The sequence below is a fragment of the Rissa tridactyla genome, chromosome 1, assembly GCF_028500815.1.
Source record: "Rissa tridactyla isolate bRisTri1 chromosome 1, bRisTri1.patW.cur.20221130, whole genome shotgun sequence".
NCBI lineage: Eukaryota > Metazoa > Chordata > Aves > Charadriiformes > Laridae > Rissa > Rissa tridactyla.
In genome coordinates, this window is record NC_071466.1 from 89,187,801 (window position 1) to 89,476,158 (window position 288,358).

The following is a 288,358-nucleotide window of genomic DNA, read 5'->3' on the forward strand; positions in this document are numbered from 1 at the left end:
TTCTAAGGGTTTTACAGACTACCCTGATTCTTTGTTGTCTTTGTTTTCCAGACACTTGGCAACCATTTTTCCAAGGTTTACATAAAAAAAAAAAAAGGCAAAAATTACTCGCTTCCAAGATTTTGTCTATAGGATGGACTCACTGGAACTTTAGCAATCGAGAACAGATTTTCACTCACTCTCATCGCACTGGCATGGAAACCCATTGGGGGAGTCCAGAGACATCAGGCTTCCCAGGCCTAAATATCACACAAGCCAAACAAAGCATAGCTAGCCAGGATTTGCTTCCCAGGCCATCACATCGGCTTCCCAGTATGACTGCTAGAGAGAGGTACAGCGTCCCCTTTGATAGGCCTTACGTGGCCAGTGACTGGCAGGAATACAATATAAAGATAATAACAATGGGATATACGGTAATAAGTAATAGCATGTACTAAGAGGAAAAGGTGTATTTATATCTTAAGCTAGTCTTCATTAGCTCTTTAGGACTTGAAGTGGCTGAATTTGACACAGCAGAATACACACAAGAGCTTATTTCTTCTTCCTCAATTGCAATAGCTTTAATTGTTTTAATGTTATCACCTCTATGAGTCTCAACTAGCTGTCAAATTGTTAGAAAGCTAGAAAACTGACTGCTGTGAGGATGAGCTTAAAGCAATACAGAGTGGATGCAAATCTAGCGTGCTTGAGAATTAAAAACAAGCCGTATGGTGTGTCTGTGCTGTCTACTGTTGCAGGATTATTTTCAGTGATTAACACACTTGGTTAATTGCCAAGAAGAACTCTGTGCCTAACTACTGCAGTTAACATTCCTTATTTCTATGAAATCGGAAATTGCCAATACAGAGAAATTATTTTTCTTCTCAACCAAAATACACATTCCTAATCACGGACTTTATATCAGTAGACCAAGATTTCAAAAGTGACCTTGAATTTCGGATAGTTCCTTTTCTTTTGGAAACTGAAGACCATAATCTGAGTCAAATGAGCAACTTGAAATAAGTTAAAGAGGCTTCATGTTCAGAATGCTGGCCCTTTTGACTCTCTGAGAAGGAAGAATCTTTGCACTTATAAGAATTTAATTTATCACCATTTGACAAAAAGATTTAGATCTTAGACGGTAACTTAGACTCTTCTTCCAAATAAACACCTATGTTTCATATTTATGCCACAATAGTCTAGAGAATATCATGATAATGTAATTATGATTTTCTTCTTTCTCGTCAAATAAACTATGAGTCTCTGATGTCTGACCTTATTTTTAATATTATTTTTGAGCAGAACTGCACAAACAAAGCTACCAGATTAAGAAAGTACACATAAATATACCCTACCTTTTGAAAGCTGCCAGTCGTGAGGTCACTGAGAGAAACATGTTATAAATGTGTCATTACTCACTGAAATTAATGGGAAGAGGCATACAATGATACCTTAGTATGTGCTAATTAAATTGATCTCTTTACCTTTTTGTGAAGGATCAGAATTTTTTGTAATCTGGGTGTAAATCAGAGATCTGATTATCAAGCTTGTTACCTGAGTAACAAGAGGAAATGGCCTCATGTTGCGCCAGGGGAGGTTTAGGGTGGATATTAGGAAAAATTTCTTTGCTGAAAGGATTGTCAAGCACTGGAACAGGCTGCCCAGGGAGGTGGTTGAGTCACCATCCCTTGAGGTATTTAAAAGACGGGTAGATGTAGTGCTGAGGGACGTGGTTTGCTGGTGCAATTGGCAGTGTTAGGTTTACAGTTGGACTTGATGATCTAAAAGATCTTTTCCAACCTAAATGATTCTATGATTCTATGATCAGCGACATCAATAAGCAAATCCTGGCTAGCTATGCTTTGTTTGACTTGTGTGATATTCAACAGCACAAAGAAAAGCAGGAATAAACAAATGAAACTACATGTTCTCTATACAAAAAGGGCAACACATATTATGTTTTTGGTTATTCCTTTCCTAGTTTTCACTCTTTGGGATATTTTACTTGCTGAAAAAGTAAAAGCTTTCTGTTTAAAAAAATGATGCGAGAAACTACTTCCAGATAAATGGCTCAGAGTACCTGGTCCTCTTTGGAAAACCATAAAATAGAGATGGGAAAATCCCTGGGAGGCTTGCAGTTCACCAAGTTATCAATTCCAAGCACAGTAATGGCACTCAACCTGCACGTCTTGAGTGATAGTACACAACAGTAGCCAGGGAAAGCCACTGAAATATGAGAATTGGCGTTTGCTTTTGTAACATGTTAGTGATATGGTGGCATTCTGTCCTATAAATCAGTAACAAAATCAAAACTAAACACTCCAGGTATACATGCAGTGATGAGGCAATTTGTTAAGCAGGGCTTGTATCCAGTATACATGATCTGGTATGAAACTGAAATTTCTCATTTGCATGTCGTTATGTTTTTGTAACAGACCTGGGTGTTTGGTGGCCACAGAAGATGAAACCCATGCCTCTCTGCAGAATTAATGCATGTGAAATATATAATCACTTTAATAATACAGGAAATTTTGAGAACTATGGTATTAATTTATGCTGAAAGAGGTGGTTCCACCAGAATTCATATGAGTCACATTCTTGGGAAAACACAAAGAAACTTTCTTTGAAAGTTTCTTATTCTTCACATTCAATTTAATCTGTGGTCAAACAGAACATGTGGAATAAACTGCCTTTGGTGTCCTCAGCCATGTCTTAGCCTACCTGCTACCAAGTTTCACTTGGGAAGGGGGGTTTAGGAGCTCAGGCAGTGCAGCTATCAGAGTGCCTATCTTGTTATGTCATCCCTAAAATACCCTTGTACAACATATTTGTTCCCGATATGTAAAATTTCTGTGATGTTCAAGTTGTTGAAATTTATTCATTGAATATAATGTCTCAACGACTTAAGAAGGTGACCTGCACATAGAGCTTTGTGTAGTTCTATTGTTAAGAGTCTGTTATTTTTCAAAAGTGCTAAAATCAAATAAAAAAGTAACTAACATTGCTAACGGGAGCGTTATACATAAATTATATCCCTCTGGAACTGATAGGCAAGATGTAAAACATCCCGAGGAATTCTGTATTTCTGCATTTAAAATCTTGCTATATTTTGTTGGAGATAGTACTGACGAGCACAGAAAATACACGCACATTAGAATTGAAAAGGCGTATTTCACGAACAATAAACTCCATGAACACAATTTACCACAGTATCCCGGGTTGACAGTTTAAGAACTCAGTAAAATACTCTGGCAGGTTCAATAAGTGGGAACGGTGTCATTATAGCTGTGATGGTCCAAGAATGCAAGTGAGGGAAACGCGCAGGGAGCAGTACACACCTTACCGTAGCTGCTGGAAAAAGCAGCATAACTTCTCACCCCAGAGGAAAGTCCTCCCTCGGCAGAGCTCCCTTTTCACTGGCGAGGTGGGGGCCACAGGCACTCTGCAAAGAGCAATCACAGCAGGACCTGAGGGCCTGCCTCGACACCGCGGGCTTTTTGGTGACTTGCGTCTGACGGCTGATTTGCGGAGGTAATTGTGTCAGCCCATGGGAGCGTGATAATTGCTAGGTTATGGTTGCTTATTTTCATTGCGGTGCCTAGAAGGCTGGTGCTGGTATAAGAGGAAAGAGTGGTGATTAATGGCTTTATGTTGAAGTCAATGAGTGAAACCAGACTTTCAGTCCTGACGATCGGGAGGTCACCTATATGCTCCAGGAATCCAGCAGCTAATAATTAATTGAACAACATAATTAAGTTAAACTTAGAAAAAATATTCCCCACCCTACTAAGTTGAAAGATTTCTGCTTCTATTTCAGACTGAAAGGAAAGCATTTGTGCTAGAAAGCCTGACCAATATCACTTCTGTTTGGCAACTTTTTAAACCTGATTTATACCTTTATTGAAATAATTCTTTCTGGTATGCTTGTGAATTTGGCTTGTTTTCCTAGTACCCATGTTTCTTCTTGCAGATTTCCACACTCACAGAATGAAATGCTCCAAAACACAGAGAAAATAACCAACACAATAAAGAGTTTGTTTTAACTATCATGTCAAAGAAGCCTGTAGCTAAGACCTTTTTAGACAAGACATTCGTACAGTCAGTTCAGCAAATACAAAACAGTAACGCTGTCACTGTGATCAAAGGATTCTCGTGAAGCCCATGCTCAAGTGAATACAATACTGGCAAACAAGAACCCATTGCTTGGAAAAAGTCACTTTTAAAAGGAGAAAATTCACTGTGTGTGTACTTGTAAATGAATTATGCTTGTCTTTTTAGGTGCTTATATAGCCTTCATTTCTAGAAGAGGTAATGTAATTAAAGTTAACCTGTGACCAAAAGCTGAAAATGTATTTTTGGATGGAAGGATAAAACAATCATCTGTAATGTACAATATATTGAACCTGATAACAGCATTTGCTTCAAAGCTCAAGGACACCTCGACATCTATAATTAGAAGGGCTCTCAAAGGGCACAGACAGATTCTTTCAATTGAGATAGGTGACACTTCTTTTAATACAGCCCCAACATGAAAGTCTGAATTCTTTTTAACCTTTTAAGGAAAGTAAGTGAAAGACACGTACAGCCAGTTCTGCTTCTGACTGCACCATCTCAAAGCACATACACACCAGTGAAATGTCAAATGGTGCCACCAATAGCTGTATTTGGCTTTCAAGCTGCAATTTTGAAGTCTAGCGCCAACTGAAGGAGCTTTCCAACCTTAATTTATTGAGGTCTCTGAGCTTTTACAATCTTTCTGGAATTATTTCCTCCCCATTCTTGAGTGTGCCAATAAAGATTTCCTTTTTTTTCCCAAACTGAAATACAACCCCCTCATGTCATAAAACTGATGGACTACAACAGAGGATAATCCTGACCTTGGAGGAGGCAGCTTACAGAAGGAAACATTCATTTATCTAAAGGAGGGCCCAAGAGAGGCTGTGTCTCCCTTCTAAACACTAAAGGGTGAGTGATGGACATCAAGGTTTGAATCCTGTGCATAACAAGCAATATTGAAATGTCATATATTTTTCTCCTTCTACTTTCCTTAAGTATTTTAAGCTTCTCCTGCATCTGGATAATTGAGATTCCCAAGGCAATAGTTCCCTGTGTGAGTCAGGTACTGGCACTATCTGTGAGCTTGTAATCGGATCTGCATCTTCATGCAATAAAGTGAAATATCGTGACGTTAAAAAGCTCATGATTTTGATTATTGAAGCATTATCCCAGTATTATCTGCAGTACAGCCACTGCGGAACAAGAAATAAATTCATCAGCTGCAAAGGGCACGTGGTGCTAGCAGGTGAATCTGAACCAAGTTCCTGCAAAAACACACAGTGAAATCCTACCTCGCTTTCTGGAGGCAGGTTGATTTTAAAGCATAAGAGAGATAGGGCTGTTTTAATATTAAACTGTTGCTATGCTTTTAATAATTAGACTGATGCTATCAACTTAACATAGTATAATAAAGTGTGTTGACTTTATATATTAGTCCTTTTTGAAGCTTGTACATTATGCTCCAGCATACTCATGGGACACAGGCAGTTTTGGCTAGCATCCAGGAGACTGCAAGCTTCAAAAACTGTTTTTCTTAGTACGAACCGATAAGAAGTAGATTCTGTCTAGAACAGTGGAGACTCTAGCGTGGTAGTGTTGTAGCTCCAGTGGTCTGAGAGTGCATGTGAAGCAGGGCTTCCAGGGAAGAAGTAAAACTAGTCATTGGGAAAAGCAGGCAGACTTTTGACACAACAGCCCTTCTTTTGGGAACACCGTCTCCTCTTCAGGTCTGAAATAGAAGCAACAACCCAGTGGCTATATAAAGGTTGAGAGCAATTTGTCTGAGTTCAGTTTAATTCCATCAATCAATTAGACAAATCTGAAAGGAAACGCAATTGGTGCCTGGGGAACAGAGCAGGATTTTAGCAAGGAAAGAAGTGATAAGGTCATCGTCTCCCATGGGACAGCGAAAGAAAAAGACCACTGATTATCACCTGCAGAACACGCAGGTACAGACTGAAATAAATTAAATTCTAGCAATTATCAGAGCATGCTAATATTAAACTCTACCAAATAGAAATAATTTGATTTGGCATATGATTAGCAAACAAACAATTTTATCTGTGTAATGTAAGAAGCTGGTGAAAAAAAATTATTACCTGAGGGACATATTATATAAGGAACACATGATTAAGGTAACTGTGAAGTGAACTACTCTTTCTAAAGTTTGTTTTTTTTTTTCCCGGGAAGAGTTAGAACTCCTGCATGTGGGATACTACAAGGGGATCCTCACACTCCAGGGAGGTTGCTAAATCTCTCCGTTCTTTTCCAGCCAGTTGTAGGGACAGCTGGGATTAACCTTCAGTATCCAAGGTATTAAAAATAGCTCTTTTCATCTACACCGATGCCATAAGGACATTTAATTATCCCATCAGCCAGAAACCCAACTGGATTTCAACTGCATCCGTCCAAATGTCAGCCCAGGTGCTAAGGAGATGCAAAGAGGTGCTGGCTGGGGTTTGCCTTCTGCAGCTCAGTGCCAGGTGGTGAGGAGGGATCACTCATCTTCAGTTAGATCACCCCAGACCCAGGGGATTTCACGTGGCACTTGCTGCCGTGCTCAAAGTTGCAAATGACGGTCTGCAGGTGTGGTGCAGAAAGCATGCTCCCTCTGAAGCCCGTAAAATAAGGATAATAACTTCCGATGGGTCCTGTGACTCTGTCATGGAGTGGACATGGGATGGGCTGGTAACATACTAAACAGCTGGAGAAAAATTCATCAGAGCTTGTCTGCCGGACTTCAGCTTACACCATCTTAAGATACTTTTTGAACATAGACCTCCTGCACTGAGATTCAAAACAACAACAATATAAAGGCTGGATGTTTTTACAAATAGATTTTAAATTATTTCACAGTAAGGTAAGGGGTAGAAAAAAAGGTAACAATACAAAATGAGGTTTTTGTTCCAATGAAGCAAAAGTAAGGTAATAATAAAACCACTGTTCAGTTTTGCACGCAGGTCTACTTTTCATTCACAGACAAGAAAACTCTTCAGAGAAGGAAATAAGAATAATAAAATGAAAAACACACTAGGCCACCTTTTAAAGTCAGTTTTAATTGCAGAAATATCATCTTTAATTGCAGAAATAGCCTGAACTCTGAGGACGGGTAATATGATCAATCTTTTGCTCAAAGTAATTAGAAAAATTCAAAAAGAGAGGTGATTAAAGGCACATGTGAATTAGTCATTAGACTCTCTAAGAACATTCCTTGTCTGTGCTGCAAAGGAGCAAAGCATTTTCATGGAAGTGAAATAACACCAAGTCCCAAGATGTCACGTGAAGAGGAACGTAATTAGCAGTTAGGATGACTCCTGGTCCAACAAGACAAACTGGTCATGGTCATTACAGGTGGGACAGACAAACTACTAGATAGGGGAAACAGCCCATGCCTTGCCAGGGATTTGCACAACTATTTGCTTGCGGACTTTGAATTCACGAGGGTCTTTTTCTGCAGTCAGGAAAGGTTATAAACAGCCCCAGCGCAAACACAGCCCTGAGAAATTTATCCCGAAAGGCAGTGGGCTTAACAGGGTAACAGTGGCATCAGGTCATATCCCTAATCATGTCAGAGTGGACTGTCTACAGCCTTTTCCATTATCCATCTGTCAAAAAAGCAGGCATCCTCGGTTGCTGGAGAGACAGATACAAAGCTGCTGATTTCACCAGCGGTAGCAACAAGCAAGGAACAGACTTTTTCTGGACCCTCCCTGAGCACTTCACTGCTTTACTTTGCCTCAACTCTGTGCTCAATCCCACGTGACATTTCAGCTTTGTGCAGCCTGCAGAAAGAGCCAAGACACAGAGGAACATGCTCGTTACAAGATGGTTCAGAGAAGCATTAAAAACTGGACGTGAGCAAGTTTTTTCACAGACTGATCATTTAGCCAGATCTTGGCCCACCACAGTGTACCCACTGGCTATGTTAGATGGTCAGAGAAGAGCTACTCCACCATCATAATCCTGGAACCTCATTCCAGGAATGGTCCACGGGCAGGAGCAAAGGCCAGGAGGCTCTGACCTCAAAACTCTGTGTCATCCGGGCTGGCTGTGTGCCAGGAGCAGAGACAGAGGTCGAAAACAGCTTCTTGCTGCTGAGGGGAGTCTTGCCAGGAATGACAAGTGAATATGGAGCAGCAGCTTCCAAGGAAGATGCCAACGAACGGGTCTGAATACCAATGATTTCCAGGGCTAGTGACTCACTCCAAGTGATGGGCATCCTGGCGTGAAGAGCTGTGGCACGAACCCCGAGAAGCCAGTGACTGCCTGTGGGACTGAGCGCATGGTTCGTATTTATGCGGCAGCTGAAATCGCTGTGCTGAGGATAACCACGCCGCTTGTTTTGGCTGACTTGTTAAAGCAATCTTCTGTTACTAACCGCGCTCCCAAGCAGTCGTGGGAACCCAGTGCCACCATGTGGCACCCTGGCCAGGAAGCCACGCTGGTGAATCCCCTGGATACGTACTGGAGGGACAGAGGTCCCCAATGCTCTGCCACCATATAGAGGGGAGGAAGGGAAGGTCTCTCTGTCCTCCCTCCTCTCCTCCTGCCAGCTCCCCTCCACCCAACTGAATCTGAATTTCCAGTGGGAGCTGGGTCCACACCCGCTGTTTGTTTGGTCCTGCCAAGGTGCATCCCTATCCTCACCAGACCCTACAGATCCTGATGTGACCTCCAGAGAGACAGATGTGTTACAACGCGCTCTCCCGGCAGAGGGTCATGAGCAGCACTTCCCTAGAGGCAACACAGCTGGAATGTTAGCCCTTTGTCAGACTTTAGCACACTGCCCAAGAGAAGCAGAAACCACTTTAACGTTACTTATTCTTCCTGAATTTGTTCTTGGAAACAGCTGAGGAATTATTGTTGAAATATTTCAAAAAACCCTACCTAAGGCAGAGGCAAGCACGGCAAATTTCAGCTTGAGCAATTCTGTGTAGCGATAAACCAATGAAAATAGGGCTAATGGCAAATATTAAGCAACCTTAGCCACAGGCAGTTTTACTAGCTCCAGCAGTAATACGTGGTGTTTTTTCCATAAATACTGCATTGAAGTGCTGTTTCTCTCACCCTGCTTTTTTTCCAGCTAGCAGCAAAACCCAAAGCAAACTTTTCTGTATGCACAACCCTAATTGAAAGTAAAGTAAATTAAATGAATTATAAGCAGTGCCAATAATAGCTACTAGTTATTCTGCAGTAAAAATACCAATATTTTATCAGTGTTTAATAACTATGTTTTCCTGCTGTTTGCAATTGCAAGAAACTTCTTCCAGTAACAGCACGGTATTTCCCATGTAATTATTCAGCAGGCCCCAAATGAGCAATATATAAAAAACACACTAAACAAAATTACTGAAATGTAATTGTGCTGCAGAGAAACAGATATAAAGGAGGAGCTCTTTCAATTTCCCTTTGGTGACTTTGCCTTGATCTCACTCCTGGTGAAACTCTTTTGCAAGAGTTTCAATTCAATAATTTTCACTGTCACTGACAAATGGAAAGGAAGGTATAGTGGGAAGATATATTCTAGGGAATATACTATGTGCAGTTAGCATCATTAATATTTATCATTTATAAAAATAATGTGTAATTTTTTCGAGTCTATGCATTGCCTGGAAAAAATATTTAAACCATTTATACAAAACCCCTGCATCTCTGGATGCAAGTATCCTGAATTTGCAACTAGACTTTTTAGGTAAATTATGATCAGATAATATGTTTATCTAGAATAGTTCTATTCAAGTATTTTTGGAAAAGCTACAGTTTTACAAAAAAATGAAAGGCTGATCCTTCAGCTGGCCTATATTCTCACGCCAGTGTCTGGATTAATGGTACACTTCATGTGCCCTTATGTTTTACGAGATTTGTCAACTAAAAATGAGAAGAGTTAGCAACAGTTTGCTCACGAAGCTATCCAGTAACAAAATTCCTAGGTTTCATTGGCAGAAAAAGCAAAGAAAGCATTGCTATTGTTGAGCCTGCACTCATGTGTTCCCAGCTGGGGACACTGAGCAGCTCTCTCTGCAGAAGACCAGAAGGGCTCGTAGCACAGGAGACACTTTCAGTACGTGGCCTGCTTGGGGAAGTGGTCTTTTTCCTTCAGTGATTCAGGAGTTTCTAATATCAGAATCACCATCCTGGGAGATACTGAAATCTGTCTTTTTCTTCAATACTGTAGCGAAAAGATTTTCTTTGGTTGCTGCTGAACAGAAATACTGAGAAAAAAAATTTGAGTGTTGAAAGATTTTGTGTTGACAGAGTATCTCCCAAGTTGAAAATAAAAAATAGATTCATTCTGGTTTATTGAATATTCCTCAAACACTAGTTAAATGTCAGTTCAGCCCCAAACTGTATTTCTCCTTCATGGTACCCTGCTCTGTTTAGAAGCCAAATGATCTTATTGTCTCTCCTGAGAGAATGGAGACTTATGCAACTCCCATGGGGTAACGTGCTGATGGAGAAGCAGCTTTTTATACCAAAATCATTCTTATAGAACTTGCCCATCCAGTTCCAATTAGTAGGAGGAAAATTTTAATGAAACAAAACCATGAATATTTTAAAGACAATAGCCTGCTGGTAACGTATTTCAATTCAGCTCTTCTGCTTCTCATATTTGCCTACCCTCCAGCCTTTGCCAGTGCCTCTCTGAGGGGACTCAGAGATGCACGAATTGTGGTCTCCCCTCCAAGCACTGGCTATGATTTCCTCTCGGCCAGCTGTGGTCAAAAGATTTGCTGGGGATACAAGCTCCTTCTTGCAGAACAATGTTCGTGAGGTCTTGCCAGAACAACTAGACTTATCCCTCACCACTCCATAGTCACTGGCACGGATTTCTAGTGAGTCATTGCTGCCGAAATAATCCTAAATGGTAGCTTACACCTACAGCTATAAGAGGTATTTTCACTTCAGTGACAATGCCGTAGTTTTGCCCTTAATTTTATCGATCATTTCCATGGTAAATACTATGCAGTATGGCTAGAGTTTGCAGGCAAGATCAAATGTTGTTTTCATAGATGATATTAATATTTAAGGCTGAAACTCTAAGTACATAAGCATGTTAGACATCTCAAAGCACAGACAGTGCCTAGGGAGATTTATTAACTTGTCTCAATATGATAGGTCCCTAACTTCCACAGAAATTAGACAAGTTAGGTACTTAGCCTGCTTAGCTGTTTTAATACACACTCCTCAATGTGTACCTACATTGGCAGGTCTCTAAATACATTTAAAACCTACTCCATTAAAGCATAAATCTCCTTCCAACCACTTGAACTTTGTTTGTGCTAGGACTACCTCCTGAAGGATACGTAGGCATCTCTCTGCTCCTTCACCCCTTGAAAGCCATGTAGACTTACATATATATCATTCTGTAGCCTTCAGAGTCTGGGCTCTTGTGCATGAATCGGATCAGAAATTGGAGCTTCTTTATTAGACTATATCTGGCTTTTTTTCAGTTAAAGCAAGCAGACTACAAAAATAACTCTAGTATTCTGACCTACTAGCAGAAAATTAGCTGGAATGTACAGAAATATATAGTTATGAATAAAAGTCAATGAAGAAAGAAGATTCTATTAAACACCAAAGTGATCACGAGCAGTAACAGTTACTTGCTTTAGGCTCTTTTAACCACATTTTCCTATTCTGGTTTTCATCTGTTAATTTAAAACAAGTGTGCATTTTCTCCACTTGAGTCTCTTCAGTTATAATGGTTGCCATGGTTATCACAAGGACAATTTAAATGTAAGGAACGCACAAAATTGATTTTTAGTGGTTCATTCTGGAATATACTTAAAACTCTTGAAGCCTGTGGATGACAGATCTGGTTAATGAAAGCTCTTGGCTCAGTCACGTTTCATGGGTTTGTTCACACGGATGATTGAGAGACTAACGGTTAGGGCACATGCCTGAGAGATGGAAACCTGCATCTGGCTCTTAAACTGGCTGTGTGTTTTACACCAAAGAGTCATTGTGGGTTACAACCCAACAAACAAAAGAGGAGATATAATCCTGGGAACAGGCACGAGAGCCTAGGACTCTTTTCTCCTTGGTTACTACTTGTACCGGGCATATTCTTACAGAATTTATTACTTCTGTCTCCTCAGCTGTGCCTACTTTCCATTCAGTGTAGCTTAAAGGTTGAAGAGGAAAGCGTTATAGATCAAGCTGGGGGGGAACCAGGCACTTGACTAAGATGCCTAAAATAGAGTCATCCGGGATTTCTCTCTGCTGGCCTTCAAAAAGTGCCCAGATGTCCCTCTGCTTAAACTTGAGAATCTGAACATCCATTTTAGGAGGACTCCTTCACAAGACACCTATAATCTAGGTGCAAGCTTTACTTACATCTCTTGTAAGATTTGGCCCTAACTGCCAGCTGCCCCTCTTGCAGACCTTTCTAGAGGTGTTCTCCTCTTCTCCTCCTCCCCTGCCTTTCTCCAGTTCTGCCCCATAGCCCTCCATGCCTGTGCTCACAGGCAGCACTGGTGGCAGCAGGACTTCCAGAGGTCTTACATTGCCATGAGGAACACACCAACTCAAATCAGCGCCACTGTAGGTATCCCCTGTTAGGCTCCTTGCAAGTCTTCAACCTCATCCCTGATTGCTGTCTTTGCTTTTATTTTTTGTTAACAAAAACCATTAAGCTGGGAACACTGAAATCCCCACTGAGCCTTTCGCTTTTCCAAAACTGCCATATTCAGCCTGGTACAGCAGTAATGAGAGTTTCAGACACACAAAATCAAACCAATGTAGTGAATTCCCATTGGAAATGATCACTGGCATCTATTAAGTTTAACATTATCCTCTGTCCAACATGAAATCTCTTGTCAGGAATGATCTAAACTTGTCTTCACTAAATATATTAGTAGAGATGGGGGATAACCCTTGCTGATAAATAGACTTTAAATACTCCATAGTCTGCCTGCATCTGAAAAGAACAAAGGAAACGGAAAACTAAAGGAAAAAGAGGAGGAAAGGAAAAAGAAGAGAAAGAACAGGGAAAGAACAGGGGAGGGGAAGGGAAGGGAAGGGAAGGGAAGGGAAGGGAAGGGAAGGGAAGGGAAGGGAAGGGAAGAGCAAAGAGAAGGGAAGGGAAGGGAAGAGAAAAGAGAAGGGAAGGGAAGGGAAGGGAAGGGAAGGGAAGGGAAGGGAAGGGAAGGGAAGGGAAGGGAAGAGAAGAGAAGAGAAGAGAAGAGAAGAGAGAGAGAAGAGAAGAGAAGAGAAGAGAAGAGAAGAGAAGAGAAGAGAAGAGAAGAGAAGAGAAGAGAAGAGAAGAGAAGAGAAGAGAAGAGAAGAGAAGAGGAGAAGAGGAGAGGAGAGGAGAGGAGAGGAGAGGAGAGGAGAGGAGAGGAGAGGAGAGGAGAGGAGAGGAGAGGAGAGGAGAGGAGAGGAGAAGAGAAGAGAAGAGAAGAGAAGAGAAGAGAAGAGAAGAGAAGAGAAGAGAAGAGAAGAGAAGAGAAGAGAAGAGAAGAGAAGAGAAGAGAAGAGAAGAGAAGAGAAGAGAAGAGAAGAGAAGAGGAGGAGTGTTTTCCTGTTCTATTCAGGATCTTTTTTCTCTCTCAAGCCCAACTTCAAAATCAATTTGCATGGATCTTGCTGGAGAATGAGATGAATTCCAATTTTTAGACCAAACTAAGGGTTTGTGCGGGCAAGACCTTCAAGATGTGTGGGCTCAACAGTTGCCCTATTGGCTTTTATGTGATCTTGGACAAGTAACTTACCTGTGTTTCAGCCTTGCTTGCTCTCTGGCAGTTATAACTAAAACTAATTGGTTTTTGGAACTAGGCTTATTCATAGCATAATCTGAAGATTGCTCAATAATTATTATTTTGCTTGTTATTTTGCTTTTGGGGAAGTTAGAGATAAGGGAGAATTTTCCACTGGGAAAAAATCCAACATACAGACTCAGACCAAGCTGACATTAACCAGTCTGCTAGTAAAGCTTCAGCTCAGTTAATGGAAACAGTAGTCCCTTGGGATTCCCATTGGTCCTGTTTCCCCAGGAGGGGACACCTCTGGAGACACAGCATGTGGGCCACAGTGGTCAGTCTGAGGAGTCATGTGATTCACAGGATGGCCCGAGGACAGGCAGATGCTCCAGGAGGTGTCACTGAGGACAATGAAGGGATTCATATGATCAGTTCCATCACAGGTGTAAAGATGAAACTTTCCAAACTCACATAATTTATGTGACTTTGTAATTTTTCATGCTGATTTGATTTTCTAGCCCAAACAAAAAGCAACAAGGAAACATCTGATTTCCCAGAAATAATATTTTTGTTTTCTCCTAGTTTTCTCTCATATCAATTATTTCCTCTCTCCTTGTCCTACACCTGCAAAACTTTAGCTAGCTTACAGGCTTTCTAAGGAATGCCCTAATCCTGCATGTTATAGCACAGAAATGCTTTCATCTTGGCTGGAGCTTAGAGAAGCTATGCCAAAAAAAAAGGGAAAAGAAAAAAAATATATATAAAAAAAAAGAAAGAAAATTGAAATTACTCGGGTATTGAGCCAATCTGGAAAAGGAGAACGAGATACATTAAATTTAACAAAAATCCAGGTGTACGGAACAAGCATATACGGCCTTGATTGAAACCCAGAAACATTCTAATTGTTACAAAATGCTAATAGCAAAACCACTGGTTCCTTAAGTGAACATTTTACTAAATCACGGACATTTAATTTCCTCTCATACATTTCAATAGCATGCATTGCCTGAAAATAAAGCAGTAAAAGAAATGTGAAGATTCTGTTTACTAAAAAAAGATTTGTTGTGACAATTAGAGTCTTTTCAAAATGATATTTTAAAATATTATCCATCAACTAAGCACAGAGAAAGCACATAATTTGGCACTAATTCGCCTCTAGCTCAACAGAGAGCATGCATTTCAGTAAACTGTCTTGAGTAACCTTAGCAAGGGAATTTAAAGGAGCTCCTCGTATGACTAAGGGCCTGGAAAGATCTGGTACTTTGGAAATCCCAGGGATGCAATATCTATATATTTCTAATCAGAGTAACTTCATCAGTGCACTTTTGGAAGAACTGTAACTGATGAACTGATAATTAACCAGTGGAATTGATTTTGATTTCAGACCATCAGCCCACACATTGTTAGGGCCATTTGACTTAGGGACAGATAACTTGTCTCCAATTTGGAAAAGCAGAATTGTGACCACAAAAAGATGTTTTTCCTAGAATGACCCTGGAAGGTTTAGGTTATTTATCTATGTTTGATATGACCTTCATGAATTAGAAACCTTTTTGATTTCACTTTATTCCTCTGACTGTGCAATTGCAATATCCCTGGTCTTTCTGCTAAAACACTGGACTGGCCCTCAAGGCAAGCTCGTTTCCCAGCCTGCCTATGAATTTCCTCTGGACAAATCGTGCTCGCTAAAGGACAACCTCATTTCTTATCTTTCTTCCCTACTGAAAAAGATATGGTAGTTACCCTCCCCCATACAGCCATCAAGTCTTGGGAGCTGGTCAGACACTGTAATGACAGACACCTCCATTTCATTAAGGCTAAGCATTAAGTATTCAGCTAACGGAACTTTTCAACGAGTTCCATACAGGCGTGAGTTGGCATTCACTGTTTGCTAACCTGTCTTCCATCTCCTCTGTCCACAAAACCTTAAAGACTGAGCTGGCCTTGCTTTATTAAGAAAATGGAGTTATTAATGTATGGGGCAACGTATGCCCCGAGAATATTGGTACACACAACATAAATGCTGAGAGCTTAAAGGAACAAGCTTTTGAGGAATCAAGTCTCTATTTGAGCTGAAACTGCAGGTCCACAGAAATAAATGGCCAAATTCCCAAATAACTTCAAAAGAGCATCTTTTTCATCTCAGAGCTCAAATTCAGAGCTTCAATGACTTTAGAAAATTCATTGAAGATACACAAACTATTACACATTATTCTCCTATAAGTGGAAGTTCAGCTCTTAATCTTTTTATAGACCTAATTCAAATGACAGTTTTAGTGGAGCTACACCAACAACTGGAAAACAGAACAATGAGACTAGGCCCTTTGCTTTGTCATAAAATGGGCAATAAATAGAGCCTTGTGAACTGCGTAAGCCAGTCCAATAAAAGTGCTGCTGTACAAAAGACTGGTAAAACTCTAGCAAAAGCACAGGAAAGATAAATGCAAAACAGTACAGGCATCTCAGCTGTGGAAGCCTTACAGAAGTATAACTTGTATTTCAGCAATATAAAAATATATTTAATCAAATCTACAGAAAACTGTTTTATGAAGGAATATTGTGTTGTGTTCTGACTCTGTGCTTCAGCTGAGTACTTTGCTTCCATAGGTTACCTCCACACACAAGAGGCAATTGCTTTTGTTCAACCTTTACCCACATTCTTTCCCATCCTTTACAATAAGAAAAAAATTCGACTTCTCTCTTTTAGATTTACAGACGTCTTTTTGCATGTCCTGAATAGGCATTGATCTGATCAATGATGGCAGGCTGCTTCAAGGACACTGACCCACGTGTGACCGGAAGTCTGGTATCATCTCCTCGGTCCTCTTCATTCTCACTCTACCATTTTCCCATGCTTTCTCACAAATGTGGGTATCTCAAGTATCTTGCTAAAGGACAAATCCTACAGATCTAGATTTATCTTAATTTTCTGTAAACAGTCATTCCCACTGGCTGTGTTTGCTGCTCTACTGGGCTATGTCATCTCACAGCAGGCCCCAAAGTGCTTCAGCTCCATTAGAAAGAGTTCAGTCATGCACAGGATTCCGGGATGAAATACTTGCCGAAGTCTCTCATACTCCTTCACAAAAAAAAAAAAAAAAACCCAAGAAAAAACCCACAGTGCCTGATCATCTGTTTGCACAGCCCTATCTGTTTGCACAGCTATTTTTAGGGCAGTGCCTTTCACCTGAGGCAACCTCTGAACCCGAGATCTGTTGGGCAAATTTCTCTGCCCAAACATTTCTCTACATGGTTCTGAATATTATATTCACATTATAAGTGAAAATTTTTATTTTAATATTGACTTTATATTTTGACTCCTGTTCACCTTAAGTTCAAAACTGCTCCTTGGTTCTGATAGGGAATCACTTTTTCACAGCAACACCCTGAAGCACACCGGAGTAACAGGGAAATTCAACCTGGCATGCTCCTCTCTGCACTCCTTGCTTGCCAACAGAAGTCAACAAAGTGCTGCTGCCAGGAGGCCAGCTGAGATGAACCAGCTGTAGCAATGCCCAAATTTAGGGTAGCGCTGGTGCCTATGGGCTGCAATGTTTTTCTACATGACTTTGAGCATCCAGAGTTTTGGGATGGTTATCTGAAGGCTGTAGGTCCAGTTGGTATCCTCAGAGCATCATGGTTGCTCTTCTCTCCATGGATGACCTATCCCAGCAAGGAGCCCAGGCTTTCAAAGCATCAAGGTAGCAGGCTCATGTACTAGAATAATTTTGTTGGCCTACCCTGACAGACAGTGCCATCAACTTGCATGGTAAATCCTTATATGATGCATGGTCCACAAAGATATAACAGATGAGAATTTTTCTGAGAGATTAATTTCCCAAAAAGAATGTACACACTTCGTTCTGTGTATTTTTGGGGCCAATAAGGGATGAAAATTAAAGCACAGATGTTTTATTAATTCCCATTCTTCCTACAAAACAAAAACAAAAACAAAAAACACAAACAAAACAAAACCAAAGACCCACACAAAACCAAACCCAAAACAACCCACAGAAAAAAACATCAGAAAAGTAAAGTTCTTATACAAAGAATTTCATAAATATAAAAGATTATATTTCTGCTTAGCAAACACCCAAATACTACAGAGTAGGTACATTTACATACTAAACAGGGATCCTATCTGTGTTTAGGGTCCAGAGAGGATCTAATGTACTGTTGACAAAACGATGAAAGAATCTTAGAATAAAATGAACATATCTAAAGTGGGAAATGAGATTTATGTGTGAAAGTCAAAGCCACAGTTTTGTCCTTTTAAGCAAACTGCATTTGCAGGAAAAATACATCCCAATACTTAGTTCACACAAAATTCAGCAGGTTTCTAAACATATACATAGAAACCAGCTTACATAAACTCCAGTGAGGAATATGAACACAGAATAATAGGAATAATAGATTTCTATTCATAGTACTGAATCACCGACATTGAAGGAAATCAGTGCAGTGCAATTTCTTTTTCAAATACAATTCAGTGGTGTCAACAAACACCATTCCAAACTCATCATGATTTTTTCTGCCCAAGGCTGCATGGGGGAGGACAACATCTATTTTCATTCTATCTACAATTCTTAAAACCACCATTGTAATTACATGATTCAGATATACTCAGTCTTGGAGCAATTATTTTTCCCAGTGCTTCAGAATAATGTTTCAAAATCCCAACAGAAAGCCCCCATAAAAATGTAGAGGTCCCACTGTATAAGACACCAGTAAAAGTCTATAGTCTAACAACCTCCATGCTCTCTCCAACAGAAGCTTTCTGGGTTTATTTGCCCTAGAAGTTGTCCCTGCTCCCAGTTCTCCAATACAGGCATGTCAATAGGTAGGCTCCCCTTCTCTGGCACATGGTTCCCAGGTAGAATTACTGGAGAAGGCATCAGCAAACATACTTCTACTGCTTTTCCAGCCGCTGCTTAGCCTACCAACACCATGCAAGCAGCCACTCAAGCCTCTTGCTGTTCCTATGGTTGCTCCTGTCCCTCCTCTTGTGAGGTGTCACAAGCATGTACATCTGTAGATCCTCGTCTTCGACAGGCAACTGGCACTCGGGAACTTTCAGCTCTTGCCAAGGGGCTCTCACAAAGATCCTCACACTGTACCTCTTGGGAAAGCCCAAATAGTACTAAGACAGACCCCAGCGGATTAATTCCTTCTACAGCTTTTGGAGGTATCTGACTTTCTTACTGGCTTTTTTTCCCTTCTGTCTTTATTAACTTCACCTTCTAATTAGGTCCCATGAAGATGCATCTTCTCATTTTACTTAAAAGGTTCATTGACCCTCTGGCGCACTGTTATAACCCAGTAACCTGTGAGTATAGTAATTAGGACATTATAAAACATTGAGTTGATCTGTACATGTTCCACATTCAGAGGAAGAGACGTGTGCCGCATTGCAAAGAGAACTGGCTGAAGCAAGACAAGTCCAAAGTGAAGCACAAAGTAATATTTTAAAAAAGAAAGTGGGGATTATTCATGGGAAGAAGAGATTGATTGGAGCAACAAGCTTCAAAGAGAGATGATAAGGGTAGCACTGAATTTGCTTCAAGAAAGCTCCAGGAGCAGGAGGTAATAAAAAGCGAGGAAAAGATAGGAGAGGGAAGGGTAGCAATCACTCATCGACATTTGTAACACATCCCTACAGCATCAGACTAACTGTAACAGAGCACATGACAAGAAAATAGTCAAGAATCAGCTCTCGTCACGTGCTGTTCCAAGTGTGACCCGTGACACAAAGAGGGACCCAAATTGCCTTCACTACATTCATGAAAACAGTAATATAACTCCACAAGGAGTTATGCATGCAAATTCAACAGCCACAACTTCACCATCAAGAAAATCACAGCACCTTTCCTAAAGTGTTTTACTTGTGAAGACAACTGGCTCATTTTATTCGTATTTACTATTACGTTGTTTTCCAGCCAACAGAAGAAGTAGAATGTGTCAAAATGTCTGACAACACCAAACACCAACAGAGAGATGAACCTGCAGATACAAGCCAGTGCCATACATCACTGCGAGTACAAAGCCGGATTTCAAGCACTTGTTTCAGACATCTCTGAAAGTAATGGTTTATGAACCACATCCTTGGCTTTTTAATCAACACAGATATAGCGCCTTCAACGGGAGTACACTGCTAAATATACACGTATTAATGCACAACATGACACACTAAAGAAAGTATATCATGCTTAGATCTATGTCAAAGTAAAAAAGGCATTAAGCGTGTACATGGAACTGTACCTAATTGTACCAATGGAGAATGTAGCTCATTAAATTGCTAGATTTAATGACAAGATTGTTAACAGTACAGAGATATCTGCACAATCCTTTGGATCATCCTGGATTATCTTTTCAGCTTTTCCTCTTACATAATTTTTAATTTCCTTGGCAGTTAATCCTGTTATAGAGGAGGTTTTGAGCAAACACTTTAATTTCTGCATTTTCTAAGTGGTGTATGATGTGAATTGATTTCCATGATATCCTTTTTCCCTTGTGCCTTCCGCCGATTAAGCTCTGCAATAATATTATGTAATGGAGCCCACACATCACCTTTCCCTCTTTTATAAAACAGTCATGTAAAACCACGTACTTCTACAAGCACCTCAGAAAAATGCCTTGCTGGTTATAAAACCCCCCACCATTCTTTGTTTTCTTCTTTTTTCTTCTTTTTCCACAGAGATCCTGATCTGCTTCTTCAACATCAGTTATTTGTCCCTGTAGCAGCCTGAACAAAATAGGCAATGCTAGTTTCGCTTGTAAATCCTGAATAAACGATGTTAACGATTACAGTTTACAAAACCGTTACTGCAGGAGACACCTCAAAGTTCATCAATGAAATAAAGCGCGCCTTAAAGTCTAGTGCTACTCCTATTAATCAAAGCTTTTCCACTTTGTAGAAGCAGGCACACTTTGAGAGCGTGTGTGTCTGGGGAACTCGGCTTGCTGTAACTCCAGAAACGTTTGTCTTCCCTGAAGAATCGCGCAGGCGAAGGGAATCGATCAGGTATGGTATGACCTGCAGCGAAAGCGCCGGGATCCAGTCCCCTGACTTAGGTGCACACCTTCTGCCTCACCAGGAGGGTGCCTGTGAAGCTGGTCCCTTAAAGCAAGGCCCTTCATTTCACGTTCGGCTGGCAGAAAAAGAAAAGCTCATGGTGATGCACAGACAAACTTTAATGCAAGTTCAAAGCCCTTTCTTCCTCTTTTTTATTATAATTTTTTATTCTTTATTCTTCATTATATTAGAAGACATGGTATAACACCATTATATCCACAGTGCACCTAATGGTTTGAAAGGAGGGGTTTCTGGAAGAGACGGTTATCCCAATTTTACTAGGTATCGGACTAGTGACCATATTCTTTCTCTCAAACAACATCTTTATCAACCATGCTTTGTTTTTACACGTGGTAGGAAACCCTTTTTCTTTAGATGGTGACCATAAGATCCAGGTAAGTGTGGGACGATAATTTTGGCAGTTGTTTGTTTAAAATGTAGTTCATGCTGATGATAAACATACCTCAAAAGATACATTGCAGGCAAGGGCTGTGCTTGTGTGGATCCCCGGACTCCGTCTCTCTCCAACAGGCTGCTACCCAGCCTTTCCACAATCGGCATAAGAACTGACATATGTTTCCATTTTGTTTCCGTATTTTCCTTTTTGTGAACCAAAAACGTTCACAGGGAGCTTTAGAAAAATCTTCCTGAAAAAAGGTTATGCAATGCGAGACATTTTCTCTGCTCGTCCAGATCTGATGCACAAACACTGCAAAATCTTGCAAATAATTGGAACTAGAGGAGCCAACTCTTGTCTAAGCTGTCAGAAAAGATTGGGAAGCACCTGCAGAGGAGTGAGGGCATTTGGAAGCATGTCAGAGGGATTAAATAAGGAATAAGAGAATTGTATGGGTCTTTGAAGGAGATAGCACAGAGAAGAAAAGAACAGAGAGGAGAAGACAGCATAAATAATGTTTCAAAGCTGGAAGTGTCATAATCGGGTCAAAAGGAAAAAAAAAAAGATGGCTTTAGCAATCTCTGTGCGTATAGCTTGAAGGGAGATCAGAGAGCCTGTTGTTATCATAGACAAGGAAGGATGCAAAGGGGTCTGGAGAAGGAGATTTAAAATTGTTTCAGTCTGAGTTTCTCACTGTAGCGGTTAGGGCTTCGGTGTTCTAGCCTTACTTCAGAGCATCATCATGAAAATATAAGCAGCATTCACAACCATTTCTGCTCCTCCTTTTTTTCCAAACCCACATTTCACCGTTTAAGAAGTCATTTGTGGTGGATACAAAGACTACAGCTGTATTTATAGCACTGAGTTGTTGGTCCATTTAAACAGCAGGTGCAACAAAAAAGCTATTCTGAGTTTCTATTCTCCGTTAGCCTTGCCAGCACACATAATCTGTAACAGTTTAGGAAAACATCCCTTTTTATCTGTCTGTACATAGAGAAGGAGGAGAGGAACAGGTAGCAACAAGCTTGTATCTCTCTTAGGGATTTGTGCCAGCTGCATTGTTTATACTTAGGCTTGGGTTTCTGGCATTTTCTCCTTAATCATGTATCTGTATTAACACACGCACACACATTATGAGAAGAATACGAGGTTAGGTTTACAAAGCCAGATAATCAAATGCACTGGAACACCAAAATCCAGGTTGTCTTCAAAAATTTTTAGCAGTGGGCATAGAACTGAAGCAACATCTTTCAGAGCCACCCTGGTATACAATCTCCCTGGTTAAAAAATAACCGGCGGCTGTATTCTATACGGACCAGCTACTGCCAGGGACAAAAAATGTGGCTGGCTGGTGGGCTTTGCAAGAATTTGCTGGCTGCTCTTAGAGTCATTTGTCCTTGCGCTGATGGCCTGTCTAGAAGATCCAATCCAGTCCCGTGTCGCTCAGAAAATCTTGACACTGTTTATGTTAGATCATCAGAAAAAAAAAACACCAACAAATTCAACTGCAGCACAGTACTAATTGAAATTCACCCTGAAGCAAATGTTCTTGAGTGAGCAATTTCAGAGCTCCTGTGGTCAACAGTAAACCAAGTTTACGGACTCTGACCACAGATGAATATCATCATAGGTGATTTTTTTTTTAAAAAAACGAAACATGAACTTCTGTTTGTTCGGCATGTCTACAGTCCCACTTCTGGGAGCCAGCACAGTCATACCAATATATCACTGTCACTGTTTGAAAAACAGCCCCAAATTTATGGCAGGCACAGAGCCCTAAAATAAACATATAACAAACAGTTCTGGGAGTAGTAGAATCGGCAAAGCCTGATTTATTACAGATGAATTATGGCTGAATTTGCTACCAAACTAAGCTCTGACCAATGTTTTTCCCTCGATTGAAACAGTCAAAATACCTATTTCACATAGGTGGCAGGCTTAGTGCAATTGGGGATGAGCTTATGTCAGTCTGTCCCTTACTGGTCCCTCTGTTTTACTCAGTCACTTATCAACTTCAAACCTGTTAGAAAATGGTGTACCTAAGTCCTCTAGATCCAGGCCAAATACAGCAAACCAGCTTCAAAGTTATTGGAAGAATTATATGTGTATGTGTATTCTCTTCACACAGAGAACAGTGGGAATAATAAATTTTGGAGCTATGCAGGAAACTGCAGATTTTTTCATCTTTTTCTGAGAATTGACAAAATTTTCTTTTCCTAAACATCTCCATAACATCTCCGGATTCTGTAGATCATACCTGAGCTATTTTTATGTCATAGAAATATAAAATGCAAATTATAACATGAGGGATCTTCAAATACCCTAGTGAGAAATAACTGTTTATAGAGGAACGTGTCAAAGTCAGCCTTTGATGCCACTGGCTGCTAATACACATTTATGGAGCAGAGGCGCACACACTCTGGTGTAGGGCATTTACATTGGAAGCTTCCAGGTCAAGCAATTAATGGTCTTTCAACTTGGTTTTCACGTTGTTTCTTAAATGTCTTAGTGAGAATATCCAATATAAAAAATCCTGGTGTATTTGATATGATTTCTCCAGATCGCAGGAGGTATGTGCAAAATGATGGCACATTCCCACAAGTACAGTTTATACCATGGGGAACAAACGATTCCAAAAGTTAATGACAGTGAAGACAAAGACCTCCTAATGTGAAGTACCAGAGGTGAAAATTACTGGGGAAATAAGCAAGGGGGAAAAAAGAACTGATGAGACAGATGGAATAACCCCAGATTGCTGAATAACCTACAGCAATTTTCACACCCCGCAGAAATGCAAACTGTTCTTTGAAGGAATATGGTCATGTAGTGTACCTATGGCTGTTCTATCAGCCAGTGTGAATACAGATTTCAGCCCTATGAAGACTGTGCTCTTTCAGGGCCCTCACCAACGTGTTAGAATACCTGTTCTGTTTGTCCTGTCCTGTCCTGTCGTATCCTATCCTACCCTACCCTAGCCTTCTTACAACACAATTATCATTCTATGTTGTCAAAATCTTTCAGCTGAATGTTGCATAACATGACTCAAAATGGCTACATACAGTATTCACAAGTTTTCAACAATTATTTTATTCTCCAGAGAATGTTCTCCTGAAAATATAAACTCACAAATTCATATTACACTGACTGATTTATATTTTAACAAAATCAGGATAGTTTCACAAAATATAGAGTAAATCCTTACATTTCTGAAACTACAAGAGGACTCAATTAGACAGAAGGTAGCTCTCAGAGTTGGGACTGGTCTCCAGAGTTAGCATCCCCACAGCTACTCCTACGGCCAGAAAATCCCAGCTGGTAGTTTTTGGTGAATTTTTGTAGATCAGACACCAACAACATATTTTGAGCCTGACTGCCTCTATGAAACTAACCAATTAGTTTGGGTGTCCATTATCTTCTTAATTTCAAGGGGAAGCACTGTATGTAAACTGGACATCTAGAAGCATTTATGGATCTGACCTCTAGTGACAGTGGGTTATAAATTAGAATTGTAGGTTTTGTGAAAGATATCTGAAAGCTTCCCCCACCCCCTAAATCAAAATGGCACTGTGTGGTTTTACTCCGAAGTGACTGCTAGGGAAGAATACTATCCATTTAAACTTCAATATTTGCTGTAGTTTTAGAGTTTCACAGCTGTATTGTTCCTGACCCAAGTGTATTCAACCTGCAAATCCTAATGACGCGTAGCACAAAGTCGTATGACCCTTTAGAGTAGACTGCAGGGTCCTGGTGTTACAACAGTGACACAAAAAGATAGTTACAAAACAAAATACAGAGCTCAAAGTTAAAATTTCTCTTTTAAGATCAATGAAAAGATTTTACTTGAAGACGTTATTGCCCGTTTCTATGAATAATGAGGCTGCTGCCAGACAACCTAAGAGATATGTCCCCCCAGGCAGTGGTATAGAACTAAAACCAAGTGGAAGAGACTACAATATAGTAATTAATCAGTAGACCTCCAGCTTCTCATTAACAGTCTCCACTGAAGTTTCAGTAATTCCTAAGCATACAACAATAAAATAGAACCCACTTCAGAGATCCAAGCAACAACGGATTAATTCAGCAAACTTCTTCACCTAGTGTGAGGATTGAGTTTTAATCCTAAATCTGAGGAGGTTTAAGGAGGAAAATGCCATAAACACAGAAGGCCAAGACAAAACCAACCAAACAAAATCCAACAAAACAAAAACCATTAGGTCGAGGCAAGCCAAATATTTTATCATAGGGTCTTGAAAAAATTACAGGGGTTGCATTGTGTGATGCCATTAAGAGTTTTCTCAAAGAAATATGAATACTATCATCTAAAAATTACTGTCTTTTCAGTTGAACATCCCTGAAATGTTTGATTATTTTTTAAATTTTGACTTAACATCTATAAAATAAAGGGTTTGGTTAACGGAGCTTCTAAGCCGTTAAATTCGCTGAGAAGTTCTGAAGACCCCATGTCTCCAGTCAGACACCAGAAAGCCTGGCTTTCAATTACTTTGCATCTTGCGGTGGACAAAGATTTCACTTGTGTAACGTCAAGGCCAAAGTATGAGCTTATTAGGCTTATTACCACCTATTAGACACAAGAAGATCTACAAGGAAGGAGGAGGAGATCTACAGGCAGAGGAGGTAAGAAGGAGGAGACATGCATTAGAGTGCCTGACCACCTTCTCCCAAAATTCTCCAGTATTAGTGGACATCTGAAGTTCTCTCCCTCAAAACAGGTCTCTCTCATGTGGACCTCTGTGAAGTTTGTCAGAATTAATATCTCTGAGTACTCTGCTGCTCTGTCAGATACCACGGAGCGGCTGAAGGCTGCGAAGTTACTGAGGATGGGCAGGACATGTGTGCACATGAACCACTATGGCACAAACCTCTTCCTTCATGAAACCAGGCTAAGACCAAATCCTTTGACATATACTTTCTATGGCATACACTTATTTAGTCATGAGGAAGTGATGCAGGACAAGCAGAAGTCCTCTTTGGGAGCGAAATAAATACAGTTTTCTAGGAAATGTTATAGCAATGTTATTTGAAAGAAAAAAACCACCTAAAAATACCTTTCTTTTCCTAAAAGTTTCACTTTTTATCTTCAGCATGGTGTTTCAAGTTCACGAGGATAAAAAAAGATAGCAAAAGGTAAGGCAAAGCAGTAAGTCTGTGCAGGAATGTTACTGTTTCAGTCAGCCATATGGCTAAATGGTCCTCCACTTTGAGTTTTAGCATTACAAGTTCCCAAGAAAGAAAAGCAATTCTAAAAATTTTAACATTCAAAAACCAGTCTACACACTACAAGAGCCAGTAAGAATGCATTATTCTGGTAACTTTGAAATTAGGTTTGCCATAAATTAGAGGGCTATAGAAAAATGAGTTTCTCCTTAACAAGAGATACATCCATTTTTTGCTAAATTAAGTCAGGATAACCCTAGAGGGGCCCTTCATCAGTCATTCTGCTGATAAAATACTATTTATACAAGGCAGTGAGGACCTAAGAAAATCACAAAAGTCTCAAAGAAATATAAAGAAAGAAACCCGGTGACTGTACTAGAGTTGTCCTCTCAGCTGCACAATGTAAGTTTGCACATTACTTTTCTGTATTTCAGTCTCGGTGCCAGGGATTTATTCAATGCGTGGAAGTATGAAGATGAACAATGGCTTTTCTCACCTTTACAGAAAACAGCTCCACATCTGCAAGGGGCAGATATTCTGCCCGATGCAATGACAGTGAGGGAGGTTTGAGTTTTAAGCTCAATTCTCCTGTGCCAAAGGAGCTGCAAAACTTTCTACAGAAGGCGGGGAATTTTTCAGTATGGGAGAAGGCTTATGTCAGTTTAAATTCAGTATCTATTCTTATTTTTGCCCATATTTCAGAAGTTGATGTTAATGATTCTGCTTCAAGTCTGGAAAGAAAAGCAAGATAGGAACAGTGCAGAGATATCTAATATATCATCGGGGCTACCTACCTCTTACATTATTTGTGTTACTCTTCAAAGCGACAGTATCTTAAGCAAAATTAATGTATGAATCTGTGGAGCAAAAGGTAGAAAATATGGGTGATTAATAAATGTTCTTGACTGAGTAATTCAATAGAACAAGATAGAGAAAGGGAAAAGATCTTAGTATTGTGTTAAAAAGCTCTTAAAAAAGGTGGTGAGGATAACATCTGTGAGCCATATATAGTAGCGGGCAGAGGAATAAGAAATGAGACAGCCGCTGTCGGAGATGGAAAGACTCACCTGACAGATAAGTTATTCCATCTGACCATCTCAACCTCAGGGACCTACAGATCTCCCAGGGGTTCTGACTTTTTTTTTGCTGGTTTGTGATCTTCCATTTCTTCTTTGTGTTGCAGCACCGTGAACACACTATAACTCATTTGTATTGAGGATAATTTGATTTTTTGTTAAATCTATTTTGTGTCAAATGAAAACCCCAGGGATATTATCTGTATTAATGTATACAATGAAGAGCATTTTTTAACCAGTTCAACGTCATTTTGTCAATCTGGAAAAGATCAGCAGGACAGCAAGGTGAAACCTATCATCTGCCCAGACTGGGAATAAAAAGAAAGAATGATTTTCAGACACCGCTGTTAACTCTTGGAGCTCCCCCACCTTCCTCAATACAGATGATGAACTATAGGCACATGTGGTTCATTGGTTGCTTCTTGGTAACACCATTGTACAAATTTATCTGACACCACATTCAGAGCGAGAGACAATAAAATGCACAAGCAAATGCTTTCATAAATTTGGCATTCCTTTGATGAAAAATGTTTAGAAGTTCAAGCTAATTAAAAACTGGAAATACAAAGGAGAATGTGTAGTTAAGCTCAGACCACTGATAGACTAGTTTTACCTGTATTCAGAGCACTAATTTATAGGTATTTTATATTAAGAGAATTAATCCACATTTTTATTTTATTCCTTTCTCGGTGAAATCTCCATGAAAATCCAGAATATTCCACCCACAGTGACTTTGAACTGTAAGTATGCTGACCTTTAAAAATCAGCAGCACTTTGTGGTTTCGTCCTTATCTTGCCCCTCAGTGACAACTATGATAAAATGGTCAGCAGACTGTCAATATCTTGGACCACGGTCTTTCAGTGAGTCACCAATTGTTCGAATACCTTGTTATTCACAGCCCGGTTTCTCCTTCAAGCCAGGGACCACTGGTGGGGAAAGTGCAAGGTGTTAGTTATGACTCTGGCTCTGGCACCTTGATAATAAAGCTATCTGGCCTTGAGTCCTAAGAGAAGAGCAGCTGTAAATTACATCAGCTAACTATGGCACCAAAGTGGCTTTGAGTTTCACAGGTTGCCATAGCGGGCATTTGACATATAAAATGCCAGTGCCGCTCTGGGATCCCATACTCAGGAAGGCTTCACAGACTCCTTAGCATCTACCGTTTCACCCAAAAAGCACAGGTTATTAGGAACAGAGGGGGGGGGAACTGCAACTGCTAACTTGAAAACTTATTATTTAAAGACAAATTCTGCTCCAACTCCACCTCAAGGGTTCTCAGTGTAACATATTTGTTATATTCTTGTAACACCAGGGGTATTGTTGAACTCTGCTGTAGTAAAGATGCCAGCCCAAGCCATGAGCTTAGTGCTATTTGAACTTACCTGTTGAAATCAGAAACATTGAACTTCATTGTCTTTAACCTGAGATAGGAGGTGCAGGGAGGGTCATGAAAAAAGAGAGGAACAGATAAGCATTTTGTGTCATGGTCCCCACGATGAAGGCACATGCTCTCCCTGAGCTGTGGTGATGCCGCTGCAGGTGTCCCATGGGGACCTTGAGCAACAGGGAAGGTAAAGATTGCAGCAAAGCAGTGCAGGGCTGCAGGATTCCATGAGATGCTGGAGTGTATGAATTGGGCATGAGGGAGTGAGAAAGGCTCGGCAGGCTGAATGAGGGGAAGAAGATGAGAATATGGGGATTTGTTTGGTGAGCCATCAGGGTTGAGGCTCTGGTTTGGTTAGAGAAAAGGGGTGTGAGAATTAGACATTCTTTCATTATCAGCAAGGGGCTGTGTCTTGAGGCAATAAAAATCAGCATGTAGCTGCCGACCATGGGGACCTAATACTGATTCACACGCTCAAGACCTCTCTCACTAATGTTACATCCTGCTTCTGCTCTGGTCATGGCATTTGGTTTCAGTGAACTTTGTAGCTTCTTTGGCTTCCTATGGAGATCTAGTAATGTGGGGGTTTTGTCCTCAATTATCAAATCAAGACCAGCAGCAGGTACCTTTGAAGAGCTGACTAAAAATGTATTTGCTTTTGACACGTGTAAATGAGTGTAACCAGTTATCACCATTGAGAGGGACTATGGAGAACATTCACTGGGGAAAAACATCATTACAAAACAAAACAAAACAAAACAAAAAAAAACCCAAGCAACACTCTTGCTGAAAATCCACCTGCGTGATTTTCACATTACATATTTGTGTCCATGCACCATTTGAAGTCAATTTCATCTTATGATATTTTATATAGGCATGCCTAGTTCAATCACAGATGATTAGCTTCATAAGAAAAGAAACACTGACTTACTAAAGAAATATAATAGATCTTTTAGCAGATCTTTTTTCTAAAACACGGTAAGAGGTGTCAGCAATCCATGACACCCATACTTGAAAGCTTTTGGTCCAAGCCCAACTACTGCAGCTCAGGGCCATGTAAAACTATCTGCTGAGGTCAGAAAGAGCAGAGCCCCGCTTGTGTGACACTGGCTGAATTAGTAAATCCTGCTTCTCATCACTGTGCTGCTTCCAGGTCTGCTTGGGTTCCTGGTGCTTCCAGACCTGGGTTTAGCATGCACAGAGCTACTTTGGTGGCTTCTCTGCCTGCAATCCTTACACATCCCTTCAGACTGAAAGAAATAAATACATGGATGGAGATCATTCTTCTTGCAGTATGTACAAGAGTGATCTTTAGCAACAAAAAAAAAGCATAACAAAGAGTTGGCCAACAAGTGTCTTTCTAATGGCGTCAAGTGGACTTTGGATTAGGCCTTGGTACTAGTGCTTGTTATCTGAGCAGAATAAAGTTTTGTGAAATTGGAACCTAGCTGTCTAAAGATTTTGAGCCATTTTTACATTCCACTGTTCTTCAGATGCACTATAAAATAGGATTCCTCTACATAATTGATATGTACAATAGAAGTACTATGAATCTGTATGCATGCACAAGAAAAAACAAAACTAGCAGCTAAGTGATCCATTCTAGGCATTGGCTACTATATTGATTTCAAAGATTAGAAGGTCTACTCCTTTTTGTTTTTCAGAAGCATCTAAGCTGTGTGGCTGTCCTGGTTCCGGTGGGGATAGGGTTAACTTTTCCTGGTATTCCATGCCATGTGAGCCACGCCCACCCTGAGCTGCCGGGGGAGGGGGCAGGAAGTTGCTGCTTAAAAGCGGGCTGGGGCGGCCCGGGTCCGGCCGGCGAGCGGCGAGCGGCAGGGGGAGCGGCGGTTCCGTAATCGCGTTTGTATATTCCCCTATCCGTGTTGTTGTTGTTGTTGTTGTTTGCCTGTTCCCTTTGCTGTTCTATTAAACTGCCTTTGTCTCAACCCAAGAGTCTTGCCTTTTCTTACGATTCTTCCTGTGTTTGGAAGGCACGAGCGAGCGACACGTGGTTCTTTGTTGCCGTCTGAGGCTAAACCACGGCAGTCCTTTTTGGCGCCCAACGTGGGGCTCGAAGGGTTGAGATAACGACAGAATCCAACTAGAACGTGGAAAAAACGGTTTTGGTTTTTTTTTTTGTATGCATTTATTTTATTAGGTAAGTAGTCACTGGTCATCATGTTGCTTGGTTTGTTCTCATGGCTGTGTTACATAAATTCCTATATGGCTTATGTACTCCCTGCGATGCTGTTTATCATGTCTGGAACAGGGATGAGGATTATCATTCTGCTGTCCTGTGCGATATCTGTTTATGATATGATAACATCACTGTTCAGACGGCTATTTTGGGGTGTTTATGCGGTTTTGCTGTCCTGTCCGTACATTGGACACCGTCTCTCAGAATTTGTTAATAATTTCCCCAGCCCTTCTGCCTCCCTTTTCTCCTTCGGGTCAGGTATGACAGCTTTTGAGAATTTTGAATATCCTTGGGATACTCAAACTAGCGTGTTCGTAGTGCTATGTCTCCTGAATACGTTCCAGGTCTTGTTTAGGGTTAAGCGACTATTTAAGACTACCACCCGGAGATCTGCTCCGAGGCTGGATAGTCAGGGGTGGCATGGCATGTGGGAGAGCATGGGCAGGTACCTAGAGAACTACTCACCTCCAATGGTCTGGGACTTCACCCCTGAACAATTACAGGACCCTGATAAAGTGGTAGAATATTTGAAGGGAAAATGCTGTGGCTATTCTAGAGAGGCACAACTCACCGCGCTGTGCTGGGCCCTGGCCAGTATCTACCAGGCACTGCTCAGAATTATGCAGCACCCTCAAGGGGAAGAGATGGAAACCAGACCTGCGGCGGCCCCTGCGGCTGCTGCAGCCCCTGCTGCAGCCCCTGCGGCGGCCCCTGCGGCTGCTGCAGCAGCCCCTGCGGCGGCCCCTGCGGCTGCTGCAGCCCCTGCGGCGGCCCCTGCGGCTGCGGCGGCCCCTGCGGCGGCCCCTGCGGCTGCTGCAATCCTTGCGACAGACACTGCGGCTACTGCAACCCCCGTGGTAGCCACTGCCACTGAACCAGGGAACCAACCCATGCCAGTATCAGTTGCCCCCATACAGAAGAAGAAGTACACAAAGAAATCAGTTCGCTTAGTAAGAGATGATGATGAACCAGGGCCATCACGAGAGCAGGAGGAAGAGGCAGAACCAGAGATAATTACTCGATCCCTATCCTTGAGTGAGCTGCGGGATATGCGAAAAGATTTTAGCCGACTTTCAGGCGAGCACATTGTCACCTGGCTGCTCCGGTGCTGGGATAATGGGGCCAGTAGCCTGGAATTAGAGGGTAGGGAGGCCAGGCAGCTGGGATCCCTGTCTAGGGAAGGCGGCATTGACAAGGCGATCGGGAAAAAGACCCAAGCCCTCAGCCTCTGGAAACGACTCCTGTTAGGCGTGAGGGAGAGGTACCCCTTCAGCGAGGATGTTGTATGTCAGCCAAGCAAGTGGACTACCATGGAAAGAGGTATCCAGTACCTGAGAGAATTAGCCGTGCGGGAGATGATTTATTATGACTTGGACAATGCAGACTTACCCACAGACCCTGATGAGGTGCGATGCACAAGGCCCATGTGGCGGAAGTTTGTACGGAGCGCACCATCGTCATATGCCAACTCCCTGGCAGTAATGGAATGGAAAGGTGAAGAGGGACCAACGGTGGATGAGGTAGCTGGCCGGCTCCGGCGATATGAAGAAAGTCTCTCTTCCCCCCTTGTCTCAGCTGTGGAGAAACTGTCGCGGAAGGTCCAGCAACTTGAAGAGAATATGTCCTACTCCCCACCTGCACGGGCCAGCATCTCAGCTATTAGAAGCAGGCATTTCCCCACTCAAGAGAGAGAGTACAGAGGGTACACACCACGAGGCACCCTGTGGTTCTACCTGCGGGACCACGGAGAGGACATGAGGAAGTGGGACGGACAACCTACTTCGATCCTGCGGACACGGGTACAGGAGTTGCAAGGAAGGACAACCACAAAAGGGGATCCCTCCAGGAAAAGTGCCGCCCCAGTTTCCAGTGGGCCGTTCCCCAGACAAAGCAGAAGGCTTGATCTTGCTTCTGATCCTCTTGAAGGAACTTCCAAGTCATTTATGCAAGAAGTGAGTAATGGATACTATGACCAGTATTAGGGGGGCCCTGCCTCCGGCCAGGTGGAGGAAAGGGATAACCGGGTTTATTGGACGGTGTGGATTCGATGGCCTGGCACATCAGACCCACAGGAGTATAAGGCTCTAGTGGACACGGGTGCGCAGTGTACTTTAATACCATCAAGCTATAGAGGGGCAGAACCCATTTGTATTTCTGGGGTGACAGGGGGATCCCAAGAGTTGACTGTACTGGAGGCAGAAGTGAGCCTAACTGGGAATGAGTGGCAAAAGCATCCCATTGTGACTGGCCCAGAGGCTCCATGCATCCTTGGTATAGATTACCTCAGGAGAGGGTATTTTAAGGACCCAAAAGGGTACCGCTGGGCCTTTGGCATAGCTGCTTTGGAGACAGAGGAAGTTAAACAGTTGTCTGCCTTGCCTGGTCTCTCAGAGGATTCTTCTGTTGTGGGGTTGTTGAGGGTCAAAGAACAACAGGTGCCGATTGCTACCACAACGGTGCATCGGCGGCAGTATCGCACTAACCGAGACTCTCTGATTCCCATCCATGAGCTGATTCGTCAACTAGAGGTTCAAGGAGTGATCAGCAAGACTCGCTCACCCTTTAACAGTCCCATATGGCCGGTGCGAAAATCTAATGGAGAGTGGAGGCTAACTGTAGACTATCGTGGTCTGAATGAAGTCACGCCACCGCTGAGTGCTGCTGTGCCGGACATGCTAGAACTCCAGTACGAACTGGAGTCCAAGGCAGCCAAGTGGTATGCCACGATTGATATAGCGAATGCATTTTTCTCAATCCCTTTGGCAGCAGAGTGCAGGCCACAGTTTGCTTTCACTTGGAGGGGCATCCAATACACCTGGAATCGACTGCCCCAGGGGTGGAAACACAGCCCCACCATTTGCCATGGACTGATCCAGACTGCACTGGAACAGGGTGAAGCTCCAGAACATCTGCAGTACATTGATGACATCATTGTATGGGGAAACACAGCAGAAGAAGTTTTTGAGAAAGGGAGTAAAATAGTCCAAATCCTTCTGAACGCTGGTTTTGCTATAAAGCGAAGTAAGGTCAAGGGACCTGCGCAGGAGATCCAGTTTTTAGGAATAAAATGGCAAGATGGACGCCGTCAGATTCCAATGGATGTGATCAACAAAATAGCAGCTATGTCTCCACCAACTAGTAAAAAGGAAACACAGGCTTTCTTAGGTATTGTGGGTTTTTGGAGAATGCATATCCCAGATTACAGTCAAATTGTAAGCCCTCTGTATCAAGTAACCCGGAAGAAGAATGATTTTAAATGGGGTCCTGAGCAACGACAAGCTTTTGAACAAATCAAACAGGAAATAGTCCATGCAGTGGCCCTGGGGCCAGTCCGGGCAGGACAAGATGTTAAAAATGTGCTCTACACTGCAGCCGGGGAGAACGGCCCTACCTGGAGCCTCTGGCAGAAAGCACCAGGGGAGACTCGAGGTCGACCCCTAGGGTTTTGGAGTCGTGGATACAGAGGATCCGAAGCCCGCTACACTCCAACAGAAAAAGAGATATTGGCAGCATATGAAGGGGTTCGAGCTGCTTCGGAAGTGGTTGGTACAGAAGCACAGCTCCTCTTAGCACCTCGACTGCCGGTGCTGGGTTGGATGTTCAAAGAAAGGGTCCCCACCACACATCATGCAACCGATGCTACATGGAGTAAGTGGATTGCACTGATCACGCAGCGAACTCGAATGGGAAACCCCAGTCGCCCGGGAATTCTGGAAGTGATCATGGACTGGCCAGAAGGCAAGGATTTCGGAATGTCACCAGAGGAGGAGGTGACGCGTGCAGAAGAGGCCCCACCATATAATAAACTGCCAGAAAATGAGAAGAAATATGCCCTGTTCACTGATGGGTCCTGCCGTATTGTGGGAAAGCATCGAAAGTGGAAGGCTGCTGTGTGGAGTCCTACACGACGGGTTGCAGAAGCCAGTGAGGGACAGGGTGAATCGAGCCAGTTTGCAGAGGTGAAGGCTATTCAGCTGGCTTTGGACATTGCTGAGCGAGAAAAATGGCCAGTACTTTATCTCTACACTGACTCATGGATGGTGGCAAATGCTCTGTGGGGATGGTTACAGCAGTGGAAGCAGGGCAACTGGCAGCGCAGAGGCAAACCCATCTGGGCTGCTGACCTATGGCAAGATATTGCTGCCCGGATAGAGAATCTGGTTGTGAAAGTACGCCATGTAGATGCCCACGTACCAAAGAATCGGGCCACGGAGGAACATCAGAACAACCAGCAGGTGGATCGGGCCGCTAGGATTGAAGTGGCTCAGGTGGATCTGGACTGGCAACATAAGGGTGAACTATTCATAGCTCGGTGGGCCCATGACTCCTCAGGCCATCAAGGGAGAGATGCGACATATAGATGGGCTCGTGACCGAGGGGTGGACTTGACCATGGACACTATTGCACAGGTCATCCATGAATGTGAGACATGCGCTGCGATCAAACAAGCCAAGCGTTTGAAGCCTCTTTGGTATGGAGGGCGATGGCTGAAATACAAATATGGGGAGGCCTGGCAGATTGATTATATCACACTGCCACAAACCCGTCAAGGCAAGCGCTATGTGCTCACAATGGTGGAAGCAACCACTGGATGGCTGGAAACATACCCTGTGCCCCATGCCACTGCCCGGAACACTATCCTGGGCCTTGAAAAGCAAGTCCTGTGGCGACATGGTACCCCAGAGAGAATTGAGTCGGACAATGGGACTCATTTCCGAAACAGCCTCATAGACACCTGGGCCAAAGAGCATGGTATCGAGTGGGTGTATCACATCCCCTATCACGCCCCAGCCTCTGGGAAGATAGAACGATACAATGGACTGTTAAAAACTACACTGAGAGCAATGGGTGGTGGGACTTTCAAACACTGGGATACGCATTTAGCAAAAGCTACCTGGCTAGTTAACACCAGGGGATCTAACAATCGGGCTGGCCCTGCCCAATCAAAACTTCCACGTACTGTAGAAGGGGATAAAGTCCCCGTAGTGCACATGAAGAATATGCTAGGGAAGACAGTCTGGGTTAGTCCTGCCTCAGGCAAAGGCAAACCCATCCGTGGGATTGCTTTTGCCCAAGGACCTGGGTGCACTTGGTGGGTGATGCGGAAGGATGGGGAAGTCCGATGTGTACCTCATGGAGATCTGATTTTGGGCGAGAATAGCCAATGAATCAGATTGTGTGCTGTTAATTGCTAAGTAACACTGTCACTGTATGTCCTCATTGCTATCAGTTGTACTACAAGTAAGGCACAGGGGTGATGGGATAAGAACTGATCTCAGCAGCCGGCGCCCAGCAGTTTCCTCAAGATCTACATCTTCAGCCTACAGACTGCGTGCATGAGCCACACCAGGTGCACCAGTCACAAGCTCCGAAAAATACAGCATGCAACAGACCAGCACCACCCAGCATCTCACCTGCCCTGAGAGACTGTTCTAACAGATGGAGCCCAAAGCCGTGGATTAAAAGAACTCAACGGACACTTTGGAGGGATGACCCATAAACTAAGGGTATTATATGTGTGTATATATATATATATATAACAGGGGAAAGTGGTGGCAATTCATTGGAACCTGCTGGGCATGGCATAGATGGTATGGAATAAGGGGTGGATAATGTCCTGGTTCCGGTGGGGATAGGGTTAACTTTTCCTGGTATTCCATGCCATGTGAGCCACGCCCACCCTGAGCTGCCGGGGGAGGGGGCAGGAAGTTGCTGCTTAAAAGCGGGCTGGGGCGGCCCGGGTCCGGCCGGCGAGCGGCGAGCGGCAGGGGGAGTGGCGGTTCCGTAATCGCGTTTGTATATTCCCCTATCCGTGTTGTTGTTGTTGTTGTTGTTTGCCTGTTCCCTTTGCTGTTCTATTAAACTGCCTTTGTCTCAACCCAAGAGTCTTGCCTTTTCTTACGATTCTTCCTGTGTTTGGAAGGCACGAGCGAGCGACACGTGGTTCTTTGTTGCCGTCTGAGGCTAAACCACGGCAGTGGCATATTTAGCATTTCCCATTAAATGTGATATGATAGAAAACTATCACCTGGTTCTACTTAAACTAATTGGGACCTTTTGTTAAGCACAGCAAAGCCCTAAATGCTGAAGCACACCACGGTCTCAGAGGTACTCTGCAACAGTGAGGTTGGAAAAAATAGGGGCCCACCAGTTTGAATAAGATGGCTGAAGCCAGGTAGAGATGAGCAAAAGACTTTGTAATTAGACTGCAATGTAAGAAAAACTCATCAAGTGCCTTTAGAGAAACATGTTTCAGGTATATAACCACGCTGAGCTGTGTGACTCGTGGTGGCCTCCACCATGCCTGTTCCTCCTCAAAACTCTGTGCTGTTGCTTCTGATTCCTGTGAGTTGTAGGGTCGTCTAAACTCAGAGTTCAGGGGGTGTTTATTCAGTGGTGTGGACCTCAATCTTTGTGAACTGAAGTTTCAATATATACCACCAGTACTGGCAAAGTCTCTGAACAGCTACTGTACCAATGGCATCTGGTGACCATGCGATGACAACCCTAGAGCAGCGTGGGAGAAAGAACGGACAGAAAAGCTTTAACTTGGAGTTATCTGTCTTGTATTGACATAACTGCAGTCACCATTCTTTCAAGATTACTAGGTACAAATTTTTCCTTTAAGTGTCTCATCTAAGGCTCTTTCCCTTGTTTCTCTAGGGAATTCAAATTTGAGAATATTTATATTTCTATTAATCTTCTATTAAGAGGTTTTTCATGTTTTGTTTTATGATCTCACATTGGCTTTCCTTTGATAGAACATCTCTTTTGTTAAGGCACTTCTCTGTGATATTTGGAAAGAACAGTCTTTGAAACAAATTAATCCTTGATTAGTTTCTGCCAGTTTCTCCCCTCTCTATATGCCTTTCCTTAACCTTATCCCAAAATTTCAGTGAAATCACAGATTTCAACTTAAAACCTGAATTCCTGAGATTAAAATATGTGCAGTGAGACCCACTACTTTTTATCTGAAGAAGGGTAGAGAGCAGGTAGCATCTAGTGCATTCCCTTTTTCTCTCAGTTACTGTCTATTCTTTTCTGTGGTTCTTCTGTACCTTTGCCATATCTGCATTGGAGAGCATGTTAGAAAAGAGGAAAAAGGAGGATGAAATGGATTTTCTGTCTCTCTTGTGTCATGTCTTTCCCCTATTGGTTTCTGTGAAAGGATCAAAGCCATCTACTGAGATAGCAGGAAAAGGTTTAAAATGTGTTTGTCCTCTGGTTTCCTGCTGCTCTGACTGAGTCTCTTTTTCCCTTTGCTATTTACAGCATTGGTAGCTTCATTAACAAGGGGTTACAACAACCATACCTGCCCTGCTTCTCCAGGGAGTGTCCTCTCTCCCTCTCTTCGATTACCTATTTTGCTACTGCCGCACATTCAAACCAGGCCCTTTTCCAGCTAGTTTGACCTGGTCAACCAAACAAGAGCAGCTCTAGCCTGAAGGTACATCCCAATGAAGGAATCCCTCCCGAGTGAATGCATCCTCACCTGGCACAGAGCCTCCCCAGCTGTGTCTTTGCTCACCCCATAGAGCTACAGGAACACGATACAGGCCAGGAACAGCAGGGCAGACGCAGCTCCTGAAGCCTTGGCTGCTTGTGGCTGGTTCTTAATCATCTGTTGGACCTATGGGTCGTGTACTTTAGCCAAAAGAGGTCTCCATGCTAGTCAAACTTAAGCAGAAGAAACAGATAGTCCAGATTTTGGAGCATGTGTGCCCTGCTCTCCCCCCACCTCCTCCTCACCACCCAGGGACTGAAAGTTTTGTCACTGCTAACAGGCTGGGCTCGGATTAGCACATCACACTTACTTCAAGGAGTTGTAAAATGTCTGGTGTTTCTGCATAAGAAAACGTGGATTTGGATGCACTCCCAAAACACGGAAGGGAAACATGTGAAGATAAGTCACCTCAGCATAGAAACCATGAGAACAATCTTTCCCAGGCACTGAAGGAAGCTGGCAAAGGATCTATCAGTAACCTCTAGAAGTTCAGAAAATCAGTAGCAAAGTATGCTCTGCCACCACAACATGTAGCTCACCAGTGGATTTTTATGAAACCAAGATGACGCTGAAAATAGACGGATCTCCCAACAGCTTGTTTTCACCAAGGAGGTGCCAGTTCTTTTGGGATCTGAGTAAGAAAGGCCTAACTAGCTTATTGTATAAAGAATAGAAGTACTGTAAAAGGTGATAGCAGTAACAGAAAAGGTGACAGCACTTCTGATGCTAACAGATGTACTAGAAAAGGTAATAGCAATCTTACCTCCCTGCCGATGCTGGGAACCCCAGGTATTGCAGCACTGGATGAGCCCCTTCACGTGGATCAGGGCACAGTGCACATACCCTGTCTGTGGCCAGATTCATCGTCGTTGTGGTCTGTAGAGATTTTATGGGCTTTTCTTAGAAGTAAACAATTCTATTTATGATTTCTGATGACAGGTAAAGGAATACTCATGTAGACATGCTGCTTCATCTCAAGAAATGACAAACTATGCAGACGGTGGTGTCCACATGTACTGCATGGGACCCCCCCACAGGCATCAGTTTATCAGTTAAGTTGGTCCAGCAACCACCAAGTTGTCTGACAGCACTACACTCCCACACACCTCCACAGGAACAAGCTAAGGATAGTCACAGGATGGGCTCAGGTCATTTATCAGTTACTCATGCTGACATATGGGTCTCTACAACCAAGGCCTGTGGTCATCCTCTGCCTAGATTTGGCTCAAAATCACTAATTCCTAGTTACCATGACTTGTGCAGGGGCCCACGACAAAAATCAAGTGAATCACGGGAAATCTGTACTATCTCAAACCCCCTCTTCCCCTGTGTAAAGTAAAGAAAATGTCATATTCTGTGAAAATCAGTTAGTAACTGGACATTTTTTTTTAACTGAGTCAAAAAAAGAACTGGAAAGAAAGCTACAATCTACCATCTCGATACATTTAAATGTTTCCTTGATTTTGTAAACGAGGTTGAATTGACAGGTAAAATAGTAATGTCCATTCTGTGTGCCTTTGAAAACAGCTGTCAAGGAAGATCAAAACCAACATTATTTCCAGTCTAAAAGTATGCTCTGAAAAGCACTACACTGCATGTATCTCTCAGTCATGCTTTGTTCCTTTTGCGCTGCTCTGGCACAAATGGGCTCTCAAACCACCTGATAACGCTGATCACCTTGGAGGGACAGATAAAAGGAGTCTCTTCTTGAGAGGTCTGAGAACATTACTCACTTTTGGGTCTTGTCTGCCTTGCCACTGGGGAAAGATCTTCCACCTCTGGACAGGGATTTTGGTACCAAGGAACGTGTAGGTGGCCCTGCTGCAATCACAACGTGCTCTACCATGGGCAGGAAGTGCAAGCGAGCTCAGCATCCCCATCTTTGAAGATAAATTGCAGCAATTCCCAAATTCTAACTTTTTTTTGCTATTAGCATCTGGAACTGACCAGTTAGACCAGTTCTGCTTAACAAGCTGGCTGTTGACTAAAATATCACTAAAATTAAGGAACCTCTAGAATGATGCTGTGCTTTACCCATACTGATGCTCTGTTATGCAGAAGGCAGATGAAATTCTGAGTTGGATCCTCTCTATTTCAGTGCAGAGTGCCTAACAGACAAGTAGAAACCTTAGGCTACCATCAACTTTCTTCATAGCAGGGTAGCTGACAGATCAGTCTCTCTTATAGCTATTCAGACAGACTCAGAAATAATGGACCCATTCAGGTAGATTCTGGACAGCCTTATTTTTGCCTTTTGTACCGCCTAAAGCTCCATTTGAAGTGGGAATTATACCCACCAGAAACCTTTCTTTATGTCTTTTCATAACATTTTGCGTAGGAAAGAAGCGCTATGAATTACACATTGTTTTACTCCAGAGACCACTACTAATTCAGCCTCAAAACCTCAGCTCTCCTTATGCGCATCTTCTGAGAGACTTTCTGAGCACAGTGCTGGTTATTTGCAGTATTTCATGGCCACTTACATGGCCATTGACTACCAGATTCTTGTTGGATGCTGTGGGCCAAAAGAGAAGGAAAACGTCAAACCTGCTGAAGCCCCGGACTGCTGTGCTGGTTTGGGTGTACTCCCCCTTGAAATGCATAGAAATCAGACCCTTAATGAGCTGCCTTGGTAGGGCTGACACTGAGCTGGTTACAGTGAGGGTCCCCTACAACTTAGTGATCGCACTAGAGGACAGCTGGAGAATGGAGGAGACTTTTGCTTCATGTCAGTCAGTTGGACAAGCACTACACATTCCTTCCCTCACAGGCTTGGCGACAGCACTGCCATTCCTTTTCATGGTCCCAGAGGGTAAATGCCAGTTTATTCAGACCTTCACAAACCTATTTTAATTTTATTTGTGACATTTCTACTGAGGCCACATTTGGACAACAACTGTGGAGAGCAGTGAGTCGATAATTCTGCTGCGGTGGCTGTCCCCCAGCGCTGCTACAAACCTTTTTAACCCATGCTGCTCAGAGCATGTGGACAGGATGCGCAGTCTTCCAGGAAGCTTTTCATATGCTATTCACTTCCAGCAGAAGAAAAGGCTTTCTCAGCTTTCCATTTTAAATATTGAATCAAACCGAGTCTGAAGATTATTGTTTCCTTATGCAAAATGAATGAATAATTAATTGTCCAGGAAGTTCTCTGTGTAGTTCCCATCCCTGAGGAATTTTAGCAACTGATGGAGTCCTTGAGACTGAAAATGATGAAATGAACACAGGAAGTGCAGCCTCTGCATGAATATTTATGATTATTCCACATCATCTTCTGTCAATAATCCCACTGTTGCTAAAGCGCACATCCAAAGCTCATAATTTATGGCACATGTGATGATGATATGTTTCAAATAACGCACACAATGTGATCACCTGTAATTTCAATGGAATATCTGGCAGCGATACACGCCCAGCGTGTATTACAGTAGCTGTAAAAGAGTCATTAGTGTGGGACACAAATATTTGAAATGAACAAACGTACAAAATTTGGCGAGTGCTAACAGAACCATTAGGACACAGCTGAATAAAAAAAGATGTGCACTATTCCATACAATGGAAGTGTTTAAAACTATTCAGACCCTGGAAATTAAGCTCGACGTTGTTCAGGAAGAACAGCAGTGTCACGACCCCTAGCATTGCAACCCAGCCTCTTTCAACCACACTCCTGCCGAGGTCTCTCTCACAGGTACTCCCCATCCAGCTGTCCCAGCAGCGTGCTTGTTCACCTGCCCTATCAGCTTGTAATGGGTACCTGGGGATAGACCCAGCCTAAACCCAAGAAAAATAAAGGACAGGATAAGTTTTGGGTTGTCTATGATCTATCTCCCCTCTTCTTCACTGCAGACTCCCCACTATTTTCCAGCACAGACTCCTTTACAAAAACCCTCAGTCTGGAAACAACTTGTCTAAGTATGGAAAACCTTTTGTGGCTTGCGGGTATCCTTGCTCATATGCTCTAATATTATGCTCTAATATTAAAGGACATCCTCTTCTTATCTGGAAAGTGCATGGCCATGCTGGATTTATTCCAGTTCTGACAGAACATATGTAGCGATAACATTTATGTAGAAGTATAAAATTGTTTCAGTGGCTTTTGCCAGCTGAATGAACTCAAATTTCCAGAACATCTTGGGCGTTTCTTGGGTGCTATAATTCAAATCACAAAATCACAGAATGGTCTGGGTTGGAAGGGAGCTTAAAGATCATCTAGTTCCAACCCCCCTGCCATGGGCAGGGACACCTCCCACTAGACCAGGCTGCTCAAAGCCCCATCCAGCCTGGCCTTGAGCACTTAAATCCTAGCAATTAATGAGTAAAATTCAAGAAGGCTTGAATTTGCTTTCAACGAAGTCTCAAATGTTTAGAAACTTTTTCACAACAGTCAGTTTCCTAATGGCATAAAACTGATCTGGAAATCTCACAAGCACTGCCATTGCAAGGTCAGCAATTCAAGTCTGTGATGCCACAAACCCAATTCATGATATCTTGAGGGCTGCTCCTGACGGTAGAAAACGAAGATGGATACAAAAGAAAAAAAGCCTCTTTAGAGTTGAGCAGAAATAAATTTTCTCCATCTTTTATGAAAACAGTGGCCAGACAAAGCAGAGAGATACAAGAAGTGTCCCACCCAAGGGGAAAAACCTTCAGTCTGCATTCATATTTTTGTGGATACCAGAGAAACCAGGGATGAAACTTTATAGAAGTCCTAGAGACAGGAAAAACTTCTGTTATTTTTTTTTCACATTCTCAAACATAATCAGTGAGGAGAGACAATAATTCACAAATTCTGATATTTCTGGTGAATATGCTGAGCCTGCTGGAATTTACTTGGCTCTGACTTTCAGAACTGCTGCATTTTAACTTTGAGATGAAAGCTTGGATAGGTCATCAAGTAACCCAGACTGGTTCATCTGTTTTCCTCTACCCCCCTTCTTCATGAAAAACATTAAAGGTACACACTGTATGTAAGAAATCCAAATACCAGATACTACCGTGTACATCTGCAGAAATACAGGATTAACATCTCAGTGGCTCTTTTGGATCCTGGCTGAACTTCTTAGGAAGCAGAATTGCAAAATGTATTTGCGTCCTCCAGGAATGGCTTTGTGCTCGAGAGTCTGGGTGCTCCAGCTGCTGTCTTTGGGGAGCACAGGCAAAAGTGCAGCTTAGTCTGGGGACTACATCACCACCTTAGATGGTTCGCTCTCTAAGGCAGGCGTACGATATGAAGGTATTATTCTTTTGTGGAGATTATGCTTTTTGTGAAGAGGAAATTGTTTCATAGAGTTGACTTATGTCTGGGAGGAGAAGCCTCACCAGTTTTGCGATCATTTCCAGAAGCAGTGTCCCTGAAGATGGCACATTTGGAAATTACATTATTTCATACTGCTGCATAGCAGCAATTGGCACCCCAGTCTATCAAAGATGCTACTTGAGCAATACAAAACATTAGCCAACAGCCACAAGGAGAAAAAGATTTCTTTCCTATCCCAAAATATACCTCTGCAGAGTACCTGTTGTATTGCATTTAATCTAATTTACTACAGGGGAGATGAACACCCTCCTCGCAACCACGCTATTTTTTAAAAGAGATTGGTGATTCAGATGAATGGTGACTAAGCCACTGACAAATTTTCCCAGTTAGCTTGTGTGTATAAAAAGACGCTTTCCTGGAATGTATCATCTGCAGATACCACTATCTTGTTGGAGTGAATGGGGGTTTTCCACTCAAACAACATTACTTTTTTTATCATTTAAAAATATATGCGTATGAAGCTCTTGGCACATTTCAAGGAGGTATCAGGTCATACCGTAGAGACAAACAGAGAGAATGCAAAATAGGTATTGTACATGACCGCTGGCAGAAACTGCTTGTTTAATTTACTTTAGATGAACTGAATGTATCTTCTGAAAGGATAAACAGAGGTACCTTCCAATGAACAGAAAAGCAGAATCATCCCACATTCTGGGTGTTAGTCTGCAACTCCAAAGATGCAGTTGAAGTTGCTTGCTCCCTACAAACTGCTGCCTTTGGCAAGTACAGTACTACGCCTATGAACTAGAGATGACGCTACCGCCTTCTACAGCCGTTCTTGCCTGTAAGCTGCCAGCTAATATAGCAGAATAAGGAGGGCAGAAGGTGCGTTCTTAATTTACACCAGCAGAGGAAAAGAAATTAAATAGGTGAAGTAAGCTAAACTGGAAATGAAGTTAAGGAACAACTATTACAGTCTCTTGAGTGGGGCTCTTAATTCTGCTATAGCTCCTTTGGAAAATTCCTTCTAGAGACCATAGCAGAAGCTCCTGGTCATGACATTCATCAGGATGTAAGTTTGGAAAAATAACAATCCTGGCAGTTCGCTAGTGGGTTTGTCTGGTCCTGAAAAACTGATTTCCTGGGAAGTTATTTTTTAAAGTCTACCTGTAGTTCTGTCTGGTTTGTCTGATGATTTACAAGCTAGATATCCTATTTTCTTGCCATGGTGAGAACGAGTCCTACAGAGAACAGACTAGCACTTGTCCTTGTCTTCACCTTGTTTTTAAAATCTCCCAGCTTGTGTCAGTGAAAGTTGTTACACATTTAATTAGATATTTTGGCTGATGCAGAGTTAGAGACAGTTCGGTAAATAATTCGTCTATTATTTCCATCCTCGTAAGTCAATAACGAAAACGATGCCACTCACCAGACAGCCTATGCAAATAGATGTGTATATGATAGACTGCAGCTGAATTTGCTGGCATCTAATAAGTGTTTAATTGCTCTGGAGCGCTACTAAAAAAAGCAATATTATTAGGACTTTTTCCTCGCAAATTGGTTTTAAAAGCATACGGTCAGTGTTGTATAATCGTAGTCTTATAATTAAAACTAAATAGGTTAGAAATTATAAGGCAGAAGCAAATAAATGCTCAACAGCAGGTATACATATGGCTCAACACGGATCCGTGTGTGGTGAGGGGCGTTTGTGCACAGGGCTGAACGTTGTGCTCAAGTCCTATGCCTGCTATGGAATACCATTACGGCTTAGGAGGAACTGTGGTTATCTGAGGAGGCCTCAGGGAAATGAATTCTTTGCTGGGGCTGGCATGAGTATAAATTAACCAATTAAGGCACCTGTATCAATATAAGCATCCTGACTCATTGTTTAATGGGATAATTGGAATTCTGTAGAGGAAATAAAGTTGATTACAAGGATCAAACAGAGTGAAAGCTCTCTAAGCATTTGTCTCTTGCTTGTGACAAGCTGTAGCTTAGGGGCCAGTGAATCTGTTATGAGGCTGCTCATGTGGAACAAACAGCAATATGGGCAGTGAAAGATCAGATCATTACTTTTTTATGCTCACAACAAAATTGTGGGCAGACTTGTCTACAAAGAAATAGACAAAGCTCTATATGTTTAGGAATAAACATGAAGTCTGTCTTCCAACTTTTTGTATCTGAATTCCCAGAGCACCCTAGTTTTACCTGATTAATTTTTCTTAATACAATGCAATTCAGCAGATGATTTCTCCTATCACTTTACATGCATCTATAAAATAGTTTGCAAGACAATTACAATCCTAAGTACGTATAGGCGTCTAATCCTTGGCTTTGATGGGTAGATTTGCCCATCAAAGCGTATGATGAACAGCTGGTGGAGAAGAAAAAATAAAAGAGATGAAGGGCTAGTTGGGTTCTTGAATCCAAGGAGGTATGAAGTGGATGATTTACTCTCTATAAACATAAGACAGACTGATCTCCAGAGGGAAGAACGGAAGGGAAATTCACCTTATTTTCAGGAAGCCATCTTTCACAAAAGGTCAGCAGGACTTTCACCAGAGTACGCTTGAAGAAGAAAAGGAAATGGCATCTGCGCTTCTTGTGTCCAAATGTATGCTCTCCTTTGAAGGATTTGAAATATTTTTGGCCAACGGAAACTGAGGCATACTTAGCTTCTCTTTCATGTTTCTGAAAAGTAAGATTATTTGGGAAAAAAAAAAAGAAAATCAAGTAAAATAAAAGACCTAGTATTATCTCTTCTTCATGTGTCAGATGAAAGTTTTGGGTGCACCAGACGCCATATTTTATCTGGGATATCCACAGAGAAACAATAAAGAACATCTAACTCTCTCTTCATTTATTCCCATTCTCCTGCTGGTTTTTTATTGTTGGCTTTTTTTTCTCTTGAATCTGGCAGCCACCATTGGAGATGGAGTTAGACTGAAACCAGTTCCTAAAAAAAGGAAGGTATGGTATCCACTACTAAATACAGTTATACAGTAGCCAGAGTCCAAATATGCTTGGACTTGATGATCTTACAGGTCTTTTCCAACTTAAATGATTTTATGATTCTACGAATTTGGTACATACTGTCTTGGGAACTACTGACTGTGCTCAGGGATGGCATTAGACCCAGGAGGCTCCTCCAAAAAGGCTGAGGCTCAAGCCTGGGCCCGTCCTCATCTCTCACCCTGCACAGGATAAGTTGCAGCACTACTTGATCCAGCCTGTGGAAAACTTGGACAACTGCCCTGCCTGCCTGCAAACCCACCTCTGCACTCAGGCAATTTGTCATTGAACAATTTCGCTAGTATTTGGTCAGCATGTTTTTCTGCAGTCGGCCCCTGTGATGCAGTGTGTTTCTCCCTAAAATCTATACTAAACTATTGCTCTCCACGTTCAGAAATCGTATTTGCAGAATGAAAGATCTTACTCCCACGTTAACCTTCTCTAGCGTGGTATTCTCCAAAATAAGGGAAAAAAACTGTGATCCCTTGAAGTTTTTATCTATAATACAGATATATTTTTTATATACATATATACAATATATATATATTATATGTAAAATAATATTCCACATACTTGGAAGTAGAGTAATGAGTAGAAACACTCAACTGAAATATACTGGAAAACATGGAAATCTGAACGCTCGTACTTTACACTGCATTTCCTTACACTTCCCCGTATTTACACTGCATTGTTTACTTTTCAATTCCACACCCTACTCTTTTGGGGACAAGGATCTCTAGAAGACTGCAGCTGTAATGCGCCATATCTCTCAGGATGTATTTCTTCCATGTGGTGTAGTCCAAGAATCCTATACTTCAACGTGGGAACTGCATCAGCAGCCGGGAAACATGAAATAGAATAAGGACCAGTACTATAACTCTCTTTAGGCTACAGGTATTCTCTTCCATTTCAGGAATGTAAAAATATTTTATTTTGATTGAAGATGTCAAACATTTCTGTTCCAATTTAAAGGAACTCTGACATTTCAACATTTTGTCTGATTTTACATCAAAACCAAATATGAAAAGGGATGGAAATTCTCAGTTTCATAATAACTGACACTACCTAGGACACACAGCACACCACAGCGTTGTTGAAACTAACAATAAAATAAATAAAAATATTCCGTAAGCTCCAGAACACAAGATGAAATATTTACCTTTATTCTCCATAATGAGAGTCTATCCCCCTTAGCAAATTTCTATGATAAACATTGCCCTTTCGGGATCCGATGATTTTTGCAAATTGTACAAAATGAAACCAACGATTCTTCCTCAGAATTACACGCACAGAAATAAAGTGTGTGTGTGGGTGATGGAAACCGAGGACATGCAGAAATTTTTTAAATGAAACCACATTGAATGTGCGTTAGGATCCCTCTGTAGAATAAAATCGGAAGAACAATCACATTAGGAGAAAAGGGTGATGAAAAAATATGCACTTTTTACAGGCACGCAAGAAAGTTAGTGTCTCAGCACATACTGGATTCTGCTTTGAAATTCTTTTTATTGACCTGAAGCTTAAGCGAGTGAGATGACTCAAGGGTAATTGACAGGAGAGAGAGAAAGAAGTGAGATATTGTCGTATGTGCCCTGAGCTGTTTTCTAACCACAAAACCCTCCCATACATTATGTAAATGTATGCAGAACTCTTGTAATTAAATATTACAGATAAATCCTTGCTGAATACAACTATCGTGGCTTTCAGATATGCCTGTTCTGGAAAATCTCACCAAAAACCCCCCCGCCGCATCACAATAAAAAGAATGTATTCTGCTCTTGGCATTTCATACAGTGTAAGGTAAAGCATACTCTACGTTGCCGCTTGCAGCAACAAAGCCAACAAGAGCAGCATGTGATTAGGACTCTGAAATCTCTCTCTATCTGAGATTGCTTTCTGAAATCAAATTCAGGCAGAGAGAAAAGGAGAGGCAAACAAGTTTACCCCAGCTCTGCAATAGTAAGTAATCAAGAGAACTACTTGAGGAACATTAAGTGAAGCACCAGATTCTTCAAATAATATGATAATTGAAACATGGGTGTTGAATATCCAATTATCTGCAGATCTGTCTTCTCTCAGAGAATGGAAAAGGCACAGAAGGGTTAGCCTGCGGTGAACGACACTGCAGGGGGAAAAAAAGAGCCAGTCTGTGAACTAGAGGACAAATCTCGCTCAACCTAAACTCTGTCATCAGCTATGTTGAACAGGCAGCCTTTTCAAATACATGACAAATGACACTGCTATTCATAGAGCAGGCATAACGCAGGTTGCCACGCTGTAAATTGTTACCAATACTGCCCCAGGGACCGAGAGATGTTATGTATTCAGCGGCAGAGCACCACAGACCGAAGGTGTGCTCAAGTGGAAATTACAGCCAATACAGTAAGAATTATCTAACAGTTATGTGTAACTAACCTTTACAGTTTGTTGCAAAAAAAATATGAACGTCTTGGCTTTCGGCATCTCTCTTTGCAGTTGCACTGCATTTCAGGAAATGAGAAGCCTTTCATCTCCGGCTATAAGGCAGTAATGTTTTGTTTTGATGTCAGGCCGGGGGAGCAGATTCATCCAAACACTTCACGTCAGCCCCTGATTTGCACAGCTACAGAGAAAGGGTGCACTTTCAGCCCATTTATAACCCCCGACTGTCTTTTAAAATGTATTTTAAGAAGGGCACAGGTTCACAAACCAATCAGTTCAAGAAAGCTGTATGCATAAAAAAAAAAAAGGTGGGTAATTCTCTTCTGGCTTCTTCATGCAGCTTCATGGGGAATCTTGGCTTCAGGCCAAACAAGTGCAAAAGCAAAGCTTTATCCCCTCAGCATTTTAGCGAAGTGCACATAATACATCATTAAGGAAATTAGTGTTGTAACAGGTTTCAACTGATCCATCTTGGGAAGTCAAATGAGAACTAAAAATAGATCCTGTTTTCACTTTCCCCTGAGCAACAAAGTGATTTGAAATCCTCCTTTGCCACAGGAAACAAACAAATTAAAAAAACCCAAAATTGGCAACTATTCAGTAAATATACGTGCTTATTCAGTATTTAAATTCAGGACCCAAGGAACTGTTTATTAGAGAGGGCCAATCAACACGCCTAGCAATGGTAGGAAATGGTAGTTTCCTCCAAGAAAACCCCTTCCTCTGTAGGCAGATGCTCTGTGGCATTTACAAAGGAAAACTCAGCTTGCAGGGTGCAACGCTTGTCAAAAATACCTCTGCAGAGAGGTGCAGAACACCTAAAGAGCCATGTACCGTAAGTATACCTATGTTTTAAGGGACAGGCAAAGTATAGGTGATGATATGAGCAGATACTTATGGGAATAAACAGCACAGTACAGTCTAAACGGTACAGATTGTAACTTCAACTTGAATTATGAAAAGGGGGGAAAAAAAACCCTTGGAAAATTCCTGCAGAATAGTATGGCCATCAACTCACTAATAAACACAGCAAGCATTTCAAAGCAGAAGAGCCCTAACCTTTATTGCCTTTAGGTTCGATAGGATTATATGCAGTTTCTCAAGTAACTGCTACTGGAGCTGTCAGAGATCAGTAATTGTATTTTCACCAATGGAAAGAAGCTGGTCTCACTTGAAAGTTTAGTACTTCCTTAAAATATTTATGTAATAAAAGGGGTCCCTGGCAAAGAAATCTAGATACGTTGAATGAGAGGACAACAAGAAAAAAAAAGTAGCTAAGCATTAAGCTCCATTTTTAGTACATACTTTTTCCAAAAGCATAGTAACAAGGTATATGATTTCATAAAAACAGTTGAGATCAAATCCCTGAAAGAAGATTTCTGTTTCACTGAATGTACTTGACTAGCAGAAACCAGACTGTCCCTAAAAACACATGCATGTTAAATTATTTTTCTTAATGCCCGTTAGTAGAATTGGCACCAAGTCACTAAAATTAATCGCTTTTTGTATCAGTGTTGCTAATGCAAGCATGACGTTCTGCTTGCTTTTCCAAAGGTCATGTCTATGATACTCATCATTAGTGGCAGTTTCTCTACGTTTAAGGAGACAGCATGGTTATCACGACATCGAGCTAATTACGATTAGCTTGAAGGAAGCAAAGGATCCCTTCATCTCCAACTCTGTAGGACAAAAGGAAGAGGGAGAACAAGGTAAATATTAATAACATTTTATATAAAAAGGTCTTGATTTTGTTCTGCTCATTTGGAATGATATGTGAAGAAAGTGAGAGGAGAGAAAGGGAAAGTATTTCCTGGCTCCTTAGAAGAATAACAAATAGGTTGTTAATTGGCAAGTGCTTAAATGGCTGGTTCTAATCAGGGTAAATGGGCTTGTTTTTCCAACACTGGGTCTCACATCAAAACAGCAAGAAACAATTGAAAAATCTCTGCTGAAGAAAGCAAGAGGAAGTGGGTTGTCACCAGCTGTTCAAAGACAAGATCCTGCAACAAATGTGTAGCAGCAGATGCCATGTGAAGCACAGGGAATGTAAATGTATATGAGTCATCCCATAAGCTTAGGGGGGGAAAAAGCTGCAGGCCAGATCCTGGGGGAAAATACTTTTGTGGCTTTAACCATTTCTCCGCTTGCTTTGTACTTTCTTTGAGTACACAGTATATATTTTTTTTTTGAAGAACGTGTCCTTAAGCCCTGTTAAAGAGCCACCAGCACCAGGAAAGTTTCCTACAGAGATATTATGCTTTAGGCCTATCACATCAAAAAGGAGATGATCCAGCATCCTTGTCTGTCCATGAGGGAAAGTAGTTTAAAACAGTTTCCCTCTTCCTCTCTCCTTTTAGACTAGACTAGACTAGAATATTTCTTTTGGAAGGGACTTACAATGATCGTCTAGTCCGGCTGCCATTTGGGCTCGTGGTAACAATAAAAATTGTTAAAAGGATAATTTTTATAATTTGCAACATTTAACTGATTTGTTTTCCAACATAGCTTCATAAATAAATAAATTTGCACACTGTGAAAAAAACCAGAAAATTGGTGTAATGGCACAAATAGAAGAACTATGCCCTGCGTCCCACAGTGATAACCCCAGGGAGCCCATCTCAGGAAGGGTGTCCCTGGGCCAGGGAGTGAGTCCTTCTAACAGTTAAAGTACGATGGAACTTGAACTGCTGGTGACAGCAGGATGCATTCCAGGAGATTGCAGTAAAATCTTGTTTCTCTAAAAGAAATAGCAAGAAAGAGAGAGAGGGAGGAGTCCCAGACTCAGCTCCTGCCGTGGCTGTCCCAGCTATCCATATCTCAGCACTCTTATGCTCTAGTCATTATGAAATACACACGGATTTACGCAATCCCATAATCTTATAACAAAATAGGTCATCTAGGATTATCAAATTAATTGCAAAATTATCATCTTCTTTTTCCCCAGCAACACCAAGCACTCACGTAAGGAGGAAAAAAGAAGCATCAGCAGGAGACTCTGCATAGAGGTGGATCTACATTTGGAACCCATTTTTATGTCTTGTGCTACTGTGTTCCACCGTGACAGATCCCAAGGATTCCCTCCTGCCAGTCACCCTTGAGGCAGCCATACCTGATTTCTCCACCAAATTCACACTGCTTGACAAATCACAAACAAGGAGAGGCTTTACGGTGGTTGAGCTCTGGGTGGTTTTTTTTGCACTTCCAAGATGAACTGCAGGGCTGACTGGAAAACATTGATTTCATTTTGTGAAAATGTGTTCATCTTTTGATAATAGAGTCTTTCTTGGTTTAAAAAAAAAACACAACCAAACAACAAAAAAGAGAGAGGGTGAGGAGGAAGGGCCCTCAATAGCCAGTGATGTAGACATGTGGAGATTCACCTGTGACACAAGGGACACTGAGTGAGTATCAGCCCAGCGGGAAAACCATTATGCTCTGAGTTGCAGAGGGTCATGACTTTCAGACTCCTGCAGGGTGATCCCATGAGCCTGGCTGCAGCAGGGCTTCACGTTGAACTTCTCCCACATAATCCTGGGGAATCCATCAGTAGTCAGGGGGAGGCATACAAGGTTATAGTTTCCGTTGAGCTAATTTATTTACTTTTTAAGAAACCAAAAAACCAAACACGTTTGTACCTGGTCACAGGAAGAAGACTTGAGGACTGAGCTTTGCCATATCTCGTTGCAGAGCACAGGCAGAGGCCAAGCATTAATAAGTCCTTCTTCTCTACCTGGACAAATTAAAAGGGAAAGGAATGAAATGAGCTCCTACTGCCCTTCATCCTTTGCTTGTCAGACAAGCAATTGAAAGAAACTGCTAGTGACGTTAGACATGACTCGAGCCAGATTTTTCTGCAGGCCCATGATGTGGTCGCTGCTCTGATCGTATTTCCCATGGGTCCCACCATGGGAAGGGATGGGGCAGCATGATGGGGGAGCCTGACAGCACCCACGCTTGTTCCTCAGACCTGGGAGGTAAATAAATTGTGAGATGACCAAATCTATGGCTCACAGTGTTTTGTTCTTCAGTGATGAAACCAGACTGCAAAGCAGTTATTGTATTTCCAAGGGAGGGGAAATCTAGCCTGGCTTGGTTTTGTCATAAGTGATAGATTTTATATTGTGCTTATGTACTTCTCCTAATCAAATTGGCATGTTGGTTCAAAATCAACCTTGCAAAAAAACTCTCATTTTCTTACCCATTTTGCTTTATTTATCACCTGGATTTACCAGGTTGTGAGATGATTTTTGGTTTTTTTTTTTAATTCTCTGACTAGGCCCATTTCTGCTTAGCTTATAAAAATTGAAACATCCGTAGCCCAAGGTTGCAAAAGCAATGAATATTTATAATCCTATCTTCCCAGCACACTCAGAGGTGTCTCACAGCATGACTTCACATTAGGAATGTCCCACCTGTGGGGATCATTCAAAAAAACACAGATTACAAGTCTGTACAACATAGAACAAGGTCAATACCCAAATTATGGGAATTATCACCTTAAAAAAGGTTGCATATCTGATGATGCACTGCACCAACACTGATTTATAGTATTATACTAGCACGACTCTCCCCTGTGAAGATAGTATTTCAGCTATTAAGTTATGACAGTATTTCCTGGCTCTTGTTCTGAGCCTTCACATGAATAAGCCGCAAACCGCATAATGCACTCCTCTCACTGTTTACAAAGGTATCCCCTATCTCCAACAGCAAAGAACAGCTAGGTTTCTCACCTAGCACTGGAGCACAGGGAAATATTACAGTGTAAAGAACACAGTGACCGGTGACAAGTCACATGCTGGACTCCAGTAATGAGAGTTGCTTAGAAAATACAGCAAGTGAAACTGCGTGACCCTGCAGGTATCTTCTGGTACTCCATTGCAGATATATTTCCTTTCCTAGACTGAGGCCAGACTTAAGAAAACCGACTCGCACCCCTCCGCCTCCAAAAATGCAAGTAAAACAACATTAATTCAGATGAGTTTCCTATTCAAGACAGAGCTATGAGGGGAAGAGTCAGTTTTAACGCTTGGCAGGCAAACACGGTTCCTTCCATTTTGCAGACAGGAAATTAAGGTGCAGCAGCAGCACTGGAATTAGAAACTATCTAGAGGCCATTTTAGGCCAAGAAAGTTTTGCCATTGATTTTAATGCACCAAGATATAATGTATCCTCTAGTAACCTGCCCTTTCCTATTTTCCCCAAACTTAGGGTGAACCATTAAATTGATGCTTGCCCTGTAAATCCCATAAGCTATTAATGTAGTTCCCTTAGCTGGAAGATAGATTAATGACCCGAAACTACTGTAAAATATTTGCTACTTCAGTGCAAATTAATATCATATTTTATCCTCATTTTATATCCACATCCAGCACTTCCTTCTGCAAAGGATACCAGAAGGAGCTGGACTTTTAAATGCCAAAGTTCTAAATCTTATCTTAAAATTTATAATAAAACTTTTTAACATATGAGTTTTAAATATCTGCGTTTCCATTTTTTATAGTTCTCTCACTTCAGTTTTTTCTGCTAAGAACAAAGAAAAATTTTAAAACTCAGATGTGTTTAGGAGTTTTTTTTAAATACTATTAGTTTTAAAAATGCTTTACGTTTTTCAGGACTCCACTCTTCTACATAGTCCGTAGCTTGGGCTAAGACTAAAAATGAATTTTTTCCATTTTACTCAGGTTTAACTTCTCAGTTTTAAGGTAGGTAGTTTTAAAGTTTCTAGGTATTGTGTTCTATCCTGCAAATCTTTTTTGTCCACAGTCTCCTACCTTTTTTTTAAAATTTTTTATTAAAATATCAATTCTTCTTCCACTGCCTAAATCAACATAGTTCGCTAAACACATTTCTCTGGTATTGGATGCAATTTCTTGAGAAAAAAAAAAAAAAAGAAAACATTAAAATGGCTGAATGCCTAAGAAACATGTTCTGTCATAGAAAACTCTGGTCAAGTCTCCTTTCTGTCAGAACTAAAACTTAAGGCAAGGTCTCCATACCTCAGGTGAGTACAGCAGGGTATTAGGTTTTCTGTTGGTGGTGTTTAGGGGAAATAATGGAAGTGGCAGTGGGGGAAAAGGTAAAGGTTTTCTGTCACTGTTCCTTCTTGACAGCACTTTTCAAAAGCTTGATCTTTATTTGTAAACAGTAAAAACGGGTTGAAACTTAGAATCATAGAATCATAGGGTTGGAAGGGACCTCTGGAGATCATCTAGTCCAACCCCTCTGCCAGAGCAGGGTCACCCAGAGCAGGTTGCACAGGAACGCGTCCAGGTGGGTTTTGAATGTCTCCAGAGACGGAGACTCCACCACCTCCCTGGGCAGCCTGTGCCAGTGCTCTGCCACCCTCACAGTAAAGAAGTTCCTCCTCATGTTTAGGTGGAACTTCCTATGCTCAAGTTTGTGCCCATTACCTCTTGTCCTGTCCCCGGGCTCCACTGAAAAGAGCCTGGCCCCATCCTCCTGACACCCACCCTTTAAGTATTTATAAGCATTGATAAGATCCCCCCTCAGTCGTCTTTTTTCCAGACTGAAGAGACCCAAATCCTTCATAAGAGAGGTGTTCGAGTCCCTTAATCATCTTGGTAGCTCTCTGCTGCACCCTCTCCAGCAGTTCCCTGTCCTTCTTGAGCTGGGGAGCCCAGAACTGGACACAGTACTCCAGGTGCAGCCTCACCAAGGCAGAGTAGAGGGGGAGGATGACCTCCCTCGACCTGCTGGCCACACTCTTCTTGATGCATCCCAGGATGCCATTGGCCTTCTTGGCCACAAGGGCACATTGCTGGCCCATGGTCATGCTGTTGTCCACCAGGACTCCCAGGTCTCTTTCCACAGAGCTGCTCTCCAGCAGGTCAGCCCCCAACCTGTATCAGTGCAGAGGGTTATTCCTCCCCAGGTGCAGCACCCTACACTTGCCCTTACTGCATTTCATAATGTTCCTTCCAACTTCCAACTTCTAGGAAAATTTCACTTTCCTTCTACACTTTGGGCCCTCAAAATTAAACAAAAAAAGTAAAAGTGTTATGAAAATCACAGAAAACAAACAGCAGTTTGGAATGAAACTATGCAATTTATTTTCTGCTCTATATTTGCTGTTATTATAATTTATGAAGAAAACATAGCCGCTTTACAAAGGCTTTATTGTTGAATCCTGATGCTCTGTTTTGGCACCAGCATTAGGTACCAAATCACAAGGTAAGTTGAACACAGACTTGCAACCACATTCACTTACACTTGATCAAGCTGTCTTGTAAACCTCATTAGTTGTTATTGGGGATTGTTTTGGCCAAAACACTTTTTGGGAGCACATTTCAGACACTCACCTCTCTCTTTATTAGAAACATCCTTCACATCCAGTCTAAATATATTTGTGGCAAATTTATCCCTATTTGCTCTTGTGTCAACATTTTCCGCTTATTACTTTGTGGTTAGAGTACAGGCAGCAAGCATGTGTCCTTCAGCATCTCTTTGGCCAAACTGAGGAGGTCAAGCTTTAAAAGAAAAGGGAAAGGACAATGTGCCTGACTACAGCTCCTTTGGTTTAACTCTGTTTTTCTTAAAGGCAGGTGACCAGAACAACACACGGTAATCCAAAACCACGGCCAACAATATCAGTGAGACCTCCTTCTCTCTCCTGCAGTACACCATTCAGCACATCCAGAGAATCTCATTAATCACTTTCATGGCTGCATGACATTTGTAGTTAGTAATCAACCTGTTACTTGCTACCATGCACCTGCCTTTCTCCACTTATAATCTCCAGACAATAAACTCCTAACCTCAAAGGAAGCATTTTTGATATTAGTCTCCAAAGGCATTCCCGGAGCTTTATCATCAGGTTTCAACTGCCCTGTTCCTTAGGGTCTTTTGACCCCTCTGACACACAGTCATCCCCTGCATAAACAAGTTTCATCAGCAAACTAATGTCATTCTTTCTGGAGATGTTAGTGAGATATTAAGGAAGCTCATCTTTCTGTTCTCTGATGTCCTGGTGGCACATCTGTCAAGAGGTCCTGGCCATGCAAATTCTAGTTTGCCTGCTTTTGGTATATATATATATATCTCGAATCCTACACCCCTGCCCTCCAGATCATCATACCTTCTCTCTTGGTCCCTATATGGTCCCTTTTACTCCTCAAGTAGTCGCTCCTGACTGTAGAAGTTGTATCTGCTCCCTTTGCCAGGCTAGTGGTTCTTCCTTCCCCTCCTGCCACCCCATTTCCCAATTCTGCTCTTTTTCTTTGTGCTTCAAAGCAGCTGATGCGCTCCAGAGTCCTCTCTCCTCTACTAGCCAGTGTCTTCTCTGTCTTTGTTTGCATGTTCCTGTGGATTGTCCTTTCTGTCTGTGGATCAACCTGCCACATCTTCCTGTTTAACAAGGGTCTCCAAGTCTTCCTACCTTATCAGCTTTCCCACATGATTTCTTCAGTGGTCACCCGAATGCCGTTATTTGTGTGACCGTGCTGTTAGTTCTTCTCCCTTCCAGTTTGTGAAGGTACACTGGCAGATGAGGTTTAGCTCAATGAACTGACTGTGAGAAATTACTGGACATGGCAGAAATCAGAGTGAGCAAGTAACAGGCGTTTTGGATAATGCTGTGAAGAATGACCGAATTTCACAGGTGGTTAAGGCGGAGTGATGTGAAGATGGACAAATCTCACGGATAATGGAGGGGAGAACTGGGGACATTTCAAAGAGTGAAACCTTGCTAGGCCTCCAGGGACTGGTAAATGATGGGCTAGGTAACCCTATGAGAAACCCCAAGTTTAGACACAGAGGTAGCAAAAGTGAGACCTGTGGGAAAAAAGTAATCAGGGCGGGTTTTGATTTGAGAGGAGACAATGGTGGAGAACGAGAGGTGATCAAGGTGAATGGGAGAACAGGCATGGTAAATGGAGAGGAAGGGGACAAAAGGGAGCAGCTGAGTTGCTGGTCAGTATGCTTGAACCCTGTGCCTGGTCGCCGCAATTCATCCTATCTTCTCATTCAGCTCTCTTCCTAACTATTTTCTGTGTAAGGATTTGGCTTTGCCTAACACAGGAATTATTGCACGGACCCTTCGTGTGAGAAATAGCTGCAATCAGGCATCTGCTGTTGGATGATGTATTGCCCACAGCTTCTGCATCCTGTCATCCTTGTTTGCTTCATTTTTGCCTTTGAAGTTAGGAAAGAGAGATAAAAGACTACGGAAGCAAGAGAGGTAGCAGTGTAGGGAACATGAAAAATTTCAGAACAACAAACTCCCCCATAAAATCCTATCCAGACACTGCTGTTTATTGTTATTGGTTCATTGGTGCCCAAGCTGCTAAGCTTTTTGGCAGGGAAAATCAGAACATACTGGACTCCACTCTGCTGTAGCCAGCATGCTTCCAGTACCCAACGTAATTAGTTTAATGCCAGCTCGAGTATCTCTGCACTGCAGCATTGCCATACTCTGTCTCAACAAGGAAGCTAGAGAGCTAAACAACTACACCTCCACCCAAAGCTTCCTCTTGTTCTTTTGTCCTAGAGGTAACCCTACAAGCAGCACTCACGAAAATAAATTAAAAAAAAATAATTCACAGTAGTATTGCCTCTGATATCTCAGTAACTCTAACTAATAATCTCAATAAATTAGATTTGAAGTCCCAGCAGAAGCTTTCACAAAAGCCACTGAGACCTAAGCTATCTTATAAAATACTGACAAGAGAAGAAAAAGGAAACTAACTAAACCAAAAAAATACATTCTTTAAGTTTCAAGCTTGATTTAATAATTGAAACATCACGTTCACTAGCATTACACGTGACATGCTGTGGCATGGCTTCTCTGATGTGCCAAACTCACAGACAACTCCCTGGTTCCGATGTTATTAGCCTGCTAACTGGCACTCGGTGTGTCTTAATTCTGCTGTTTCCAGGGAAAAATAAAGTCATGGCTATAAAACATGGTGTAGATACCCATGCATTGCACTTGTCTTTCCAACAGAGCCTTCCCAAATGATCAGTTTACAAAGGCCCACCCCATTTGGCTGGTACCATTCTCTTGAAATCCAAACTGCTTGAGAAGATAAATTATTGTTAGTACATGCATAACCCCTGGCATATTTTTCCCACTGAAATGTGCTATAAAACACATTTCCAGTGACTGGCGGGGAAAGAAGGATTGGCGTTGGCTGCCACTAGTGACAGGTCCCTTCCTCCAGCCTTTTGCCTGAGTTGTGCAAAGCCCCCATGACAATTTATCCACACCCATGAAGTCAGACTTGAGGAAAATGTCGACCTGGGCTCTTGGGTACTTCTACAAATTCTTTCAACTTCAACCTGTGAAAAAGGTGCTGTCTTTCGACTGTTAGCAATTAGCTCAGTGTGAGAGGATGACAAGGAGGAGACTCTGGGCTCTCGTTCAGTAATGATACCACTGCTCTCGGTTTGTCAACCAGCCAGGGACAAACAGTTTGTTGTGCAAGTGTTATCGTTGTACCGAGCAGATCCCCAGTGTCACACTACAGCTGGCAAAGAGCAGAAACAGAAGCAGCTCCATTAAAAGCTCGCACTGCGCATCAGCCTTTGAATGGGACACGCTTCCCACGTTTGTAATCTTCACTCTGGCTTCCCCACGTCTCCTGTGCAACCCCAAGTTTTAGAGTATCGCCTTTGCAGGTTTCCAGCCTCCTGAAAAAAGACGTTTAGCAGTCACACAGCGAGAAAGCTATCTTTTCCAAAACGTTACATTTAAGATTGATTCAGAATTTTAATGGAGTGGGACCTCAGCTGAGAAAAGGGAGAAATTGAAGTTAATTAAAGTGCTGTCCAGTTGGAACTTGAAAATTCTTCAATCAGGGGAATATATCATACCGTGCCTCTTCCCACGTACATTGAAAAATAGAAACTGCCGTGGATTTAATTAAAACTTTGACTTAGTTTTTAGTTAACACTCTTTAAGTGATTTATTAATACTCAATCAAGATGCAAAGTTATGACCCCTATCATGAAAAAGAATGTTTTCCTCCATAATAACAATCTATGTGATTTTTTGTTGGTTTTGAATTTAGTCAGAGTTTTTTATAATCCCTGGGGAAAGCTGGAGAACATAAACATTACTAGGTCAGCCAGTTTAAATTTTCCGTATTCACTTGATTACAAGGTGGAGTGTTTTGCTTGCTACATTTTGCTCGATAAATTTTGGTTGTTTCTCAACAACAAATTTCAAGCCAAAAAGTCGTATTTAGGGACCGATACTTGGAGATTGCACAAACCTCTTTCTGCATCAAAGCCCACAAGTCAAGGTCCATCACCAGTGAGGGACTATGCTGCAGCTAATCTGTCTGTGGGCCCACCTCGAAGCACCACTGCACTTCATTATAATCACTCCGTGGTTTCCCCATCAGCTACAGAATCCAAATCCCGTCTCACCAAATACACCGGTATATCACTAACAAAAATTCAAACACATTCCCTCTCCCAACTATTGGCACAACAATTCAGAGGCTTTTGGCATCAAGAGCAGTAGCTTTCATACTAGCACCCTGCAATTCTGGTGCTGTGTTATGAATAAAGGACGAATGCAGAAGCACTGCAGGGGTGGATAACTCAACCCACAGCTCCTCTGACAGCAGCAGAGAGTGACCTGAGCAGGTCCCACACTGCAATGGCATAGGTCTGAGTCTGGTGGGCTCTGCTCATTCACATACCGTGCCACACCAACAGGGCCACACTGTTTTCAGAGGCTGTTTGGAGAGTGTTGATCGAGCTGGGATGGCATGTGGCCCAGGCTAATAAGATGCTCCAGAGAGTAGCTGATCTCGAGCTGGTGTCTGCACTGCCCTCCCAGGCACGGGCATGCCGAGGAGCTCAAAACGGACCATGACAATCAGTTTTCATCATCTGAACCCTCTGTGCTGATGGATTGGATTCACTTTTGCAAATTGAAAATAAATGCCTCTGGCCTAATTGCCAAGTCGAACATACGAGCTGAAGCCACTGCCTCCCTGCTTGCCTCAGTGGTCAGGGAAAATGGTTAAACAACCACATTATGGACACACAGTGTGCCTCCAGTTACCAGCGCTCAGCAGCAGAGGAAACTTTTGCCCTTCTAACTTAACTGCTTCCCCAGACCCATAAAGAGATGCTGTGTTTCTTCCTATAGTCTCCATTAGCACAGTACAAATCAGAGCAGACTCACCCAAGCCTCCTAAACCGGTAAATAAAAACTCACCCACGGTCTTTAAAAATATACATACCAAAAAGATTGTAGTTAAAGCAAAAATCAGTGCAGGGTCCACTTTCACCCAGAGAGGCGAATGACATGTCAAAAGACACGTAAGGCTTGGAAGAATGGGATAATGAAAGAAAAGCTTGTATCCAGTAGCTGTCTGGGAGCCCACAAGGTCGTTGTGTAAGTACCATCTTTTCACAGGGTAATCTGTAACCCAGGCAACCCAGACCTTTTTAAAGGTGAAGGGATTGGAAAATAAGGTCTCCACTACCTACAGCCCGAGATAACCATCACGAAATAGCAGAGGCGTAGGCAGGGGGACATATCTGGTAGGAAGCAGATGGGAAGAGGCTCAGGAGGCTGCAGAAGGGTCAGAGTCAGGCAGCCGTGGAAAGGAAAATGCTCGCGCACCTACACATCTGCAACCTGCACCACTGCGCGCTTACAGGGTCTGTTGTGTTTCTGTCTTTGTCTTGGGTTGATCTGTGGGTTTTATACATTAAAGTGCAGTCAGAAAAAATACAAATAAGAATAAAAGTATTCTAAAAGAGGTTTCTCTCCATCAGTATTATGACAGAAATCAGGAAAGACCACAGAGAGCTGCTGCTCTCTGCGACTGTCCCCCACTCCCAGCCTCAGCAGTTATGATTTTATGTCACATCAAAGATTCATACAATATGGATTTAGATGCACGAAAATGTTTCCTAGATTTTAGACAGACTATACTCTTCATATTAACAGTTTTTTAATCTTTGTGGATTTTCATTGTTTCATGTCCTTTGCAAAAGAAAAGGAAAAAACTCACAATAATTCCTTAAAATAATGAAACATTTCTTTTGATGTTTTCTGTCCTGTAGACAATCTCACATAATGAAAGAATATACAACACAAATTAATCCCCCAGTTTAACATAAAATGTGGTGGATAAATCCATAGAAAGCATTTAACAGTATTTCCATGTGTCTAGGGTAAACCAGAAAAATAGATAAAAAGACTCAGTACACCTTTTAATGTTAAAAAAAAAAAAAAAAGAAAAGAAAAAGAAAAAAAAAAGAAAAAAGAAAAAAAAAAGAAAAAAAAGAAGAGAGAGGAAATCCACTGGTACGGGGACTGAAATTAACAAATCAGTGCTCCTGAAATTAATTTTTCACATTCATAGTAGTCCAGAAAAACTAAATTTAAGGTGATGTGGTAAAGAGAAACATAGCCCTTTCTAGAGCAGGAGTGCTGACAAATATGCGTGTTGTAAGTGAAAAGGACACGTTAGAACAGTCATTCAACAACCCTAGGAATCTTCACTTAGAAAAAATGCTTCTCTCTAGAAATTGTCTACTCCAGCGTTCGAATGTTCAGTAGCTTATTTCACTTTAGCCTGTTCTAATCAACAGAAATTAACTGACTGTCTGTTTTAGAAGCATCAGATACACGTTCTTACCTACGATGGTGAAACCCCCGCAGGGCCTGAGGAGGTGCCACCTCCCAGAGGTCTCTGCAGAAAGCAGAGGTCCCGCAGTGGCACAGCCTCTCCACCGAGGGCACGCACACAACAGAGTTAGCGCCTCGACAATTCAGAAAGGTGTCGATTTAAATGAACCCCCACCATATAAATGGTAGCCTGAAAGATTTGTTCCACGACACACGCACTCACCGCTCATAATCGGATGAGTCTGAATATACACCACAAACATCTGCCAAGTGCCTAGACCAGCATTTGCAGTAGTATTAACTGAGTAAATTTACAGGGAGTTCACTCAAACTACAACAGGGTCGTGAATATCAATCTAGAGAAGGCCAAAAAAGATAACAGGTTTATCACATGGAGTCAGTCCCCATCTTGTAGGTAACACAGTGGGTCAGGCACATGTACACAAGAAAATTCTTTTAAAAAGAACAAGAAACAAAAAGCTGAGGGGAAGTCTGTACGCAATACCATGTCAGTGAATGAGTTATTATAATAGCAAGCTCACGTTCTACTTGCTTCAGTTTCCTATTCCTCGTGGAATTAAGTAGTTAGAAAGGGTGGATGATACCTTGTGGCAGAAATAGGTGAATTAAAAGGAAAGAATGAGGAAAGTAAGAAGGGGAAGGGAGGCAATCAAGAGAAGGCTGAACAACCGTTGACAATTCATTGACCTTGGTATATTCTGTTAGATTTTTAAAACACTTTTTTTCCTTCAAAAATAGTCATCATTGGCCACGTGCCTGGATGAGTCAAAAAAGAGACACATGGGCACACATCAGACAGAGAGATTTAACATATTGTCATTGTTCTCTGGAAATGGTTTCAGATAATGGGTGTTCCAGAACAGAAAATTCTTCCTTTGGTCCAAATATTACAGAAAATATTTAGTTTAAACCAGTCTGCCCGTGTGTTTTCACTATAACCCTATATTTTTGACTGTAATGATAGCAGCCAAAAATCTATGAAATAAACAATGGAGGGAAAACTAGGGCATCAATCATACTATGGAATGAAAATACAATCCAAGCTACTTTTAACAAATGCTCACCCAGCATTTATGCAGTTCTGTGTTTCTTATACAGACACTTTGACGCTGCTAAATAGACTATGCTGATTTTTTTTTTCTTCCAAAAGAAGTCATAAATTAAGCAGCCGATCGTGCTCAGAGTAAGGTTATGATCACTGTACTGTATGTCAAGTCATTCTTTCAGACTCTGCGCTAAAAATACAACTTCGCGAAAATCCTTGCTACTGCTAATAACCCTGTGAAGTTCTTTGAAGTGCAGTGTGACTGTCAAATATGTCAGTTGCCGAGGGAGCCTCTCGCGGTGCTCAAGAATGAAATATTAGATTTGTGAGTAAGGAAAAGCGGAATAGAGACGTGCTGACACGGAATTGCACATGTTCGATAGTCTGTTCACCAGTGCTTGAGTTGGATACACAAACATCGGATGCCAGAGGTAGATCAAAGTGCCCCAGGTTGCCCACGAGCCCTCCGCGGCAAACAGGGATGCTCGGAGCCATCTGAGAGTCCATCTGCACTAAAGTCTTTGCAGAACAGAGGGCAAAATGCAGATGTAGGCATTAAGGGAATAGCATGGGGACGCAAGTATTTGGAAAAATAATTGGGCAAATCAAATTGAACAGAGCAACCCTGTGGCTCGAGCTATCCCTCAAGCCCTTGGGTTGAATGTCGCATCTCCGGCGCATCCAGTCGCAGGTTGTAGTTCTGCTGTTTGGGGAGGGCTTCTCGCAGCCTCTCCCCCAGAGATAAGGTTTTTACAGGATACAAGAATTACAGCCCCAAATGCTGGTTGTCAGGACCAGTTCCTAGTGCTCTGCATTATACGGGACAGCATCTGAGCCACTTTGATTATGACCCTGTTATGTTAGCCACTACCCAACACACTGTGAAACCCCCACTTCAAAACTGAAAATACTAACATCCCTCACACTCAGACAGCTTTGACTGTGCTAAGCATTTTTTCAATAAATTAGGAAAAAACTGAGCACAGGAAGAACATTTAGTCCTTCTCATTTTCAAATTCTAACTATGCTTCTTAACCACTGACGGCAAAATAAAATCATGTCAGAGTACTTCAAGTTCACTTCTTCTTTTGTATCATAATGCAATGCATTCTTCGTTTCTTCACCTCTAAAGTCATAAAAGAAGCTGCTGTCATGCTGCAGACAAAACTAGATTTTTGCTCTTATTCCCATTCTCAAGATACTTCCAGTCAAGTTGAATCTGAGACAGTTTAGAGATTGCTGTTTTTTTAACGTAATAGCTTAGCTCTTAAAAAGCTGACATATTTATTTTAAGGAAATAAAACAGAACAGTTTTGCCTCTCTTTCTAATATCTGAACATTAAAAGTATTGCAGTATGCTTTTATTTTCCAAGGTTCAAATCTCACTCAACCAGACTGTTACATTTTTCATTTAATTTTTATATTCTATATAAATTTGAATCTATCTTCCCAAATTCCTCCCAATTCGTCGGCACGTGCTATACTCCTCAAAGTCACTTTGATTGTTATTCCAGCTGGTATACACTTGTTTGATAAACTTTTTTTTGGGGTATTGTCACAAGAGACAGCCACCCTGGCAAGCAACTCCAGGGTGGAAGAGATCATCAGGTTGGCGAAAGGTGAAAGACGAAAAGCTGAAGTCCATGAAATTGTAAATCCTACCACAGTTAAGCTGAAAATGCACGCCAAGCATGGGCCAAGACACAAAGCCATGTGATTAAAGGAGACAGTGTCAACGTTTCATTTAACATTGCCTGGATTTTATGTCGCAGCCTTAATGTTGCTTAAACCAAATATTAATATCTGGCTGTCAAAGGGTGAATTTGCTTTATTTAAAAGTAGCCATACCGCTAAGGAAAGCTGAGGGAAATTACTGGCCTGTAGGGTTAGGCAGGAAGAGCATTAGTCCCACCCTCAGTAATGCATGGATGTCTGTGAAAGACATAAGAAATAATCAGAGTTTTTAGAAAGAAGAATATCTGTACCAGTGTGCAGATTAACCTTATAATCTTGTAATGAGTTCCATAGATCTTTCAATTCGTACGAACGATAACTTTCAAAGAATCTGTTAGAAATAATGAAGTTATGATTAAATGCAAATAAGGAAAGCATGCCAAACCCCAGGCTGAGGTGGCTGGCTAGCCACTGGAATAATATCTTCTCATAGAAACATTTTTACACACTTAAACTAACAGGAGATTGGAATAATTGGTTGGAAAGTTTCAGAGGAAATAAACTTTCACTGGAAAATACCATTGTGCGCCTAGGGGGTTTCATTCAGAAAGTTCATTTGGCGTTCAAGCACTCCACTCCAGACAATTCATGTCCAGGAGCAGGAGTACCACATCTGCACCACGTCCAAGCTAGCAGCCTTGTCAGCGCATTAACTCGAGCTCTGTATCACAGGAACGCAGCTCCCTGGCCCTCTGATCCAAGCAAGCCCACCCAGACCCACACGGCACAGCCTGCTCTTCCCAATCCGGGTGCGCTGCCTCCTCCCCGAGCTGCCACCCTCTCAGTTGGATCTGCCTCGAGCAAACAGATGAGCCCTCACTGATGAGTCTTTTAAAGGAGTCTCACACTGCCGTGTATTACAGATTGTAAGACACACCTTATTAGAGCTCATTTGGAGCATTTCCTCAAACAGGAATCTTACTGCTGCTTCAGTACCTGTCGCAATTCATCAATGTTGATTTTTTTTTAAACTGGCATCCATTGTATTTATTTGTTGATTTTTTTTTCAATATTTACACAGTATGTAATGATCCACTAATAGTTCATTAAGTGCTTGGAGTTCATTTATCTTGTTACAAACCAAACTAGGAAATCTCCAAACTGTTTCACAAGAGCTCATAGCCAGAGATTTTATCGGCTGTGGATGGATCAGTATGCAGGACCAGTGTTTTCAAAACTCCTCAGTTCTGTGTCAAATAACCAAGAGAAAGCCCTGTTTTTTATAACCACAAGCACGATCTTGCCACTCCACCCCGGAGGCTGCAGGGCAGGTGGCTCTTTGGAGCACAGGTACTGAACCGCCCCTGTGCTAGGTTGTCCCTCTGGTTCCCATTTGGCTGGTCGCTTTTCTCACCACCCTCATTTCACGGCCAGAACAACGAGTCTCAAGTCTTCCTGAGGGATACTGAACGATATTGCAATACAAATAAATAATATTAAGAGCAAGACTGCTGAAACCCTCTGAAAGAGAAGCAAAGGAAGACTGTTCAGACCATTACACCTGTAGGTACCATCACACAGTTATCTTAAGTCCTTGTTCCTTGTTTCATCATCGACCGACACGTTTTCTGGTATCCGTCTATAGCTGGGTTGTGCTAGCAGCCACTCCTGGATATATTCTCACCAAACCCGCTGGAATCAGCCGAGTTATTCCAGCTTTACCTGGATGTTACAGAAAGGGGCCCACCTCTATGCCACGTGTTGGTGCAAGGCAACGCAGCCATTATAAGATCATAGCAATAGACATCTGTACTTCACAGAGTATCATGTTCACATACTGCTGCAGGTAATAAATACACTTTACTGTGACTAAAGAGGTAATGAGATTTTTCTGGAGCTGGAGATTATTAAAATGCTTTGAGGTGAATTATTTGATTTACTTTATGACCTTTTTTTGACTGGTTTGAAAAGTTGAATGTGCTAAAATTAGCTTCAGAACACTGTATTGAAACGGAAAGAGAAAACCTATTATCTTTTCAAGGTTCTCCCTCTTTTTCTCACAATAATTATTTGATGAATTTGGCAGAAGATAATAAGAAATTTCAGGTTTGAGCTTCTTTTTTCAGAAAAAAAAATGTTTTGTTTTAGGAAATTAAAAAATTTGCTCTAATTCTGAATTGACTTAGAAAGGAAATTTCATACCTCCATTTCTTAATGATAAAACCATATATAATAATAGTAGCCACTCCTTTGTTAGTTCTTAGGAAAAAAAATAAAAAAAAAGAACTCAGGTATTACTATTTGATATTCTTTTCTAATTCCTAGTTCAGGTATTTAAAACTGTATGTCTGTGACATCTACGTGCCACAAACATTCACATTTTACCCTGTGTAAAGCAGAAATTCTCACCTAGGCCCAATGAAGAATTGCAGCTGAGTGCAGGAGTTAACATTCACTCAACACCACATCCAACCCCAGCTTGTATCTGAACAGCCCAGGGGACACGGGGAGGTCAGCAGCAGACTGCAGAGTGCCAGGAGATCGGTGCCTTTGCCATTCCGTGCTCCCACACACGCTTAGAGATCAGTGACACTTTTGAGAATTGGCATTAAGAAGACTTGGCATCAGAACATTATTTTTCTTCCTCGTCTTCCCCAAAATGATTCGGCACTTTGGTCGTATACACACAAACACATGTTTTCACGCTGTTTCACTCCTGAGTCCAGGAAACATTCTCCCTGGCTTAAGGAGGGAGAAAGGAGGAAAGAGCTCAGTTTTGTCATCCTCCATCACACTGATTTGCCAGTTTATTCTGCAAGTACTTCAACTGGGGCCAACAAACCTGCATGCATGGAGTAGTACACTAATGAGGTTAAATAAGGTTGGCAGATTCATGTCATGCAACAGGTAATAATATCCATTTATTATTCAGAAATCAAAAAAGTAGATACCAGAAAACAGGAAAAGACAGGAAATATCTGACAAAACTTTGAATGAAGAGATGGGCCTTGTAGACCTCTAAAGGCTAGTCCCACAAGCTCCATGGTCAGCAGCTCTCCATCGCATCTCTGCTCTCAGTTGGGAGCACTGAGACAACCAGCAAAAGCTGCCAGAAAATCACTACCTGAGGAAGTACCACCCTCCTTGATTTCTTTGATTTAGAAATTACTCCTGACAAGGGCTGAGCAGATAATTGGTTTATAAGAAGAATTCCGAGTATCAGAACTTCAGCAGCTCTGAAATGTCCCTCAGCAAGCAAACAACTAACTCTTCCACCCACTCAGTACACCCCCACTTGTGAATTGCAATTAGCATTGCAAATGCCTTTCCTTTTTCAGAACTATTGATTGTGCTGTTAAATAGCAGCAGCGAATTAAAATGCCTAGAAATCTGCTTTAGCTTCCATTCCCCATTATCTATATCACTCATCTATCTATCAAAAAACCTTCCAACTCTATACAGCTACCACCATTACACAACTTTCTAGTTACGAACAATATGTATTATTCATTATTATATGCACTCGCCTTTCAAAATCCTTATTTAACGTGGTCTAAATATTCTTCCCAATGTTTAGGGGAAATGCTCCCATTGACCATTCCCCCTGAGCACACCCTATATCAAAATTTCATACCTAGTTGAAGGAACAGTATTTGTCCAGCTCATCTTCTATGAGTCTCTTTGGTTTTCCCACTTAACACCTTGCTTTATTTGAACCTGTGCATATGTATATATATGGACGTGTTGATTATAAGGAGGCAGAAAGAGAGTGAGACACTAGATATACAGTCGCTCTTACATGCAGACACTGCTTGGAAGGGTGGACAGAAGACTGTATTACGATTGGCAGGTGTTCAAAAAAATTGCAATGGCAGGCAGCGAGCAAAACACTACATTGACACCAGTATTCTTAATATGCCTCATGCAACCTCTGTATAAACCCAGCAATTTATCACACGCTGCAAGACTATGAGGAACATCCTATACATAACCCTTTGTAAATTGCAGTAGCACCATGAAAAGATTCACAGCACAAACTCTGTGTCTGGGAAGGGAGGAGTCGGGAAGATTGCAATTCAAACAGCCTCTGAAACAGGAGGATGAGCAGGGTATGGAAAATCAACACATCAAAAGGGCTTTGTCTATCCCAGTCACAGACAAGCTCGAACAAGGCTTCATTTGCATTTGCACAAACAGCCCAATGCGCTACAATAAGCTTCCCTAAATTGATTAGCCAGAAGGAGGGGAGCGCAGACCTTCCTAGCAAGTGCTTTGACGATTCATTCGCACGCAGGGACATGCTTACCCTGCACAGGTACCATGGGAATGGGGCGATCCAGAGCAGGGGCGTCCGCTCCAGGAGACACCACCTCGGGAGAGCCCGCTGAGCTCATCCTCAGCCGCAGCTACCAAGGCAGCTTTCCACAAAGTGCTCAGTTACAGCTTGGGGAACAGATTAGGTTTTGACACACGTTTCCCATGCTTAATTTGATGCTTTCATAGCAGCAGCTCCATCTCTGTAATCAAGAGCTTTTCTCTTTGCTTTCCTATTTTGATTTTAAGCTTGTCTAGCCACAGTATTTTGACAAATTTAGAGTACATCAGAATATAACACATTCAAATAATGTTGCAGACAAGCCGTATGCGAACTGAGACAAGTCTGGGAATCCATGGGGTCATGGTGAAGTGCTGGGTTCAAAGGGAGAAGTTTCACAGGGAGGGACTATTCAGCGGTTTCTGAAACACAGCTTCAGGCTGAGAGAATCCTCTGCTTTGAAAAAGTCTCACATCATCACGTATGTCCCCTCTAATAAAAACATCGGGTAACCTTATGTTCCAGATATAAAGTACTCAGCTTAGTTATTGACTACACAACGGCAAATTCTTCATTAAAGCTGGCTTCTAGCTATATCTCAGAAACTGAATGTTCATTTAAGTGAAAAGTGACCCTGAAACCATTGCTACTGAGGAATCTGACCTTACCTGGGAAAGTCCGCTCAACTCATCAGACAGATTGCAATAATATATCTGAGAGATGAAAGATAAAAGCCCAAGTACAGTTGGCTTGGCAAAAAGTGTTCCCAAAGGAATATGTTGTTCCATCAACACTGCCATTCAGAGAAATGTACCAGCATTACAGATGGTTTCTAAGATTCAGAGGAATCTGGGGACTGGACAGAAATCCCCTCTTGAAATGAGAATTTAAATTATTCCCTGGACTGGGCTGGACCATCAAGCATGGAAGTCCCAGGCCAGAAGAGCGCAATTCCCCAAGAAAACAGCCATGCACACAGACGGTCTGTATGAGGAGAAGGGGAGCTTGAACTTGTGACTCCTGCACACTAACAAACTTTCTTAACTAATTGGCTCTTCTGAGACCATTAGTTTCCTAACTGGTTAGCTATTCCTTCCTTCTTATATCCACAGATGAGAGGGTAAATTTTCCTGTGATAGGAAATTCAGCCACAATATTACATCCTAAGGAGAGTAGTTTCAAAGTGCTTGTTTTTCTCTGGAGACCCTGTGAGACAGAGTCTATTTGCTTTAATCTCTATGAGTTCAGGAACTCAGTGACCTTTTTATATATGTATATGAAAGTAAGATCGTTCACCAGGCAGGCGGTCCCACACTCTTGCGGCTCTAATTTATAATTTTTAATTGGAACTACATTTGACTGCTCCAGTTCTAGCACCTCTAGCTGAGCTACATGCCTCAGATTTCAGTCAAGGTAATTTCCAGCTAGTGATACTTTTTATCATTCTGCTTTTACACTGATTTATAGAAACTGCAATGAATGATTAGAAAAAAAAATATCTGTTAGCTTTAAACTGTTTCTCTTTTTTTATAGCAAGCTCGTTACATTAAGTCAAAAAGGATATTAAACTGCCACTCTGTCATCCAAGAGCAAGCTGAATTAGATTTGCTTATTTGGCAAAAAACAGCCAAAATTAGTTCATATTTCCTTAAATGTTGCATACATGCAAATATTCTCAATGCTTGGTGAGCAGGCAGTTTAGTAAATATTCAGCATGCTGTAAAACCTCAGCAGCATCTGAACGTGAACATCACAGAAAAAGGAGTTACACACACAGAATAATACACTTGGACTGAAATCACCATTTCCCTGTACAATCACATCGTTTATTAGAGGTGATTTTTAAGCCAATTAGTAGATTAGATCAGAGTGTTCTGAGTTTCTCTTTCAGCAACCTGCAAAACATTAAAAACAATGACATTGTAAACGCAGGCATTTATACTGAAGCGGCCATGGGGCAAGTTGCAACATTTTGGATTTACTCAGGAGTTTATAACCAAATCCCAAAGTATGGGACTCTGACTTAAAATGAATCCTTTTAGTGCAGCTGTGCTTATTTTCATACAGAGTGTGCCTACGTTTGTGCTTTAGTTCAGATCATGAATGTGCTTTTGAATGCAGATCTCACAATTCTTGCCACTTAGCATGCTTTGATTCATACGATGGAAAGGTTTTGGAGGACATGAACCAGATTATTTCAAAATTAAATCAAACCGGAAGATGGGATTGAGAACACAGGTACGGCGCTCCAGCTGCTATGACCACTTTGTCCTTTGGACCAGAAGAGACCTAGTTTGAAGTAAAGCTCACCTGAAATGGGGAAAAATTGTCACATCAGGTCCTCAGCACCAGCTGGATCTCTTCCTATGGCACTGAAGTTCTTGCATGAGTAGGCAGAGCTTCCAGAGACCTACAGGAAGCACCGAAAATTCCTTTCCCCTTTCGCAACAACAGTAAACTGTGGCTTTCCCAGGCAAGTGCTTTTGAGTCTTTGATGTACCAGTGAGATAATAAATTATCCAACTACTAAACCACCTGACCTTTCCCAAATAGCAATTAACCTAAAATTACAAAAACAGCAATGACATTTCAAATCAAGTTGGGGTATGTCATTAGGAGAACACTGACTATGCAGCAGCATATTCAGTGGCTTGCATGAAAACCCCCAGAAATAGGTATCTACTTTTTGTCTTTTAGACCATAAGGTCACTGGCTTAGAGATCACATCATTATGAGAAGAATGGAAATCCCCATCACGTTTATGATTTGTATTTGCTACTGCTAATCGGTTCAGCAACTTCTCTGTATTTACTTCATGAAAGCTAAGCATGCTGGTCCACACATTTGGCAATTAGCGACTCTTATCTCTAGTTGAGTTATGCACCGTTACCGAAGTGCCTCACAAGGACAGTCATCCTTAGTAATACATAACATCCTACAATATATAGTGTCATTTCTTCAATGTCAAGTATCTAAAGTTGTTAAAATATTTCTTTTAATTTTAAACGTTAAATCAAACCATAAAAGTTGAATTGCATACTTTAAGCCAAGTATAAGCTCTGCTTCTATGACCTTAGAGTTCTCTATATCTTTTGGTGATTTTATTTATTTTGTTTGTGGATGACAAATAACAGGTGTTAAAGCTAGTTTTCAGGCAGCCAGGTACTGATTAGTGCTCCCAAGGTCAGAGTTTGGATCAATGTCACCCCTTAACTCAGTAGCCCCTCAGGGAAGTTTAGTTGTTAATGCAGCCTCAATCAAGTGCTAGTAGCTGCCCATGGCTTGGATGGGAGTACTCTTCGCTGGGTTAAAAACTGGCTGGAGGGCCCGGCCCAGAGAGTGATGGTGAATGGAGTTAAATCATGTTGGCGGCCGGTCACCAGTAGTGTTCCCCAGGGCTCAGTTTTGGGGCTGGTTCTCTTTAATATCTTTATCAATGACCTGGATGAGGGGATTGAGTGCACCCTCAGTAAGTTTGCAGATGACACCAAGTTGGGTGGGAGTGTTGACCTGCTTGAGGGTAGAAAGGCTCTACAGAGGGATCTGGACAGGCTGGATCGATGGGCCAAGGCCAATGGTGTGAGGTTGAACAAGGTCAAGTGCTGGGTCCTTGCACTTGGGTGACAGCAACGCCATGCAGTGCTACAGGCCTGGGGAGAAGTGGCTGGAGAGCTGCCTGGCAGAAAAGGACCTGGGGGTGTTGGTTGACTGATGGCTGAACATGAGCCAGCAGTGTGCCCAGGTGGCCAAGAAGGCCAATAGTATCCTGGCCTGTATCAGGAACAGCTTGGCCAGCAGGACTAGGGATGTGAGCATCCCCCTGTACTCGGCACTAGTGAGGCCCCACCTCAAGTACTGTGTCCAGTTTTGGGCCCCTCACTACAAGAAAGACATTGAGGTGCTGGAGCGGGTCCAGAGAAGGGCAATGAAGCTGGTGAGGGGTCTGGAGAACAAGTCTTATAAGGAGCAGCTGAGGGAGCTGGGGTTGTTTAGCCTGGAGAAAAGGAGACTGAGGGCAGACCTTATCGCTCTCTACAACTGCCTGAAAGGACGTTCTAGAGAGGTGGGGGTCGATCTCTTCTCCCAAGTAACAGGCAATACGACACGAGGAAATGGCCTCAAGTTGCACCAGGGGAGGTTTAGGCTGGGTATTAAGAAAATTTTTTACACTGAAAGGATTATTAAGTGTTGGAACAGGCTGCCCAGGGAAGTGGTTGAGTCACCATCCCTGGAGGTATTTAAAAGACAGGTAGACATAGTGCTTAGAGATATGGTTTAGTGATGGTTTTTGGCAGAGTTATATTGATGGTTGGACTAGACGATCTGAAAGGTCCCTTCCAACCTAGGTAATTCTATGACTCTGTGATTCTATTCAAATTGCATAAATATGTAATTTTGCAAGTCTTGAGTAGCAAATGACACTTGTATGAAATATGTCATCCATAACAGAAAAAATATTACTACCAAGCCTTGTGGAAAAGGGTATCCTGCCTTTGCAGAAACTAAATTTGGATGCCTAATCAAACACTAAAGCAGTCATTATCTGATTCTGTTTATCATCTAACCAGGCAACAATTGCACCTGTCTCTGCCAAGGAAGGTGATAATTTCCAAAGTAGCATGTGGAAAACAGTGATATGCTGGGAGGGATTGGGAAATCCATGAGCTGGATGGGAAAGTCTTTGATTCTGAATGGAAACAGAAGGAGAGCCTGTCACATCAGGGTCAGCAAACTTCTACCAGCCAGGTCATTGAGGACATGCTGCATAGACCATATTTGAGTCCCTGCCCACCCATAGTAGATTCACTTTTATACCTTGCCAACAGAAGGAGTTCCACAGGGTCTCCTGGATTTTATACAAGGATAAACCCAATCTTTGGTTTCCTGTTTTCCCATTGCCTACTTTTTTATAAGGCTCTGTGACTGTGTTACTTAATTTTGACATTGCAAAGGTATACTTCACTTTCCTTTTATTTATATCATGCCATTCCTCCTGCCATAGCAAGCTTTAAGAGGACGACACTGGAGTGCTCTAACAAAGCCCAACATTGCAATACAATCCTCCAGGGTACCTATAAAGCAGCATGGTGCACTCCATTTTAATGCAAGGGCCATCCTGGGAGCTGGTAATGCAAGAACCTGTGTGGAACAGGTGTCTTTCACTGGCCATCAGCATAGCACTAACCCTGGGAAGTTGCAAGAAAGTGAGATGCAAATGGTATGCCTGAACATTGAAGGTCCTCCAAGAGTTCTTAAGAACAGAAAAGCTGAGGCAGGACTTCTGCCTCTCTGTCACTTAACTTAAATCATAGCTGTTCCCTGACAACACAAGACCAATTCGCAATGCTTTAGAGATTCAGTGTACATTTGCTTTGTTTGCTTTCTTTTGATTTGGAGAATACAAACGAAGGTAGAAAAAAGGCAAAATTTTCAGAAGAAATCTTGTTCCCAAGGCAGAGAGCAAGCGACTGGAATAGAAAAGCCTTTTCTTGATAAAGGACAGGGTGCTATCACAGAGCCATGAACCAAGCAGCACTATGTAAAACGAACAAAGAGCCTGATGGGACAGTCAGGTGTATAAACATGTAGACATCAGAAACCTGCTTACACAGAAGCAGTGATGGCACTGAGAAACTTCTCAGAGGACTTGGAAGATAACCAATATGTTACTGCTGAAAGGCAGGTACAGAATTCACTCCAGACTGGGACAACTGACTGCCTTTTTGGTTTTCCAATGGAGGACCCTGGTGGTGGTAAAGCAGGAGTTACTGCAAATCTAGAAATGCAGGAGCAGGGAGCAGAAGAAGTTGCTTATGAGAGGTAGGTGGAACATCAGGATTGGTTGAGAATTAAGGCTGAAATAACTAGCTGTGAGGCAGCTGAATGGCCATATCCCGTGAGGAGAATCAGCCATGTTCATCTTACAGAGAAGACTCCTATAGTGAGGAATAACTTACCTTTTTTGAAAGAGTGCAAAATGTTCACAAGGTAATAGAAGGTACCAAGTTGTACATTATCTACAGCAAGAGTGGAATGCTTAGACCACTTCAGCACTATACTACAAGAGAATGTGATATAGTACGTGTAAAGAAGCTTTGCGGTGAATATTTGACATCTTTTGAGAGATGTAGTGCCAAAACCATTAGAACTTCTAGAAAAAGAATGAGAGGTTCATGGAAGTACCTGTTAAACATGCTAGCTCTGCTAAGTGAATAAAGTGTAAGGACAGCCTGATTTACACAGAGAGACCATAACAGGCTCAAAGCCAGCTTTCGGTAGTAGGAGAAAAAATGGACCTGTCAGTGGGGGTCCAGAAAAAGGCAAGATAAAATGTGCCTGCTGAGGTCAGAAACAAAGAATATCAAGGCCTGTGCAGCTAAACTCCAAAACTCCAACATTCAACACCTTTTCCTATTCTGAAGCTTAAACTTTCCCAGCAGATGCTGCAAATCCTGCCAATTTTTACAGTGGTTTTGTGAGGTGGGCAGATGTGCCCATTATAAAACCAACGGCTGGTACATAGCATTTTAGTACAGCTTAGTTACTACCAGCATGCCTATTCCCCTGTTTCTATTCCCACTTATTTTCTTCTTTGGAGTGGATGAAGCACAAACACAGAGACCCAGCAATTAAACTGTCATTCACAAAGCCTGGAATTGAAGCACGTCTTTCCAACAGGAGCATCTGTGTCTGCGTTCACATTATAGCTAGATCCTTCACTGTTTCTTTTTCAGTGCTTTCACAGTCGCCTAGGGCTTATTTCATAGCCAAGTTGCTCTTTAGTTCCCTTTGAGCAACCTCCTCTGCAGAGGAATTTCCTCTGTCCTGCAGTTAAAAAGCTCCACAGGACAGACTTATTTAGTGCCCTTGCGTGGTAAGCTCCAAGTGATCAAGGGGCACATGACTTTAAATGTGTACACCTATCTGGGAACTGTGGGAACGCTATGTCTGTGCAAATAATACATGGTCACAGCACCAGATGTGTCCATCAGACAGCAGCAAGAGCAGTCTGGGGGGTTAGGGCAGGGAGTGTTTGGGCAATGGGGCAGGATGGGGCGAGGGCCTCCCCCCCACAACCCCATCCCGCTGCAGCTAGGGGTGGCGTGCAGATGTGGGCCAGGAAGGGTGACCAGGGCCTCCTGCAGCCCTGGGACAGCCAGGCATGGCCATGGGGATGGGATGGCTGCAGAGCCAAGACAGGGAGGCAAGAGCGGGATCAGCTAGGGTGATGGGCAGGCATGGGCATGGCTACAGTGACCATGCAGGGACCCAGCATCAGGGCCAGAGCTGCAGTCCAGCTCCTGAGCTAAGATGTGATCTCCAGAGGAGGCTTCTCACAGCTCCTCCCCACAACTGGGCTGTTTCCCCAGGCATGGCCAACCCTTGGTTGCACAGCAGAAGCACATCAGAGCTTGACGGCCTGATGGCTTGATGCACAGGCAGCCAAACATCAGGGGAAGGAGGAAAAGGCTGCAGGAACACTTGGTGGGCTCAAGTCCCTGACAAACACATTGCTTTCAAGACCCCTGGGCAAGGAGTCCATTGACTATGTAGTTTCACATATAACTGGGTCCCAGCTGGTCATGGTTTTTAGGCATTATGACAGCATAAACGTTAACAAACAACCATGATACACACTTAAACTGCATGTGCATATTCAGCAATTCACAGAAAATAGGTGACTCCAAGGCTCGTGTAGCTTCCTACAGTATTTGTACAAGGTCAGATGTTAAGTGCACTATCTAGCACCGCCAGTAAGGAACAACTAAGCTCAGAGAATTGTATATCCTTTGAAGCTCCCTCTTTGCTTAGTGGATCTGTTGTCCATGTCCTTAATCTGATAGCTCCCATCTTAAGCAACTGCAAAAAGGGAAGGAAGAGAGCTTTTGATACAGCAGCAACGTACCTTGAAGAAAAAGACAGCGTTTTGAAAAGCTCGTGTATTTCTCAATGTAATCAAACACAGAATAACGAGATATTCAGTGAAACTGCTCAAGAAACTCCAGGAAACATGACATGACAATGAAAAAATAAGTGAGAAAGTCACAAATTCAGATATGCTGATATGATTTTTGTTGTATCTGTCTGGTATTGTAGTATATCTGTCTGAGCAAATGCAGAGAAAGCCAAACTCCTTCTGTATGCATTCAGCTGCCTTGATATCAGCCATAGATTGTCCAAAAGCCACACACTTGCATAGTTGGTAGGGCTGCATGTCAGTTTGCACATTGGAGCCAAGAACATTGGTTTGCCACCAAGCAAATGTGGTGACCCAGCCTCTTGGCCAGTGCTATCTCATGTCGCATCAGCCCTGACTGCCCCTGAGGAGACCTGCTCAGTCTTGCTCTCCCCGGCGAAAATTATCCCTGTGTAGAGAGCCACCACAAATCTTTATCTATCTTGGTTTCTCAAGCTGTGATTTGATGATTTATTCCGCTTGCATTGACCTTCTGCTTTTGACTGAATTTTGTCTCTGTTGCTAAATAAGAAAAGTCTTTTCCATATGTAACAAGTTTTCATTAATCTTTTTTTACTGCAGTGTCCTTTCAAAATCACAGGCCCCAGCATAGCTCCAGTCAACACCTGGTGACAGCTGTTTTAAAATCTTGGGATGTTTCAGTATGCAAGAGTTGTCAAAGATACTGGGATTACAGCACAAATAAAGGTGTCAGGTCAGGTCAGAGATGAATGAGGATGGCGTCCTTCAGGCTAGATAGGGAAAGAAAGGACAGGGCACACAGGCACAGCGAAATTGAGGGGCAGATCGGGAATAAGCAATAGGAAGACTGGATGATCCTGAAGTTCATAAAACCTTACATATTTCTTGACCTTTAGCAGTATTTAGGCAGAAGCAGGTGCCCATTTTATTTAAAAAGGCTCTATCTTGGCATTACAGAAATAGACTGGTCTCTGACTGGCATTACATTAATCAGTCTCATTATCGCTATTATAAGAAAACTAATCTCTATAGTTATATAGGGCATGGCTATAGACACGTAGAATATGGCTCCAGCAGAGCATGATCAGGGACTACTGAAACAGCTAATTTTCTAACAGCAGTGCCACTATTCCCATATTTATCCATTCCACTTAGCTCTGTGCTCCGCTTTTCAGAAAACCGGCCTCTGCCACATCCCAACATGACAGACGTATCGCCAGATCTGCTCGTTGGTGACACAGCATTGCACATAATACCTGGTGCAAAACAAGAGATGATATCAAGCAGTTGCTTAGTTATCTTCGTTTGCTCAAAGTCTGTAAATGAACAATGACGAAGCTAATTAATTGGAGGCAATTAATTGCAGGTATCTGAACAAAGAAAAAGTGTACAAAATTAAACAGAATGACTTTGGATGTGGACATACCCTTTTCTACCTTGTCTTGATAATTCATATTGAGTTACATATTTGACACGAAGGGAGGGATTCAGCTTGGTGTGAAGACATTTACATTTAGGCATTCACATGTAAATGTCTAAACTCTTTTTTTAGTTAGTGGATGCTAAGGATCTCCTTAGGAAGAGCTCATTTGAACACCTGCCTGGGATTCAGCTGCCTAAACATAGGCACCTCCTGTTGTCTGGCTACTGTGGAGCCCCCAGCCTGGCCCCTAGCTCATGCTCCAGGGAGTGCAGAATGGCTCCTGGCCCCCTCTGACACTGGCCAGCCCTGGGCAGACATCTGGGGGACCTTCAGGCATCTCAGAGGGCCCTCAGAGCTATCCATGGGCAACTGATGACTGTCCTTTGCCGTTGCCTTGCAGATGCTCTGGCCCTTAGGCTGTGTTGACTGTACCTCCTTTGTCAGGAAGGAAGCTTAGACTCTCACATGCTTGCTTACACACAGACACCAAAACTCAGGGGTTTTAATCCCACCCTTGGCAGAGGCCCGGTGATGAAAAATGGTGTACACAGGCAGTGTTTGCATAATATCTCATTTTTTTATCTCTAATCTTTTACCAGTTCTCATATGATAACAACAACTAATTTCTCATACTGTTTCTCAGTAACCCATTTTTTTAATTTAAATTATTAAATTATTGTTAGCATTTAATTGCTGCAGTTACATTCTGCCTCCCCCTTATACTTTTTTTATTCTAAACAGCTATTGAATAAACTATATTTTAAAAAAATAAACAGGAAAAGCAAATGCAGAATTTATTTTGACTATCTAAAATAACCTACTGTATCTGTTTCCATGAATATATAGGATGGTTTTGTGCTTAAACGTGCATACAAATAATGCTCTGGAAGGTAGATGGTCTCTGTCAGCTGAAGTTCCAGTTATGTAAATGAAGTCATTTAATGGATCTTTATCAGATCCATAAACTTTTTCTTTGATTAAAAAAAAACCCACTGAAATGTATTTATTTGTATTTATATTTGTTTTATAAATGAGCTCTCCACTTGTGTGTCCATAAGGTATTAGTTCAGATCAGAAATGCATTTCTGAAGCCAAATCTCCCAGTTCTTACCAATTACCATGCCTTGGTTTGCACTAGGGATCAGTCTCAGGGTACATGGATTGGATTCCCTTCAGGTGAAACTGAACTGGAAGATGAGTTTGGGGAACGCACCCACTGCTCTCCAACTCATAATATGCCCTCAGTTCCCAGGATCAGAGCTAGTCTAAGGTTAAATTAACCTGTCATCAGGTACAATGTGTACATCAGATGCTCAGCACCTCGACAGATCCAGTCCTGTTGAGCTGCAGTATTTGCTAAAGTAGATGCAGGCTTAGAGAGCGTTAGATCCTTACAGCAGCAGCAAATTCTTCATATTTTATGCAAAAAAATTTGCCCAAAACAGAGTATCTGTACAGATTGCCCATCTGAAATACTTCTATAGCATCTTTTAACAGGAGGCCATCCTTCATTAACAGTTTTTTGTCAAAATACATAGTAAATTTGAAAGTGCTCTCGGTCCTATTTTTCAGTTAAGGAATTAAACTGTGCCTGAGGATGCCTTCCCAATCCTTCCCAAAAGCAGACGCATGGGTCCCACACAACAAGCTGCAGTCCAAACCACAGGATTATTTTTCTCGATCGTTTGTATATGTAGATTAACCCCTTTATTTCTTTTTTTTTTAGTACTGTGTAAAGGACCATATATGATGCTGCCTCACTGGTAGGGACAGGACAAAGCATTATGGTAAGCAGGATGTGTCATGATTTCTATTATGGAATTTCAGCTGCTCCTCCAACCTGTTTTATCCTAGACCCTGTCAGAGACAAGATACCAGACAAGATGAATCACTGCTCTGATCCAGTATGACAATTCCTGGCAATCAAAAGGAAACCTTTTTATGTCAGCAATCTAGTAGTTTTAAAAATGCTCCCAAATGAGCTCTTACTTTCTGAATCCTAGATCTTAGTGGAATCTGTTACGGCACCATGACTGAATGCGTGCTGACTTCCCAGTCTTAGTCTTCCATTGATGTCTTCTGATTTCAATTCTATTCCAGGTTTCCTTCAACATGCCTTAATTTCTCTGTTTCTTTATTTCTTTGTGTGTGGACTGTGTATCGCCACATGCATGCATCTATGTGATTCTGAATTATCACTTTTCTTCTTCAAGTAACGTGCTCACATTCAGTGCCTGATACGTGCTGCATTCTTTTCAGAGGATTAATTTAACCTCCAAATGGCCCATCTTTTTCGCACTCAAAGATATGTGACACTCATTTTTCTTCTGGATTCTCCTTTACTACTTATAAGCCTAAAGATGTAGACATGCACACGCAAACACGTATGTATGTATGTGTGTGCACTTATATACACATACACAAACGCCTTCTTTCTACACATTGATCTACTGACATCTGCAAATGATTGCTTTGCTATGTATCTATCCAGGTGGGTCTCCGTGTCTTCTCTGAAAACTCTCTACCTCTCGCCTACATGATTTCCCTGCAACTTTTCACATCTCTACAGCAGATGATTTTCTAGTTTGAGCTTTATCACTCTTCTGGCTGTCCGCGGACTTTACTAGTCGTGATGGCTTTTCCTCTTGATCTACACTGTCATTGTATGTTTCAGAATCAGTAGACTGAGATTGTACACATGATGGGGGATTACAGAATTAGCATTTGGGAACCATTTAACTGCTGTTTTTCAAAAGCTGTGGTGAAAAAAGGAACTACAAAAGCAGCAAGCAGGGAGCCCTTACAAAGTTGCAAAAATCTCCAGAACCAAATACGGGTTTACCCAAGTGTTACTGTACAGGAAGTCCGCAGCATGCACAGTAGAGAATCAAGCAAACAAACACCCAGATGAATTTGTTGTGTGAATCATGAATTATTAATGAATAAATAACGCATAGCATCTTGATAGCTTTTTGGGCAGAACTATGAACTACATGGCTGATGGAACAAGATATAAATACAAGACTTGGTTTTTAATAAGGCATTTGAAACATTTTGAAATATTCTTACATTCATTGGTTTGGACATACTCAGAGTACCACAGTTTATCTACCTGTAATATCACACTGAGACACCTGACATGGTATTTCCACTACGCTGGACGCTGTCTTCACATTTGTGAAAATGAGGCGGGGATGTTAGTTTTACAAAGGATAATAGTATTTTTGGTTTGGGATGGGACAGCAACCTCTTCCTTTAAAAACTGACCTGAGAGATCTCCATTATTTACAGTCTCAATTTCAAGGCTGCAGAACCCACTGTTCAAGCATCACTGAAGGTCAACAAATGCTTGAAAGAATTGTTAATTAACTTGAATTCCAAATGAGGAGCATAGCAGGGAAACCTGTTGAGAAACCACATAGCCTGTCTTCTTGACTAAGGCTCTGAAGAGAGACTTGGGAAATTGAAAAAGAGCAGCAAACTGAGCCAAAATCTGCTGTTCGTAATGTGGGGATCATTATGTGACTTGATCACATAAAATACAAACAATAATCAGTTCCTTAGTTCATTCTACCAAGGAGAAACACAAATACCTAGGGCAAGGTACTAAGGAGCCTGGTGATACCGCCTAGAAACACTGAAGGTGATAGATATTGGAAAAATGCAGAAGAGCGTATCTGATGAATCATATACTGCAGCACAGATATTCTGTGGGAGAAAGGAAACAGAAAGGTAGCAACGCTGAAAAAAGATCTAAGGAGTACACGCAGGAAGAACGATCCGAACCGGGATTGTGGTATTCAGTAACACCAAAAAATAAACCAAAACTAACAGCCAGTGCAATTTCCAGCACTTTTATTAGACGGTCCATGGTGTGCAGTCTGTAAAATAAGAGTTAGGGAGCAGGGAGGCACCAGGGCCGCTAGTAATCCCCTGAGTTTACCAAGGTCACCTAGGAGATGGAATGGGTTGGGTGGTCCTTCCTGCCAGCATATTCCTGAAAGCACACCCCAGATACCCCCATCCGGCTACCTTCATGCCAGGATGAATTGGAAGGAGTTCAGGCAAAAGCAAGACAAATGACAAAGAGCTGGAGGGAATGACTTCAAAGGAAAGATTAAATGAGCTAAAATATGCATAGCATGGCTAAGGAACAACTGTAGGTCAGGAGACAGGGAATACAGTAACTACTAGCTGTTCTCAGAGGTGTACACAAAGAGGTCTCTCAGTGAGAGTAAACAGGGACAAGGAAGAATTCGTCATCGTATTCATACTATTTTGCTTTGATTTTTGCTTGGTACATGGTAGCTTTACCATACCATCATGGACTGCCAGCAGCAGGAAAGAGACAAGCACTGAAAAAAAAGCCTTCTCCCTTACCAGTGCACTTTGAATCTGTTTCATAATTCATTTGATTGCCTCCTCTCCTCTCTTACTGCTCTAGGCCAGGCTCATCATTACACGAGGCTAAGGAACCAGTTCTCTCTGAAACCAAGAACATTTCAACACGGCATGTTCACAATAATTTATGAACATTTCCAGTATTGCTACCAGATTGCTCCTTCTTCTATGCCTTGTTATTGCAGGACCAAACAGCCTTGGAATTCCTTGGACTCATATCATGCCAATGAAATAAAATCACAATTTTTGAGCATGAGAATTCCTCCTCCCATTTGTTTCTTATTCTGTTGTGTCTTCAGGTGACATGCAGAGAGATCCAAAGCCAGACACACAAGTCTCACCTCTCAGGAGGAATATGCCTTGTCCTGGCATCATTTCCCTGTTTAGGAAGATTGCAGTTTATCAGGAAGGGCAGAGACTCCAACTGTGCTCTCCAGCAGCACTGAATTTGTGCCTAGGACAGTTCTTTCCATATTATTCTCCCCTGTTCAAATGCTAATTTTTCAGCAGCCACCTTTGTACTGTTTTCTTACATTTTCTTTCATTTCTTTCATTTTTTTCTAGTAAATCTTTTGAGGATGTCACTCCCGCTCTACCCTTCCTTCCCTCTTACCCGTTACTCACTGGTGTAATTTATATAGCTCCTTCTGTGTTATCTTTAACATCAGAAGGTCAGTACATGGACTGCCTTTAATCATACAAGTGAATGCTTAGCACTAGGGGAATGCTTCTTTGAGCATGAAAGACTGATACTCTTTCAAGCAATAACATTAACCCCTATTGATATGAAAGAGAAAGAGCAGTTCTGCTAACAGTATTTTAAAAGTATGAGTTAAGAGCATCTCATCCTTTATGTTCAGTAGCCATTTGACCAAGAACTGGAAGAAAGAAAAGAAGTATCACCGAATTACAGAAGTTACAGCTGTGCAAGACTCTCATACTGGGAGTTGCTTCATCTGCTCAATGCCCTACTCTTTTCTTTACGGAAGAGCTCCCTGCCCTACCATTTGCTTTCTCTTTCAGGTCATAAATTCATTTCCATTCACAATACAAAAAGGGAGTAACACAAACCATGACGTGAAAAACTACATTTTAAACCAAAATAAGCCTGTGGAACCTATGACAGGTTGAAAATTTTTAAAGTGAACAGCTTTCACTGGAGTTAGCAGCTTGAGTGCTATGAGAAAATTCATGGGAATGTGTTGTTTTTGATGAAACTTCACCATATAAAATTGGTTTTGAGTAAGCTATTATAAGAGTGGAATGTTGTATTTTGCATTTTGGCAAAGTAAAGCATTCTGGTTTTCTTTTTTTTTTTTATAGAAACCTCTGTGTGACAGGTATTTATAGTTCTATGCAATATCATGCATATATAATAATCAAAATTATATTTCACATTGCAATTTTTTCTATTGTCATGTCTGGAGGATTCAAAGATATTAAAGGTGTAGCAATTAGAATACCACATGGAATTTCAGATTTTTTAATTGTAGTTAGAAGGGAAAGTAGATGGAATTCCATTTCTTTACAGGATCTGGAAAAACTTTCTCTTTTTTTGTTGCTTCTTGTTGCTTTCTGGTGAGCAAGCAATCAAATTTTAAAAGGATCGACTTTCTCCAACCTTTGGCTATAGCTAACAACACTACTTACGGACAGCGGCTTGAAAAGTTACAGTATAATTGATGTAGCATGAAGTGAATCAAGAGGGCAAAGTTGACACGAAGATATTAACATAATCCACTCCTCACATTCCAGAGAAATTTACATTTTTTCCCAGCATGTCATTTCCTTACAGAGAAATACTTCTACCTTCATAGCACAGTCCTCTCTTGGATGCACAAATGACAACTTTCACATCCTAAAAGCCATTCTGTAGTCTTTCCTGCTGTCATAGTCTGGACATTTGGAGAAGAAAAAGACAAATGCCTGAGTACTACTTTTTTTTTTTTTTTTTTTGCACAGAGAGCAGCCAGCCAAGAGCAGCCTCTACATGCAGCTGTTTCTACAGACATAGTACACATTTTTACGTCAACTCAGAACCAAAGGCATGAATAAACCTTTTAGCTTCCTAATAACATGTAAACATGCTCAAATCAGTTTTGCATTAGATTACTGATTCTCATTTGTTTTACTGACTGAAAACATTTGAGAGTGGCTCAGAGCAGAACATTTTCTTGGTTTTAATTCATTTAATTGTTTGAATAAGCAGGCATAAAAAGAAAAGGGCAAATGAGTTTTTTCTCTGAAGGGATGAACGCACTACTAGCTTTCCAGTGGGGCACTCTATTTTCTCTCTGCAGCATGCACGCTTGTTCCATTATAAAATTGCAGAATAAAGTCAAAGGTTTAGAAACCACCTTGTTTGGGCTCACAATTAAGCTTCCAGGTGCCCTACATTAACACAGGCATTTGCCAAATTTGACCATACACCTGTGAGAAGAACCAGTTTCGAAACACCTAGTTTGCCTGTGTGGCACCCAGGAGTAAGCAGTCCCATCTGTGATACCCCGCTCTCCAAACTAACGCAGCGAGAGTTTGTTCTGCTGGTTCATATAGTCTCTGCATTGAGCATGGGCACCAGCGTGTGAAGGAGAAGGGACAGGGGGATATGAAAAAGGAGACAAGAAGTCAAAGCAGACAAATACTTAATTAGCGTGCGGTGGGGTTTCTCCCTCAGCATCTCTGCTGGATTCCTCTCCCAAGATGACATAGCCAGGCAGAAAGCTCCGCACCGCTTCGCTGTATCTCCAACTGTACTCATATGGCACGTAGGTACTGCAGTCGTGCTTGGCTATTTGCTAGCTAGACACGTCAGAGGAGATCCTGTAGGATCTCCTTCCTGACAGCTGCTTTTCAGAAACTGAACCAGTCCTAATAAGAGAAGCCAGCAGATGCAGTAGTTGCTCAGCGCATCTGAAATAAGGCCACTTGCATTTAAGAGCTTATAAATGGATTTAGTTTTCTAATTTCAGGACCTACATTTTGGGGGAAAAAAGTATAATTGATCATCCAGTCTTCATTTTTAACCTCTCTGTAGATGTGCAGCTCTTTAATTTTCAGTGCTGTGTATACATGCTATAATCTCTCTATGTATAAATCAGTGAAATGGTCTTCCTATATATAAAGTCAGTATTCCCTGATCACTGTATGTACATAAATACACATGAAAAAACCTACTCCACATGCTAGTACAGCCTCATACATCTCCCTGCTCTTTTATTCAGCAGTATTGGGTTGTTTTTTGTTTTTTTTGTTTTTTTTATGCAGTCATACTCCTTTGACAGTATGTAGCTCTCATGGTGCTGTCTCACAGGTTTCTATACATCAGAGACCAGCTTTAAAACTGTTTTGACAGGTTAAAAGCTGGGATTTTTCCAGACACAGGATGGAGAGAAGCAGGAATGTGAGAAGTGAAAAAGAATATTCCTTGACACCCCCTAATCTCCTCAGTGCAGATGGCACTGTCTTTTTCAAGTAGCTTCTGTGCACAACAGCCATTGCAAAAGAGTGAAAGCCTGAGCGCTGAAAATAGTCTCTTTGGGAGATACATACATATCTGTATATACATGCATCCAATATGCACAGCCGTGCATGCACGAGCAGACAAATGTGCAAAGCTTACCTTCCTTCTTCTTCCTCCCCCGTCCATTCACTAAAATTAACCGCTCCCCAAGATGCTGTAGGCCACATTGTTAATTACTGTCTCTCTCTTCTGCACCTGAGGCATCACACTGGTTTAGAAAACAGCCTGCAAACAGATGGAGAGCTGCTGGAGATGAATCTGCAGGTATGTGAAAAAATGGATACAGACTTTATGATACTGCAGACTCAGATGGTCTATTAATTTTCAATAATACTCTGGAAAAGAGGGACATCTCTACATGTTTTTAGGTGTAATTTGTTTTCAAAAAGGAGCCAATTACTTTTATGATTTCATCACCATCATTTATGTTTAAGGAATATTTATGGGAAAATATTCCAATCATCACCGCACCAGCCTTGCAGTTTTTTAGGTAGCTCTGCCCCTTTGCAGCCAGCTGTACATGCGCTGTGCCTGGTGGCACCAAGGCTGGGCGTCTTGCAGACCAGACCGACGCGCCAGCTTGAATTGGATGCTGCATGCGGCCTCCTGCCTTCTGCCTTGATGCCACTGGCTCATCCCCAACATCTACCCTAACAGTCTGCTTCTGCCATCATGTTGTCACGGACGGCCACAGCAGACTGGGGCAAAGCCTTACACGCCCAGCCTGCCTCCATCTTTCTTGCGTGAGGCAATGTCCTGATGCAATCCCAACAAAAACGTTCCACTCTCTGATCCAGCCTGGCAATTAGCGAAAAGTCACTGCCGTAGTTGACACCAACTAGTTTTTCATCTTCAGAGGCCGAGGATCAAAGGTAGTACAGCCATAACGACGAGGCAGGTATGCCTCTAATGGTGCTCGATGCTGTCCTGTCCTACAGAGGAGGGCACTGCAAAGACAAAGCACAGGCATCCAAACCTACCTAACATGCACCGTGCCTGCTTCAAACCAGGTAAAAGGGTTTCCCTTTCATAAGTACTTCAGTGCAGCCATTTTCTGTGTAAAAGTACCCAAGAGAGGTATCTGAAACCAGAAGCTATTCTAATAGAGCACTTTTACCCTCTTCTAACGGAAAACTATTGCTGCACACAGGGAACAGTTGCATTTTCTAAACTGGGAAAAACGCCTTTTAGACTTGGCTTGAAGTTCAGCTCTGCACATTAGCCAAATTACTTTAGAAAAGCAATGGAAAATTACCAATAGATTTATCATATGACTATCCAAAGGGATCCAGATATTTTAGCCAAGAAGCAAGAAAAAGCGAGTTAATTATACCGTGACCAGATCTCTGATCTATACATGAGTGAAGAGGAGCAGGTCATACTCACAATACAAAAGCCACCCCTTCTTTTCCAGTGCTGGTATCGTGCCTATTTTGTGGATCAGAGTCTACTTGGTAGAGATTGATACACAATTTGTCATGTGTTATACACAATTTGTCATTCTGTTATATGACTGTTTAAAGGGAACTCTGGAAGTTAAACGTGGTGTAATTTTTTCCAGTACCCAAATGCTGCATATTAGTATTTTGCAATCCAGCAGAGATTTTTCAACTTCTGCCACCACTTTACGAAATGCTTGATCTACACAGAAACAACTAAATGCATAATGCATTGTACATCCTACCATGCATTTAGCTTAGAATACTAAATCTACTGTCTCTCACTCTTTTAAAAAACACATCAAATATAATACTTATGACACTAGGGTCAGCCTATATCATTATCACTCGTCCAGGCTAATAAACAGTATATTGTTGCATGACCCTGGGATTCCTATTCAAGGATTGGAAGTGAAGGATTCTTCATTTGCCTTTCCTCCTGTTCTGCAGACGGCACAAAGTGTGAAAATGTTAAGCCAGCAGGGTTAGATACTTCTCCAGTTCTCTCTCTCGCTAAAATTGACTCTGCAGGAGCAGTATCAAGACCCCAGGCACTCCATCTCCCCCATGGGTGAGAGGTGGAGGTAAAGGTGGTCCTTGGGGAACCAGCTTCCCCACAGCGCTGCAGAGGATGAGATGGGTAACCAGGCAGCGATGGTGCTTACCTAGAGCACCGCAGACTGCCTGAAAGAAGTGCTACAAATAATATTAACATTTGATCTGAAAAAGACAACCTCTTCCAACCCTATTTTAGATTCTTTTCTTTCTGCACTGAATCCTTTGTTTTATTTCAGACAACAGTTCTTCAGCATAATGCAGTTATCTTTAATGAATTGCTTTTCCCAGCTGTCACTCTCACTGTACCAAAAATTCAGAGTGATTTGGTCGACCTGTAGCAGGGTTATAAGACTAGGACGTTAGCTCTGCTCCATTCTAAAAGGGGTGTGTACTCTGGTAGGAGTGGTTCATTGATGCAGACTATTGACTATGGATCTGTAAGGAAGAAAGATGCCAGTATTTGGACACCTACCAGACAATTCAAGATTTGTAGGCTAGGCTCAGAGAAAACTTGTCCAATGGTGACGATATACCATAGGCTGCGTCCTGGCTGTCATAGGCCCTAAGATGCTTCTTACGTTGCCGTCTTTGTGAGGGAAAATGAGAGAAGCTCAGTGAAATCAATTCACTCTCTCAAAATGGTGCTTTAGTTGTGGGTCACACAATTAGCCACATATGCAAAGCAGTACATTTTCTGATTAGTAAATTCTCATCCCCAAGAACCTAGGCTAAATTTTTGTTTAAGCACTTTGGTACATGGAAAAAGCATTGCCATTGCAAGCTTGAACGCCAGGCACTGCCAATAACATATGAGTAAAGAAAGGCTTTTTCTCAGGGGAAAAAAAAAAGTCTGGAGATTTAAGTTTGCAGGTGAAAGTTCTGGTCTGTTTTGTACCACCCATCTCATTTGTACCCCCGCTTGCTGTTCCAAGATCTTTCTAGCCTTTTGAGCCATATGATATCTTCGGTGAGAAGTATATCTCAGTCAGACTTTAATTTGTTAACTTTTAACTCACATTGGGTAGAAAAACATTTTAAATCCCTACAAAATACGTACCACACGACCCATGCTGCCACAAGAAAAAAATGGGGTTTTTTTAAGCATTTTCTGTTAGTAGTGATTAGCATCAATGTAACTGCAAATTACCTAAGATAGCCATATTAAAGGTATAATTTTGTAATAGAGGGCCTGCTTTAAAAACAGACAAACATTTCTGAGGAATAATGTAAGTATAGTGATCAAAAAGAGATGCACTAAGGACATCTCAGGAACTCTTTTGGTAGCATTTTTTATGTTTCTTACCCACTTTCCTATGAACACCAGACAGATTCATGCACCTTTATAGGCATGAAATCTACACTGGAGAAGAATAAGTTTCAGAGGAATAATTCTAGTGTCCATTATGTCTGCATAAAATACCAGCTTAGTTTACATCCAGATACAACAGCTGTCATAGTACATATGACTAAATTTTAATATAATAATATGTAAATATATACACATAGTTTAAAAACTAATCATAAATTAATCACTTATTTGCTCCAAAATAATTGATTACTAAGAGATTTAGGTTGGGTTGCTCTACCAATCTCTTCCCTCCCAAGATACGGCCAATAATTCTGATTACTGACGAATCATGATGACAAAGTATAGTAAAGCAAATTACTGTGATTAATATTGAAAACTTTATATAGAAAAGCATAGACAACACAATCACTGCTTTCAGACTTAGTCTCACTGCAGGGTATTAACATAGTCTAAATTCAAAGGTTTACATCCCTGGGTCTCTTTATAGTTAAGGACTACAGATAGGCTCCTGCAGAGCTTTTTTCAGAGTGAGAACCTCACCTGGAATCATCTTCTCCAAAACCATTGTGGGAACCCAACTACTACACAAGTAGCATTTGAGTCTGGAGTTTACTGCCAGACAGCATATATATTATGATTTTGCCTCTAGCATCAATTACCATTCTATCTGGGTGTTGACGAAGCTGACAGAGCTGTATTCTCCTTGCTTTTCTTTTTTCCTGCATCTTAAAAGATATTTGCCCTTCTTTCACCTAGTGGCACCTCACCATCCTCCTCATTTCTCAAAGACATCTGCTAACAAGGCTTTCAGACATCATCCTCCCACTGTTAAAAATCCAGCAGTGCCATCCATGCAGGCCACCTGATTTAAAATTTTCTTATTTAGTCAGGCAACCTCCCATAAGCTCCTTTTCAAGCCTGATCCCTTAGCCTTACGTTGCTAAGTAACATTGTGAGCTACCCAAGGACTACTTCTGTATGCATGTAAGCCCTGGTTGAGTTACATAGGTAAAGCATGGTAAGCAGCCTTCCAGTTCTGACAATCAACAATAAAAAGGCCTCAGCTGAAGGGCTGGTATTTACAAACTCTTGGATATTGCTAATAAACATCACAGATTTTGTTGCATGCCTCAACCGGATCATGTAAGATACGCTTCTATACGAGCCTGCTAATGACTCCAGTGACTGTGCTGAGCTCACCAGAGAATGATCAGCCCAACACAGAAAAGAGAAAATGAAAAAAAAAAAAAATTTCTCTGTTGTAGGAATTAGCAAAGCAATCTACTGCATTTCTGGGGGGCAGGATGTCAGCACTAGCTGGCACCTGCTCCTAGGAGGGGGAGAGAACAAAGTGAATGGCAGAGGGGAGTGAAATGTTTCAACAGAGAGGGAAGACTTGCTCTGAACTTCAAACGGGAGACACTGCTAAAAGAAAAGAAGAAAGGAAAAGTATGAGAAAAGGCCATAAGGGATGAAAGAAAGCTAGCATGAAGGAAAAAGAAAGCAAGCAGGGAGGATAAAGAGAACTCCATGAAGAAGTGGTTCTGCTGAGGGACCATGCCAAAAGCTAAAACCAGTGCAGCTTTTAGCAACGACACTTTAGGAACAGAGGAGAGAAATCCAACCCAACCATAGCCAGGAGAGGGCCTAGAGGTACATAAATCTTCAATGAATGGGTGCACCATGAGTAAAAATGGAAGGAAGAGAAGAAAATTTGCACTAATATCTCATACATTCTCTCATTAAAACTGAACTTTTCATAAATCAGCACTGCCAACATAGCTAAACTACTTAAAACACTTGCATGTAGTGCCTGCACCTGTCAATATGAGTGATTATTAATCTTGTGCGCATAGGTCACGTAAAAAGTCACGTAGTTTCTCTGTGATTTAGTTGCCCATCTGTAAAGCTGCCACCTCTGCTTCATTAAAGACAAAGAGGCAATAAATTGACAAGGAACAATATAATAATAAAGAAGCAGAAAGCAGCAATTTAATGGCGACATCAGGCTCAGGTCTGGATCAGAAAAAATGCGTATAAAACAGTAAAGCATTAGCGGATGTATTTTATAATAAAAATATAAGCATCTTCCAAAACAAATCTGAAAAGGGAATAGGACAATTAAAAATATCAGTATGAAATTAATGTGCACTCTTTGCTGCAGGCGGTCACAGGCTCCACTTCCCTGTTACCTTCCATCCAGTAAGATTTTTCCCCTTTCTTTACTCGTGCTAATTGTCAGTGTTTAAAGGACACTGAAGAGCACAGGATGGGTTCATTAGAATTGCAAAGTATTGCTGCTTACCATTTGCAGCAGGGTACCATTCATCTCTGTTGCCTCACCATACTGTGAGGTGGCACCAAAAATGAGACGCTGCAATCCAGAGCTAGGGAATGCTAATCATCCTACAACAGACCCAAAACCATGCAGGATTCAAGGTTTACTGTGTTTGAGAACATCTGTTCATGGACATAAATGACTCCCAAAGGCAACCTGGGGTGGGCTTTGCGTTTTTGACATGGCCAGACTCTTTCTGCTGTCCTAGAAGACCTGGGTCAAATTCTTGGCCATTTCTTTTAACCCCTTGCATCTACGTAACCACCTCTTCTGTCACCTTCCTTCAATGAAGGACACAACTACCTCTCCTCAGACCCTTTGAATATCAGGATGCCACCCACGGTAAATCATGAACACGACCACCTCTTCCTTTGCTCAGCCGCTGATTGGGGAAGTAACGATATGAATTACAACGGCAGTGAAGAGCTCAGCACAGTGGTCTATGCATAAATACCGTCGCATAGCTTAGCTAAAGGAAGCTGCCCATCCAGTTGCACAGGTTCACCTTAAAGTCATGTCCAGACTGACACTTGAGTTTAGGCCACCTCAAAAATTTCTACCTTTCCCTGAAGTTTACTTTAAAAATGTTTCAATTTTACTGTCTTCCATATTAATACCACACATTGCATTCTGTCCTGTAGCAAAACAGAAGCAGAACTGGAAAAGGTACTCAGTCAGCACTACACTATGGTTGCCAAAGCACGACTAAAGAAGTAAACATGAGGTTGCCAAATAAGAGAGTGAGTATTGTTACTTTGCATTTGGTATAAGTCTGTAGTCCTGCTCATACTGAATTCAATAGCAAGCCTGCAGTTAATTGCAACAAAAATATGATGTATTTTAGGGAGCAGCCATAAAGAGGTAGGCAGGATTATCTAATGACATATATGTATTTTACTAAACGTGTTACTTGTCAAGCTAATTAGTTACCCTGTAAATTAAAAGGTCAACCCTGCATAATATTTGCATCTCATCTTTATGAGTCAAATTTCCTGTGCATGGTAGGTGGAAAAAAATAAATTCTACTGAAGTTGTGAACAGCAGACAGGAACACTTTGGCAGTCAGAGAAAAATGAGAAAAAAGCTGTTTAAGGCTGATCTGAAGCTAAGAACAAGGAACACGTCCATCAGGAAGATACCAGTCCCACGGCCACCAGCTCCACATGTACAATTTGTTTTGAATAGTTCTGCAACCATGCAATACATTGCATCTGCCAGTCACAGTTTCTTTGACTGCTTTTGCTGCCCTTTCCTAATCCACACATGCAAGCTGAGAGCCAAGGCTCATGAAACCATTCCACTGCACCAAGACCATACTTTTGACCCCAAACTGCCATTCTCTAGAGAAGATTTACCTGACATCCCACACTATTGCTTGTGCACTCCAGCTGCGTGCATATTTCCCCCAATTTCCTGGTTCCCCTTTTCTTTTCCAACAGTCTTGTCATTTACATATATCTGAAGTATGCAAACTTGACACAAAAACAAATGCTTGAAAGGTATTGACAAAGCCATTATAAAGAGGTTAAAGAAGAAGCAGCAGCAGCAGCTTTCTGGGGAAATATCAAACAGAAACAAAGAGAACATTTCAGTACATGTAGCCACAGAAAAATCAACGGGGCAATCAGCAGATTAACCAGGAAGTTTTGGATTGTTTTTCTTTTTTAATGAAACAGCAGGTTTCATGTTTCAGCCTGTAAACATTCTATGCCAGGAGAGGATCTTCAGAGGCTCTTTGTCCTTGCTAAAGGGCTTTACTTAATGGGGTGTTACATGAAAAAGCATATCTGTCTTTCAGGAAAATATGCCCTGTGGGCTCACTGAAACAGTGGCAGCAACTAGAGAAAAAGAAAAGCCTGATATGAAATATGTCCTGGCTAATACAGGTTTAAATATATATTAAGTCACTCCGTCAGGACTGAAAACTCTGGCGTAATAAATCTCCCTGCAACCTGCGCACACCAAGTAGGTGGCAGGGGACCCTACTCCCTTTCGGTGAGAAGCCACATCTTCCAGGCAGTATATGCCACTATCAAAGGCTTAAGTCCTGTTTGCAGAAGCTGCCCAAGCCAGGTCTGAGCTTCCTCTCCAGCCAGGCTCTCCATTGCAGGGCAGCCACAGCAGCACAGGACTTGAGTGCATCCCCCTGCCCGTGGGCTGACCCTCTGCAACAGTTCAATGGCAACAGATAACATGATCTGGGAATTTAAAGCCACCATAGGTACATCGCAAAGAGTTGTGTCGTACTTCAAATGACAGATGACTTGAAATATCTGACTTATGGCAGACTGTTTCCTTTGTGAGCCAGCATAAGAATTTTGCACCCCATTTTGCTGGCCTATATATGAGGAGCAAACAGATTGCTTAAGATATAACATAAGGAAAGTTTAGCTGATGGCTTGTATTTTGAGACCCTTCATTCCCCAAACATTTAAACCAAACCTTTAAATTCAGATGTACTTAAAGAGGACTTCTTTTTTTTTTCTTTTTTTCTCGTGCATATAAGAGTTTATGGCCAGGAAGCACTAGGAATCAGCTAGTCCATTATAAATGAACTGAACACGTATTTGGATACAGGCCTCAGAGGAGACCCTTTCTACATCTTTCACCAGGCAGGATTTTCCTGAATCCAATTACTTTAGGAGCTTTCAAAAACCCCACAATATGTATAACTGTGGAATTAATCTCAAAAGGTTTTGGTGTTTGGAAGCAGAACATTCTCTGTCAGTTTTAGCATTTTATGAGCCATGTGGAAATTCCCAGTGCTTACCTTGAGGGCCCAAGTACCTTTAAAGTCAAATTACCTTTGAAGCCAACAGTTCCATTTTGTACCTCTTCTACTGGGAAGAGGAACACTCAGCTCTGTGCTGCGCTACTTCCATCGCATCAGTCCCAACTCTCTCCTAGTCTTGTGTTGCTTTTTGTCCTGCTCTTTAATGCACAACTTGATGTAGAAAGAGAAAGCCTGAACAGTGATGCAGACATACTCTTAAAATAAATGATCCCCTAATCAAAATTGGATGACTAACAAGCATAAAATTACGGCTCTAATACCACATATAATCGTTTATCTCATTGCAAAGAGGCATACATCATTTGCATTGTGTTCCAGTAGTGTTTTATACCCACTTTACCATAATCTAAATGAGCATGCACAGCACAGACAAATGGAGATTCTAGCCCATCTTATGCGTTTGCCTGGGGAGCATGATGTTGTTTGTTGTGGGTGCTTTTAAAAATTGTGTTGCTATAAATCAACATGTTAAAATGTAAAGACAATGCAGTGGGCAAGCACACTGCCTGAGCACTTGTAATTGTGAGATAAATTTTCCACAAAGCAGGGAGATTTTTTTTACTTATTTTTCTACACAGCAATTTTAATAAAGTATATTTGAAACTTGTATGAGCTATGGAATAAGTTCACTGAACAGAATTTAAACCTATGGATGTATCAGCTCAGCATGTGGGTATTGCCAACCATATTTACAGCTCAAAATAGATATTATTTTCTTCTGCCCACTTCTCATTATCTGGGATTTATTTAACAGCCCAAGCCAGACACTCAGCTTAAACAACCCTAAAAACTTATAAAAATTGCTGCCACCAAAGTAGGTATTTCTTTCCTCAAAATTACTTCTGCGCAAAGGCTGTAAGAAGCTTTCACTTCTCCATCTGCAGCATTCCTCCTATACCCCAAACCACCACAGCTGTGAAGTCCAATAATGCATAGTCCTTCAGGGAGAGCAAGTATGGCTTCACATGACGTTTGCAAGAGTCGATTCCCAGCTCCCATGTAGGACTTCACATCTTTTTCTAACCTTGCAGATCTGCAAAAAACTGGCACTTAAAACTTACGAGAGAGAAGCTCGTCTTCTCCTTAATTTTGGAGAGCTTTATGTCTTTTTTTTCCTCTTCACAAAGGGCTTTACAAGCAGAAAGATATGCATGCTAAAATACACAGTAAATTTCTCTTGTATATTCTTAAAATCATTTATCTGTGACATATGTGGCATGAAGATGAAAATATGATATGGTCTAAAGGCTTTATTGTTACTTCACTTGGACTGACCTGCATTACTCACTGCTTGATTCACCGTTTGTGCAACATGCTTTTCTCATTCTGCCCACAACCTAAAGCTACCATCCAAAAACCAAAGGAGCAGTACAAGCTTGACATAGATTAACCTCAAAAATAAACTACAGCTACATTAAAGAACTGTCAGGTTCTACCTGAAGATTATTTGCTCGAAGAATGGGAACATGACAGAGATGCTAGGAGGATGAATGATCCTCAGCAAAATAAAACAGATAGATAGATGGGTACTCTGCACAGCACATTAAAACCTTTAGAGCTCAGCACAGTATCCTCCATCTTTTGCCATCAATCTATCTTGTATGTATTTAGCACTTATGAGAACAACTGTATTACATGTAGGTATACGGTATAAGTACATTTCTATGTAGAAATTAAGAATTACGTTTTATCAATCTTGGTAAGCATTGCACAGATAAGTTTATTATCCATATGTCCAACTTATTATTGATTGACATTCAGTGTTCTGCTGCTGAGATTGGGGTTAACTGCTTTCCTCTACTACTTTAAATTAAATGAAGCAGTCATGCTTTCCTAGCAGCATAGTATTAAAACCATTATTTTCTCTTTACACAGCCATATTTTTGCATTCGTTCCATTCATTTTTTTGCAACATCACCTCTCGTTCTTGTAACCCTCCTCTTGTATACCAAAAAGTGGTGTTCAGCTTTGACCACTACTTCTGCCTCATTTGTTTCATCTCTCCTTATAAAACATTTCCCTTTAGTTTACATGCTTTATTATTTTCTCCTAAATTCATTTAAAATTAGTTTCACCAGCCCTCCATGTTTATCCCAGCCTAACTTTTTAGAGTAATCTATTTTGTGCATGTCTACATATGACATAGTTTCAAGAGGCTTTTATGTCCAGGCAAAATACATCCTTTAGTTTACTTTTCTCTAGCTATTCAGAACTGTCCACACAGAAATCTTGCTCATTCATCAAGTTTGATCGCCTGGTCTTTAAACAGCAGCAATTGTTCTTTCCATATTACACATTCCATAGACTTCTCTCTTCAACCTTCTCCATAAATACAGAAACACCATTACCCTCTTTCTGTCTTTTGATGCTTCCCTAGCTGTTAACAAGAAGGGGGGGTGGGGGGGGGAGGGAAGACATTCTAAAGGCTTTTCTTACTAGGCTTTTCTTAGTTTACCTTAAAGATTCCTCTGGAATTCGGGAATGTTATTCATCTAGATCAGGTGCCTTGTCAAACTTTAATGGTTCCATATACTTAACTTTGTGCTCTGGCATAATCATAAAGCCTTTAATATCTTCTGTGGGAAAATATATTCTCGTCTCCCAGATGTAACCTTCAGCTTATTTTCAGAAAAGTCTACTGTGGAAGAGAAAACACAATGAGTTCTCTGAAATAAATTCCTTGCTAATGATAGCTCTCATTCATGTTGCTTTATGGCCTCGCAAGCTAGATTTGACAGATAACTGTACGTATTCTTTGCTTTTAAAACCATTTATTTTTACCATATTAATGCCATTAATTAGCATTATTATTACCAACATTAAAGTCTAAATTTTAGTTATCATAAATTTATCCGCAATATCTTCAGCCTTCCTTGCAGCTACAAGAGCTCTCCCTTTGTTATGTGAAGCACTTTCTTCTTCCCTAAGTAATTTTATTGAACTTGAGGTAAACTCTGGGTTATCTGGTCCAAACAATCTAGCTTACATTTGACATTCACATACTTTTCACATACGTAAGCGTATACTTTCACAGCTCTTTACCTTCTGCAACAGACCGTTGTACAGAACAGAACCATCTGTAGCCATCCGTAATGACACACACAGAAAGGGGAAAAGTCTGAATTTGCTTCACACTACCAGACTCGTGCCTGTGATATTGGGTATTCTAAGACGGAGGCAACAGTTTGCAGGCCTAGCAGCACTTCCAAGCAGTGCTGCTAGTGGTGCAGAGTGCTGGAGTAAAAGGACACATAACGTACATGCCCTGCTCAGCCCACTCATTCATTGACAACTGTGAAACTCTTTACTGTAGACAGAGCTTGAAGACATTGCCGTGGCCAATGTATATATGTATGATATTACACACAGGAGAAAACTTCACCATTTCAATTCAGATTTTTTCCACACTGCCCAGGTACCAAGCACCTGTCTGGTGCTCCCCAACATAGGTTACGGACTGTTGATAAATCCTGTAGTATTAGTTCTGTATCATTTCCCTAAATGTTCCCTGAGAAATGTTTTCTGCATAGGCAGAAAAAGAGAAGGTGGGTGTATATATGCATCTGTGTGGCGTACAGGGGCTGGAGAAACTAACTACACTACCAAAGATGATTAGATACTGTCTAAATATACAAGGAGGCAGTCGTTATTGTGAAAGTCTTAAAACATGACACATCACAGCACAAGGCAAGTATTTCACTATTTAAATTAAAATACATACACATTTATATATTTCTGATAACTATCTTTGTATGGCTTTCTCCACAGTTAGATCATAATCTGAGCAGTAGCGCGTCCTTGTTTAAGACTGCCGCAATGAAAGCCTGCTCTTTTCCAAGCAGTGCCGTTCAGTGAGTCTATGTCAGTTTGCACTGATCCCACTTGCACCTCCCATCAGTCCATGCTATCACCCTCCATACGTGTCTGTCTTTTGCTGCTATTGTGCCTTTCATCTACAGGACACTTCCCTTTCATGTACTGTCATCCCCACCTTTTTTCCTTAGAAGAATATTTCACTTTATTGCTTCTATATTTCAAGCTTGCAGCTCTCCCCGCTTGCTTTTTCTAATTGGCTCTTAAAGCCTTTTTCACAATGAAGTAATTAAATTATTTTGATCTATTTACAAAATTTTCTAGAGGAAATGCATAATGCATAAGTTTGCATTATAATTTTCTTAGGTATTTAATTTAGGCAATTTTGGAGGTTTTTTGCATTTATTGGGACAAAGCTAAAGAAGCAAGCTTGGCTCTGTAAGGTAGCTGGCTAGAGAAAATGTTTCCAAAGGGAGAGTCTTTAATATCGGTATCTGATACAACAACTGTTGCCACACATTATCCACCACCTATGTAACAGAAAATAACTAAATTGTCCTTGAAGAATAGATTAGAGTCTTCCATACCCATGGAAGTGGCCTAACCACTACACTGCAAAATCAGGATTACTCTTACTCCTACTCCCTAGCTCACTGAATCTTTAAATCATCTATACAATCTGCCCTATCTTCTAGGCCAGATGTTTAAAGAACTTATCCTCCCCAGCAGCCTGTGTACTGGGGAACTTTCCAGGTCAGACTGAGCTTGTACTAGCAGAAAAAAGGACTGAAACGAGATGTCCTCTTGAAAAGGAGCTGAGGAGGAGGTGAGAGGAATCACCACCTACTTCTCCTCTGGTTCCCTTTTAAAAGAAAAGATTGATTTTTGTTCTATCTGTTTTTCTGTGAAGAAGAGGATTAAGTGCCTACTTTCATGGCTATAAATCATGCGTGGAGAAAAATGCACAGTTAAGCACCTAAGCCTCTGAGAGGGTGGGGATTTAAAACATGAGTAAGTCCTCAGGGCTTTACTATTGCAGCCTCAGGTGTCTCGCTGCTTAGGATTGTGCCTACCATCATGATTCACACAATCTTTTTTTTACATTGTATAGGAATCCTACGACTCCAGCTGAAGGCCACCGATTCTGCCACAAGTCCCCAAACATTAAGTAATATCAAATTCTTTATTTGACCAAAGCTTAAATGTCTGTAACTTATAAATAACACTTATTTACTTCTTTTACACACGTAACACTGCATGCTTTTGATCATCCAGACACATGATGTATTTCAGTACCTGGAAGAGATCATGATATACACACAGGTATACGCATAGCAGCATTGTCAGGCAACATACTGATGTAGTGTATTGAAATCCTTAATGTATCAAAGGGCACCAAACTTAATAGAGGCTGACACCGTTGATGTATGCCTTGCCTTACTGCTCTTGTGCCTTACCATCCCACATATGACACATCACAAGTGATGCCTCGACCTGTTCTGTGTTTCGTGGCCTTGCTATAGCTCTGAATTTCTCTTCTTCTCATCCACTGCTCCCCTCACCACATCCAGGCTAGAGCTCTTTGCATGATGCCACTGCTGTAGCAGGGGGCAGGGGAAAGGAGCGGAGCAGAGCTGCTGGGTGCACAGGGATGGCTGGAAATTTGTAGGTCCTCCAAGAAAGGGACATTGTACAGGGTCGACATTTCAGAAGGAATGGAGGGAAGAGGAAGGTTTCAAGGTTCCTGCATCCTTATGCAGCAACTTGCAACATGATTGAGAGGTCTCTTTGTCCTCTCCCTAGCCAGATGCACCACCAGCTCCACAGCCAGTAAGACAGAGTGAGATGACAACTCGCCCCCTTCCACAGTTCCCCTCAAAACCCCAGAGAAGCTTTGCCCTAAGGCCCTAAAAGTTTCTCTGCAACTTTTGCTTTCATTGTATCAGCATCATGAAAGATTCAAATGGTATCACCACCTCTGAGCACAGACAGGCTCTGCCGTCATCTGATTCGGCATTTATCTGTCAATTAGCCTCTCAAGAAGTTGAGAGGCTGAAGCTTAATGAAGCCCTAATCTTAAAACTAAAGACAATAAAGAAATAAGCTGATGGAAATAAAAATAGCGTCTGTTTTAGGAGGACACAGATATATACAAATGGCAGAAATATTTAATTAAAATTTGCCTGTCATGAAGTCATTGCCTTAAAATGATACAAATTATTTATAATTCTGAAGGTATTACTTCTTTCAAACACACAGTTTAACTAAAATTACAGTTGTACTTTGTTCCCAGGCCAAGAAAAATGAAGACCAAATGAAAAAATAATGGGAGAAAATGGTGCCTAACAGAAAGAGAAACTGCCAGCTGGGGTTATCTCCTCATGCACTGAAAAAGTCAGTCACACTGAGGGCTGGACCACTGCTCCTGAAACATCTAGCCCTCTGAACCTCACTCTGAACTTTGACAACCTGTGCTAATAAAGTTATTGAGTGATCGTGTCCACTTTCTGTTACCTTTTGTTTGCATGTTTCATTTGCTAAAAAGGTGGCTCCTAAAACAGGCATTCTAAGTGGAACTCAGAACTGTGACCGGAAAGATCATATAAATGGGATTTTTCTCTGTCATCTCTTTATGCTTTTTGATTATTCTTGACATTGTATAATGTTAAGTTATAAATAGAATGCATTTTGAAAATGTCATAATATCCTGAGTCTAATAAAAGAATACCAGAGCTGGAAAATTTGCTTAAGAAATCAAGTTTACATGACAAACTCAAGATAAAAAATTAAACTGGGCTTCACTGCAATGGAACTTAGCTCTTTTACAAAAAATGTGAATTGTGATCTTAAGCTGGAAGCTACAATTGAAATGTAAACATTCCTTACTGAAAGCAAGATGCCGCATTATTAACTACAACAACAGAAGCTGAAGACTTGTGGCATTACTGTACACAGCGGTGATGCTTTTTCACCCTTCTAAGTGGATCTAATTCAGATGATGTCTCCCAGCTAACCCAAATGTTCAAAGTCCTTGTACTTGTTCCTCCAGCAGAGCATGAATTTGTTTTGGAATATTCTAGCTGAACTGATTTCTTCTTCTCTGTCCTTTCTACCCCAGCTATGTTCTTCCCATCTGTTTTTAGGTTTCCTGTGTCTAAGCTCTGCACAGGTAAAAGGACTGGTACTGCTTAATACATGACAACCTTCCCAGAGTCTCAAACGTTAAATCACAGAATTACAGAATCACAGAATCACAGAATCTTCATGGTTGGAAAGGACCCTTAAGATCATCGAGTCCAACCAAACACCCTACAATCTCTGCCACTAGAGCATGCCCTGAAGTGCCACACCTAGACGTTTCTTAAACACCTCTAGGGATGGTGACTCAGCCACCTCCCTGGGCAGGCTGTTCCAGTGCCTGACCACTCTTTCAGGAAAGTAATTCTTCCTAATATCTAATCTAAACCTCCCCTGCCGCAGCTTCAGACCATTTCCTCTGGTCCTGTCATTATACACCTGGGAGAAGAGGCCAACACCCACCTCTCTCCAACCTCCTTTCAGGTAGCTGTAGAGGGCAATGAGGTCTCCCCTCAGCCTCCTCTTCTCCAAGCTAAACATGCCCAGCTCCCTCAGCCTCTCCTCATATGACCTGGTCTCCAGACCCCTCACCAGCCTGGTAGCTCTCCTCTGGACACGCTCCAGCACTTCAATGTCCCTCTTGTCCAGAGGGGCCCAGAACTGAACACAGTACTCGAGGTGAGGCCTCACCAGTGCCGAGTACAGAGGCACGATCACTTCCCTGCTCCTGCTGGCCACGCTATCCCTGATACAAGCCAGAATGCGGTTGGCCTTCTTGGCCGCCTGGGCACACTGCTGGCTCATGTTCAGCTGGCCGTCCACCAGCACCCCCAGGTCCTTCTCTGCTGGGCAGCTTTCCAGCCACTCTTCCCCAAGCCTGTAGCATTGGTTGGGGTTGTTGTGACTGAAATGCATAACCCAGCACTTGGCCTTATTAAACCTCATACAGTTGGCCTTGGCCCATCGATCCAGCCTGTCCAGGTCCCTCTGTAGAGCCTTCCTACCCTCAAGGAGATCAACACTCCCACCTAGTTTGGTGTCATCTGCAGACTTACTGAGGGTGCACTCAATCCCCTCATCCAGATCATCAATAAAGATATTAAAGAAAACTGGCCCCAAAACTGAGCCCTGAGGGACACCACTGGTGACGGGCCGCCAAGAGGATTTCACCCCATTAATCACAACTCTCTGGGCACGGCCATCCAGCCAATTTTTAACCCAGAGAAGAGTACACTTGTCTATGCCATGATTCGCCAGCTTCTCCGGGAGAATGCTGTGGGGGACGGTGTCAAAGGCCTTACCAAAGTCCAGACAGACAACGTCCACAGCCTTCCCCGCATGCAGGAGGCGGGTCACATGGTCATAGAAAGAGATCAGGTTGGTTAAGCAGGACCTCCCCTTCCTGAACCCATGCTGGCTGGCCCTGATCCCTTGGCTGCCCTGCACTTGCCGTGAGAGCTCACTCAAGATGATCCTCTCAATGATCTTTCCTGGTACCGAGGTCAGGCCGACAGGCCTGTAGTTCCCCGGATCCTCCTTCCGACCCTTCTTGTAGATGGGCATCACATTAGCCACCCTCCAGTCATCTGGCACCTGCCCTGTTGACCAGGATTGTTGATAAATGATGGAGAGAGGCTTGGTGAGCTCTCCCGCCAGCTCCCTGAATACTCTTGGGTGAATCCCATCCGGCCCCATAGACTTATGTACATCTAGGTGCAGAAGCAGATCATTGACTGCTTCCTCCTGGATTATGGGTGGGTTGTTCTGCTCTCCATCCTTATCTTCCAGCTCAGGAGGCTGAACACCCTGGGGATAGCTGGTCTGACTATTGAAGACGGAGGCAAAGAAGGCATTAAGTATCTCAGCCTTCTCCTCGTCCTTGGTTGCAACTTTCCCCCCCGCATCCAGTAAGGGATGGAGATTCTCCCTGGCTTTCTTCTTATTGATGTATTTATAAAAGCTTTTTTGTTGTCCTTAATGTTAGTGGCCAAGTTGAGCTGCAGCTGGGCTTTTGCCTTCACAATTTTCTCTCTGTATAACCTAATGAGATCTCTGTACTCCTCCTGAGTTGCCTGTCCCTTCTTCCAAAGGTGGTAAACCCTCCGTTTATTCCTAAGTCCCACCAGAAGCTCCTTATTCATCCAGACTGGCCATTTTCCCCGCCCTTTAGACTTGCGACACTTGGGGACAGCCTGCTCCTGGGCCTTTAAGATTTCCTTCTTGAAGACCGTCCAGCCTTCCTGGACCCCTTTGCCCTTCAGGACTGTCTCCCAAGGGACTCTCTCAACCAGTGTCCTGAACAAGTCAAAGTCCGCCCTCCAGAACTCCAAGGTGGAGGTTTTGCTAACCCCCCTCCTTACATCACTATGAATTGAAAACTTGACCATTTCATGATCACTAAACCCAAGACGACCTCCAACCACCACATCTCCCACTAGTCCTTCTCTGTTTGTGAGCAGTAGGTCTAGCAAGGCACCTCCCCTGGTAGGCTCCCCTACCAGTTGTGTCGGGAAGTTATCTTCCATGCACTCGAGGAACCTCCTAGCCTGCCTGCTCTCTGCTGTGTTATATTTCCAGCAGATACCCGGCAGGTTGAAGTCCCCAAGCAGAACAAGGGCTGGCGATTGTGAGACTTCAACCAGCTGCTTATAGAATACCTCATCCGTCTCCTCATCCTGGCCAGGCGGCCTGTAGCATACTCCCAGCACAACATCTCCCTTATTTGCCCTCCCCTTCATCCTTACCCATAAACATTCGACGTTATCATCACTGGAATCTAGCTCTATACAGTCAAAACACTCCCTAATGTACAGAGCCACACCCCCGCCTCTCCTTCATTGCCTATCCCTTCTGAAGAGCTTATAGCCTTTCATCACAGCATTCCAGTCGTGACAGTCATCCCACCATGTTTCCGTGATGGCAACTACCTCATAGCTGTCCTGCTGCACAATGGCTTCCAGCTCATCCCGTTTGTTGCCCATGCTACGTGCATTCATGTAGACGCACTTGAGCTGGGCTACCGATTTCACCCCCATCCTTGGCCCTTTATCCCTAGGCTCATTACTAGTGGGCCTGGTTTTATCCCCTCCCCCCTTCAATACTAGTCTAAAGCCCTGTCCATGAGCCTTGCTAACTCTTGGCCTAATACCCTCTTCCCCTTTGGGATAGGGTTTTCCCATTCTTAGTGAGCAGGCCCCATGTCTTGTAGATCAAACTATGATCAGAGAACCCAAAGCGCTGCTCATAGCACCAGTTTTGGAGCCAGGTGTTGATCCATCCGATTTTCTTGTTTACCCATTTGCCAGTCCCCAAAGCTGGAAGGGCAGAGGAGAACACAATTTGTGCTCCCGAACCCTTGACAAGCTGTCCCAAGGCCCTGAAATCTTTCTTCATTGCCCTCAGACTTCTGCTCTCCAGCTCCTCACTGTCTGCCTGTAAGATCAAAAGAGGGTAATAATCTGAGGGCCGTATCAGGCCAGGAAGCTTCCTGGCGGTATCCTTAACACGGGCCCTAGGGAGGCAGCAGACCTCCCTGTGGGAAGGGTCCAGCCTGCATATGGGACCCTCAGTTCCCCTCAGAATGGAACCCCCTATGATTATTGCCCTCCTCCTGCTCTTCACAGAAGCAGTGTTAATGCGTGGAGCTGCCTGCTTTGGCAACTCCCTGGATGGGGCTTTATCAGTATCCTTAGTTCCCTCCTCATCTACCTCCAGAGGCCCATATCTGTTCTGTACGGGCACCTGGGGGGGGATGGGGGGTCTGGAGGGGCCAGACCAAAATCAGAATGTTTGCTAAAAATCAAAAAGAATTCTTTCTCTTCTGTGCTTAAACCTAAAGCAAAGAACAATTCCTGTTTTCATTTGTACAGATACCTTTGCAAACTATATCAATAACTACAAATTCACCCCAGACTATGTGGAACTGAATTTGGCCCCTACAATGTGCCTGAGCTCAGGCATGGGCTCAGCATCACTCTGCATCGCCCCTCCAGGAGGCCCTGGAGGTGGCCACCACTGACTCCTCTTAGTCTGAGGATGGCCAAGGAGAGTCACAAACCCAAGCGAATTGCAGTTCCAAGGACCCCTTTACAGTTAATGGGAAAATAAGTGTTCCTCCAGAAACAGATTCAGAGCACCTATGTTACATTCCTCCTCTTAGTATGTTTTCAAAAGAACTCCACTGGCAATAATTTTGTTAAGTTATAATATTTCTTGTCTCACTAGAATTATTTTTATCTAGTAATGAAGCATAACTGAAGTTATAATAATAATAAAACCATGTCAATAAGATGATACGTGCTGATGTAACTCTGGTGAAAATTTCTATGAATGATCTGCAAGATCAGTAAAAATTAGACTCTTAACATAGCAAATAAAATGGTTTGAAAGTATTTCAGAAATGAATATGTGAAGCAGAAAACATTATATATAGATAAGGCAATTTCTGTGGATCTTTGCCCAAACTGACATTTCTTCCCATTACACCATCCCATTCAAACAGTCCCTGGTTTAAACAAACAAGGTAACCAGTGAAAATCCAATTAAAAATAACTCTTTTCACTCTAGAAACTTAGCTTCTTGATTTACAATGAAGTGAGGCTAAGACTTTGAGTAATTAAAGCTGACTGGTCAGAAAAGCAAATACTAACAAACAGTAGCTACGATCAATATAATCTGACAGTCAAAGCTGCAGAAGGGCAAGATCTGTCATGCTGCCACTGTCCCATCATGGAATTAACATCTGCAGTAATAAGCAAGACAACAGGGATCTTAAAAACTCTACAGCTAAGAACACAGATTATTTTTCGCCTGATCCAAGCAAAAATATTTGACTATAATTGCATCACTGGAGACAGAACACCCTTTGAAGTTTAAGAGTTACCTGTCTACTTAAATCTGTCTTCTAAGATAGTCCATTTTTCTTCCAAATGTGGTTGATCTGTCCCAGGTGCACACAAATTCTCCTCATTTCTGTTTTGTCACTTGATCTAAAACCAGAAAATTGTCCCTCCCTTCAATCAAGAAAATTGCAATCAATATTATTGTAATCCAACTCTTATATGTAGTGATGAACCTTTTATTAGTCTCAATGAATAAAAATTTGAACTGAGCCTGAGCTCAGCACTTTCTGAGTTTCTGAAAAGGATGCAGGACTTTCCTTTTCACTTTTAAGCTGTGAATTACAGATTATCTAATTACATGGCAGCAACTGAAAGTCTTAAATTATAAACAGTGAATTATCTTCTTGCTTTTATTATTTAAAAAAAAAAGAAAAGAAAAAGAATGTAGACAACTTTTGGAGATAATAAAAAAATAACATAATCAGTAAGTAGTCTATATAAATTGACATTCATATTTTCTTTTTTTTCCTTTGTCAGCTTTTAAAAGAAACTTTCCTGGACTTCATTGCATTAATTCAGTTTTAGAAAAGATGGTCATGTTGGACTTGCCTCCATACATACGTACCAAACTTTTACATTTACAGTAAGTCCAGTCATCAGAAGTTATGGGAAAGTTGAGTGTACCTACCTACGGAGAAGGTGAATTCCCACAACCCCAAAATCCTTAAATGCGTACAAGGTCACTTTGTTAAGTTTTTAGGAAAAAAATAAAAGAAACGCCCTGTCATCATCCATATTACTTCTGAATGCTTTGACAGCACCCAAAGTGACATTCCTCTTTTGAAGAGTTTTAGCATCTGTAACAAGTAATATTTATAACAAGTGAAAAGTAGGTCTTGAGAAAATCAAGCTGACATTTAGGGAGCTACATTTGGTGCAACTCAAATTTACTGCAGCTGCAGTATAAATAATCTGAACACTGCCAAAGATGAGCTACTTATGTCTGTATACACACAGAACAATTTAAATTTCTTCACATTTAATTTCAAATAAAAGATAGTCTTATGGCTGATCAAGGCAGTACACACGATCTCAAGCGTGACAAAGCCATGAAATCTGAAGGAACTTGCATCACAAAGTGCCTAAGAACAGACCGATTTCTTCAAAACTACTCCATAGCCCTCTCCACTGAATCCATCTGTAACGTGGGAATTTGGTGTAATTCCTACTTAATTACATTGAATGTCATTTGCAGGTAAAATTTATACAAAGGTAGAGATTCAAGGCTCTCTATAGCACTTTACCTTTCTTATACTGCTGGATAGAGGGAGGTGGGGGGATACAGGAAAAGAGGTGACTGGAATTTTTGGACCAACAACTGCTACATAAAAAAAATTTCTGTGCTAGCTTTTCACCAGCTACTGCACAGCAAGGTACCTGTACTGATGATGATAGGAAAGCATGGGGTACAAGAGCCCATAGATGCTCAGGTCCTCCACAGGTTTGGAAGGGTTGTGGCCAGCAATGCGACCACCCCAGCGATGGCACGGGAGCCAGGTCACTCACAGAGACTAGGAGGCCTCATCCAGTTGCTTTGGCTCAATGAGCCATGCGAAGGAGGGAAATGAGACGTTTAGGACTCAGCTGGGCCACGCCAGTATTGGAAGATTTTCATGGTTAGGGCATACTGGATTTAAGGAGGGATCTTGTCCTAAGCTTTCCTTTTGAGCTTGGCTTTTTACTATTTCGATTTTTACAAGAAGTTTATGGAGCATGGACTTTAAGGAAACATTTATGCTATTACAAGTTAAGGTATGAGGGAAATAATGGTGTGCTGATTCTTTTAAAAAATGGCATTGGGTACATCGGTTCTTGCCTCATCCACATTTCAGCGCTGTCTCACAAATACCTGCAAGTATGGGCAAAAACTGGAAATGCAATAGGCTACAAAATAATGGTAGAAATTAAAACAGAGAACTCTGCTGAAAATTCTTTAATCAAATGTGGTCTCTCACCATAAAAAACACAGTTCCTATTTCCAGGCTTAAAAATCATACAATTCGGATGGTGTTTTCAGGTGTCTTTGTCCTTATTCCTTTTTTTCTTTTGCACATCAATTCTTAAACTCTTGAGTTGCCTTATCATTTTAATGGCATATGAATAACACCCAGATTGCTGTAATGTACTGGGTTTCATTATAATTTAAAGAAATGCTGGGCATGCTTGAAAGTGTTCCAGAATTTAAAAAATAAAAATTAAAAAATATTAGATGTGTGTTAATGTTAAAGAGCATTTTTTAAAATCTGTAATTTGTAATTAATTAACTCCCTTTGAAATCTTTGAATGATTTCATGAAGGAACAGAAAGTCTTTTTAGATTTAGAAGACTAACCATGCACTCAAAGAAAAATTTAATCCATATTCAGAGTGATCTCTACAGAACCAGAGTCAGGCTTTAAAGTGTTCATTGCAACCATTTCATGAACATTTTTACTTTCCAAGATAAATGACTCAATCGCCCAGCAACATCATAGGTTTCGCAGGAATGTCATCATCTAAAACCAAGCCACTCCAAACCTTGTAAATTTATAGTTGAAGCTACAATTAAGAGCAAGGTCTGATAGATTTAGGGAAAAATATGAAGTTACATTACACAAATTCCCTTAACCTTGCCCTGCAGAGATGATATTTAATAACTATATTTAAATATCCTATCCTATTAAGATCAATTGGATTTTTAAAAAAATGTGTTCCTTTTTTTGGCATCCTACAGAGAAGACATAAAGTTGCTAAAGTACCATACCTGTGCATTCCTTCTGCTCGCTCAGAACAACAGCTGCACGTACCTGGGGGCATAATTTTGCAGGTAGGACATTAACCAATATATCTGTCAGTCAGGAAGACATATAAATGACTTAAGTTGCACCCATAATTGAATGTGCCTACAAACTCAAGACCAAAATAATCACAGGCTGCAATTAAAAAATCCTTCCCTTCTGGCAGGTCTGACGTGAATCTGATCTCTCATGCTATATGACAATCTTGTCATTAGTGCAACTATTCTGAATTTGACTGACACCATTGAGGAAGTCAGAATCAGGGCCAGAGATGCTCAGATCATCAGATGGATTCCACAAGTGTGATGGCTTGCCTGGCCTCATTCCCAAGAGCATCTGTCACACCCTTTGCCAATGGCAGCGTCTTTGGAAAATTAGTTTCATTCTTCTTACGTGGTTTCTCAAGAGCCAGAAAGGAGCCGACATAAGGGTGCAGTGGATCTCCCATGGCCTGTCCCCTAGTTTTATGTTTTCTCAAAATGGAGCCAAGTCATGGAACAGCATGAAGGGGCAATTTAAGGCAGGTGCCTTGATCTGAGCATTGTCTGAACTGGAAAGAGGAGGGTGTCATGGTCAACGTAAACTTACTGTCACAAATGCAAAGCGTGCACCTGTCTGAACTCACAAAGGGAATGCTCCATAATTCCCTGATGGAAATCAGCTGAGGATGGTTACGTGCCTGTATAGTGCAAGAAGCAGAATATAATCTCTTCCACCTGGAAATGAAGAGGAGGAGCAATCCAGAATATGAACAGGACCTAAGGCTTCAGGGCTGAACCTGCACTGGGATGGTCCATCAGATTTGCTCTTCTTCTGAGAGGGCTGCAGATCCCAACATTAATCTTTTTCAGAAGAACACAGACTGAAATATGTACAGTGGAGACAGATCTCCTCTGCACTTTGCTTGTTTGTTTGTTTATGGTACAGATATTCCCTCATTCTGTTTCTACACATTTGAGAAAATATGTAGCGGTTTGAATTGTCTACAGCTCTGTAATAGCTTGAAACAATGCATTCAACCGCTATAACTTGAGCCAAAGGGAGACAAAAAAAGACTGATACTATATGGCACTCATTCTATTTAAGATAGAGATTCCAGAGAAACCACGCATATGACAGAAGCAAAGGCTCCTGAGTTGCTCTGCCTTGCTGATCTTAGAAAACATCAAACTGGGTGATTTCTGCTGCAGTATGCTGAGTAACATAATTAAAGGAGCCCTCTTCTGTCATACTGTAACTGTGCTAATACCTTCTCTGTTATTCATGTGTGAGATACATCTGTCTCTGAGATGCAGGAAATACTACAAGCCATGCTTTAAAGGTGGCATAATCTTTAATGTTGGGGGTGGAGAATGACTTGGTCAAGGTAGAAAATTATGTCTGCACTGAAGTCACAGCTGCTAATCGACTTCCCTGTGCACGCTGGCTACATTGGCTTACACTCCTGGCACCAGCAATGCAGGCAGATACACTCTCCAAATAAGCACATCTTCTAATGCAGCGCGGTTGGTGAGGAGCCGGGCACGCGTCAGCTCAGCTTCTACATCCTTATCAGTCATTCCTAACCAACTTTCTTATCATAACTACTTCTTCATATTGCTTCTGGTTGCTGCAACGTTATGGCCCACAGGCAAACAACTTGAACTTTTTAGCTCATAATTTCATGCATTTCTAATTTATTGTCTCACTTTAAATCTCCATTAAAATGAGAATAGAAGGGGGAAAAAAACAAGGCCTTTGCATGCTTATTCACCAAGCAGTTTTCTTAGGTTCTTAGAGGTCTAATTATGATATGAAAACATGATTTCCAACTTTGCAGATGATACTAAATTGGAAGAGAATAAAAACAAATGAGGAATAATTAGGTAGTGCAGCCAGATATAAAAGAATTTAGATCATTTTATATTTCAGGAATAATAGATGGCAAATGCAGGGCTGTGCAAATAAATTGAGAATAATTAGCCTCACAGCGTGGCATAAAAAGTGGGACCTTGTTTAGAAAGATGAGAGGCTGCAATACGCTGAGTGAAATAAATCCTGAACTTAGAGTGCAAAATTCACATCTAAGGATCCCTTACCCATATGACTTGCTCGTGACCTCAGTGGTACTCTGCTAGAAATAAGATAGCACTCACTGTCAGCAAGAAAATCATCATCTGGCCTCTGGGAAAAGAAAGGCTACATGGTATAGCCTAGGAAGGACAATTTCTTTCACAGTTATTACACAGGACTGTATTGCCCAAATATTTGACCACGGGCGGTATTCAGTCTGCAGGACGTCTCTGCCCAAGCAGTCTTTCTCCAGGGGCAAAAAGAAAAAGTGCGGGGAGAATACAGCAAGGAAACATCAGCTTTTGTTTACTTGTCCTGAGTGCTCCTGCAGAAGAGGCACCTGCCACTGGCTGCGGCAGAGGCAGACTGCTTGGCTAGGAAGAGTTCTAGGCTGATCAGGAACAGACATTTTTTATATCCTTACATTATGTTATGTTCCTTTATGTATAAGCCTGAAGTTAGAAGCTTCCAACAGTCAGGCCAGGGAGGTTCTAGGAGAGCTGTCAGTCAGAACAATGGTGGGAACATACTTTGCTGGTTTTAAAATGTTGCTTCATGAACAATGACATTATATGCTGAGATAGCAAGGATGGCAGGGGACATCACCCTAAGAGATCACCATGGTTTCCCATGCTGCTGTGAACTGCTTTCCACTCTATACACTGCTGCCTACTTCTCTGCTCCTGATTGAACCACAACCTGTCAAAAATACACTCCCTCTTCTGCATGTATCAGCATTTAATTTTCAGCTAAAGGATATAGAAGGTTCTTCTATATTGATCCAAGAAAAATTATGGTTTTTTTTCACAGCAGATGTGGGCAAGAGCCTGTTTTCTCTTGAAGAGATGAAGTTTTGTTTGGGAAACTAATTTTTTATTTTATTGAGATTTGTCTGTTCACATGGAATGTAGGAGGAAGAAAGAAAATGGACACATGCATGAGGGAATTAAGGTCACTGCTAGTAAATCAGCACTGCAGGACATTACTGACTACAGAATATTTTCACTGAAAACAAAATTAAATAGACCTCTGAAATAATGAGGTCTAAAATCCATAATTAGTCCACAGAATTTGAAAAGTATTAGGTTGATTTGTTTGCCTATCTAGAGGTGCCTTCATGGGGGTGAAGATTTACCTGCATAGGTCTTCTAATGGTAAACTTTTAGCTTGTTTAACAATAGCGAAATAGTGACAAAAGCTGCCTTGTTAGGGCATTTATACACTTCTTTCTAGCCATGTTTTCCATGGAATAGGTCTGAATTATTAGCCATTTTTCAGAGTATGCAAATGAAAGGAGTTTCAAATCTTCCAAATGCAATGAATCGCATTTCAGCATTTCAGCATTGAACGCCTGCATAATTTATGGCAGAGTGCACAAAATTTCTATGTATGGCTATATCTAATGTGGGTAGCTCATTTCACATTTGAAATTCAATTCTGCTAGCTGACTAATCGACTCGTTTTCATAAACACTCTAAAATTTGTAATAAGAACAATGCTTTGCTGTAAGATAATGTTTTGGGGCTGTACCAAAATTAACTATGAATATTTACTTTCAACAAACGCCAGTGGGACCAACAGCAAATAATGAAAGCATAGTGATTTATCATTTCTTATCACAATCCCTATTGTTCCATGAAATTCAACAAAATTTTAGATCTTTTAAATTATCCCCTTAAAATACCGGTACTTTTATTCAATCTCAGTTTTCTCTGCCTCTTCCTCCCCCCTGCTCCCTCCCAACAGCTCTCCCTCTGCTGGCACCCCTCCAGTTCTGTCTCAGGATGCGAGGCACAGAACAAGCTTCAGACATGAGCCTTCACAGCCACCGTGTTCATGATCCTTCACAAGAAGAGTTGAATTAGAACATTTTCAGGGAAGGTGGGACACAGTTTGTTTCCAGAAAGAAAGATAAGTCATTCCAAAAACCTCAAACATATATTCTGAAGTCAAGTCACGCTGGTTTCCACAGCAAAGACCTGGTTTAAAACACACTAGCTGAGACAGCGGCAGTGTCCCGGGGAAGTGCTGCTGAGGACTGCAGTTCAGTTCCCACAAGTCCCAGTGGGTCATGTCATGCAGGAGCATTAGCAATTGCATCCCCTGATCTCAGACAAAAGTGTCCTTCCTGGGACACTCTCTAAAGAGCAACCTATCTGACACAGAGAATACAGGAAAGTATGTACCACAGGAAAATGAAGCTGCACGTATTCCAAGCTGTGTGACAGAGGTACAGCCACGCAGATGACAAGAAACCTCACAGCAAAAGTGGCAGAGCCTTTGCACTCATCCTTCCCCATCCTTCCTTTCTTCATTCCCATGCACAGACTGTGGGGACAAAAAGTACCAGACCTGTCATGGTAAAAGAAACTATATTAAGGGACAAATATGACTGAGAGTTAGGGTGTTCTAAACAGGGGACTGACAGGTAGGTATTAGAGCATCTCTTTCAGAACAAAATTGATGGATCCAGGACAAAGTAATTTTTAGATGGTGTATACCCTGACAGCACCGTGCAAAACATTTCTTTCCAGAAGCTGGACCCTAGGTCATGAATACAAGGAAGCACATGCCTCTGGTACATGTTCACCTTTCAGAATAGCAACAGGAAGCATGGGCTTAACACGAAGAATCAGCATGATTTGTTAGCCTATTGCAACTCTTATGTGGTCAGGCTTGGAAAGCAGTACCTGGAATAGCGATGGTGATGGTCCTACCACCTCTAGGCTTCGGAGACAGTGGCCCAGCCTTGTCATACCATCCTTCTCCCCAGCTGCAACACAGCAGCTCTCCCTCTTGCTTGACCATGAGTCTGCCTGGATGATGTCTGGTATTTCAGGAAACAGGCAAGATGGGCCTCAGGCAGGCTTATTTCAGGAAACAGGAAAGATGGGCTTCAGGTGGGCTTAGGATCAAAGATATTAATTAATAAATAAATCAGTTTTAGATTAAGAGGATTTTATATGTAGCAGAGGTAACTTAAAAGCTCTACTATCGTGGCACTCTCCATGTCCCAGAGCTCTTTAACACAGCTTGTGGACAAGCACACCTCCCCCTCAAACCCACCAGCCTCCCACTCTTCTTAACTCTGTTCTATTGCCGTGCACCATTTTGGCCCCAGGCGAGGCAGGAACAGGCAGCAGAGCCAGACCAGCTTCCAAAAGCGGTCTGTAGTCTGCCATAGCCAAAAGAGCCTACCACAGAAAATCTCCCATCAAATTCATCAGCTTTGTGTAAAAAGAGTCCTGACTTTTGTCTCCCAGCTGTTTGGAAACCTGTCACTAGAAATCACAGCTACTGGAAGTTGCTCCACACAGGCTAGGAAGGAAGCGCCCTGTGAAGTTGCAATGTAACCAGCGTGTCGTTGCCGGCAGGGCTGTGCCCCTGTGGCCACTGCTGCCACTAAACGTTTAGATTGTGGCAAGAGCCAGAGGCCAACGGCCCAGGCCCCCACCCTCGGCACCAGGGACCCACAGCCTTGGCCCCACAGCAGATGCCAGCACAATCCAGCTGTGCCCTCCTCTGCACCTTGGCTGTGTTCTCCCCCTTCTTTTTCTGCAAAAGAAATGTGCAGTTTGAGCTTTTTTTGTCTCCACAAGGGTTTCTTGGTGCAAGAATTAGTCCTGACATTTAATTCAAGTTTAATTTTGTTAGTGATCGATACATAAGTCCTTAATATTTTTTTTATTTGAGAAAAGTATCTATATAAATAAAAATAAAAACTATTAAAAGATTAAAAACAGCCTGACTTGCTCTGCAGACTTTTCAATCCTACACGATTCGGCAAAAATAGAGCGAAGTACTTACATCTTCAAAAAGCATTTAGCCAAGCACTTCATCAAAGGTTAAAGTGCAGAAACATGAAATAAGCAAAAAGTTGTCTCACTGGGCTGCAAATTGGCCAAAGAGAGGACGTGAATTTCAAGAGGAAAAGAATTTATAAGAGGTTGTGACAGAGATCAGCAGTAGATCTTCAGTGTCTCAATATTATATTAACGATGGCACCAAAAGTAAGTTTCAGCTGTCTGCTCCTGATAGTAAATTCTGGGTAACAATAAGCAAAGAACAATACAATCAGAAACAGAAAACTGTAAAATATTTATGCAGTGCAGTACTGATAAATAACAACACAGAGGAACGGCAGCAAAAAGTCAAGAAAAAGATTACTATCTAATGGAAAAGTGTTACAGAATTACAAGGAAAATACTTCTGTTCCAGAAAAGAATTGCCTATAGACAATTCAACTCAAAGTGCAGCTCCAGTAAGTAAGACAAGTTGAATTGCCTTAGAATTAGGCTCAACTCTCAGCAAAGCATTTCTTAGGTATATAGATATAAGGCACCAGTAAAATATAATCTAGATTAAATTGAATTCAGTACTTCGGTAAACAGTGAAAGCATATGTATAGGTACGTGTAAGCACACATTTACGTGGTACAAATTATATCTGAGATGCAGTGTCCTATTGGGCTGCCTTACAGTGTCTGTGGTTTGTCTCAAACCAGATTCCCAAGTGTTTTCCACTCTTATTAATTTCATAATCATCGTAGGGTGCCCTGCTTTATAAGTATGAGGTCCACCATAGGTCTAGGAAAGACAGAGAAGTCATGGCCACCACCTACCCTCTGTCATTAGAGATGCATCAGTAGAGATTGCACCAGTAGAGAGGTAACCAAACACCACCATTACTAGCTGAAGTTTAAAAACAGAGTTTTCAAATTTTTCAAAGATTCTTCATTTTTTCCTTCAAGCCCTATAGCTTGCTACACAATCCACAGATGTGTGAAAGCAGACGAACTCACACCTTCCTCTAACCAAAGGGTTAGGCTGGCCATTTGTTGCCTCTCTGTCAATGCCCTAGTGAAGTCTGAAATGAAGAACAGTATTTTAAAGTACTCTCCCACTTCTTTAAGAAAGAAAAGGAAAACGAACAAAAGAGACCTTTTAGTTTCTGTTTTTACATTGTGTTTGCTTTGCATATGCCATTCAAATACTCCCTATGGTGCTGTGTCTCTAACTAGACACTCTTTTTACAATTTTACCATACAAAGTTTCTGAGGAATAAAATAGTCAACGTACATATAAATGTAATAAATTTCTTATATCCTTTCCCAGGATGCTGGTTCTTTCCCAAACCTATTTATAGGAATCTCTGCAGCTCTTTTTGTCTTCCTGAATTTCAAAAATTAGATAAAAATATAACCTGTTTAAGACCCGTCTCTTTCAAGTGTGTAACTTTTCCATACTCTGAACTTGAACAAATTTGGCTAAGAATGCAGACAAACACTGAGCCAGGAAGGTAAGAACTAACACCTGAGATTTCGTGTTAGCATTGAACTAGTGGGCTCAGAGAAATTATGGGTTGGTAAAACTTCAATGTGACCACTGAGGACTTGATCAAAGGATTTGGAGAACCTCACAGAGAAGATGCCTGATGAATACTAGGCTAAGGATAATATTAACGGGGGAGAAAATCTTTACTACTTCATCAGAAGAAAAATGACATCCTGTGCTCCTGAATGGTAAAATATGCAAATGGCACCACTGAGTCAACAAGTACCAGAGTGGGTAAATCTTTGCACAGAATCTGATTAATTTCCTCATTGCTAAAGGAATCTAAGCAAAAAGTCATGAAATATCTTTCTGGTAATGGGATTTAATGGTGTAGGTTACAAAGAAGGTAGTGTTGTGTTTTCAAAATACTGCCTTATTCCTTGTTCTTTGCAGTCAAGTCATAGCTATTTTATCCCATAAAATGTGATTTGTGTCAGAACAATGGCAGACTTTTTGAAATCTAGATGCAGGGCCTGTATTAAATGTCTAGGCATTAAAAGACGGGAGCAAGACAGAAAATATCATTTGTTAAAGACACCGACTGTTTAACAAAATATACAATGGAATAATAACCATAAAGAATATCTCCACAATAAAGGTTCAAAATGAAAGGCTTTTGATTGCTCTTGCTTCTGAAAATCATGTTTATCTGAGTAAACATAATTCTCTTTGAAGACCAGACTATCCTTTAGCAAGCATTATTTCCCTGTCAATCAACACTTTGCACAGCCATGCAACTGCAGTGTGGCCAGAGTTCTCTGGATACTTCATTACCAATGACTTCCAGTTATGCCAGTGACACTCTGTTTTTAAAACCCATGCACTCTGGGAATTAGCGATTTTCATAACTGAAGACATTAATGAGAAAAAATCAGGAGAGAAAAGAATGTCTCCCCAGATAACTTCATGAAGGGCACCATCAGCAGAATATAATACAAAGACAAAGCAAAAGATGAAGATAAATATCCTTGTTTCATTTTGCACATTCATTTGCAAGGCATCACTCTAAGAACATTCATGCTAAAAGCAGTGGGAAATAGCCTGGATAGATTAAGTGACTTCATCTTAATAGATGGTGTTTTGTAAGGATGAACGTTAGCAAAATCTTTGATATCTCTATGCCTTATAATGAGGGTTTTCAATTTGACTAGCTAATGACAAGTCCCAAAACAAATAAACCTTGAATTCCACCAAACTGTGGATTCTGATGGAAACGTGCAATACGTTTTCAATACAAGCAAGAAAAACGGGGGATTCATAATTGCACCGGGAGTATTGAGGTGTGGAGGGCACAGGCTCTGGCGCAGTGACTCACAGTGTGTAAAACAATGATAGTTTTGGAAAGTAGCAATGAAAACAAAAGCTGTTACAGGTCTTTTGGTTCAGAGCTTACCACAGGGCAGTTTTCTTAATCCTTTCTCAAAGCTAGGTTTACATCTTTGCAATGAAGAGCTTAGAATTTTTCATTTATTAGATTCATGGTCATCTGTGTTCACTGCATTTGACTGATACCTGACTTTCTAGTGTTTCAAGTAAACTCCAAAAGCAGAGAAGAGATACAGTGGGTTGGTGTCACCTTTATTTTGGCAGAACTAGATTCCTACTTTCCACTGAGAAGTCTTGAATCCTTTATTATAAGCAAGACTTACACAAAAATGAAGATGTAAATTTCAAGTAGATATGTACAATTGAAAAGTAGGAAACTATGAAGACAAACGTGAAGCAACACATCACTAAGAGCCCCGTTTTCTTTTTGACATGTCATAACATCTTCCATACTGTCATGGCTGACTGCCCCATTTAAACTTTAAATGTAAGTTTAAAAAAAAGGTTTCAATGGGCCAAGCCTTTAATTACTAAGAATGGAAGACACATTAATCTACTGTACTAAATTTTGTTTTCTTCTTTTTCTTCTTTTTTCAGACCCTTCACATACTCTAATTTTTAACTATCCTAAACTATTTAACCAAAAATCAGTATTTTTTGTCAAGCTGCACATTACCTTCTCTGGTTCTCATCACACATCTCCTTCCATTGTTAAATTTTTTTTTCACCAAGGGGATTGCTAATATTTAATTCAAGTGGAAATTTGGTATGATCAGTATAAATTGCTTTCCACAATCAATTACAGAAAAAGAAAGTTGAATAAAAACTATCTTTTGCGCAGCTATGTAAACTATGAAAACATAAATAAAAGAAGCAGTAAATTGAACATAATGAACAGCAAAAAATCATCAAAGTAACTTTCAAAACCCGCGAGGAACTCAGCTAACCACAAAGTCAGGAGGTACTAACCTAGAAGACTACAGCTATGAGCAGAATTTCTCCCTCCTTCCAAATGCTGACATATATACACATATAAAACAGTGACCATTTTTATGTTGAATCCACTCCACATAGCTTGACAGATAAAATTAACCTACAATACTAAGCAAATAAAGTCAGTGCATGCTGGTCTGAACACAGGGTTTCTCTTCTACTGGAAAACACCAGATTTGTTTTGATTATGAATAGGCACAAAAGGAAAAGCTGGATTTTATTTTGTAAGGAAATTTAATAAAACAAAAAAATTTCCATAAACTAAAATGTTCCCATTCAAAAACTGAATATTTTTGTTCGGATTTTGATTTAATATTATGTTCAGTTAGACTACAGATTGTGAAAATGAAAAGTATTTTTAAATGAGAAACCACAACATTTCATTATGGATAAGAGTGAAAATGACATTTTCATCATTTTCCCCTAATTAGATTTTATTGAAGTTGATGTTTTACTATTTATAATTAGTTTTTTAAAAGTTTTTAAAAGTTTTACTATTGATAAATAGAGATGCTTTTTCCAATGAGAAGGTTTTATTTCAGAAAAACACAACTAAGAAAATAATGTGACTGTGTTATCAGTCCATAATACAACTTTTAAAGGGTTGAGAATTTCATCAGAACCAAATCAAACCAAAATCCACATAGGCAAAAAACAACTTGTTGGAGCTCACGGTCTGTTAAAAGTTTAGATACTAGAAACAAGCCAGAGATTAAATGCAAACGGTGTGTCCTGTACGCTGTAAACACTGAAAACCCAGTAAGCAGATAAGATAATATTACAGAACAAAGATCGTTAAATGTCAAGGGTAGCAGATATAGAAAGAGGAAGGCAATGAATGCACTTAAGAAGTCATCGAGAAGTGGAAGGAACATTTTCACAAATATGCCATAAGGTGAACAAAAAAGATGTTCTTAGTTAGAGGTTACTGTAGCAGTACATTATGGAAAGGAAAAAGTGAGAGTATGGACCAAGACTTTAAGTGTGACCATTATGAAACAGGCAAAACAGGAATTAAAACCAGTCAAGATAATTTATATCTTGCAGATCGGACTTTATTCAGAAATCAGTTTGAAGAACTAAAAGTCTGCAGAGTCCCTGGTTATGGTCAATTTCTTATCAACCAGAAAAAAAAACAGGAAAAAAAATATCACTTTAAGCAAGGAATTAAAGCAAGCAATGTCTCAAAAGATAAAGATCATCCACTTAGCCTTTATTCATATATGCAGAATTAGTCAAACACTAGGACTAAGTCAAAAGAATGAGTGATGAAGCTGATAAATCTCAAATTTAGAATATTTGTTATGCACCGTACTATGTACCCACCCAATATTAAAAATTGCAATCCACTGAAATGAAGGAAATGGTCATACCACATACTGTTGTAAAACGCTGCTTGGAGCAGTCAGAGCTGTTAGACAACATGTTGTTTAATATCATGATAAAAGAGATCACAGGTGAGGAAGTTAAGGAGAATGGACTGGGGGTTTCTGCAGGGGCAGAGGGGGCAAAGGGGTTAGCTCCAAAGGATTCGCTACAAGCAAGTTTTTCTTTATCAGCTGTGAGACAAACCCTGACAACCTTGCCACCTTTGAGGATGGATATAAAACATGCTTGATGCCTACTGGTCAGCAGGATGCCTACTTTAGGAGGCAAAGAAATGTTAAGCCAGGAGACAAAGTTTTCCCAAGCTAAATTCCAGCACGAGACAACACAACCGGAGGCACTCAGCCCCTGAGACCTGGAGTGCTCAGGCAAAGAAACGCTCTTAGCTAAGGTTTTAATTTTTATTTGATTCATATCAGAAAGAATATTTATTAGCTTCCCTATTCACCTACATGTTCTGTAATGCTCACACACACAGAGTATGCAGATTACGGGACAGACTAATGCCTCCCGCCACTGAAATTACTGTAAAGCAAAGCCATTTTGCAAATGACAGTGTAAGTATCAGCTCAGATAATTCCGGAAAATTAATGGCACAAATGAAATGCAGCCTCAGAGCTGAGGGAATACTTTCTACACTTTAGTCTTTTTATTCTTAATTTGTATATATATAGCTTACTATGCTGTTACTGTATATACATATATCGTCAGATCTGCAAGACTTTTGCAGTATGAGGGATATAATTTCTTTGGGTTTTTTCCCCCATGTTTTTCAGGATAATGCAATCATTTGCCAGCCTTGAAAAGTGAAAAGGCTTTGGATCTCAAGCTTTGTATCTTAGAACCAGCTAACATGAATGCTGAGAGCTACTGAAGAGGGAAAGGTGGACAGCTTGCAGGGTGGGATGGAGATCAGAGGCATGCAGTAAGGACAGACTCAGTCCCTCCTAACTTGGATAAGGGATGGGAAAGCCACACGCCCCTCCAGACAGCAAGTCATTCATCTTATGTGCCTTTAAATTGCCCTGCAGAGGTGCCACTCTCCCTCCGCAGTGATAGATGGAGGCCAAATGATTAGCATGGACTAAAGCACCTGATTTTTTGAAGGTTGAGAGTACTTTAGAGAGATCCTACCCAAAAGACTATCTGACTCTGCAGCAGAGGAACAAGGAAGAAAAGCTTCACAGGACGTTACCAGAAGAATAATAAGGGTGGAAGGAGAAGGTGAACAGTAACACAAGTTTGCTGGTTGTTTGCTTTTCAATGTGTTGACATATTTCTATTTTTAAGACATACAGAACTGCCTCATCCTATTTATGCAATTAGTAAATTGATATTTTTTACTAATAATAACAAACAATTAATTTTAAACTGAGAGTTTTCATATGCCTCTCATGGTATCAGACTGTACAATCATTGAACAGAACGGGCAAATTCTTTACTCAGCCAGATCCTTGGAGGTTCCCTAGTCCACAAGGAGCTAGACACAGGCTTTAGCCATTAAGAGGAAAGCATCCATAATACATTAAACAAACAAGAATCCTCTGAAGGGGTTGAATCTAAAGCAAAATCAAGTAGAAGAGTAGAGAGCCTATATACCTCAAAGATGTTCTGAACTGCAGCATATTTTCATCTGTGACTTACACAATGCAGGTAAAGAACACTCACTCTTTGTTCACATACCACTTAGTATGCCCAGCTCTTCCAGGCAATGACATCAATTTTAATTTATTATCTGCTTTCTGAGCAATTTGATCTTTTCTCTGCTTCAAGCTGTGGTAGCTGCTTTTGATACTTCATGTTTGAATCATCATAGCATTTTAATTGTCATATTAATTGTCATAACCCATGTCTCGTGTTGTCTTTTTACTGAATTCTGGCTTGAAGTCAATCTCATAAATGGATGAAATGAGCTCTCTTATTGCATTTACCTGGTTGCAGGACATCAATAAATACTTTGTAGAAATTCAAGTTCCTAATATGCAAAGACCCTCACGATCATTTGAAGATCTGAAGATTCTATTCAGGGCTTGTCAATTATTAGTTGAAAGTTGGAGCTAGGAAACAGATTTTGTTATGGAATCTCTGACAGTTCCTTCTGACTGAACTGCTTGATGGGAAACATGGAACATTATAGTCAAAAGGAATTATAAGGACAAAATTAAAAGCAAATGAAGAAAAGACAGAGGATGGAGTCACAAGCTCTTTTGCCTGCTAAAACTACTGGAAAGCAAAGCCACATCTTACCACTTATACAGTAATTTCCACTTTCTTCTTATCTCCTCTTTCTTACGTTTTTCTTTGCATGCAATTACATTATTGCTTTAGTTGGGATCAAAAGTTAATCTTCTCACCCTCCCCTTTGGTTTGCTCTGGTTCACTGCTTCTGTGGTTCAGAGAGGTCTCAGAACAAGTGAATTACATTCCAAGTAGGGTTCCTCACTGGTCAGTACTACTGGGGCCTCGTATATTCAACATTTTCTTAATAACCCAAGCGTTGTAACAGAGATCATGCTTTGTTACATGACAATGGGACGTGCAGGACTGCAAACACCGGGAGACATTAAAATGCAAGATGTTCTTGACAAACTGGAGAAATGGTCTGGAAAAATGCAATTCAGTAAGCGTAAATTCTAGCTCTAGATAAGTGTACACAAATACAACATGGGAAAAAAACAACTGTGGCAGCAGCTTTGCTGGAAAATATCTGGGGGATGCAAACAGAAAATGATTCAGCAATGGTCTACTGCTTTGGAAATTAGTGCTCCTTATACTGGGATATACAAACAGGAATATAATTTCTAAGAGGTATGAAATAATCACCTTTCTCACTTTTTTCACCAGCCATGGAGTCTCAGCAGGTCTGATGTGTCAGGTGTTGGGTATCACCTTTCAAGAAAGATGTAGACTAGCAAAAGAAAACCCAGAGGAGAATGCTGAATAAAGTCAAAGAGATTTGATCTCTGAAGAAAAATTGAAAGGAGTGGAATTGTTTTATCTGGAGAAGAATGCTTGCAAGGCACAAAAGAAAACACATTCTCTTTGAATCAGATGAAATACTAGAGTTTAGATTGCAGCAAAGGGCTTTGAGAAATTTTCGGTGTTGGTTAAGCCAGTAGGATAAATTTTTCTGGAGGGTGATGAAAACTCGACCAGCACAGTCTTAAGCACTGTTTGATTGAACTGTTTGATTGAAACCATCGGAAACATCACAGGTAGAGGGACCTTGGCTTTGAGCAAAGAACTCCCAGTCCAGATGGCAGGCACAGCTCAACTGAATAGCCTCCACTCTGCTTGTTAAATAGCCTGCACTCTGCTTGTTACGTCCCATATTTTTGCTCAGCAGTTGACAAAAAGATATACTAGGATTAAATACTTTGCAAATTCTATCAGAAGATACACATATGATTGGTTAGTTCAAAATTTCCACAAGGCATCACACCTATTGTGTATGCATGGTCAATCTTAGTCGGGAAAGGGACTTTCTATACGGGATGCGTGATCATCAGACAGCCCTGTCAGCACTACTGCTCAGACACGCTGCTGCATTAACATCACTGCACATAGTGGTGCTAATGAGGGAGAGCAATGTTCTGCTAGCCTCTGCACTTCATTTGATGACCCCCCAGTGTCCGTTCCATCCAACTTTCATGTTGCTTTTGAGGGATGGTCAATCAGATCATCGCACTTTCCCTCTTCCTCACTGTTTCACCTGACTCTCCCTCCGCTTCATTTTTCTTTTGTTTTTCTATCCCATACACTTCCTCCATTCCTTCTATTTGTAGCATTTTTCAGAGCCATGCCTCCTGTTTTCAACTCAGTTTGCATCCATTTAAAATGTGTACATGTGCTATTAGCTTTCTCTTCAGCTCTTGCAGCTGGAGTTTCTTTTGCCCCCGAGGCCTTGTCAGAGATCATCACTTTAAATGCCACACATGGAAAGACTTCACAATCAACATGGACATGCCAACAACTCTGGCTGTCTCACTTACAAAAACAATCCTGCACCACAATAGTCAGCCCACTTAGTTTTCTGTCACTTGATTGTTGTAGGTTAGGACTAAGCATCTCCAGGCAGATGTGGCCCCACTTTTTGCTACTTGACAGAAGTCATGGGGATAAACCAAATCAAACCCGCTATAATTCAATATTGTTGCAAGAGGTGAGAACAGGGTTCTTTGACTGTTAGTGGCTTATGAAAGAGCAATTCTTAAATATTATTGTATTTGAAAGACACAAGTTAATACCGTATAATATACACTATTAGCTATTGATACACTTGCTTTGTTTAGGGAAATCTGAAGAATAAAACAGATTGCTGTTTCCATCAAAACACTTCAAGCTGGATTTAATAGTGCTGAAATGCTAATTGTGAATTGTACTTCACATCATACACTGCAGACTAATTTAAAAAGAGGAAAACATATTATGTTAAATACCACAATGCATGCACTATGAGTCATCTAAGCATATGATGAACTGGAACAATACCAGCAGCACAACATAAAGCAGCTGAATTTAAGCTAGAGGGAGTACAATACCTTTTGATCAGGCCTAGTATATGACTGAGAATACATACAGCTGCACATACACCATTAGATTGCTGGCAAAGAAAACAATGTGAACGTTTTTTTCTCTCTCCCTCTTTTTTTCTCCCAGTGCAACCCTTCCAAATGTATTTGCATTAAGTCACTAAGTCGCTAAATAAATAGTCTTGTTTGTATGAAGAACAGGCAGCTTCAACATCCGTTCCCCATGCTCCACTGTGAAGCTGACCATACTCATATTACACAGATGCTTGCTTTTCGCATCCTAATGAGAACTTTCAAGAATTCAATGACTATTAAATTAGCTTTACTGAATGTTATCAGAATGCTTCTGAGGGTTTCATATTATCCTATCAGCATAGGAAGGAAGGAATAACACACTGCCAATCCAATTATTTCTCTGCGTACTTTTTGCAAGGAGGGGAAAGGTCAAGCACACGACATTTTTTCCTCAGGGGAAGAAGAAGAAGAAGGTGGTAGCTGTCATCTTTGGGGATTCAGTACCAGTTCTCTGGAACTTGAAGAAAGACACTTTTGTCAAAGCCTCTTAGCCCTTTCAGTAACCACCAGCTTTTAGTGGTCACTGTAGCATTCCCAGAGGCACTGGTTCCCTCTGAAACAGCTACCGAGTGGACACACAGCCATACAAGATACTCCTCAGTATCCCCACCACGGAGCTGGAATTCAAACAAGTTAGTTTAGCCTTGACCTCACATAACAGCAAATCTTCTCAGACGTCTCCTTGGAAGAAGATCTGGAAAAGCCCATCTGGCTTCCTCCCTCAGCTGGGCTCTGAAGCCCCCTCAGAAGTGAGATACCTGGATGTGGAGGTACAGTTGCTCACAGGAAGCCCTCTGCGTTCAGAAGAAAGGCCAGAACACTGGTCCCTAGTCCTTCCGTCCAATAATTTTCCATGTTTTCTTCAGTATCTTGGAGCAATGTCCAAAGCAGTATTACAGTAGTATAGGGTAGTGTACTTCAGTTATAGTTCCATAGTTACATATATGAATGCTAGACATTTTTAAATAGGCATTACATGGCCTTGTCTCCTTTCTCTCAGCACTCCTCCTTCACATCCCTGGATACTCACACTTTCCTCTAAAATATGCACTAGAAAGCTTTTGGTACTTTACTATTTTGATTTCCATTCTGGTAGTTGTGTTTCCTCAACTCTTTTCTGAGGCTCAAGCATTAACAGGCCTCCATTGGCTCAAAATAGCATTCAGTTTCTGAGATTGTAAAAACAACCCTGTAAAGAACTGAGCCAGCAACTAGAGTAGGGATTTTTATATATAAATCCTCATATGTCCCACTGTGCCCATCATTCATCAATAGCTCAGTCCACTGCCCTGCTATTAGAAATGGATGATGCCAGCAGGGATCAAAGCACAAGGGACTCTGAGTGCATATTAACTGAATTAAATTGTAAATGTATTAAACTTCCATGAATTCACAGGTTGATTTTAACTCGTTTAGCAACTAAACTTCTACTGGGTGGGTATAACAATACCCACATACAAATATATACCTACAAAAAGAGGGAATCAATACTCTCGATACACTGCAAATTCAAAAGAACCAAACACAATTAAAACCTGCTTAGCTTAGCAGTAACACAGAAGAATATAATTATTTCTCACAGTGCTTAGATTACCGTCTCTGTTAAAACCTTTTCTTCTGGAAAAAACTTAGCTGTTCAGAGACCATAAAGAACAGTAAATAAATATGTGGCAATAGTAATTTAGTTATTCATATTACTGGAAAAATGGTTGTATTTAATGCTTCAGCATACAGAGTGCCGTAAGATTGCCTTTTCTTACTTTTTGAACTAAGCCAGGAAAGAGTTACCATCCAAACACGTCAAACCTCTAGGCACTCATATACCCAGGTAACTCACGTTGTGATTTTGCAGTGCGAGGTGGCGTACCACTGTGCCGCACAGCAATAGGGGACTTCAGTGACACTGTTCGGTGACAAAATTCGGGACAGTGCTCATGAAACAGTAGCACTGCATGTTTCATGCAGGAGGTAGCAGACAGAGGGTGCTACCTTCTTTCAGCAACAGTCACTTTTGTGTCAGGTGGGTACCATCCCTGCCACAGAGCAAGGGGGAAGGCAGAAGATGTGCTCCCACCTCCCATCCTCCTGAGCCAAGGTAGGACGTGTCCTCCTTCTTGCAGTCCAGGAAGGAGATATCCATGAGCCACCAGCTGTCGCACCACCAGACGCTTCTACTGATGGAGGGCAACGCACATAAAAGGGATGTTTGGTGTTGCACAGAGGTAAGGAGAAACTGCGGGAGAGAGCGGACACGACTCCAACCTGGCTGGCATTAAACCCGCAGTCCTCACTGCCCACCTGCGCCCTGCACGAACACACAGCTTGAAGAGCCACAGAAAAGATTCCTGTGAACAAGTGATTCAGATTGTACTCTTGGTGGCTGATGAAAAGCATTTTTTTATTTCAAATTAACCAAGTGGTATTGTCTAGTATGGACCACACAAATCATGCATCAGCCAGCTTTGTAATGCCAGAAAATGAATCCACTTCGGCTGAACCATTGCAGAGAAGCCTCTCCACTGCTAGCAAATCGGAGAATGATAGACACCATGTCTTTTAAGCTGTGCAAAAACAGGACAGTTGCTAAGCTACTTTCCTTCATGCTTCTTGTACATTCATTTTTATACATAGCAGAGAGATATTTTAGACTAAACTCTGAAGGCTTTTTCAAAGTCAACGCTCTGGCTTTTTCCTGTTTTTATTTTCACTCAGCTGAGCTTCCACTGACTTTGATTTTAACGCAATAAACTGAACTGTGAAAACTTTGGGGGGACCTTGGTATATGTCTCAGAATAGGGGCTTCTCGCTTTCCCTCCTCCTCTGCTCCTCCAGAGCAAGTGGCAGCAGCACCGAACAGATCCTTTACCTCTTGTCACCCCACAGCAGTGATCAGTACAAGCTAGAAAAGGCAAACAGTGAGGCTATTATTTGAGAAAAGAAACTGCAAAGATGCCCATGGTCTATGGTCTGTGGAGATGACTCATTCCACAGCACAATCTAATTCCAAAACAATTACAGCGAAATCAAAATCCTCGCACAAAGGAGAGACAAAGCACGAAGTCTGGACCTCTGCTGAGCGCATGCCTCTATAAAGCTGACATTACTGCAGAGATCACACTGCCATTTAACCATAAAGCACAACTGCCCATGCCCATTTGCCTTAAACTCCTCCACGGAAAATTAAAGGTAAAGAAAATGGAAACCTGGGCAGCAGGGGTTCAAATGTGAGTGCTTGTGCACCAAATTTGCTGCAGCAGTTTAATTCAAAAAGAGAATTAGCACTCTTTTCCTCCACTGCAATTTAAAATAAATGACTCACTGACCAAAACCAATAGATTATCATATTAATTGGTAACTTTTATGTTCATTATGCAGTAAGAGAAGACCACAGTTTCTCTAAATATGTTCATTACTCGTATAATTATTCAAAACAATTATACAACACAATTATCCAAACAAGGAAGGAAATTATCTCCAGATGCATCACCAGCTATCCTATGAAATGCTCAATATTTATTGTTTTAGTTGTATTGGCTAGCTGTGATTGATCAAATGAGTCATACATTGTTCTGTCAATTCTCCATTGGGAACCACTTCTAGAGCAAATATCCACTAATTCTAATTTCAGATGGTGTAAATATCACACGTGTGAGCTCACGCTTCACATTCATACTCCGTGGCAGAAAAAGTTTGAACTAACTAAAATCTAATCCAGCCAAAATGCCACTTGACTATGTATGGCACTACCTGTACTTTCTCTTGAAGAAACATTTGCTAACAGTAAAAAGCAAACAAAGCTAATTTCTGGAAAACATTCAGATGAATAGTCAGATTCCTTCTCTTTATCTGAAACTAGTCACTAATTTGGTAGCAAAGGTATTTAAAAAATCACAGTTTTCCATGTCAATGCAGAAAATTAAGTGGTAACTAGCATGATCTAGTACAATATCGTAAATTGTCAATCATCCAAAAAACCTTAAGCTTTTACTTTAGATCTGACTTGATGGGGTTCTTGTCTTGACCTTCAACTAAATTTTCAGCTTTTCCTGAGGTTTAGAATGAGCCAAAGAATTCAAAGCAAAACCATGATGAAAGCAGGCAAATTTTACCTGTGCTTGTGGGCAAAAGGAAGGGAAATGATAAACCAGGCTTCAGCACCTATTAACCCTGAGTAAAAATTTTAACAGATTAGCTGTTCTGAGTCAATACTGATTCCAATGTCATGTTATAATTAAAGTTTCAGGACATGCTATGAAAGCCCTAAGAAAGCATATGTCCTGAATACCCAAATTCTTGAGCAAGTTCACCACCAGCTCAGTAGCATTTCTGTATCATTGTATTTCTAAAATTTTTTTTGAAATTTCAAGGGTAATTATGCCAAGGCTCACTGAGGTCCAGTATGTTCTCTGAATTATCGTAAGTAGCAAGGTTTAAAAAGCCCATGAAGTACATCCCATTTTATTGTTTTAAAGTATCACTTGTTAAGAGGTTCCAGTTTAATCATTACAAAGACTTGCCACAGTTTACCCTAGTACCACTTTCTTAAAAATATTCTTGGGCCTTATTTTCAGATTATTTTCTCTTAGTTGGACAGATTTGACGGTGCAGATAGGCAACTAAGCCCTAGGGCTAGGCATGAGTTTGACTTCTTAACAATATTGTATCTACAAAGAACAGCATACGAAAAGACAAGTTGCTCTGTGCTCTGCAGCTTCTATTGACTTTAAACCGCAAACTCATATTTCCTCCTCTGCTTTCATAGAAGAATTTAATTGGTGCCAAAGTGAAAGATCCCAGCATGACCTGTCTCCACTATAAGCCACTCCAGCTGCGATTGTGAGCAAATTTGTACATTCAGACACTGCTGCAAGACAGACCTTCCTAATAAGCTGAGTTTTTGCACTGGTGGAGAAAAAAAGAAGCGCCAGTTGGAAACAGGCAGAGCTGAGACTGCCCTCTTAGAGTCAAGCAAAGCTTTAAAGGCTCCAGTAAGGACCAAATGAAAACAGAATGAGGACTTGACAATTTACTCACCACAGAAGAGCTGGTACTGGTATAGGCACTAACAACTTGTGTAGAACAGGTGTTAACCCATAGTTTATTAACCTATATTGTATAGCCATTATATAGGATTGCAGTTCCTCACACATTTTTTCCACCTTTCTGACCAGAATGACCCAGCTACTTTGCTGTCACTCCGTTTCTGGCTGCGTCACGAGCAAATCTGAGGCAGCTTTAAACTACCTGCTGCTGCTTACAGTGAAAGGCAAGTCAGGCAGCCTCGGCATACTATGCTCACTACCCACCACTGCAGGGTGGGCACACTTGATGAACCATGGCGCTGCTGGATGGGCACCTCTGGTTTTCAGACACTCTTTTCGCCGAGTGCTGCGAAGCAGGTGGTCTGATTCAAACGTATTATATGTGCCCATCAGTGACACGGCAATATCCACAATCGCCATACATGTGACTACCTGCTCCTCTTTCTGATTTTGGCTTTACAAACCTTCATCTTTGCCTGTTAAGAGAAGAATTTAACCACAAAACAAAAATAAACTAAGCAGTAGTTTCTCTGAGTATTTCAAGCAAGATATTGGGAAAAGAGGTTGACTGTTTTTCAGTACTGCCAATGGGAGGCCATAGCATGCAGGTAAAGAGCAACGTAGTGAAGAAATTATTGGAAAGACAATGCCAGTCCTTTAAAACAGTACTTCAGATGCAGCTAAACGTGGACATACGCAAAATGCTCTCAGTGTCCCAACAGCCTTCTAAGGAAAAACTGAAGCCTACTGAAAATAGTCTAGCTAGGAGAATTTTCCCAACCTTGGGTACTTTTCTGGTTATCTTTAGAGTACCACAGACACATAAAAATATGGCACATGCACATCTGGCCAGAGTAACGATTTCATACAATATGTATTGTCTTGAAGGTAGGAAAATAATGACCGCGCAGAAATACATAAGCAACAGAAACAGCTTTAAAATTATATGTGTCTTCATAATTAAAACATAAAACCAAATGGTTTCACGTAACTTCAGTTTGAAACAATTGAGTATCTCCTCTGCATGCTCAGAGGGTGCTTTCTGCAACCAGTGGAACTAGAAAGGACAGACAAAGCCAGAAGTGAAAGGGAGAGCTGCCACATGGGTACTATTCTTTTCTTGCTCTTTTGTGCAACTGAATTGCTCCAGATCCTGAGTTTGCTTATTTGTTACTTAAGGCTCCTGTCATGCTCACTCCTTTCCATCTCAGTCATAAGAAGAGTACCTGAAAAAGCCCCTCTTCCAGTAATGATACTGCAAGGATGGATAAATCAAAATTTTAGCTCTTACGTAGAGGTCCTTCCCCCAGGTAGTTTGCCTGAAAGCAAGAAGTTTCAGCTTGGCACACTGGGAAGGTTCATTACTAAGAAAGAAACAAGGTCTTATTAGAGCTGCTATGCTACAAGAGAAGGTAAGGTAAAATAATCTGCAGGACAAGTCCACGACATCAATCAAATACAATTATGAACACTGTGTGTTTGTGTTATTCCCAAAGTGTGGAGGATTCACTTTTTGAAACTTCAGGCACAAATCTGGAAAGAGTGAGAGAAAAAACCTAGTCACAAATCAGAAAATGTAAACAGTGATTATAAGTCTTTTCTTTAGCAGGATCTTTGAACATAGAAATAGCCATGTAGATTAAAGTAGGTCAGACTATTTTTTGGTAAGTCTAAAATGTTTTGCAGAGAAGCATTCATTTCAATGACACTTTAAAGAGGGTCCATGCCAATTTCAGAACGAAGACAAGGAAGAGAAAAAGGAATATAAACTCTTCCTTTCTCAATTTGAAAACTGACATTTTGATTCAAACATTTTCACATAACAGAATTATAAGGTTGTGACTTTGTCCCAGTAGGGAACAAAAACACATGTATAACCTTCAAAAAATCACCATAAAATCAATCTTTTTCCTTTGACCAGCTCTCTAATTGTCAGAAATTATATCCTATAGCTTAAGAAACTGTCAAGAAATGTCCACAATTTAAAGACATTATGAAAGTAAGCAAAAAATAAGGTAATTTTTTTAAAAAATGTAACCTGACTGATTTTGTAAAAACCTTGGCTTAATGGCCACTTTAAATTGGTGGTTTTCTCCATATGTGGGACCATAAATCCCTTCTTGCTACTAGATGTTTTTAAATTGCTAGTGATGTCAGATCCAACTTTCTGACTTTTAATTAGCAAAAGAAAAAAAAAAAGTTATGATTTGCTATACCACCAAAATCTGGTATTTTCCTTAACTACTATTCCGTATACAAGAACAGTTGTAACTGCTGCTAGACAGGCTTTAACTGGAAGCCCAGTTTTGCTTTCAAAAATATATACTAATGGTGCTCTGAGCACAGAGGAGGCAAATCCCCTTCTTCCTGTCAGACTGAATTTGCGATGTTGGCAGATGATAGAAAATGGAGGTTTCTTGGTCTGGAAACCAATAACATAAAACTTATGATGGGCCCGAGTCTTTTCAGTGGCTCTACACTCCCAAACCTCAGCTTAGGGTCTCCTGGAGTCCACTTTCAGAGCCACGTCGCTAGTCCGTAATGCTGTGCTACCCCTACCTGGATGTCTACAAAACCAATGGAGGCAACGTTTGGCACGACTTGAAAAGGTGTGGTGAAAAACAACCTAATTAGGCAGCCTATCGCTAGAGGGCAATGCGACACTGTAGCTGTTCCATTCCTGCCTCTTACAGCCTGTCTAGCCCCTGTTCTCTGTGAGCTCCATGCTCCCAGGCGTGCTCCAGTTGCACTGGGATCACCTCACCCCTGTCAGCGGCCAACGACAGGAACCAGCAATACCTTTGGACACGGTGCCTGTGCTTTTGCACATCGTGCGCAAACTCGATGTGGCTCTACCTGGCAGCGTAAATGCCACCAACCTCATTCTCAATCTAGGGTAAGGCATTGCTTAAAGATAACCCATTTAATCAAGCTGAGGGATGCAGGATTTTGCAAAACGCATGTAACGTTCGGTGTGTAATTGGAAGACTGTTAACTAGGTCAGGAGACATCAGTATATAACTGGACCTCCTGGCAAGGTGATACCGTAGGACAGAATAGGCAATAACAGAAGAAGAGCAAAGCTTGAGGAAAAACTGAGTCGTCATATAAGCAAGCAAGAATCCCATTTAAGACCCAAAACCATAGTGGTCGTTAGACATCTGAAACCACATATATTCACAATCAGTTTTGTCCAGAGAGCAAGCAAACAACCAAGCTTTGCACGGGCAGAGGCCAGAGGATATGTCAAATCTTGAACTCAGTGCTGAGGTAGACTAGGTTTGTGCTACTATGTCACTTTGTTAGAAGAGTTTGGTCTAATTGGCAGTATTTAAAGAAAACCCTTATTTTCACAGAAATGGAAAAATTTCTCTTTTTAATGCAGATTAAAATTCTGTACTCAGCTATAAATCAAAAATTAACAACTTTATCTAGGTCAGAGCATTGAAGATACATTAAAGTTTTATCCTCGTTCACTAAATTTTAATTTTAATGTGGCATGTCTGACAAGTCTTGTGGGAATACTTAGAATCCATTGACATCCTTCTGTCATTGGTATCAAAGCCTCATCTTTGAGACTCTTGTTTTCAGATACCTAGCTGTCGCTGGATTGTTTTGTCTCTGCAATGATGTCACAATCAATGGCTGTGTAGGCATTCATATGCATGCACCTCATTTGTCAGCTAAAGTTCACGCACCACAGAAATAATCACCTTCAGCTATAGAAACACAGGTTTCTATGTAACCACTTAAAGGTGAAGCAATAACTCAGTTTGTTATCCCTTCCAGCCTTTTTAAAGTTACTGGAATTGCTTGCCTGTAAATTAGAAGTCCCAAACAACGCTACAGTTTAATTTGCAAACAATATTTTACTCTGGGAATGGATATGAGAAGAAAAAACATTTTGCGTATGCCTGCCATCGCTTTTTTATGACTATTTATGGCAGAAATGTTGATGCACTAATTGATAAAACTCTCTGTGGATCTGGAAGACATCTAATCCTGGAGTAGAAACAGTACCACAGGATTTATCTCATCAATCAGTCCTGAATTACAGAAGATATAATAATGGCTAATATTTAGCATTTGAGCAATTACCAGGCTTAAACACAAGTCTCTCATTGAATAATAGTTATGACACTTTCATGGAATAAGAAAGTACATTCAAAGACCATTCATTAGCAAAAATTCACTGTCAATATTTCAAAAATACAAATGGTGAAACGCATATCTATAAGGTAGGTGCAAATGGGTTTATATCAACTTGTTGGAAATGAATTTGATCCAGAGAAAAAAACCCAAAACTTTTCTTCTGTTAGTATTACCAAGCAGCAGCCCAGGTTTGTCCTCAGATGTCAGATCTGCTATTAGCGTGTCTGTGACTTAGTAAAAGAAACATGACTGTCCGTCTGGGCAGCTAACTAGTCCTGGACTTGTGCACAAGCATGCACAGAAGGGAAATATGTAGGACAATAAGAGACGTTCACAACACACAGCAAAATTACAAAGACATATTCTTTTTACTTGCAGTTGCATTCCATGACACGTACTCACTGCTGCCGTCTTGCTTACAGATTTCCCCCGATGCACTCGGGTTCAACTGTCCTTGTGACAAGACCCCAGCCTGAAGGTGCTGCACTAGGTCTGAACTCACCAAAGTATCACACCACCCTGTATTTCTCATCACGGTCCGGAAAAGTTTTTGCTACTGGAGAGCTTTAAATCTACTTCTTTCAGGCACCAGAGGCCTCTAACAAACTGGGCTGGGATGAAGAAAAGGAAGGATAAAATACATTCAATAATATAAGTTCTACCTGATTGAAATAACTTGGCTGTGCCCTCACTGCATCCCTGACTTTCAACCCAGCATGCACTCCATTCTGTCCCAACCTGTTCACACCACTATGCACCAGCTTTTTAACCTGAATTTACAGCAAATGTTAAATGCTGTTGCTGTCTGTCACACAGTCACCTGAAGCTTCCTGCACTGTTTCCTCACTTCTCTCCTTCAGAATCACCGCCCAGTATGGGGAAACAGTATGTTTCACTTGCCACCTTCTGTAAGGAATAAAAACGTGATGATAAAACTCCAAGAGTGCCTAGATTTCTGCCCATTAGAAATACTGACCTGTTTCTACCTAAAATAGTCAGGTGGGAAGACTAAACGTATGTACCTCACAGCCATAAGGCACTGGGCAATTTTTCTTAAGAGAAAAATGTGATCTTATTTACAGGTGCTTGGTATTGGCAATTGACCTTCTAGTTCAAAGTTTAGATGCTATTCCTGAACCCAGCTACAATTAAGCCCAGAGTATTTGTTCTTCTTGACATGTCAGGATTACATTTATTGAATTTCAGCTTTTTTTTAATTGAATGCTGACCCAAAATTTTACCACCTACTTTGTAATATTAGCCTGATTTCTCTTTCTTGTTGCAGGTCCTTAAGTGTTCCAAGTACCATTCAGTCCTCCTTAAAAATAAAGCTCCTACTTGTTTGCTTTTTCATTTCCTTAGCCAGATTTCAGATTGCATTTTCCTGAACACCACAGCTATTCATCCAGGGGAAGGACTAAAGGACAGATTCCTTCTGACATTCTCAGCGTGCTGCTGTGAAGACTTCTGGCTTCAAGGACCGATAATGATGGAAGATGAAAGCTTTTTAACAGTTCAGATTCCTGAGTAAATGACCAACGCATAAAGTTCAAAATAGGTTCAAAACTGATATTACCCTCCTCAGGAAATTGCACCAATGAAAGCAAAGTAAATCTATCAGGACCACTGAACAAACACGTATGCATTTACATACACAAAAGAGAACAAAATTACTTTTTTCCAAAGGAAGGGGGGAAAAAAAAAAGAAAAAGGCCTTTTTATAGAGCCTAATTTCAAGGATATTCCAGGATTCATTCTCCAATATTTGTGTTCGGAATAATATCTTCCGGCAGGAAAGTCAGCCCATTCTGCAAGTTGGCTTCATTTAATTACTTTCTACATAATTCAAGATGGAAGTAAATTCTCTTCGCCTTACTCACACCTCATAGCAGAGGTAAATCACTCCCTCTTTACACCTGCAGTCAGTCCTACTATTACATTTTGGTAAGTAGAGTGGAAACTTTTTCTACACTTGCTCATGTACCAGGGTGTTTGATTTAAATAATCAGGGTATTTAGGCAGACAGCTACCTCAGGCATAGTGCCCGTTTCTGTGGCCACAGGACTCCAGAGTTTGTTCGCATACCCATTCCTTGAGTCCTTTGCCACCTAGGAAGTCCCCTGCGTCAGGACAGAAACCCAAGACATCCAAATCATAAGCTAGTTCCCCAGTCATCTCTCTCTTGATCTGTCATGGGAATGCCACCTTCATTGAAAAGGCAGAAGGGAAAATAGGAGTTTAATAGATATATCTTCATCTCAGCTATGTTCCTCAGTGAACAGTTGCCAGAGTTGCTCAGTACACAGCTTCATCTTTGCAAATGGGAGCTACATGGCAGCAGGGGGATTTTAAACCTCCTGACGGTAGCAAACCAAGAAACATTTTTTAAGCACATCCCATTCCTGCGGCTGTGGGCAGGGGAGAATTCCAAAGAAGTATTACTACAGTGAACCATACACAGGCCACAAGGAGTGCACCGAGCATGAGTACCAGAGTAGTCCCTGAAGCCAGGAAACTGCCAAAGCAAACAGAATAGCTCAGGACACCACTTTTTTCCACTGACCCACACTCCGCACTGAGCCCTGCCCATTCAAATATGCTGCTTATACTCCCTGTATCAGTTGATGCTTGCCACTGGCGAGCATTCTGGTATCTCAAATACCAAGGATATTTCCTAATCCCAAATACATCAGGACCTCAGATGTTATAGCAAGGGAACACTTTGATGAATGTTGACCAATATATGCAAAAAAAGTGAAGAAAAAAGTCACCACTTTCCTTTAGGCATCAGATATGGCATTTTGCACCAAGGAAAATTACCCACTGAGTTTGCAATTGCCTAATAGAAGAGAAGAATTCAAAAAGGACCTCAAAGAAATCATTTAAAACTTTGCTGATCTGTGATATTATTATTAAGTTTTCCAACTTTTAGAAGTCCCCAAATGGTATACAGTAGACCTAAAAGCAAAAATAGAAATAGGAAACTCCCCAAACTCCCTCATCTTCACATTAAGATGGATTTTTGCAATGAATGAATAACCCCTTTCACATTTAATTTAGGTCTACCCATCAACATGGCTGTTATTATTCACAGCAGCAAAGCCCTTGCCACACTACAGCAGAAATAATAGCTGCATCTTCGGGTTCTTTTTTCCCCAAGAATTCACAATGTTATTTAAATAAGTCCAATATGCCACAGGTACAGCAGACAAGGCTGCTTTTAATGAAGGACTATTTTATTTCTGTCCCAGCTTTATATAACATGACTGGAATTTGCTTGTTGAAGAAAGGATCATTAATAGCATGCCATCTCTCCCCTGCATGCAAGGACTCATGACACCCTTGGACATTTTCAATATTCATGTTGACATCTATATTCTACCAAGAAGCACTATTCCATTTACTAAACAGCACAGGCAAGACAGGCTCCTTATGTTTCCATAATACATGATATACTGCTTCCCTGAGAAAAGAAAAGCAAAGCAGGAAATAGATCTATTGCCAAGTAAATCAGGATCTGTGAAGAGCCATCGGCTTCTTCATTTATGCCTTTCCAAAACCTAGCAGAATGGGATGCTACTGCCTGGCTCATGACTGGGACTCTGATTCTGCTGCCACACAGCTAACGCTGATTGAGATACACCATTGGGTCTTCTCTCCTGCATGGCAAGGAAGTGAATTATAGCATCAAGTAAAGCTTTTTCTAATCTAATTCTACAGTTCAGTCTTTCAAAGGGACTTCAGCGAGATGCCCAGACTGTGTGTTCTTATGATGGGAGCTGGGTGTTCACGTCCCCAAGGCCTACCTGATCGCTCCCTCCTCGCTTTCCATAGGGATATTTTTATTCAGAGGAGCTTCCTCTGCAAAACTATCTGAAACAAAGCTGGATGTCTACTTCCCAGGCTATTTTTTGAAAATGATGTAGAAGGAAACAAAGGCAAATATTTGCAGTCTTATTATTCACACCCCCACATAGAACAGTATAGAAAAGTTAAATTCAAGCGATGCAAGTGGCTAGGTTATTACACTGTACTTACAATTTTCCCCTTTGTTGTGAACATCTTCTAAATGTATTTAGATCTCTTCAGCTGAACCTCTGTAGCATATTCAGTACTTCAACCAAACAAATTATTTGGGATGTATCAATAATGCAATTATTAACATATAGCTGACCTTCCAAGACAGCTGACAGACAGCCATGATGGAAGATGTAGGTAGAGTCATCTTATTTTAATTCAGATCTGCTGAAAACCAAATGGAAAATAAAGGAATGACCTGAAAAAGGAGCTTCATGTGAAGAATCTCTGTGTAACCACCTGGAAATACCCATCTCACTGGTTTCAGGCATGTTATTGGCTTATTTTTCCAGATCTATGGGGTTCACATTAAAGCCACCATTTACAGCTGTTGCATTCAGGGGTAAGTGATCACTAAATCCGAGAAGGAGGAGGAAAATGTTACATAACTCAGGGAAAGAAAATCTACAGCAGGGCTCTTCGCCCCTTCCTTCTTACCCACAAACCAGAAGCAATTTTGGAACTAGCCAAGACTTGCAAGGAAAAGCTAAAATACAAATAAGCCTTAGAAGGACAGGCTTTCATTGGTACAGCTCTTTTATCTTTCAGTTGTATAGTTTGGGGAGAGATAAAGAATACACCAGGTTCTGAAAAAAGGGCTATCTTGGAGCCTGTAATGAGGCCTAATTGCGCTGCCAGGAGGCAAGAAGTTTCTTCCAGGAGCTGCTTCCCAGCAGTGGAGCAGATGTGCATAAACCTTAAGGCTGCAGCCCACTGAACCAGTGCAGGAGAGGCTCTGCCTCTGGGTGCACTGTAGAGGTGAAAGAAGTAAAATACTTCACCTAAGAGGTAGGGCACCTGGAAGACTCTGAAGTTTTTTGCTCACAAGTTGCCGAGAGATAACCTTGCTGAGAAACACGAAGGCCCTGTAGACTGCCTTTTATATTGTACGTGCAGGTATTGTATATAGCCAAAATGAAGAACCTGAAGGCCTACCAACCTCAAAATAATGCTCAAGATGAAAGACACAACTAAGTTCCACTGAAGTTAAAATTGTACTCTTTTTCAAATTGACCTTCTATGAACTTTTATGATTGCTGAACTCAGAGTTTAATTAGATATTCCATGTAGAAAAGAGTTCAGCCTGCGGTGCTGTGAAGCTGGGATCCCCTTTGAGCAATAATCTCTTTTAAAATAAAAATACATGTGCAAAAATTCATGCTATTAAAAGGAATCAAAATCTAAAATTCTTTTCAAAATCAAGCTGTGTTTAAATTTTTTTCACTTACGTAAGTTTTAGGGCTTAAAAAATAAAATACTCATACAATAAAAAGTAAGTTTGTGATATGGCTGTGACATAATAGCTGCCTTTAGTTTATTCAGAGTAACCACAAATGATTTTTTTGTCTAGGAATGTCTTATTTCTATCAGTATAACTATAACGTTATGCATGACTTACATGCATGTGTAAGAGCAGTTCCCAAACTCTGATCATTTTACTCATTTCTACTACAATGCAGACATAAGCGATTAGCTGCTCATTTTTGATTAGAGTAGGGAGCAAGGATATTTCACCATGGAAAGAGGTGTGAAAGGCATGTTGCTAAGGAAAAAATGTGGGTGCCATGAATGAACTGCAATAATTTTAACATTTGATATTAATCAGATGAGATAAAGAACTTACTGACATACTTTTCCCGTTGCTCACTCTGACACGATACTGATAGGCAAGCTGCTCAAGACTTACGTATGAGAGTCTTAATACAGCTCATAATAAATTATAGTGAAGGCTGAACAAGGATATGTGTAAAATGACTGTGTCTCCACAACATTTCCTACTGCAAGAGGAAAGGCTTGAGTCAGCAGGAGATTAGAGAGCTATAGTAATGAAATGGAAATGAGCTTTTCAACTTGAGAGACGTGAGGGAACCAGGGTTCTAACTCCCAGTGAAAGCCAGCAGGCAGAGCCTATAACCCTCCTGGCCCTATACAAAGTCATATAGTAAGAGAGATGCAAGTCCTCTCCCAGCACCACGCCTGGACTGGAACGATGTGCAAAAAACATATTTATTCTAGTTTTGGGCAGCATTATCTCCGGGGCTTCAAGCCTCTACTGCAGGGTAGGATAGTTAGCTTTCCTGTAAAAAATGGCAGGATAGGGCTGGAAGCTGAAGCTGAAGAGATTTTGTTTAAAGAAACTTCACTGGGTCTTACAGTTCAGTAATGTATTAAAAGCTAAAGCATTTTAACTAAAACCTTGGACTCTACTGTAGAATTCAAAATTCCAGCTCAAGCAAATGAATGATGCAGCAGTCTATCACTCTTGAGAAATACTGTTTTCTGGGTGCCTGAATACAGTCCTTGGGGTGACTAATTCTCTTTACCTCAGTTTGAAAATCCCAGCTTCAACAGATGCATCTCTGCTAGTATTTTAGCTGGGGTCAGGAGTGCGCTTTTGAAGAGACTCTCCTGAGCATTCCCCTTTACTTCATTTTGCTTTTCACTGCAGGGCAATCTCAGAGCACACAGACTGTGTTCATTTGGGATGAAACTAAACTGGGGGGCACTGAGCGTGCTCCATCTGCTCATGGGCATTCATTCAGCAGGATGGAAGCGTAGCTCTAAGAAGGTGATGGTGTGGATGTTGGGTCTCCTGTATTCTCTGCTTACCTCTGCAGGATGATCCCCACCTGCTAATTTAGACACACAACACTGCACACCGGACATACACTACTAGTGCCAACCTGTACATCACAACCGGTAAATTGGGAAAACAAACTTTTGAGATAGGAATTGCTTTAACCGAAGCAAACATTTCAACAAATGAGTGTTCACAAAACTTCCAATATTACCCCTCTGCACAACTTTAAAGCTATGTAACAGGGACAAAGAATATAATATTTGGTCCCCAATGAAAGTGGGCTAATTCCCCGGTAACTGGAAGAAGGCAAACATTTCACCCATTTTTAAAAAGGGTAGAAAGGAGGATCTGTCAGCCTCACCTCTGTGTCTGGGAAGATTGTGGAACAGATCCTCCTAGAAGCTATGCTAAGGCACATGGAGGACAGGGAGGTGATTTGAGACAACCAGACAGCATGGCTTCACCAACGGCAAGTTCTGCCTGACCAACTTAGTGGCCTGTTATGATGGAGTGACCACATCAGGGGATAAGGGAAGAGCTATGGATGTCATCTATGTGGACTTCTGTAAGGCCTTTGACATGGTCTCCCACAACATCCCTCTGGAGTACTGCGTCCGTCTGGAGCCCTCAGCACAGGAAAGACATGGACCTGTTGGAGAAGGTCCAGAGGAGGGCCACAGAAATGATCAGAGGGATGGAATACCTCTCCTGTGAGGACAGGCTGAGAGTGTTGGGGTTGTTCAGCCTGGAGTAGAGAAGGCTCCAGGGAGACCTTATTGTGGCCTTTCAGTACTTTAAAGGGGGCTTATAAGGAAGAAGGGGACAAACTTTTTAGCAGGGCCTGTTGCGATAGGACAAGGGGTAATGGTTTTAAACTAAAAGAGTGCAGATGTACAGTAGAGATAAGGAAGAAATTCTTTATGATGAGGTGGTGAAACACTGGCACAGGTTGCTCAGAGAGGTGGTAGATGCCCCATCCCTGGAAACATGCAAGGACAGGTTGGACAGGGCTCTGGGCAGCCTGATCAAGTTGAAGATGTCCATGGTCACTTCAAGGTCCCTTCCAACCCAAACCATTCTATGATTGTAAGATTCTGTGATTCTGTAAAAGTAACTATGGGACATATAGACAGACTATATAAGCATATTGTACCCATAAAATTCTCATGATCATTATTATAAACGCCAGTCCCTGCATACTGGGTTTGTAATTTTTGTCATGTTTTCTGTAGCATCATGACAGAGGTTACAGTTTCAGGAGGGATGTGGGTTGGAGGTGAATTAGTTTCATATACATTCAGATATTTCCATAGATTCTCCCATACAGAAGAGACAAAAAGACAGGCAGCTTTACAGGATAGATCTTTCAGTGTTAAACTGTCTTTCCTAAAATTAAGTATATTTTTTGGAACATATTTTAGTCTTCCTTAAAAGAAAGTTGGAATAATGAATAATAAATAAAAATATTTATTTCTTAAATAATGAAATATTGGAACACTGTATCAATTTCCTTACCTCTTTTTTTTTTTTTTTAGTTATTAGTTGATTTTCCATTTCAGTGAAAATCTGTTTGATACTTGGAACCAACAAAGAGGCATACATCTGTTGAATATTGATGACTCATATTCAAGCTGTGGTACCTAATTACAATGCATTGTTCATGGTACCATCACAGATTATCATGGCTGATTCTTGGTCAGTCATGACCTACTTAATTAGCAGGAACTTAACTATTACCTTCTTTGACTTTTCATGTACTGTATAGGGAATGCCTTTCAGCTCTTAGGATCAAACATACTCTCTCACCAAAGTATATCATTAAAACCAAGTTATATTGATCAAATCACAAGCAGGAAGCTTTTTGCAATGCTCCACAAATATAAAAATGAAAGAAAAATTCACAAACTGACTGTGTTACAGCATATGAAAAACTGACTGGCTCCTCTAAAAGCAAAACACAATGTAACTGAGGAACTTCACCATAAATGCTTCACTCATGAATAATTTTAAGAGTATTTTTAGATATTAGTGTGGGTGTAGGGGGAAAGCCCTCATTGCTTTTAAGTCTGCCTTTTGTTTAAGCCACCATTTCAAGAGATAATGTTATGCAATAAGAACTGAGAAAGGAAAAAAGTCTAAAACCAAGTGATTCAACCCCGTTATGGTAATAGAATTTCATACAGTCTGTACAAGATTCTGTCTTAGGAAACTTTAGAAATATTTAGGTATATAGTTTAGTAGATCATTGAGGTTTATGTTCATATTAGATAAAAATATCAATATAATTCTTTCTTTCCAAACAGGTTTACACCAAATTATTCCCTCTGTACCAGTAAGTGTTAATCCATATGCCGCTATTACTCCGTCTTAAATACCAAGTCCTGAAATACAGGAATCTTGAATAGATGTTCTTGCTACCTGCTTTAGATTAACTGCAGTCCTTTGTGTCATGCAGTGGGCACTATATGAAAGAAAAATTCCATTTGTATCCAGGAAAGCATCTGGACTGGTACCCAACAGGTAGAATACTATCTACAAAAGAGGAATAATACAGCAAAGGAAAGTCAACATTTTTTCCACAAACCTCAGACAGAGACAGTTTCTAAGGGAGAAAAGACCATTTACTTTCAGTGCTGCTTGCACTCCTTACCCCTCTGCTTCAGACTGCCAAAAAACTTAAACGTACTGTGTCACATCAATAGGACTTTCGAAACCCATGTCTTGCTTCTGAGGATGCTCGTTAGCAGATATCAGGTGGGAGCATAAGGACAGAGAAGGCACACAATCATGCTTCCCTCTCATACGCCGTCCTCACTTCTGGCAGTTTGGGAGCCACCAAACTAGGAGGTTACCTCCACACCATCATGTTTAATAGTTTGTCAGCCACCTTCTTCCCATAAATCTCTTGAACTGCTTCTTAACCTAGTTATATTTTGTGCACTGACAAACTCAGGCTTCATAAACAGATGAATGCTTGCTGTGGTTTATTTTAAACAGCTTTCACTGGGTACCCCCTAGCTCTAGGCTCATGAGAAGCAGTTAAGGGAGAAAGGAGAAGAGTGAGGACAGGATTGAAGGAGATCAAATCAATGTCTCAAGGAGTTTCAAATCACAAAGGCTTTCTGACCATAATGGAAAACTTGTCCATTCTTCTCTTTGTGTACTTAACCTGCATACCAAATCTTAAACACCAACATCTGTGTTATTTAAAGTCTGTGCAAAACAAGGCTTAAATTGTTTGCCTTGGCTCACAGTTGGAGCCTCTATTGCAATACATCATCCCCAAAACAAGACCCTTCTCTCTCAGGAAGCGGTGACTTTGCATATCTGAAACACAGGTATGACAAGAAAAGGATAATCCACAACAAACTAGAGATTATTGGGGAAAGATACTCCACTGGGAGCTTAGAGCTACTCGCTAAACATGGCAAACAGGCTACAAGTCTCCAAACTTATTCCAGTGGAGCTTGCATAACCTGGTGTCACTGGCTGAGTGGAAGGTTTAATGTCTTCTCATGTACCAAGACAGAAATCTTCACAGGGAACTCTCAGTACACCACAGGTACCATCAGCCCCTAAGAAGGTGCTCTCTTAGGACAGCAGAACCTTAACAATGAGAAAAATAATGCTTTTAAGTTTTGTTCTTCTGTAAATCTGGCTGCGGAAGTTCAGTGCCTGTCTTTTAGTCCCATTCCTCTGAATAACAACAGCACAGCAGAGATGACAGAAATGGCAGGTTGGCACGCAGGTAGGTTGGTCACGATAATTCACGTCCTAAAGAAACCGCAAAGGCTCTTTCTTTCAGCAATTTATGCACTGAAAAGCCACTTCAGTGGCTGGCGCATTTCTACTGAAGTCCAGAGTGCCACCCCAAAAGAATACTTCACCTTTAAGGATATAACTGATCCCAAGCTCAAAATTAAAGACTGAAATACTTTAGGTATTGACAACAACAGACATATTTAGACTTATGTTACAAACGCAATAGTGTAATTATTTATCTATAAAGTTCCAGGGTCAGATCTTTTTTGCCAGGAATACTAGGAGTTGCAGGAAGATGCCCAAGTATTTTAATGTTATCAGCTCACTGCCTATGTTCACCTGTCAGGTGTTGCACGATATTTAGCAACTACTGTCACCACCACGATGATGTTTGTCATTGGCTTGCCATTTTTGCATATTACTGTATACCCTGCAGCTGCTTCTCTGAAAGACTGAGTCATCCAAAACTGTTAAATCTGGAAGCCAGTCTCAGCTTGGCTCCCAGCAAAATCAACACATATGATGAACCCTCAACACTTGGGCAGAGGACTTCAAGGGACAAGACCCTAAAGTGCCGCAGGGAGGCAAAAAGCAAAACAGCTGCACACTTTGCATGGCATGGGAGCTTAATAACTCCCCTGTCATCTCCTGGGGGCTAACCCAGAGGGCCAGTCGGCTCCATGTCATTAGCTGCAATTCAGCTGTGGTGAGGGACCCATCCCTTACAACAGGCTTGAGGGGCAAGAAGCATCCCGTCCCCCCACCCACTAGCAAACTTGATGTGATCAACACTTAAGCTATGCAGATGTCCCCATTCCGCTGTATCCAGCCATGTATTATTACAGATATATTACACCAGAATCAAAAGCAAATTTAAGATCAAATTTCATCAAACTCGGACAAAACTGTAAGCAGGAATGAATGTTCTATACTAAAAATACTATATACAAACATATAGACATATAAAATTACAGTATTGTGCATATGAAGCTTCTCTCTAAGGAACGTGCTTTCAGATCAATAAGCATATTAAGAATCATTTAAATTCATTTCTAGTTGATCAATCTTTATACCATTGAGAAAATATAAAATTAACTTTAGGTGGACATAAATTGCTCCCTTGGGATCCTCTTAAACTCTAACAGCAAATAAATTGATATTTGTCTGCAGAAATTCTTTCAAACAGCAACAGCAAATAAACAGTAGCAACACATATGAGAATGAAATACCAAAGTTATATGCTGACATTTCCTCAATTGTTTGCTGTAAATGATGCATTTTTAAGATTGCCAGTGAATATCTTCTATTGATTGGTGTTCAGTGGCTTCACCTAAAATGATGTTCTCAAAGACTATTTGAATTTTGCCTGTGGATGTCCCAGGAGGTAGTTTTATTTGATTTTAATTTTTTTTCCCTGTAGAAAAGCTGATTTACGTAGTAGATGCTCTTTCGAGTGGTGTCATTGTCCTATTATTACTTTACATATTTCAGGTTTATAACTGAACTACTGAGAGACGTTAAAATATTTTCTTTGTTTCAAGCTATTCCAATTCTTTGCTTCATAAACTTCTGAAAATAACAAAAACTTGTTTTGATGGAGCAGCTTCTAAACATGACCACAAGATAAAATACCAAAAGCAAACCTTCAGGCTGTTTGTGTAAGCAGTAGGATCACAAAGTAAAACCAAGAAGTCTCAGGAGTAAATCAATCAGTGGCAACACTTTTTTTAATTATTTTTTTTTTTTAGATTCTAAAGAAATTTTTATAATACTTAGAATGTACAGTTCAGGCTACCCACTAGACACCATACCTTTCTTTCTCCCTCACATACTTCATCTCCTCCCCTTCCCATTCAGAATTCTGAATTCAAAATTATTCCATCATCTAGGCCTTCTTTTGTTGTACAGGAATGAGGCAAGGCAGCCAAAGACAAGCTCTACTACATATGCACTCAAATCTGCATTTTACAGGAGCTTCTGCTTTTTTGACATTATTACTCTTCCTCAGTTCCCGTTCTTCCTAAAATATTCCTTAGAGTCTTCCTGCTGCCTGGCGCTGTTCAGGCCTGACGCACATCTCCGTGGGGTCTGGAAGTGGTCAGGGAAGACAGGTTCTCTCCTATGAGATTCTTCTTGCAGAATTGGGGAATATAATTCACCGGTCTTGAAAAATTAGAAGTCTCAAACTTGGGAAGGTGAGTGGTGATTCCATTACTTGAAGAAGGCAAGGCTGAGAGCTTCATTTTACTGAATGTACGTAAGTACAGCCCTGCAGTTCTTAAGAACTTGGAAAAGCTGTGCATTATTGTTTATGCAGAGGCTGTTCTCTGTCAGAATTTGAATTATTCAAGGTGATTTCAAGGCACGTGCACACAGAGATTCTCATGCACAATGGAGGAAATAATGCAAGTGACCAAACAAGGACCTTAAACATATCAGTGAAATGATGCTTCAGAGCAAATGTGAAATTTTCTGTACACGTTTAATCAACCAGCTCTTTCTAAAGCCAGAGGAACCTTAAATGAGAGATATATTGTTTATAATCATGAAAATAATTCTGCATCAGACATGAAGATCGTCCTGCTTGAATGATGAAAAAACAGTAATTTGGAGATAATGCATTAGACAAAAATGCCAAAATTCATCACACAAACTATTCTGAATAGGGAATGTGACCAGTTAGAGTTTCAAAGCAAGCATTTCCTCTAAGTTTTACAAGCATCTTGAATTATTTAAACCACCAATTGCTGGGATACCTTTTCATAGTATATCATCCAGTAAGAAATAAATAATGGGCTACAGCATCCCCTACACAGGATTCTACACCATGGACAAAACTTCTTGAGTTTATCTGTCTTCCCACTGTAAAACAGATGTAAAATAGACAGCATTTACCTCTTGCCAAGCATGCAGCTTCATCAATACGTCTTCTTTGACACCTAGAAAATGTACATTTCCCATTCTCACTACCTCAGGTCACACTGTGAGAAGCTGTAAATTGCATCATAAACCTCACTGATCCTGAGGGGCATAAAACCCTAGTAATACAAAAACTGAAAATACACTTTCTGCTGATACTGGTGCCAACTGCAGCATTTTCTTAACCTGGGAAACCTCATGCACCATCAAGGGGTCTGATGCTGCAGGTACTGCAGACACTTTAAGACCCACTGCCATCTATCACCTCCCTGCGGGGCTGTGGGTCCCTGCATTCAAAGGCCACTCCTGGTGGAAGCATCTATGACCAAGCGCACGTGCCAGACTGCAGTGCCATGTGGCTACATTTAGGCTTCCTTGGAAGCTGAGACTGGCATTGCATCATCAGCACAGAGCCCCTCTCAGGTTAATTTAAGCTGCTAATGTCATTGCACTACTCAGCGACTCCATTTCAATCCAATCCAGTTACCTCTAAGCACCGTCCAGTTGTGCCATCACTCCATGATGACACAAACTGTGACAAACGCAGCACATGCCTAGAAACATCTCACTAGGGAGATGCAGTGCTCAGTAGATATCAGTGCTCAGTGGCCACAGACCACTAAGAAGACCTACAAAGAAAGGCGTGTCCCTGTTTTGGTATTTCTCAATAGCCAGATCACCAGAAATGAAAGGCAGAACCTGTGGGGTCCTGGGCTGCGGGCAGTGTGGGGGTAGCCCTGGAGGGGCTGGGCAGGGACGGGCAAGCCTGGCGGTGCCCTCAGAGTCCTGTCAGCATGGGATATTATTTATGTAGCTTTAGGCCAAGGATTAGGTAGTAAAGCATAATCTGGCTTTCTCACAGATGTGCATTTGCAGCTTTGATGCTAACTGATGTGAAGCAGTATCTCCAAATAAGGTCTGTTGGTGAACATTCAGGCTGTTTTGAAAAGTGCTGGTACTGAGTAAGGCTGATTTAATGTTTTCTCTTTTGCACAGATTTCCTTCCTCTCTAACTACTGGGCTGATGACAGGGCCAGATCTAGGCATGAGAACAGTGTTTCTAGCGTCTAATGTATCCAAGGCAGCAGATTGCTACAACCAGCAAAACACACAGCCTTGTAGGTTGGCTGTTGAGCCTGAGGAAGATATGTATAGGAGAGCGGCTATTGCTGGGGAAGGGTGGGCAGGAAGGCAGGGGAGGTCTTCCTAAGAGCAGCATTCCTAAGACTTCCAGGAATATCCTTTCCATGGCAGCATGACAGCAAAGCCCAGCTTGCCATAGCTTTCCTTCTTTGCACCCCAACCAAGAATCAGAGAATCACAGAATGGTTTGGGTTGGAAAGGACCTTTGAAGATCATCTAGTCCCACCTCCCTGCCATGGGAGGAAGGGACATCTTTCACCAGATCAGGTTGCTCAAAGTCCTGTCCAACATGACCTTGAACACTTCCAGTGATGGGTCCCTGTAAGTAGTAGGTGCTTCCTGGCACAGATTCAGTTCTGGCTCTGGCTTGGTCTCTTCAGAACTCCAAATTTTACTTTTTTAATGCAGTTTCCTGGTGAATCATAGAATCACAGAATTGTTTTTGTTGGAAGGGACCTTTAAGACCACCAAGTCCAACTGTTAACACTGCCAAGTTACCACTAAGCCATGTCCCTCCGCACTACGTCTACCCGTCTTTTAAATACCTCCAGGGATGGCGACTCAACCACTTTCCTGGGCAGCCTGTTCCAGTGCTTGATAACCCAAGTGTGAAAGTGTTGGAATTGCTGCAGACTTCTACTGTCCTCCTTTAATAATCTGTTCTCCTACAGATTATTAAAATGTCCACCTTAGTAAGTAGAGCAATTCAACAGCAGTGGATCAACAGAGAGAAACAGATGTTGCTGAGCGCCTAATGCCTAGGCTATGTGTGTTTGGGGATTTTATTTCAAACTAACTATAGGCTGGTACCAGGGACTGAATGCACATTTGTGGCTGACATGCATTAAGCACACTCCTGGAGCCCAACTTTTAGCGAGTTTTACCCGAAGGGAACCCATTCTGTGTACTGTAACATAGTGCAGTAGTATGAATCAATGAACAGAAAGTGGGGATGCGCTTCAAAAGGTAGCTCTTGATCCAAAGAAAAATGCTAATGGAGATGCACCCTAAAGGTAATCCATGAGCAGTGTCTTTTTTTCACAGGAAACTCCCCCCAAAACATTACAGTAGTAGACCAAAGAGAAAAATTCCTGACACCCTCCTCCTGTCTTACTCAGTTCTAGCCGAAATCCCCCTATCTCAAATGTGATATTGCACTGCATTAAATTGAGTGCACTTGGCTAGGGGATGGACTAAAGTCTGAAGATTATTTATACCCAAGGTGGTAATTTGCAAGGTGCTGTTCTCCTCAAACAAAGCCAACTCAACATTGGTCACCTAAATTAATTTTGCAGAGACAATGCTCTCTAAGATAGAAATAATTTCTAGTCATTCGGTTTTCACCTGAAGAATAAAGGGAAATTTAAACCATGAGAATACCTTCTGAAAACCCATGCTAAGCAACTGCATTCTGCTAGTCTAAATGCTTCCTGCAGTAGAGTAATGTTACTCTTCTCTTCATCAGTAGTTTGCAAAAGCTCTCTCTTAGCTTGAACTCCAATGATTGGCGTGCTTCTAAACCTCTGAGAGTTTTTACCCTGGAGGATTTTGTTGTACAATACAAAGATAAAACAGTACTATTCTCGCTTATAAGAAGGCGGCATTTTACTGAAACTGTGAAAATCCACTTTTTCAGATAAATGGCTCTATTTTACTGTGTATAGGAAAAAAAGTAAAAATCAATATTCTGCATTTATTTTTATCCTTTTTATTTATATATGTGGAAACCTGTTGAGATTACTTGTTGTTCAGTGGCAGTGTAAACTTAGCAATCACTTTTGTCTGAATTCCAATCTGGTATTATCCTTCCATTACCTTCCCACGTCCCGTGTAAAATGAATTAATAGTGAAGTAAGAGGCAGAGCAAAATGAGAATTCTTAAACTGCCTTAATCATAATGAGAAATGAAAACGATTTGCTATGCCAAGTGGAACTAGACAATCGCATAAAATGTTCTGCACCTTAGCAGTTAAGGGAAAAAAGTGTCAAAAATAGAGTTGGAAGAGTATTTTAAAAGAATTTTAAAGTATTTTAATGTTTTGAATTAATACATTCACTGGTACATTTATATACTCACTATGGTAGGGAGAAAAGTTAAACCAAAAAGTTCAGTCATAAATTCATGCAATGAAGAGCATTAGAAAGAAATTCCATGTCAAATATTTCACAGACATTTAAAAAATGTTATTTTTATCCTAAATAGAGGACAGCTGCAGCTTTCCTGCGAGTAATAATGTCTTGAAGGATATTATGGTTAAAATGTGTTTTCAATGAACAGTTTTGCTTTAGTACCTTTGTACTGCTTGTAGTGTCTGCATACTAATATATTTTCCTCAATTTGTTCTTATGTAATATTTGAATAATTTGAATATATGATACTGAAATGTCAAGTAATATGAGATTTTCACAATGTATACAGCTTGAATATAATAACTACTTCCTAATTTGTCATCCATTATTAAGAAGTTCAAACGGGGAGCAGGTTGGCTCCACCACAAGACAGAAAGTTATCCAGCTGGGTAGATTCTGAAGAAACTACTGAGTTTGGACTCTCATAGAAGGAGTAAGAAGAAAATCAAAAGAAAAAGAGACACTGAAAAGTTTCTTTAATCAAAGAAACACTGATGTCTTAAGGAACTTTAATGCTAATTTTGCATTCATTTTTCAGCCAGACTCCTACCGGGTCTTGAATATATCCTGTATCCTCATGTCCTTTGAAATCAATGTTAATAAGCACGAGATCTAATGCAGTACTGATGTCATGCAAGGGAGGCAGTGTCTCCTCACGTCCAGTAAGACAGCTTACATGCAGCTCAAAGGGGGAAGATATTCTCCCATTCCTCAGTGAAATTTTTATTCTGGTGTTAAAAGTTCAAGAATTCTAGCCAACTTTTGAAACCAGCCGAACTCCATTCAATTCACGCTCCCTCTCAACCTCCAACTAACTAACTTGTTTTCCTTTTAAGCCTGATGGAATTTCAGAGCATTCAGGATTGGGGTTTTTTTTTTCCTCAAATAAAGGAAACTGTAAAGCTGTGGGCACATTTTGTCAGACAGGTGTGTCACCTTGTGATTCTGCCAGACACTAGAGCTGTAGAATAACATAGATGATTACCAGTACAAAAATCAGAAGTGGAGGAGGACAGCACTTTTCCAGTTTGGTTTGGTTTGTTACACTCATTTTACATTAAAGCCACCACATTAGAAACAAAGCAAGTGGCTATTTTAAGAACCTCTTCTGGTTGCTAAAGATCTGGGTGAACTTCGCAAAAACAAAAAAAAAAATTTCCACATGTAAGTGCCCAACTTTTTATATACTTTTGCCGAACTACAACACAGCAGTGCACCATGATAGTCTTCCACAGACCTCTCTCTTTCTGAGGTTCCCAGGAAAGTTCCCAGACACACAGTTTCATAGAAATGTGCACCTACCTGCACAAAATTAGGCAGCTGTTAATTGATGTGGGATTGCCTTTATCCCAGAAGGTCACCAGGAATTTCGTAACAGGAATTTCCTAAGAGTACATAGGCAAAGAAGCACATAAAAGCAGCTGAGATTAGCTGAGGGCATCTGCTGATTGCTGATCGAGACTGTTTGTGTTGTAACAGAGACAAACTTACTTTGCTTCCGGCAGAAACGTAAGATTACCATCGCACAGCCAGAAAACACAAGCCTTTGTTGACAATCTGCCTTATTTCTCTTCAGTGTAACCTGCTGCACATTATCATTTGTAAATTAAAATGACCTGAACCAGAGTCCCTAAATGCAGGCATCCTCCTAAACACTTTTGCCAGAGAGGACAGGAGATGAGAGGTTAAGATAGTTCCAGCAGTGTTAGTTCTCACTCGGGTACTCAAGGCAAATTTTCCTAGAGAGAGACAGGTTATCACATGTAAGAGCTTCTCCCCCGATTCTTACGCACATTAAGTAACAACCCAGTGCTCCCCATCCAAAATTTTGCATGGTGGTGCACAAACTCCAAAGAGTCTACAGCCTAGTCCAAAGGACACAGAAGGTTATTTTCAGAGTAACACCTCAAAAGAATATTCAGAACTAACCAGAACTCGTGTCTTTTGAAAGTCCTTGGCCAAAAGAGATATTTTCTGTATATTTTACATAGATGTGAAAAGGAAAGGGAGTTCAGTGTGAGAAGAGAGTCTGCTGAGAGGAAGGGACAGGTTGTTCTCAGCAGGCTTGAATATGAACAAACTCACCGGCAAGCTTTGAACCTTACCTCATAATTGGTGTTGATATAAGAAGAGTGACTGTGTGCAAGAAAGGAAGATGATGCCCCCGTCCCTGAGGCATGCACTTCAAACCTGATTGAGAGAAATTTTTCCCTTGGTACAATCATTTCTACTTTAGTGAAACTCCAGCGTAACGAGCATTTTATATGCGCTGCAGAGGGACTGGAATACTAATTTCTAAATGGAAAATGATAAACATCTTCCTATATTTAGGCTTGTGGCTGTGAAAGGGAAGGCAGGCATGGCTGGAACTCCAAATAGAAATGTCTCTGCAGAGATGAAGATATTCAACATCCAGTAAAGACGCAAGTCCTTTATGACAAATAAATCCCAAACAACAAATTTTTCTGGTACTGGAACATTCATTCACAGAAAGAACCTTTAAAATTCATGACTTTTGATTTTGCTTTTGGATATTTAAAAAATTATTACTTCCCAAAAGGCAGAACATATTTGAATAATGAATTCCTTAATATAACTGTATGATTATGTATAAATATTTGCCCATTACAACAGTGTGCTTGAACTATTGCATCTTTAAAATTATATTAGCTATCCACATATGCCAAACTTGAAGTGAGATTAATATAAGCGTCTCATTAGCTTCCCTTCCTGCATTGGGAAAATGAGCCATGAACAGATTTCAGAAGCTATGAGGGTTAATTTGGAAAAGCAGCCAAAGTGTTGGTGTTTGCCTGTTTTATCTCTTGAATCTGAACCATACGACTCATAAGCCTGAAACTTTGCTTAATTTAGCAAGGTTTTCCCGATTTCTTAGCTCGCACAGAAATGAATGAGAGTTCATGACAACCTCCTGCCCCAGGCAGAGGATGTACAGGCCTTGCAAGGCTGGACTTTTTGTCCAAGATGTTTTGGTCAACAGAAGAAGCCACTTTTCATCCACGCCAGTGTTCAGGACAGAAAATCACATTTTTAATGAGCCTTTTTATATTTTTGGAATGGTGGCATCATGGATGACATCTCTGCTGCCTGACCAGAGGTGCACAAGGAAGATGAACTACTAACCTCATCTTTTGAATGTTTTACAATGGCTGTTCCCCATTGCCTCAAAAAGTTAATCATCTAACACACCTCAGGTTATTGATCGATGTAAGTTTCTCTTCCTTCTCTCAACCAACATAGGGATGCTGACCATGAGACATATTGGTAATTTGATCGTGAGCATGCTGTCCTTGCTGTCATCTAGTTCGGGGGGTCACCAGAGGGGTGGGCAGGGCGCAGCAGGAACCAATCACTTCAGCTTAAGGAGGGAAATTATGACTTTTAGGTTTGGTCCTGAGAGAGGGAAGAAGGGAGGCCCTCCTTCTGGGACATACGCTAGAGGAAGGGGTGACAGCAACAGCAGGAAGCAGTGTCAGCACAGTGACTGAAAGCCCAATTCACAAGAGGCAGGACCGCGGCACAGCTACAACGTACTGGGGGCAATTGACAACGCACAGTTCGGGGGCTGGCTGGGGTTTAATCAGACTCGTCTGAACCACCCTCAGTGTTCCCGCAATAATGATAACTTTTCTCCGTGTTTGTTCCCAGAGACGTTCAAGACTGTTTCCATTACAATGTGCAAGTATGATCCTTCCAGACAGCGAACAGTTCTGAACTGAAATACACTAATAAAGTCACCACTGACAATTTAAAGACACCCAAGTTTTATCAGACGCAGTAAAAGGAAATCTGTCAGCCTAAGTCTGCAGGGGTTTATATTAGTGCTAAAATAGATCAGAAACTTACAGACTATTAGAGAAAATAGGACTGTTTTCAAGATACTACTTTTTCCTCAGAAGGAGGTTTTCACCATACAGCCGCATCCACTGATGAAGGACAACCGGGAAGCAGTTACTTCTGATTGATTTACCTGAACTTTATAAAAATGATAATAGTTCTCACTGAAAGAGCTTTACACCTGTCATTCACTTCTGCACTGGTAGCACTCTGCACTCTCACCTCTGTTCTAGACTTGATAACTTTTCTAAACATGATACAAAATATATTTGACAGAAACCACTACTTTTATTTTAAACCAATAGCAATCCACCCACTTCATGCCCATAGATACAAGGATTGTTAGCACCTAAGTGACAGAGTAAATAAAATTATCCTGTAAAATTCAGTCTTAAATGGATTGTAATTATACAAGACATCCCAAGGCACTTTGTGGGCAATAAGCAAAAAAGGAAAATATCCTTGCTTCCTAATGCATATATTGAAATTCCAATATTTTGCCTTAAAACAAATAGACTGACCAACAAACTAAGTGGAGAACAAGTCTGCTGAAAAGCACACACAAATTCCTTTGCTTTCCTATCAGGTTGACAGTAAGTCTTCCATGAAGAAGGTTCATCTTTTTTGAGAGGCACTTAATGTTTTCCTATCAGGTTATACATATAAGCTAGCACACAAATGAATATACACTTTTTACCTTCATTATGAATTACGTAGAAAAAGACAGATTGCGCATATGTCCTTCCTTAAGAAAAGATTATTTTTATATGAATTTGTTCATGGCTCAAGCCATTTCTCTGACATGCCTCCAGCTAAACAGTCCTGTTGTCTCTTCATTCCTTTTGCAAATTAGACTGTCACTAGGTCATGCGTTGCTGTTTAGTTATTTTTAGCCTTCTCATTACACCTGGAAATGTTTGCAGTTAAAGTGCTGCCATCTGGAGTTGTTAATGGCATGCTGGTGGAAGTGTAATCACTGCATGACTTTGTTCTGCACTTCCCCAGGGTGCAGAAAAATGTGATACACATTTAATTTATGTTAGTTTGTGCTTACAGCTGCTCGTCATCAAATGTGATAATATATACAATTTGGTGCTCTCCTTCAGTATCTCACCATCAAAAATTACCTTTGACGTATCAACAGTTGCTGCCATCACCAAAATACACCTGTAGACACTAAAAATAGCTTGAAGTGAAACCTGTTGTTTAATTTTTCTAGGAATTACAAATTTAGGAGCCTTTGAAATCACGATGCAATTATATTCATCTTAGTAGGAGGTTCCTGTACAGTCTGTATTGCCACTAAGGATAATTTTGGGATTCCAATTTATCTCTGCTTTTCACTCACTTTAAGCTGCAGAAAGGAGATTTTAGCTGCATTATCTGATTTGTCTCTGCTATGTGATAGCAGAGAATGAAATATTATTGTCTTAGCTACAGCAATTTATAAACCATGACCCTAAATTCTGCCTTCCAGCCAGGGGCTGTTTAGGCTTTGCAAAGGAAACTATAAGGTAGGTGCTTTGCTCTTTGTGTTTCGTTTGTTGTTGCTTCAGGGTTTTTTTAACAACAGTATTTTACCAGGGAACAATCAAAATCATGCTCATATTTTAAAAAAAAATTGAGTCCTTTTTCCATTTAAGCAAGTTATTCTGACTCAAAGGAGACTTGGGCTCCTGACTGGAAAAAGAAAAAAAGAAGTCTGAATTGCAGAAGAGGAAACAAGAAGAGTTTCAATATGCATGTAAGTGCATAATTCATAGAAGAAGCAAGAACACGTGCAGCATGTAGCCTGTTGTACAGAAGACATACTTTAAGGTGCTGAGCAAATCTATCAGTCACAGCTCTCATCATTGCTCAGATGTGTTCAGCCTAAGTTTCTCACTTTGGGGAAAAATCATCAGTTCTCACACAGAAGCTTGATTTCATCCCACAGACTGTACTTGGCTAAAAAAATGCACCCCAAGCTTGGACTCCATCATCACAAGCTCTCTTCTCGGTCAATAAGCATCTCGAAATGCTACTCAAGCCGTAGACAAGACTTGCTCAGCCTCGGTTACTGGGGAGATCTGGAGTGACTCTTCTCTCCTGATAGGAGTCTTGTAAGGAACCCAGAGACAGCAGGATTTGCTTAAGTGTAAATAAATATCTGGTATGGGGAAAGCTGGTGTTTTACAGAATGGAAGGGGCCTTCACATCCCAGATAGGGAGCAGGAGGTTATCTGAGCCGCAGAACTCACACAGATCCTCCTCATCCTCTCGTACTTTAGTGTTGCCCAAGGAGAGGGCACTCTCCAGCCCTCCTGGCACAGTAATATCCCTGATGGGGCTCAGACCTCCCTTTCAGTGCCACAGAGGCATCCAGCTCTCAATGAAGTTCATTCAGTCTCTACACTAAGGAGGCAATGCCACCTGTGGATTTACCAATCCTCTTTCTCTCCCTTCCCCCTGCACTTTCCCCCCAAAAAAAGATTATATATTCAATTTGAAAAACACTGTTTTTTCCACTGATGGTGGAAAGGCAACAGTGAAGACAAATCCCAGTACTTCGTTCTCAGAGGAACCGAAGAAAGCTGGGCTGAATTAGAATAAATTCTGAGTTTTGAAAAGCAGGGAATGTTGTTAGGCAGCCAAGTGGGAAAATTTTGGCCCCTGACTTTCGTATTAAATGTACATGTTTGACAAACAACAATTTGAGAATTCTGCTTCATATATAACCTATATGTTTGAAACACACCTTCTTCGAAAATTCAGACCTCACTTAAAATTCTAAATATCAACCAATCTGAGGAACTGATAGTGGACACGCATGGATGAACGGGTATGTAATTTTTTCTAGATACTATGTTGATATAGTTGCAAATTTCCATATTGTATTACAGCAAAAAGCCTATCATTTGTCACGGTCACACAAAAAGAATTTGGAAAGCTGTCTTTGCAGTATTTTTCCTAAATGAACTTTTAGTATCTCTCAAATCTGCCCTGTTAGAAAGCATGATGATAGTTCAAAAGAGGCACCCTGAGCTATATTTTCCATATTTGCTCAAATGCTTTAATGATTTGTTTCTAGCTCTATGTTCCTTACATATTCTTTTTTTGGTCTCAAAATGCCTCCCATAGACACACAAAAAGAGAACGCTGGATGTGTGGAGACAGCCTCTATATTTGGTTTGGTGTTTATACACCCTAGGGGAAAAAAAAAAAAGTAGCAGAGAAACTGGGAGGCTCTTCCCATTACTATAGTAGCAAGTTCTAAAGTAATGGAAAGAAACATCTTTGGGTGAACCTCTTTTTCCACATTTGCAAAACACACACCGGTAATTCTACTATCTTTGGACTGCACCTGCTGTGCTTTGCACTCGAGGCTTAGCCGAAAGAAAAGAAACTAAATGCTTCTTTCTGGGAAAAACGCAGGTACAGCATCTTAACAGGATATGATAGGATAAGAAGGCTGCGTTACAAGACTGGTGGCAAAATTTGGCTTTATAATTTCGATACAAAAAATTCTACTTTGTTTTTACTGTATTCTGAGGTTTGTATTCTTAAAGAAGGGAAGCATATAGTTTCCTTTCTGGTCATGATTTTGGGCCAGCTGTAAAATTTGTCACAGGTGAATAGTTGCAAGATTATTCTCCAGTGCGATCATATTGCTCAGATGATCATGTGGGCAGTGTGACCACGATGGTTTTATTCAAGATACTTAAATGGATTTATTTTTTCTTAACCTAAGTGCAAGAACGTAGTGTAATACTCCGATTTCCTACCATCATTGCTTCAAAAACCAGGGAAAATTTTTTATATGCCAGGTGGAACCAATGACCTTGCAGAACTATTTACTAATATAAGAAGCCATCTGAGGATAGAATATTTATAATAATTGGGAACTTAATTAGGTATCTGGCAGTGCTTAAGGAACTAATTTTTTTTTGAAAAAAGCCAGATTGACTACAGTCACCTCTCCAGTGAAATGAGAAAAGTAGTAGCAATGTTTTCTTTAAGGAGTATTCAAGCTAAAGTCTTTAAGAATCATTTAACTTTTAAAAAAATGGTTTGACAGAGAAAAGGATTTCCTTTTGGGTTAATTTACATCAAAACTTCAACTATGGATGAATCCTAAAGGAAATAAACAAATGTCTCAGAAAAATAGACTGCATAAAAGAAAAAGCTAAAATTGTCAAAAATACTTTTGAAGCCTCCTCTACAAAAACGAAGGCAGTGGGAACAGAGCTACGTGGCATGTGCTACCATGTAGCATATCCAGGAGATGAAAATGCTGTTGAACCTTTGGATCACAACAGGCCGGGCCATTGTCTTCCTCCAGTGGAAGGACCAATATATTTAATATATCCCAGGGTACTGGGTGCAGGTACCCAGAGCTGGCAAGGGCAGCCTCTGTGAGGAGAGGCCAGGGCTGCCCCGTGCTGGACACAGACTCCAGCAGACCCACCACAGGGCACAGATGAGCCCCTCAGCCAAGGTGGTGGCACCTCTGGCAAAACGCCGCACTGGCGTCCTCACTCCAGTGTGAAGAGTGAGTAAAATCAGTGAGAGAACAGCCCTGCAGTCACCCAGGTTATGGACTAACTGCAACCCTCATTCTCCAACCCCGTGCACCACTCGGGGTGGGAAGGAGAGGTGGGCAGAGGAGTCGGGAACTTTTGTATTAGTCTGGAATTTTTGTATGAGTTTCTCACTACCCAAATTTTAATTGCTAATAAATCAAATTAATTTTCCTCAAGTCAAGTCTGGTTTGGCCGTGACAGTAACTGGAAAGCAATCTCCCTGTCTTTATGTCCACCCATGAGCTTTTTCATCTGATTTTCTCCCCCTGTCCTGTTGAGCGGGGGCAGTGAGCGAGCAGCTGGCTGGACATCCAGCTGCTGGCCAAGGCATTACAACCACCCACACTCGGAGTGGGAGAACCAAAGAACACCTCTTGCTGCCGGCTCCCAGCTTCCATCCTGTCAGCACAGGTATGTCTTACCCTGCTAATGCAGGTCAAGGTAACAGCAAGCAGCATAAGCTGGACACCTCTGAGGGAAGAAAATTGCATTCTATTATCAAGAAGCAGCTGCTTTCTAGTTCTGCACCACGAGTACTACTGATGAGATGAACTTTTCGAAACCACACAGAGATCAGTACAGCAGGAGGTTAAGACTCAATGCTTGTTTTAACAAAGTTAGTGGGATACAGAAAAACTCTTGCAATATAACAAAAAGCAGCTTTTTCAACAAATGCTATAATTTGAAACTTTCGAAAGGACCAAATGGGACAGATTAAGTCTTCTACTAACAGATATGTAAGCTAACCTTAGTAAACAGGCAAAAGGGTACAGTTTAATTTGCGTCTAAGATGTGTGCACCTGCTACTAGTACATAGTAGTAAATTAAAAATAAAAATACTTCAAAAACCTTCCTAACCCACAATCCTTTTGAGTGACCTTACATTCTTTGGGGAAGCCCTAAGCTTCCCCAGCATCAAAAAGCACACCCAAATTGACTGAAACATGAACAGAAACTGCACAACATCAGCAAGAAAAGGTGGAAGGGAGATCTCTTTTAATTTTTGGGAAAGAAAATATATTTTCTTAAAGAGAGGTTCTGTTTATAGCTAGGTGATTTTATCCCAGTCCTTTCCCCCTTCTTCACCCGAAACCATGTTTTTACTTTTCTCTTTCAGTTTGTTTAATCCAATTTCCTCTTGAAAGAATTTCTATTTATTGCTCATGTGTACAGTTTGCCACACAGTCTCCCCTTATTTGAAGACAAATGCTCCACTTCAATGGCCTGTCTACTAGTTTCCAAGTCTACTTGTCACCTTCATGGTATGTGACCTCACATTTTTGAAGGAACTAGTCTTAAACCACGGAGAGGTATCAATCTGTAGTATTCCTTCAGTATATTTCATCCCACTGTGAGATGCCCTCTTAGCCTCAATTTATCTATGCTGTCTAATATACTACAGCCTGTAGCTAGGTCTGTCTAATCTGTCTTCATAACTCATATCCTCACAGTCCTAAGCACTTACACAGTTCTTCACTGCAGCCTCTTCAATCTTGACAGCAGGTTCTGCAATATGGGAAAGGAATTGCTCACAGCATTTAGAAGCTGGGTGAAGCTCAAATTACATGATTATGGGTTTTATCATAAACTACAGACTCATCGGAAATAGTTTGAATGACTTCCCTTTTTATATATTCTTACAGAATTTAATAAAGATAAACCTATTAGAGTTCAGTTGATAGTATCGTTTGAACATTTTAAAGGAAAGTAAGGAACTTAAAATTATTGCAGACAACGATTTTCTCAGTGAGCACCATCAACTTTTCAAGTGGATTTGAGTCTATGTGGCATAAACTTGGGAATTTGCACCAAAAAATCTTGCAAAATATACACGTATTCAATCTCAGTACGAAACATTTAGAAAATAGGTTCATTTACATTTCCAAGGACAGTAATCTCAGTCTGCCCACACAATCATAACTACTGCAGTGTTTCATACAGGCATATACTTGTAAGGACAGACCTGGAAAAGTTCCTTTTTTTGTTTGTGGGGATTAAACAGTCCTGAAAGTTACGCTTTGCATCTGAATAGGCAGGAAAGCACTGAACTGGTATTAATATGGCATTCACCATGTGGGGGGATTCAGTGAAGCAGAATCCCAGAGCCAGGGGCTGACTACTCTAAAGGAATCCAATATCACTTGCTTTAAAGTCATTAAAAGAAACACCTGCTCTACCAGATTGGTCTTGGAAGATTTCTGGAGACTGGGAAATCTGAGCTGTGGGTAGTTCTTACATTCTTCAACTAGTAGCTTATTTTCATTGACAGAGAAATCATATTTCAGTACTATTACCACAGAAAACCAGACCCTCCCATCCTTACATTTGTCTCGAAATAAGTGCTTCTACTCAGGTGGGAAAAAAACTCCAGCACCATCCCCTTGCAACACCGATGTCCAGCATCACACTTTCAGCCATTTTTGCATGTAGCACTACACACACACACACACACACACAAAAAGTGCACAATCAACTTTCACGGATTTGTGTGCAGGAAAATAATGCAGAATGCCAAAGGAAATCAGAAGACCCCAAACTGCATTTTATAGGTCACAAAAATATTTTGGGGTAAAAAATCTGTCGTGATCCTCCTTTGGCACTTTGGAGCCTGTTACACTGAGACAGAAAAAAGACAAGGAATTTCTGAAAAATGCAGCAACTGCAAAGGAAGTTTATAAAAGCACATCATTAAAATATATAAAAAAAAAATATTTAATCATATTTCACCACTACTGAAGTTAGTCTTTTATAGAAAGTCCCAGAAGAATGGGATCTCAACTGATTCCTGGTCTGGATTCCCAGAAAAGATGAAAGCATAACCAGAAAGTTATAAATGGAGGAAAATCAGAAATGGTAAGAAATGGAGCGAGGAAGATTTTGAACCTCGGCTGCACGCACAAAACTGATGTTACCTGAGGCACCACTGGACAGCCCAACATATCACAGAAATCTTACGTCTATTTCAGAGAGTGGGCTATTATTCCTACAGAACAGAATGCTGTCTTGTCTGTGCTTCACAGGCTTGTGGATGTTAGTTTCAGTGACAACGAAATTGCATGTAATCTCTTCTGATTACACCAAAGTTGCGAGGATTTGCAAAGAACATATTTGAATTCATACATCCAAAAAAGTAAATCAAGCTTATAATTTAGGCACCATAACTTTTGTAGATCTGACATCAGACCATTCTGACTGAAAGGTTTAGGGAGGCTATTTTCAGATACATCAATAAAAGTTCCCAAGGAACTATAATATTTATGTGGAGGAAGAAAATCGGTTCTGCCTGCACAGGTAGGAATGTTCACTCTTTATCTGCAAATGTGACGTTTTCTACTATACATTTTGAAATAAAGGTTCCTCCCATATGCTAATGTTATTCACCAGTGTCAGGTTTCTATAGCCATGATGTGTTGTATGAAAGTAATTAAGCAAGGTACCCTACGCACTTCAGTCACAGCTTCGTTGCACTACACCAGTACAGCAGAGTGATAATTTCCCAATAGTTCAGAAAGAGACCTAAACAGATATCTACCATGATCACAGAAAGGGAATTAGATACTGACGAGATTACAGTGGCAAATTTACTAGTTGTATTTTTAACATAATGCTATTTTTCAGTGCTGAATTGTCACATGAGAAAAGGGAGACCTGCTTTGCTTGCTTTCTGTGTAGGGTCTGCTTTTACAATGCTTCAGTTTGACTTCAAAGGTGATTCCATAGGATTTCGAAACCTGAATGGTTGAACAATCAAAAAAATCCCTTGTTTTTTTTCATTCAATATTATTTAATAAAACGTTAATTTAATCACATTTATTGGGAGATATAAAATCAAATAGCAATCAGAATGCCTTTAATTCCCTCTTTGCTGATCCACAGTGTTAAACGAAATGAGAGAATGGCTTTTGTTTCCAATCCTACTGCAGCACAACAGCTGTTTCTTCTCCTGGTTTTACACAGGTTTTGAACACCTGGTTAGGCAGATATCCTCAAACAAAAATTCACATCTAGCCTTACAGTGATGAGAGGAGAAGGGGCTTTTAGGATTCAAATAGAAATATAAATTCTCAAAGGAAGACAATTAGATTTGTATTCCTAGTTCCCCGTGAGAGTGTTTGAAGCTAAATTTATGCCTTCTCATCATCAGGACATCCTTTTAAATTCCTACCCTTTAACCAAAAGGTGAGGTCAGTGGCAGTAAGTAAAAACAGCTAATATCCAGAGAGAATCAAACAAACAGGGCTAGAAATCAATTTGCAGAATCATGGCTGAAAGCAAAATAACCGCACGTGTCTCCCGAGGTTTCTGGTTTAAACTTTATGTCAATGCATCACACACAAAGTCCTGCAGCAGCTGACTTCGCTAGTTGCCTTGTCCTCCCCAGAGCACTAGGGACCAAAACCCACATGCAATAACACGGTAGTCTTCACATTCAAAAGGTCTCGCGTGTTAGTCTGTACTCATCGGAGTCTCTACCCACGGGAGCGGAACAGCTCCCTTCCTTCCTCTGGGGACACGACCTGGGTTTGAGCTGCAGCACTGAGCTGTGCCTGGGGCTATAGGAGTGGGGGACATGAGGGCCATGCACTCAGGCTCAGTCCCGCTGCTTTTTTCTCCACCATACTCACCTAGAAGCCAGTGAGGACTAGAGTGGAAGCAAGGCATGAGAGACAGGTACCGTCATACATTTGAGTCGCTCCTCCTCAGCTGGGCGAGACAGGAGAGCAGCAGTTTGGCAATGTATTTCCCTTGGGTTTGCCCTCCCCTGCTTCCCCATTCAGAGCAATAGTGATGCCAAAGAACAGTGAATAGTATACAGAGTAAGTTCAGTCTGATCCTTTCTGTCTATGAAGAATTTTGCTTTATCAGAGCACATTTGCCCATTGCTGGTTCAGTCACATAAACGACACAAACCTTTAAACGAGAAACTCCAGGTTCTCTTTTATCTTCTGCACCGTCCTTTTCAGCATCATGCTCAAACTTGAAGCCTGAGATTTTCTACATAATCAATCCACTTGTTAGCAAGACCCTAATCACTGCACGTGATTCAGATCTGGGCTTAGGTTTTGTCCCCAAACTAGCACAGCAGCAGGAGAAAGCCTCCTCATACCAATGCTCCACCTACATTCCATGGCCTGGATCATCTGCTCATCCTAGAATAACACAGATCTTAGTGCTCTTCATCACAAAAGAAAGAAGCAAAGAAATGAATTAAACAATTCTACTAGCTTCTTAACCTTTAATGCAGTTTAAGCATCACCTACTTTGTAAGTTACTGCATGGTCTCTTTGATCTTTAATGTATAAATCTTAAAACATTACATATTGTTACCTTAAATTCTTTATTCTTTCTTTTGCTGTTTTGCTTTCTGCCATCCCTGTTTCCTTTCCAGCATAATCATTTAAATAGTCTTCCAATTTTTTTTTCTGATGCTTACCATGTATTTATATTATCTAGGATAAAGACCCACAAACATACTCCCCATTGAAATCAGTCAGCAACGGGCACTTAAACCTCCTTATGACTGTGGCCACCAAGGCTTAGAGGCTCCACCTACAAACTGGGTTCTGAACACACTTATTATTTCAAGTGACAGCCTTGTTCCCAGAGCTTATCACCTGAATAGATAAGACAGCAGGAGGATAAGGTAAGGTTTATTCCCATTAGCAGATGGGAATAGAGACACAGAGAGTTTAATTAACCAAGGTGGTCCAAAAAGTTTGCATGAGGAGCACAAGTCAAGGTCATTTCTTCAGACCCAACATCTAAGCAATATCCAACCTTCATATAAGATGTTTTTCTCCTTAGCCGCAGTAATTTCTACTCTGTAGCTCAGGTTTTGTTTATCTAAATATGCACCACACTGAAGCAAGTCATACTGATTACATGAATTGAGTTACAACCTCTTCCAAGATGGACCAATGCATGCAAATGTGGAGCAAGGAGAAGGTCACCAGTCCTTCACTTGGACATAGCCTCTTTCCTTATAGTGGGCCACACAATGTCAGCAGGACAAACAACCATTACACATGAGAACATGACTCTTAATGCCCATGGCTGGAGCTGTTCATTACAGTCCACATGTTCAGAAGATGTTTATGAGCTCCATCAAACTGTTTCACAAGTCCCGTGTGAAGGAGTTACAAGTTGGCATTTTCTGCCTTAATGGCTGCTAAGGTCCTAAAATATCCTCCTAGCATGACAGTTTCAAGCTGAAACAGCAGTTATTTCTGGAAGTTCTTACCGCTTCTTGGCTGCTTTTTACTTCCTCCCTTTGCACAGAAGACTCTGCAAGTGCCACTATCCCACATTTGGCCAGAGAGATTCAACGGAAAGGAGCTGAGCTCCACAAAGTTCTTTATTAGGTATTTTTTTAATGAACTGTAATGACTGCTATGTCCACTATGCCTTAATGCTGCCATTTCTTTGGGAGCCAGGCCGTGAAAAGATGTGTCACCTGGCCAATACGACGGCAGCGGAAGTATCTGGGATACAGTTACATATAGCAACTCTTTTACCAACATAAATGAATTTTGTTTTGAGAGAAGGATATTTTATGCTAATTTACAGTATAGTTTTGCCACTGAATCTGAATTGGGTGCATTGCAGTTACAGTATATTAGTATTCTTATACTAGTGTATGCATGACAAATAATTCTGGAAGCATTAATTACTTCTAAACAATCATCTAGGAACCTTACTTCTTCAGCACACCAGCAAACTCCCAATGACAGAACAGTGCAACCAGCATGTTTATGTAAGGATTACTTCCTCCCAGAAGATGTAAAATGTGGTTTTGAGCAGACAAGAGTATTATTGTTCTGCAATATGCACAGGATCTTATTAACCTGGCTGAGAAGATAAAAGGAAAGGCAATACCACAGTTAATGAATTTTAATAGAAAGTCTATATATGCTTACTCTTTTCAAAATGAAGGAAAAGGAAAATGTTTTTTTCCCATGATTAGCCAAAAGACAATTAGAGAAGCCACTCCAAAGCCAGATATATTTTTCTCAACTAAGTGTCACATTTTGGGCTGTTGATAGACCTTTACTTTACTATTTCTGCTTTTTCCCTAGACGCAGTGAACCAGCTTATGACTGATTCAAGTGAAACAACAAATATCAGAAACGTCACTACTCTACTACACCATCATTTTGTCCTCTGTACTGAAACCACAACCTGAATTCCTATGTCAGAATCTTCCCCAGATCCCATTTAAAATACTCTGTTAACACAGGCGTTTCTTCTTTCTCCCCTGTGTTTTCTCTGCTCTTCCTTAAACAGTATTTGTCTGACCTTGGTTGAACAAGACTATTCTACTGAAGGTAAGAAGTCAAAGTCCACATATGTTGACATGACTCAATCTAAGAGTATATACTGAAAACAAAGAGGGAGGGTAATGGATATTACTGAGAGATTAAAAAAAATTACATTTACATTAAAAAAATCTGTCCTATGAGGAGCTCAGTACCAGCACATTACTATCTGGGAAGAGGGGACAAGAAACACCATCTATCAGGTCATAACTGTAAGAAAAGAAGACCCTGTCCTCAGGCTACCAATAAACATATGACCCCAAACATGTTGAATATTGCCTGATTTTCAGCCTCATATATTTGTCACTTTGAGCTGACGTGAGCATTCACTTTAGTCTTTCTGCGTTTACTTGTAGTTAACTTCTAGTGCTGACGTAAACTTCTCACCTTCTTTTGCCCCTTCAAATTTCACTCATCTCCCTTTGTTCTTCTCATGTCATGTTCTTAAAAGTTTATGATTCATAGTGTGTTTCTTCTTCAGCCTTCTAGGCAACTCTTTTCCTATGAAATATTTACACAACCTGACTGAACATGGGAACAGTCATGGCAGCACTTTCCCCAGTGTCTCCTATTCATTACTGGGGATATCGGTCTAATTTTACTTCCATTAAAAAACGGGTATCACCTATAAGCAACCGATTTCAGAAGGCAAAAATTCTAATATATTTGGGTTCACTTACAGAAAAGTATGTACCTGTAGCACAGCAGTTGATCAAATGAGGATTTACAGTAATTTAAGCAATGCTTTATAGCAGAAACTTCATTTTTGTTTGTTACAAAACTTAATCAGTTTTCAGAAATACAAACTTCATCCCAGCCTTCTGAATCTTCAGGCTGATAAGCTCCAACCTGAAATAAATAGTATTTGTTGATCAGAAAGAAAAAGCCCAACAACAGAGAAGTCTGGCCTTGAAAACTATTCATGCCATGCCAGGAGGTGTTACATCCTCTGTATTAAGAACAAACGTAATACCAAGTTGCTAGAGCAGTAAGAGAGTAGAAATGTTTCAATTGCAGTGAAATGTTAGGCAGGCCAAGGTAACCGATACTCAAAACAACACCCTCAAAAAGTGGTTCAAGCACCCCTCAGGTTTAGTTTGTATTTAACAAGAGCATGAAATAAAGCTTCCAGGAGAGTAAACAAAAAGTTTCAAAACTTGAGAACTAAATCAAAAGTCTGCCTGTTTATTACTAGGGCTCTGGGAACTGAAGCAGGCACTCTTAGATCTGCAGTGGACTGGCCATGCACCACGTTTCGAAGCAGGGCAGGTTTTGAACCTGCTAGCATAAAAGAGGGCTGGTGAAGGGAGCTGGTGATCTACCTCTGAGAGACCATAAAAAAGGGAACCTGAAGCAGTAATGTGCGACCATATTACTCCCACACCGCTGTCACACGGAAATCATGCAAGAACTAAATGAACAATATGTGCCAAACAGATTAAATCAGGACCTCCTGTTTTCTTATAATGAGGTGATCATTTCTTATTTCTCACAAATAGAAAGAAAACGCAAAAAGGTAAAGCCACATCAGATGCCTTCCCTCAAAATCTCTTGAGGAGACATACAGAGAGAAAATTGTCATCTGAAGTAGGTAAGACCTGAACCAAGAGAGATCCTTGGAGAGGGGTATGTAATCACCCACCAACGATGCTGAGCATTTCTTCAGAGATGAAAAATGAAAAGCCACCCACTTCTGCCTTAGGCCCGCCATTACCATGAGCATCGTGATAATGTAAAGCAGTGACAGAAAATGCTAACTGGGAAAAGAATAAACAAGGTGAACTAATGTTCTACTGAGGCCTAACATGAGACTGCAGAGTGACTGAAGAGATCACTGTTGCAGCTCCTGTTGGGAAATGGCCTTCCATGGTCAGGCACTTTTCTCAGCAAGGTGCAAATAGTCTTGATACAAAAAAAGAACATCTTTTGGGAAACCTGGGTTTTCATCAGAGAGGCAGGAGATGTAATACTAATGTCAGCGAGTAATAAAAAACAGATGGAACCGAGCACCTTCTCCTTGAGCAGGGGTGGAGAGATGGTCCAGGAAACCCCCTGAGGAGCACCCTAGGGCCACCATCATGCCAGCTTTACAGAGAGAAGGGAATTGCTGGGCAACTCACTCCAAATCCTCACACTGGGAGGCAGCAACTAAGTAATCCTTCCTACAGTTACAACACACACTAATATCGGAAGTGGCACAGTGTCAGCGCTGGCTCTGGGTTGTGAAGAATGTCGATGCTGTTCTGTAGCTGTAAGCTGACAGCGCTGTCAAAGGATTCACGAAGGCATTTTAACATCTGCAGCATCCATTGATCTTAGCTGGACTTTTGGCTAAAGAACTGAGAAAACAAGGCCAAAGGACAATTTGTGAACAACACAGATATACCTCCAAATGAAGGAGTCGGATGTCTTGCCCAGTCTCATGACTGCTACCTTGTAAAATTTCCTTTTACGGTGTACTCTGTCCTTACTGGTAGCAAAGGCTCCGAGGGTTTTTCTGTTCATCTTTCTTATTTGTTTGTTTGAGGGGGGGTGTGTGTTAAACTGCAATTTCATAGATCAATAAGAAGTCATTTTGCTACGTATCACTCCATGTGAAGGGCCGGTACAAAAATGAAACCAACTAAAAAAAGAAATATGCTACTTAAAGATAGCTTCTTAAAGTAATGAAGTTGAGAATCTGCTGCAGTTACCAGCTGACAGATGCGTAGCTCTGAAAAAGAGCTAATTAATACAGTCAAATACCTCTCCCTTCTGCTCCTTATAATATCCAGTTGTGGATAACACTTCTAGGAATATCTCATTTCCTTTGTCATCCTAGCTGAAGGGGGAAAATGAGCTCTGATTTAAGATCCTATTTCCCAACAGCTACTTCACAAGCCAGCTACTATACTTAATCAACAATGAGGCTATAAATACGCACACCTTGTTATTTCAATGTTTCACTTGACGAAACATAAGAGGCCACTAGTGGACAGCTAAAATAAGAATGAAGGATTACTGCAGTAGCTCCTGGATGACCTGATATAATGCAAACTTGATGATAGAGTCAAAACTGGGGGGAGGGCAATATTTCACTCTGCCAGGTTTCAGTGACATGGACCACATCAGGGCCATTATCCATGATGGAAATGTAGATATGTTGCAATTTATTAGGTAAAGACAGGCTGTTTAATAAGGAAACAAAAGAAATGATAGATTGAAACAGCAGAGTCTACCGCTTCTGACTAGGCGGACTGTCCCAGAAAAGAATGGCTGATAGACATTTATGAAAGATGTGACACCCCTTTTCCTCAGCCAAGTCTGACATATTCCAATCCAAAGGGACCTTTTGCACCTGAAATATTAATGAGAGGTATCTGAAAACAGAAGATGCGAGCTGCCTGCACGTGAATGAAAATATTGTGATAAATATGCCACCTGCAGGTAAACTATATAGATAAAATGTGACTTTGGGAGTAGGTTACAGAAGCATTCCTAAGTAACAATCCATTTTCTACAGGAAATGAAGACAGATTGAACCAAAGTTAATGTCCAGAACATCTCTTCAACATGGCTATGGCATCAACACTCAGCACCATTGCTATAGCAGAAGAGAGGGTGACAACAAAATAAAGAGAGAGAAAAAGATCAGTGAAAATGATCCACCTCCTCCCACACATGCCTTTATTACGGGATTTCGTTTCAGAATGTGGCTGCCGTTCCGTATATATTCACATGAATTGAGGAGACAGGGTTTCAAGGGACAGAGCAAATAATCAGGCTCTAAGAAAACACTTGCACAGCCTTAAATTTGTTTTAGCTAGAATGAGCTGGAATTTCTTCTGTGAAAAAATGGCAACTGCTTAAAAAGTCCCACCTTTAACAGGGAAACATCAGGTTCAACGAAGTGTTTTTTCTCCAAGTAACACTTGCTTTTCTTATGAACCTAAAGGTAGAGAGAAAAAGATTTCACAGTATCCAGTCACACAGGGATGTGATTCAGAATAGGGACTGGAACACAGATCTCTCCAAACACACCCGAGTGTGCTAACCACTGAGTTACAGGCGGCTCTCTTCTGATCCATGCTGGGAAGAAAATACATTCTCAACTATTTCAAAAATTCAGGCTATTTCAAAGAACAGGAGTGCTATCATCCAGCAAACCCTGCTCTCTAGTCCCAGAGATACAGCAAAAGGATCAAAGCTATTCCAAAATTCACTGTTGCCTGCATAGCTTCACATCATATATTTGCAACACTTGCATGGACATTCTCTAGAAAATCAGCAGTATCCCCTTTGGAAATTAATTCTTTTCTCTTTGTACCACAAAAGAGCACAACACATTTTAATCCTTTTTTGGTGTATGAAAATCCTTCCCTGTTGGGATTTAAAAGAGAAATTAATCCCAAAACAGTGATTCCAGTACGATTCACAACCCTCCCATAAACTCCCCAGCACTGTTTCAGGAGTAATTGACAATGCAGTTACATTGTTGGTGATATAAAAAGGGCTTTACTGCAGTATTTCTTCAGTGTCTTATGACTTAAGTGCCACAGGTATTTGCTGAAGCAAATAAAACTATCCCGTAAATCCTCTGTAACATTTTGGGGTGTGGAAAAGAGATAATATTTTCAAATGGCTGCTACTGTAGGGTTGTTTTCACGACCCACCTGGGAAAAAAAGGCCATAGCTAAATTGGATAAGACGACTTCACTTAGCTTCCCTGCAATAAAGATGGAATCATCACAGGGCTACAACACACTGAATTTTAAACTCAAGTGCATGGAAAGGATATTTTGAGGGGCCTATATATTTTTTCTTTCATGCTGTTCAACAAGTCAAGCGCTCCATCACCAGTTCACGATCATAAATGTAAAGTGATTTAAACCCCAGAATTCACAATAAGTCACAGGAAATTCTGCTTTCTTACCATTACATTTTTAACAAGTTGACAGCGTGGCAGAGCCTCAATGCTGAATTACAAACATCACATTTAAAAATTCCTGCCTGTGCAGCACAGAAGCACGATGCAGAGAAGCTGGGCAAGGGCTGCTATGCAGTGATCTGGTATCTGGGCCAGTACCTAGTTTGTCTGCAGACTTTTGCGTCTATTAAGAATAATAAATATTTAAAAGCTCCACCACCAGCTCCAATGGGAAACAACACAGAGATCTGATGTTCTGATTTGGCTTCTAATGTAGCCAATCTTAAATAACACCATGGCTGTTGCTGCCAACTGCACCGATATTACCAGTCGTTGAATTAGCAGATAATGTTCTTTCTGATGATCGTTACCAGAACATGCATAACACTCCATAGGTACTCCTGTTGAGCATAAGGCTAAAACGCTGGCTTTAATGGATGCAGTAGTACCGTCTTCAATGGAATAAGGATATCCTTAAATTATTACTTTTTTTAATTTAGCTATGAAGAGTCCTGCAAACACATGTCCTACTGAACCTGCCCTTAACACACTCAACATAAAAAGCTTTCATATTTCCTATGCTTCTTCCAATGTTTAAAACAGAAGCAAAAAAGGATCCCTTTATCCAAGCTTGGCTATACCTAATTTAATTTTGCTTGCATCCTGCTGAGACCATCCCACACCCTTGTAGACAGGATGCAGTTAACTATTAGCATCTGCCAGAGTGAATCAGCAGGATCTGTGCAACTTCTCACTGCAGATTTCCAAGCACTGCAAATCAAGGAAGGCAAGAGAAAAATCCCTGGTTATATCTCTGATTTAGACAAGTCTAAGTGCCTAACAAGAAGCTGGGTCAGTTTTTTCTGGAAAAAAAAAAAACAAACCAGGATAATTAGCATATGCCAGAGATTGCAAAAGTATATTGCTTTCTTCCAATACATCACAGGTGCACTAGAAAAGCCCAGTAACAACAAACATTTCAAAACTGTTAGATTATATAGTTGCTTTTTGCTCTCAAGTACATCATTGCCATTATTAATAGTTGAATTAAATAAGTGTGTTATACATAAAGGAATTGATTTTTAGTTAGGAAAAAACATCTCTCCTATAAACTCTTTGGAGGGCTTGGTTGTGGTTTTTTTTTTAGTTGGTTTGTGTGTGTGTGTTTTTCCAGTGGAATTTTTATAAGCACAGCATTAGAGATGACTTAGAATTTTTATGAAGAGAATTGGGATAAATATTTGTGATAAGACAGAAGGGACAAGTTATTGCAGAGTCCCACAGTTTTCTAAAAAATGCTAATGCTGGAGCTTGTGGAACTCTGGACCTTGTATTACTAGGCAGAGGCTGGGAATACTAATCACAGAAAACTTGCAGTAAATCTGAGAGACAAACAACAGGGTCAGGGACTGAAAATTGCTGTCAGATAAGCTTTGTGCCAGAAATGTTTTAAAAATGGTAAAAAAAATGTTGCAAAACTGCCACGAAATAATGGAAGAGGGCATCACTTTCTTCCCTGAGAAATGTGTTCTCATTTGGGCATGAAACACTGCATACTTGAACGGGAGACCCTCTTCTCCCAGGATGTAAATTGCACAAGTACAGTATCACTCATGCAAAGCACGTGGATCCAACCAGCAGCAACAGCTGGCAATAAGTCCTTCATGGAATTGCTTCCTATTCTGTTCATACAGCAAAAGGTGGCAACATGCTGAACCTATATACGCCCTTAATGGGTAAAAAGGAGAAGCTGTCACACATCCACGAGCTTTTCCCTAAGATTTACTTTTGAAAGAGTATCCCCACCACACTGTTGGAAAACCATAGCAGAATACAAAGAGGCAAGGAGATAACATGAAGGGTATAGTGCATCTGAGCAGTTTGAAAATAGAAATGCTATGGCAATTACACTTACAATGAAAACCATGGCAATTAAATCACTCTGGTGAACACAAATTAATTATTACAATTTTCTGCACAGAATCACTACATTGAAAACAAATGAGAAAAGTTCAGATTTGTAATCAACACAGAAAAACAAAGGATATAACTATTAGCTTTAAATTACTTCTGTTATTGGACAGATAAGTTATGCACTAGTACAAGATACCTGAATAAATAATTTGCATAATTTCCAAAAGAGCATGTGAAATTATCACAAATCAAGAAGAGTGTATGACTTTTTTACATCATTTCAAGGTAATGGGCAGGAAAGGAGGAATCGCAGGCTTTATTCTTAGAGTCTTGGGGAAAAAAACAAAGTCAGGATCTGCACTGTTGGATGATTTAGGGAGTGGGTTTGTTTAGCCTGGAGAAAAGATGGCTGTGGGGAGACCTTATCACTCTCTACAACTACCTGAAAGGAGGTTGTAGAGAGGTGGGGATCAGTCTCTTCTCCCAAGTAACAAGTGATAGGACAAGATGAAATGGTCTCAAGTTGCGCCAGGGGAGGTTTAGGCTGGATATTAGGAAAAATTTTTACACTGAAAGGATTATTAAGCATTGGAACAGGCTGCCCAGGGAAGGGGTTGAGTCACCATCCTGGAGGTATTTAAAAGACGGGCAGATGTAGTGCTTAGAGATATGGTTTAGTGATGGTTTTGTCAGAGTTAGGCTGATGGTTGGACTAGATGATCTGAAAGGTCCCTTCCACCTTAAGCAATCCTATGATTCTATGATTTCATAATTAGCAATCCTATGATTCTATGATTTCATAATTAAAGTCCTGAAGTCTTTACTGTGAAAATGCATAATCTTTTTAAAGGACCAATAAGTTATTACTCCAGTGATGCCCTCACTGCTAGAAACTTGCACTTCAGTCTGCAATTCCCAAGCTTCAGCTTCCAATCCTCCATTGCCAATGCACCTCCTAAATTCATCAGACTTACTGTGAGACTGCTTCTTGCTACATAGGCACTATGTCTACTTTTAAATGTCCTTTGCAGTGAACTGGATTTTTTTTTTTCTCTCTCCTTGCAAGACAGACTATGAGGAAGTGGCAGAAAAGAGCCTTGTAGCTTTCTTCTGAACTCTTCCCAGCTCACCAACATATTTGTTAAAGTATGTGGACAACACAATCGCACAGAATATTCTGGCAGTACTTTCATTAATGCCACAACAGTAATAGCATTACTATATTTTCGTTCAATATGTAGCCCACTGAAATTTGCTAGAACCTCACTTGTCGTTTCTGGCACCATCCCGTAATGGCAGCTCAGTTCAAGCCCACAGTCACTGAGCCTCCTGAGACCCTGAGCGAGTGCCCCTGAGTCTGCCCAGCCACGCCGGGCAAGCAACTGATGCTCGCTGGTCGGTGTCCCTGCTCTCTGGCTGTGGTTTACACGTCATTTTGGGGAGCCTAGGTTCTCCCGTGATGACCGTGGTACTTCTAAACAACTCTTCTGCCTTTGCGTAACTCCTCATTAACTTCTCATTCTCTGAAACTTTGTCAGCAATTATTTCGTTCAATGCTGGTAAAAATTTAAAAATAATTTCGCAGACAAGAATGTGGGCTTCCTAACCCTACCTTCTTCATCTCCCACCCTCACTAAGGACAAGCATAGCCATTTCAGACAGCATCAGAACTTGCTTGTTGAAACATCTCATTACATTTTAATTCATTTAATGTATGCTATATTGATTTCACTTGGCAGTAATTATTTTTCTAATCAGAATGTTGTTCTGCCAAAAGTCAGATGTTTTACTGAGTCCGTGACAACAGTGTTGCCTTTATCAAACAGATTTTTAATTTAATTAAAACTGATATAAAAGAAGTAAGTGAACTGTTTACTATAAAACCATGTTGAATAGCATTCATTAGAGTGAAGGGATTACGGCTTACACCGATTGTTATCAATCTTTTCATGACTTGTTGAGAACCGATAAAAAGCTAACCAATTTAAAGCCACCTAGCGCAGCTTGTTCATTTAAAAACATACAGGCAGAACATTAGCTTTTACGTGTGTGTCCCCTATCTTCCGTAACGCTCCTGGAGCTGCCGAACTCGAGTGGGTTGGAGAGCTCCTCAGCCACTTCTTCCAGCACTCCCGGCTGCGTTGCAAAATTGCAGTGTTCAATTAGGGCAGCGGCTGCTCACCAACAATGCTGCTCACATACACTGCCACATTTCCACACGCTCGCTCTTCCCTCTGGGTGCTGACATTTGAATTCGTGCGTTTGCTGACTAGGTGAAGGCATGAGAGAACGATACAACATTTCTGTTCTCATGGGGGAAACAAGACCCAACAATATTTCAAAATTTTCCAATGGAACTAAACTACCAAAATTCAATTCAGTAAACATTTTCTTTCCCTTCTTGAAAGCACTTGAAGAGCAGGGAGTAGTTTCGAAAAGGAGAAGAAAAAAAAAAAAAGACAACAAAAACAACCCCCCCAAACCAAAACCCACAGCAAGCACAAGAGGAGAGCGCAAGTGGCATAGGAGGAGACAGGAAGGTAACAAACAGCAGCTCTGCAGCTGCCCGAGGAGATCCCCCTGATTGAATTGGCATGGCTATTGACCTCCCAGTCAGGGCTGAAGCACATGGCAAGGCAGCGCATCCTCTGGGAAACAGAAGCCTTTGCTGTGCTGCCAGCCCAAAACCTTTCTGATCGCTCTCTCTTAGTCCTCCACAGCAGCTATATACAGCTCCATATTTCACCCTCACAGAGGAGTGTGACACTTGTCTAAAAACTTTCCAAGAATGACGACATGCACAAATGCACTCCTCTGAGCACAAAAACCACACTGAAGTGTAAACGCAGTAAATATGCCTCCTCTGATCTTGGGATTATGGATCCTGGCCAAGAACCGAAGTTCCCATTAGCACTGATGGAAGATGCACATTTTACAGCATGAGCAGGACAGGAAGTGAAGGGATGCCAAATAAATCATGATATTCACCAGCAAAGGTCAAGGAAACCAAAAATCTAGTAAGAAACAAGCAAACAAATGGCCTGAGTATCTTTACTGAATCAATAGAAACTTAGGTTTATAGCATGTTGTTACACCGTACCATTTTAAGGACCTTGATTGATTACCATCTCTCCAGATTAAGAGAGAATAGTAATGTCTAAGAATGCTAATGCAACTTTTAGAAGGCAACTCCAAGGTACTTTAAACAAAATATTTAGAGATAATGCTTCAAATATAAAGTCTAAAACTGAATCATGGTAGACAGCCATTACAAAGTACCCATCACCATGATCTATATGTGTATCTTTTCTAAAATGCATGTCAAAGTAATACATGCATAGACAGAGCGAGCTAACCATAGGTTTCGGCATGCAAACAAAACCACATAGCCTATCTTTCCGTAAGGACATGGCTAGTCTAAGATGTTCCAGAGCAGAAACCTGCAGCATATGCAGCACAGATATCACATACTTTCATCTGATTCCCACCTTGAAAACGATAGGACCATGCAGCTTCAATATCTAGAATATTCTCAGACGTTTATCCAGATTAGAGTATTACTTTTGCCAAACCTCGAGGTAAGCAAGAAGATAGCTATCCATGTCCAAATCCTTTGGATCCATGTCCAAAACATTCTCTCAGTCAGGTGAGAGTTATTACTGATCACCTCATTTCTTACAAGGTCCAGGAACAGAAATGTGTTCCTCACGTCCCCAAGGTTTTGAGCCACTTTCACAATCATATGGCAAATAAGTGTCCTCAGCTGAGGTGCCAGTCTCAGTTCCTACCAAGTAATGACTCAGACTGCTGAGGCAACACAAGAGAAAGAGAACCTTCTTCATGTCCTCACAATCACAGTCAAGTGTTTCAGAACTTCACATTGTAGTCGGTCATGCAGGTAACAGGACCTTTACCATTGTGACACGTGTGGCTTCACCTACATACCATGCACGGTCAAAACAGCGCAGTGAGGCTGAAGCTCTGAACGAGGACACTGGAGGATAAATCTATTGAGAGATGAAAACAAAAATCCCTGCGTTACTGAGAGGCTAATTCTGCCATCTCATCAGTATTCCCCTCAGCGTTCGCTAAAAAACAACAGGCTTCACTTGCTTTCAAAAGGATCACTTAAATAGGTTTTGTGTCCCAAACCAAGAATTATTTGCTCTGTTGGAAGCAGGAAAAGGGCTGATCAGCACACCACTCTTTACGCAGCTCCAGTCTCCAAAGGAATTTTGCATGGCCGCCTGCATGACCACCCTGGGGAGTCCTGCACTTGTCACACCGGCCGTGAAATCCTGAGCTAAACAAAGCAAGGTCAAACTTTTTCAATACAGACACTGAAGTCACCTTTTCACAAGAATCAGTCTTGTCACATTTTTTCTGTGGTTCTTGCTTGCAGTGATGCCGTATTTCGACCATTATAAGGAAAAAAGAAACAGCCTGTAGGCTGGACCAGAATTGCAATTGAATGGCAACCTGTCACACCGGAGACAGGTGTGCGTACATTAAACTAAGCCCTTCTCCTCCCGGTCAGCCGGCACTGAGGAGAGCACAGTCCCCAGGAATGACATCCTGTTTTACATCACACGCAACCTCTGTGACCAAAACCAAGGCAGGAGCGGTTCAAGAGCTCACGGGTGTGTTGTGGATCAACGCCATGCCAAAGCAACGGCAGCAGTGCAAGGAGGGGAGAGAGAAGGTGCAAATGTAAATCTGCAATCAAGACCAGCAGGGGTAGGTGGGATTCCTGTGAGTTACTCCAACTCGTGGGTGACTGCATCTGCAAATGAAAGACATGCAAAAAGCCTGTTGAAGCTCAGTGAAGGTACCGTTATAAAAAGGGAATAAGAGAAAAATAGTCTTATCTGTGCCCTTCTTGTTCCCCGATACTGTCCTCCCAGCTCTGATGCTAGACAAAGGTGCTTCTTTCTCTTTATTCCCAACACCCATACACTGGGCTGAATTCACCTGCAGCTATGTTCAGACTAGTGCCTATGGTATTAAACCAGATCGGAACCTGCAATTATCAACATTACTGCTGTTTTTGAGTTGTGTGGATGTTTTGCTTACCAAATGTCCCCATTGCATCTTCCAATCTAGCTATGAATATTCAAAATAAATATCTTTCTCTCTCCTCTGCCCATATTACTTTTCAAAATCAATCAAACAAGCAAGCAGTCAAGTGCTATAAGAACAGCTTTGAAAAGCTAACGTAGTTTTCACTTTATTCTTCCAAGAAATACTCCTGTTAATATTGATACTGAATAGTTAACACTACATCATTTTAAGAGCTATTGCCGAAATTACTACGCATAGAGAAAAAAAACTTCAGTGTTTCTGATTGCAGAGGTTCTGTTCTCTCCTGTTGTCTCTCCTCCTCATGTTCTCTCATGAGGAGGACTTCAAAAACAACCTGTAGTCACATGTATATTTACTGACTATTCAGATAAAGCCTTGAGTGGATTATCCACTGTGTTAAACTAAAGTGGATATTGTCCCCAGAATACTCAGATGGGTTTTCTCTGCTGTACAGACTTTATTGTATTAAAAACTTCGGGAAGTAATTTCATGATAAAACATAAAAACAGGAGGAAAAGGGTATGATTTATTTATCTGTATGGTAATTATCTGCAGACACACGGTTTGTAGCAGACTACATTTCTCCTTTTAATTCCCTAAATCAGATCTCAGGTCCAGTATTCTGCTCTCTTCTAGTAAACACCACAGATTATCAAGGGTTCGGTGCAAACCCAAAGGCTCTGCAGAAATGCATCCAATTAAATATTGCTGGACTAGGGAGGGAACCAGAAGGGAAGCATAAGCAAGCAGAACCCAGCCTTCCTCCCAATGCCATATGCAATTCAACACAGCATCTTTGCCATGATTTTCTTCCAGGTTTCTGTACAATGGAGTGAAAATTATCACCTTGTGTGGCAAAATCATGCAAGAGGAAGTAATCTTGTATCTGTTTATACTCTATTTTCATATTTCCATATTTACTATGGCAATTCATTGTGTTTTGTAAGCCTACCATTGTATGATGAATTTTTATTGCATTTAAGCTTCATGATAAATATAGGACCTAGCAGACCTAATTATTACAGCCTGTATTCATTATCATAGGAAGCTACGTTCCAAAATTGTTCAGGGTAGACAACTCCCCCAGTCCCAGGTCCTTCCTCATTAAGCCACAATTAGTATGATAAATGGAGACGGTTATTTGGTTACAGGCAATAACGGCAATGCTTGCTCATCACAAAATAGGGAGAAATAATTAAATATTACAAGAAATGGCTTAATAATTAACAATAATACCTCAATCACCTGCAAATAAAGCAGAACTCCATCCAGGTGTTCATTACCGGCTGCAGTTCAAAGCCAACACGGCCTTAACCTCAAAATAGCTATCTGCATTAATGTAGTAGGCAGAGGATGAAATCGTGCTTGTCCTTGACAGGAGTGCTGCAAGGTGCTTGGGACTGAGGATGTACAGTCCGTCTGAAGCTGGAGTTGGTAATGGTTCTGGCTAAAGCAGCTGGAGCCTGAGGAGCCTGTGAGTGCATCCCCAATGGCTCCCTAATTCTTAAGTACCATCCAGGCCAGCACCTCCCTGTCCACAGAGCGACCTAAACAGCACTTGAGGCTCTGATTTTTTAATATACATTGAATTAAGGAAGACGTGTGGCCAGTGCTAGGTTAAATGAAAAAAGATTCACTTTTCTGTCAACTTCATTACAAATACGGCATTATATAATCTCATTTAATTGCACCCTTCACCTCTTTAACATCTTCAGCCTTCTTTCTCAAGCCATCTCTTCTCAGAAAACACCTCCCGCTGACTGAAACTGCCTTCCGATAATTAAGCTCCGTATCCTCTCTTCTCCCAGAGGTACACAAGACCATGTCAGTGTCATAGAAATCAAAGGCAACAGGGCTCAGCAGCACCTCAAGAGGGTCATCTAATTCGCTTCTTCGTCCCAAAGGCAGGATCAACTTCTTCTAAATTGTTCTTGACAGAAGTTCATTTAATCTGCTCTTAAATCCTCCAGCAGCTCCACAGCGTCCCTCAGCAATCCAGTCTGTGATCAGCCTCCCTTACCATTAGAAAACTTCTCCAAATGCTCAGGCTACATTTCCCTTACTGCAATTTAGCCCATCACTTCTTGTACCAGTCTGTCGAAGGTAAAGCAGCATCAAGTCAGGGAATTTTACTTGACTTAATTTACTGCCAACCAACACAAACCTACAATCACCGATTCAGGTAGTGAGGAAAAAAACCACAGAAATCACTGTGCGAAAACATACTTAAACACCTATCCTTCCCCTTCCTACTCTCAAGTATCCTTATTTTTGCCTTTTTTTTAATCTCAGTGCACCAAAATTCCTCCAGTGAGGGAACGGGTGCACAGGAGGCTGAAGTAATGTGAATTACAGTTTCTTTCTAACACTCATGATTAATGGCTTCCTGCCATGCTGCTCCTTAGTTCCCCTTTCCCAGTGTGGGTTGCCCATGAGCCACAGTCCCCCAGCGATGTCCCTGTCCCATCACAGGTCAACTGTAGACACAGTCCCTCAGGTGTGTCCTTGCCCCAGCATGGGTCACCCACCACCGTGGCCCCTCAGGCATGTTCAACCATGCAGGTTTGTTGACTTCTCCAAGCAAACTGGTGCCCACATGTAGCCATGACATTCCCACTGCAGCCTCACAGCACTGAGCCACTTGCAAGCAGGCAGCCACACTCTTCGAACGTGAGAGTCACAGGCAATCTGGGAAGGAGGCGCTGGCAACAGTGCAATGCAATGTGGTCAGCTTCCCTTCAGCCCGAGGGCCCTCACCTCTAGGGCTCTTTAGCCAGCTGCTCTGCAGCTGGTGGTCGATACGTAGAGACAAGTCCCTGCCTCCCCCCATAGTGGTTTTGGCGTCTTTGTCTTTCTTTCCCTCTGTTCCCAGTGCTGCTCCTTCAGAACAAGCAAAGTGTGGTACTGGTATCATGCTGCAGAGGAGGGATGTGACTTTTGCACGGGTATCTCTGGAGATAGGTACTTACAGCTCATCTCCATCCCCACTGGAGCCTTGAGCTGATCGGCTGCTCAGAACTGCTCTTCTTATCAGCTCTGTTACTTTTGAAGTCATGCTTTCTTCTTTCATATTTCAGTTTCATTAATCCACTGCTGAAAGGTACTTACACATGCGCTTAAGTACTTTCCTTTGCTTAATCAAAGCCTGTGTACTTGTATGCAAACACACTAATTGCAGGCAAAATTGCTCTTATGTAAGCCACTACCCGATGTTTTTCATGGAGTTGGAAACACACAACAAAGATCTTTGAACCCATTAAACATTTTAGGAAAAGCTTTTAACTTTAGGTGAGGAAATGTGTGGCAGGGAATTTGAGTACATTATCATCAGTATCATCAGAAGAGAAGAATTATTTATTCCTGACAGTTGTCTTTTACAGCATGTCATTAGACCGATCCCTTTATAGCACCCATTCATATACATGACATCTTAAGTCATACCCATCCATCTTCCTCAGCAGATAAAAGACTATCATCCTTCTAATATCTCATTTTTTCATTTGAAAGGCTGTGTCAAAAATTATTTCACAAGCATTAACAAGTCCAGCCTACCAATTTCCTAGAATCTTCAAGCACTTTCTAGGGCCACCTTTTCTTCCTTCATTTCTGCCCCTACCCAACTCTCCACCTCCTGATCTTGTAATAAAATAAATAAATGCAAGAATGCAAGACACTTCCTGAATCAAGGACAAAGGGAAATAGACCATTTTTACCAACCCAGATCACTGATAAGCACAGGATTTTGTAATCAAGAAGCTCGTCTGACCAGATGGAATATACACCTCGTCTGTTTGGTTTTCAAAACCCACACACAGAAATAATCTCGGAGTTAGAGAAGACTATCAGACCATATAAGGACAGCTGTCTCTCTGAGATGCTTGGAACAGGCAACAACAAACCAGTTGTGAGTTGGTGATCAGCCTAGCAGAGGCTCTTTGCTCTGGTGCTATATGAAATTCTCATCCTAGTTAATATCTGATCTCGAGTTCTTCTCAGTCCCATCGCAGACCACTACAGTTCATTTTCTGCTTATATCATATTTCTTTCTCACTAGAGAGAAAAATATGCACAGCCCACATCTTGCTTTCCTCACTTAAAGCAGTCAGGCAAACCCAAGATACTTCCACACAGATTTACACCTTTATAACCTGGAGCCATCTTCCTGCAGGTGACCAGCTTGTTCCCAATTCAACTCCGTTTATGCTTTTGTGGAACTGCTCAGCAAACAGATGCACTTTCCCTCCTTTGAAAGAAAATATTTCTTCATATGTGGGTTGTTGACACGACTCTCACTGGTTCATCATCTTCACATGTATAATACACCTGCCTTCCTCAAGCACCATAACAGTGAGACTTACCATTCAATAAACTGCATTTAGGTAGTTAGGGTCCGTTCTAACATCAACTGAAAATAATGGTGTGGTATTAAATCAGATGTTCGGGATGTGTTCCCTTCATCCAAATAATATTTCATACAGGAATTGTGTTCAATCTATGAAAAACTCCATGTACTGACTCACAAAGTGCTTCTTTACATACTGTAAGGCACAGTATCCCAGCCTAATGTTAATTGTTTGCATTGCTGGCACTGGATGTCAGCATGCTGTCACTGAAGGAACACATTATTATGATAGGGCTTTTTAGTACGAAGATTGCTTATCAACGGAAGACAAAAAAAAAGTAAGAGAACCCATTGAAAATCTTGTAATATAATTAGCACAGTGTAATAGATAAGACTTTTAATGCAGAAATCACCTCCTTGATGGTGGAGGAAAACATTAACATTTTTCTATTCTGCTACAGTATTAAAGAACTGAAGTTTATTCCTCATGCAGCTGAAGGGATCTCTTCATAGCTGCGTAGGTATCACCCAGCTAAGAGACAAAGAAACAAGACCTGTACGCTTCAGCAAAAGCAAACCATCAGATTGGTAGCTTGTTAGATGATGGATAATGAAATTCCCGTTTATTTCTCACTACTTCCTGCTCCAGTAGGAAAATGTCAGCGCAGCCCACAATCCTTTCACTCAGAACATGCAAACAACAAAACAAATATATACAGAATTCACCTCAGTGTGTCCAGTACATGGCATTGAATCTAAACTTTCAGTCATCCCAAACGCACTGGAAATCCTCTCCGTGAATGTACAGGGAAATCCTCTCCCTGTCTTTTGTGTATACAGAAGTCAGATTTTCTAGTAGGCCATCATATACATTTCTGAAGTCTATTATTCAGTGGTGAGTTGGAATTTAAGTATTTAAAACTAGGTAGAACTCCTTGGAGTAATATCATATGGAGGAGCTTTTCTCCCTGTTTTTAATGGCTGCACGTAATAGTGCCACACAGTTGGAAATGTCCGTTTTTCATGATGGGTACATTTAAGGGAGTGAGGCCGATAAATAAATAGAACCAGGAGGTACAGGATTCTGGATATCTGAAAGTTATACAGCACATATAATAATTATGCATTTTTATCAAAAAACATAAGATTGAGAGCTCATCCAAAGCAGAGACATTTTCTCTTGTTACACCAGTAGTTGGAGCAAGTAAACCCATCTGTTTGAGCAAATCTATGTCCAAGTAATGTACAGAGTACAATTTGCTGCTAAAGTTGCTGAAAAGTTGAAAATACAGTCCTTTGACTAACGACCCTGGGTCATTATATATTTTTTACAAGACGACCCTTCCTGCTACCCTCCCTATTTTAGCCAAATTCCACTTAGAGTACATACATTTTCCAGTCTGCATGCTCTCTAGTTTTAATGAGATGCTTTGAGTGGGACTCAGCTAGAGATTAAAACATAAGAATCTAGGTGTGGCAGGGATCTATGCTCCTGCTGTACTCAATGAAGTCTACAGAGGGACTCAGCTCGCTGCCCCACAGACTTCTACTCTAGGGAGGACTGAGATGCTCTTGAGGTGCTACCAACCGACCCTGTAGACTATATGTTCACCATGCTGACCAGAGTTTAGACATCTTCCTCAAATATACATGTAGGCTTCTTAATCTGGGACTAAATCTCACTATACATGGCTGAGCAAATTCTCTGGCTTCCTTTCTAAAGCCTGGCAAACAGTGTTGCTGACACTGAACTTGCACACTGTGAACACCCACACATTTCCAAATTTCAATTTGAAGTTGAAAAAAAACAAGAAAGCCTTATTTTTTTTAATTTTTTTTTACAGTTACAGAACCACAGAATCACAGAATGGTTGAGGTAGGAAGGGTGTAGGAAGCAGCCTCTGGAGGTTATCTTGTCCAGCCCTCTCTGCTCAAGCAGGGCCACCAAGAGCCAGCTGCCAAGGAACTTGCCCAGACATCTTTTGACTGTCTCCAAGGATGGCAACTCAACAATGTCCCTGGGCAACCTGTGCCCTGGGCAATGTCCCTGGGCAACCTGTGCCAGGGCTTGGTCAACTTGGCAGTGAAAAAGTTTTCTTCTGTGGTTCCACTTGCAGACTGAAGTAGGCTACTTTTAATAGAAATTTTTAATGGCAACAAAATTCCTTGACCAAGTATGTATCAGTGAGCACAAGACTGCCATTTGTGATTTAAGATTAAAAACTACAGACAGGTACTGCACTGCTACTCTTGCCCTTTGTGACTTCAAGAATAAGGCTGACTGCACTCATAAATACCCTCACATCTGTGAAGAGATGATCTTCATAGATCTTTATAAATCTATGAAAAGAATTGGGCAAACCACAGGAAAGACTAATGTCCGTAGGATAAAGGCAGTACTGTTTTATATAACCAGCTTCGTGTGCATCTTAGTATTATTTCTTTTAAACCTAGCAGCCAATAGATTGTCTGAACCTGCAAAGTCATTTAACTAAAGTAGAAAAAAAATGCAACCTTCTGATCTCATATTTTTACATAGAAAAAAATTGAAAACAAGGCTAAGCTTCTTCCTCCAGCTTTACGCCTGTGATAGATGAGCATAGCTATATTCACTTCAGTAAAACTTACCAGATAACAAGTTAAAAGCCTAGCCTGTGTTTTTAAGCTGCGTAGCTTTCAAATCTTATGTATATATAGGTTTTAATTCTATTACATGGTAAGAAAATAGAAGACCAGTAATTTGAAAAACAAACAAAAAATACCAACAAACAATCATTCAGACGGTTGATAGAGTGCCTTTAATGGCCTTATAATGTCTGCTAGGGCAATTTAGATATTCAAATAGCACTATCTGTTCCTGGTGCCTAACATTTACTGCAGCAACTATTCTGGGAAGCCCCAGTTATTTACATTTTGGTTGTAAAAGGCCTTTGATTCTTTCCAACCTACTTTAATCAGCTTCCAGAGAAAGGGACAGCACGAGTGACACGGCTTCCATTTGATGTACCATTTCACAAAACCCTTGGAGTAGTCAGTGAAAATCAAGCCAGAAAAGGATATGTTGCATTAAATGTTGTCTCTATTGCAAAGCAAATCTTGTGATTTTTACCTCCCAGCAAGGATTTGATCCTTGCGCATCCTTTTTTATAGCTACTACCTAAGGCTGAGCCATGGGAGCATCTCACATGAACCTCAATGTATTTTCTAGATTACAAACAGGAGTTAAAAAATGCAAGAGAGGGTACCAGTGGCTTTTGCAGTAACTGGGGTCCGTGGTTGAGGGGTGCACAACATGACCCATGACATCCGGGGTGACTGAACCTCACAACATTTTTACCTCACTGGTGTTTGACTCTCAGTTTTCTTTTGACTTTCATGGTACTTCAGTGCCATGCTTGAAATTTAGCTGTTGCTTGCCAGCGTATCATCTTAATATACTGTTTCTGTAATTGTGTCCTATCTAAATGTGCTATGGTGCTCTCTGGTCCCGCATGTCAAGAAGCAGCAAGAGTGGGCTGCTCCATGGAGAAAAGGGAGCTGGAAGCCAAGCACGGTGACAAGGCCAAGGCAAAGGCAATAGTAACACCAGCAAGAGCCCAGTCCCACCGTGCTGAATGAGGTGACAGTCCAGACCACCAGGCAAGCCCTTAATAAGCCATCAGACCTGAGGTCAAGAAATCAGCCTACAAGTCAGGGCCGGGATCTGGTGTGTGGCCAGGCACAAGCACAGCTGCAGTGTGTCCCAGGCAGGGATCAATCTCATTCCCAACCAGCAGTGGGAAGCCTCTGCAGACCTTTCTTCCAGCTTTTGCTCAAGGAGCTCAAAGATCAGCCAGGGCTTCTCAACTATCTTTCTAACCTTGACCTTGACCTGGCCTTGAGTGCCGAGGGCCAGACTCCTGGGAGGGGTGTGGGATTGTGCTCCAGGCTCTGACACTGCCGCCCCAGAGGCAAGGGAGGCTTCCCCCGCTGTCTGCATTGCTCCATACATTGCAGTCGCTTCTATGGAAAATGCTTTACAGCTTGGGCGGCTGACATGGCTTCCTTGTTTAAGTCTCTCAACTCTGACTTGGCCTTCATTTTCTCTTTAAAAATGCTATTGAGTGAATTCCAATTTAGATTATTTGAAATAACAAGAAGATTTTAAAAGCAGTCCAGGTACAGGAAATCACTGTTGAAGGCCATACCTGAACTAGCAATTTCTTCTTTAAAACAGATTTATATTCCATCCTCTCAAGACTCCCATAGAAAAAAAAATGCCTCAACCCACAAGAGCTGACATCAGGTCAACAGTGTAACTTCTTCTTAAGCATCACATTGATGGTATGAGTGTGTTCTCAATGACAGTTTAGCCAATGAAAAATTTCCCTATTCGTGTATTGCCATAATTCAAAACCTAACTGAAAGTTACACAAATATCTCAACACTCCTCATCACTTAGAACAGTATCTTTGTGAGTCAAGGGCATGTAATTTCAAGACAAAATATGAGCACCAAAGCTCGCTTAAGGGACTGGTACAGGCAATAATGAACTCAAAATGACTACTCATAGGATTAAAAACTATATCCAGGAACCAGCAATTTTAACCTCAGTAACTGTAGAGCAACCTCTGTTTGCTAACTCAGTTACTTAAATAATTTGCACAAACAATCACTATTCCTTAATTACTAGCACAATTTTAATAGCAAAGGTGTAAAACTGTGGAGACATCATTAATCTTAAAAAAAAAAGTTGCTATAGAATATTTACTAGGTTCTCCTTCAGTATTATAAATTCATTCTGCTTGCAAATTGAGTTTGGAAAAACACTGACTATTAAAGACAAATTTTTCTGTTGCTTTGAAAGAATTTAAGATGCAAGCTGGGAAAACGGAGAAAGATTTAACAGACTCTTCATCTTGATACAGGGAGGTCAGTTTTGTGATGGTTTTTTTGTTGGCAGTCTTGCATACAAATTTAAAAGGAACAAGAGGCAGCTCTGGATCAGTTTTTCACTTTGATTAATGCAGGTGGTATGGCGGTGGTGTTCACAGCAATCATTTAAGAGAACAGTAGAAAAGCTTGTACAGAAACAAGTGAACTGTCTTGAACTAGAGAGCCACTGAGGAAAATCTGAGACAGGGCAAAATCTTAGCTTGGAAGGAGACAACACTGCAGGAGAGAGAGACATTTACAAGTTGTCAGGGTAAGGATCATTACTGAACTATTGTCTTAGGAATTAGTTCATTGAGAATGGAAAAATAAAGGGATAGAGGAGGAAGTTCCAGGACATCTCTTGGAAACTTAACCCAGGAATGGTCAGGGAGAGGGAAGGAGAAAGGATTCCTCTGAAGGACATGCTGAAGAAGCAATCAATCACAGAGTGAAGAAGAGAAGCAAAGTAACACAGTCATAGGTGAGAAAGCAGCACAGGAGCAAGAAGATCCTTTCTTTCCCCATAGCATTAAAGGAAACTGGCCTCTCAAGAAATCTGAAATCAAATGCTGATTTTTAATTTAGGTGCATAAGTGAGGCTTTGAGAATGTTTTTAATAGAGCAGACTGAGACACAAAACTTACTTCAGTTTTAGTGCAAAACCAAAGTCTGCGTGAATTGGTTCATTGTAATTCTTTCATATGTTGCTTTTTTTCCTTCTTTCTACAGCTGTGTGATGTATGATAGTAAGGAAACTGTCCCCATTAGATCTATTCACTCCACAACAATAATACGTACAGTCAATATGAATGAGCTACAAAATAATGAACTTGCAAAATCTATGGAGGCAAGAAGTCAATTTTTTTAATTTGCTGAGGAATAGACTACAGAAGCGTTTAACCAATTTCCTGTAGATTCTGTCCTTTTCTCAGCATGTCTGGAAGCACACGCTCTTCCCTGACACCTCAGGGGAGAGAAGCTGCTGAGCATGACTCTGCCTCCGCTGCTGCAGCTACACCCACTCCTCTAATCTTTGGCAGCATCAGGGAGCAGCAGTCTCCCTCTTCTTCTCCCTGTGAATGTGTGTGCATGCCCAACAGTCCTGAGACTGAGCCATCTCAAACGTGCTGCTGCCAGTGGTTAATCTAACCTCCATCACCCTGAAATCTGGAGGAGACACCATGACTTCCTCATTACAGCACGTCCACCTTCATTGATAGCCCCGGTTGTGGGGGTCTCCTCTTATTAACAATGCACTTAAGAAACTGTCACTGTTGTTTTGCACTCTATATATGTATATTTGTATGTCATTTCTATGAACTGCCTTCCTTTCTAGAGATGGTAAGCTATCTGCTTCTGGTGTTTTGCATCATTAACGATGTTCCCATACAGGACCTATGTTATCCTCCCCATAAGTGCCAGTCTGGACTGATTCCCTTTCCTTGGCAAATTCCAGTCACTCCCTCTAGAATGATCTCCAAATCTTCCTGTGATCCCTCTCTGGCAGTTGGCTGCAGTCCAGGTCCTTCTGGAAGCTGGTGTCTCATTAAGGGCACTTCCTTAAGTGTAGGTTTGTGACTAAGCTATGGCAAAAGGGGAAATCATTTTACTTTCTGTTTTCACCCTTTACCTAACAACATGATGTATATATAGATTTTCATCTCTATATCAGCTCCTGAAATGTTTTAGTGCTCTTTCACCAGGAATATAAAATAGCAGCTGCTCAGTTCAGCACTCCGGCAGTATTTCTATTACTTCCAGTGTCTGATCCAGCTATTCTGAAGTTAGTTTGTGTATCTCAACATTGTGCCGCCGCCTGCCTTTAGACTAGAGGCTTCTCAGTGCCTGCTGCATTTGTACAGTCCCTGGCCAAAGATCCTTCCTCACCCACAACTGTCCTGAGTCCCAGCGGTAACTTCTGCAATAAATCTAAACATGGGGTTTCTCCTGTGCCATGCAGAGTGTGTCAGGCTTAGAAGTGTTTATTATACTGTCCTAGGAGAGAAATGGAATGTGTCTAGCTACTCCTGAGTTTTGCAGGGTCATTTCCCAAATCCAGGGAGGCATATGCACAACACGGCAACTCAGACAGACGGAGCAACCAGTGCTCCAAATTTTGGCTTCACTTCATCTTGTTACAAAAAGCAGCTCATGTCCTGCTGTGGAGGAGGTGCAGGATTATGCAGGAGGTCAGACTCCATCGTTCTGCTGATCCCTTCTGTCCTTTACTGTCTAAAAATAAGTTTTCAAAGCTCTTCTTAGGTCTAATGGAGGTTTCATAAGAAATTCTTAAACCGAGATCCATTGCTGGATTCTTGCGAGTGGCTGAGTGGACCCATTTGCAAGTCAAGACCCTGAATCCAGTAGAGACATACATCCTTATTCACTTTACTATCCAATTTTTAAATTTTTAAGGTTGATGCTTGATTCTGCACTTCCTGCAATTTCTTTTAAGTGACTTTCACAAAGGACAGACTCAACTAATATTCAGTACTAAGCTTTTGTACAGGAGCTGCTGGTCACAAAAGGTGCAAAGCAATATTGCTTGTCCTACTGCACTTCAGTGGGGTTATCGGCTGTTGCTCTTGAACACTCGATTTTCAGCAGCAGCACAGGTGATACTACCAGTTTCTTCTTATACCCCCAAGATAATAATTCATTATATAATAGGAAGATAGCTTAAGAAGATGCAAAATGGGGAAAAAAAAATATTGGGGAAATATCTGCTTCCTGAGATGACAGAGGTTGGATTAATTCTTTTTTTCCTAACCAAAAGTCACATATTTCTATTTTCACATTACTTTCATAGCTTGCTGAACTGCTGAACATGCTTACGGCAATTTCCACTTAAAAGAATAACCATGATTTTTGAAGACCTGACCTGTATTAAAATACTTAGGCCTAGCAATATCTGGTATCTGAGCAATACAATATTACATAAAATTCTTGGATTTTAATAACATTTTGGGATATGAATCAGTTAATAAACTTTGTTTCACCAACCACCTAACAGATACCCAGCTATGACTGCTTAATAAATGTTTCCCTGAAATGAAATCTGGAACATTTCAGACTATCAGACTGAGGGAGAAAATAATTCTCTGTAAGAAAAAACCTATGTTGCAGACTCAGTTCTACATAGCTGAAGTTCACTTTATTTCCACTGGCAACATTTTCACCCTTGAAAATCTTCTCTTACAGCGTTGTGGTAGCCTTTTATGTTCACAGTGATTACCGTAGGTTTTACTGATGGAAGCTGAAGGCCAATCGTTCCCATGCAGTCCAACTTCTGTAAGTGTTACGTCCCTCCGGCCCTATAGGTTCTGCAGGGAGGAGCAGGCACGCAGCCTTTCCCAGGGGGAGGCTTGAAATGCTTGAAAATTATCAGTTAGGACTAACGGCTTGAACACTTTGAAGTTTTGTCATGCAAAGATAAGTGAGCCCAACTGAAAATGTTAAGCCCTCTCTCCCTGCCATGGGGTGCAAAGTGGGGAGCTGCAGCCTTGCGATGAAAGCCGTGCAGTCTGCGCCAGGCAGCTGCCACTCGCCGGCCTCAGAAGCAGCATATTTATTGTGTCAGGAGCATGAAGCCACCAACCAGGTATGAGCTGTGCACTGGCTGGAAGATGTGCGACATGCCCTGGAGAAGATTGTGACGCCTTAGGCTGCCATGCTCCCACCTTCTCTTCCAGTAGGGCAGCTTCTGGGAAGACGGGAGACTAGAGGCCCGTAGCCCACAGCTGTGCTCCACCGGCATGCCGCCCAGGGGAGTGAGCTCTGGTGCGTGGGCTTACAGCGCAAACCTGACACAGAGATGTCAGCCAGCTCTAGTATGAATCCAAGTTGGATCATCACAGGCTGGCTTTGCAGTCCCGTTGTACAGCCCCAAGCTTAAGCCAATAAATCATCTTCCTCTTTCCTTCCTTAACACTTTTATAGCTCCTGCTACAGACACTGTCTCATAATATTATCTCAAAAAATAATACTTGTGATGATAGTGGAGCTGAATTAGCAGTGAGTGCAACTCTGGGACTGAGCCGATGAACAGTGCATCACTGACTGCAGGGAGGCAGCCACGGCTATGGCAATGGAACGTCAAGGATGGTACTTCCTATGATAAACAACATGCCGCTTCCTTGCTGCTTCCACCAAAGCTTTATATAAGAGCACTACTGATCAACTGCAAGTAAATGACATAACGGTTGCCGTCCTGATAATTTATTGGCATTTATCAAGAAAATAGCAACACTGCCTGTGGAAGAACTATTAGCAAGTGTGCAAATGTAGTTTGCTTTATTATTGCCAGGACATCCTAATGCATTGATAATGGGACAGCGGCAGACAGCCCCAGTGTTTTTCCAAAATGATCAATCAGAATAGCTCAGCCAAGCCAATCGCATACATTTCTCTTGAGTTCACAAACTGGCTTTTGACAGAAAAACACAGACAGGGAATGGGGAAAAAAACACAAACACATACACAAAGTTGAAGCTAAGATACCCTAGTTAGGGATTAGCTTTATTTTTATGACACAACTGAAAAGATACCCAAAACGACCTTCTCAGTAAGCACATACCTTTCAATCTTGTCAGTTCAACGTGAGTGTGGATATTGCAGCTGCTGGACTGAACTACAAAATGTCAAAAACATCAACCGCAGATGAACCCTCACTGGTATAGACACTTGGGCTGCAGCACCATTTTTGCAAAGGAACAAAACAAAACAAACCAAAACTTACTATTTTATCACAGAATCACATACCAGCCGAGGCAGGAAGGCAGCTCTGGAGATCACCTAGGCCAACCCCCTGCTCAGAGCAGGGTCAGTGAGAGCAGGTTGCCCAGGGCCATGTCCAGTTGCATTTTGAGTATGTCCAAGGACGGAGACTTCACAACCTCTCTGGGCAACCTATGCCAGCGTTTGATCAGCCTTAGAGTAAATTTTAAGTGGAATTTCCTGTATTTCAAATTGTGCCAACCCATTGCCTCCTGTCCTGCCATTGGGCACCAGAGTCTGGCTCTGTTGTCTTTAGTCCCCCTCATCCCAAACCAATCGGATAGTTACGCAAATGGACAAGATCCCCCCGAGTCTTCTCTTCTCCAGGCTGAACAGTCCCAGCTCTCTCAATCTCTCCTCATATGACAGATGCTCCAGACCCCTAATTTTCTTCACGGCCCTTCACTGGACTTGCTCCAGTACATTCATGTCTCTCTTGTGCTGGGGAGCCCAGCGCTGGACCCAGCGCTCCACATGTGTCTCACCAGTGCTGAGTGGAGGGGAAGGATCACCTCCTTCAACTTGGTGACACCCTGCCTGCTGCAGCCCAAGGTGCTGTTGGCCTTCTTTGCTGCAAGGATACATTGCTCACTCATGTTCAGTTGTGTTCACAAGAAGCCCAGATTTTTCTGCACAGCTGCTTTCCAGTTGGTCTGCCCCAGCCTGTACTGGTACAAGGGGTTATTCCTCCTCAGCTGCAGGACTTAATATTTACCTTTCCCAAATTGTAGGAGATTCTTTTAGGCCTATTTCTCCAGCCTGTCAATGTCCCCCTAAATAGTGGTACACCCATCTGGTATATCAGCCACTCCTCTCCATTTTGTATCAATCTGGAAACTTGTAGAATGTGCACTTTGCTCCCTCATCCAGGTCATTAAAGAAGATGTTAAACAATACTGACCCGTGGTAATACTCCTCGTGACTGGCCTCCAGCTGGGCCTCATGCCACTGATCACAACCCTTCAAACCTGGAAGTTCAGGCAGTTTTTATTCCACATCACTGTCCATTTACGTAGTCCATATTTCACCAGTTTTGTCTGTTAAGATGTTACGGGAGCCAGCATCAAAAGCCTTGCTCGAGTCAAACTATATCCATTGCTCTTGCTCGAGTCAAACTATAGCCATTGCTCTCCACTCATCCACCAAGCCAGTCACATCACAGAATCATAGAATCATAGAATGGTTCAGGTTGGAAGGGACCTTAAAGATCATCTCGTTCCAACCCCCCTGCCATGGGCAAGAACACCTCTCACTAGACCAGGCTGCTCAAAGCCCCATCCAGCCTGGCCTTGGTATCATCACAGATGTCTATCAAATGGGTCAGGCATGATCACCCATGGATTTGTAAATTTCATAAATCCATGCTGACTATTCCCAATCACCTTGTTCTTAATATGTTTGGAAATAGCTTCCAGGTTTATTCGCTCCATCACCTTCCCGCTATAAAGGGGTTGGTGACCAGACTGAAGTTCTTGGACCTCCTTTCTTGAAAATAGGGGTGACATTTGCTTTCTTCCAGTCATCAGGAACCTCCCCTGCTTGCCATGACCTTTCAAAGAAAAACAAGAGCAGCCTCACAATGACATCAGACAGCTCCCTCAGCACTCATGGGCACAACCCACCAGGTGCCATGTACCAAAAGAGAATGCAAAGCTTTTCATTCCTCGATGAAAACTCGATTAAGTTCAGGAAGGCATCTAATAGGGAAAACCATTCTTAAATGGGAAACAACACATGAAAACCCAGTCTAGAGGAGAAACTTGTACTGCACTGCACACACTTGCCTTACCTTCAGGATGAGGTTCATCTCATCACTTTTGGTCACTAGTTGCCACAACAAAAACATAACATGTAGGAGAGGAAGAAAGTTTCTCCTCCTTAATGGCCAACATTGCTAGAAGTTGGAAACTACTCAGCCATCCAGCTGGGGGTGTAAAAGCAGCATCAAAAAGATGGTTAGGGGAGGAGAACTTTTTCAAACATTCTGGGGCTCTATGCTGAGGGCTTTCTTTTATTCCTATACCTAATCTTTTGTCATTCTCAGATAAGAGTGGCAAACTTTTACATAAGCAAACTATTCAGATGGAAGTCATGTGTGGAAGCCATTCTATAGCCATTCTCATTGTGCAGAGACTATTGCTCTTAAATGTTGACCTTTTTTTTTATTTTGCATGTTTAAGAGACAAGCAATTCGTAGAACAATTTCTCAAGTCTATTTAGTTTAGCTTTACAAGTCTTTTTAGTTTAGCTTTGGGATTGAAACGTTTCAAGCACTTCAAGCAAGTATCACATAGCTTTCTGAAGTCTGCTACGGAAATCACAATAAAATGCCTATTATAGAAGAAGCATAACTAAACACACAAGGAAACCATGATTCATTGGGACTGGGACAATTCAATGCCTTCTGAAGACAAGTGTGTACTTCTCCCTGATTCACCATTACCTGAAGTATTTCTCTAAGCAACAGCAAAGTGTCAAAGTCAAGAAGGATTTTAATAGCTCAGCATACGAATTATATACTTATACCGAGACACAGCTAACTGAAGCTGCTGGAAGGAAGGTGGGACAGACAGGTTTGCTCGGGAATTGGACGCTATAACCAGCTCAGAGGTGCTGGCTGCAGACATGCCTGTGCACACGCATGGGAGAGAGGCAATGAAAGCCCACCAAAATGTCTGCAGTGGAAATTTAATTAGTGTGATCTTAAGTATAGCATGAGAGAAACTTTTACAGCTGTAACGCAGGCTGGAAAGAGGTGTGGAACTATAAGCAAAACTAGACTCCTACTCTGTTCAGAGAAATGGGATTTTGTAGGTGTTCGAAATAACAGATTTGTAGTGAAGAAAAAGCAGACTCCCTATCAATTCCTTCTCCTAATAAAAAAGCTTGTAAGACTTTGAATAACAATTAAACCCTCGGGTCAAGTGACACCTATCTGGACAGGAGAGAAATTGAAATGTTATTCTTGCTGAGCCAAGGTGGAAAGAAGATATTCATTGAGCCTAATCAAAAAGTTAATCGAAAGTATTTAAACAAAACCTGGCACAAGAGCTAGAGGCTTTACTGGAGGAGTTTGGGAAACCTGAGGATGCCTTCAAAAGGGCTCAACAACCACAGCTGCAATTTCTGCTGGGAAAAAATATTTGAGGCAGGGTTGAAACCTGACCTCTGAATTGCTTTTGGTGGTTTTAGGACGTTTGATTGTACATTTGCTATTTGTAAGAAAAGGATCAGTGTAAATGCTCAAATTTTCTGGGCAATCTCTGTAACTTTCTATTTAACACCAAGAAAGATCACTTCTAAATATCTATTTTAAGTATCAAGTAGTTTTCAGTAGATGCCCACAAAGACAAGAGTTCAACTATCAATTTACACAACAAATTTTAGTTCTGTTGGCAAAATCCTTGTTATTTCTCACAAAAACGACCCTCAGAGGATATGGATTAGCTGCATTTTCTTTGGAAGCCTCTCAACGCCTCAGATTTCATGGGTGATGGATAGCTGTCTATATTTCAGAGGAAGAGCTGCCATGCAGGAAGGCACCTTTCAGACAAGTCACAGAATAGCTGTTTGTGATAGTGGTTCACAGCACACTTGCAGCACGTGTGAAGTCTCTTCGGAACCAAAGTTATTTCTTATAAATAAGATAAAACCAGAACTGAATTGCCAGATAATCAGGCAAAAACTCCATTTGATTGCAGGAGAGTCATAAATCAGGCAAAGGTCTGCCCAGCAGCATAAGCCACTTGCCAGTAGACAGAGTTATCTGCAACATTCAAGTTTCTGGCAGCAATTTTAACTAATGAATCCACTGTAATTAACTCATTAGCAGTTGTTCCAATGAATTTACCACTCTAAGCCTCTGAGGCTCCAGAAAGCTAGCTATTTTAGAGGCTGTAAATTTTGCTAAAATGCAGCAGACATTTGCACAAGGCTTTCCTCAGTCAACAGAAGCATGTTCAACTGACTTCCACTTCTTGGAAAAACGTAGCCTTTGTGGCAACCCTTCCTGGCAGAATAGATCCTACAGTGCTATTCCATGGCTATTGAGACTACATAGCAAGGCCACTAATAAACACACATCCTTTTATGCTAAACAGTCAGGCCTTTCTTTACTTTTGGGGCTAAAACAAAACCTCCTGCAGCTACAGCTGCGTTGGGGACTATAGCAGCTGGCAGTGCTGACTTTGTGCAGCAAAGAACAATAGATGTATAACACACAAAGGTCATTACTGTGACAGAGCGGGACCTGCTCTAACAAGTTATGAATATGTAATACAAAATGGAGTTTGACAGGTGTTTTCTGTTCTCCAGGCTGTAGTCCTGCAGGATGTGGAAAATCATACTCTTAATTGGGTCTGCTGTGCCACACCAAGCCCCACGACAGTCGATGCTGCTCCTTGGCCAGGAGACCATGACCTAAAGGCTTCCCTGCAGAGCGTCGCAGGCAGGAGCACCTTGTCCAAGTCCGCGCTGCACACCTTCAGGCACTGAGTCAGGACCGGCCGCTGTGTGGCCAACTGTACAGCACCCACTGTCACCCTCACTTAGACCTCACCTCAGTTCTCTGTATATGCCACGTACAACCCCAGGATGCTGGCCAGGCAACACTGATCTCAATGTACAAGTGAGACACTCAGGTGGGACCAGAGGGAGTCCTTCCAACCTGGGCAGCCCTCAGAGTTCCCTGCCCCACTTCATCAGGTGGACTTGTGGGAAAAGAGGGAGAAAAGCCACTCCGCACCAGGAACCAGCTATGCTTTCCATCCTGATCTGTTCAGAAAATATTCTTGCCAGTATGCCCCAAGAATGACACATGCAATTCCCAAGGTGGGGCTCCCTGAAGATCGCCATTCCCATGGGGGTGCTCGGCTGCAAGTCTCTCTAGCACACACATGTGCGAAATACCACCATCCCTGTCAACTCTGCTTCTACCAGTTGTGCCACAGGCCTCAGCATGGAGGAGCAGGGAGTCACAGAGACGCTGTGACATGTTTTCCTGTGTGATTGACGCTAACCCATACAGCAGATCTAGAAAAGCCTAGCCTTCCCTCGGTACACATGCCTAGTACAATCCTTTGCACTATGAGAAGAGGATCTGGACAGGCTTGTTGCTTTGAGAACAACACTTGTTTCAGCACTTAATAAGTTGTTTCTTGTCTCAGCTGTTCAATGCAGAACAATCTGTGTTTTATTTTTAAATATTGAGAGAAACAGAATACATTTTATGAATGATGTGTCATCATCTTCCAGTTCGGCAGATAACACACGTAGCTGGGTCATGGTTTCAAGAGTTTTGTCACAGTTCAGTAGTAGTTAATCATTTTCCAACAAAAGCTAGAATTCTTAGACATGCACAACACACCAGGCATCAGAACTGCAGGGGGTAGAAAAACACAAAACCAACTAATTCTGAAAGACTTCAGTGAAGACCATGAGAACTTGCAGTTCAGCGAGTGCCTGCTCAAGTCTGGGTACAGCTAAAACCAAGCACCCTGGGGTGCTGCTCCATTTCTTTTAAATCTGAACCCTGCTGACTCTAAAAGAGAAGTAGGGGAGGAAAGGACAGTTCTGTTATGCAGGCAGGGAGGAATGGGACAGCACAGCCAAGACACACCTGGGGTGCTGGTCTGCCTTTGTTTGCAGTAGTGATTACAACTCGTAGTGCATCAAAAATGTGGCTCTTCCACACTGAGAGGATGTAAGGTGTGTCAAGCCAAACACCCTCCCAGACAGTGTCCAGGACAGCAGGCAGCTCAGATGCAGACCAAATGCACTCGGAAGAGCCCGGGGCACCAAATCTCCCATGTCCCATGTTCTGCTGGCTGAGCAGCAGCTCTGTGTTGGCAGACATTAGCCCTTAAGAAGGATAATCTTCCACCACTTATGTGGCCCTGGCACTAGCTGACTGTCCATGTCATGGGAGACAGAACAGATGACCCCGGAACAAAGTAAAAAGCAGCAGCAAGTGACAAGCAAGACAGGACCTCACTGCAGCTCTGTCAGAGTGTGCCAGACCAGTGAGGATATGGCTCTGAAACAGCGATTTCAAACCTCTGATGCAGCTGATAGCTGAGGTAGCTGTAGTCACCTCCTCGGCACATTTTCATATGCAAATCGGGCCTCATCTTGCGTGTTTGATGAATAACCTTTGCTACTGCTACTGATGTTCTCTTCAGCAGGTACAGACTATGCACTGGCCACAAACAGCTGGTACAAACCTAGTCTTTCTCGGACTGCTGTGTTCCAGTTTTAGGAGGAGGGAAAGACTAAATTTGAAGCTTAAGTATTTAAAATAAATTAGTTTCCTTGCTTAAGAGTTAGGGATGTGATTTAACAAGTCGGGGACTGACATTTAAAAGTGTAGTGGTGAGTCAGATTGAAATCCAGGCTGTGCCAAAAGGGTGCAGTTGAGAACAGAGTGAAATGCAAATGTAAACTCTCTGGAGCTTTAATCCTGGTTGCAATATCACTGACAAAACTCAGCCCAGAACTGACCCAGATTCATCTTGCCTAGCTTTATAAACATAGATGTGGCACCCCATTTAGAAGCTGTTGTCCTACACACCATCTGTAGTTTACAGAGAAAAATCAAGACCTCTGGGGGAAATCAGCCTGATCTGAACCACAGATCTCCACCGCCTGCTAGCACTTCATGTCTCCAGTATTCCCTTCCCTTTTAAAAGAAAACTCTGGACTACATCACCCCTTACATCTGTGAGATGTAGGAGTCAGACTGCTCACAAAAATCTGCTTTAGACACCACGAGTTACCCTGTCTGCTCAACTTTCATAGCTTGTTTTCTTGCCTGCTCTTCTATTCTTCTATTCTTCTATAATGACCACTGAGGATTTCTGTGGCTTATGAGCATGTCCCAGAAGGTGCCATTCTACACATGTAACAGGTATTGATCATATCCATGCTGCTGTGTTAAAGCATGGAGTTTATAGAGCTATCCAGAACATAACTCCAGCTGTTTTTGAGCACCGATGGGCACAGGATTCCAAATGAAGCCTCGTGAACCTTGTACTAATACCTCCCAGTTTGTGGTGGCCTGCATGGCCCCAGGGACACTGCTGTGCTGTCCATGAGGACCCCATGCCCTCTTCTGAAAAGCTGCCCCAGCCTGTACTGCCATATGGGATTATCCCATCCCCGGTACTGGACTTCACAATTTTGGCCAGCCTGCTGGGTGCCTCTGAAGAGCAGCCCTGTCCTCCAGCCTATCAACCGCCCCCCTAGCCTGGTGTCATCCAGGGAGGCCTCTGTCTCCCTTTACTGTCCTCCAGTACATCCTTCCATGCATTTCAAAGGGAAAAAAAGTCTCACCTCTGCTTCTTTTTGTCTTTTTATGAAGCCTGAATGATCCCATACAAAGGGGATTGTTACAAAGTGAAATAAGAAAGTATGTGTGACAGAGACAGATAACTATGCGACTGCACTGATGAAGCCCAGAAAAAGGAATTGAAGAGGACGAGTCTTTCAGTATTCTTGTGTTTTAAGCACACAGAGACAATGCAAGATTCCTAGTTGCCTTTAAGGTACATAAATTTTTACTGGTTTTATTTTCTGGAAACAAGGCATAATGTTCAGTACCACAGTACAATGCTAGGGATCTGCAAGTTATAGAGTCACTGGATAGATCAATAATATAAAAAAATGCAGTTTAAAATTGACCAAATATAAAATAACTTCTGAGGGCAAAGAACCAGAACAGTGTACGAGGTTGATGGCGCATCGAAGAGAAAGACTCAAGGGTTCTTTTAGTAAAGTTCTTCAAGGCTTCAAGCTGTAATAAGTTGATATTTAAAAATATATATTGTACTATGCTTAGCCTGGAAATTGAGAAAGATGATACCACTAATATAATAAAATAAATAAATAATTTGATTCTACTACCAAAAAGCTGTGCTCATTTGACAATCTTTTCAATAGGAAAAAAATATCATTTCCTGGAGTGAATTCAAGGTGAAGAGGGATTAAAGTGATAACATTCAAAAGAAGTGGCATTTGTTTATATCATCTAAAATAGGTTGGGATTAATGACACAGAAGAAAATTTCAAGACGACTTAATGCAAGCTATGGAAGATTTTAAGGTGCTCTTTCATGCTGAAGAGCAATGCTAAAATAGCGCTCTCCAGTTCCACATTTCTCAATTTTCACTAATTTTCCACAAAAATTCTCCAAGTTGCTGTTTCAAAATGACTAGGCTTACAAAACAGCTTATTTTTTAAAAGGGTACTGTCTAGTTCCAGAATCCCAACAGGAAATTAAGATTGTGCAATCACAGTTTGCATCTAGAGCTAAGAAAGCATTAGCTGTTCTCATCCTGTACACCAGATTCCCAGCTGAGGACAACAGAGAGCCTCAGAAGGTCTGTTTGTTTCTGACTTTACCCTGGAAAAGACAATAGTCCAGTTGTTAAAACGCACTGACATTACACACAGGTAATTTAATTTTAGGCCGCTCACTGCTATTGAGCATGGCAGAGATTTGAACCCAGGTGTCACAGGACAGTGCCCTAAATGGAATGATATACTGTTAGTAGGAGCAATTTTTAAGCGGTCTGTGAGCTGGGAACAGTAGCAGTGTACCCCCATATTGCACAGACACTTCGGCAGGACCTCCTGCAGCCACCTGCCTGCAGTTCACCGGGTTAAAAGCACAGCACGGTTGGGAACAGGTGACCAGGGTCAGGGTCCAGACTTTGAGCGTAGAGCTGTGTAGGAAGAGATTGGTTTCCTTAGAGTAAAGGAAAGAAAATTACAGGGATGCTATTCAGAAGGCACCTCTGGTGGTCACCCAGACCAGTCTCCTGCCCAAAGAAGGAGTGCTGACAGCACCAGCTCTGCCATGGCTTTGTCTAGCTCAGTTTTGAGCACCCCAAAGGACAGAGAGTGCACCACCGCTCTGGGAAACCTGTCCCAGTGCTGCACCACCCTGCCATTGACACAGCTTTCCCTCACATCTAGTTTGAGCCCTCCAAGCCTCAGCATGGCCATTTATCCCTTGACATATTATTTGTCTACACAAGACGACTTTGGCGCTGTAATCTCTGTAACTGTTCTTTAAGTAGGTATACACTCCTATATACTATACCTGCCCTTCGACTTCTTCACTGACTCCCTTAGCCTCTCACTGTAGTTCAGGTGCTTTTGGCCCCTGAGCATCCTGATGACCCACCGCTGAACCCTCTTCTGTATCTAAAGGGCTGCTACTGCTACTGTGAGGAATATCCAAACAAACCGGGAAACCCTACATTAGGTCACTTCAAGGTTTTGCTCCTTTTCTTTCCCTTCCCTGAACTTTTGCAAAACAAGCATATTACCACAAAGAGTCTCAGTGATAAAAATTAACGTCATCCTATAAAAGTTAACATGACCTGAAAGCTGTTCCATTGATCCATGACAAAATATGGGTTTATCCTCTTTACTTGAGGTGCCAAACAAAGACAAATAAAGAAACAAAGATCGATCTAAGCCTAAGCTAGTCCTTTTTTTCTAGCTGATAACTGAAAAAAACACCTGTAAAGTGCAATTACAGAATCACAGAATCACAGAATGGTTCAGGTTGGAAGGGACTTTAAAGATCACTTAGTTCCAACCCCCCTGCCCTGGGCAGGGACACCTCCCACTAAATTAATCTCCCTTATCTGAGCTGACTTAGCATGAGAGGCATTACCTTCTGGAGTTGTCTATTCACTTCATTGCCTACAAATGGAGCCTAAGGGGACTGACTTGGGCTTAGACATCAAACTTAGGGTAGATGACTCCCATGTCACTAGCGATGTTTGCTAATAATATGCAAGCTAAACAGACAAGCTAAGTTCCTCTCCTAAATTTGAACTGGTTCTCTACAGCAAGCAGGAGTAAAATGCACTTATGTTCTGATATATGAAGAAATAGTTACAAACAGTTACAAATCTAAATGCAAAGATGGCATTTAATGGTGTCATTTGCATCACTCTCCAAAGCTAATGTGTAGCCATTACACTTTTTTTAGTACAGTGTAAAATGTACAGAACATATTTAATTCAAGAGTTTAAAACCTACAGACTCTGAGAAGTTTAACTGCTTTCTTATAACAGCGGACACCTTAACTCTATCCTCTTACTTCATGCATATCCCCTATGAAATTCCTATATATGATTATAAAAGGAACACGTGACATCTCCTGATTTTATTCTCAATTACACATCATTATTTTATATGATTTGTCAATATTATACTCATGAAGTGTAGAAATGTAAGCCCTTCTCTATTAGAAAACCACTCCAAAGCCCAAGCCCTATTGTTATTCATACCAAAGCACCATCACAGCAGATTTCAGTTATCAGCATCGCTGTTTTTTTCAAAGCTGACAGCAATGACTAAGAGTATTGTGAGGGGTCATGCACATTTCATGAATGTTTTGGCTGGGAGAGGTAGAGCAAAAGGCATTTTGGCAAGGAAAAAGAGGACCCCTAGGAACAGAAACTACAAGAAAAGGACCTTAGTTAGAATTTATCTGCCTCCTCGCTCCTGAGTAGAAGCAGGCAGGAAGTGAACTGAAACCTTGGCTTGCCCTCAAGCAGCCAGGAGGTATGATAGACCAGACCAGATCAAGACAATCAGGAACACGCAGAGGGAGTGGGCCTGGAAGGGAAGAGGAAGGGGAAGGGGAAGAGCAGTACCTTCACTCCCATGCGAAAGCAGTTCTTCCGGAAGACACAGCTGTAAGATGTGGTGTCATCTGAAAGCCTTTATGCAAAAGGTCTGCTTTCTAGATGAGATGTTTTTCAAAACCTCTCAATCGTGCAGATCAGAGTGCTGCCACAGCGTTGGATGACTGATATCGCCATTCTGTCAAAGAGAAATGGATGGGATCAGTGAAAAATTTTAAATCTTAACTATGACAGGTTTTTTTCTTCTATAAAATGTATCATTTCTTTAAGCTGTTTCTGCTTCCTTTGAAGCTGCTTTTATTTAATTACAGAGTACAAAATCCAATTGTGCAAAAACCAAAAGATGTTTCCACTCTAAAATAAATTTCAGCTTCAGAAACTAGTTCATACGATCAGTGCTTCCACGTTTCTCTAGGGGCTCTGCACTCTGGCTGCAAGACATCCTCCAAGATGTATTCCATTTTTTAGCCTCTTGGTAAAGGTAGGGGAACACATTATAGGAATCTTTTGCAGTTCATCTCAGCTGTGGGCCCTGCATGCTTTGACCAGAGAAAGGAGGAGAACATACCCCGAACGGGAACATCTACAAAACAAAGCAGAGCGTATGGAATTGCAATTCTATGCTTTTTAACAGAAACATTGTAGTTTTGCCTGAGCCAAAAATATTCAAAGGAGAAACATATTCAGCTGATGGGATGAGAAATTCAGGTGTGGCCAAGATCTTACTCAGCCTTGATAAAGTCTGAGGAAGGAGGGGGAAAGAGAGACAAATTCACATTAGCACTGGCAGTGAAGATACAGAGGTAAGCTTTGGGAAGGGCAGGGGGGAGGAGGGGGAGGAGAGGGATGTACCTATCATTTAATAACAAAGTTTTGGCAGATTCATATCCTACAATTTTAGCTATCAACAGAGCATCCTCCAGAGAGTGGTGCAAAGCAAGAATTCAGGTTTCTTCCACTATGAGAAGTGAAGACAGACTAGATTGCTAACACAGGGATCTATATTCATTGCCCGGAGTTAAAGGGAGGTATTCACTTCCTTCTGTCAAAATTAAATGGGAGATTTGTATTTGGCCTACCAAAGGTATTCCGCTACATAACAATGAAAAAAATCCAGCAGAGAACTAGTGGCAAAAGTAAAATACCTTAAACCTAAGCCTAGGACATAGGAACCTCCCTGGGACATACCTCGCAGTCACGACCTTCAGCTCCAGCACACTCTGCTTCTACAGCTCCCTTATCTACGTTTCTATATAACGAGTCCAGCTCACAGACAGCTAGTTCACTGAGCACATTTTCAGATCAAAGACCTTATTAACGGAACAGAATGTGAGGAAGATAGGACCAGGTGATTGACAGTGATTGTACTGGAAATGGGAAAGGCTGCACAGCCCTTTCTGAAATGCAGATTTCCCAAGACTGTAAGACGTTGGGATCTGATGCTGTGTTTGGCCCATTAAATGGCTTTTTAGGCTGGAAGGGATGTCTTCAGAGTCTCACTTCACAGATCATAACATTTCACTGTTTAATTCCTCATTAAAGTAATAAGACTTCATTGTGCTGTATCATATCTAGATTAAAAAGGATTTTCAAGGAAAAGAAGAGTATATAAAACTCCTAGATAAAGTTATTCCAGCAGTTATTTATCCTTGCTGTGAAAAAATATGCTCTTTTTGTTGCCTGAATTAATCTGGTTTTACTTTAGAGATTGAGTAGCATCGCGCTTCGTTCACTAGATTGAATTGTCATCCCCTATCAGAAATGTCACTGTGTAGCAACTCTTAAACCACGATAAAGTAATGTGCTAACCTTCTCTTTGGCAAAATAAAAAGATTGAGCTTCTTCACTTCCACTGACAGGCAGCATGTCCAGACCTCTGATTCTGCTGGAAGGATTTCAGAGGTGTTTAAAATATCAGCACCACAAATGGACTCAGGCCCCAGCAGCAGTTTCACCAGTACAGAAGTCCCGTAACTCCTACTGGATATTTCTTCACTAGACTTATGTAGGTATCGCCCAATTTCCTTAGTCCCACACTGCCCATGGGTTGGTTTCCAGAGTGTCCTGAGTGCCCGACGGTTATGTACCATGATGCCCTGTTAGGGATAGGACGAGGGGAAACGGGTTCAAGTTACGTCAGGGGAGGTTTAGATTAGATATTAGGAAACATTTTTTCACTGAAAGGGTTATTAAACATTGGAATAGGCTGCCCAGGGAGGTGGTGGATTCACCATCCCTGGAGGTGTTTAAAAAAAGGGTAGATGGGGCACTTAGGGACATGGTTTAGAAGTGGCTCTTGTCAGGGTAGGCTAAAGGTTGGACTCGATGATCTTAAAGGTCCCTTCCAACCTCAACAATTCTATGATTCTATGATTCTATGGATGGCACCCATGGAAAAGAAGGGCCTGAAACACCTGAGTTGTAAGTACCATGAGGCACTCTTGATATCTCAGGTGGACACTGTCTTATGGAAAACTACATTGTACAGTCAGAAATACCTGAGCTAGCTTTTAAAAACTCCGCTGTGACAGCACTGAGCTCTATGCAGCTAAATTTATCTTGTTTCTTGGCAGTCTGCAGCATAGACATACTGGGTAAGATTCATCTGGCCAAGTGTAGACATATACATCTGAGCCAGACACCCTTGGCTCCTATATGGACATCTTATCTCAGAGTACGTGTTAGAAATAGATTACATGAGTCACACCTTAAAAGAGTCTACTTTTCTCTGCGGATCATACAGGGAACCTAGAATAGCTCAGAGGTAGGCACCTCCAGGCTGTAGTAAAGTTTGCCAAAATGAATCCCACCCACTCTGAGGAGAGATGAGAGACTCTCAAAAAAAACACAGCAGAAATTTTCAGAAGTCTTGGTTTTGCCTTTTTCCTCTTCCCCCTTCCATTAGGCATGGTATGGAAACACTGAGAGTTTGAGGGAAAATTGAAAAGAAGTTTGAGTACTGTATGAGACTATTGGTACTGCTTCACTTCAAACCTTCATGTATTTAGAACTCCAGATCAATTTCTTTTATTTAAAAAACCTCTAGTGGAAAATTACAGTTTCACAAATAACTTTTCTTCTTGATTAAAACTAGCAGCCTTTTTTCTTTTCAATATTTAATAGTTTCTTCCCTTCTTTCTGTATAACTTAGAGATAGGACTGGAAAAATGTGAGTGAACACTTCAGTGTTTGCATTATGACACTAATGCAAGTCAGGGGTACTGCACTCAAGCTGGTGATATAATATCAAAGTTGTTGGAAATATATTTCTTTTTTATTATTCTTAGATTTGTTACCATGAAAGTCTTACACATGCCAAAAAAAAATTTAAATGGTCTTTTCATTTTTTTATATAAGGGTGAAGGTATATAAAGTAACTTACGATTTTCCATTGTGGCAACATTTGCACAACGGACTTAAATCACATCCACCTCTATGTTCACTAGATAAACCGACCCAGAGGCCAATTTCTCCTCTGTCAGACATGGATCAGGAGTATTGTGACCAGTTTCAATAGGAACAGCAGTACAATCATCTGTTCCTTGTTACTATCCCTACCAATTTCACCTTGGTTATTTCGGAGACTTTCCTGCTTCTCGTTTGATTTTGGCAAACAATAATAGTTATGCCTAACCTATTGCTTAGGAACTAGATACTAGATACTTGGTGAACTCAATAACTATTTCTGCAGATATCATAATGTCTTAATTTGTCTGTAGACATTATTAATTACAGTACATATTGTCATTAGGATTTGTAAAAAAAACTAAGAACTTAAAAACGTACAAATCCTGGTAACACAACACTTCTGCTTCCAGCCTGTCCAGTGTCATAGTGATGAAATGGGCACAGTGTGTAAATGGTGCTCACAGCCTGAGATCCCAGAAGTTCCATGCTGCTTCTTCATTTCAGTGACTTATACTGTGAGAACAAAGTAATTGGGCAGGTAGAGCCCATGACGCCTGGAGGTAAGGTATTTCAAGACACAGTTCAAGAGATCTCAAATCACGTCCTCTGCTACATGTCGCTTCAATAAAAATACAGGAAATTAAGTCCTCATTTGTATTTGTTTCTTCCTTTTAGATAGTGAAAATGAATATTTTATACAAAAACCTGGTTATTTTAACCCCTTCCTGTGTTCTTCCCCTAGCCCTCCTGGGATGCAATAGTTTGAGAGAATCATGAAGACGTAGGCACAGAAATGCCATTGACTTGCCGATACCAATTATCCAATGTGCTACTGATCTTAAAGTTGCACTAGATGAATGAATTGGAAGGGACTCAGAGATATGTTGCTGTTATGCTCCTTTTTTTTTTTTCAGATCCGTTGGTTTTTCATGTGCAGTGTTCTCTCTTAATGGCCTATATAGTATCTACACCCGAGAGAAGTAATATTTTATCCTATACTACAACACTATTTCTCTTTTCCCGTCTTTGAAGAAGACAACCGAAAATGTTCCTTCTTTAAATGGTGACCAAAAATACAACAAATTCTCAATACTGCTCTAAAGGAAGTTAAACTAATGTTTTGCCTTTGAACTGGGATGGAACATTATTGGTCAAATTTTCATTTACTTTGGAGTATATTTAATATAAATTTTTGGGGGGGTTTTGTGTCTTTCTCAGCAGCTTTTTCAAGTTTCAGCAATGGAAAAGGTTAGCATGCAAAAACATAAAGTGCAGTATTTTTGAGCACACTAAATGAAATGCATCTTTCGCATCTTGCCAGAAAATTAATTATGCCAGAGAGAAAGGAAGCTTGTGTTATACAAGCTCTCAAAGATTTTTCCATGAAAAAAATCATGCCCACAATCAATAAAGACGTGATATGAAATCACATTGTTACAAAGGTTTTGTCCTCAGAATTTCCGACAAACGTAAATTTGAATTCCATGCTGTAAGATAATGCTGAATGCCTAAACCATAAATTATGGTGAGGTAGATTTCAAACAGAAGCACCTATAAAGTATTTAAGAAACAAGACTCCACAAATAATGCTGCATTATACGCATCCAACTTGTGTGGTAATAATACAATATTAATAACAGTGTGATGCAGGATCATTTACAGAGAAAAGAGCAAGAATCCCAAACAGATCTGAGTGAGACATGTATCCTCATGTATTTACATGAGTTAAAAAATACGTAAAATCTTAGCTAAGTAAATTACTGGGGGACTAGGAAGCATCACTTATATCTTTTCTTTGTCAAGTTGTAAAACTTTTTATGAGTTAAGTCTGAGTTTCCTCAGTCATTCTGTGATTCAGTGATTAGTATATAAGCATAGAGCAGTATTTAACTTTGTGATCATGTAACCGCACTTGCTGGCTGACATGGTTATTTCTGTTGTGGGATAAGTAAAATTCCACGGCACTGGGCTTTGTTAAGATACAATGACAATGTGATCCCTATTCTTTTCTTTATTTAACTCTTATTTTTCAATAGGCTCATACTGTGGCCACATTAATTATAATGGACATGATTAATGATAGTAATAATACTCATTATGTTGTGCATATATTAACGGCACACGCAGCACTTGTGTCCTGGCGTACAGTACACTGGAAATTCAGCTTGATTTTTGTGGGTTTTACTGCATCACAGCACTCCTCTTCCCCCCAGACAGACGAGGTCCTAGCATTACAGCACAAGTTTGTTTCAGAATCGGCACTAACTTGTATATTGGTTTTATAAATTATGAAGCTTAAGCATTTTCTCTTCACTTTCAGATTTTCAGTCCCCTTGACACTGGTCAACTCCTCAAAGTCCTGCCTGACAATGAGGTGGAACAACAGGCTGAACACAGGCATCCCGCTGGGAAACAGCAGCACCCCCATGACATACATCTGCCCTAAGTTTCTTCTAGCACATCATTATGGGACGACAAGACTAGTAGTCATAGACCAAGATTGCTATAAAAAATCTAATTTGATTTTACATACCAATCTTCCAGCTATTGCATGCATTCAGCAGGCCTAGTGCCATGATTTGGGAGCGTGCTTTTATGATGTAGATAGGAAATATTTTCCCAGGGTGTGAATCGTGCCATTTCTTTTATGGTTCAACATCTAGAAGTCAACAAAGCATTCCAGGATTTTATGTTCCTACGCTGGAAAAAAAAACCAACAGTTGAATATTTGCATCTTCTGTGAAGATTTTCCCCACAAGATGAAGTTTGAGAGCTTGTTCTCATGATGCAGAATAGCCTACTGCCATCTGTACTGTCATACATGCTCCCCCCTTCCCCAGGCAGCTCAGAGCCTGCAGAGAGAGTTAGGCAGGAAAGTGGGGAACAGGAGCTGCTCCAAAAACTGAAAGAAAGACAAACCGGCAGGACAAAGCATCAAGCTGCACAGAGGAGAGCTTCATGTAACGGAGTCCTCTCGTCATCAAAAATTTTTCTTGCAAATTCATAATTTCCCCAAGTTACCAATAGGTCTGTGTAAGGAAAAACAAACAAACAAACAAAAAAAAAAAACAGCAAAATGTGTGGAAAAAGAAAAATCTGATATCATCCTTTCATCTAATGATCCTGAATGTTCAGTATCTCATATGAGCAGCATCTCTGAATGGACCAATTAAAACCCCTAAACAAATAATAAATGAATGTTATATGAGCACAGATCTGCTTCACATGTGCCACCTGGTATATATGAACATATTTCCATAAGGAAATTCATAAGGATTCGCTTCTGTCTCAACAGAGCCAGGGCAATGTAGGGAAGAGATGAGGTTTTAATGCAAGAAGTTAGGACTGGCTGTTCAGAGCAGTCCTGCTGTTAACTTTGCTCTAAACCGCACCTGAAGCATACAGCTATTGTACACACACACACAGAGGGCAGAGTGAGCTATGTGGGGTGCTTACTGCTGTAGGGCTGTCACGGACCTTCCCTAAACTGCAGCATTTGGCATAGCTGTTGCAGCAATCCTGCACAATGCCTGCGTGTTTCTCAAAGTCCTTTTCCAAGTCTCTGTGTGATTTAACCGAGAGCCAATATTCTATTTCCACAATATTTTAAGTTAACGGCAAAACATTCTGGACATATCGTATTACTCTGGTCCTCTCTTCCCCCAGGGCTTCTCTGCCGCCTCTGACAGCTTCCTGATTGCAGCCTCTCCTCGCCCAGCAATGCCTCAAGTTTCATCATCCAAATTACTGTACTCTAAGTCCCCTGCAGTAACTGTGTTTATTTCCAATATCCCAACAGGAAGACCCCCATCAAGATGAGTCATTCTTATTTCCAAGGATGTTGTGCTGAGGCCACTCAGAGGAATATGCAGCACCAGCAGCTTTGTATTAGCCTAGTGGGGGGAAAGAAACAGAGCCCTGCTTTCAGCTAGATTTCTTTCCAGCAATACAGATATTTTTTTCCAGAAATGACGAAAATTACAAACACTTACTCTAACAAAAGCCCCGTTGGAAGCACCAGAGTCCTGAAAACCTCGGGATGTGTGCCATGATATGTGGAAATGGGAACCGGCTACTTTGAACTTGCTACCGTCTGGACAGAAATCGATGCTTTGCTGTGAACTCCACAGATCTGCTGGGCCTCAGAACTGTTCATTCATGCGTTATTTTTTGGCAGCCTTCACCATTTCCACAGAATCATTGGCAGCAGCCTCGCTAGAGAGCAGGTAAGCCTGACCCTGCAACTTATCTACCACTATTAATCACAAACTGTTTTTTAACCGCTTCATAATAGTGATCATTCAGAGGTTTTGCAGGATGGTGTAACTCTGCTGCGGAATCTCACACATACAAATTCTCAGAAGAGTCAGGGTAATCCTTGCTTTCAGCTCAAAAGAGCACAAGAAAAGCCTTTCTCCATGTTACTGCTGTAGCACAGATACAGCCAGCTCATGCAGACCTTCAAACAATACAGCTAGAATTGGGTCAAGATGTAGCAGAAGTCTGCAGTTTTGGTTTTAAATCAAGGATGGCTTTCCATCTCTAGTTCTGCTAACTTTGAACAAAATCCTTGCATATTACAAACAGATAACACAGGCTAGTTGCTGGACTGTCCTATCAAGCATCGTTCATTCTTCAGCTCTGGAAAGGTAGTCAAAAATAAACGAAGACCTGTGTATATAACCATACGAAGCCCATGTTCCCAAAATTTTGAACATCAATGGCAAATTTGTCACTATATGCATGCATGCTTAGTTATGATACGATGTGGCTTTCCGGAGCCACTGCAGTTTGTCAGTGATGTATGAAATGAGGAATCACAGCCCAGTGCACAGAAAACATAAGAGACACCACCCAACAAGTAGGCTGAATTTGCAAAGTGCTTCTTAAATTTTTGCACAGTCAGTCCCATGAACAGTGGGACAGCCAGGACAGGAGAGCACAGGACAGAATTTCAGAGACACGGGGGGAAACATCTTCCGTCAGAGTCCACCTCACATACGTAAGTTTGAAAGCTGTCATTTTAATTGCAGACATTTGTTCTCTCTAGCTACTTTTCTTTTCCCTATTGGAATGAAAGTGGTGCCTGACAGGCTGTTTGGAAGATTAGGCATTTCTTTGTTTTTTTGCTCTTAATGTTCTTGCTGAATTTATTTATATCTTGGCTGGTTATTAGAACTTGTTCCATATGGTAATCTGGCAATGCCAAGCCAAGGATTTAAAATTAAAAAATAGGTTCTTTCAGCAAGACTTCCGTGACTTGGAAATTCACTCAAAAGTATTAAGACACAATTTAACCTAGCTTTTCAGAGGAGAATTGGGGAGAAATGTAGCCAGAGGGTAAATAGGAGGCTATATGAAAGACCGAAGTAGAAAGTTTTTTCATGTTGTTGGAAAGTGGCCCAAAAGCTCATTGTGTTGAAGACCTTTCATTAAAATCCTACTTCAACAAGAGAAAAGAAGACAGAAGATTTTCTGGATTGGAGGGTTTTCCAGTCTTCTGCTTCTGTAGGAAATCCTGGGAGGACAGCAAAAAGAAAACAATCCAGGAAGCAAACAACTTGGACCCAAAGTAGAAGATAGATACACGCCTGTGTAACTGGAACGGAAAATACAAATAAATTACATGTTGGGTTTTTTTCAAGCAGAAGTAGAGAAAAGGCTGTTCTGCAATGCCAAGGGGACAGTGAGAAATGAGAAATTATATACATCTAGGCTACCTTGAAAACTATGCTTTACTGTGTCAAAGGAGGTAGCAATACCTCAATGCAGATTTTTGACCCATGCTTCAAAGGTGTCTGGATGAGAGCAGACCAAAAGTCTCAGATTCCCATTGGATGAGGGCGCTTTGGCTAGAAAAAAAGAATTTCCTGCTTTATAACTGGTTTGGAGTTTGGTTTACATCCCACCTTCAGCATTAATTTAAAAAGAGGAAACACACAAACAAAACACAGCAGAACAGAAAACAGATTTGCAAGTCCCACAGGCTTCTGAACAAGTACGTCACAATTTCCCCAGAGTATTCAGAACAGGATGGTGGTAGCACTGTAATACTATATCACATAGACAGTATCGGCAAGGGAAAGTTGCATTTTTATTACCAATAGATTAAAAAGTCTGAATTCAAAGAAAAAGTACTTCTTCCACAGACAAATTATTAAAAAACTCATTTCAGTGAAGACAACATTCTCTGTTCCTCAAATTCCAAACAATAGAGAGATATATTTAAGAGAACAGAAAAGCCTAATCAGTACAATCTTTGCCAAATTCTGACCAAAATTGTGCATGACTCAATATTATCACTAACAGTACGGTCAATACGACATTCAAGCAAGACTGATTTCAGCCAATAGGTTTGCTTTTTTGATTTCAGGGTATTATGTAAATCCAAATAAAAAACACATAGAAATCAAGTGTCCTGCAGATTTTGTTTCCATCTTGGCCACTGTGCAAAATACAGCCAGTACCATCAGCTAAAAATACAGGTATTACTGTACTGATAATGTTAAATCAAACTTTGATTTTCTTTTCCGCCCCTTACACTTAACAAACAAAGAATGAGTTTTTTACAAAATGACTCCTAAGAGGAGAGCTGACGCACACTGCCCTCAGTTTCAAGACTTTTAAAAAACATTCAGTCTTTTAAAGTCTAAAGTCCAAAGTCTAGTTTTAGACTGAGTTTTGAACCAAAGACGAGATTTGTGGTCTTTTACAGAAGTCTGTGAGAGCTGGTGAGCTTTTGGAGCCCAGGAAGCAACCAAAACTCCTCCAGGGAAGGGGGGCTGACACACAGTGATGGGACATCATCTGGCTTGGCTACTGGGTTGCTGCTATCAACGAGACCCAGCCAAAGATCCCCAGATCCACCAGAGAGGTGAGGATCTGCTCTAGTCCTTGGGAACCCCCTCTGAGCTGCGCAGCAAGGAGGTGTTGGTCTTCCCTGCCCAGCATGAGAGGAAGTGGCGCACCATGCACTGAGGAACAGCATTATGGTGGGTCAAATTGTTATGTCCCACCACTTGTCTGCACCTACACAATGACAGAGCCCTGAGGCATGTTTTCCCAGCAGCCAGTCCACTGGGAGCATGTCCTTCACTCTCGGATGAACCAAAGAGATGACTGCAGGGAGGTACGGAGAAGCTACACTGTTCTCGGGCAGTGAGAAGCCCTGGTGTAGGAAATGGCACAGTCCCAAATGGTGGTTGAAAACCAGCTCAATACCCCTGAAGAGAAAGCAGACAATACATTGATAAAACCATACCAGACAAGGCCAGCACGGTGACACTTCCCTGACTGCTGGGACCGGTCTCTTACCAGTGCTCAGCCCAATTTTATACTCTACATCTGAGAGGGGAAGTCTTCTGCTCTTCCCCTACTCCAGCAAAACCCATGTGATTTTCATGCCATACTAACTGATTTAATAGTTTTGGCTGGGAATAGAGTTAATTTTCTTCACAGTAGCTGGTATGGGGCTATGGTTTGGATTTGTGCTGAAAACAGTGTTGATAACACAGGGATATTTTAGTTACTGCTAAGCAGGGCTTACACAGAGTCAAGGCCTTTTCTGCTCCTCACACTGCCCCACCAGCGAGTAGGTTGGGGGTGCACAAGAAGTTGGAAGGGGACACCGTTGGGACAGCTCATACCAACTGACCAAAGGGATATTCCATGCCATGTGACATCATGCTCAGCACATAAAGCTTTGGGAAGAAGAAGGAAGGGGAGGACAGTTGGAGTTACAGCTTTTGTCTTCCCAAGTAACCATTACGCGTGATGGAGCCCTGCTTTCCTGGAGATGGCTGAACGATGGGAAGCAGTGAATGAATTCCTTGTTTTGTTTTGCTTACGTGCACAGCTTTTGCTTTACTTATTAAACTGTCTTTATCTCAACCCATGAGTTTCCTTGCTTTTACTCTTCTGATTCTCTCCCTCATCCCACCAGGGGAGAGTGAGTGAATGACTGCGTGGTCCTGGTTTGCCAGTTGGGTTAAACCACAACATACACCAATTACAAGAAAAACTCCTTACTTGTATGAAGACATACCTTTATATTTACAATAGTTTTCACTTTAAGACTGCACCGCAAACCAAGACACAATGAGTTTAACAATTACAGGGTTTTTTCTTGCAACAATTGAAGGTGAATGACCTTTGCTTCTTCAGTCTTTCATGCTGAGGACAAACTGAGAAGAACTCAAGGCAGGTGGGACCACAAACCCACAGATAAGATTCCTCTTTTCTCTACCCTGATCAATGCGAAGATCGCAGCCAAAGGCTATTGCGATATGGAAAAGACTGCAAACTTATTTCCAGTATTTCCTTTTTTCCCCCACATAAAATTTCTTTCTGAGACATACTTCCACACACGTTTTATAAAACTGTAATTGTAAAAGACATTACACTGTAAGATCATGACAGGGAATAATGGCACACCTGTGAAAATTCAATTTTCGTGTTAAGTATATGCTGCATTTTCTAGTTTCTTTCCTGATCCACTGCACAAGTTAGTATCTAGTGCTTGCCATCTCACATAATGATCAGTTTCCCATTTGCCACATCCCTTTACAGTGAATGCAATACTAATAGTGCCCTTATCCTTTCCAACAGAGCTCATTGCAGCAGTAAGAACACTCCAGGCAAAATAGGATTATCATAGTCTACATACACAGCACAGGACATGTAAGGTCAAAAGTTTCCCCTGATTATGGATAAGCCAGTTGAGATACCACCCACCTCATTTTTTGAAACTACTTAGCATTCTCTCTGCTATTGAGCTGACAATAAAAACTTTATGCACTGTAGTTATGGCCATAAGTGCTCTGTATTTTCTAGAATCAGATCCCAAGAGCATTAAGTTAGTCTAACAAAAAATGAATGACCAGCTTGAACTGCTGAGAGCATGGTTGGTGTATGAGCTAGCATTATAAGAGAACTTAGTAACACCAGCAGAGATTTCCCAGCTCTGCTCAAGGGTGCTGATCTCTCCGCAGAAGGAAACCACTCCTGCCTTCCTCCTCTAGTCCCTTGTCTCATTTACATTACCCAGATTCCTAAAAAGATACACTTCAGTCTCAGAGTCAACCCTCCAACTAATCATTCCTTGATATAATTCACAAATAAGCACAGTTTACCTACTGACTGTGCTGCCATGATGCCTAGTTGCGCATTGCTGAAGATGGATTTACATATTTCTATTTGACACTGCTGATCAGGGAGGTCTCCTGCCAGCAACCGACACAGTGTTAGGAAGATATCTCTAGTACGTATTGTGGAGCTTGCTGAAGCACCTGCATGATTCTCCCAAGGAGGAGCACGCGGACTTTTCCCATCAGCTGAAAGAGGATGATGAAGAGGGAATGAGAGCAGCTCCTTCCAACTCCTCTGCACCCAGCCTGTCAAAGCCATGAGCAAGTGGGTCTGTGGGACAGTAGGGCTTTCCTTCCTGCCACAGAAAAAGAGACCGGGCCTTTGAACTTCATGGAGGAGCAGTGAAGAAAAAGGGAAGAGACTCAGGTGTAACCAGGTGTATGAAATGAAAAGTATCCAGGATGAGAGGTGTGGGACACAAAGCAATCACTGCCCATAGCTGTGTGCTATCTGGGGAAAAGGACTGAGAGGAATTTGTTTTATTACCCCATGACTTATCTGAGCCCAGGGAAAGACAGAGATGCTTCTGACATCGACTTCATTACTAGTGAAACTGCACAGGTCCTACTGTGGCTTGTTCACAGCACATCCCTGAGAGACACAACTCTGCCTCTCCACAGCCTGCATATGAATGAATTACAGGAAAAATTATGTGCTGCTCGGTCTTGTTCACTACTCCACAGGTACTAAAACCTTCTGCCTGGCTTGGAAAGAGAGCTGCAGTGCAGCACTCCTCTGTCCCTGCCCCACCTCCCCTCACTCCTCTGTGGGAAAAACCCTGCCAGCGAGGCATCCAGCCTTCCCAGAAGCACAGAGGAAACACCTTCAAAAACACCAGCAGAAAGCATCTAGATGCCACTTACAACCCCCTGCCTAACTAAGCTTTTGTTGTGACTTGTCTGCTCTGGAAGGGCTTAGCCTCCCCACGCTGCAGAAACTGGGTGGTGAGGGGGGAAGATAGACAAAGTGGTAAATCAGCGGACAAGATGGACACATCAACTGCTAAAAGCTGTAGCTTCCATACGCTAAAAAAGAAAAAAAAAAAAAAAGAGAGAGAAAGCTATCAAAGCAATATCAGCATGTAATCCTGATGACAGAGCATTACACTGGATACTGCACACAATTCCCTCCAGGAAGAGAGATAAAGGTTACAGGAGTAGTAAGTCCCTCCTGCAGGACTGCAGAAAAACCTCCAAGAGTATTTATTCATGGAAGGGTTTAAAAGCCAGTGCCTATAGGCCCTGGCACAGCTAGTATAGCCACACGCAGCAGACCCAGCCCTTCTGTGCTTTAGTATCAAAACAATGTCTGCGTAAGCCTAGAAAACCCTCAGATCCCATCCCATAGGGGACACTCAGACAAACCATAAAAGTGTGTCTGAACTATTTCTGGCTTCCCACATTTCTATGCTGCTCAGCATTCTTCCTGAGTCTACCCCAGATCTGCAAGTCCATACGTACATTTTCTGGAGGTCTGCAAAACACTTAGCCCTCTCAGAGCAAGCATAAAAAACCATGGGTTAAACTCCTGAAACTATTACAACTTAAACTGCTGGGCCAAAAAAAATTTAAACGGGCCACTGTCTGGATGGCCGGAACCCCAGGCATGCAAAGGTCACAGCAATGGAACAGAGGTCTCAGTGCAAAATGAAACTTCCTCACCTCATCTTTCAGTTCGTTCAAAACCTTCACCGCTTCTCAATCAGTAAAGGTTCCAAAAGCCACCCTCTATGTGAGTCACAGTGGCTGCTTCAGACACAGATACACGTGTGCGGGAGAACGCGTTGCAGCATGGGGGGTTGCAATCACAGTGAAAATGAGTAACATTCACAGGGGTCACAGAGCTGCAGCATGAAACAGTTCAGCAGTAATACATAAAGAGTTGCTGTTTTCTCCAGCGAGCATCACTTGGAGAAGTCTGGAGCCAATCACTGTCTTCAAGGAAAAAACATTCCTGTCTTGTCTCCAGTGAAAACACCATTATATCATTAGCCTGAAGGAGTAGGAAAGAATTCCCATAGCAAGAAATACTTTGGCTACACTGATCCACACCAACAGCCTAGTGGCTGTTAATGCTTTGTAGGTATCCTCGGGTAGGTTTCAAGTCTCCATTTTCTACTCCACAAGGCTCCCATCATCAACCCAGAACTGCCTTCCAGCGCTGTCGTCACACTTTCTCCCTCAGCACAGATGAATCTGCTACTCCCCTGATGAGTCTGTATTAGTATTCTCTCCCAAAATACAGACTAATTTAGATTGGAAAGGAGTTCATCTGGTCCACACACACCACCATCACCCCCCGCTTAACTACTGTCAATGGGACAGAACTGCAGGTAGAGACAGTTGATTTAAGACAAAAATTAAGAAAGAGGTGCGGGAACTATCAACAATTTTAAAATTAACTACCTACCTCTCAGGTTGTGAGAACTAGGAGATGACACACTTGCCACAGCAGCATGAGGACACAGCCTCCAGAAAGGAAAGCTGAGTTTGATACTGTCCTGGTTTCGGCTGGGATAGAGTTAACTTTCTTACTAGCAGCTGGTATAGTGCCATGTTTTGGGTCTATGATAAGAATTAATAAGATAATACAGAGATATTTTTAGCTGTTGCTAAGCAGTCAGGGTCTTTTCTGCTCCTCACACCACCCCGCCAGCGAGTGGGCTTGGGGGTGCACAAGAAGTTGGAAGGGGACACCGCTGGGACAGCTGACACCAACTGACCAAAGGGATATTCCATGCCTTATGACATCATGCTCAGCATATAAAGCTGTGGAAAGAAGGAGGAAGGGGAGGGCATTTGGAGTTACAGCTTTTGTCTTCCCAAGTAACCATTACACGTGATGGAGCCCTGCTTTCCTGGAGATGGCTGAACACCTGCCTGCCAATGGGAAGCAGATAATGAATTCCTTGTTTTGCTTTACTCGCGTGCATGGCTTTTGCACTGCCTATTAAACTGTCTTTATCTCAACCCACGAGTTTTGCTTATTTTTCCAGTTCTCCTCCCCATCCCACTGGGGAGGGGGAGAAGTGAGCAAACAACTGCCAACAGTGGTTCTGGTTGCTGGCTGGGGTTAAACCATGACAGACGTCAAGCCCTGTGTGACTGATCCTTTGCTGTAGATGATCCCTCAGGACCGCTGCTGTTCCCTGTGATGCCTTGGGGCATTCTTGTATCCTGCTCAGCAAAGAAAAGTGCCCGCTGCTCCTCTCCAGGACTGCCTGGTGTTGAAAATCCTACAGGAAACCTCTTAGCTGACTTGTTTTCTCACAATCGGGGCACTCTGTCAAGACATTGTCTTTTGGTTGATTTTGTTGGTTTATTTATAAAAGATAAACACCTCGTGGGAAAGACAGGCAGGCAAAACACACATATATGTCCTTTCTCCATTTATTAAGAATAATGAAAAGCAAATAAATGCTTCGCTGGGAAAAGTAAATGTTCCAGCAGTCAAACATGATCTTATTCTGGTACTGTGTTTGTACACTAGTTGAGTCTCACAACGCGGTCTCAGCCACCTGGATGTTGTGTGCATCTGTATGTCTCTCTTCTTCCATATTTATGCATAACATATTTAAGATGGGGACAATGCTGTCACAGGAGAAAGCAGAAATTGCTCTTGTAAACACATCAGCAGTCATGGAATTTCAGACCCTTAAGAGAGAGTTGATCATTTCAATACGATAAACCAGCACATTCCCCAGTGGAAATGTATTTCTAGCATCACTAAGATACTGCATGTTCTTCCCACAGTTATTTTCTTTTGCATCTGTACACCTTGTTTTCTGTAGCCATTTCATCGTGAATGGAACGTCAGGTACCAGCTGTACATTGAGAGGGAAGCAATCCACGTAAGCCTTGTGTCACTTTCTTGTCTTGTTGCTGTAATTTTAGGAAGAGGAGGTGGTCAGCTTGTTTGCTTTATAGCAGACAGGAGAAGACTATAAGTATGAGCTACAAGCCTACCAGATTTTCTACAATATCCCAAGCTCAAAAGGAAGTGAATAATATAAAGAAATATATAGAATATCTTCGTCATTATAGATGGGAGGTGTGCTGAAGACTATTTGCTGGTCAATAATCAATAACCTCAAAAAGTGGTTGACTAAGACATTTATTTGTAAATTTCACAGAAGTGCCAGGGCTTTTAGAGAGCACTACAATGGACAGTTTGATCAATTCTGACATTAGAGGAAAATGCCACCCATTGTTTGTAAATGTGTGACCAAAAGCCCATTCAAGTTGCCGTAATATCTGGTGCAGTTCTGATATTGTACTCTAGGTAGCTGATAATCACATTTCTTCAAAAGTGATTACCAGGAGTTATCAGTACAGCTAGAGAGGGAAAATTTCCATTATGTGTCTTCAGAGGACAGTTACAACAGCCTGATGCCTGCCCTTCTTTCTTTCCCTTTACAAGACCACCCTCGGTAACACTCCTTTTTCTCTCCTTGTCATTTTCCAGTGAAAGACACCCCTAAAGCCTTTTTAGTTTATTCCACTAATCTTAGAACCGTCTTTACCTTGACCTAACGGCTGTCCCTCTTTGTGAACTGTTCCAATTTAACATTCCCTTAAACTAGACCATCAGTCCTTCTTGAAACACTTACCGTCTGTACACACAAATTTGTCATAGCTGCGCAAAGAGGCCACAGCCTCAGCCCAGCAGCTACAGGAAGCTGGCTGACTTTCTTTCTCACCATAACCATGTGTTGGCAACACCACTAAGTTCTTCACATCATCCATAATATGCATGGCATTAGTGGGGGGTCTCAACATAATTTCTCAATGCAACTTCTCACAGCAACAGCCTGTCTCTTGAAGATGACTACTACTGCAGTATTTGCTTTCTGGATAGGAAATAAACCTACTTGAATCATAAGGAGAAAGAATTAAAATCCACCTAAGAAAATTATTTTTGTTTGAGTAAGTAGCACCAATTGTGTGAGTTTCCATGCATACATACAGTCTAATACACACACGCAGGAGGAAGCTTTAGTAAGCTGAAGACTGTCACTGTTACAGAAACTGCAGTGAAGTCCTAAAAGGTACAGAATTCCACAGTTTATTTTCTCTCCCGATTTCAGTCACAGGCCCTATAATACTGATCTTGTCCCTGTACTGCCAGTTGTTGTAGATGGTGGGTGACTAAGTTTTAATTCATAACCATTTATGCTAACATGTGTTGAGACAAATCTGTAAAGGTAAATTGAGTGCATTCATTTAAGTCTCAAACATCAAAGAAACTAAGATAAACCTTAAGCATATTGCTTTTCAAAAACTAATTTTAAAACCAGTCTCATATTTTTGATCATTCTGAGCTGGAAGTAACTCAAATCATTCTCTCTTCGTCTAACCTTCAGCCTTGCTCCCTATCCTTCCTATCTGCTGAATGAGAAAGGAGACCGGCAGATCGATTACTTAAAGTCTGTTGTAAAAATGGCTGCATGCATTTTATAAGATTCATATTTGTAACGGAGGATGATCAGTACAGATATATATCATGTAGTGAGGATGTAGCAGAAAGATTCATTTTTGGAAATCAGCCTGACGGATAAGGTATGTAAATACTGCCAATCAAACACTATCCTGCAGAGTAAGATAGGCAAGGCCTTTTGCACACCCATGAGCAATACCTAGTCCCGACCTGGCTGAAGAAGCGAAGATGACACCACATCCAAATAATGCTGTAATTGCCATTTCCAGTCCCACCTTTCTTCAAAGAGATAAGCAAAGCATAGTTCACAGTTCAAAGACTGTCTAAGGTCTGAACAGGGTTTTGACCCACTCCTTTCCAGCTCAACTGTTGCCATTTTCTTTGCCAAAGATCTCTCTTCAAAATGTGCTCTTCTGCACTGATATAGTCCAGCTCCCGTGTTCCCTATAAGCCAGGCAAGTTTGAGAATCCTTTTAAATTTAGAAATTCCACAATGCAAATGTAATTTCAACCAATTTTTTGAAGCCTTATTATTTTTTTCCTTGGGATTCTTAGTGTCTTTGCACTGCTGTGCATTTCATGCTGTCCTAACAGATAGATAGTTAAAAGGAAGGCCAACTGTTTAAAAAAAAAGAAAAAAAAAAAGAGGGGGGTGAAAACCGTACAACAAAGTAACTACAAATGGGGCACTGCTGTAGAATTCAGTTTTCGAGACACAGGAGCAAGGGAATAAATCAAATAACTCAGACTGTCCAAGGCAATATGACGGAGCGTGGAATTTTTGGCACGTAACAGTCTCATGATGAATGAAAACACAAACAAAAATCAATGGCTGAGTTGCTCAAAGAACAAATTTTCCCTCGCAGTAAAAAGACTTGAATACTGGCTGCCAGCCTAATTTCATTAGGAAATGCATTCCAATTAATGGAAGCTCTGCAAACAAGAGATAATTACTAAGGCAAGACAGAGGAAAGGCCTTACAGCCTTCCACCTTCTCCTCTTTGGTTGCAGCTTGCCCTTCTCTCCTTCCAATTTGTTTAAGGTATGCGTTGTTGGGTTTCTGCAAGTGTATTTCCCAGCCCTCCCCTGCCATTCCTGCTGCACAGGACTTTCCTTGCCTGCTCCTGACATTGGCCTTGTCCCCCACCCACACTACACAAGGTGAAGTTTCCCATGCTGGGGAGGGATGTGTTTGTTCTCACATCTCAGTGTCTGAATGCCAGTTGTGCCATTATTCCTGTGCTCCTTGTTTATATTCGTTTTGATGCTACATTTCCTGTGCCAAATTAAATACTGGCACAGACAGGTGCCTGAAATCAAAGTTGCGCCTGCTTATGCTCTGGTGGATTTTCATGGAAATCATTTCCATGATTTCATTTCCCAGGAAAACAGCAATTATGTAACCTCGGTAGAAACAGACGCCAACAATATTAAACCCTCGCAACTGCACTCCTTTTACCCCAAGGGCTTCTTTCAATGGGAGGATGGAAAGTTTCTTAAAACCAAACAAGCAACACACCCCTTTTGTTTTAACAGACGTGCTTCCTTATTCTATCTGCACGTAGGCAGAAACTTGAGACATTGTGCCTCCCTCACATCGTCCCCTCAAACACTATGTGCTTACGAAGTGGCTTCGCCACATCTCTCTCGCAATCAATACTGTCCTTGACCCAGAGGACACCGGGCATCCCATCATGATGGCTTGCACAGTAGTGCCTTCTACAAAGCCCAGTGGTGAGGATGTGTCATCCCCGAAGTCCCACCACTGTGCACCAGAGGATGCTGCTGCCAGGGACAAGGATGCTTTGCAGGAGCTGCATCCTGCTTGGGCTTCTTCACCCTGCAGCTCTGCTAAAAAAAGTTCAGTTACGTCCATCCATCCAACAAATAAATCCCAAATGACTGCAACTCCATTCTCTTGCTCGCTCTCTGATGTCCAGCACAAGATGAGTGTCTGCAGTCCCACCAACTGCGATGCCAGCTCACATGGGCCACCGTCAGGGCCACCACCTAGCTCTGAGATCCAGCCGCAGCAGCCAAGGGCTCAGCACTAACAGTCCTATCCAGGGAGGGTACCACCAGCACCGGGGTCCCTGCCATCGTCTGGGCTGCCATGAGCTAGCTTGGGTATGGAAACATACGGGCAAAGTCTATAAAAAACAAATCATCAGCAACAAAAGCATGGAGGCAACTCTGCTACTTCTGGAGACCTAAATCTCCGTAGGTCATCCACTTAATCGTCTTTTTACATCTCACATACTTCTTCAAACACCTCAAGCGTCTGTCCACAGCCACCACATGGCATTACATACTTACAATAGCTTCACTGACAGGCAAAAAAGAAAGAGTAAGCAGAGAAAAAGTACTGCGTTTGTGGCAAGGGATAAAAGCCTAATTTATCAATGGTAATAGCTTGAGTCACTGATTAAAAAAAAAAAAAAAAAAAACAGACCAAAAAATCAGACTATATCACAGAAAGCAGTAGTATTATGTTAACTATTGTGAAGCCAGACGATGCCTGTCTCTAGAGGCCGATCGGCTCTGTGTGCATTTTAGACATGGTATTATAGATGTGGTATTTCCAGCTCTGTAGTTCTGAAGTGTTGGGTCAGACGTGTAATATATCTTTCTCTCCCATTGTGGCGATACGAGATCGTCATTTTAAAGGTCTTCCCTGGCATGGCTGCCAAGCTGTTTGTCTGAGCTGCAGTGGTATTTTTGGAGACAAAGACTTGGACGCAGTGCGGGACAGGTGGCCTGGCAGCAGTGGTAGGAAGCTATCAAACCGCGCAGCGTACATTTCAAAACACAAACCAGAGGGAGAGGAGATAAATCATTTACTGTATTTAACTTAGCATATTGCTAATTTTTGTGACTCATATAGTCTTGCGGAAGACTCCCTGGCCAGGATAAGCCAACTTTGAAGGAAAGACAATGTAAAGTTTACAGACTGTCATGCATTTACAAAGTTAGTGTGCATAAACGCGTAGAGGCAGCAGTGAAAGCAACAAAATTAAAGCTGGAGAAGAACTGGTATCGCCCCATCTCCCTTCACTCTCCCTGGGTTTCAGGACCTTCCTATGCTTCATTGGTCAAAATTAAACCCACACCATCCTCTGAAGGCCAGCACAAAGAGGCAACAGCCAGCAAAAACATCAGTACTTTGCACTCCACCTGAAGTGTCTGTCCATAGCGCTGCCGCTGGCCTTCCCAGGCCAAGCAAGAAGCAAACCCCCACATGCTTCCAGTGGCAGAGCAGGACACCTGCCACCATGTCACCAGATCACTCGGCCAGAGCTTGTGTGCACCCGCAGTGCAGTCGAGCTGCAGGCAGCCCTGACCAGCAGCCAGACGCACAGAGGAACTCCTGTACATTCCCAGTAGGACCGAGACTGCAAGAAAGCCAGGGCTCAGTGGAAAATGTCTCGCGTAGCACCTCTGAGCATTTCTTGCCCAGGCCCTGAGCACCGCTACCACAGCAACTTGTACGTCCCACACATGGCCACCCTCTTACTGAAGGTCTCCTCAGCAGCAGGCAGGGAAAAGGCTTCTGACTGGATTAAAAATGCAGCCATGGCTGCCTTGTGAAAGGGATCCTTCTGTTTCTGGGATACTTACAGCCTCTGACCCAGCGTGTCACTAGGTATGTACTTGTCGTGTGCCGAGGGCTGACAGGCACATCTGGCTGGACCACATGTGGTGTGAGATTTGCAAATCGCAGGCACAGTGCACCTGGTTTTCCCTCCCACCTCAATTCAAGTTGAAAAATTCCCAAATAGGGCCTCCCTGGGAAGACTGCACTGCATGGCTATTCTTTTGAAGGTAGTTAGTTTTAATCCAGGTACCAAGAGCTACACTAATTCCGTGCTCTTCATTTTATGCTGGAGTCCTTGAGAAACAGGATTGTCTGAACATTGGCACTTTTTTCCCCACACTTTTAAACATGCAGGCTGCTTTCAGCCAAGTTCGACAAAGGGACAGGTGTCACCAAGCTACCAAAATCCAACAAGCTTTAAGACAGACGCGGCCAGGCAGGCAAGGGAGGCCTGAATCAGTGCCTCTGTACAAGAAAAAATAATCCCATTAAAACAACCACAATGTCAGATACTGGAGTGCTCACGGGGCAGACAGATTTTATTGCAGCTCAGCAGTGCGTAAAGCTTCAGGCAGACCTCATCACTACTTAGTTACAGGGCAATGCAAATACAAGACCCAACACTATGAAAACAATCTTGCGCAGAACTGCCCCCATCTCACAGAACGATTCATGACAAAAATTAGGATGTCACACAATGCTGCATGCCCTACAGCAATTGAAATTATCTTTACCAGCCAAACTTACAAAAAAAGTCATCAGCTATACTTGGTTAGACATTTTCCCCACATCCTTCATTAATTTATGTTGTATTCATACATTTACTGATTGTGCTCTCCCTCCTTCACCCCACGCATCATGACCTGGACCAGAATGGACACCAGAATAACCTGCTATCGTTTCCAGGGTCATCACAACAAGTGTGCCCTTGCATTTCTCATCCTTTTATTGCAAAAATACACTGTTCCCATGCCTGGTTCTCTCTGCCATCTGAGTCAGGAGAATGAATCATCAAAAATGCTATTGTCAAATGCTTTCTATGAATTATGTTCTGCACTGCAGTGGTTTGCTCTGCTCAGTATTCTCGATTTAGATTATTGGTATTTCTCCTCGGGATCACTTTTAAAAACCATTGAAACAAAGTCTGATTGTCTCCAAAAGGGGGCAGCCCATTTTAAGTCTTGTTTTTAATGGGCACAAAAATGAAAGTATAAACCAGTTTATTAGGAGACTAATGTGGAAAAGGTCACTGTAGGTAACAATGCATTTTGTCCAGAAAACCTTTTGATAAGAATGGAAGATATATTATATTTAGGTACTATATAACTCAGCAACATCTAATCAGTGGGATACCAGTAAACTTCAGGAACATACGTGTACCAACACACAATCTTAAGAAGCACCATTCCCATCAGCTATATATCTATTACTGTATTTCTCACAGTCCAGCTTCATTTCAAGGGCAACAAGAACACAGTCTTTAGAATTGGTTATCATCGGGTACCTGAGGTACAGAAGAGAAGCAAGTGTTGCTGATCTTTGGTGTACATCTTTATCCTATTAATATTCTTTAGCAATTACAGGCAATTAAGAATTATGTGTGGGTTTTAATCTCTCCAGCCCTGACTGGGATGGGAACTGAAGGTGCTGAGTGACCTAACTGAACCAAATCTGTGCTTCGTACAAACCATGCAGACACCAAAAACAGACATCCCTACTCACTATTTCGATGGGGAAAAATATAAAAGAACAAGACTGTAAAAAATGCAGAATCTAGAAAGTAAAACTAGATAGTTTCAGTCTAGAAATAAGGCATGCGGTTTGAACAGTGAGAACTTATAAAATGAGAGGTCCAGAACAGCAGAAGCCAAAGGATATCTGTCAATTAATCCTTCTTCGAAGCTAGTATCCCTTTCTAAAGATTTAAACTTTTTAAAAGACTTTGTGAGGTTGCATGCCTATAAGAGATAATTCATCCCACAAACAGAAAGTTATTCCAGTTATTTTCAATTGCATTGGGTTTCACCAGAATACGTAGTCATCGCATTGCTCTCCAAAAGCTTTTATTAGATCCACCATCATTTGCCACTGGCATATCAAAGCTAGATGACTTTCTGGCAATAGAGAGAGTCAGACGCAAGAAGCCCTGGGTCTCTTTCATGCTGAAAGGCAGACTACGGTGCCTTCCCTTCTTAGTGTCTATGGAAGGTCCTCATCACCACTTCTTATGCTTAACCAGCTATTAAAAGTAGGTCTTAATGAAAATGGCTTCCTAAGATAATTAACTATTCCTTTAAACAATATACCATCTTTAGCTTGTCAGGGAAGAAAAAAATTACCTACCAAACTCCACCAATGCTAATTTTTTTATAAAGACACTGAAACCGAAAATATATTATGAGAAAATAATTATACTAGGCCTTAGGAATGTAAAAACTGGAAAAATCAAAAGTGATAACATTTCCAGTGTAATGACTGTAAGGAGAACAGAAAATGGCATGAAGTATATCCATTTTCATGACAAAGGCTGTAATAAGAAAAAGAAAAGTACAAAACTAATCTGCTCCAGAAGTCTGCATTATCTGTTCTTCCATCAATTATCTATTCCAATCATGTAGACAAGTTTCTGTCTACCGAGAGAATCTACTCTGATAGTTAATCCTGTTGTCTTGTAGTTCTCCCTGAAGACTTGAGGATACAAAGTATTATGTCCCTGTGTAGCACTGCTCAGATATAGTCTTAACAATTCCACTCATCGAATCCTTGCCATGTGTGTACCTCCTTGAAGAACACGGAGGACGAAAATCCCGTCTCACCCTTGCATCAATTTCATTCCAAGTCCATGTAGCAGGAGCCCGACTTGCAGATCTGTCTTGCACTTCTGCAGCTACTTCAACCAACACACTCCCTGTGCAGCAGGAGGCTGAGCCCACAGCTTTAACTCTTCCTCACGCTATCAGCTGCCTAGTGAAACGTTCTAGGTCATGAACATTTGCAAATTAAACATCATAATGGGTTGTCTGAATTACCAGATAATCAGACCACATCGCTTTTTCTGAAAACGATGTACCTCGACTGATAAAGAAATTAAAATGCAATAAATAGGATACAATCTTTCCCACCTGTGTAGTACTGCTGGACTATGGAATTCCCTCCACTGTTTAAAGCACCGAGATTCTAATTCTTCACTGCATTTTGGGTTTATTTGTAGTCTGCTAAGAACCTCTTTTTTTCTTGAAAAAAAATCTCTTTTGTGATCTCATCTTTTCTTTCACCTGCCTTTTGTCACACAGACCTTTGAGTGTGACAGTAGTTGCAATTTCTTTCCACCTTTTCTAGTTTCTTCTTTGAAATTAGCATTCCAGGTTGTAAAAATAAAAAGCACCTCATATACCAACTTCAGAGTGTCCATTTATTTATAGCTAGTGCATTTTATTCCTTCCCTACTAGACATCTTCTTCATTTGGGCTTTCAATTAAACAAAATTTCACCACAAGCAGAACTCTGTTATGTGGTGTTCAGATCAAACAGTAAGCCGCAAAAGATCTTTATAGACAGAGTACACTGCATTTAATATATGTGGGATAAGAAAGATTTTGTATATAAACAGCTTTTTAGCCATAAGTAATGTATTTCCAGAAATGTTTTTTTACAGAACTAATGTCTTCTCAATGTTCTACAGATCAATACACTGTTTCCTTTAAAAATATGCATATGTAATTTAATATTATAATAATCTTTAACTTCAAGCCTTTCAACACAACTATTTAGCTTGCCACGTCTTACAAAGAAATTTATCTAACAATGTGACTCCAAAATACAGATTTCAGACTGCAATATTCCCTTGTGCAGAACAGATCTTCATATACTCACAGAAATACCACTTAAAGAGTTTAGGAGACATTAGGAAACATTTTCTACCCAAAGGCAATTGCATTTAAAAGAAGCAAAGTGCTTTACTGATTCTGATTCAGTTACGTGGAATTACAAAACAGCAGTAGATTTTTAGTTAGTTACAGATGGAAAAGGGCCTCTGTCATATCAGGTTGTGCAGAATAGCTATTTCTTTCCCTCTGTAATTTGTAAGTGGGCAGTAAATTGCAAGTAACTTCTCCCCGTTATCAGTCTGTCCTCAATTACCACAATCAAGAATCTCACCACTTTGCTTTTTTATATCCTGCTTCTCCCTTTCTGTATCTTCTCTTCATCTTTTAAGAAGTAAGATCTAGGCATCAAGAAAATGCATTCTTTTGCAAGCTTTTCTGCCCTTGGCCACATAAGACTTTCAGTCCTAGACAACTTCTCCAGGAATTATCTTTTCCTCAGTTAATTATATTCATGTTAATACAACATTTAGCTATAAACATATATATGGACACTCATACACATCAACCCATCTGTATTTACCCCTCTCTGAGCCAGCCTTGAGCTGACAACATATGCCTCCCCGAACTATGAGAGTGGGTTGGGGTTAAAGCTATGACAGCCAGCATGTTCTTAGATGCGAATCCGCATCATGGGAAGACACAGTTCAGCCTCTTTATAAAAAGCATGCAAAATGCACTTTCTTTAACACATTTCTTCAGACAGAGTGTTTGAGCAGCTGAGAAATAGCTGGAACTGAAACTCAAACGTGTCGCAGTGTGACTGCCTGAGCTCCCGGGGCTTTGCCCGGACATAGCCTACCTGCCACGCAAGACTTCATCAGCGCAGATACTCTTGATGGTGGGGCCCACCCATGTCCCGTGGCTATCGCAGGCCTATTGTTTTCATTCAGCTGCTCACAATCAGTCATAAGTCTGTCAAGATTCATAAGCACTTCTTAAATACAATTGTGGGAACAGAAGTTCAACTTCCAAGCCATTTTGCTCCATGACAAATAGTGCTGATCTTTAAAGCTCGGGAAAAAAAGAATATTTGTATGACCTCATTGCAATTCTTTAGTGCTGTGACCCTGATGTTTGTGGAAAGGGCAAAGTATCACATACTGTACATCTTGCTAATCCTTACGCTGCTCATGTTTAGGAGTCATCCATAAATAGCTACTGTTCGTACAAAATACTCATGCACCTACAGCAGGGTGCTAGACCGCAAGCAGAAAGCTCCTAATTGATACTTCTCTCTTGGCACGTATGCCCATGCCATTGGCACATATTTCTTTTCTATCGAGGCTGGTCATTCAGCAGTCAAATCTGCAGCAGGCACACTGCAAGCAGATGGGGCTGCCAGTCAGGGACAGCCAGCCAGCTTCTCCAAAACCCCTACCCCTCTGCTGCACCCGGGGCAGGGGAAAAGGGGTGCACCAGCAGGGGAAAACAGTTGGGTTTACACCACTGCATGGGAATACTGTACATTACTGCTACAATTTAGTCACTGAAGCACCACACAGTGCAGACTACATGGAATGCTCCTGTTCAGACATTAAAAAATGCAAGCCTTGCTTGGGTTTGATCAACATTTAACAAAATAGGTGATAACTCTTATCAGTTTCATTTTTCACAGTATTGGTTGTAAGCTTTAAAATAAATCTCATGTTGTTTTTAACTCCTAAATTTAAACATAAAATAATATTTCTAAGTTTATATTTGGTGTATTTCTGTGTGCATACAATTCAGAGTAGTAACTAAATGACAGACTTATTTTGGCTTTTTTTTTTTTTTTTTTTTTCAGAAAGTATTACACTTTTCTCTGGAACCTTGAAGCAGGCAGACTCTTGCCAACTGCAATGTGCCACAGAAACAGGACTTGAAGCTATTAGTCACTGATAGTCAACAGCTTCAATTTCTAGCTATTGGATGAGCTGCAAGTGTAAGACGAAACGTGTTTCTCTCTTCAACACAGCAGATGTTTAATCATTTAACTACCAAGGCAAGGTTGTTGAATTACCCTGCTAAAACCTTGATTTACATTGTGGCAGGTTGGTGCAGTTATTCAAACAGAGATTAGACTGTCCTTTCTGGGGTTCTAATTAAGCTTGGTGTTAATTAAATGGGATAATATTTAACAGAACAGTTTATATTCATTAAATACTACTTCTGTCTTCGGAAAGATACCAGTGATTCAAAGTGATTCAACAACCAGATTTACAAATCTCAGCATACAAACGTAAGGCTAACCTAAGCCAGTATCTTTCATACAGATGCTTTAATAACCAGACTCTTCAGAGCAGAGATGTCAGACAGGTGAACAGAAGTCCTCTCAGATGAGTTTGCAACGCCTACCATCAGGCAGGTCACTGGGATATACACGCGTACAGCAGGAACATGCTTGTCTTCTCAGCGAGGAAACTGATAGTCCTGGCTACTACTGAGACAGCCACGTTCATTCTTTCAGCAAGATAGAGCAAGACAAAAGGAGATAAGGATGGTAATTTGTAGACTATAACACTTAAAGACCTGGACACCAGACTAAGAGATCATTGCACTAAATCCCATTTGAACAATAGATAGCCCTTTATCAGAGGCATCTCCAATCCAGCAGTAAAACAGGAGGGCACAGGTCAGCACAAATTGGGGTCGGGTCGGGGCGGGGGCGAGGGGGCGGGTGGAACAAAAGAAAGCAACTGGATGTTCTTTTTAAGCCTGACAGGAAATGATCAGCTCTTACAAGAAATTCAATTGGTGCCAAAAAATTGCAGAGAAAGGATCATTTTAAGGAACGACTTCAAAGAGGAGAAAGAGATAACTTCTACTGATGTTACAAACAGCTCCTACATATAAATATTGCTGCAACTGCTGGAGAATATAGACTATGTGTGCTGTAGGCTGCTATCAAGGGTGCACTGAAGACAGGAACTGAACGTGAACGAAGAGCAAGCTTTCAATGCAGTAACTAGAACAGATAAAAAATGCAAGTATTTTTATGGTCATAGAAAAAAATGTAAATTTGTTCTTGAGAACAAGTATGGAGGGTGACATTTTCTGTTTATAGCTTTATAAATTAAAAAAAGTCTATTTGAAAAAGACCTTATCATCACAGTTTTAAAAAAAAAACATTCTTAGTATATTCCTAAAGCAAGACCTGAAATCTGGTTATGCACTTGCACTTAGGTACTTCCCAAATTCTGTATTTAGTGGTGTCATCAGCATGGTCCAGTGGATACAAAAGCAGATTGGGATTCAGAGATACTAGTCCTGGCTCTGTTTCTAGGTGATCTGGCCATGACATTTCAAAGTCCTCTGCAAAGTAAGCCAGCTTCATTATTTTCAATTTTAGTAGGATGGAAGGATAAATTGTTCCAGTGGACAAAAGTGGTAGAGAAAATTTATGTATAATTACTAACTTTACAAACTTTATACAAAATACCTTGATTCAAATGAATAGCATTTTTCATTCCTGTGTTTTAATTAGCAAAAAGGTGAAAAGCATGCAGGTGAACATTAACTGTTCAAGATGTAAGACTTCTTCATGCATTATTTCCAGAGCCCTGTCAGTAGAGAACAGCATAAGCAGAAAACGGACAGATAATCAGGGCTGTACTTAAACACGATGGACTTTCTACAGATCAAATTTCTAAATTTACTGATTCTTGAGAACACGGAGCAGAGCAGAACCTGTCTCTGTCCAACTGAGATCCCTCGGGCTAACCGAGATGTCTAAGCTATAATACTGAAGTTGCTTTTGCTTTCTGTCACACGCCGCTTCAACATTAAGAAATTTCAGTATAATCTCAAGCAATCACTGCCCTGCAGAGAGGCACAAAATCCTCTCAAGGGGCAAAAATACAACAGAGTCACAGGCAAACTCTCTAGCAGGGTTTTGGTGAAACCTCTGTCAAAAGCAGTCCAGAATTTCATCTAGCTCGAAGTAAAAATTTCATCTTAGCCCCTTACTGCATTTGGCCCATTCAGAGAAGTTGCCTGAGCTGAGCGCTACATTCGGCTGCTCTACTTCCAGGCCAAAACCAGCTGCCTCAGAAAACAGAAGGAATATGTAAGTCAAATTCCCATTCTCTTTGTCCTAGCCATTTAGGAAGTCTCAAGCAATAGGGTAAGAGAGCAACAGGAGAGAGGAGTGTGGCGTACAGACGCCAGGTTCTAATATAGATACACAGGACTTTCCCTGTTTCCATTCCTGACAATAAAAACTTTAATATAAAGCCAATTCTTTCATATAAATTCTGACCAGAGCAAAAGACTAAATTAAGTTTCATCCATGTTGAGAGGCCTGAATACAGCCTCAAAGTTCTCTAAACAATTAAACCCTTGCAGAGAGAGACCCTTGCTTCTCTTGGAAATGTTTGTATTAAGCACTAAAAAGACTGAATTTAGGTAATATTTCTTACATGACAGGAGCCCTCTTAGAGTTCAGACCTGAAAAAACCAAGACTTTCCAGAATCACAGCCGCCTTTAACTAGAATTTCTTTTTAAATAATGTTGGTACTGATACTAATATTCCAATGGTCAGTTTATGTGACTGTTACAAAGGCAAACCTTTCTTGGGTCTAGTTTTGCTTTCCAGACACCGCATTTTGTTATGCCATTGCAGGCTACACTGAAGAATCCCTTTACCCATATGATGAACCAGAACTGGTACATAAACAGAGCAAGCGATACTGAGCCACCCCTCTTCAGTAAATCCAGTAGATAGTAACCTTGGAGTTCAATTTTTCCTAGTCTTTTATTGTCTTGACACTACTGAACTCCCTTTCTCCTTCCTAAAGTCAAGTTTATTTGTAGGAACCCTATTTTGTGTTTGCAAAATACTTCTCTACCCTTACTCAGTGCTGCCAAGCAGCGTCCAAGAGCTGCACTAGCTCAGTAAAACATCATTCATGATACACTACAGCTTGCACCCACTTTAGACCCATTGACAGATCTCTTTGCATCAGATAGCTATCCTCTTTCTTAGATTTCCCTTAGTCCTGTGGAAAACTGATATTGTTACCATCTAGGTCATCAATAAAAGTGCTAAATAGTTACTGATAATAACCAGTTCTTACAGGATCCAACAGAATGGCACATACTCAGTGAGGATTCCCCATTTACAGTCATGTTTCATAGCCTGTCTGCCAGCTTTTAGTCCATTTAAGAAGCACTGCATTGATTTCATTTCAGTCTAGTTACTTCATCAAAAAATCATGCCTCACAGAAGCGTATTATATATTACTTCAACACGATGGCATTGATCAAACTGTATTTGTTATCTCTCAAATAAGAGAATAAAGAAACGAATAAAGAGTCAGGCTGATAAAATCTATTTTCCAAAAACCACGGGTGACTAGTCTTAAAGAATGATAGCAAGTTTAAATGTAGTCCAGTAGAACAATTTCTTTCACTTTTTCCAGGCCCAGAGCCAAATTGATAGGCTTGCAATTATCCAGAAGATTCCTTTTTAAAGCATTGGCGACAAATTCCCAAGTTCCCCACAATTTCTCTGTGTTTCAAAGCATTTTGAAAAATTCAAGCTTCATAAGCCACAGAACTCTCCAGTGAATTCTTTAAAAACTTCTCGGTATTAGTTGTCAGGTCCAGATGTTTAAATAAGTCTAAACAGTAACAGTTCACGCAGCAGCACAACAGTAGTTCACGCAGCAGCACAACAGTAGTTCACGCAGCAGCACAGCTGCACAGCAAAGGTGGAGGAGGGTGTTATGACCACCTTCAGCAGAGGTGCAGCAGCCTGCCCACTGACACGTGAAGAAGAGAAGTAATTCTATGAATACTTCATTCTAATTCTAATGGACATTTCATCTATGGATATCTCATCCATAATTCTACTTGTCCTTGAGATTTTTTGTGTGCCTTTATCAATTTCCTGAAGTTCTTAACTTTTATTTTATAAAACCTTCAAACCCCTACCTTCTCACTTGGGGATTTCCATAGTAATAATTTCTCTTTATTGGGTTTTCTTTGCCTTTTTGGTCGTCAAGTTTAATATTCTTAGACAGAAAAAAGAAAATGTTTTACCATTTTTTTGTCTTGAAATGTTCATTTTCATAAACCAGTGAGAACAAGGACTTGAATATATTTATTACAGGAAAACAGAATAAAATCATGATTACTTATGCCTAATTAGCTACTCATTAGTGATTTGTATGTCACACAGGAATAGGAGAGGAAAAGCCATGGTATTGCTGACTACAGGTACCACGACACTCAATACAGAATTACACCATCAGGGAAAATCCCTACGTGCATCCCCCAGAGTCCCCTTCTCTGATGCTGAAAAATTCAGCTGCAAGACACTGCTGACCAAAGGCTCATGACGTAGATGGGGGCTTCTTGCTGGCCACGTCACTCAGCTCCTCAAAGAGTGGCAGCACGGACCAGATGGACTCCTGGCTCATCCTGCAGCACCCCCTACACAGCAGGTTTCTACAGAACATGCTTTTTAATGGTCCTCCACATACACCACAGAGCAATTCTGCCTGCAGCCCCCTGTCCAAGGAAAGTTAGGTAGATCCCCACTAAATCTAGGCATATTTTCTCGGCTTTGGCTAGTGGAGATACACACTGGATAGCAACTTGAACAGCATTTTCAAGATAAGATCCCAAAACATAAATTCAAGATCAGGACACAAAATTAAATTAATATCATATGCAGATAAAGTGAGGAAAAGAGACTTTTTAACCAGTATGCACAAGATTCTCAAGTGGACGGGCTATATTAATTATTGGTAGTTTATTATTTATACTATGTCCCATGACTACTCTTTCTGCCGTGCAAGAAAGAGTAGCAAATCCAGCAAGGCTTTCTGCTTTAGCAAAGAAAAGAGTCGTTCGCTAGATGTCAGTGGACTGTCTTTTCTGTTCTTCTGCAATAGCTATTCTCTGAAGGCTTAAACTGATTGTTCTTTAACCATAATGTCGTTAAAGAAATGCCAGGAAGTTTATTCGTGGTTTATTAATACTGCAGAGGCCCCAAAGCAGCAAGATAATGTCCAGACTTCCATAAAACAGGCTTGCCAACCATTCCCTTGGCCAGCTTCCAATTAAAGGAAGAACATGACAGCCAAGCTGCAGCTATAATGACTTCAGAAAGTGCTGAAAAAAAGTAGAACTATCCAAGCCACAGAGCCCTACTTCAATTACATACAAACCAACCAAACAAACAAAAAAACCAAAATGCACTTTTTGCGTTTCATTTGTAACATCACAAAGGTCCAGACTGGGTCTCTAAGAATATTTCTTCCCCAAATGCTTTTTCAGAGTTCAGGTTAGTGTTCTGAGACCAAAAGACAAAGCCAATAACCCACTGCAGTACACTGCTTCATCCTACCACATGCTTTTTTCCCTGCAAAATATTGATAATTCCATCACCTGGGTTCCTGTTATCTTTTTGATAAATGAGGCTACTGCCTTCCTAACTTATTAAGGCATTTATCCTCTCCTTTACATTTGAAATACTGGGAAATACGTATTTGATTTACCTAAAAATATTTCTGAAGCCCTTCACTATAAAACTATTTTGGTGAAGACAAGGTGGACTCAAATTTGTAGTTTCTGAGGTCTCCTAAGTTTGCACCCTGACATAAGAACACCTGCATTTTCTCCTTCAGGGCTGAGCATCAAAGACTTCCCTTTTCAAGGTTAACACTTGCAGATATACGTTGATCTCTGGAATGTTACAGGATGAAAAGGGGGTTTTAAAGTGTTAGCTTTCCCATGAAAAGTAGCTCAGCTTCTTCTGAAGGCACATTCTATTATTGAGCAGTCGCTTTGCTTTCTATGAAAATGAATGACCATACGATACATCAAAGTGCGCTGTTGTATTCCTACATACATAGAGGCTTACGCCACAAAGTTCAGGACCAGCATTGCAAGGCTGTCCCTCACCATGGTTTGAGGAGGTAGGGGACAAGGCACAGGACCTTCAGCAGGACAGATTTGTCCCCTTCTGAGCATTCAGGACCAGGCCTCCCCGGCTGTGCTTGCCACCAGGCAATGCCCCCTCACTGCTTACACATCCATATTCCAGAGATGCAAGTGGAGACATTTCAGATGTGATTACCTATCCCAGCTGTCTGAGCACTTCACAAATGAAGGAAATTCCTTTAATATAAAAGTTGCATATAAAAGGGTGGCTACACAGGATTTCTCTTGGATGTAAATGTTTGTCACTATTTGTCCCCCACGACATCCAGGTCTCTAAACTGGAGAGACATGGATTTGATGGATGGACCACTTGGTGGATAAGGAACTGTCTGGATGGTCGCACTCAGAGCTGCAGTCAATGGCTCAATGTCCAAGTGGAAACAAGTGACAAGTGGCGTTCCTCAGGGGTCAGTATTGGGATTGGTGCTGTTCAACATCTTTATTGGAGACACGGACAGTGGGACTGAGTGCACCCTCAGCAAGTTTGCTGATGACACCAAGCTGTGTGGCACAGTCAATACATTGGAGGGGAGGGGTGTCATCCAGAAGGACCTGGACAGGCTTTAAAGGTGGGCCCATGTCAACCTCATGAAGTTCAACAGGGCTAAGTGCAAGGTCCCACACCTGGGTCGGGGCAACGCCAAGCACAAATACAGGGTGGGCAGAGAATGGATTGAGAACAGCCATGGGGAGAAGGACTTGGGGGTGTTTTTTTAGAGCATTCTAAAATGTGGAACTGCTTAATTTATGTCATATGATTTAAATCTAAAAATTAGATATCAGGGTTTCACGTGTAATCTTTTTTCTTCAAAGAAATAAAACTGACTCTATCAACTGCACAATCACAAGCAAAAATCTGGGAACCTGACAGGCAGAAGACACTCACTTTTCATGGTGCACCACTGTTCCTCACCATCTTGGCATCAGAACATTTCTGTAGAGCTGTCACAGGGGGACTGAGGTAAGGATTCCTAAGATTTATATTCAAACAGGAGTTTGGCTGTCAGGAGACAGTTATTCTTAGGTCTTCCTAATGAGGTCATGAAGAACTTTGTTTTCAAACACAGTATTTCTGAGTTGTAAGTCTAATATTCCAGAATTATAACTGTGAAGAATCTGATGTATTCTGGAGTGTGTTATCTTTGTATTTATTAATATAAGTATTCACCTACCAGTGTCTGAAGTTAGGCACTTAAAATCTACAATCACTTATGTAAGACTGCAGGATGCCAAGTACTGGAAGATTTGTAGATATTTGCTATCATTCTGAAAAATTGGTTAATTAATTTAGAAGAGTACTTTAATATTTGGGTTTCATCCCTGCCACCTAACATTTCACAAAATACATTTTAACACATATTTCTAAATATTTTTAATGTTCATTTAAGGCGTTGTCTCCCTTTGAATAAGTATCCAGTTCTCCTGACATCCAAGATGAAACAGTTGTTCGGTAAGTTTTGTCATTTAGTTCATTGGAATTGGGATTTCATTTCAAGGTTTGGCTTTACAGAACCAGAGATAACATCCTAAAAGTGCATCTAGCACTTATAAAGTGGACAACAATCTGGAGAATTAAGATCTGGTTTATTTATTCGGTGATGACTGAGGAGATAGCCACAGCAGTCTTTCCGTATTCCTCCCAGGGATTTTATTTTTTAAAGTACTAGTAAATAGCAGTCCTAACCAGTGGAATATTACTTCATAGTGCTAAACACCAATTCACATGCTATGTATTGTGTTTTCCCCATTCTACTCTAAGCTGTTATGAAAACAAACCCAAAACATTTGTTGCTGTGCTATGTATAGCTCAGCTAAGAGTCCTTTCCTCTTTTTCATTATTTGTATCTGGAACTGGAAGCTTTTCTTGAAGCAGTATTGTTTCTCCCTTGGAAAAAAAAAAAGGCAAGAGAAGATGAAGTATTTAAAAGCCTCGCATCTTACAGAGTACCCCTACTTACAAATATGCTATAATTGGCATGCTCGTCATTTCATGTAGAAAGAACCAGACGATGGTGGAATTCAATCCCTGCAAAGAAAGCAGGAATAGGGCTTACAAAAATGCTTGCATCTGTCCCTAATTTGCTTGCGCATAAACCCACGGTAATCTGCTTTATTGCCAAAGTCATATAAAGACTTTGGGCACCAAGCAGCATAGGTAATCTCGAACTGGAGGCCCTCCAGCCTAATTAGACACAAATGCCCAGAAGGCCTGAGACTGAAATATGGCATGTAGATTTTGAAATGTATGAAGAGACTGAACAGTTTCATTAGCAGCCGTCCGAGTGTATGTTTAAGCCTCTGAAGTTCCTTTTTTTGACTGAAGGAAGAAGCCGTGTCTATGCCTGAGGCTAAGTATAAGGAAAAGCATTCCGCTCCTTCTGGAATGGCCCCGATCTCCCAGCTCCCGCCCCAGCATGCTCCAAAGTCATCCCCACAGTCAGCAAGCTGATTTAATATCAGTAATGCTGGGAAAGCCAAAACATTATAAGTCACTGAAAAATAAGACAAAGAAGCAATTCTGTGGAGAGTTTAAAGATATATTGGTTCATTATTCATTATTTAGTACATACATTTCTTAAGGAAGTTAGTCATGGAATTTTGCCAGAAGGTGTAAAAAGTTATAATTTCCCTTATTTCAAACCTCTGAATGTTTTTTATTTTTCTGGCATCAAACAACTATTGCTGGCTACTTTCTGATTACAAGTTTGTCTCTCTCTGATTACAAGCATGTACCTACTTTGTAGCACCATGCAAAATTATGAGGGAATTAAAGAAACAGAGGAGAAGATCATGACAATTTCAAGGCAGAATGTGTGTGGCAAAAAAGACTATGCATGACACAGAACTGACCTCCATGTTGCAGATTTCAGGCACACTGGGAGACTATCTATTTTTGGAAACATAACAACTACACTTAACTAACCAGAGGGTGTGATAGAAATGTTTTTATCAAGTTATCTCCCTCTAAGTTATTTGGGGGAACAATGAAAAGCAACACATTATTTCCTTTTTGAATTGAGTTTTTACATTATCAGGAAATATCAGAGCGGCCACAGAATTATAAACAACTTCTGGTTTTAATAATATAAAAGGAGCTTTGTGCCTCTTTTCTTTTTCTGCAAACACAACACAAAGGAAACACAGGGACACAGTGGAGTCCAGAGATCTTGCGTGCAATAAAAAAGTGTGGATAAAGCCTTCTGTTAATTGACATTCAAGGTCAATTTGTATCTTTGTCTGTGATGCCGTGGCCTATTTGCTATTGTTGTATTAGTGCCTGAGGTCACCAATCAGCTCCATTTTCTTGATCAGTTCTATGGGAAGACTATGTGACATTTAATTTTAGTAGCAAGCACTACTGTTACAAAACAAACAGGCAAATTTTAAGTGGGGATAATTTTTTTAAAGAATTTCTCTTAAAGATCATTTTTATGGTTTTAGTTTTTGTAAAGGTTTGGGGTTTTTAACAATATGTACCAGGACATTGTTATCTTTTGCCCTTCCTTGTGCTTTAGGCGTGAGATTCAGGGAAAAAAGAAAATAAAACGGTAGGAAAGGAGTTTCTTGGCCACAACATGGCAAGCCTTACAGTACTGCCCATCTCCGCCTGACCTCACCCAGCAGTGAATATCGGAGGTGATGCCTGGCACTGAGAGGCCATTTCCTCACGTGCATCCCGGGGTGCGACCGAGGCATCCCCTCTGGTAGGGGACCCGCAACCTGCCGAGGGAACAGAGCTTTGGACCGCGGGCATGTCTGTCTACGGGGGCACACTCAGACAGACATGAGCTCACCGCCCACGCAGGAGCCAGCTCCCGTCCAGGAGCCACACAGCCTCATGACAGCAAACCTGTGCCCAACCTGATGCTTCTGTGTCTGTCAGAAGCCGCCGAGATTAACCAGCCAGCATCCATACGTACGTGCCTGGGACACCAGAGAGAAAGCCTGGCAGGCCCTAAGATGCCGCACGCAGGCCGGGCACCCCAGTGGGCTGAGTGCTCCCGCATTGACGATGAGGGGGAAAGGCACCAGCAAGGCCGGTGACCTGCCAGCCTTCACTGAGGATCAGGAAGGGAATTAAGCGGGAAGCAGGCAAGTCTCTGCCCGCTGAAGCGGGCGAGGGGGGAGACGCCGCCTCGCTGGGCATGGGCCCAGGCAGAAGCAAAGGGGGCTCAGGCGGTACACGGGGGGCACAGGCTGGGCGGTGGGGGGAGGCAGCAGCCACAGGCTGTGCCTGCCAGAAGAAGCCACCCAGGTGCCAGGGCAGATTGGCGTCGAAGCCAAGCGGGGCGGTGGAGGCCGGGAGGGGAGAAGCCACCAGCTGGGCAAAGCGGGGCACATCGAAGGGGGAAGCCCGCAGGCCCCTGTCCCGGGAAAACGCGGCCCTTCTCTGAGCTGAGGAGTTGCACCCTAACCGCGGGTCCTCGGGCAGGTGAAGCGCCCCTCAGGCGGGGGGACCCCCCGTACCTGACCCCGAGCGCTCTCCCATGTCCCCCCCATCCCCCCGGCCCCGCCACCGGCAGGGCCCCCTTACCTTCCCGCTGCGGGCAGGGGCCGCTCCTCGACTGACCCCCCCAGCTCCTCCTGCGAAGGGGCGGAGGACCTGGCCCGGGGGCTGCCCCGCGGCGGAGGCGGCGGCCGGCCCCCGGCCTGACCCTGCTCCGTCGCCCCCGGCCGGCGAGGCGCCCCCCGGGGCCCTCAAACGGCGCGGCAGGGCGAGTAGCGGGGAAACCCCGGCTCCCCCGGCCGCCGCGGCGGGCGCCTACCTGTTGCCAGGGAAACCCAGGTGTCTCCTCAGCCGCGGCCTTCTCCGGCGGGCGGCAGCCCCGCTCCCCCGCTCCCTCGCCCTCCGCTCCCGCGGCGGGACCCCCGGGGGCTGGAGCGGCGGTGGGGAGGCGGCAGAGAGGAGGGTGGTGAGGGGTCGGCGGGGGTGGCGGCGCTTGTAGCTGACGGGGACGGGGGGGAGGGGGTTTGGGGGGGGGGGGGGAATTTAACGAGCAGAGCTTTTTCTACGCGGGGTTTGGGGGCGTCTTTAGGCAGATTTCTCCCAGTTTGGGGGCACAATAAACCCCGCTCGTTTATTAAGCTGGGGACTGTTTCGGCGTGTCGTTATAGGACGAGGGGTAATGGCTTCAAACTGGAAGATGGGAGATTTAGATTAGGTATCAGGAAGGAATTTTTCACTGTGAGGGTGGTGAGACACTGGAACAGGTTGCCCTGGGAAGTTGTGGATGCCCCATCCCTGGAAGTGTTCAAGGCCAGGCTGGATGGGGCTTTGAGCAGCCTGGTCTAGTGGGAGGTGTCCCTGCCCATGGCAGGGTGGGTGGAACTGGATGGTCTTTAAGGTCCCTTCCAACCAGAACCATTCCGTGATTCTATGATTTGAGTAGGAATGTCCAGCCCCTGCAGCCCACACTGGACAGGGAGCCGAAAGGACCCATGGTATCCAGCTTTGCTGCCCAACATCCTGCAAAGCAGGTGGAAAAGTCATGAGCAGATTTTGCCCGGATTAATGGATAACACGGTCTCGCTTTCTGTAGGGATTTTCTTTGTTTGGTAATAAAGGTTCTCAAACAGCGGAGACCAGTGGCATTGTATTGACTAATTCAGCTGCAATCCTCCTATCCATTGCATAAGGGCACGCCGGTGTCTGGGAAAAATCGCAGGAGAAATTACAATGCCACTCAAATACTGCCTCCATTCCCTTCACCTACACAACTATTTTCCTTGGCGTTAACAACTAATCAATTCCAGGAATTTGACGGAGGCTCTGTATTAAAGTAACCACGTGGGTCGCTGGGCTTGCCAGCACCCGCCCACCTTAGCACTGATCCTCTTGTGCCAGTCATGGCTGGTTTTGACTGAAGTATTCTCGTTTGCAGCTTGTTCCCAGCAAAAAGGATGAGTGTCTCAGCCTGGATCCTTGTGGGACTGCTTTATTTCACAAATCCTGTAGTACTTAGGCTGTAAGCTAAAATCCTGTCTTACAATAAAGGAAAAATTAATTTGACAATTTCTGATCATATATTTGTTACAGTGATTTTTTTTTAAAGAGTGCAAATTAACTTTTTCTATCTAAGGAAAAGTTTGAAGTTGATGTTTCCTGCTTCAAAAAGCAAAAATGAGGTGTATATATTTTGGAAGTGCTAGTAAGCAAGAAATGTGTGTGAATTTATTGAATCTAATATATCAAGACCTGCTGACAATAATGACTTACAAATCATCACTCGCACCGCTTACAACTAAAGCAGAAAGGCCGGCTCTGCTAAACCTAAAGTTTCCACGGAAACACCCCAGTTTCCAAGAGAAATTTCATCAAGAAGACCCTTTAGATCTGGCTCCAGCTTTTGTTCAAGAGAGACAAACCGACGTAGCCCCCACGTAGGCCACCGGCCCAGATGCCCAGGAGGAGACAGAAATATCACGTGCCCTTCTGCCAACACTACTGGGGAGAACCCGTCAGAGTCTGGGCAACAGCAGTTTCTGCCCCACAGACCTTTTAATCCAATAAATAATCAACAGGCACTGGGTGGCACTCCCTTATCCCAGCAAAATCACTTCAGGTTTCAGCATGTGTGCTCACTCCTGCGTATCGCTGGGCTCAAGTCTTTTCTGAAACTGCAGCCCAATCCTATCCCAACACAAAACCCACTTGTAGAGGGACAACCATCATTTGCTTAGAGGGGAAGAAATGCACTAAAATTAGAAAAGATGAGGACAATTTGCCTCCAGATATATCCTCCTGCAGCAGTTGCTATGGTTTTGCACATTTTGAGGTTGTTTTGCCTCCTCAACATTAAAAACTGTCATAAAACATCAAAGCCATCAGCTGAAGAATAGGAAACTCGATACATGAGCTTTGTGCTTTCTCCAGGGTTTCTGTCAGGATATGTCACAGGTAGTATTTTTCAGAGTCTAGTAGATCTTCAGGTCTCCAGCACATTGACCTGCAAGACAAGTTCTTATATTTTTCCCTCATTTCAGTGGGACTAAAGGGTCTCTTATGAATGAGAAAAATGTGTGCTGTGTGTTGCATGTGCACTGGTAAAGTATCAGTAATTCTTTTTCCATCGCTTTTTTGAATAATTATTTCACCTTTCTCACATACGATGTTAAGAGCTACAGTGCAATATGTACCCCTGAGAAAGTGAAGTGTCTTTCACTGGGTTTGGGGACAGTAACAACCCATCTTGTTGGAGAATTCAAGTTACTGTGCCAAAAAGGGGAGCATTTTATATTGTTGCCAGGATTATCTTTCCAAAACATAAGACTGCCTGTCTTCTCTCTTGCAACTTAGTACCAGTTGTTGTTGCTTCACAGTGTTAAAAAAAATGCAACGGGGTAGAAAAAGAGCTCAAAGTTTTCTCTTATTTCACTAAAATTGCAATGAGTGCTGTCCATTTGCAGAAATACCTGACACAGCTTAATTCTGAAGAATACAAAGGACATAAGGAACTTGGGGGAATTTTTAAAACTTTTTGACCATGACTCTTGCAAAGTTCGTGCAAATTGAGGTGTCCATGAAATGCCAGAGAAATGGTGCATTTTTAAGGTTCCACTTGCTCACCTTGCATGAACTCACAGTATAAGGCCAGGAGTAAAATGAAGATTAAAAGAGGTATGAAAAGAATTAATGGTAGTTTTTTAAGATGCTATTTTTTTGTGGCTGGTGTTCAGATGACAGGTGACCTTATGAAATCTACCCAGTGATAAAGACTTGTTCCTGCCATTTTGGCTCAAGTACAACAAAAGCACCAAGTCTGAAGTATTTTTAATCAAGGTACCTGCAGAACGTCACAGGATCTAGATATTTTAGTTGTTTATCTCATGCACTCTTTCATCTTTTCCCTACAAGAAGAATTCAATTTACTGAGTCGCAGCAAAGAAACCATGCAGAATTTTATCAGAAGGGCTACATGCAAAAACTATGTGCTACTTCACTGGAAACCAATGGCACTGGTCCAGTAAATAACATATGCTATGGCGACGGCAACACCACATGGGAGAGATGGGCCGGGCTGCAGGGTGAAAGGAAATGCTAAGCAAAGTACACGGTAGACAGAGTGAGCTATTCCAGGTTTATCTTCACAGTGCTATTTTTAAGTTTTAGATGGAATTTGAACAGCTCACCTCAATACAGCCCTTCGTTCCATAGCTTTAGAAATCAGCGCAGCACAAGCTCATGCAAAATACTTCCCAGTTACAGTGTGAACAAGCTAAGCAGGAGGGACTCATTGCAAGATTATCATCCAAATCGCCATCTGCCCAAGGGAAGGGACAGCATGTAGTTGCACTATTCCTGGAGCAAAGAAAGGACCAGGTAGTTACCAAGTCTTCCTTGCTCTCTGCAGAAAGTTATTACAGCCCACTTCAGGAGGTTTGCACTTGCACTGGCTTTAGAAGAGACACAGGCGAATTTCTGCTTCTGTCTCTGCCTCAAAGCTTCTTTATTGCAATCCCACCAGTTTTGGGAAGGTACGGAGGGGAGGGATGACACACCAACAAAAATAGGACCAACAATTTGGCAATCTGAAATAACAGGAGAAGGAGAAAGTAAGACAAGATTATATCTCCCCTTGTACACCTATGACATTGTCATAACCTCCATCCTCTGAAGACAGTCACAGGCCCATCATATTTTGTATTGCTTACCACGAAAGCAGGTCTTTCAAGAAACAGGGTATTTAAGATGATGGTCAGGCCTGAACTATGGTAAAAGTAGTCTGAATATCTATTCTTTACGTAAACAAACGCTTTAGTATAAATTATTTGGCCACTCAACAGTGGAATTGGACCATCAGAGGAAAGTCAGCTCCTCCAGCCTTTTCTCTCACATGAATGATCTGTCTACAAAGAACAGTTCACAGAGCAAACAATAAGATGGCGGAAGGGAAAGACTGTTCAGTTACGCAGTGCAATCTCTACTGTAAGAGACCACAGATGTAAAATAACAGAGCACCTAGTTTGAAATGATCCATAAGGCAATTTGTAAGCAGATAAAAACCTAAACCCGTGATTAAAGCTGCTGCCATTTGTTAGCTGTTCCCAGGTTGGTTAGGTGAAGGGGTAGGGAAAGTCAAAAAAATGTGGTTTTATTACTCACTTTGCCTCCTTCCGGCTCTGAGCTGCCTTTATGCCAGAAGTGGTCAGATCCTAGAGGCTATCCAGTTTCTTATCATGTTAAGAAGCTGGCCTAGCAGGCATAGACAGCTAAATTATTCCAGTGAAGCCCTTTCATCTCCATCATGTTCCTCACACTAGCTTGCTTTCATGGGGACAGAGGGCAGCTCCTACGGACCCAAGCGAACAGGATTCCACTTTGCCATGGAGCAGAAACTGGGAGGCAGCCAGTTAGACCAGCATTACTCTCATTCCTTGCTGTCAGAGAGGCATGAAGAGCTCATGGGGAAGCTGTGCACTGGGTCTGACACTTACAAAGTAAGAGCAAAGCTAGCTGCAATGCCTACAAGCATAAAACTTTCATTCACAGTTTCTAAATGCTCTGCTTCACAGAAGTCAGAAGCTCCCAGTAGTCCCTCAGGAGCTTTCCTGGGATCAGGAAATAATTTTATCTAGCACAGAAGACAGCTCAACATTACCATGATCAGGTTCAGCAAGTTCCCAGGGATGGATAGCCCATTGGACAATATTACTATTATGTTGGATTTGCTGCTGTGCTATATGGATGTATAATTTGAAACAGTGAGATGAAACTTAGCACACAGCATTCTAGTTATTTTATTCCTAGCTGAACAATTACAGTCAGTCAGTCATTTTATATCTGTATATAGCACTTAATCCATATTGCAATAATTCAGTGTTACACTGCTGCGCTGAGCCTCTGCCAGTTTCAGATCAGTCACCCCTGTCAAGTTCCATAGGATATGAGGGCCTGTAAGACCTGTTTGATACCATTTTCCACCCTGGATGGACACATGTGATGTAGCTTCCATCACCAGCCAGGTGCCAGGGGAAGAGCAACTGATCCGGAGAAAGGCTGCTGGAAACAGTAGCCTCCCTGTGTCATACCAGCTGCTGAACTTATGCTCTATTGTTATCTGAATCTGCACTTGCAGTGGCTTCCTGGACAGCCTCTTCTTTTAATTGCAATTACTTCAATGACACTAAGCTGGGGGAGGGGACTCAGAGTTAAAGCAGCATATTTTTATGTTTATAGAAATGATAATCATGTTCAGAGAGCAGATTAACAGGGCTCTCATAATGATGGCAGGAAAGGCAGAAGGTAGAGCTTTCATTTCCATAAAGCATCAAGCAAACCCTCCTGTACTGCCATCACAATCTGCTGCTGGCTCTAACTATTTATGTTTATTTTTATGTATTTATTATGAGTTTGTCCCCTGCTGTCAAGGAGACAGGCTTCTGCTCCTTACCTTTCAGGAATGCATTAATCCCAGTGATCAGTTAATGTACGGGGAGGGAACAAAGCAAGGGGAATACAAGCTGCAGCAACCTAGTGCAGTGTAAACCCTGGGAACAAACTGAGCCAGGGGAGCTGGAATCCGGGAACCATTCTTAATCCTGACAATTACAAGCAATGAGAAAGCACAGAACTCAAAATTACACTCCTAGGTAATAACAGACTTTTTTTTTTTTCCCTCCAAGTAGAAATTTAATTAATGTATCCAAAGTTGGGCTTTCGAAACTACAAAACCCAAGTTGTTGCAGAGTTAATTCTCATTTCTGCTGCTGGCCCCAAAAAGCAGGTGTCGTCGTTGGCTGCCTCCTCTCGTGCACAGGGGACAATGATTAGAACAGCATGAAAAGCCCGGTGAAGCCACCAAGTGCTGGCAAGTGGCAGTCTGCTCAACAGGAGAGCAGTGGGGGAAATAGTCTCTTGGTGGGTGATATCACTGTAAATCAGCTTTAGATTAGCACAAAGAGAAATTCATTTGTTAAAACCTTACTTGTTTTCCTATTTGCTTGGTTGCCAAATTTCCTGCAACTCCACTAGCTGTATTGACTAATCGTCCCTGTCAGCATGTTTTCCCCCTTGTGATGAACCTAAGTAAAGTTACATTGAGATAACTCATTACAAACCCAAAAGCAGTGATGTTGAAAGCAAAGGGAATTCCTAAATTCTGAAATCTCCTGTTCCTGGCCAATCTGACTCTTATCTTCTTCTAAGCCCTATGAATGCTTTATCTTTATAGCAGTTTTTAATGACATGATAGCTTAATGCTTGCCTTACTGGTTTGTCACAGGGGCACCAGTGATCAAATCAGCTGTTTGGGGAAGTGAACGGATCAGGTACATGAACAAGCTCTAGTAATTGCAATTGAAATGTCTCCCCCACTCCACACCTCCTCTCCACAGCTTCTATAGCAACCATGTTTGCAAAGGTTCTCAAAAATTCAGTCTTCAGGGATAAGGAAACCCCTAAAACCACACTAAAAATCTGAAACAAGAAAAACAGAGAATCCCTGCAGAAGGCACAAGAGGAAACACCATGAAATCTGAACTTCCAAATCACACATCAATTCCAATTTTGCAGCTGACAACGAGTTTTCAGCGTCAGTATAGCTTTGTGATCCCTTTAAAAACTAGGAGGGAGGGCAGGCTTTTCAACGCAGCTCCACTGAAACCTGTGTCTAATGATAATTTAAAGTAATTTATAACCCATACAGCACTCGCAGCAAGGCCAGTGTCACAGCATCTACTGATATTTATGAGTTTGCAGGGACCAGTTCTATTAATATGAATAATATGTAGATTATTAATGAGATAAAAGAGTCTTTATTGTTCATCTTTCATTAAAAATACTAAGGGAGCGATCTGCCACATACTGACATCAGGAGTTATGGTTTGTGTAATCTGCAGACTTTGCTTCATTTGCACAGAATGGATCAAATCATAAGTGGTTTATGGTGCTCTTTAACATACAGCTACAGCATAAATAGGCTGAAAAGAGAGATGTTAGGCAAGTCAGCCGTTTACCTATTTGTCATTCACTCCATGTGCAAAGTTGACACAACTTCTGTCCTGAACAAAAAGAAATCGGGGGCTTCTGATTTCCCACTGAACCAGATGAGGGCTGGTGTCTGAAAGGAGAAAGGGCACTGCTGTAACACAAGAAGCTGCATTATAGCAGAGAAAATGCCCAGAGGGTAAATATAAAATTCTCTACTTTCCAAGGCAGCATTTATGCAAAATGTATGTATGTAAAAGTACTTTGTGAACATTGTTATATTGCTTTTCATTTAAGGAAAAATGTAGTGGTTACAGAAGCTTCAGATTTTCTTTAAAAATAAATTATAGTATCAAGCCTAAATTAGTAAATCTCCAAGTAGTCTGTGATGTCCTCCTGACCCTAAAGCTATTCTATACAGAAAGCACAATATGGATTAATGGAAGAAGTGAGGAAGGTTATTTGGAGTAGGGTTCTTAGACCATTCGAGGAGGACTTGCATTTAAAGCCAGGTCTACCTACACCAGGTAAATAATAACAGCACTAAAGCATCAGGCAAAGCCAATGTGAAGGCACACTTCCTGCATTTATCTTCGCTCTTTTTAGAAATACAGCAGCAACACTTTGACTCTGTTTCACTGGATTGTCATTCCTGGTATTGTACATCGTCCAGTTCCTCTGCTGGCATGTTGCTTTGGATCTCTCTAGATCCACACCACAGTGGCAGCAGCATTACCCTGATAATATAGTGCTGCAATCCCTACAACTGTGTATCATTAGCAGGAAATCATTTTAATGCGCTTGTAAACACCATCAGAGAGCCAGGAGACTATTTGTATTTGTTTTACTGTCACAGACTAAACTGCCTTATTCCAGCCCTGTCCATCAAATTAAGTGTTGGACTGGGTTCAAAGTACTCTAAACCTGCCAACTTCAGGCTCGCTTGAACTTTAATAGAACCAGGCAACCACTTTCGAGTTGCAGACACTGCAAGCGTATCTGTTGCAAATAGGTGCATTGATAAGGTGCCCTTTCTCCATCATACGGAAGACTGCAATCCCCATGTTGGAGGCGCGATGCATTGCTCCGAAGGCTTTATACTTCACGTTGGCAGAACATTGCAGGTAGCTTACTTTCCCCACGTGGAGAAAATGTAGGTGTATAAAATACTGGATAATCTTCTTTAATAAAACATCTTACATTTTTATGTAAAAACACTGAATCTATTTAGTTCAAAATTTTCCCCTCTGAGGTAGCTCTTGTTTTTGACACAGGAAGAATAAGAAATCTTGGCAGAGTATTGAAAGAGAGATTTTCTGTCCCAATCGTTGGAAGAAAAGGTATGATTTTTAGGGAAAAGTCATCCTTTTCTTTTGGAAAGACAAAATATTCAGTTCAGGCTGCCACAGTTAGTTATTAAACACCAAACTGTCAACCACAACATGGTTGCTGAGAGGGGTTTTCAAGCCTTAGTTGGATGTGAGGAACAGGAGGTGACCCAGGAGCACAGCTAGGCAGGGAGTGGGAAACACCAGCCTACAGAGCCACCAGGCTGACGTTTCTTCCGCAAAGCGGGGTGGCACTGGTGGCCGCAGAGCATCCGGGAGGGTGTACTGCAGAGGAGGTGTACCCCCGTCTATGCTTGTAGCCCTACCTTTGGGCACTGCTGCTGGACGTTAAGAAGGAAGCTTCACCTGCCCAGTCGAAGGCCAGGTCTATATTACAAATATTTGCCAGAGACAGCTGCAGTCACAGGGAACAGGAAGGCACAGAGGTAATTAATGCATTTTTGCAGTGCTGAAAAAAATGCCTGTGGGCAGTCTCCAGAAGCAACGCCGGTAACAAGAGAAATTCTGAATGACTGCACACTCAAGCACATTTCTTTTTGCTTTCACTCTTGATCTTTTGTGTTCGATTTCTGTAAACAGCAAGGTGTTCAAAGCTAAGCTCCGCTGCTCATGGAAAGCAAGATGCTAGCTTGCCTCTCAGCTGCAATCAAGATTTGAATTGTATGTTTAATAAATTGGGGTTGCGATGGTTAATTACAAGAGCTAACAAAAGTAACTCCCAGGATTTGCATAGCAATCTTATACAGGAGGAGCTTCAAAGTACAGCCATCAAATATTCACAAGTGCTTGTAACCTATTCACTTGCGTCCAGATGCTCTCTCCTGTACCATGCCATGCAGGAACTGCCACTGAAATCAGCATGATTTCCCACAGAAAATGTTACTCAACTTGAGTAAAGGTGACAGAATCGAGCCCATGGGAGGGGCATGAGAAAACCCAGTGTTAGTTTGAATAATGAATGTATCTGAGAATATCCTAATCTCCTTATGAAGAGAGAGGCAAAATCTAAATACATTATTCATGATGAATTATTCAGTCAGCTGTGTGTGAATTATCCTGGGAATATTTCGCTGGCTTTTAAAACTTCTCCATTAAAACAGATAAATCTAGCTTGGGAAAAACATCCCTTTCAGTGGCCAACCGCATTTTCAAACTAGTCTGTCAGCCAAAGATAAATTTAAAACATTTTTTTTTAGCATGCATTTCTTTTGTAGCAACATCTAGGAATCCCAACAATAGATTAGCATTATTGTAGCAGCTTTAGGAATCCCAATAATAGCTTCTCATTATCTTCAGTGCTGTACAGACAAAGATGTGACAATAGTGCTGTTAGACTCAAATTAAGTATAAACGTATCCTAACAATATGAGATTTTATAAGCCTGAGTCTAAAACTCTGGAAAGAACTAATGTTTGACTAAGCATACAATTATATATGTATACCTTCAAGACCACCTCCATGAAAAGCAGTGTGTTTTCAACGTTGCACCTGCTGCAGAAAGTCAGACAGAATTGTTTCCTAGGACTCCTTCAGTAAGCCCTACTGCCAAAACCCGAGAAGTTCAAGGGAAGGATGTGTCTATGAATAAACAAGATAGCTGGATTTCACTTTCTGAGCTCTGAAATCCCTTGAGTATAATATACTTACTAAACCTTTTTTTTTTAGAGATTTGTACAGTTAGACTTACTGGGATGCGAGAGGTTTAATACGTGCATGCATAAAGAAACAAGTGCACTCCAAAGTCATCACAGAAGGCAGATATTGTCAGACCAGGCAACTGAAGTTTCTCCATTCTTTACTTCCCTCCGCTTTTTGCTTTGATATGACACATTACAGAAAATATTTGTGTCCCCAGCAGAACATAGAAGGGTAACACAGCAGACGTAGCTGCTTCTCCTTCACTTACTCTAATGCAACGAAAGGGCTGTGAGATGGACTAGTGGGAATGGCACATGTTTAAAACTCTTGCAAAAAATACCCAACAGCAAAACCTTAGCACCACAACACCCCAAGAAAAGAAAGAAAATGCACTAAGTCGGAAGAAGAGACAAATTGGAAAAAAAAAATCTCTTAGCCTTGTAAGCCAAGACAGAAGAAGGGAAAAGTGCGGATAAGAATTGCCATCACAACTGGAAAATGGAAAACAGCTGTGGCAGGTCTTTTCCCAAGCTTCAGTGAGGAACTCTGCCCTGTCTCTGCAGGGGGACCTTTTGAATCACATTTGTGATTCTTACTTCACTTACACAAGGTCTGTTTTGCTTTAAATCCTGTTCTCATTCCTGGTTATTTTCTGTCTCTTAATTAAACCTTCATATCAGACTTTTATTAAGATAGAGGCAAAGCATATACCTTCCTCATTCTCTCAAGGTTATCTTCTGAAATAGGATTGAATTCTTTTAGTGGAGAGAGAGAGAGTGGAGAGTACTGCTAAATCTATGGGAAAGTGGTAATTCCACAGTTATTTCTAAGAATACAAAAGATTGCTGTATCTTGTATCTGGACAATCCAATTAGCTCAATGTCTGGGAATTAAGCAGGCTGCAGATTGTGTTGGAGAACTGACCTATTTCAACCGAAAACTGTCGTCTTTGCACAGCAGTTTCATTGCAGCTCGGTAGCCAAGTCTCCAAAAATTAGTCTGAAATTAAAAATGGGCCCATCGCTGCTAGAAGTAGGAACAGTAACGGGTTCTTGAAAAGCAGAGCTGTGACAACTCCCAGTGCAGGGCTGGTTGGTGTGCCATGCAGAGTCTGCACAGGGATTGTCAGCAGGGTGTAGCTTCTAAGCAAGGACAAAAAGAACATTGGAACTAATATTTCACACACATTTAAGGTGGCAAAAAGTCAATATTTGAAATTTTGAAACCAGCTGGCCCGTCCAAAAGTGGCCATCAGCAATGTGATGCAGAAGGTTAGGACCCAGGCATGTGTGGAGAGCACGTCCATGTCAAGACTAGGACACAGGCAGTCATCACGTACAGCCCTGGAAAGGCCAGTCCAGGTCAACTGAGAAGTAGGTCTGTACCTTCTTACCGGTGGTTTTTGTTCCTGACATAAGGGGAAGGGTGTAAAACTGGCTATACAATACCTGTTCACCGAATGGTATGCAATGCAAAAGTCAATACGGCCATATTTTCATATGGGTGTCCCCAGTTGCTGAATTCACAGCTTTGTTTTCTAAACAAGCAATTAGCTAAACAGAGACTCAGACCCATGAAATATTTAGAAAGTTTTCCCATTTCTGAGTTTGAAAAGAAGTCTTGCTGGCTTGAAATTTTTCAAAAATAAATTTCCCTCCCCTTTTTCCCCTCTCTTTTCATCCTTGAATGAGATAGAGTGACTGACCTTTGGGATTGTGTTTTGGAGAGTTGTTGGGGTTTTTTTTTCCCCTGTAATTGGTTCACTGCAGTAGTCCTTTCCCCACTTTGGAGTGTTTCTAGCTGCCCGGAGAGCAGAACTGCACAGAGCTGCTCCCTCTCCATTGCCCATTGCAAGTGCCTTTCCTGCTAGGGCCACTGCCAGGCCTCTGAGCTCCCCGGGGTACCACGTACCTCCATGGCCACCTACCTCAGCCATCAAAACTTATGGAAGGGAGAAAGAGCCGAACAAATCCTCCCGGTGAAAATTATTGGCTATGCTGGGAGGGCACTGTGCTAGGCATAGGGGCTCTCTTACAAAGGCACATCATTCTCTCCATCCTTTCTTAGATGTGGTTTATGACGCTTAAAACATTAGCATTTGCATCCACAAACTCTCCTGATACTATTTTAATCAGTAACAACACAAGTGGAAATTATAGAGAAGTAAATCATCAGTCAACAAGAATTAGTTAAATGTTTGGTAAAGGGCAGGTCCGTGGTTTCAGAGTTGTGAATGTTTTTGTGACCTTCACATTTTATTTTCCTCTAATTTTCATTCTTAAACTTTGTGTTTATCTCCTTCTAGGCAAGATAATTACCTTATTCTACAGAAGACCTTTTTAAGTCCCAGAGCGACAAACGCTTTAAAAGAAAAAGAAAGAAAAAAGGGAGTAAAATGGCAAGAATTCAGAGAAGAGCAACAGAAGTAAGAGATGTTTGTAAAACAAGACCTATAGCAATATATTAAGAGCCTAGTCATTCAATCTAAAGGTAATAAAAGCAAGGTAACTCCCAGAAATACATAAAGAAAGTTAATAAATAAAAATCAATATCAGTTTCTTATGTGGCACTCTTCATAAATAGATCTCGAAGAGCTCTGTATAGGAGGTCACCCTCATTAGATGAGGACAAAGACAAGTTATTTTCAACAGTAAAAAAAATACCATTTAGAAATTCAACCCAGAAGGTGATACATCTCCTCTAAAAGGACTTGTTTTCTGAAATCTCCTCTACAGCACCGTAGAAAGCTTTTATTAAAAATGACAATTTTGTTAATTAAGAACAGTAATGGATTTTTTCCTAGCACTGTTTTCTGCCTTTTGAGCCCAGATGTATTCATATACATATGGTTTTATATATATCTGTACCTCCCACTTATTTATTAGGAAGCAGCAAGAAAAAGTTGGATGAAAATCAGTTAGGCAAAGAAACAAATTGGCTACTGTCCTCATATGAAATGCCACAACTCTTTCTCTTCCTTGACTACTCTAGCAGTCCTGAGCAGAAGGCAGTCTATTTGCTCATGAGCTCCATGATGTTAAATATCTTAAAGCACAGAAGGTGATCTCTCATTTCCTCCCTAAAGTAGTGGACTCTATCGTAGAGTTTTTGCAGGGATGAGTATATCAGAGGATTACTGCCTATTTGGATTCCTCATCAGGGCCAGATGTTTAAAAGAATTACGAGGAATTAAAAATTAATGTCCAGATACACTATCAAGAAAGAGTCGGGACTGTAAAATGGGGTATTTCCCCACAGTACGTGCTTGCAAAAAGGTCCCCAAACTCTTTCCTTCACCTGGTGGAAACTGCTCAGCTCTTAGAACCCGCTTGTGCAGCAGTAGGCAATAAAACTCTCACAGGTGGAGAATTACCTCTGCCATTGAGAGCGGTACCCTTCTTATTTATGTCAGCTGGCCCTATCTCCCCTTTGAACAGTTCGCTTGATAGATAGTTCAGCAAATCAGCATGTTACCTCTTAAGTGATTGTATTCACACTAAGTCAGAACTGTACTGCACAATGAAAACAGAGCCTAGGGAAGCCGCCTGATCCAGCCGGGCACGGCCGGCTCCCGCGTTGTTCTTCTGCTGCCGGCCGTCATTGCAGAGCTTGATGCGATCAATACCCACATCCCGCCAAATGCCAGCATTTGTCATCTTAATGAAAAGTGCCACATTTCAGAAATTATGACTTTAGAAGGAAATTCGTACAGCAACCAATGAATACCCGTCACTGAAAATAAAATCATATTACAACCCAGTGACTAACTAGCCCAGTGCCCACACTCTCTGGGTTTGAAGGAAGCGTTATAATTAGATAATCAGTATTTACTGAGGTGGGCGGTAGCTGTAACAGGCTTCAGTCTTGAGGGTAGTCATGTCATCCTGGATGTTGCACGAATTTCTAGGAAGGTTTGAGCTCTTTGTAAGCTTTTGATCATATTGGAGTTTGTCATAGACTGAACTTATTGTCTCTGCCTTCTGTTTTGCTTTTCTCCTCAAGTTCTTTGATTAAACTGAGCGGCTTTTGCTGCAGCTGAAGTCAATGGGAGTTTCACCCTTGATTTCATGAGGCCCTGGCCTTGCCAATGTAAAGGAATTAGCCTTTTCTGATGAGGGTAGTTAGCTGCTAATGGGTATAAGACAAGGCAAAGGCAAAGGTCATGGAAAGGAGGACTTGTATCTCCCATACAAAGATTAGATAAAGCAGAACGGAAAGGGGGAACAAGTAGGCACTGATAAATGCCAACACTACAAAGCCATCAGGTAAAGCCAGGTGATGAGTGGGAAAATGATCAAGCAAAAACATTTCAGGCCACCATCACAAGAGACGTTACGCTGCTACATGTCGATAGGGTCTGGTAGTGATGGGGGTGCTGCTGCCCAAACTTGGATCCCCTGCATCTCCAGGGAGGGGAAAAACTGCCTCCGTCTTTGACTCTGTTGCTTTTGTTCCACAATATCCACAGACCTTATGTACTTATACAAGGAGCTCTGTTTTCAACTACTCGCAGGCCCTAACCAGCTGCATAAAACATCCTAGAGTTTTTCTTTGCCACTGTGCTCCACCCTGTTCATCTGATTATTTTGCGAATGTGTCGAAGAAGTGGAAGCAGCCCTCAGAAGGGCACCCTTGCATTAGCAGCCTGTCTGCATCCCCCTTCTCTCACCACAGCGCTTGCCACGTTTACTGTGAAGGATGTCCAAAAAGAGAGACATGATTTACAGAATGGAAAAGGATTTTTTATCGATAAACAATGAGTCATTCATATTCCCTCCGAGACAGAGGCAAATCTCAGCAGCAGTAGAAAGGAACATAAACGCCAGTGGAGGGGGGGTTGGAGGGAACCTTAAAATGCATGTTTGAGCCTCCAAACATGACCCTTTGGGGCAGTACCTGGCTACCAAGGATTTTAAGTCCCAACCCGTAAGCTCGTATTCAAACCAAATTAGGAAATGAGCAAGCACAGCCATAAAAGCAAAAAACCAGAGCAGCACAGAATGCATTTTGTTCATAGCAATGAAGCTTAGTTTCATATTATATTGAGACTTTATTATTTTCTGGTGTTTTCTGATACATTTTGTAAGAAAATTATGATACTGTTGCAAGTAGATAGCTCACATTCTTGCTGTGCATTTGGACATTTATTGGGGAGTGAAGTCCCTTTTGGGGGGTATTAATTGTCACAGGTGGATACAGATCAGTGAGGTGTAAGACCATTTATTTATTTGATAGACTGTAAAAGCATCAAGTAAATTTTTCCTAGTATTGTAGTGCTGAGAGATACGAGATGCAGAAGACGCAAGGAAAAAGGAGAGGGAGCAGTACAGGGAGAGTCTGAGACGGGGAATATAGAGAGCTTTTCTTCCCACCCTTAAACTGACCCAAGGTGGTGAGGACCACATACGAGTGCTTTGGTCCAGACACTGTTTCTGTTTGGAATGCAAAACAAATCTGTGCGTGCCTGGACTTTAATCTGCAGCTCACAATACAAAAAATACTCCTACTAAGTGGCAGAAGCATTTACTTAGTGGTTTCTCAGACAAATCTTTGCTTTGCGTGATGACAGATCCCCTTGTAACAACAATCTAGAGATTTGCTTGGTTGACTAATTGATTATTGAAAACAGTGCTTTACTGCTGACTTTCCCAGAAGACTATGCAGCATGTTTGATTTTTAACTCTCCCTTGATATTAGTAAGTGCAAATATTCATTTTCAGAATTTAAGCTTATTAGGCACGTATCTACAAAAGAATAATGGTTCATGTGAGACTAAAGTAACTGGGGATTTTGTCAGATGAGATCCAATAAGAAAATTAATGTTATAAGCTGTTTGTCTCCATCTGCCATCAAGCAAAATGAGCTTAAAATATCTGCATAGAATTAGCCTGGGACCATTTAGGCAATATATTCTCTATGGAACAAGGTCCACTTCCTGCAAAGATAGGCATATACACACACGGAGGGATTCTCACATCCATGCAGTTGGATCACTTGTATGATGTGCAGACGTGTAAGTATTTACAGAAACAAGCCTTAAACATACCATGGAGCCATAGAACTGCTGCCACGCCAGTGATTAAACTAACGGTTACAAATATGGTTTTTTCTCTTGCTCTCTGACTGAGAATTATTTTTACAGTGAAAAAGGGGAATAAAATGAATTGCAAGCTTTTTTTATACAGCTGCTGTGAATGCCTCTTCATGCTAGCAGTCCCTATCAGGAGCAATCAGGAGAAAGGCTCAGGGTGCAGCGCTGCCAGGGCAGGGGGCAGGGGGGCAGTGGGGCAGGTCAGGGCAGGGACATCTCCCCATGGCCCCGTCCCACCACCCCAGCGGCGGCCAGCAGAGCTGGGCTGGGGACTGTGACTGCAGCCACGGGGATGGAGCACTCCAAGGCCAAGCTGGGGGTCAGGATCGGCAAAGGATGTGGGCAGGCATGGGCAGAGTAGCTTGGGCAGGGACCAGTGGTGAGAGCTGGAGCTGAAATGCCACTTGAGCCCATGGAGGCATCCCTGCCTCAGGAAGGTTTCCTGCAGCCCTTTCTCACACAGCTCTGCCCCTCAAGCCCAGGCTGGGTTACTCGACTGCACCCTGTGGCACTGACCTTGGTCACACATCTCAAAACCCTTTTGGGTTGTGTGGTTTATTCAGGACCCTATCAGAAAATCATAACATTTTATATATTTTGGAAGGCATTTTTTCCTAGGTGTTTTCTTTTTTTAAAAAAAAAGTGATCATGAACGATAGTTTATGTTTTCGGTGATCATGAACAATATTTTTCTTTTTGTTTTCTTCTGAGCTGAGGAGGTGATTTCTGGTGTGCCTTTTGCCTGTTTTTTAAAGGAGGCCTTTAATATCTTCAATTCTTGTATTTCTTTTAACTCCAAATAGTGAACAGTATTGAATGGCTGCCATAAAATACAAGTCCCCTAAGGAGACAGACATGATTACAATATTAATATTCCATGTAGCAACAAATATATGAAGTGGTAACTCATTGCTCTGGGAAGAAATACACTCCCATGATTAAAGAAACACATCTGGGAGTAAGGCTGCTGTTCCCACCTCTGTGAGCGACTTGACATACGGCATGCAACAAATCACTTGAGGGTGGGATTTGCAAAAGTTGTCTGAATGAGTGCAGACCACAAGTGCGAAATTTTGCAACCCCATCCTCGTAGTGTATTCAGTAATAAGAATGACCATAAATGTCCTTCATCTGATATTTGTATTCACACTAGCTATGAAAAGCATAACGTAATGGCTCAAAGAGAAATAAATTTTAAAAAATCTTTATCCTTGAGAACAGGATTCATGAATGACCATATATCCCATTTCATGAGTGGTGGGATTTTGTGGACAGATGTCTTAAACATTTTGTCCTTCTTGGCTCTTTGCCCACAAGCTTGCGTCTGTTCCTCCCGTTCTTGGTGCACTTTTGCCCATCCTATATAAGCATTTAGCGATCCCTTATTGCAGTCTCAGAGCTATTTACTAACAGGGATTTCGATTCTGCTCTGCCAGGTTGCTGTTGTGCAGCCAGCGAAAGCACATCTCTCCTTTCTCACCCCACAGCAGTATTGCCTGAGCCCACCTTCCCACCCTGGCACTGCTCTTTCCCACCCCCGGCGGGCTCCCACAACCCACCCTGAGATCAGACAAACTCAGACACATCCCCTCCTGCCACCACGCCGCTCTGAAGGAAGCCTCCAACCTGCTGACGGCCCAGCTGTAAGCAGCGCTGCCGGCATACTCGGCACAAAGGGAGCACCGCTGCGGCACTCCTTACATGTTAGGTATCTTCTAATGAGCATGTTTCAAAAGACTTTAGATTCAAAACTCAGAGGCACTAAACACCTGTAGCACCCCTCAATGGAGAGATGTTTGTGCCTGACAGCCCTCCATCTCCTGTCTCAATTAGTAGACTAAACGTAGCCAGGACTATCTCACATCAGGCTTCTAAATTTGGTGCCCACGAAGGGAATTGCTAAACTGAAATCCTTAGAAGCTATTACAGTGAAGGAACCCTCCTTCTCTCTGTATGGCCCTTGATATAAATATCTGAAGTATGTATCAAATGTTTTTCAAAATGGCTATAAGCCAGCATCCAGGAAGCCCCTGATAAGGCTTTGAGTTGTGTAGTCACACACTTCACAGAAAGAAGGTCTCTGTAAGTGTTTTTACCTGCTACATTTCCAGAGTGACATTTTAAAATCTTAAAATATTAAAGGCACTTGAAAAGGACCACCATCTCCTGACAGAGTGGTATCTTAGCTGACAATACTTACGCTTTTCTACCAAAGTTAGGAGTCTGAGTGTTATTCTGTGACTTTGGAGCTTCCCACCATGTCTGCCACGCTAACTAGCCGATTGCTTTGTTGAGAAGAGGGTGAATTCACCTGTTCTCGGTGTTCATAGTGCCTAGGGAAAGACCACATAGGCTAAAATTACAGCAAGAAAGGTTTGGACTGGGTAATAGAGGGAGAGCTTTTCTAACAGTAAGGCTCTTAAGGCATTGCAATGGTAATTCAGGAGGCTGTGGACCCTCTTGTGCTGGAGATTTTGAAGAACTGAGTAGACATTTGTCAGGAAGCATCTAAGTATGTCTGGGAGGGGACAGACTAAGAGTGGCTTCTCAAGGTTCTGGTTGTCTATGATTCTCCAAGACAAAATATGTCTTTAAGTATTAGGCCAAAATAGAAGAGCAATTTTCCTTTTTGGCCAATCCCAGAAGAAAAGCAATATTCTTATGCTACCACACTGAACTCAGCTGTGAAAGCTGTCATAACAGCATTCATCCAACTGTGCATACAAAATGCACACTCCATTACCGTAACCATCGTATGACTAAATGTGTGTTTACCTACAGCCATTACTTGCCTAGCCTTGCATTTTTCTGCAGGCATTGACTGATACATGCAATTACGGTGACTCCATGCATAATTCAACGCACAGAGACTAGGCCAGGTTCATAATGTTTTTTTCCAAGGAAGCATCAATCTCCTCCTTAGGAACTAAAAAAAAATAAACAGGGAAAGACTGGTTAATAAAAATAGCAAGCAAGCAAGTTAGCACCGGTAGCCCAAGTGTGTCAATTATAATTCATTCCATTTCAGCTGCAACATTCAAAACATATCATGAGCATCATGCACTGATGCGTATATTCCTACACTAGCTGAGAGGGGATCATACAGCAATATAACATATACTACAATCACTACCTGGATTTTGAGTCTCCATTCCTCCCTAAAGACATAACAATTTCACCAGTTTCTGTGGAGTTAATCTAGATTTACTTTGGCAGAAAAGTAAAGGAATGTATTGCGGAGATGTCTGTTTCACTCAGGGTCATTTAGTGAGAAGTTCTTAGAGAGAAAGGTTTGGGTAAAAACAGCATAGAAATCTAAAGATTAAAAGTGCATTGGAAAAAAACAGAGCAACCCATCATAACCAAGCAAGAGATTTTCAATGACTAATGCCATAACTTGATGTTAGTCAGGATTTTACCAAGGAGCTTGGGAGTATATCTGAACAAGAGGCTTGACTCACAAATAAACCTCTTAAAGGAATGTCATATTCATAGGCTGAGACGCATAGCCTGAATTTATTCATGCTAAATGCCAGGCAGGTGGCGAGTTAAAAAAATAGGCATTTCCTACTGAGCCAGCAAAAACAGGTCTGTTTAGTGCAAATGGAAACATCCGCTATTAATATTTGAAGTACAAATTTTTCTAATTTTCTTTTTTTTAATTAGGCGTATGGATTGCCCAATCGTGCCACATTGTGGAGTCTTGAATGGCTGTTTCACTGGCTTGCCCTTCCCACGGTGCTTCTGAAAAAGTCATATTTTTATCCTTATTTAAATGGAAAGCTTACTAGAAAATGGGGAGCTTACTCTGAAACAATTGTTTCTGTGTGGTTTTATTGATATTACAGAATCTTAGCTGAAAGTTTTCATCAGTCTTCTCCAGAGATGATGCGTAATCAGCTAAAGAGAACACAGATAAGACTAAATCACCCTTCCCAGTGTTATTGGATTTATCACTTAATGTAAAAGCAAACCCTTTTTGGTCTCCTCTTTCCCTAAATACAGACTCTTCAGAACCACTCATAACTCTCCTGCTCCTTATATTTTATATATAATTCAACTGCCTTTTTGGACTTAATCAAAATACCGATCTGTTGTGAACCAGGACAAATTTCACATTGTCCAGGAATATATCACTTCCTATCCTACCTTAGCATTGACTCTGGCTCTGGTACACCTCTCTGAAATAAAAAAGTAAGAAGCAGAAAGCGAGACCCTCGGCAGAGGTGATTTGAGCTGAAGACAGAAAGGAGTGACCTTAAATAGGCTCAGCCCCACCCAACATCTCGTAGGATTTTTTCGGTGACAACAGACTGCTGATACACGGAGTGACACTGAAGGTTTCCGCTTACGTGCTCTGGATTTAGTGCTGAATCCCTCAATGTGCAGTATCATGTCTTGACCCTTGACAGAGTGACCAGCGACGATCCTACGGAGCAGGCTATTGATAATCTCCTTGTTGTTGCTGCAAACGCCAACAGAAGCTCTGCTGCTTGTACAGTTTGGTCCTGAGACAGCCACACTCTTGAACTCATCTTTAAAGGCTGTACTTACAGGAGTGCTTGTCTGAATGGCTCAGGGTCTGTTATCTGGACTCTTAACACCTGCAGATCATCTTCATCAGCTGGCATTACTTTAAGCCTTCATCTAGCTGAATTTGTTGACCGATTATTGGGTGAATGCAGACTTGGGGAGAGGGGCAATGCAACATTTGAAAGGCCTTTAATTCTATGTTTGAACTGGAAATTTTGTTTTTTCCGAAGCAATTCTGTCTAATTTGGCAAGACTTACTTCATCAACATGCATGCATTTTCCAGAGTTAGCAAAAATTAAGCTTCCATGTACATATGCCAGAACAGGAACTATATCTGTGCGCACTTGAAAGAAATGGTGAGAACGTGTGTTTGTGTGTGTGTAAGTACCTGATGTATTGAATTTATCAGCCGTGTTACCCATACATTATTGATATATTGAATGCATCAGAATTCCCAGCCATATTTTGACTAGTTTTCACAATTGATACTTTTTGGGCTAAATCCTCCTCACCAAAAAAACTTTCTAGAAGGACTCATGGGTTGCAGAGTCTTTAGTACTGTGTTCACCTCTCATTGTCATGTTGCGACACGAACATGAACTTTAATTGCAGACTTTTGCTTTACCAGGTCTATCAAGAAGGAGCTTGGAAAATGCAAGACAGTTATTTTAAGGTGTACTGGGGTTTTTAACTAGCACCCAGTGATGACAGCACAATGAATACCTGTCAGAAATTGATATCCGGTGGCTGTCGTTCTTCTACACATCCTACCCCTTATCCCAGCCAAGATTCAAGTTACCATTTTTTGGCCCCCAGAGGCGAGAGAGGGCAGACCAGATCCCAGCAGCAGTTGGCTGAGGGGTATTGAGGACCGAGGAAGCCCAGTGCCAGGAGCCCAGCACATTCACAGTAGATATTTTCTCATAGCGGGGTTGGGAACTGGAAGTTGCCAACATGGTAGTGAAGGGGAATGTGTGAGAGAGCAAAGTTTGCATATGAAGAGTATCAAACAGAGCCACCACATGATTCTGAGGGGAAAATTGAATCTAAGGGCCACCCTTTCTTACTGTACATCATGGCATCACAATTCTTGCTCAAACTTACATACACATATATAAATACTACATATACTTGCAAATGCACCCACACACATACACACAGCTCATCTCAAGATCCATAATCAATTGCTAGTAGGGTAAAAGGAGCAAAAAAATAATTCCCAGGTATGACTAAAACTGTTTAAACCCTCAAGTAAAAACTCTCATTAGCATACAATACTTCTTATATTCCACATAGCTCTATTGAATATTTCAGTTCAAAAATTATCCACATAATTTATTGCATACATCCCCCGCAGTCTGAGCCCGGGCCCACCAAACGAGGCGCTTGCCTGAAGCTTGAAAGCTGTTTAATCTTCTTTTCTGGCCCCTCTGAGATAACTTCTGAATGGACTCTCTAAGCTCCTTATACTAAAAGGTGATCATAGTGCGAGGCCAGGAGTTCCCAAGTTCCCTCAGAGGGAGGATGCATGCTGGGCTTGACCAGTTATTGGTAAACACCGATAGATTTCAACCTCTTGTACAAAAAAAAAAGGGTCTGTGTATACTCGAGCAAATATATATATAGTAGAAATTTCCTCCTGACAATAAGAAATCGCTAGGAAATTACCAGGAGGGAGAAAAAGACAAATATTTTTAAATGAATGGTCTGAACCTTTCCCTTTGTGACTGATTGAAATGAGAGTTATGATGGCTGGATTCAGCCTTTTATTATGAGACACTGAGGTTCTGCGGTATATTTTTTCCTTTCTTTAATTTAGATCTGTGCAAAAAAAAAATGGCATGAAATACAAATAAATGACAAAGCACTGAGAATTAGGCCATTTGTCTGTAAAACCAGATATAATCCCCAAAATGGCAAAACACAGAAAAATGCATCAAAATGTATTAGAGATGACAGGCCATATATTACAGAGGCTATTTATGCAACTATAGATCACATAATGGTACCAGTGAGTCACAGAAGCCTAACATTAAACGTAAGAGGCATCATACAGTTTAATATTAATTAAAATAACAATTACTGTTAAGTACAGCGCTCTGCTAGATACAGTGACAGATAAAATACCAGTGAGGTGTTCACAATAATGAGCAACATACATAAACATTTCCACCCTGGATATATGTACATATATACACACACATGTATATATTGCTAGTAGGTAAGAGCTGTGGAAATATATAAATCTCCATGAATACATCATTTTAAATGCTACAATAATCTTCCTCATTTCAAAATCTCTCTACTGGGACTCTAAGCTTATTTAAAAACCCCGTAGCTGCTGCCTTACACAGGCACTACAGGTCTTAAGAGCCAGTGTTCAGCCTTTGGATTTACCCAGTTCATGCGGGTTTTCATTCACTGTGTTTCAACCTAATTTCATCTGGCTTCAGTTACCTCTAAATACCTATTGTCAGGGCAGAGTGAGGCTGGGGTGGGCACTGGCAGGGCTGTGGGGCAGTCTGGGACAGGGACCTCCCCCAGCATGCCCGTCCGCCACACCCAGAGGTGGCTAGCAGAGACAGGCTGGGGATGGCCATGGGGACAGGGCACCTCTGGGGCCAAGTCAGGGAAGGGTGGGATCAGCAAGGGAGACTAATAGGGATGAGTACAGCTGCAGCATAGCCTAGGCAGGTCCCAGCACGAGGGCTGAAGCTGAAATGTGGCCCTCAAGCCTGGGGATGAGTCTTCCCACAGCTCCTTCTGGCTTTGTCGCTGCTTTCCCAGCAGTGAGACCCCAGATTGCATGGTGGCCCAATATTAGAGGTGACCTCGAGCGCAGCAGCCAAACCACCAGGGTTGAAGAGGACATGGCAGAGTCTGTCCCTGCCATTGGGGAACCTAATGTTTACTGCTGGAAATCTCCAGATCTCCAATTCTACCTGGACAATAAAAAACATGAAGCATGGTAAGGTAGGACTGATGGGTGTGTCCCTTAACCTCAATTTCAGAGGGCCACCAGGGAAAGAAGCCATGCCACAAATTTAACACAGTGACAGTTTTCTTTCCAGTGCCCCTCTGGCATCTTTTCATGAAGCTCCGTTTGTTTTAGACAGATTTACAACACTGCATCCTTTCCACCTTTAAATACATATGTAGGAGGTTGGCATCTTCACACTGATTCTGCACTGAGTTCCTACTTCCATCTAGGAAACAGCGAGCATGCTTCTTTGCCAGTCAAAATCTTGGGTCTTACCAGCATAACTCTGCTGCAATGTCTGGAAACTTGCAGAAAGCCTGTACAAACATGAAATGAGGAACCGCTGCACGTGCTGCTTTCATCAGCAAGGTCGTGAAATAAGGTATTTCCTGATGAGAGTTTGAGGGGATTTTTGTATCGCATGAATTTTCTGAGGAGATCACCACAGTTTTCGCCTGGTGATACGTGTAGGCAGGGCTGTAGATCAGAGCACAGACCTGGCAGGGAACGCACATGCCACGGGGCGTCTAAGGAAGGTCCATAGAGTCACCTGAACTGAGTCAAGCAGGAGCTTTCGAAAAGCATCTGCATATCACTCAATGTCAGGCCATCCACTTGACCTTTGAAATTTCAGATCAGTATAGTAATAGTCTGAGTAATCATGGTATTGTTTGCTGAGGTGGCATTCATTTCCCACTAAAAGATTTCTGTCCTCATAGATTAGAGGTACTCTGGTCTATCTTGGAGCGGAAAGGGTTGTACCCTTTCTGGATAACATTTGTAGCTAGAAGAGGAAAAGGTCATTCATAATTATTTTTCTGGTGTACTGGCTTAGCTACTCATTTGATTTATCACGTGTCCTTTCTCACACAACATGAAATAATAAGAGAGTTAGATTGTCTTTAGGGAAAACAGGCATACAGCTCACAGAATACATCAGTTTCAATAACACACTTCAAAGGAATCCAGCTCCTTTCAATATATTCGGGGATTTGTTCACCAGTTTGGGTTGAGCTGCTTGCAAAATAGATAGAAGAAACCTCTTTGTGTGATATAGCCAGATGCCATTTGCAGAGCCTGTGACATATGGTCCTTCAGACGTGGAGATAATCACAGAGGATAATTCTTGAGAGCCCGTTAGGATTCCAGAGTAGCTGTCTCTGCCATGTGGTGCTTGCTGATGTCTAAATATGATAAATTCACTCACTTTATTTTCAAAAACACAGCTGAAAGACTTTTAAAAGGAGTAGCATGAAAGCAAGAAAGTATCAACCCTAACTACTCAATCAAAGTGAGAAATATATTCCTGATTCCATCCAACTTCAAGGCAAATTAATGAACTAAATAGAAATCTGCAGCTGAAACTCACTGATATGAGAATAATCTAATTTTCCACAATGAATGCAATGAGGATTTCAAGGGAGCCTGCAGAAGCTTTTGTTCAATACAGGGCTTGGACAGATAGTGGGTACATCCCGGTCTTTAACATTCCCACCACCACCACCCCCCCGCAAAAAAAAAAAAAAAAAACCAAAACAAAAACAAAAGCCTCAACCCTCGTATTCAGTGTAAGAAGCACAAAGCATAAATCTTATGTTGTTGTCACAAAGAGTATTTCAAAACTATATCTTAATACAGAGGCTCTAAAGTACTGGCTTCTCCAGCTGTGCACGTGGGGTCCAGGCCGGTATTTGTTCATATGCTGCTCCCACTCTGGTGTTGGCCCTCACCATTGACAAGGATAATTCTCTGGGAGGAAAAATCACGGTAGATGGTTGAGATTATCTAAAACACCACTGGATGCCTACACTGCACACCTTTACTTTACACAAAAGAGGACCAGAGCTTACGCGCTGAACCCTTCCTGGTTCATGTGGATCCTTCCACTAGCTGCTACCACCGTGCTTGGAAAAGGTACTGGGGATGCATATGCCAAGGACTGGTCCCAAAGGGAGCGTGGACGAGAGTACATCAGCATTGGCTTGACAGGCTCTCAGCAGGCTGTGCACGCACCGACAGGGGCCACCACATGCCTTCATGCACTGTGCGTGCTGCTGGACGTACGCAGCCACATTTTGTGCCGTGAAGCCACTGATGGGCTGGCCGGCCGCACAAACCTTACGGAGGAGATCAGATCACAGACATTCTGAAACAAAGCACGCGGAATAACACCAATAGTTTAAGGCTACAGGCTCAGCTGAAGGCCAGAGGCTGCGCAATGGAAATGCAGCCAGTCTGCTCTGGAGGGAACTTGCCTTAAATAGCATGGATGCAAAGCGGTTTGTGCCCCTTAATCAATTCCCTGCCATGTTAGTGGTATGGGCATAATCCGTAAATCCCTTCACTGCTCTGAGATACCTAATGAAAAATGCAGGTCCCCAGACCAGAATCCACGGAGCTAGAAGTTTCTTTGGACAGCAGTCTACTCCCGAAGCAATCTAGGAAGGTATGAAGGGACACGGTGTCATCACTTGAAACACTGAAATAAATATTTTCGTGGTTGTTGCCACAATAGCTGAAGGGTGTGAAAGAAATTCCTACACACTTCCTACAAAGTCTGTAGGAAGATGCAGCACCTTGTATTAAGTCAGCTGATGAACCTGTATTTCATATAATATATTTGCTGTCTTATAGTTGGTCTTTCTTCTGACACAAGGAATCTTTCTTTGATCTTTTCTCAGCGTGGTGCAAGGCACACTGGATGAAATAGCGTCTTTTACTGTGCAGAGGGTGAAAGCCCTTCTGGCCTTATAGACCCATGAAAGAAATACGTGTGAAAGTGGTACCAAAGTCTACCATAGATGCTTTTAAACTGATACAGTTTGAAAACTGCTTACTACCTTGATAATACTCTCCTTCGCTGGGTAAAGGAGACTGAAATAACCTTGCTGGAGCTAGAATGGGGTCAGCTGTTGGCAAACATGCCCTACCTCTAGGGCACGCTCCATTTGTAGCGCCTGGCTACACATTTGCTATGGAGAGCGATTGCCCAGCTCAGCCGTGCACATAGCAACCAGCAGACCTCTTCATGTCTTTTAGATCCAGCATATCAGAGACCTCTCTATCCACTCAAGCAAAAGAATCCAAGAAAATCAGCTGTGCCTTCAATCTTTTATACATGGATTGCCTGAGAGGACAATCAGTTATTTTCTGTGGATTGTATAAAGCTTCATGTGCAGCTTCTGGAAACCTGTGCCTGAAGACGTCAGCAGGTAAATGGGGGAGAAAAGACTGCTTCCGATTCACTTGTAAGTTTTTAACTGCTCCATAGCTCATCTATGACACAAGGCAGCAGCAGCAAATTTGCATTATGAGCCTTGGGAATGTGAATTTTGTGCATCCCAGAGTAACAGAATATCCTCTGACTCGAGGAAGAAAAGAATATGAGCTGTTAACTTCTCATATTTGTCGTGCCTTCCATTTTAAGAAATGAAAGTACTTCAAGTGCTTTCATTAAACTCATTTAACAACATAGGAACTAGAACAAAGACATGGTATTTCCATGCTGCATGAGATGCTGATCACTCTGGATTTGTTGCCTACAAAAATGACGCAGAAAAGTAGAATGCGTGAATGGAAGGAGCAGAAGTTCTGCACAATTGTGATTCAGGCATTTTGGAACTTTTGGATTAAAATGAAGCATTTCTTGGCATTCCAAAATCAAAGCTTTTCTCTTTGATTCTCTAGCCTGAAATGAAACTTTTTGTTTTGATCTGAGTTAACATTAATCTCTGTGTCCACTCCAGCTGCCAAAAAGCCTTTTGAGAGTTGTATCCCCTCATCCTCTTGTTCTCCCAGATGGGCACAGTTCCCTGGCCAGACTGTATTTCTCATGGCCTCTCTGCAGAGCGGAGGCCTAGGAGCATCCCATGATGTATCACTCTGACTCAGCCACAAGGAGAAACAGCCATTGTTTTTCAGTTTTCACGGGCACATTTTCATCAAAGTCTTTTTTCCCGTGGCAAATTTCTATTTTGATGAAACCACTGTTTCTCACAGAAAAATATGTGATTTTTTTTCTATGGGCTATTAAACTTCCCTCAGAGAATGGATCTGGAGAAAGAATGAATGAAGATCTATACCACTGAAGGCAGATTTTTCCCTGTGAAGAAAAAAAAAAATAATATTTGAATTAATTTGGTGGCTAATTCTTCTAAAATGATGGAGGTTTATCATGCACTCATTTGTATATTTAGCACTCAAAGACAGAGCAACATGGTCTGAATTTAATAAACCTGTATGTTCACATAACACCAATGACTTATTCGATTTTATGTGACATGCTTTGTGTTTTTTAGAATTGGTATATATTTATTAAGTTCGTGGTTTAGGTAAAAAGTACAGTATGAATATCAAACTTTGGAATCAATTCTATTGTGCTTCTTGTTTCTAAGGGGCAAATTCAATTCAATTCACATATTTTCCAATTTAGATGTACAGGAAGAAAAACACTTTTAATCCCCGTGGCAAAATAAATTATTTAAAACTTCACATCCCTCACAAATTCCAGTCCTCTTTCTATCTAGTAATTATACATTCATGAATCTCAATTACCATAAAATATTGTGTTATTGATAACTTGCTGTCCAAAAAGTCAACAACAATATTCAGAGCTTCTCTTAATTTGCTCATTTCCCCTAGTTATTGATAATCCTGGTGGATCGTAACTGGCCGTCTGAGTCGGATGAGATTGATTTTGTTACCCGGTTGGATGACATCCAGTTTGAGTGAGAGGAAGAACAGGTAACAAATGATGGAGAATTAGAAATGCCAAATGTATTTATTTTTGACAGCCACAGACAATTTCAATGACTCCCTCCAGCCGTTCTGGTATGAGAACAAATCTGAAAACACGGCCTCAGAATCGCAGCTGGTTTTGTCAGATCTATACACAGGTGTGCCAGGGTATTCCTGTCTTCAGTAAGCTCCTGTGCTTAGGCACTGTGTAGGAGGCTGGAAACTGGATCTCTTGTTTCTCTGACAAACTTTAGAAAGAAACCCTGGAGACAATATAGACTGGGCTATAGGTATAGGTATAAGTATAGGTATATATACTGTCCCAGACAAACAAGAGTAATTTAGAAATTGAGATTTCCTTGGTGCCCTCCCAGAGGTGTCTGATGAAAAGAAAGATGAAGAAGATAAAGTCTGCTCCTTACTAGCCACAACGGTTCTCCAGCGCTGCACTGTCAAGGTGGGGGAAAGGAAGAGCTTCACACCTGGTTTGGAGACCCAGAGCTGTAAAGTGAAATAACAAAGATCTATTTATAAAAAGAAAAAACGTACTTCAGGCTCCCCTCGCCCATCAGGGTGGACGCCTAGACACTCTGCCCATGTGGCTATGGGGGGCTCCTTGGGTCAGAGACCCAGCAAACACATCTTCCCCACTGGGGTGAGGTGCCCCGGGGAGCAGGAGCGCCCAGTGAGGAGCAGCGGGCTGCAGCCAGCCCCGGCACCCTCTCCTCGGCACAGCGGGGGATCACGGGCAGCGAAGGAGGAATCTCCTCCCTCCAGCTTCAGCAGCTGAATTCCCTCGCCGCCACGCTGGGAGCTGGCGAGGAGGACGGCCTGTGCGAGGGCTGTCGTTACTGATGTAAATTAAACAGTTACCACCGCAGGGTGACTCTCTGCTCTTTTCCCTGAGCAGACAGCTGCTCCAGAAAACACATGCTCAGGCTGCTCAGGCTGAAAGGAAGAACCGCAGAGATTTTATTTATAGATGCAATAGGCAGGTGTTCAGCTCTTAATGTCTGCCCAGTAAGAGCTGGAATTGTCTCTTTGCCCACAATGGCTACGTACTCGATTACTTTCTATGTACATAATGCATTATATATACTCTACATCTCTCCCTTCCCATTTGGATTCAGTGCATAACCTCCATACAGCTGCGTTGCCCTCTCTCCTGCAGCAAAACATTTACTGATCTTATCAAGAAAGAAAGAAAAAGTACCACAGACTGTGGAAAACTAAACTTTAATGGAGGAGTTCACGCTACGGTGTGCCTGGTGTGTTTCTGGATGGTGGGAGAGTGTCATGCAATGAACTTGTGTCCATCACTTCAGTATGAGACGTCTCATCAAGGTCTGGAAAGCCATGTATGAAATATTAATTAATTACCCCTAAGCCTCACTATACCGTTGTGAAACTGGAACAGTGCAGTTTTGCGCAGCTTGTTTTCAGAAATTTTTGCCTTTTATTTCAGCTACATGATCATGGCACTCTGCATAATTTATATGTCTAAGAGCCTTTTGTAGGGCACGTTGGTGAAAGAGCTCATAAGTATCACAGAAGCTGGGATCTTGTCGAGATTAACAAGGATTTTTTGGGAGCTGGTAAACAAACACAACGAAAACAGTTCCTGTTCTCGTGCCATCCATGATTTTGGTAGCGGCAGGTTTGCTAGAATGACTTGTGACAAAGCAGTAAGAGAGCAAAACTAAGCTCTCCAAAATCCAAAATGAAACAAAAAGGACACCTTGCTGTTAACGCAGGATGCCAGCCATACCATAGCGTAAATGCATTTTGAAAGTGTATGAAAACGAACTTTAAAATTTGAACTCAGGAAGAAGGCAGATCCTTTTGGGAATGCAGCGCTGCGCAGCAGTCACCAGCAGTGCAGAGCGCAGGAGCGTGGGCGACTCCCCTGTGGACTGCCACTGACAAAACCGGGAAACGCTTTTTCCGCATCTCTTGCTCAGAATAAATATCCTGACATGCCATTTTTACATTAGTGAAATGCATCAGCAGAGTCAAGGAAGAGATATTTGGAAATGCCTCTTTCGTGTTTGGAAAAATATCCACGGGTGTCGTGGTTTAACCCCAACCAGCAGCTAGGACCACCAGGCACTCATTCACCCTCTCCCCTTCCCCCCCACCCCCCGAAGAGTCGGGGTAAAGGAGAAAAAAAAAGGGGGAAAGGGAGGAAAAAATACCCTCATGAGTTGAGATAAAGACACTTTAATAGAAACAATAACAGAAACGGGAAAATACCAATAATAATAACAATAATAATAATAATGACATGGGTCAGTCTCACTGCTTGCTGAATTGGCACCACCCCAAGAGTGATTGCGGATTCTCGCTCCCCGGCCAACCCCCGTTTATATACTGAGCATGACATCTATGGTATGGAATATTTCATTGGCCATTCCATTGTTCTGTCTATGCTTCTTTGGGAAGCTGAAAAAAAGCTTTTGAATAGTGTAAACATCACTTAGCAACAACCAAAAACTATAGGTATTATTAACATTCCTTTCACAGCAATCACTAGACAGAAAAAATAACTCTTTCCCAACTCACACCAGGACAATGAAACAGAGTGGAGAGTGGTGGGGGCCGGGGGGCATCCTCAGGGGCTACCTGAGAGGCTGTTAGTGTGAATGAGACTTTAAATCCACCACCTGGGGAGCAGACCTCAGCTGAGATACATCAGGAAGCACCACCACAACAAACAAGCAGGTAGGCAGCAGTGATGCACAATTTGGGCACAACAGTATTGCTCCAGACGCACGGGTGCAAGGGGGACATTAATCCCACCCAGTCCACCTGCCTAAAAGCTCAGTGCCTGTCCCAAGCCAGGTATCCAGACTCCCTTGACCTGCATTGGGCACCTGCCTCTCCTCCTGGGCTGCGGAGGGAGCCTCAGTGATGAGCTTGGGTTGGACCCCCCACCTTTTGCACAGCTACAGCCGGGTGAGGGGGATGCGAGGGACGTGCCAGGACTGAGAATAAAGCTCTCAACTCTTTGCTTTCCAGCTCTACAATTAAACTGCTAAAGCATGTTGACAATATGTCTGAATCTTGTTGGAACATCTATGACAGAAAAACAGCTTATGCCTGCGCCTGGAATTACTTATAATTAGAACGTGTAATTAGGCTGTGGACAAACAGCCGGGCTCAAATGCATACAGAGGCCTGTCCCTGTGATGGCAAAATTTTTGGAATGATCAAATAACAATAATCATGTTTTCTAGGCGCTAATTTTCATAGCTTGGTGAAGAAACATATACAATAACCAGCCAAAGAATTCTGGCCTGTTTACAGCTCTGCACCCCCAAAAAGGCAGACTATAATCAAGACATTTTGAGAAAACCTGTGTACTGTTTCACTTGCTCGACAAGGTCTATGCAGTGTGGAGCATCACCCTGGTGTGCACTGTGCACAGGGCTATGCCGTTCTGGTCCCCCCGCCTTGAAAAAGAGATGGCAACCCCGAGTAAGCAACAGCCTCAAGAGCCATAGCACAGATCAAGCCAAAGGGGCTCTGGTCCCAGGTATCTTGTTGGAGATGGGTGCAAGGAGGTGGTCTTCCACTGCTGTGGTTGCTTGGGCAAAGGGACGCAGCAGGAGAGGTCAGCAGGAGCCTGGGGACATTGGCGGAGGACAGCCCCTGAGCCAACACAGCATCTCTCCCTGCCTCTGACTGCCCTCCCTTGATACTCCAGGCCCATGTGCCTTCTCCTTGGCATCTATGGACAGAGAGAAAACTGTGTGTAAGAACAGAGGCACAGGGCAAGCTGGGCTAGAAGACCACACGGAGGACCAAGCCATCTGGGGGACACATACCACATACCATGCTGAGAGAGCCCGTCCAGGCTCTGCTGGAGCCCTCCACCTCGCTGCCATCTGTGATCTCCCCTGTCCACCCAGACACGGACTGTGAACCCAAACGCAGAGCGCTACTGATAGAGAATCATAGAATCACAGAATGGTTTGGGTTGGAAGAGACCTTAAAGATCATCTAGTTCCAACCCCCCTGCCGTGGGCAGGGGCATCTACCAGAGAGGAGCTTTAAGTGGAAGTGAGACGCTTTGCCACTTCTCCTTCCCCATTTCACTGGTGAGGGAGTAGTTCTCCAGAAAATGAAAAGCATCCAAGGAGTTATTCATGAACAGCACACTGCCACAGCAGCCCCCGTGTCCCACCAAAGCGGTGATGTTGAGGCAACTCTTCTGTCCTAACCCTATGGCACAGTTGAAGGGCTGAAAAGGCCGGGGGCAAGGACTGAAAAGAAAGAAATAAATAATTGACACAATAGCCCCAGGGAAGGAATTCAGTGGATATTTCTGGCTGGTACATAATGAGGCTTCTTCCCTGTCACTGATGGTTTTGCCCTCCGCAGGTTCCCTACAGAAATGTAGGCAGGTACCATGCCTGCTCAGCCTACAGGAAAGAAACAACTGGTGTCTTGCAAGTACAGCCAAAACCTCAGATAAAAATAAGCTTCGCTCAGGATTCACTCCAATGGGAAGAGGAGGCACAGGTCTATCACTCGCGGACGAGCTCCTAGGGAACTGGAAACACGTCTGAGAACGCGCAGCTTACCTGAGAGGCAGCATTCAAGAGAGGGAGCTCCTGAATTTCTCCGTGCACTCTGTACCAAAAGCTTTGCCGGGAAGCTAAAGCAAGGGGAGAGGAGGAGGCAAATTTTGGCAGGCAACATCCCTTGCTGTGCAAGAGACCTGGGGCTGCACAAATATTTCCAATCGAAAAAATCTAAACTGCAGCCCAAAATCCAAATACATGTTCAGAGACATGTATTTCCCCCTGATTTTTACTTTTCAGAAGTAAATTTGCAGACGGAGAGTAAAAATTATTTAAAACCCCTGAAAGCCACGTAGGCACCTTCACATTGACAGGAGCACAGCAGACGGGCTAATTGTTTAAGTTCCACAGTTTCGGTTGAGGCAGGCTACAAAGTCAGCTCGGAGCTGACTCGGTCCGATGCCCTCCGGTCATAGAGCTGAGGATTTGTTCCTACCATGCTTATTTACTTTGCCATAATTAGTTTCTACATGGCAACAGAACTTGGCCTCTCACCTGCCAGTGCGGCATTTTGTCAGTGGCTACTCGGAATTTCACGTGTGCCATCTCACCGTTACCTACCACGTCGTCAATTCCGCCAAGTAATTTGGAAGAAGACAGATTTTGCCTGCGGTGACCATTTACGCATCGTACACGTCCCTAATAATTTTCCTTATTAATTTAACTAGTAATGAGGTAAAGTTGCTTTTTTCTTTTTAATAAGGGAACTATGACTTTGGCAACATTCCAGTCCTCCTTCATGGTAGCTGGCTTTAATGATAGTTCACGTGCTTTTGCTGACAGATGAACCACTCTTAAATTCATTCAAAACTCCTGGGTGAATACCATCTGGCCCTAGTGATTAATTGCATTTTTAAATTGTTCCGCATCTTTGTTACCTACAAAAAAGAGAGCAGGTATTTCCCCCTTGTCCTCTGCGATGAAGATAAATGCAAGGAATTTGTTTCATTTTGCTGCAATTTCCTTATTACCCTTAACTGTTCTTTTTCAAAACAGACAGTGCCATCTGACTGACACATTGGATGGAATGCATCTGCTTCTCTCACTGTATCATTTATCCAATTAGTCGCTCCTTTTACTTTTCCAACCAGCTCTGTGGTTGGCCAGCTATCTTTTGACTGCGTAAGCAGCAAAGACTAGTACTGAACAAATGATTTGATTTTTCCCTCCATTGATGCTTTTCTAGCCAATTGCTGCTGCTAGGCTGTTGAAACTTCTGCCCCCTTCACGGACTCCTAATTCCAAGGTTCTTGGGAAGATTTTCACTTTCTTCCCCCTCCCTCCTAATTACATCCCTCCATACAGTGCACGTTCCTTCCCACTGACTTTACGCGATCTTAGCATTTATTTTTTATTTCCTTTGCTTGCTTAAGAATATGAAACACTCTTTAAAAACATACAATCTAGCACCTTGCAAATGTTTTAGCACACCTTTGTAGCAGGAATTTTAAAAAAGCACTATTCCAGGGAGTTCATGCACCAAAACCCACTGTTGCTTCTCTTGACGTAAAAGCTAAGCCTGTGGGTCCCAGGCAATTCACAATATGGTATAGAGGCACAGATGAGAAAGACAACCCTGGCCTCAGCCAGCAACGAAAACGCAGGTATACACTATGCAGCACCTTTTCCAGAATTAAACACTTACCAGACTCTATTGTACTTCACGTAGCACAAGATAGTCTAATTTATAATAATACCATGACAAACTAAACTAATAAATATATCTTTAATCTCTGCACAGCCACATTTGGAGAAATGTCACTGGGGGCACAATAGGAGTAATGTGTAATAAATGTTTCACTGGCTGCCACGGGTAATACCTTTGCCAAGGCAGCTGGACAAACTGCAAGTTTACTGGCCATCATATTCAAGCTCAGCATCTATTTGGGCAAAACAGCTGAGGACTATGTACAAATTTACATCGTAAAAATAATAAAAAGCCTCACTCTCAGTGATATACTTAGCTCAGACAGTATTACCTTATTAATGTTGCTGTTATTACTAATAATGACATCGGTATTACAACATCCAAAGCACGGTAGGCTTCAAAGTTATGTATATAGGAAAAAAGCTATTGCCCGGAAGCATGATTGGACTCAGAATTGACCAGAGCTGGAAATCCCAACCATTGCATCCATTCAAAAATAATTCCAAACATTTATTTTATGACAGACTTTTTCCCAAGTGCAGTAGATTGGGATGTGCATAACACTGGGATGAAAGAAGGTAGTAAAAGACAGTATATCCACTAAGAGTAGGCACCTAACTGTAATGTTGGCTTCCGGACAAGTTGAACTGACTTTTCAGTACTGACAGTACTGAATGGAATTATTTCCAATGACGCCAAAGTTTTCCCAGGATTTCTGAAAAATCAGGCTACTTCATTGCCACCTCTTGCTCTCATACATCTCTGTCCCTATCTTCACCTACGAGAGACACTTGATGGAGGGATAAGTGTCCATGACACCACCCCATCCTTGGCCTTTCTTTTTCTAAAGGTGCCCCTCATTCAGGGGACAAGGGTCCAGGCTTTTTTCCTGGCCTGAGTACACCAATTGAACCGTACTTGGGGGACACTCATTGTTAATGTCAGTGACGTAAGAAAAAGTGCAGACATCAACTCTTCCAGGAAGCCAGCAACGTTTCCAAGAGTGTGACTTTGTTAACATCTTCCATCCTCACCAAGACATGGAAACCAGAGCTGGAGCTGAAACCCTGGTGTTTCTGCTGTGGGCTTTTCACATAACCCAATGCTAAACTCATTCCCAGAGCACCACACCATCTCTGATAACACACACAGGGAAGATGCCTGAGGAGCCAGGAGACTGTGGAGTATTCTCCCATTTGCTTTTCCACATGGAGGAAGGACCGTGTAGTCAGAAGGGTATTTCAACCCTTTCATTGTAGGCACCTGACTTCAGCCATTTATCTTAAAAATTATTGTCCACAGCTCCCAGCAGCCACAAAAAGAAAACCTGTATTGAACATTCACCCTTTTCATCTTCAGTGCACATATAAACAAGAATGATATACAGCAAGACTGGACTTTTTGAGTTTGTCTTGTTGTTGTATTAAAAAATATTAATAAGGAAGATATTAGGTTATAGTGTTCCCTTTTCCTGCAATGTTAATTCTGATGGAAAGCAATATGGACAGCTTATACTGTCCCTGGGCAAATATTAAATAAACAAAAGGCTCAAATACAATAAACATTAATATTTCATGAAGTTGGGAAGAGCATCAAGAAAGCTTTTCTTGGTCACTTTTCCTAGCACTCTCCCAACGGGATTGAAAACAGCATTAATGAGAAGGAGAAAGAAATATCTCAAGCAGGGGAAGTACACAGTGAGTATGAAAATGAACTCCTTTTTGGATCTCTCAGAGGAGCAGGGCTGTGCAGGTGACTATATTTCAGATGTCTTAGCAGGATGTTTTGGAAAGTCAGGCAGCCGAGTTCTGTTTTGCTTGTTATTTGATTTGCTGCTGCCCACAGACCTTTCCAAGATCCTGCTCAATCAAAACACTTTACAGATGCTGTTTGAGAACGGCAACAGCTACTCAGGATGGGACCATTTGGGCCAGCAGATAGCTCTCGACATTGTGGCAACCCAAAAGCACTGTGCAGTACCCGCAGTGGTTTAACTATCACCTGAAGAGGTGCAGGAAGCCCCTTACTCCTTCACTGCAGGTTGGAAGGGGTCCTGGGAACCTCAGGAGTGGGCGGGACTGCCTCAAGCTGGCAGTCTCATGGTCATGGGTGCCCATGGGGTTTTGCACTGCAAACCTAGAGTGGAAAGTGAGGAAACATTGCCACTGGTGCTAGGGGAAGGGCAGTCCTAGCTGACTATGCAGGCGTATGTGCTAGAGCAGCAGAGTGAGAGGCTTTTGGAAGTGTGCCATGTCAAGGGTGCACATGGTGTTAATTTGTGTCACCTCACATGGGATTCGTTTTGCTTGATCTTAGACAATTATAGCACAGACATCTTCATCTGAGCTAGTTGTCTAACTCTTTCTATAGTCAAGGAGAAATAGGTGCTCCTGGGGCATAATTCATCTCCTCCTCGGATAGATGTCTGAAATAGAGCAGTTGACTCATTCTCTAGAAGCATCTCCAGACTCTCTGTTGTCTCCACAGTCATAAAGGAGGCCAGACAACCAGTTCAGATGTAGACTTATGCTTTGCGGACATATAAAATTGAGTGAGACGAGTCTCACCTTTTGTGGCTGAATTGCATTAGACTTGTATATGATTCAATGGGAATGCAATGAAGGATACAATCACCTTCAGGTAAAACAAAGGAAATAAACTATAATTTTCATCAGCCTATTTTTTATTGAGCTGCGCCACAAATAGTTCCAAGTCCACTTACAAGGAGAATGCCAGACACCCACTCTTCCTGAACAACTCACAGGATCACGTACATCTTCTTGGAGCATCCCTCTGTGCATCCTCTGGCATTTGTGGTTTCCCAGAACACACGGCTGTGTGCACTTGTGGTTTTCCAGAGTGTGCATTATTCCCTTTGCAGTTCCTCGTGCCCCAGCTTGGAGCTCCAATGTTCAAAATGCATGTGCTCCCATAGCCAGTTTGCTTCTTTTTCTTTCTGAAAATCAGTCCTTTAACAGATGTGGAGGGGCTGTTTTAGCCATGGCTGTTTATAATTATAATAAAATCACAGTTTTATGGTGACCCTGTCTTCTTTAATTACATGTACTCCCTATAGATCTTTCTGATTTCTAGTGCTGCGTGCGTCTAAACAGTGGTTGATGACTGTTGCCCTATTCCAGAAGCAAGCCACACCATAAAAATGTCTTCAGTCTGCAGCAGAAATTATATTCTGTAGTGCTCTTTTATTTTAATTCAGCTCAGCATTGCACAGTGATTCTGTTCCAGGAAAGGGAAGAGTTGGCAATCAATATGTTTAGACTATCTGTAGACTTTACCCCGAGTTAATTACCAATTAACTCAATGTACTTAGCCCATTTGTAAAGCCTACAATGGACACGCTACATATTTATTTCTGGTTACAAATTTCTGTTTCTTATCCAAAGTTGATCTTCTAATCTTTTATGTAAATAACCATTTTTTTATTGTTTTGATAAAATGGAAAAGGGTCTCTGCATAGTAGACTTTACTAAATGTGTGAAATACTCACTGCTAATTGCCTATTAATAACCTGGAGCACTAAAAGTCTACAGTAGATGTATCCACTCTGATTTCTGTGGCAAAAGCATTTTTTCATTAATCATCACACAGTACTGTGCTTAGCTCCAGACACTGCTCTTCAGACAAGATCGTGGCATGGACGTATAGAGCTCTTATTCTTGTAGGTCAGGATTTAAGTGGCGCAGACCAGAAGTTGCTCACTGTGCTTGCGTGTCCGAAGGTACCTGCAATAAGTCACAAAAGCTCCAGATGTGTCCCAGCTTTCCTGCATTTTCTGGGCCTCTCTTAACCATTCAGAAACAAAACGCATTTGAAGACCACTGTGAAGCAAAATGGAAAGATTTCAAACAATGAAATGAATGTTGGGATGCTCTGACATACCATAGTAATTCATAAAACTTCCAGGTAATTCAGAAAGTGGTTGCAAGAACACGTTTCCCACATGCTAATCACATACATCAGCTCCCAGCAAAGACTTCTGTGTTCACCTTTCACCACAGAAACATTTTCAAACTAATTCAGTTCCCTCTGTATTTTATACTAGAAATAGAAATTCACTTAGAACAGAGTATTGAATAAGCTTTAATATACTCCTTATACCATAACTTGGCCTTTCCTTGATTTTAGCATTTTAAATTCACATTCTCCTGTAAGAACACTTTACCTGAGGAAAGAAAGAAATTTTAGAGAAAGAATCTGGAAAGAAAAAAAACAAGTTTAATTAAATAGCCATTTGCAGGTCTTTGTGGTTTATATCCGAAGAGCAGATTCTTTCCTAAGCACTAAAAGTGCACGTTGTTACATTAATTTAACTAATAGCGTTAGTTATGACAGCCTGCCTGGTAAAGGTTCTGAGCCAGTGTCATTCCTATAGATTTATACACTTGGAAATGTGCACTTTAAATGAGAATCTTGCCAGTGTCAAAATTAAATTAAACTGAATTAAATCATGTGCCCAATCACAAAGACCTGAGATTCTTTTCAGAATCAGGTCCAAATTACAATCATAACTCTAGCCCGACTACTGAAGAAAATTAAAAGGCAGTTCCAACTTCATTACACCCTACTGAAGTTGCCGGCTATACAAACATAGGGCTAAATCCTTACCTGAGCAAAGTGACTGGTCCTGGAGCGCCTCCGGGACAATTGCGCCCACCCTCACAACCTGAAAAGCTCTCACAGCCATGATGCCCTGTGGAGAATGGCTCCTCCAGGGACTATGATCATCGTGGGGTCGAGTGTTCACAATGAGATGAGCATCTAAGACCAAACTTCAGGTCCACCAAGTCCCCGCTCCCAGGGGTCAAACTCCAGACCCGGAAGGATCTAGTAGTGAAGTGCTCTCAGGATTTGTTTGTCAATGTCAACACGCAAATGTGCTGATGGGTTGATGTCTACCTTGTCTGAAGTACTATAGTCAATTATAGGCTGTCATGTCTTGCCTCAGAGCACATCGGTCAGAGCGGCCTTCACAGGCAGTGGAGTAAGTGGTGGCTCTGCCTGCTTTAATCCAGTAGTCCAGTGGTTTACAGCACTTAGGTGTGGCACAGCTGTGGTGAGTATACAATGCTAGCTAGGAAAGGTTTTTCCTCAAAGAGGGAAGATGCGACCGCTAACTCATTGATGCTATACTATACTGCCTTGGAGTAAGCCAACATCCATCAGCCCTGCTGAATTTGGATTCCTGTTGGAGTCAGAAGCCTGGAGCCAGTGCCTCTCAAAGATTGTGCTTTTGCATTTATGTGTCTCCTACCTGCGCTGGCTGAGACCAGCCCACCTGCTGTTCATCCGTGCCAAGGGCCCTCACCCTACCTTTAAGCTACTGGAAACAGCGAGGCATGGGCAAGCAAGTGGAACATCTGCAATACAATGTATACTGGGAGTTTTCCCAGCAAGTGTCGTCTCTCAGCTGTGCCACACAGAACCACAGACCCTCCTGCAGACCAGAAAATGCCCCAAGAACTCTAAACATCTAGCACCAGCCATGGCAAACATACTAGCCTCACAAAATCAGAAAGGTAATGGCATTTCCTTGTGCACGTTGCGAATGTCGGCGTAGGCCTCTGCTCTGTCAGACTCTCAACAGCCAGAAATTGGACGACGGCAAGAAAATTTTGTTCTCATTATTGATCACGATTGATTTCAGGGCTTCAATCAATATGGCATTTGTTAAGTGGTGGATGGAAGGTCTGAAGAACGTGAATGTCAAAGTTACACCACGAAGCATCACTTCAGCTGTGTCTATCTTTGCTGGCTAGACCAAACACAGCGCTGCAACAACTTGTAGGAAATGGTGTTAGAAGTTAACATGAGTAAGATGAGGGCTTACACTTTGGTGAAAATAAATCCTATCATGTGCACCTCTGCCTTAAAGATACATGGCTGATCTCAGTGTGAGATTTAAGGACTATCTCCTTATACAGCTGGATCACAGTCATCACAACCAATCTATAAACCCACCAAGTATCTGTCATTAATAAGCCACAGTGGTCAAGGGAACAGCCCTAACCTGCCCTTTTGATGTCACAACATTAAAAAAAAAAAGAGGGCACAAAAAAAAGGATACACAACGCACACATCCCCACATATCACTGAGCTAGCATACCCCGTCCCCCTCCACCCACAGGGGCTGTTGGGACTGGAGGTGGTAGACACGCTGTGCCAGTGGCAGACCACCCTCTACCAACCCACAGCTGCCCTGGGAGTGGGAAGGGTGCTCTACAGCTATTGCAGGGTGTGATTCTGAGAGATACTCTGGACATCGAGCTTGTCCCTAGCTTCCTCCATCTTCGCAAACCCCACGTAGCTCAGCAGTCCCGAGGATCAGCCCACTGGCTTTCCACTCCTCTCTCTTGCCTGCACAGAAAGCAAAGTACGGATTTCCAATAGATATCTGCTACAATCAGGAGCCACCTTTGTTCAGCTACTGTGCCCAAAGGCCACCTCTTGTCAGCCAGTCTCAGAAGTCTCTTAGAAGACTGGTTTATTAGTTGCCTATGAGAAGATTGAGGCAGAGCAAGTTTTTCCTTTTCTTTGTATTTTCTTTTAAAGAACTTTTCTTTCTAAGTGATGCTCAAAGGAACGCCTACTCCTCCATGCAACATTGTCTATGGGAGGGGAAAATATAACAGTTCAGTGTACTGTAGAGAAAAGTCACTTATTTTAGCAGAATGCAACTTGTACTACTGTGCTTCCAAAACACATACAAAAAATACACGTACATATAGCGCACGTTTGTTTAGAATGCTGAGGGTATCCTCACCCATTTTAGTGCAAGCAAGGTATGTCAGTATAGCTATCCTGTCTCACTTTTAATTTTCCTGGGTAACTTTGAAAACCATTTTCCCTGGCAATGCTTCCGTGCACATCTGCATTCAAAATGAGCTCATCTGTGCCCTTCTTCGGGGAAGGGACGGGGTGAAGGGATCGAGGGGTGATACAATAGCCGTCCTGCCAGCACTCAGCAGGGTAACACAAACAAAATCAGCAGCCCACTTAATTCTCTGAAATGAAGAAGCACATTCCTGCGGCAGAGCGCCTTATAAGTACTATCCGGCAGGGATCTCGCCCATCTGTGCACACTAAAGGGCCACAGCTTGAATAACAGAAGTATTACGATGCTGATTGCATGGCGTAAGCTCTCTACCTGTGCAGTACCAGGCAGGATTAAGCCACAGAAGCAGCTGCAGTGACTTGCTAAAGTGATCTGGACTGCTTAGGCAACCCTTGGTGATACGGTTGCATCATCTGCGTAGAAAGTAGGAGCAGCCATGGGGGGTAGCCAAGGGCGTCACACCCTCGCCCTAAAATTCCTGAGATAAACCCCACGTGGTCCAAAATAAAGTCTTGCCATTTGCACCGGGACGCTGGTGAAAAGCTAAACCTCTGCTGCTTTCGCCAACAGTAGCCTAACCATCCCACAAGCTTCCTTCATCCCTAATGAGCGATCGTTAATCACTCTGTGTTTTCTAAGCACACTTTAGAGTTTTAATAAATGCCAAATAACAAATTAACAAGGCCATAATCAAGCAAATGTGTTCCTTGATTTGGGATCACTGCAGCAGGAAGGCTCAAAGCCAGATAAACAAGGTTCTGTAATTCCCAACCTTTCCTGTGTTCCTGCATGTTCTTCCACTGGTTGCTCATAAGGGGGAAAGCAGGCTCACATTCCCACACCTGTGTCGTTATAGAAGAAATCTGACTTGTCAATGCTCCCCCAGGGGGAGAAGGGAAACAAGGGGAAATGGGTTCCTGACCCAATTTAAGGCAGTGTGAGACCCTCAGCTCACCCATGGATGATTGTGGGTGTCAGCAAGAGAGCCCTTTAGTGGAAGGAAGCCACAGGAAGGAGGTGGTTAGATTAAAGGCACAATGCACATACCTTTTTTTAAAACTCTAGTGAAACAGCCCCTTCTCCACCTCAACTTGCAGGTAGTTTCTCCTCTCCCAGTCACCTCCTGCCTGCTCCAGCTTGAACCAGGAGTCCCTGCTCTCTGGGAAGAGGGCAGTACATCAAATCCCGTACTAACTCGCTCCCTGTCCTGTCCCTCCCACCATGGCTATGCTTTACGGACAGACAGGCTGTAGGCAGAAATGGAGCACAATTTCAACAACCCATTAAAAGTGCACAGCGAAAATCCCTAAGAAATGTACAATTTAGCTTGGGACAAAACAGAACCACCACACATGCCAAGCAAGAAGAAGGTAATGACAGTAACATTGCCCAATCACAACAGTTGGCTGCTGCATGGGCTGATGGCATTATAAATGCATGCTAAGAAAAAAACATCAAGCTGAGCTGAAACCATCTGGACCCAGTTAGGCAACAGCGGCTGGCTGGGGGGTGTGGAGCGTGGTTTGAAGGGGAATAATGCAATCACTGGTTTCTTTCTTGATGGCAGTTCTCCAAACCACTCTGCCCTCTCTTCCCACCAGGAGTCAGTGCCGGCCTGTGCTACCCAGGGCAAAGTGCAATTGAAGAAGCAGTCTTTCGCTATGCAACCTACGCTCTGTCTAGAAAATAAAAGGGTAACGACTGGATCTACCAAATCAATGGCAGAAGGGGAGCACAAGCAAAATGCTGTAGCAGAGGCAGTCACCAACCAGCCAGTGCCCAAGAAGCACCCCAGCATAGTGACAGGGCTCCACAACTTTGAGAACATATGATCTGCCAGGTCTTTAGTGATCCCAAAAACTAAGATGAGCTTTCTCCCCACTGTGGATCTGACTGAACCCAACACAGATGAGTGCATATGAGCCTGGCCAGAGAGGAACTGGATTTGTCAGTGCCCGCTTACATTGCAGAGTTTTGACACAGAATCAGGCAAGTCACTTAAACCGGATTGTATTCTCCCTGATGGTGGTTTTTTCCACCCCTTGCTAGTGTGACACGACAACCCTGGGCCTGACACATGCAAGTATCACAGGCAAAGGCAGTGGCACTGACCCATGGAGAATGTGCTGGTAGCTGGATGTTCCTAACAGTCACGCATTGGCAAACTGAATTCATGGAGATCTGCGATTTCTTTTCTCCAGCCAGGTCCTGACTCCTTCCCTACATGCCAGACTGGCTGATCACCAGTCCTGGTCTTACCAGGCTCCCATTGTATCTCAATCCCCCTTTCAGTTCTTTGCCTTCATCTCCTGTCCCATCTCAGCCCACTGTTCACGTCAGTTGCCATGCCTTGACGCAAGCCTTGGTGTGTGCCCTCCTACCTCCCCTTTCCCAGGCTCTGTCCCCTCCTGAGGTCCACCAAAGCCCTGCACCTGCCTGAAGCCTCCCCCTTGCCTGGTGGGTCTCTCTGCCCCCTCTCTTCCACATCGGACACTCCCAGCCAGCATCTACCCCAGCCCAAGTTGCAGCCTTCCAGTCCCTGGATGGTGTTTTTTTAACCTTTTCTTTTTGCTGAGCTTCTCTTTTTTTTTTTTGTTTCCTTTCCCTTTTCTTCTCCCTTTTTCTGCCCCCAGTCTCTTTCCCTCCCTCCTTGCTAGCTTTCATCATCTTCAGACTCCAGCCGAAGAGAGTTTCTTTTGCCTTCCCTGAGCTGGGCACTGGGAGATACCCCCACTCATGCCAGGAGCCTGCCTACACCCTCCTTTAGAGGAGCTGGGGCTTCACAGCAGCCGTACATACCAGACTATGATGTATTCAGTCACACAAACTTCCTTTGTTTAGTGCATGAAACCTTACCAACTGACGTGCACGTCCATTTACAAATTACACAGCCCAGCCCCGCCATTAGTTGCAGTAGAAAATGGAGAAAAACTTCAGAAGTGTAAAATTGCTTTAGTGTTTTTAAAACAAAACTGGTTGCTTCAGAAAATTTCATGGTCAGGCTCAAAGAGTTTCCTTAAATACATGTTGCCAAAAAGAAAAAGAAATGTATTTTCGGTCAGACCACAAGAATTTCTCCATATTTGGGGGGGTCAGTTATGAAAGCAAAAACTCCATTAGCTGTTCTGATGAAGTGCACCTTTTGAAGTCATACAGGTGTAACAATTGTTTCAGATGCATAGGTAGAGATCTTAGTTTTAAATATGATCTATGTGTGAAAGGCTGCACCTCCCTTTTATTCCATGTAGTAGTTAAAATTAAATCAGTCCAAAATGTATCACTTGTATAGTATGTGTTTATGTATGACTCTCCCCCCACTACATATCACATCAAGCCTGCAAAGTCTTTTAAATGGATTTTGAAAATGCAGAAGCCTCAGAAAAGAACTGCAAAAATTATTCCAGGGCTGGAGATAACACTGCACCACAAGGCATTTTAAAAGTTTGCCAGGAAGAAGATTCAGACGTCACCGGATTACAGTATCTAAAGACCTCTGGGGGAAGCTTTTCCAGGTGTGAGAGGACTGTTTAATCTACCAGAAAAAAAAAATATGTCAAGAAATAATGATTGGAAGCTGAGACTGATCAGGAATAAGGCACATGGTTTTAATAGTGAAGATAAGTGCATCAATCCAGGGGGGGGTGTGCCAGATTCTGTGTTTCTAGAGGTCTTTGAATCAAGACTGGATGTTTCTCTGGAGACGTGATTTAGCCAAACATACGTTATCAGGATCACTATAGGAGTATCAAGGTGAGATACATAGACCTGTGAGTCCCAGTCATCTTAGCAGATTATGTCAAGGTCCCCTCTAAATGCATAACATCCATGTATTTCTTCTTTGTCAGTATTAACAACGCTGTGGACAGAATTAGTTCCCAGGATGTACCTAGATATGTTGAAATGTGGCAAGGATTACGAGATACCTCACGTTTTACACAACGAGCCATGGGATGTCTAATACCTACAGATGGTCTGACCAGCAGCTTTACACCTTGTTCAGCAGTACTGTATCCTGATATCATGCTGAGGGACAAGTATTACACTGTCTCTGACCAGAATATCATCGACTGAATTCCTGATATCATTTACTGTGGCACCAGAGACATCCATGGAACAGTTAGATCCATCAGCTTGTCAGTTATACTGGGCATCTGTCTACCTCATGAGAGCTTGACGGAGTCATGGACAAGGTGCCATGGAAGTCACTTTACCTTTTTTACTATCCCACCCATTTTTGAGGAAAAGGAGATATTCCCCTCCTGAGTGGAGGGCAGAAGGAAAAGAGGTACTGAGAGGGAAAATTCTGGGATGGATATGGATTTTCCACCATCGCTCACAGTATTCCAACACTTTCATGCCCCATCCAGACTGTCAGCTGCAGACCTCACCAAGCGCATGCATGTGGCACTTCCACATCAACGCTGTCATTAGATGAGGACAACGGAGGCCAGCCTCCGAGCACGGCTCCACAGCAGCTGGCAGCGCCATTTTGATTTGGGCCTCCAGCCCCATGTTCAGGGGAAGAGATCTGGCTGAGGTCTCTGAACTGGATACAAAGAGAGACCCCCACCTCCAGGGG

The 288,358-nt window shown here is 41.8% G+C and overlaps 1 long non-coding RNA gene across 4 annotated transcripts; it reads right to left on the bottom strand.

Moving 5' to 3' along the window:
• Positions 1–45,290: 45,290 nt before the first annotated feature.
• Positions 45,291–242,329, bottom strand: LOC128904007 (uncharacterized). Of its 4 annotated transcripts, none has more exons than XR_008464356.1 (7): positions 242,204–242,329; positions 204,044–204,212; positions 87,291–87,416; positions 52,345–52,965; positions 49,230–50,914; positions 47,974–48,193; positions 45,291–46,493 (listed from the first exon to the last, which is right to left on the bottom strand). It is a non-coding gene; the product is annotated as an uncharacterized LOC128904007 (long non-coding RNA). The 4 variants fall into 4 exon arrangements; XR_008464362.1 differs by lacking the exon at positions 242,204–242,329 and adding an exon at positions 241,972–242,079; XR_008464368.1 differs by lacking the exon at positions 242,204–242,329 and adding an exon at positions 230,307–230,402.
• Between the last annotated feature and the right edge of the window lie 46,029 nt (positions 242,330–288,358).